This window comes from Cuculus canorus, chromosome 1, assembly GCF_017976375.1.
Source record: "Cuculus canorus isolate bCucCan1 chromosome 1, bCucCan1.pri, whole genome shotgun sequence".
Classification (NCBI taxonomy): domain Eukaryota; kingdom Metazoa; phylum Chordata; class Aves; order Cuculiformes; family Cuculidae; genus Cuculus; species Cuculus canorus.
In genome coordinates this window covers 155951672-156232856 of record NC_071401.1, presented here as the reverse complement: position 1 = coordinate 156232856, position 281185 = coordinate 155951672, and the positions used below count along the sequence as shown (strand labels likewise).

Sequence of the window (281185 nt, the reverse complement as noted above, 5' to 3'; positions counted from 1 at the left end):
GCCATGGGCAGGGATACCTCCATCAGGTTGCCCCATCCAACCTCACCTTGAACACCTCCAGGGGTAGGGCATCCCTGAATTCTCTGGGCAACCTGTGCCAGTGCCTCACCACTCTCACAGTAAAAAAATTTCTTCCTAATGTCTAATCTAAATTTACCCTCTTTCAGCTGAAAATCATTACCTCTCATCCTATCACTGCATTCCCTGATACAGAGCCCTTCCCCAGCTTTCCTGTAGGCCCTATTAAGTACTAGAAGGATGCTATAAGTCTCCCTGAAGCCTTCTCTACTCCATGCTGAACAAGCCCAACTCTCTCAGCCTGTCATTGTTTGGGAGGTGCTCCAGCTTCTTCATCATCTTTGTGGCCCTCCTTTGGACTTGTTCTAACATATCCATGTCCCTCCTGTGCTGAGGACTCCAGAACTGAACACAGTACTCCAGCTGAGGTCTCATGAGAGCAGAGAAGAGGGAAGAATCCCTTCCCTCAGCCTGCTGGTCACACTTCTTCTGATGCAGCCCAGGATGCACTTGGTTTTCTGGGCTGCAGGCATGCACTGCCAGCTCATATCGAGCTTCTCATCCACCAGCACCCCAGACCTTCTCTTCAGGTCTACTCTCAATCCATTCTCCGCCCAGCCTGTAATTGTGCTTATGATTGCCCTGAGCCCGGTGCAGGACCTTGAACTTGGCCTTGTTGAACTTTGAGGGTTGCACAGGCCCATCTCTCAAGTCTGCCAGCATCCCTCTGGATGGCATTCCTTCCCTCCAGTGTGTTGACTGTGCCACACAGCTTGGTGTCATTGGGGAACTTGCTGAGGGTGCCCTCAGTCCCACTATCCACGTCTCCATCAAAGATTAAAAAACACTGGTCCCAATACTGACCCCTGAGGAATGTCACTCATCATTAGTCTCCACTTGGACACTGAGCTGTTGAACACAAATCTTTGAGCGCAACCATCCAGCCAATTCCTTTTCCACTGAGTGGTCCATCCATCAAATCTGTATCTCTCCAATTTACAGACAAGAATGTCATGTGGGATCGCGTAAAATGCCTTAGTGAAGCCACATTGGCTGCCACAAATCACCTCTTTATTTTCCATGTGCCTCTGTAGAGGTTTCAGGAGCAACTGCCAGGTACTGAGGTGAGATTGACCGGTCTGTAGTCCATAAGACTACTAGAAGAGTAGGATAAAACTCATAAATCATAAGAATAAATGTTGGCCTCTTCTAGGGAGCTATTCCTCTCCATGCCATCATCAGCATCCTGGGCATCTCAGAAACCCTGTCTTTAGGGTGGATCCAGAGATGCACCAGCAGGTAGTATTCAAAGCTGGTTGCACATGGCAGGACCATTAGGCCATCTCTGTCCTCACTGTCATCAGACAGAGCCTTTCACATGGCTATCCATGTGCGGAAAGCAGCTGGGGGATAGAACCAGTAATCCAGTGGTGAGGGAGTGGGCTCTCTCTGGGTTCTTCTTTTTTCCTTAAGAAAACTCACTAAAGGCAGGGCTTGTTTTTCACCTTGAATGCATCCAGGCTTGGTTTCAGGCTAGCAAGGAAGAAGCTGTCTCCTCCTCTATATCACAGGACACAAAGTTACTCCAGCATCCTTGTGTTTATAATGAAGCCATCTCAGAGGTACCTTGACTCTGAACACATTTTGGTCCCTGTGAATTCAGTCTGAGCTTTGGAAAATCGTGGCCAATGGTGCCATAATGACATCTCTCACCGGCTTTTACTGCTGAAGAGGATTGCTGGAATACACTTCAGCTGTAACTGCTGCAAGGGCACAGTTTCAAGTGGTTGAGAGAAGAGCGAGACCCACAAATGATCTCCGAGCAGAGAGATTTGTTGTTACTTGTTGGAGGCAAAGACGAAGAGGAAGAATAAAAGGCAGCATTAGACCAGCCCGTTTAATGTTAAGGCAAGGTGGCTAGTAGAGTCTATGAAGTCACCCAATTAATGCTATAAATACCCGCAGAGGGAAACGGACTCCCTGCTAAGCAACTGTAAAGCAAACCACAGGATATTTTGGAAGGTGCCATCCAGAAATACAAAGAAAAGTGTGACAAGCTTACTTAAAACCCAAACACGGAACAGATGAGCACTGGGTCTCTGCTGTGATTTAGGGCTCCAGCGGCCTCCCATTGAAGCCTTCCTGAAAAAAAAAATGAAGCGCTTTGCCCAGACTCTTATAGAAGTTCAGACATTCTTCTGTGGTCAGCAGCATATTCATGCTTGGTTGAAAGAAAAAACAAGAACTGATCCCTCAATACTCAGTGGAACTTCTGGCAAGGCTGCAGCGCACATTCAGTGGGGTGTTTCTGACTGCTTTGTGCTGCCTGGCAATGCAAAGCAGCTGTAAATCTCTTTTCGTCAGCTGCTCAACCCGGAGCTACAGCTGCTTTGCATCACTGGGCTGGTGCAGAGCAGCCAGAGCATGTCTGTGTTCGGTGTTTGCATTCAGCTTTTTCGACAGGGCAATTCACCTGGCATGTACGCACCAGGGAACGTGTGCAGCAGTCTCGCCAGGATCTAGAGAAACTCTATGAGTGAATGAGAGCTCCGATGGTGCAACCAAGTAACAGCCTAATTGCAGGCTAGGCCTTTAGCGGTTATGGGGTTTGTACTGAATTCCAAAGTTTATCTTTTCTCCTATTATGTCTGCTCTCTTTGAGCAATAATGTACTTATGGCACGCAACACGTAGTGCATATTTATCATAGAATGCCAGGTTGGAAGGGACCTCAAGGATCACCTAGTCTAACCTTTTAGGTGATCTCTAGTTTAAAAGAGATGGCCCAGCACCCTGTCCAGCTGAGGTTAAAAGCATCCAGCATAGAGGAACCTACTGCTTCCCTGGGGAGATTGTTCCGATGTTTAACTGTTCTCATGGTGAAAAATTGTCTTCTGTATCCAATCGGAATCTCCCCAGGAGCAACTTAATACCGATTACTCCTTGTCTTTTTCCACGTGACTCCTTCTAAAAAGGGAGTCTCCATCCTCTTGGAAGTGATCTCTAGTTTAAAAGAGGTGTCCCAGCACACTGTCCAGCTGAGCCTTAAAGCATCCAGCACAGAGGAATCCACCACTTCCCTGGGGATATTGTTCCAATGTTTAACAGTTCTCCTGATGCGAAAATTGTATTCTGGAACACATTTGGAATCTACATCCTAATTTTTTTGTGCACTTTCCCATTTTTTTTTTCCATGATTTCCCATATTTTCATTGGACCCGCCAAGGCAAGAGCGTGTGTTTTCAGGCACGCTCCTCACGCGTGGGTTATGCCTCGGCACACGCTGTGCTGCCCGGGTGCCCGGTGCCCTTCGGAGGGTCCTGCAGTGCAGGAGAGGGACCGGAGAACTCTAGCAGGGATGTAAAGTCCAGGACGGACTCCCCGCTTCCCGCCGGTGCTATGAGCTCCCTCTGCCCTGCACAGAGCCCCCCGCCCCGGCGATTCCCACCTCTCCTACCGCAGCCCCGGCCCGCGGCGGCGCAGGGTCCCGGGAGGAGGGACCGAGCCCCGATCCCTGCCGACCCCTCCCCGGGGCTCCGGCGGGGCGGTGGATGCTGCGCTGCCTCCCAGTGGGGCTCCCTGAGGGGCTGCCGCTGCCTCTTTTTCTTTTTGTCCTCTCTTTCCCCCAATCCATCCAACTTTTTTTTTTTTTTCCATGAAAACTTTTCTCTCCTTTACTTTTTTTCCTTCTTATTTTTTTTTTTCTTTTCCCCTTGCAAAAGCCACGCCGTGGAAAGACGGGGTGGTGGGGGTGGTGGAGGAGGGAGAAACCCCTCCCCTTCCCCTCCCCCGTGGCTCCTTCCTCGGAAAAGAAGCACTTGGGGGGTTTCCTCCCCTTTTCTCTCCGCACCCCTCCTTTTCTCTCCGCTCCGCTCCCCGGAGCCGCTGAGGAGGTGTCCCGCCCCGCAGCGGCCCCGGTGCGCGGGCTGAGGGCGGTGGGGGCTGCGGGGCGGGCAGTCGGAGTCACTCCGGTTTCGCTTCGGGGCAGGGCCGGCAGCGCCGCTCGCCCCAGCACTGAGCGCTCGCTCGCACCGGGGGTGCCGAGAGTAAGTGAACCGAAAACGGCCTTTTTGGGGGTGTGTGTGGATTGTCTGTCTGTCTGTCTGTCTGTCTGTCTGTCTTGTCTCGGGTTCCCCTTTGGCTTTTCACGAGGGCGAGAGGCGCGGGGTGCAGGCTCTGCTTTGGAGGCTGGGGCTGATCCGGGCTGGGGAGGAGGCAGCGCGGTGCGGCTCGGGGTGCGCTTCCCCGAGGGGAGCAGGGGAGAATTTGGGGTGCCGGCATCCTCTCGCTGGCCCTGAGCCATGTGCCTGGATGGAGGGGATGGGTGGGTGGGGAGCAGCCTAGAGGATGGGGAGCAACCTGGGGTAGTGGTGGTGGTGGTGTGGGGGAACAACCTGGGGTGGAGGTGGTGGTGAGCAACCTTGGGGGTGGTGAGCGACCTGGGGTGCAAGTGGTGAGCAGCTTGGGGAGGTGAGGAGCAACGAGGATTGGTGGTGGTGAGCAACCTGGGGGGTGGGGTGGTGGTGAGCAACCTGGGGGGGTGGCAAGCAACCTAGGGGGGTGGTGGTGGGGAGCAGTCTGAAGGGGTGGGGAGCAACCGGGAATGGTGATGGTGAGTAACCTGGGGCGTGGTGAGTAACCTGGTGTGGAGGTGGGGCGCAGCCTGTGGGGGGGTGAGGAGCAATGGAGTATGGTGATAGTGAGCAACTTGGGGTGGAGGTTCTGGTAGGGAGCAGTCGGAGTGGAGGGGTGGTGCTGGTGGGGAGCAGCCTGGGATAGTGGTGGAGGTGGAGAGCAGCCTAGAGGGAAGGGGGAGGTTGTGGAGCAGCCTGAGGGGGTGGTGGTGGTGGTGGTGAGTAACCTGGGGGATGGTAGTGGTGAGCAACTTAGGGGTGGGGAGCAGCCTAGGGTAGTGGGGAGCAGCCTGGGAGGGCTTCATGGGGCTTGTCCTGCCATCAAAGCTTATCCCACAGCATCAGGGCAGGGAGATGCTTCGTTTAAAGTGAAACCCGCACGTTATGTAAAGACTCGGATGGGTCTGTAGGGAAGCAGCCGCCTTGCTCCAGGGAGCGGGTAACTTGGTCTTCATGACACTTCTTTCCCCTCACATAAACCACTGGAGAAGTGGTGTGCGGGGTGTTATGCTTAGTGTTTGCTGGAAAAGCAAGCTGCCTGCCGGAATAGAAGGCTTTATGGGGAAACAGAGTAACGGTGAACCAGGAGCGTAGGTGCCCATTGGGGTTGCCCTTGAAAGGCAGAGGAGCTTGCCATCCTCCAGACCAGATACAGTCAGAATGCAGCCTCACACCTGCCTTTTCTCAGAAGATTGCTGCTGCGTGCCTCTGAAAAGCAAAGGTTATCGCTAAAACCTCCTTCTGTATGCAATCTGAGTCATGGTGCTTGCAGCCATGTAGGATCCGCTACTCACTTTTTCCCACAAACACACACACTCTTACTGAGAATTTTGGAGTAGTTACCACCTAAAACCTCAGTTTGTGCTACTCTTAGGATCCTTTGTTAAAAAAAAAAAGAATTAGTTTGTGTATGCCTTCCTGCTCAATAGAAACTTAGGAACAGGATCTGGATGAAAACTAGGGATAACTGAGAAGAACTCAAGAATGTTAAATTAATGTCCCTGGCTTTTTTCTTCCCCTGCTTGGGTGAAGGAGGGGGATGTGGCTTGAGCTTTGTTCTGGAAAGTTGAGGGTGAAGAGTATTGTTAGCAAGCTGCTATTTAGGGCTATGTGGTCCAGACAGTGCCATTTGCTAGTTCTAGTCCTTGCAGCTCTCAGAGAACTTAAATGAAAAACCCAATCACATGCTGACCATGCTCAACTCCGTGAAATGGGGTGGGATCAGAAATAACTCCGGTTTCCTGATGTTTCATTCTCTATCAAACTGTGCCCTTGAGGGGGCTTGCAGGCGTATCTCCTCGCTCCGAACAATTGGGACTGCAGTTCAGATACTGTGAGAACAGCAAATGGCCCATTCAGTCACAGCAGGGCTATGGTCATGTGCTTAAAAATTATGCACACGCACAGAAGTTTGTGGAACTGAGGCTCCATTATCGCATAATGTTGGTCTTGGTTGAATCAAGTTACGATGAGACGTGGCCAGTGGCTGCAGATGAAGCCAAGCTTTGTTTCTGTATTCGTGAGCAATTCTTCTGGGTATGCGATTTGAAACTTACTTGTTGAAATGTAAATTCCAGAGTGGAAGGCTCTTGGGCACAAACCCATAGGATTACTGGGATGCCAACCTCCCACACAGGTTCCCATCTTTTCCTGAGCTAGACTGGCATCTGAGCCTTTGCTATGCCTGTGTTCCTTGTTGTCATTCAGTATGTGGAGTGTCAATAACCTGTCTTGCTTATCACTTAATTAAATGTAGCGCGGTTTAGAGGCAGCACAGGGCTTTTGTTTAAGATTGCATTGGAAGGCACAGGTAAACTGTGCTGGGGCTCCAAAACCAGGCATAGTGGAGCACCAGGGAAAGGCTGAGTTTCTGCGAATCCCCCCAGGTATGTGTCCTTGCTGAGCCTGCTCAGAGAGGGCCAAATTCAGTTTCCAGATGACAGCTTCAAATGTACAGCCAGTGCCTCTTGCCCTCAATCCAGCCGGGATTTCTGTGAAGTTGGTGGTCAGTTTGCGCAAGGGTAGAGCTGGAGTTGGGTGGTGTAAATTCTTAGTTGTTCTCACTAATACTGTGGTTGCGTTGCTGAGAAACAAAGGAGAAAATTTGCCTTTGGAGCTGTTTCTTCCCTTGCTTCTCTTTCCCTCCATCCCTGCTGGGGTTACGCTCTTTCCTCCAAGTCTTTCCCTGCAGCTCCTTGCCACCCACATGTCCCTCTACCACCCTCAGGCTTCTCTCTCTTGGTTTCTCATACCTTAGTTTGGTCAACAGTAAACAGTGCTGGTACTTAAATATGACATTGTTTGGGTCGGATTGATGCTGTAGTTACATTAATAAAAGCTGTGGGGTGGTAGGATGTTCCTAAGCTGTTTATTCCAGGCCACTCTGGATGTCAGCTAGGAGTGCTTACCGAAAGCTCCTAAGCCAGGAGAGATGGCCACTTGCATCTCTTTCTGTATATGAAAACGTGTATGGTACAAGAGCCAAGTATACCATGCAGGAATGATATCTTTTTACAGAGTAAAGGTATTAAGTGTGTGGGTCATTAGGAGGCATCATATATTTGTTTAAAATAATGCATCTTAGTGCTACGTTAGTTAGATCCTTGATTACATGTAAGTAGAGACAGAAGGCAGGCATGATATCAATTTACCCTCTTCTGTCCTGTCGATTTACTTCACTACTGCCTGCTCCTCTGGTTTGTGTTTGTGCATATCCTGCAGCCTTCTGTCTGAGTAAGGTATTTATTAGCTCACCATTTTGCTGAAATCTGCCTCAGACCTTAAAAAAAAAAAAAAAAAGAAAAACAACCCAAAAGTGCAGTGGTGTTTGATGTAGCAGGATTTGGTGGCTTTGTGTTAGTGAGCGGTCAAAATGACTTGAGTAAAATTAATTTTGCCCCCCCCCCAAGTGCAAGATTTCAAGTTAAAATTTAGAAGTGAGAGGTGTTGATAGCCCTACTTTTCTAAACTTCTGGGAATCTCTGCTTTTGCTTGAGAGGTACTTAATAGTATAAAAATGTTAATTTGATTTTAGTAAAATCGCTAAATGTTGGCTTTGTGGTGTCTTTGGAAACTTTAGAGCTGCCCCCTTATTTTTGTCCTCTTCAGAAGAGAAATGAAAAGGCCTGTGTGCGCTTCACAGGAAATGAGTGTCTGATACAGGCTTGCAGGCTGCACATTTCCAAGAACTGCTCTCAAGGTATTTTGATAATGCACATTCTCTCTGCCGTCTCCCTTCCTGCTCACCATGCGCTCTCTGTTCTTCTGCTCCTTTGCAAACACATGCAAAGTACGAGGGAAAGAATTGAACGGCGCCGATATTGAGTTTGCAAATTGGCTGCTTTAGCTTTATGTTGGAGCTGTGGCTGGCAAAATTGGGTTAAGCTGGCAGCATTCAGTTGCTTTTGTTGCAGAGAAGTTTTATCCTCCCCCACACTCTCTGCAAATGCTGAAGAAAAATTTTGACTTCGGATTGTGACTTGTGCAGCAAGGGGGTTTTGTGTGTGAGCGTGTATGTATGCGATTCTGCAGTCAGAAACAGTTTGGATCTACTTTTGTACTTCCTCGGTAGCAAAGTTTATTTGGAAACTCAGGCTAAGGCTGTCGGGGAAGAAAAGAAGTGTGACTATTAGCAGTTGGAAAATGTCAAAGATCTCCATTCCTGTTCGTGCAATCTGTGTCACTGGGTTTCTGCGCAACTTACTGGAAGTGCCTTGCTAGAGCTGGGGGGAACCAGGGGTCGGCATAGGCTTCATAGAATTGTTTGGTTGGAAAAGACCTTTGAGATCATCGAATCCAGTCTTATCTGTCCACTACTGAACCATATCCCTTAGCACCTCATCTACCTGTCTTTTAAATACCTCCAGGGATGGTGACTCAACCCATTCCAGTGCGTGGTAACCTTTTCGGTGAAGAAATTTTTCCTGATGTCTAATCTGAACCTCCCCTGGCACAGCTTGAGGCCATTTCCTCTCATCCTATCACTTGTTACTTTACCTGGGTCTCCTTGCTACTTGTGATGTCTGCAGATGCCCACAGGATCTTTTGATGATCTTGCGTTTTGATGATGCTTTTTGACAGATTGGCAATGTTATTCTAAATCAATGTTATTCTTCATGCATATTTGAGTTCTTTGTTGTCTGGTGCAAGATTTTGGGATGAGGAGAGAGGGAAGACAGAGCTGGAGAAACATTCTCCAGTCCTCCCCTGCTAGAAGTTATGTCCATCCTCTGAGGCCTGGCTAGGTGACACAATGGACCAAGAGCCTCAAGGGGGTGCTGAGACTGAGGGGATGTTTCTTTCTAACCTCATTACCACGGTCCTTTCTGATTGAGGGCTGTTTTAGCAGTAATCACTGAAATGGCCCGTTTGTGTAAGATCTCATCAATATTCCAGTCAGCACATAAAAGCAAGAGATGGTGTTCTTTTTTAATCATTTAAAACTGAGGAAAAAACAGGCTGCGCTGCTTTAACTACTCTGCAGTGGGTCCATAGCTGATTACTTGTAGTGACTTTATACATCCTTGTTTACTTCTTCAGTTTGGCACAACTAAAGGACGTTTATGCTTTGTGCTGGGTTCCCCTTAGTCTCTTGTAAAGTTTGAATGGTTAAGAGGTGGCTTAAAAAGATGATGCTAAAACCCCCCATCCCTTTGCTTCTGGATCCCTCTGTCTAAGGTCTGGTAAAGTATGGGATGGTGGGTACTTTATAGAGACACAGCAGAGACATTTGAGAAAGTAGAGAAATGAGACTCCTCAGATCACCTCTCTCACTTTCCCCACCAGCAGCATTTCAATGTCTGTGTGACTGGAGTTTTTCCCTTTGTGAGTTTTAAAATCAGTTATTTTCAGTCTTGGTCACCTTTGAACTTCCTCTCTTCTAGTTTTATGAAAGAACATAAAAAGAGTGGCCCAATTGTGCTGTATCTTTCTCTTGTATCCTCTTGTATATGTCTGCTCTGTAAGCTGAGAGTGAAGTTTCTCCAGTCTCTTCTGTCTGAGCACTTACATGTGACTTCTTATCACCCATCTTTAGGCTCAACCCCTTTGTTTCAGCTCTTTCTTTAAGGTGACTGGAACTGAACATATTACCTCAGGTGGTGACATTACTGTTACGTTCCCACCCATCCATTTTGCAACCTTATGCTTGTGTTTGCTTCTTGTTTTTTAATGACTGCTTTTGCATTCAGAGCTAGAGCTTTCCTTAATGAACTCTCAGCACTGTTACTTGGCTCATTCATTGGCTGTGCCACTTAATTTATTGCTCTTTGAAATATAGACCCAGTTTGTTTTCCTACTGGTCTGCATCCACTTGCATTTGTGAGGGCAGAGTCTCACCTGGCCTCCAGGTGCTTTCCAGCCTGCTGAATTTTGAGTGACCTCTCTGGCCTGCAGAGAGTGAGGTGATTTTGTCACTAATTGCCCTGGGAAGGGGATGGAGGGGGGTTCATCACTTTTCCAGCTGGCTGCCTGGATTTAAGTACCTTGAGGCTTGAAGGTGCCTGCTGGAGGGGCAAAGTTAAATCTCTCATGTTTGAGGTATCGTGGGCAATGGCAGCTTGAAGACCGCTGGAGAAAATGTCTAGAAAGGCAACTGAGTCAAGATCTGTGTTTGCATGGGCTGGGGGAAGGGAGCCCCTTGCACCTGAGCTGGGAGAGGCTTTGGAGTACTTGTAACCACCAGCCTGTTGAACAGCAGGGAGGAGATGCTCTGCCAAATGGGCTGAGTTGATCCAGGGGAAAGATGCAACAGCTGGGAGGGTAGCAGATGTGCAGGGGCTGAAATGCCTTTGTTTCCTCAGGACATCCCTTTTCCACCTCCCATCACCCCCGGGGCAGGACTGCTGCTTGTCTTCTATCTGTCTGCTTTACAGGTCCTGGGGTGCTGCTGGCACTATACCTCGTGTACGGTGTCTCACTTTTTGATGTGCTTGTGGCATGGGGGCTTTAGGGATGTGGCAGGCATGTCCTGGCAGCTGTTGCTGCTTCAGGTATCATCTTCCTGATGGAGAGCCCTTTCCAGGAATTGCCTCTCCCCCCACAGTCAGGTAGCCGTGTGCTATTCCTTCCTCAGCAGTGCCTGTCAAAAAAATGTTCCTTACAACACTTGCAGCCCCCTGGCAATTGGTAGCAGCAGCTGATTTGATTGAGAGAGCACCTCTTTTTGCACCTTAATCAGCCGTTTCCAAATTCCTTCAAAATCTCTGGGTATAGACCACTGCGTCCCACTGACTTTATGCTCTTTAACGTCACTTTTCCCCTTTCTCCCCTCCTCAGGTTAAATAGCATTCAATACTGGGGAATCTCCACAACATCCTGTGCAAGAAAAAAAAGAATGTCTGCTCACTTATGTAGCTTTTCTGCAGTGTCCTCATCCCCACTTGCTGGTATCCCAGTGAACTAAATGATTCCCCCAGAGGATTTCTGATAAAGTGAAAATGCCATTTGTTTTCTGCTTTTTGCTTTGTTTATCTTGCCTACCTGCTGTCTCAGTTTCATGACAGCCATCCTCATTTAAATTTGCTCCCTACCGTCAGTAATTCATATTCCTTTATATCGCTTCCACCAGGGGTAGCTTTTCATCTTCTGAAGGATTATTGAGGTGGTAGAGAGATTTGGGCAGGGGCTGTGGTTTTGTAGTGTGTGTATTTGATGCCTCTGATCCATGGCAGAGGCCCTGGCAAGCTGTCGCAGCCACAACTAATAATACCGGAGGTGTGGCTTGTGTTGTCCCTCTTAGCCAGGCAGTGTCTCTGCTTCATTGTTTGTGGGAGGTCTGCATGCTCTATCACTTTAAGATTTCCTAAATAAGCTCTCATGACTTGATATTTTTCTTTTCACTTTTGACTCTCAGGACTAGTTTCTTTATTTCGTATGTTGGAAATTCCCCGTTATAAAACTTTGTGGTGCTTTTGTGCTTTGTGACCCTTGCCCCTTCCTCTGAAGGCACAGTAACTGGTACTTCTGAAGCCAGTCCTTCTTAAGAACCAAAGAAGGGTCTCTTCCTCGTGCCTCTGTGCTCTGGCTCGTGTTGGTTAAGCGCCTGGGAGTCTTCTCTAAAATCCCAGTTCTGATTATGATACTGAACCAGTTTTAGCTGCAGATGTTGCTCATTTCTTAGAGTTAGCTGTTCCTCTGAATTCCTTTCCTGCTAAATCTGATGGTTTTGATAAGAGGCCAGGGATCACTGGAAGTCTTCACTTCTTGGGATTCACTTGCTTCCTCAAATAGGAACAACTGAAAAACGTCAGTTTAGTTGAGAGAGGCTGGAATGGAGGAACCATACCTGTGCTGCTGGTCTGGGAATGGGGGGAGCTTGCGAAGCTGTGGAGCCATGACTGGTGGATGCAGAGATCTGCCCCATTTGAGGATGAGGATGCAGCCGTGGGCGTTGCTATCTTCTTACCACTGATCTCTGTCTCAGCATGGGACCGAGCATTTCCAACAGGGAGCTGTGATGGACTGGTATTGTCTTGGTCTCTTTCTTCCTCCTCCTCATCTCCCATCCCCATCTCCTCTCCTAAACTTGCGAGAGCCCTGGCCGCCTTCCCAAAGGGCTGCTTCCCCAGCAGGGTGGTAGGGTAGAATGGAAGGCAAGGCAGCCACGCGGAGACTGTGTTCCCAGGCGGAGCATAGGGCTGAGGCTTCGTCTGGCTCTGTTGCACTGACATTCACGGGGATGTCTGCTTGCTGTGGAACTGCAAGGGTCAGGAGCACTGTGGCCAGCCTTCCTTCACCCACCAAAAATGCCGTTGTGTTGGCCAGAGGTAAGCAATAACGACTTCCTTTCTTTAAGCCATGACAGGATACCCTCAGCTGCAGCTTTGAAATTTTGCAGTAACCCCCACTGATTTCCCTTTTCTAACTTTTTTTTTTTAATTATCTTTTCCTGAGTTTTAGAGGTGGAAAAAAATATTTCAGTGTCCAATAGAAGCTGCCTTTGCCAGAAGCCAGTTGGTAGTTTTGGTAATTTTACTTGCTGTGGAACAAGCTGTAGTTGTTTGTGGCTACTGCAAAGCAGTCTTCAAGTTCAGGGAAGCAATGTGGCTTTTCTGTTATTCTGAAATGGCAGGATTACAGTTTCAGTGTGGGCTATTTCCATGAGAAATGGCTTGTTTCATTTGGAAGTCGTTGTTCTGAATGTGCGTAGTATTTCCAAGGTGTGAGAAGGGGACCTTGAAAATGAGATCTTTCTTCCACCTTTTTTTGGTTAATCGAGCAAAAGCAATTTGGTTTCCCTGTAAACTGCCACCTCCCTTTTTTTTTTTTTTTGAGTCACATCATGCAGAAGCGAAGCATTCTTGCAGACATCCCTTCCTTGAAGAACATTTGGTGAACACAGTGTCTTGTGGGTTTTCTTGGGGTTGAAAGCCTTTCAGGCTGTAGCAAAGTGTCACATTAACACAGAAAGCACGTGTCATAGAAAAATGTGATAAGAAGTACAAAACCTACTTATCAGATCCATGGGAAGTTATTTGTGGATTTTGAAATGTGTTCTCCAACCCCGAAATTTTTGAAAGGTTTTGATAAGACCAGTCCTCTTGCAAGGTCTCCAGCAGCTGGTTCCCAGAGCCTGCGTGCAGGATCCTGCTGCTTTGTGTCTCAGCTGTGTGGAAGCAGTAACTATCACAGTGTGTGTGCTGTCTCGACTTATTTTATCTATTATTTGTATATTTTTTATATATATTAAATATTGCATGCTTATTGAACACTAGTTTTACAGGGAAACAGTTTTGGTGTGAGGTGAGCATGTGTGGTGTGGGTTTTTTCTTTTTCTTTCTTTTTAACCCGTATTCTCTCACATGTTGGTCATAATGGCAGCCTCACACCAAACCCTATTTATAGCTGTGGCACAGAAGATAGTAAGGCAACTGCAAGGTCTCCTAGGCCTGCTTTGTGCTGGAGAAATTGGCTGTGATTGACGTCGGTCCTCTTAGCTGAGCTGCACCACATTCCTTGCCTAACCACAGCTCCCTCTGTGCTCTTTGGCATGCGTCTGTCTGTGCATCTCCTGCCTTTCCCTTCCGCTTGCATGAGCCCTTTCTGTGTCAGCCCCAGTCGCCTTGGCCATGGTGGGGTGTTCATGACAAGGGGCATTGGTGTGGCTGTGGTGACAGCATGGTTTAAACCGGTGCCAGCATGTGGCAGACAGTGGCAGCCGTGGGAACACCATTAAAACACAGTGCTGTGTGCTTGGCTCTTACCAGGAAGGTTTCTATTCCAGATATTGGCTCGAGCTTTCCTTTGAAACATCCTCTCCAGCCACAAATCAGTAGGCAGCGCATTTTTGTGGGATGCAGACGTGCAAGTAAGAGATGTCTGCTCAGGCTCTGCTGCGTGTAATGGGGATGCTGCTGCAAGGGCTTGCAGAGAGAACTTTTCCAAATCATTCCATCCTCCATCTAACTGCCCTGGGAACTGTAGACTCGATAACTGGGAGATGTCAAAGCTGAATGGAGTGTGTAGCGTAACTTGCAGTTCTGCCAGCTGTGAGTCAACGTGGCTTGTGGAGTGAGTGCCCAGTCTGGGCTCAGCTAGGGGGGATGCAGGGAGTGGTGTTAAGTAATGGACCCTAAGTATAAGTGAAGCCTTACAGGGGCTGCCGATGGAAGGGCTGCAGAAGGCTGGTTTCATTTTTTCAGCTCGCTGATGGATCCACTGACAGATATGTGATTGCACAAGTGGTAGGCTGCTGCTCCACCAGGTCAGCAGGTTTAGTTTTTCCTCCATGAGGTGAGAAAGAAAAGCAGGGCAGAAGAATAGTGCAGGCCAGAACGGACTGATTTGCTGTTCAGATAACTCGGCAGGTAATAGCTACCTACACAATTACAGGTAAGACACCCTAAATGTTGGGTGTTGCACTGAGCATAAGTTTGAGTTTGCTGTTCAAATCACAGAATAGTTTGGATTGGAAATGACCTTTAAAGTCCATCCAGTCCAACCCCACTGCAGTGAGCAGGGACATCTTCAACTACATCAGGTTGCTTATTGCTCCATCCAACCTGACCTTTGTTGTGTCCAGGAATGAGGCATCTACCACTTCTCCGGAAAACCTGTTCCAGCATTTTACTGCCTTCACAGTAAAGAATTTCTTCCTTATATAGAGTCTGAATCTCCCCCTGTTTAGTTTAAAAACATTACCCCTTGCCCTGTTGTAACAGGTCCCAACATATGCTCCATACCCATTTTTCTTACAAGCGCCCTTTAGATACTGAAAGCCTGCTGTAAGGTTCCCTACAGCATTCTCTTTTTTTCCAGGCTGAACAACCCCAACTCTCTCAACCTGTCCTCATGAGAGAGGTGTTCCATCCATCTGATCGTTTTTGTGTCCCTCCTCTGTACCAAATCCAATAGGTCCGTGTCTTTCATGTACTGATGTCTCCAGAGCTCGATGCAATTCTCCAGATGTGGTCTCTCCAGAGCAATGTAGAGGGGCAAAATCACCTCCCTCACCCTGCTGGCCTTGCTTCTTTTGATGCAGCCCAGGATACTGCATTAGTGGCTCATGTCCAGCTTTTTGCACACCAGAACCCTCATGGTGCTTAACATTAAGAATCCTTAAGCTTATTCCTGTTGCCATCATCTCTTAATTTTTGGGTTTTATGGTTCCTGCTTCCAGAAGGTGATGGCAACTTTAAAGTCTGTTTATCCTTAGGCCATCTGTGAGCTGTCTGGACCTCATCAGATCATGGCTTTGGAAGCAGCAATAGTAAAAGAATCATAGAATAGTTTGGGTTGGAAGGGACCCTAGAGATCATCTAGCTCTAGTATCAATAATAATAACATAAATAAAGTAATAATAACAGCAATAATCTGTTATCTTCTGTGTTATCCGAAGTGCTGTATACATGCTTCTACAATGATTCAGGTCAAAGAGATTGAGACAGACAATCTGTCCCCAAATTTCTTGTGTTTTAGTTTCACATTATGGCAAACTAATAATTTTAGTCACCTATTTGATGACCGTCTCTTTCTTTTCAAAGGATGGATCTGCTCCTAAGTAATACTTTGCAAAAACCGTGAAGTGCTGCATCAGAACTCTTGAATTTTGACTGTTTCCAGGCCTGATATCCAGAAACTCATCTTTATGGGTGGTAAATTTAAAAAGGTAAGCTCTTTCAAGTGTCCTGGAAAAGAGTGCAAGAACAAGTCATAGCTGAGTACTTGAAACTGCTGCTGAACATGCCAGACTTGTCAAGCCCCAAGGCGCAGGGCTGGCTTGGCTGACAGCAGACGCTGCGTAGAGTCCCCTGGTTTGCTAGAATTGTCTCCTTATATGAAAAACCCTGCCTTGCCAGGATAGTGAGTGAGGAGGAAAGTGGAATGTCCTGTGTCAAGAGCACTTATTTTGAAAAGCTCGTGAACTTGCAGTAAATCAGAAGGTCTGGGGAAGCTTATCCAGCCTTTTAGTTAGCGGGATGCCAGCTTTTTAGGGTATATTTCTTTGTGCTTTTCTGTCTTGCAGTAGAGAGGTAGTTATATGTTTCAGCATTGGGTTTTTTTGGGCTTTTTTGGAGCAGGGCTGGGGGTAAGCAAATTGTGCTGTGGCAAATCAGAAGTAGTAGTAATTATGCATGTGTATTCCGTTGCATCCCTGGGGCTGACTTAACCCTAATTTCGAGAATCTGCTCAACTTCCTTGACGCAAAAGGCCACGTACACGTAGGACCTGTTGACCCATTAAAAGTGAATGGAAAGGTAAATATCAGGAAGCACTTCTAGAGGTAATGTTACTATAACTAATACTGTGCTGCAGGCCAGGCAGTCATCTGTTGGAAATGGGTCACTGAAGCTAAACAAATCCACACCGTCTGAGGCTCTGACCCATATGTACATTTCAAACCAAGTGAACAAATTGTGAGGGTGCTATTTTTGCATTTACTTTGAATTCGAAACCATGACACAGTCTCAGTTCTTAGTCAGACTTCCAGCAGCAGTGGATTTTTCTTAAAGGACTTGGGAGAATGACTCAAGGTTGAAAACTGGGACAAACAAGTTTATTTTTTTTCTGTCAAATAGCATCTGCAGCCTTAAACAAATTATTTGTTTGTTATTTTTAAGACTAGCCTGAAAATGAAATGCAGCTGCTTGCTTCTGTGTTCCTGGCTGAATAGATCTTCCAACCTAGACCCATGAGATTGGCAAAATCTCCTTTTAGATCCAAGCAAAGTTACTGTTTGGGAAGAGTGGCTGTTGGTGGGAGCGAGTTGGTGGGAGCAAGGCTGCTTCTTGGTCCCATCGAGGCTATACCTGCAGCCCAGGAGGCAGCTGGTGGGATTATGACCTCCTTTTTCTATAACAGCTAATGTCAGAGGGCTCTATAGCTCCCTCACCCAGCAAAGAGAAGGAAAGGGACAGAGATCCTGCAGCTTCTTGTGGCGCGTACAGTGCTGATTTTTTGGTGGTGATAGATGGCCCTAGTCGCTGCGCGTGGCAACTGCGTTTACTTGCGTTCTGCTCACTAAATCAGCTTCTCCTAAGATTTATTCTGACTTGCTGAACCATCCAAGCAGCTTTCAACTGCTGCCTTTTTTTTTTTCTAAATAGAAAAAAAATAAATTTCTAAATAGAAAAATAAATTTCTAAATAGAAAAAAAAACTCAACTTGATTAACTCCTTCCTACACCTCCCACCTTTCTCTAAGTGTGGAATTCCCCTCCCGTGGTGGCACGTAGCCGAAGGTCAAGATCAGCAGCATTCAGAGTGGTACCAGAGGTATTAGCGGCTTGTGGACTGCAAAGAAGAAGACTGAAAACTGGAGAAGCTTCCCAAGCTGTTCTTGGAAAGGGTGTTTATGGCTGTATGCATTGAGACCTGCCTGCCAGCTATGTTACTAGTATTACTGTTAAGTATTCAGAGAGATGTTAGGAGGGAAAAGATGACTTTAGGCAAGGCCTTGCTAGGCAGATGCCTCCTGTCCAAAACTCCTGTGCCCATGCAAGGGAAAGATGTTTGTCCCTGCTGCTCCATGTCCTCTCCCTGGGCACAGAGTATGTTCTGCATGGCTGTCCAGCTGGCACAAGTACCAGACGGAGCGTGAGACTTTTGAGTAGCCAGCAAAGGATGTGAGATAAGGGGAACCTCTCAAGGAGGTAAGCCTAACCTAAAGCTTCCCTCCGGAGCAAGCCTTCCGCAGGTCCCTGCATGTTCCTTGGTGGGCTGCCGGTTCGCTATGAGTCCCGGTGCTCGTGGGAGTCTGCAGTGGAGGAGGACTGCTGGAGATGGAGGAGCACATCTCTTCCCCCACGGCAGGCTGTGTGTCAGCAGTCTGTTCTGCTCAGAGCATGGCTCTGCTGTCAGCGAGTGTGATTGGGTTAATGGAGTGTGTCAAGGGACCAAGGGCAGGGTTTGGCGGTGAGCTACTGACTTGTCAGGCCTGGGGAAGTGGTATGTAACAGCTCAGCTTCTCACACAGAATGAGCCTCTGGCTTGGGGCTGTGGTTTTTGTGCTTATACGTATATATACACACACATACACACACACACACATGCAAACACACATGCAGAATGTGCATTTTTTTGTAATATAATCAAAATGACTTGGAATGGCTGATGGCAACACTGGGTTCAGGGATCTGCATTTCTGGAAACAGACAGGCTGGTGATAACATGAGGTGCAGGAGATGAGCAGGGTTGTGGAAGTAAGGGGAGGCACTTTGAAGGCAATGGATGAGTGAAGGATGGTTATGGGGAGAGGGCAGGATCATATGCTGGCAAGGGGAGATGTACCTCTGACATAAACACAAGTTAAAGGGCTGGAAGGGCCCAAGCAGAACCGTTCCTGGGATGTCAGCAGTGTCTAGTGTCGGTGTAAGTGGTCTCATTCATGGCAGTCCCAGCCTTGAAGTAGGTGGTGCAAGATTTCTATAAGGAGTCTTGATCAAAGACCTTTTCTTTGTCCTGATGAAGTGAAACAGGCATGTTCTGGGATGAGGGAGTGATTCATGGGGTTGCGCGGGAAAGGCTCATTCCTATCTTCTGTTTCTTCTAACAGAAGCTGTCCTGTTTGTCCTTTTACTGGAGAAGGGGTTGGAGAGGTGTGAGGAAACCTTTCTACCTTTAACTGAGAGACAAAGTAAATAATTCGTCCCTGCTTTGGGAAATTTTTCCCTTCTGATTTGGGGTGTCCTTTCCCCTTGCCAGACTCAAGGCTGCTCTGAATGGCGCCTGAACATCCCGCAGAGGGAAGTCTTGAAAGACCATGATCCGCTAGGTTCAAACCAGCCTGCTGAAGGGTGTGCTGGGGAACCTCTAGGTGTGAATCACAGAAGTCCAGTGGATGCAGAGCTCTGTAAGGTGCTGCCTTGCGCTTGGGGGGACGCAGCTGGAGCCCTTCCTGCATGCATTTCCTTGGTTGTCCCTACAGCTGTGGGATAGGGACATACAGTAACTCCTCAGTATCCCCTTCTGTACTCTTGCTGCTGTCTTCTCCTTGTGCAGCATATTCACTCGCCTGGTTAGAAGGAGGTATTGAGTTTGCCTCACTGTCCTTCTGTCCCACAGGCTGGATGCAAAGGAGGAAGCATGGTAAAGACAGCGTCTTTCCAGGATCCATGGGCTCTTTGAGAGATGATCAGAGGGAGGCCAGATGATCTGCACAACACTCACACCACTGTTTCTCATCCGCAAAGGCAACATCGGAGTGTTCTCCCCAGCCCTGCGCACCCCACCTTGCCCGATCGTTTCCGGATGTTCCGCAGCTGGGAGTGGGAGGTCCTGGAGCGATCCCTCAATATCCTCCAGGCCAGTGACTTCTACTGGGGCCCTTTGTCTGTGGGAGAAGCTCATGCCAAGCTCCAGCGGGAGCCTGTTGGCACTTACTTGGTGCGAGACAGCTCGCAGGGGAACTGCTTGTTCAGCCTGAGTGTGCGGATGCCGACGGGGCCTGTCAGCCTTCGAATCTCTTTCCAGGAGGGCTATTTCCGCCTAAAGAACTGGTTTTCAGACTGTGTGGTCCGGCTGCTGGAGCTGGTGGTGGCGGGGACCCGGAACAACCCCTTGCACTTTGATGAGATGGGGGGCACCCCCCTGGTCTTCTCTGAGCCACTGTGCCGGAGCCGCCGGTCAGTGCCCACACTGCGAGAACTGTGCTGCCGGAGCATCCCTGCCAGCACCACGACGGGGGATGGAGCAGGGCTCGAGGGCTCCTTGGGGATGCACTCGAGGGAGGAGATGGTCTCACCTCCAGGCAGAAGGAGAGGGTCAGAAGGGAGCATGGTCCCCAGCCCTTCTCCGACCTGGGCTAGGAGATGATACCATCCATGTGGGAGATGAAGGGGAGACAAAGCCTATTATGTGGCTGTGCTGATGGGACACGTGCCGGTGGGGCTGTACTGGCTGCTGGGAGAGGAAGGGAAGCAGGTCTTGAACCCACTGACTGTGGCAGCTGTGTCCTCATATGTGCACAGCCTGTGTCAGCTTCCTCAGAGACAGCTGGGTAAAGCCAACCTGAAGAGCAGGGATTTCTCCCCCACAGCTAAGTCCCACTCTTTGCTCCATTTATAATTTATAAGCTGAATTGCCTGTTCTCCCAGGTCAGTCCCATGTTTTCCTCTACCCCAAAGTGCCTAAACTTGTTTCTGCTACAAATCAGTCCTTCTGAAGTGATATGGCTGAGTCCAGTCCCACAGCAGCGCAGCTTGGGGCATCAGCGGGCACCACCCCTGTGTTGACTGATGTAGCTGTGGCAGAGCAAGAGCACGTTTCATTCCTTGCAGCATGAATCTAATGTCTGCATTAAAGGGGGAACTATTGCAGCCACGTGCAGCTTTTGCAGCGCTTTATTTGAACAGATTTTTGGGAGTACAGATAAGTTACATTATACTAAGGGCATGGGTTTTCCTGCAGAGGTAACCCTGGTCTGGAGAGTCCAGTCTGACCTGGGAGGGTGTAAACAGACGGGATCCAGCACCCTTTCTTATGTTTATCTGATAGTATGCTGCTGCCATCTACAGATCCTTAAAAGATGGTTTTGTGGGTTTTGCCTCAAAAAAGGCAAAGAATTTTTATATTAGACTTCAAAGAATTTTAATAAACATGGTTTTATACTTATTTTTAAAAGTCAACGAATACATGGCAATATTTTTATTCCCTTGCAGTGTTGGAAACCTGATTAGTTTAGTGCCAAGACATGGTAATCGCACTGAAACTTAACAAGTGATTTTCTTGTAAAGACTAAAAGCAGATCTTGAACAAATGGTCCTGTCTGGGAACAAGACACTTACTTCATCTTGTAGTGTAATCAAGTAAAGAATTTCCTGAACAGAAGATACTTTCTGAAAATGTAGGGTTGAGATTTTCAGAAGTATTTTTACTGCCTTAAAATTTGTACTGAATGTTTGAAAGAAACATGAGTAATTCAAGGTCCTAGAACAGGGCAGAGCATCGGTGATCTCTTAACTGGTGAGGATGAGTACAAATGAAAGGGACAAAGTTGGCTTCAACAGATTTGTGGTTCATTTCAGGGGTGCAGGCAGGTGTGATGTCCTTGAAAGAAGTGGCTGAAAACAGCTGTGTGAAAGGAGAAATTCAGTGTGTTCAGATGCTGTAAAATTTGGTGTGTGAATCAGATCCAACCGTTTTGAATGCAGAAGGGAGAAGTGCCCTTGGTGCTACCCTCAGAGCGCTGCCGAGCATCTCCAGCTGTGTGGGCAGCCTCCTGAGCTCGTGCTGGCTTTTGCCTTCAGACCTGTATGGGGAGAAAAAGCCAAATGTGGAGGGAAATTCCTCTGAATTTGCTCTTTTGGCTTCAGGTATCTTATCTGAGGAACCAAAGTATACAGTCACTGTGGAGAAAGAGAGGGAGAGAGAGAGAGAGATGCGGGGTGTGATTCATCACAGGAGCCTAACTTACAGACTCTGAATTATTCTCTGGAGGGCTCTGTCGCTCTGCTGACGGCGAGGTGCCTGGCCTGCTATCTTGGGCCACTGCCTTATGAACTGATGCAGTGTAATTTAAGTGCCAGAGAAGGTGTTGCTGCTGGAGCCGTGATCTTGTGCAGGGCTAGGGCAAAAAGCTAAGCAGGTAATTGCATCCATCATTGTCACTGGGTCCATTAGAGGTGATGAGTTGGAGCCCTCAGATGACTGAGTTAGGCTGTGATGCCCTTGGGGAGGGTTGGGGTGCCTTGCGTTACCCCAGGCAGTGTCACGAGGGGGACTGGGGTTCAACCCAGCCCGTGAGTACAGCCTTGTGTGTCTCCAGCTCCCACACACACCTCAGGGTTATTGATATCTCCAGCTCCTGAAGCTGAGCTGTCCTGGCACTGTAACCTGTGCGATGATTGTGGGTCTTGGCAGGCGGCAAGCTGAGTCCTTCTGCAGGGTGCCTGGCTGCAAGGCCAGCAGCATCCTGGGCTGCGCTAACAGGAGCACCGCCAGCAGGCGAGGGCAGCAATTACCTCCCTGTGTTCACCCTGTACTCACTTAGATCCCAGTTAGAATGTTGCATACAGTTTTGGCCTCCCCGATGCAGCAAAAATGCAATAAATTGTAGTAAGATCAGGACTAGGGGGTGACCTCAAGAAGCTCAGGGAGCTGGACCACTTGCCCTGTGGGAAGAGGCTGAGGGAGCTGGGCTCATTCAGCCTGGAGGGGAGATACTCTGCTTTGGAGGGACCTAAGAGCAGCTGGCTTGTATCTTCAAGCTTAGCTAGGAGCCAGGCTCACTGCAGTGGTGAATGGTGAGAGAATGACGCACAGCAGATTTAGGGGAAACAAGTCCAGGCTGGCTATGAGGAGACCCTTTCTTCCTGTGAGGGAAGCTTGGATGGGAGATAGGTTGCCTGGAGAGGTTGTGTGGTCTCCACACCTGCAAGTTTTCAAGACCCAGCTGGGTCAAGCCTGGAGCAACGTGGTGTGACCTTGGAGCTGGACCTAGCTGGAGTCCCAGGCTGGACTAGAAGGGACCTCCTGTGATCCTTTCCCCTGAACAACTCTGTGGTCCTGTGTTTTATAGGGCAGGGAGGTGTGGCTAGTCATGGAGGAGTTGGGGGAACAGAGGGGTGCTGGTTCTGGTGCTGCAGGTGCTGTGCCTGCAGAGCGCCCTGCACAGGGACCAAGGTGGCATCAGTGCCAGCTAAGTGCTATGGCATGTTGTTAGATAGAAAACCACATCCCTCCTACTTTCTCCACGCTACACGGAACATTCCCAGGCCACACACGTGCTCTGGGTGCTGCTATGTGCTTGGGCTAATCTTGGGCACCATCCCGTTGCTCACTCTCAATGCTCTTTGCGGTGTCCCTGTTCCAGCAGAGTGCAAGCCTCCTGTAGCTCCTCTGCCTACCCTGCCAGCCCCTCTGGCCATCTCAGGTGGCTTCAGGCACCTGTGATTTGGGACTGTGCCCTGGCTCTCAGGTGAAGCCCCTGCCTCAGCAGGGTCAGCTGCGTGGCTGCCCTCCCTCTCTGCCCACTGCGGAAGAAATGGGACTGGGTCTGCTGTCCCAGGCGCTCTGCCCATTCCCTCAATCCTTGTCTTCCTTGAGGCTGTCATCGCCAAGGCAGATTGGCTGCCTTCCCACCTTCCCTTCAGAAACCGGGGTGGGGGGAAGGAGCGGGCTAATTTCTTCCACGTTTATAACAGAGCAGAGGAATGCTTCTGTTTTATGGCCATGGTTATAGCTCGCTGAGGGAAGAGCTTTCTAACCGGATTGCTCTGACCTGGCTGTGAACTGTTCTCATTTGGCTGAAAACGAGCATCTTGGGTTGAATGGCTGGGGGCTGCAGAAGAGCCCCGTTTTCAGCCAGGATTGTGCCTTGCGAAAATCACACTGAGGGAAGAGGAAATAGTTTGGATTTTAATGAAGTCTATTGTATTTTTCTCGTTTATATATTTTTTTTAATTGCACAGCAAGTGCTCGCCTCTGTCTTACAAGTAAGTCAATTCCATGCAGGGCTGTAGCAAATTGATTTGAGATCTGTGGATGAAAAGCGGTGAATGACTGCCAAGCATTGTTATATTATGGAAGTTTAAAGCACATTATGGGCAGATATCCTCTTTATTCCTAAGGAGAGGTCACTTTACAGATCAGGATTGGTACAAGAAAAGAAACCAATTTGGGAAGAACACCGTCTTCCTTCACTTTCTGCTTGGACATTGGAAGGGAAACCGTCTTCCTTAAACTCTTTAGAAAAAGGTGTGCAAAGTAAAACCCTAAGAGTTTACTTCCATGGAGTGGCTGCAAATGATGTCCTGGTGCTTTCATTAATGAGCGAAGATGTCCACTTTCATCATCTTGCCCCTGAACCGGTCCCTCTGCCATGTAGGAGCAGCTCCTGGTGGCCCGTGTTCAAATGTTTCTTTTCGTGGCTCCTAAAGGGACTTATAAAGAAATTACAAACTTCCTCACAACCTCTTGAGTGCCATTTGGGGAACAGAAGAAAATTGTTTGCATTTTTATATGTTATGTTATACATTTCTCCAGCTGACTCATTTCAGTTTGTTGAGGAAACTTATACAGCCTCACAGATGTTTTTTTTCAACTGTTCTTCCAAACAGGAGAAGTTGAAAAGTTTAGTCTTCATGAGAGGGGCTTCTCCTACTGGGCTGCAAAGGGCCTGGATTTTGGTCCCAACATGCTGCAGGCATCCAGCAGGAAAATGCTCTTCCATCTGCTCCTGACTAGCTGTGTGTTAGGCGTGCTCTGGGGCCCCGGGGGTTAATATCCCAAAATCCTTTGCTGAAAGTTGTTAATAACTTCCATATGTACCCGTGTGTGCGCACAGGAGGGGCCCCACAGCCAGCAGCTCTTGTAATAATACTTGATTACCTCTGACACAAGGGTCTGTATGCCATGAGGGATCCTCCGTGATGGATCAGGATGCACCAAAACCCACAAGTTTGTGCAAATATATTTAAAAAAAAATATTAACACTTGAGCATCCTCAGGGTTTGGAGATGAGCTCCTTCTAGGTAGGCAAGCTTTAAAATAAAACCTTCTCTGTACAAACAGCTGGGTCTCAGTTTTGGACCTCTACCCTAACTCCCAAAATGTCTGTGTCCTGGGTCTTCAAATGTGCTAAAAACCTTAGAATACCTTAGTTAGGGGAGTGTGGTGGGTTTGTCCAATTGAGATGGTTTTGCACCGATTCCTTAGATGTTTGGCATCTGCAGAGTTAGAGTAGCTGCATGCACTCAAGCTTTTTTTGTCAGCCCCGTGCTATTGCCTGGTGCAAAGGCAGGGCTGCTGAGGGCAGCGTTCAAAGGGACAGCTGGTGTCAAAGGGAGAGACAGCAGAGCTGCTCTGTGGCTCCTGATGCCTCCCTGCAGAGCTGCCTGGGTCTCTGCGTGCTCCTGCTGCTGTGTGATCTCAGCTGGGGCTGGCGGAGCTGGGGTTTTGATTCAGGTAAAGCGGAGTACTTCCAAATGCTTCCCATGTCAGGGCTGGCTCGATAGACTAGGACCGTTCAGCTGGGAAAAGGAAATGGTTGATATCTGTAGCAGAGACCTGTGAAGCCTGGATACTGTGGAGCAGGTGGCCCAGTAAGTGTGTTTTCTTAACAAAACAAGGAGGTGTCTGAAAATACTCAAGTGCAAGACTTGAAAGAAACAAAAGGAGACATTTATTCATGCAACACCTTGCTTAAGCTGTGGAAGTCCCTGCCACCAGTCAACTATGAGATGCCAACTTCTTTGTGGGTACAAAAAGAGATTAATGGTGATTAGTGAAGCATCTCTGGATCAGCAAATGCTGAGCTAAGGAATAGAGGAGAGGTGCGATCCCCGTGCGGCTTTGAGCTTTGTGCTTTGTTGGGCATGAATCTGCTGTGGCAGGAGTGTAGGAGCAAGCCAGCCTGAGCTCAGTCTTGGGCTCAACAGCAGTGGGTACAGCCTAAGCCAGCTGAGCCAGCAGTGTAGCAGGGGAAAAGCTGTGCTGAGCTGCGGGAGTGCGTGGAGCTCCCGTGCTGAGCTCCTGGCGCCCATGCTGGGGCCTCTGGAGGCAGATGGGGGTCTGCACATGGGCGACCCATATACCCACCAGGGTGGTGTGCAGTTGCATGCTCTAGAGGCTGTTTGATGGCAGCCCCAGAAGGAGCCACCCCGGGGCTCTTCCAAATTTCAGGAGCAGAAGGTTGGGGACACCCATCTGATGCCTGGAGGGAAGCACCAGCAGAGGCTGGGGAGAAAAATGTTGCCATTATCCAGAATGAGTGAAAGACTCCAACTTGTCAGCTGAGGGTATCAGGGGAGCCCAGCATCAGCCCGAGGTGATGGCTAGGGCGGCTCTGCCCAGCTGTGCCAGTTGGGGGAGGGCTAGGGGTTCCAATCCAACCATCTTCCTGTCAGAAACGAGCTGCACAGCTTTGAAAAAGGTATGCAAAATGCCCTAAGCACTGGCAGCCCCTTAGGTTGGTGTTTGATTTATCCAACCCAGAGCAAACAACGTGCATACACTTTCAAAGGAGGAGGTTTTGGCTCCTGGGCTACCTGCTTTCCCAAGACACCACTGGTGCCAGCAGAGCTGTCAACCTTCGAGCTGGTCCCCAGTGCCATTGAAGTCAATGGCTAGGCTGTTGTTCCCCTTGGAAGATTTTGGATTAGACCCTTCCCATTTTGTTAAGCCAATGTGAGCAAATGTGGGTTTTCAACGCTAAACATAATCAAAACAAACCCTGCTCCCACTGGCTTCTGCAACAAATCATGCTGGGGGAATTGCTGGCATTCAGCGTGATTAGCCCAAGTGCAGATGCCTTCCAGCTCGTAAACAATAGCCTAAAGGATTGGAGAGGATCACAAACAACGCACTTACAGACAAGACAGCATTTTCAAAAGGGACTTGAGAGCTTATGTCCATTGGGGGTTTGTCTTTTAAAAATAAGCCAGAAGTAAACAAATTGACAAAGACGGCTGTGAAGAATCTAAGAGGATGAAAGTGAGAAGACTGGATATAATACTTCAGAAATGAATTTGGCAGAATGATTAAGGTAGGTCTAATGGGTCCTTTTAAACTTCTAAAGGAAATGTGCCCAGAGCCTTGGGAATGAGCAGGGACTGGAAACCCCACCTGTCTGTGCTGATGAGGCCAGATGGGATGTGGAAAGCGCACAGGAGAAGACCCTGCTCCAATTCACAGGAAAAAGTAATCCCTTAAAAAGCAGTGATAGCAACAGAAGAATTTGGCAGCTTGTGTCTGTTAAGTTTGATGGGGATTCAGTCTGAAAGGGACATCCCTGCACTGCAAGCTAGTGACAAATTGCTGTGAATTTCAGACTGAAGGCAATTCAATTTATGTCTACCATAGTTTTTATATCGTACTTTTATTCTACATTTTAATTAAATTTCACTTTTCATAATAACGCTTTTAAATGTGGGCTGGATTATTTTGCATTGTGCCTCTTTTCTCTTGGCCCTGGCAGAGCGAAGGAGCAAGTGCCCAGCTTCACACCCAGGAGCTCCTGCAAAGGGCCAGCAAAGTTCTCAATGCTGATGGAGCTATTCACTCATTTAGATGCCACAATGAACTGGAGCTGTGGCGGGAGCTTGCCAGCGCCACTGTAACTGAGATGGCATTCCAAGTAATGCTGGGTCCAGAAAGGCACCAGCATCCATCATGCCTTCCCTGGTTCTGTACGTACTGGAGACACGCTCACTCAAGAGACCTCTTAGTTTGAAAGCTTCAGCCTGAAAGGTAGCTGCGATTCTGAGTGCAGAGTGTGTACATTAGAGGAAGGTATGTATGTGTCAGGTCCTTGTGGTGAGACTTTTAGGTGCACCTAGAGTTGTTTGGGGGTTCATTGAGTCTCAAACCTAAAATAATACAGGTGCAAATCCAGATGTTCTAAGTAGTATTCATCCTCTCGGTTGTAACCCTTGTTCTGTGGTACTGGGTTGGGTGGGAAAGGACTGATGGCTCCTTTTATGCTTGGGATTCTGTGAAGAGCTCTCCAAGGAATTGAGATGGGAGAACAGGGCAGTGGGGAACAGGAGGTGAAGATCTTTTCCTGCTCTTACAGACTGTGCAGGGAATTGGCCAGATACGAAGGCAGCTCTAATGTACGTGCTGAAATACCTAAAATAAGCCATGCAAACAAATCAGTCGTATGTTATCCAGATGGGACTGTTCAAATCCAATAATAGCAGTAAAGTGCTCCCGAACTCTGCGAAGAGAGAGATTATAGAAGGATCAGGTATAATTATAGTGCCTTATTATTACCATTCTCATCGTTCTTTCTAACAAAGCTTTTCAATAGGGTAAAAAAACTTCTTGCAGGAGAACGTAATGTGTTTGCTGGCATTTTTTCATTTTTCCTTCCAAGGCTGTTCAAGTCATTCCCTGCAAATGGTGTTAATAAATACTGTAATGATCTTGGACTATATTATCTTTCAGACGATACCTTCCTTAGCATCTTGCTATGGCCTTCACTACAGCAAACCCTTCTCCTAAAATGCCTCACTGTTGTTACCACTAGTGAGAGCAAACCACCCCACTGCTGCTCTGATCCTTATTTTGATATGTGCAAGCAATGCCCTTAAAATATTAGTGGCTGTGAGTGGCTTGTCTATGTACTGCTCCATAGCCAGAGCATTATAGTTGGAATTACTTAGCAAGTATTATCTACTTTGGACAGAGTCATGGAGCTGGAGGTATGTGCATGAGAAGACGTTCTGCCCCACCTGAGTCTTATCTCCTCTGGACACCATCAGAGCTTGTGAGAAAACCTCAGGGGCAACAGAATCAGACCCTGGGCAAAATGTGCATGGGAAGTGCACATCCTTGTGTGCAGGTTGGACTTGTGGGCTGGCACCACGGAGGGAAGGAAAAGGGCCCCCCACATTTTCCCAACAGTATTCCTTTCTGGATCACTGCAGATTCCTAGACGTATTGCCATCAGAGAAGCCTGACGGTGCAAGGGAGCTGTGCTTGCCACGGAGGCATGGCACAGACCCACAGCAGCTCTGCAACCCAGTGTGGGCTTCCCACGGAGGGGATTTCTCACAGGAGGGAAGTCCCAGGCAGTTCTTCCACTTCTGCAGCTCCCCTGACCTCAGAGCAACTTAGTATGGGGAAAAGCTGTCGGTGAGTGTACAGATGTTAAAAACTCTGCCGACGCATCTCATTCTTAATCTACAGCACTCTCTGCATTGCCTTTCCTTTGACTCTGATTCAGTGAAACCCTCATGGCTCTCTCGGCTTGGGGAGATGCCCACGTCAATCCAAATGTCAAGTGTTGTGGGAGCATCTTTTCCAGGCTGCACGTCTCCATGCCCTGCTCACTTGCAGGTCCTGAGCAAACCAGGAGGGGAGGCAGTGGGGTTCAACAGAGGTGCCAAGCTCTGGGGGAACGGGTTAGGTTTGTTTCTCGGTATAGGAGGAAGGGGTGGTTTGCTGAGATGAGTCTTTCACTTTTCTCCTTCTCCCCTCTTCTCCTCTCCCCTGAGCACCTCAGCAGAGCCTTGCTCTCAGCTCAATGAAAGTAGGGCAGAGTCTAACCACATTTCAAGCTGTCTGTGTTTTTGGATTCTGGGTAGCTGCGATCTCTATCTGTTCCTAGAAAAGATTTAAACAACTTATAAACCACAGCTGAGCAGAGATAATAAAGGAAGCAGTAGTAGGGTGGGGAAGGATCTCCCCAGTGCATGCAGAATGAGAGGAGAGGAGCTCTGTGGGAGAAACTGAGGACTTGTTTTCTGTGGTAGAGGGTCTCCACATGGCTACTTGGGCTACAGGAGGACCTAGGAGGCTGCCTTAGGTTTGCCTCAACAACTATTAGTAGGCATGTAAAAAATGTGTGTGTACGTGTATAAACATACATATACATGAAGATCAAGTGAAGTTCAATTTTGTTAAGAGGGAAGGGGTCTGAACCCTGCTATGGCGTCCTCATAGTCCCACCTTCACGTGCTTGTTCTCACTGAGGTTCTGTCTCTGTGCACAAAGGACACTGTTCCTCTTGTATTCATATTTCCCATCCCTCTTGGATCCACACCTCCCATTGCAAGCTTTTTCAAGCAGGAGAGAATCCTGCAGGAGAGGGTTTGAAACACGGCTCTGCAAGGGTCTGAAAAATAAAACCTGATGATGGTCCTCTTGCACGAGGCTAAAACTGCTGATCCTGTCCTGTAATTCTGTCAGCCGGGGATATAGACGGCAGGTGGGAAACTGGGGGTGGGGAGGGGAGACAGAATCAAACACATTTCTGTATTGGCAAAAATTCTAGCAGGGAGGCGTTTCTTCCAGCAAATGCTTGTGCCAGGATGCTTTATTTAGTTTGGATAGCCAGAATAGGCTCTAGTGGTGAAAAGATGTTTTTCCACTCTAGGAGGGTATGCTAGAACAGATGTATCGACCTGTGTATGCTCCACAGTTCACGATAAAAGCAAAGTTGAGGAATTAATAGAAAAAAATAAAGCCACATTCATTCGCCAGCAAGACACTTAGCTACTTAATCCCTTCTCAGCCTTCCTCCCAGGAGCAGGCAGAGGCCTGGTGTGTGTGAGAAAAGCCATGCTGCTCTAAAGCGAGGATACAACTGCATGCATGTGTCTTCTGCACAGGGGCCATGCCTGAGGTCACTGTGATGAGGGTTGTGTCCACAACACCCTAAGCTGGAAATCTGCTGTAGGCCAAAGAAAGAGTCCCAGCTGAAAAAGAAAGAGGGGGGAAGACATTGGGAAAACAAACAAACCAACCAAAATAAACCACCCAGAAAAAAGTGAAGGGGGAACAAAGGAGGGAATGAGGTGGACAGGACACAGAGGAGTGACGGGTCTCCTTAGAATCATGAAATCATTAGGTTGAAAAAGACCTTTGAGATCATCACCTCCAACCGTACCTGTCCACTACTGAATCATGTCCCCAAGCACCTCATCTACCTGCCTTTTAAACACTTGCAGGGATGGGGACTCAACCACCTCCCTGGGCAGCCTCTGCTAGTGCTTGAGAACCCTTTCCGTGAAGAAATTTTTCTGAATGCCCAATCTAAACTTCCCCTGATGTAGCTTAAGGCCATTCTCTCTTGTCCTATCACCTATCACTTGGGAGAAGAACCAGCTCAAGGGGAAGGAGCTTGGATTTTGAGGCAGCTGTGAGGCAGGCCTGGCTACTGGCCAGAGGTGGTCTGAAGCTGCTCTCTGCCAGCGTGTGGAGAGCCAGGCTGGCACAGCTGGCTGGCTCAGAACAGGATGTGCTGGAGCCAGAGTAGCTTTCCTGTGCAGACAAGGCCAGAAGGACCATCTGGTGAGCCTGTCCCTGGCAGGTCTTTGCAGCTCCCTTGCAACCACTGCCACCTTCTCCAACCTGCCTGCCTCCCACCCTTCACCCCTTACAAAGAAGATGCACAATCCATCACTGGAGGGGGGGGATTTCAGGGTACAATGTGCGCACCTCAAGGCGTGCAGCTGGTGAGGAGAGGGGTCAGGGATTCCTGTTTAAAGTGAGCCTGGCTGGGAGCTGCAGGCGGCACGCCCCACTCCTGGTCAGCACCCTGACCCCAGCATTTTTGCTGCTAATGTGAGAAAGCTTAGGCTGGCCCAGCCGTGGCACCTTGTGGCTGGTGACATATCCTGTGGCCGTGGGAGTGCTGTGTGCCTGTGACACCTGCTCTCGCACTCCCACGCGCGTGGGGCTAGCGAGGCTGCTGCTGGGCACTCACAGCAGCTGCGTGATCTTGGGGCGCAGCAAGGAGCCTTCTGCTGTTTGTGGAGGCACTGATTTGAGGCTACCCTTGTCAAGGCAACCACAGTGAGCAAAACGCTGTCACCAGAGCCTTGACTTCTGCAGCGTTATCAGTCAGTGGCACAAAATCGGTGCCTGGGCTTTGCTAGTGGTGGAAAGTATGTAAAAAGCTTTCCCAGAAAAAAAACTAGTGTACAAATCATCTCTGCTTTCTCGCCTGCTGCAGCAAGAGCCCAGCCAGGGGCCCACACGTGGTGCCAGGAGGCCTCTGCATGCTGAGAAGTATCATTCATAATAAAACTGCGCTCTTTACCGGTGCTGCAGGAGTTTCCAGAGCGCCCTTGGTGTAGGAGGGATGGCTTGCAAGTGGCTGGGGCAGACAGTGCCAGGCGTTGGGAGGCAACGCTGCCTGTGGCTCCCCAACTTCCATCCCCAGCTGGGGGCTGCTGCCACTGAAAGGGCTCAGAAGTGACTCCGCCACCACCCCTCAGCTGCTGTTGCTGGAGGTGGCTGTGAGGGGAGCTGCTGGCGGTGGGGTGAGAGGTGTCAGGGGGGTATTGAGACCAGTGCTATTTACCATCTTTGTCAGACATGAATGGGATTGAGGGTACCCTCAGCAAGTTTGCCAACGACCCCGAGCTGTTTTGGCGTGGTTGACACACTAGAGGAAAGAGATGCCATCCAGAGGGAGCTTGACAGGCTTGAGAGGTGGGCCTGTGCGAACCTCATTAAGTCTACAAGGCCAAATGCAAGGTCCTGCACGTGGGTCAGGGCAACCCCAAGCACACATACAGGCTGGGCAAAGAATGGATTGAGAGTAGCCCTGAAGAGAAGGACTTGGGGGTGCTGGTGGATTAGAAGCTCAACATGAGCCAGCAAAACCCGCTTGCAGTCCAAAAAGCCAACTGTATCCCGGGCTGCATCAGGAGAAATGTGACCAGCAGGTCGAGGAAGGTGATTCTGCTCTTCTCCTCTGCTCTTATAAGACCCCACCTGGAGTACTGTGTTCAGTTCTGGAGTCCTCAGCACAGGAAGGACATGGATCTGTTAGAGCAAGTCCAGAGGACTCCACAAAGATGATCCGAGGGCTGGAGCACCTCCCATTTGAGGACAGGCTGAGAGAGTTGGGCTTATTCAGCCCGGAGAATGCTGAGGGAAGATCTTATAGCGGCCTTCCAGTACTTAAAGGGGCTACAGCTGGGGAGGGGCTCTCTATCAGGGAATGCAGTGATAGGACAAGGGGTAATGGTTTTCAGCTGAAAGAGGGGAGATTTAGGTTAGATATTACAAAGAAATTTTTTAACTGTGAGGGTGAGGAGGCACTGGCACAGGTTGCCCAGGGAAGTTGTGGATGCCCCATCCCTGGAAGTATTCAAAGCCAGGTTGAATGGGGTTTTGAGCAACCTGGTCTGGTGGGAGGTGTCCCTGCCCATGGCAGGGGGCTTGGAATTGGATAGTCTTTAAGGTCCCTTCCAACACAAACCGTGCTCTCATTCTAGGGGGTGACAGGTCTGGGCTGGTGTGGGGACAGTGGCCTCTGGTAGCAGAGTGGGGTGAGGAGGGCAGCGGGCAGGAGGCAGGCAGGCAACTGTGAGCAGGGATGGCTGATATCCATAACAGCGGGGCTGTGCGTCTGTCAGAGTCAGAGGTAAGGTTTATTTTCCTTTTCCACAAGCCGTCTGTCTGCTCTCTCCTGACTAACGGGCGAACCACTACTGCGGTATCTGCAGTTTGCTGAGTAAATGTTGTTCTTCAAGTTGGTGATTACAGTTAATTAGCATTAATTTTGCCTTAAATGGATCCTAGTTGTGCTTGTTTTCTCTGGGGTTACAGCTGTGGTGCTGCTGAGCAGAGGAGGTGCCAACCATTACCAGGGACAAAACACAACATCTTCCCTGGTGACCATGACAAGAGGGATGGGAGGTTGGGCCAGCATAGTACCAGCTTTTCACATGCTTCATTTTCTGAGAAAACCATATGAGCCTGGCCCTATATCCAGCTGGATGGTCAGGCCCAAAGAGTGGTTGTAAATGGAGTTAAAGCCAGCTGGAGACTGGTCACAAGCGGTGTTCTCCAGGGCTCAGTGCTGAGTCTAGTCCTGTTCAATATCTTTATCAATGATCTGGATGAAGGATTGAACGTGCCCTGAGTAAGTTTGCGGATGAAATAGCTGGGAGGAAGTGTTGATTTGCTTGAGTGTAAGAAGGCTCTGCAAAGGGACCTGTACTGGCTGGAGCGATGAGCTGAGACCAACGGGATGAGGCTCAATGAGGCCAAGTGCCGAGTCCTGCACTTGGGACTCAACAACCCCGTGCAGCACTACAGACTGGGGGAAGAGTGGCTGGAAAGCTGCCTGGCAGAGAAGGACCTGAGGGTGTTGGTTGACAGCAGCTGAACGTGAGCCAGCAGTGTGTCCTGGTGGCCAAGAAGGCCAATGATATCTTCTTTTGTATCAGAAACAGCGTGGCCAGCAGGACCAGGGACATTATTCTGTCCCTGTACTCGGCGCTGGTGAGGCTGCACCTCCAAGACTCTGTTCAGTTCTGCCCCCCTCACTACAAGGACATTGAGGCACTGGAGCGTGTCCAGAGATGAGCAAGGAAGCTGGTGAAGGGGCTGGAGAACAAGTCTCACGAGGAGCGGCTGAGAGAGCTGGGGTTGTTTAGCCTGGAGAAGAGGAGGCTGAGGGGAGACCTTATCACTGCCTACAACTGCCTGAAAGGAGGTTGCAGAGAGGAGGGTGTTGGTCTCTCCCCCCAAGTGATGGGTGATAGCATCAGAGGAAATGGCCTCAAGTCGTGCCAGGGGATGTTCATATTGGATAATAGGAAAAATTTCTTCACAAAAAGGGTTATTAAGCACTGTCAGAGGCTGCCCAGGGAGGTGGTTGAGTCCCCATCCCTAGAGGTGTTTAAAAGACGGGTAGACGAGGTGTTCAGGGATGTGTTTTAGTAGAGGACAGGTATGGTTGGACTCAATGATCTCAAAGGTCTTTTCCAACCAAACGATTCTATGATTCCATCAGTTTTTCCCATGAGCTGAAGCGCTGTTGGCACCACCCTTGCCTGTGCTAGCAGCACCTGCCACTGTGCGGGTGAGCTGGTGTCCACCTGCCCCAAAAGGCAGGGACACTGTCACCTCTGCACAGGGCGGGGCAGGGGAAGGGGAAGGGCAGGGGAAGGGGAAGGGAAAGGCAGGGGAAGGGGAAGGGAAAGGCAGGGGAAGGGGAAGGGGAAGGAAGGGGAAGGCAGGGCAAAGGAGGGAAGGGGAAGGAAGGGGAAGGCAGGGCAAAGGAGGGAAGGGGAAGGCAGGGCAGGGCGGCAGCGCCCCCTGGTGGGCGCGGGCTGTCAGCGGCCCCTCTGCCCCCACGTCCCGGCCGTGTCCCTTGGCCGAGGCGGCCGTGCTGTCCCTCCCCGTTAGGGTGGGCTGCCCGGGGGGAAGATTTATACTCCTCGCAGGAGGTGATGACATATGGCGGCCTTGGCCCCACACCAGACCCCTAGCCCAGCCAGGTGCTTGCTCCCTCGCAAGGCATCATCCCGAGGAGGTGAGGAAGCCCTTCCAGGCGAATTCCCACTGGCCTTTCCAAGGCAGCCCGTGAAGGGGAGCCATAGGGAACGCGTGAGGCTGAGGCTCAGCCCCGAGAGCCCATCGGCATCTGGTGGTAATTTATTCCCTGGGAATCTTTCCAGCAGATGAACATAAAAAGAGCAGGAGCGAGGCGATTTCCGCGTCAGGCTGGTTTCGCTGGTGAAAGGGAATTATAGAAGAGCCCCCTCCTTTCCCCACTGTAGTGTCAACACCTTTCTTTGTCTGGTTTCCCCTCGAGTCGCTGATTGTTCTCTTCCCTAGAGCGGTTCAACGGGTGGAAGCATAGCGAGGGCATTGGCAGCTTTACGTCGGCCTCATCCAGCCCTGCTGAGAGGGGCTCGACACACAACAGTGGTAAAAATCCTGGCAGAAGTACTGCTGGCTCTCCTCTCGCTCCCGCTGCCAGACAGAGGGAAGCCGTACACTGCTGAGTCTGGGGTTAGAGGAGTCAAAGAGATTGTGAATCCTCGCCGGTGCCTGTGCCGCTGGCTGGCTTGCAGCGATGGGGGATTGAGCTGGTCCCCGACAAGGCAGCAAATCCGGAGCTGCTGTGCTGGGGAATGCTCTGAAGCGTGCTCTGCAATCAAGCTTGTGGAGTTGCTGCAGCTTTTCTCTGCGCCAAGTGGTGTTTCTCTTTTGGATGGTTGTGGTTTTAAATGCTTCAGTAATAAAGAGGCTTTGTTGTGGTCTCTGCAGCATTGCTTTTGCCTTGGCTAGCAGCAGCCTTTTTGTTTGAATAAAGGCCTTCCCTTGAGTTGGCTGGGGGGGCATGTGTGGGCACGTGTGTGTGTGTGCATACGTGTGCCTTTACCTGTGGATGTCCATTGGACACAGCTGGGAACAGGCAATTCTGGTAGGTTCAGCGCTTGCCCAAACTTGTTGTTGTTCGTACGCGCCAGAACAATGTGCTTTTCCTCGCGGCTGGGAATGCTGGCCACTGTTGCAGGCTTTTAACAGCGCTTGAGTGAAATTAATAGCCACTTTCCAGCCACAAGCAGAAACTGTTGCTAGCACCTGTATTTAGTCTCCCGAAGTTTGTTGCATCAGAGAAAGGACCAAGCCACATGCACCCTGGCCAGCCTGTGCTTTGGTGGGGCTACAGCAGGACAGGCAGTTCCCTCCTCCTCATGCTGCAGGGACCAGCTCGGGCACAGCAGTGTACTGTGTAATGCGTGAGTGAAGGTCATGAAATGACTTATGCCTTTGGAGCTTTGTAATGTATTTCCTTTGGTGCAGGTGTCCTGGTTAGTTCCACCCAAGTTTTGGGGGGAACTGTTCAGTCCCGCTAGCTATAGGTTGGTAATAGAAACACAAACCTCCCCAGCTTTTCCTCGTCTTCTTCCCATTTATGTTCCCCCGGGATAAAACACAGTCTAGAATCCCCAGACCAAATTGAATTAGAATTTAACATTCAAAGATTCAGGCTCCCTTTAGGCTCTAAGGAACAGAATGTCATCCTGTCTCGCACTTAATAGCTGCTGGGTAGTCGTTTCAAAGCCATCTCTTTTTAGCGAGCTCTACCATAGCAAATTCCAGCAGTGAATGTATTTCTGGCCTGGCCATGCCTCTAATCCCACAGCTGAGTCTTACGTGTGATCTCTTTTGAAATGGTAGATCTCTCTCTCTATATATATTTTTTAAATTCCAAACAGCGATATTTCTAGGACTTGGCATTTAGAGTGGCAACAGGGCTGTTTGTAGGAAGAGAAGGGAAAGGATGGAAGGAGGATGTTGACCTAGCAGCCCTACAAACCTACCGCACTTAATCCACTTATCGCTCTGAATTCCTGAAGCAGATAAGTGCTGATAACAGTTAAAACACATCACTGACAGGAGCAGCATGTTCTGTCCTCTGGAAATACATCAATGCTGGAAACTGCAAAGCTGCATGCTACCATGCGGATAAGCATGATATAAGAGCTGAGGAAGCCCTCACTCTTCAGCAGAGCTCTTCCACAGGAGGGTAGTAAGTTCCTGGCCCCTTCTCCCTCCCTGTCCCAGCTACCTAGATATGCCATTCAGGCCTGAGAAATGCTGCTGAGCACCGTTCTAACCCTACAGCCCCTCAGAGCCACAGCTGCCTGATCTGTGCCTACATATCTGAAACACCAACTGGGCCCCAAGTGTCTTGTTACCACTCTTGATTGTCCTCGCTGCTCAGCATTAAGACCTGCGAAGAGCGATTTCCAGCTGAGACCAACCCCGTGCAGCTCATGTCAGTGTGTCTTGGGGAGAAGAGTTGGTTTTGGCTAATCTGAGCTAAACCTTCCCTGGAGGAGTGCAGCTGCTGCACCAGTCTTGCAGAGCTTCACAAAGCTACTTGCTCCTCTTCCCATCTGTCAGGGCTCTCAGGAAGGTATCAGAGCTGTCTCTGGGCTCTGGAGGCTGCAGCAGTTGCAGCTGCATGTTGCTTCCCTGGGTTAGAACCCCCTCTTCCTCAGGATCTGTCCCGAGACAAATAGGGAGAAAAATGCTGTAAACCAAAGGTTGCATTGGAGCAAACCTTACTCCTACAAATTCTGGATGGACAAAATGACTGACAGTGATTTTGATGACACACGGTTTACAAGCTGATCTACCTTCTTAGATGGCCCTACACGGCTATCTCCAATCTGTCTCCACAGCCCAGCACCCTATGTGAGCAGACACCCTTGAAACTGCAGCGAAGCGCTTCCCTGTGGACAGTGCAAAGGTCTCACAAGAAGCATGAAAGGAGGAAGCTGCCTAGAGAGAAGTGAAGACATCTCAGACATCGGGAAGGGGGGGGGGAGGGTGGTGAGTCAGATGCTGCTCAGCTGTTGCATTGCAGATGTCTTAGCTAAAAACAAGCTTTCGTTTAAATCAAAGACTCTTCGTGAGTATAGGCGGCAGGATCCACCCACAAAAAGAGGGTTTTCTTTTTCAAAGGGCTCTCCTTAGATTCCATGCAATAGATTTCTTAAAGTTTGCCTGCATTGCGAAGCTGATTCATAGCCAGCATTGCGTAGATCTGAAACATCCCAGCTGTTAGAGATGAGTTTGCTGTGTTTCTCTTACTCCTGGAATAGGAGTGCCTTCCTCCGAAGTGACCTAGTGGAGGTGTTGGCTGTGGAGGTAAGTTTTGTGCACTCAGGAGTACAGTGGAGCCATGTCTCTGTAGTGACTGCTGATGGGGGTACTTGTTTTCCATGTTGAAGGCAAATTAGGTGATCCCACGCTTGAGGTTACACATAAAGGAGTTTGACAGTGCTGCTCTGCCCTGAACCTGCACCCTCAGGCACTGCTCAGCAGCTTGCCCATGTGAAAAAAGCACCCGGTTAAGACAATTTGAAGTAAGGTGCCCTTATTCCAAAACCTTAATGGTCCATGCAGTGTGATAATTGAAAATGGCTGTTCCAAAACAGTGGTGTAAACAAATCCTTGCAAAATTATGGTAAAAAATCCCACTCTGCCAATTTTAAGCTCGTCCGTTGCTTCAGAGTCAGTTGAATCTTCCCTGAATTTGACTGCATTCATCTCAAATGGCGTCAGTCAAAGCACTTTTTTTCCCATGTTCCAACATGGGGCTTCAGTCACTGTGGCGGGTGACAAAGTTTGCTTTAAATCATAGAATCATAGGATGGTTTGTGTTGGAAGGGACCTTAAAGCCTATCCAATTCCAACCCCCCTGCCATGGCCAGGGACACCTCCTACCAGACCAGGCTGCTCAAGGCCCCATCCAACATGGCCTTGAAAACCTCCAGGGATGGGACACCGACAGCTCCCCGGGCAACCTGTGCCAGTGCTCATCACCCTCATCGTGAAGAATTTCTTCCTAATGTCTAATCTAAATCTTCCCCCTTCCAATTTGTAGCCATTCCCCCTCATCCTATCACTCCATGCCCTTGTAAAAAGTCCCTCTCCAGCTTTCCTGTAGCTCCTTCAGGTACTGGAAGGTCGCTATAAGGTCTCCCAGGAGCCTTCTCTTCTCCAGGCTGAACAACCTCAACCCTCTCAGCCTGTCCTCATAGCAGAGGTGCTCCAGTGGTTGTGATATTTTACAGTCATTGGCAGACAAAGCTCCATGCGGTAAAGAGCTTATGGTCTGACCTTTGGACACCCGCTGGTAGGTGTAACACCATCGTAATAGTGTGGAGACAGGAACCCCCATGTGGGGAGGAGTTTAACTGAAAAGCAGAAGAGCCTATATCTGCCAGGAGCAGCTTGCCAAAAGCAGTGTGTGTCCATCCTGCCCATCTCTTTGCAAACAGGAGGGGATCAAGCATAGCTGCCTGGGAATGGAAATACCTGACAAAACCACATCTCTTTTGCCTTTTGGATCTTCGCGTCTGGTTGCTTTCCTACAGCCCTTGACCCCCATGATGGTCACTAATCTAAAAATCATCTTTCTGTTTCTTTGGTTGCTTCAGTGTGGAGGTAAAAAAACCCCATTTTTTTCTTTTCCTTTTGTTTACTCTCACGTTTGTTCATATTAGAGCATTTCCAGCTGCTATCTTTCGCTAATTTCCAGAGATCCCCTCTAGGAATTTGCACGCTGCTGCTATTTCTGTCTTTTAAGCATTTCAAAGCTGAGAGAGAGAATCCTCAAAAAAGGGGGAACATGGGAGAGGGGTTAGATAACCTAAATAAAATGGTTTGGCTTTTTCCCTGGCATGTTCTTCTCAAGCTAATGGCTCCTGGGATACTGTAAGGAGATGGATCTTTCCTCTGTTTTGTTACAGCTGTGCTTAGCCATGTCTTGTATAGAAAACTATATTCATGTGTGTTCTGCTGGATAGAGATGAGGAGAAGGATGATGAATGATGAATGATTTTAGAAAATAAGGCCCAGAAGAGACTGCTCGGGTTATCACTCCCGCAGTGTCTGCAGGATTTTCTGTTGCCTTCTTTCCATAATATTTGTATCTAGCGTACACAGGATCGTCCACTCACAATAAAGGAGAGCATCCCTTAGGACTGTACTGTATCTCAGCTGCTTTTACAGCTAGAAACCCTTTTCTAGTCATGTAACCTAAGCTCTTCTTTACTCTCGGGCAATTGTTGGTGGCTGTGTCATCTGCAGAGGATTTTCCTTAACAGATGTTGCTTCCCAGCAGTACTTTCTGGACATCAGCCGTGCTCCCCCCTCCCTTATTGCCCTCCTTCCCCAATGCTTCCTCAGTGTTCAGCATTCAGCAGCGCTAAGTCTGAGTTGCCTTTTCCGATGCCGAGTCCCGCTGTGCAGAGGTGATGCTGCTGTTGCGATGCAGCGTTAGTGCATGATGACAGGAAAGCAAGCCTGGCTGTGCTCTGGGACAGCTTTAATGCCTTGTTATGAGCATGTTCATAGATGCAGAGCCCCAGGGAATCCCATCAAAAGCATGAATGGAAAAGCTTGCCCATCCCCTGCTTTCTCTCTCTGCTTTTTTTACCCTTTCTATTTTCATGTCTCTGAAAGAAGCCTTCATTTTTAAAGAAGACTCATGTATAAGTTTCCAGTTCCCTTTTTTAACGGCAACAATGGTTTGCAGGGGCCGCCTCTTAAGTTCCTTTATATGTGGCGTTATGTCAGCTGCCAAACAAGTAGATACAGAGACTGTCTAATGTTGAACACAGATCCGGCAAGCAAGCCAAAGAGGTCCTGTACCCCAGGCTCCTTACCAGCCCGTGGCTCACTCTTCGCTTTTTAAATATTTTATTAAACCAAACAGGGAGCCAACTATAGTGCAGTTCCCCATCTGTGCTTATTCATCCTCTCTTGTAACTCCCATCATCATTGTCTACTGAATTGCAGTGACAGATGACTTCAAGCAGCCCTGTCTGTGTAAGGAGGAAGCACAATGAAGGGCAAAATCTCCCATCTCCCCACCTAAGACGCTGTCACGTATAGATACGTAAGATCTGCAGTCTTCTGCAGATAGTTCCCCTATCTAGAATCGAATGCTGCCCATACACAGCAGCAAAAGTTTGGAGTGATTAAGCTGTGTCTTATTTGTCATGGCCCTGGTGCTGTCCCCCCTACAGAATATGCAATTTCCTTCCTTGCTCATGCTTCAGAAACACAGCCCCACCACCAGCACCTGCTTGCGTACAGCACGGTCACTGACACAGAGTCATCACATGGCCACGTGTAGATGCCCAAGCAGAGGTTTGTAACTTGGGAGTTGTGGGAGATGTCCAGCTAGTGTTTGTTTTGGAAAATTGCTTTCTATTCATCAGCTGTAAATAGTCTTACACCACTCCAAGAGCAGTTCACTGCCCACTTCATTTCCCGTCATTCTGCGTGCTGGCGTTGTACAGAGAAGCTCACAAGGGAAAAGGGGAAGCCTCTGAATGCAACAGGCTATCACAAATCACACAGCAATTACCTCAGAGACGTGGCAGATCACACAGGGCATGTGTTCTGAATCACTCACACTCCCCCACTCACAAGGGACGGCGCTGTGTGCTGCAGGCGTGATTCCTGATGTATGGATCACCATGTGATCCTGTCTCTGGGGCGGCAGTCATCTCCTGACTTAAAGTAATGTTAGGTGGCTGCTAACACTTGTTACCCTTACAGGGGGAAGTGTCGACGTACAGCAGAAACCTCCTATCCAGATCGCGCTGCTCAAGGAAGGAATATCCATCCCATGTCAAGTAATCTTCCCTTACATGCCAAAATACACCACATTTTCAATCTTCTATTACTGGGTTAATTCACGAGGCCAGAATACATCCATCTATAGCAGGTCAGAAAATGTAGCCGTCCCTTCTGGAAAAGAGAATCGCACTGCCACCATATCTTACGACTACAGAGTCACACCACTTCATGACACCTCTTCTACTGGCACATACTACTGCACGGTCAAATGGAACAGCATCCAGAAAATGGGAAAGGGAGTGTTTGTCCTTGCTAGAGGTAAGTGAACAACCAGAAAGAAAGGGGAGGCAGATGAAAATCAGCTGGATATGGTTATGAAAAAATGGTCTTTGCTTTTCTTTTCCTCCACCCAAACATGCTAAGAAGTCAGGTGGGAATAATACTTAATGCCATCAGAGTTGGATGTGTTTTACATGGTTGACCTGTGCTGCTGTTCCCAATGCACAGGCCGGGACACAAAGAAGCAGTAATTTATACCTGACCTACTGCAGCCTCCTGGGATCAGCAGGCTTAAAGGCAGGGTCTAACCAGAGAGCCTGGGCGCTAGGTCAGAGGGTGCTTTTAGGTGTCAGTGTTCAGGAGACAGCACGGTTTGGCCTTTAGCAGTGTGACAGGTGGCTCAACACAAGGGTAGTGGTTAGGGTGCTCGCTGTAGTCAGATGTACAGATCACCATTGGGGGCTCACAAACAGGTTAGGGGATCACTGCAATCCCTCTCCCTTTTCCATGTGGGTTGGTTGTCCCATTAATGCACAGACTGAAAAGCAAGGGAGAGCTTCATGTCACGATAAGAGGAATGTTATAGAAAAGTGATAAGAATGTGCATGTTGCTGACTGACTTGCGTTACTGGAAATGAAAAACTTCTTAGAAAGTGTAAATGCAAAGAGCCATGGTGAAAGTGCTTTGCTCCACTGCTCAGAGTGCTTGCAGTAAGCACCCTGCTAGCTTGTGTGGTCTGTGTGCTTTACACCACCCATCTTTCTGTCCCTACCACTGAAGACCTTTGCCAGCCTCTACCTACCACCCTTCTTGACATTCATAGTTATGTCACCTCAGTCTAATCTACATAAGTGCAGCTGCTTATACCCTGTCTCTTTTGCATGATTCTTCAGCTGCACCCTGCGCTCTGTTCAGTCAGACGAGGTTTTGAAGGGCATGTGTGTCTGTGCCACTGTATTCTGCACTGCTTCTGCATATTAGCTCACTCAAGGCTCTTTCCAGGGTTAAAAACGAAGCCGTATTGTAGCTTCCACTCACACTGTGAATCTTTTGCTTTCTTTTTTATAGGTACAGGGTATGTAGAGACCTCTTCTGGGTGGGGAACCCTGATTACCTTTACTGTTCTTCTTGCTGCATTGAGCATGACCGCAACAGCTCTGCTTCTGTGGAAAAGAAAGGCAAGTTATAAGCAAATAAAATGCAATACTTGACACTACCCATTCTAGGAATTCATTTCATTTTCTTTTAACTTGGCTGGATTGAAAGTCCCCATGCTGAAATTTTCCATGCTGGGTGTCTGCCCTAGATTTATTTTCTTTTTTTAAGTTCAGTCTTTCTGAGAAAAAAGATTAGAGGAAAGACAAAACAAGTCATTGATTTGCCCATTAAAAAATTTTTGATAATAATTTTGACTTCGGCATGCTCTGCTGTGGAGCGAGGATCTGACATAGGGCAAGAAGTCACACTAGCAGCATGCTGGCCCTGAGAATATTCAAGGAGACGTAGCCTAGTGATGGGTCTTTGGGAAACTGCAGTTTGTGCGTGCTCAGTCATGACTCTTGTCAATTTGGCAGCTCAGTTGTCTGGAATCTGGAGGGAGAAAGCACTGGAGCTTGGCGGAGGATGTTGAGATTGGACTGAGAGGGCCCCTCGGGTGAGCAGACCAGTGGCTCAGGTTGGGACCAGCTCGGTAAGGAAATAGAAGCTGGGAGACAGCAGCTGAGGGCAAAGGGGAAGCCAGGAGTAGGAAAGAAAGGGTGTAGAGAGCAGGAGAAGAAAAGCCAAAAGTAGGGCCAAAAGATCTGAATGAGACAGGGATTCTGCAGAAAAAAATCCAGAGTTGTGATACTGGAATCCCTGTTGTTTGGGAAAAACCTACTGCTCCTATTACTGCCACTCTCAGGCATTCATAACAGCATCCTCTGCATTCTTCCAGAGATCTCACAGCTGGCTTTAAAAAAACCTGTTGTCTTTTTAGAATGTAATTTGGGGATTGTTTTATGCTAGGTAGAGCATCCCCTGTACTTACTTTTCAACCTGCTCTCTGCCACCATGACCGCAGCCTCTCCGCACGCATTGCTGTGTGGATGCTGTGTGCTACTGGTACAGTCCTGTGACTCCAAGGAGCATCAGGCTTCAGCACACGCAGTCAGAGATCATGAGCCTGAGAAGAGAATGGCAGCAGTTGGCAGACCTGCTAATCTCGTGAGACTTGCCTCGCAGGCAGTCTGATGGAGGGGGGAAGGAGTGTAAGCGGCACAGTGACTGGGCTGGAGACAACCCCCATCTCTGCTTGCCTAGACAGTGTCTCCATGGGGATGAGGAGGGAGGCATTGTCACGACTTGCTGATTGGCACCTCTAGGTTTTGAGGTGCGCCAGGAAGTCTCGGACCTACAGGCTCTCCTTGGGACCTGAAGAGATTGTGCAGTTATTACATTTGCCCTCCTGCAGAACACAGCCCATATTTCTCACCACAGCTTGCTCAGACCTGCTGGTTTAAAAATGTTTATCTTTAAGAGAAGCTATTTAGCATCCTCCTTAGTTACTAATGGACTGGAAAGCAGTTCATCGTTTTCATGTGATGTGAATATAATCATCCCACTTCTTTCTGAATTAGAACAGAGATCTTAGCAAAGCCTTCTGCCTTTTCTGTCTCTTCTCTTGCTTGCTGAGCAGGACTCACCCTTATCTGTGTGTGAGTGGGGCACGTTCAAGAACTCATCAGATGCAAGAAATATTTCAGAGGAAGAGACCTTCTTCCTTCAACTCCATGCTGGACTTACACATTAGTGTACCACTGACTGTATGTAATCATTAATGGTCATCTGGTGCTCTTGTCTAGACTCTACCTATTAGCAAAAGCTTCCCAGAAAAGTCCTGACAAAAGTCACTGTGTTTTTCCTCTCTGAAATTTCCCCACACACTTTGAACAGGGCCCTGTTTTACTCCCTGTCCTCCAGCTCTGCTGTGTGCTATTAAATGCTGTCCAGCTAAGTTTCAGTGGTGCAAGTGATTTCTGTGTATGCCTGGAGCCCAATTCTTCTTTCCACTGCTCCACTGTAAGCCATCAGATTCCTCCATATTACCCTGTGGTGTGGCCTGCGTTGTGCAGAGCGTGCCAGCACTTTGCTGTGGGAGCACTCAGGGGGGTGAGAGCATCTGGCTTTGACACAACATTGGTGTTCATTTTCAGGGAGATGATGTTTCCTCCAAATGTGTCATTTGGTGTCTTGTCCTCAGCAGGTGCTGTGCCCTACAAGGAACCAGCTAAATATCCTGAGACAGAAGGTGGAAGTGCAGCCCCCTTCAGCCAACCCACCACCATCACCACCTCCTGTCTATGATGTGAGTACCAGAATCACCCTCCATCTCTTCTGTCTGCATCATGGTACAACCCTTCCTTTCCCTGCCCTGCCAAGGTGTAGACAACACCAGTCTCACTATGTGAAACATAAGCAATACCTGTGTATCAGCCTGGTATGGGTGACCTTGCTCCTGTGCTCTGCGCTCCTTAGCTCCTCCCTGGACTGTGCACGTTGTGTGTCTCCATCCTGGTCCCGCTCTCACTTCCCCAGTGCCAAAGCCTTGCACCATGCCCTGCTGCACCTCTGCCAGCGGTGTGGCAGCACAGAGTAGAGAGTAAGTGGGGCCAGTGAGGGTTCTTGATGGTAGAGGTAGCAGGGTCTCCAGAAGTCAGGAAAGAAGAGGGGATCTCAGCCCTACTTTGTACTGTAAAACGTGTCAAGGAGATATCCACCTCAGCTGGAGAATGATGGCTTGGGAAAGGAGACGAGAGAAGTGCACAACAATCTCAGCTGTTTAGAGCTCCTGCTGTGACACCTTCACTGCTGTCAGTGTCACGGACCACCGCAGTCCTGAGCAGACTGACTTGCTCTCGGGGGAAAATGGGCAGGAAGAAAGTGAAGGGAATCTCTTTTTCAGAACATTTCTCTTTTCATTGCACAGGATGTCCTTTTTCCATTTCCCAAACTGGGGAACACCTACTGCTCCCACTCACTGAGCCCAGTAATGGCAGCATCATAGGTGATAGGATTGGAGTGGCTCTCCTGAAACGTCAGGCCCAGACCCCAGCTACTTCGAGTGACTATGACCTCTAATCCCATTTACAACCCATCCAGATCCATTTAAAATTGATTCCTTTTCTCCTTTTACTCCCATGGAAGGGCTGTTCCGCTCAGAAAGGAAGGGTTTGTTTTTTCTACCCTATGATCTGTGGGAAAGACAAGGAGGAATAAAATGAAAGTGAGTAGAGAAGGATGTTGCCTGAATGTTAGGAAACCTTTCTGACGGCAAGGCCTGTAAGGGCTGGAAAAGTGTCTCTGAGGAAAACCTGTAAGCTCTGCTGCATTAATCATTTAAACTAAACAAAATGAAACTCTGGAGAATGTACAACAGAGAGGAGCAAAGCTCTACCAAGGCGGCAGGAGACATATTAGAGCCCAGATACTAAAAAGAGGATTGGCCTGCTCCCTTCTCATTCTTACTTCACAGATGGGATGGCACCATTTTGTGGCACTCTCATTTTTGGAGCTGAAGTTCAAAACAAAGCAGTATATATTGTGTGTGATACGTTTATTCTGGGCAAAAAAACATTGCTTTGGGTAAAGGAGGTTGCAGGTTATAAACCTTTTCAATTGTATCAAGTAATTTCTTTTTAATTCAGGCTTATAAAAACCCAAACGGGTGGTTTCCTGCTGAAGTGGATGATTTCTGCAAGGAGACCAAAAAAAAAAAAAAAAAATCAAATCCATTTCTCGCTCAGTCAGCCTCGTCATGCATCCTTAGCTCCATCTTAATTACATGTTTCATCATGTTGTTCTGTTCAGGAGGCCCCACTAAGGCTAATACAGCAAGCCAGAAGAGCCAGCCTTAGGCACAGGCAGTCCCTGGAGCTGGCTGAGCCCCTGTGCTTGCAGGAGCCCTATGGACCTGGCTAAGGCATCCTTCCCCTGAAGGCTTTTCACCACACGCCAGCTGCACGGGGCTCTTGGCCAGCCCCTTGTGCAGGGCAGGTGGCTCTTTGGCAGAGCCGCAAGCAACCTCTGACCATCTCCTGTGTGCCGAGGGTACCAGCCTGCCCACTGGAGGGTACTTTATTGTGGAGCAGCTGCTGCAGGGTGACTCATTCAGGCATGAAGCAGCAACTCCCAACGCAGAGCAGACACCGCACGTGGGGAAAGCAGGGCTGCGAGGCAAGGAGGGAGGAGCACGGGGCTGAAAGCGGTTGAGGAGAAGTAAATGGAAGAGAGAGGGTGAGAGCCCTGGGATCGAGACCCTGCGTTGGATGGGCCCTCAGGACAGGGCAGGAGAGTAGAAAGTCAGCAAATGTTATTTCCTTTGAAAGATGACTCTGCTGCCCTGTTGTTCAATTTTTTTGGAACTCTGCATGGTGTAAACCCAGTCCTGAAAACTGTATTTGAAATTAAGTGGGTTGTGAAAACCTCTTGGTGTTAAATTGGATGTTGAACATTTAGTGCTTAATTTGTGGGGAGGGCAGAAATCTGTGGTCAGCACTGGGGTAAGCCAAAGCAAGGAAAAGGGAAGGACAAGAGAGGAGTAACTCCAAGTGATGAGATAAAGAAGGAGGTCAGCATGTACCAGATGTGCTATCTGTGGTGGAAAGCACAGAGTTCAGGGAACCACAGTGTCCTTGCAGGCCTGGAGCTGGGAGCGGGAGCAATAGGAGGCAGTACTGAACATTGAAGTAAGGGCTTGGAACTGGCTGGCACAGCTCATTAAATGCTCTGTGTTATCCTACACAGCAGCGAGACTCACCTCTGGTGTGAGAAGGGTCCTAGCAGACCTAGGCTTCTGCAAAGCCATCCTGCTGAATATCCCAAGGAGCAAATGCCTTCCCCACTAGCACTTGCTTCCCCAATGGCTCTCCCAGGTGCCACCATTTACCTTGTGATCCCTGAGGACAGCAGCAAGCAGCAAAAGGCCCCTGTATTAAGGGGGCAGCTGGGCACCCACTTTGTTCCCACCACACTGCCAGGTGTTCCTAGACCTCATTGTCCTCCTGCAGCTGTAGAGCAGCTCTGCTGCACTGCACTGCCCAGACCCAAACCTGTATTTTCCTCTGTCTTCCAGCTTAGCTGCCTAGTTAATGAGCAGCTTGGAAATAACAATCCAAGGGACTCGCTTCATCTGCTTTACATTTCAAACAAGCTTTTTTGAGCACGAAACCAGAACTCCTGCAGTGCAGGCGGGTTCCAGAGCACAGGAGCTTTTCCTGGTGTGAGGGAGACAAGGAGGCTGCTCAGGGATGGGAAGGCATCTGCCAGAGGGGAGGGGAGAGAAGCATGTGTGCCTCCACTGTGACAGTAGCAGGTGGTCAGTGACCAAGTAAAAGTAATTAATTTGCAAATGGTGGTTGGAGACACCAGCTTTCCAACTGTCCAGCAAAGGGCAAACCTTGTCAACAACCCCATGGGAAGAGGGCTTATGGAGGTAGGGAATCTTTTTTAGACATTTAACACCAGAAAGATCCTTCTTTATTGCTAGTGGCTTCAGACTGGAGCAGTAAACGAGGTTGCTTGTCCCACCAAGGGGACACGGAGCCAGGCTGTTGGGAATGCAGCATGTGAGAAGAAGTCCTCACTGTGAGCATCACAAAGAGAATGGAAAATAAGGATGGGGAAATGGGATTTTCTGTGTATGCATGTGCACATATGAATAGTTGGGAATGTGTCTGTGTAGGCAAGTGGGTTGTTGGGACTAGGAAGCAGACAGGTGAAATAGTTTGACTGTTCCCAGAGGAGAAATGGGAAAGGGAGAGCTGTGTGGTGTTCCATTTACTGCGTCCCCCTCCTGTCTGAGTGGCTGTTTGTTCAAAGCTCTGCTCCCAAATACTGTTCCTCTATCATCTGGTCCTGTTCAATGCACTGTCCTACAGCCATGATACCAAAAGGTGCTGAGCATTTGCAACTCCAGATGAAATTATGGGGGTTCAGGTGATTGGCATCCCCAGAACCAAGCTTCCATGTTTTGCTCATCTTCCCTGACGTGTTGCAGGGCATCTGGCTCCCTTTGCAGTCTTTCCACTAATACCATCTGCCCCTCTTGCGTCCGGAGCTCCTCCCATCTTCCTGTTGCCAGAGAAACAGACACCTTGGCAACCTGCTGTCATCCTTGAAACACACATGGAAAAGTCCTCCTGATTGTTATGTTTGATCCTTCAGGCAGATCTGGAACATCACTCAAACTGACATGCATCTCCTGTGACACAATTACCTGGGGGACCAGCGGGTGCATACACATGTAGGGTTTCTCTGCGTAGCTGTGTGGGACCACAGACATGTTTGAAGGCCTGGGAGTGTATTGATTTTTTTTATTTTTCTTTGCTCACTCTAAGATGAAAAGAGAGTTCTGGCTTGGAAAAAAAACCCAGACAATAAATAGAAATCATGCCTGATTTAGGGCTTCCAATTTTTGACACTCTCAGAGCTTCAGGACCTTCAGCCTCACTCCTCTTCTCACCTTTGTGTGCACAGAATAAATACAAGCAAGAGCTTGTGGGTGTCAGGCACCTAAACAGTCCCGGGAATGCAGAGCACTGCCTGATATTTGTGGTCCCCATGTTGCACAATACCCTTTCATGTGGCAGAGGGGTCTTTATTCTGAGTTCTAAGACAATTTGGAGGGAAGGAAGGCAGGGTTATTGGCGTTCTTTGCCACTGACTTGCAGAGGGTAAAAGCCTGTCTCTGGGAGCCTGCAAAAGGAAGATGATAAAACAGTAAAGATTCCAGGTGAAAAGGTTTTTCTTCTTGCCTGAGTTCAGGTCAGAAATCTTAAAAACATCAGGCATAAGATGAGGAAAAAAAAACAGTGGTCAAGTAGTTGTCTTAAACCTAATTTGAATCCTTTTCTTTGCCCCATGCAGAGTCTGGATGCGCAGCAAGTTGATGTCTATTCTATCCTCGATAACAACACAAACATCCCGTCAGTGGGAAGGAGTCCTCCAGGGAAGGTAAGGACTGGGGCTCTGTTCTTGGAGAGTTCCCTTGTGCACTGAGCATGTGGGGAAAGAAAACCCACCGACTGCGATGGCCCTAGCAGTCAGAAGCGTGTCTGCTCTTTCCCCATTTCCAGTCCCACCAAAAGGAGAAAACAGGACGTGGCATCCACTCACCAGCTGGGCTGCACGTGTAGCCTGACTTCCCTCTTCCGGCAGAACCCTCACTCCTGCAGCTCTACCAGTTCTGACAGTCCTGGTTTCATGTGGATTATTTGACTTACGACATATGATGAAAGGCATTGAACAGTTAGACATCACTGCTCCCTCTGAGCACGATGGACGTTCGTGGAGAGCTGGCCAGGTGCAAGCTCCACTGTTGCCTTTTCCAGGTTACTTGGGCAGCTGAGAAGTCTTCAGCATAGAGGAATCTGAGATCCAGGGGCAGACCCTGGACACAGCTTCGCTCTCACTGGCATTAAGCGCCCAAGAGCCATTTCATGGTAGCAGAAGGTCAGGTGGTCTGAACCAAGGCTGGGCTGATACAGTCTCTGTCAGCTCTGGGGCTCAGGAAAAGGTAGCATGGGTACCTTTCAGGCTCAGATCTTCTTGCTGGGCTGGCAGTTACGAGCTAGAAACAAGGAAGTGAATTGTGGTGAAAGGAGCTGGAACTTGAAATATATAGATGTAGATCACTTTGGAGGGACCACATCAAGCAGACCAGAGGCCTGTATACGCCTCTACCCCGCCTTTGGAAGGCATCAGCTGTTTCACAGGCATCAGCTGTTTCACAGTGTGCCTGATGCAAGGCACTAGGCACCCCGGGGAACACTTCCTTCCTGTCCTCAGAATTCCATCATTCTTTTCCCCTCCAGAACTCTTATCTTCTTAAAAAATATATTCACTCTTCTAACATCAGAAAATGCTCCTGAAAATGTCTCCTGCTTCCTCCCACTGATGTCCTGTTGGGGAGTGTTCCCCAGGTTGCCTATGCAGCATGGAGCATGGCACCAGCTTCAGCTGGCACCATCTCTCTGTTTCATGAAGGATAGTATTTTCTAGAGCCTGAGGCATTTTTACAACTCCCATATTTTAGAAAAAGGTGGTCTATAATCCTCTGTGTCTGAGCTACTTGCTGTACAATCTGGTCACAAAGCCACTTGTATCTTGCAGTTACTGCTGTGGCACCACAGTGGCTGGAGGTAGCAAAAACAGGTATCCGGTTATTGAAGGAAAGGATAGGTGCAAACCGGTGAAGGGGTTGGAGAAGAAGTCCTAGGAGGAGCGGCTGAGGGAACCGGGGTTCTTTAGCCTGGAGAAGAGGCAGCTGAGGGGAGACCTTATTGCTCTCTATAACTACCTAAAAGGAGATTGCAGAGAGGTGGAGGTTGGTAGCTTCTCCCAAATGACAGGTGATAGGACAAGAGGGAATGGCCTTAAGCTGTGTCAGGGGAAGTTTAGATTGGACATTAGGGAAAATTTCTTCACAGAAAGGGTTATCAGGCACCGCCACGGGCTGCCCAGGGAGGTGGTAGAGTCCCCATCCCTGGAGGTGTTTAAAAGGCAGGTAGATGAGGTGCTTGGGGACATGATTCAGTAGTAGACAGGTACGGTTGGAGATGATGATCTCAAAGGTCTTTTCCAACCTAACGGTTCTATGATATAGTCTGTCTTATACACCAGTCCGTCATATGCACTGGAAAAGACAGAATCCCTGGTTTTCTGTTCTTGCTGCACTCTGAGCTAGTTGGATAGGGAGAACAGTAGATCCTGATCCCTCTTCCCTGTCCTATTTATTCTTCTGTACACCTTTATCAGCTGCCCCCTTCTAAATGATTCAGTCTGGAAGATGAGATGCAGTGATGCGGGGTTTCTCCCTACTGTGGAGCCGTCTAGGCAGCGCTGAATCCCTTGTGTGTGACCCACGCCACCTGATCACTGCTGTGGTGGGCAGTGGGTCTGTAAAACAGAGCAGGAGCAAAGCACAAAGGAGCAAAGGAGGGTCTGTGTGTGAGTGGCTCTGGCGCTGGTAGCCTCAGTCAGGGTAGTGTAAAGGTCAAAGCAGAGATGGGAGAAACAAAGGAGAGGAAAGCAAAGAAAGGGGATAGGATGAGCTCTCACATCAAGACCAGACACCACCGACTGTCCTCAGTTTTGTGCCGGTCAGAAAGAAGGGAAATATGAGTGGCAGGGCTACACAATCTCTGCACAGGAGAATCTGACTGATCTTTCCACCACTGTTGCAAGCACCTTGATTGCGAGTTCTGGGGAGGACTTTTTACAAAGTGATTGGGTGAGGGGCAATGGGTATAAACTGTAGAGGGGCAGATTTAGACTAGACATAAGGAAGTATTTCTTCATGCTGAAGATGGAGCGGCACTGGCACAGGTTGCCCAGAGAAGCTGTGGATGCCCCATCCCTGGAGTTGTTCAAGGCCAGGCTGGATGCAGACTTTGAGCAGCCTGATCCAGTGGGAAGTGTCCCTGCCCATGGCAGGGGGGTTGGAACTGGATGATCTTTAAGGTCCCTTCCAACCCAAACTATTCTAGGATTCTAGGATTCCCTTCCTTCTCAGTCATCCTGGGCTGTGATGGCCCGAGACACTCATCCTCCAGCTGGCTGCAGTACAATGTAACAGGGTGTTTTCCCTAAGAGTAGGAGCTGGGATTGTTGACTTTACTTCAGAGGGTCCAGGCCAGCCTTTGCTGGGGGATATTGGTCATAAAGAGGGATCTGTAAAGAAAAGCAGGGCAGCAAGCTCCTGAAACGAGAGCATTTGCAGGCTGTCATGCTGGACTATCATCCGGCTTGGATAGCCAGGGGTTAATCCCCGGTGCTTTGGTGGTTCCTGTGCTCAGCACTTTTGTAAAATGCTTCCCTTTGGTGGTGGCAACAGAGAAAATGCTAGTGTAGGTAGGCCTTCATTCACCCAGTGGCATTTCAGCTTCTTGCCGTGTAACCTCGCTTACAGCGGGCCTGTGCCACACAGCGCTTAAAATATCAGTCTGTCAGCACCTTGTCTGCACAAGGAACAGTTGTGAGGAATAGACTCAACTGTTGAAGAAACAGGATTGAAGAGGTCAGGGAATTCCTCCCTCACAGAATCCAAAGTGATTTATTTTTCACCAAGTCAAATTTTCCCTCCCCCCATCCTTCCTCTGACAGCTTTTTGGGGGAAGAGTGGCAAGCAAAGAAGCTGTCTTTATCCTTTGGGCTGGATTAGTCACATTCATCTCTGGTGGAGAAACATTTCTCACTCCACTGGCTTCCGTTTCGGTGGATCACTTATAACCGTTTCTAACAGAATAAGCGTCAGTGTCTGCTTATTAAGAATTAATTCATCTTCTTTGGAATAATTTTCCTCCATTTCTTTTTTCTCCTTTTCATCATTCTACAGACACCTAAGAAGCAAGCAACTCTAGAAGAATCCTCTGATACACTGTACGAGAACATCTAACAGGGAAAATCTGACCCTATGTGACCAAACATCTTCCTGTATGGCTCTCTTACATCCCCAGTTCTCTGCAGAGACCCACAGTGACTTCAGGCCACAGCCACGAGGGGCTTGTGAACCCCTGCCTCCATCTGAAATGCCCTTCATTAACAAGAGAAAGCATCTGTCCAAATCCCACCCGGGCTCAGTCTGCATCGATGCAGCAAAGCTATTTTGCAGCAAAGCAGTTTTTGTCAAGTACTCACATGTATCTTAGAAATGGTGCAGATGTGATCTGCGCGGGTTTCTCTGAGCTGGCCTGCTGAAATACTTAAATCTTGATCCTCTGTAAATGATAGGAAAATCCAGAGACCTCACTGCTTGCTGGTTTGATCTTCCAATCCTGACCTGCAGCAGTCCATCTGATCCTATGCCTACAGCTTTCCTGACATGGCCATCAGGCCTTCATGCATAGTTTAACCGAGATCCAAGCATCCACCTGCCCATTTTTCCTTTCTCAGGAACCCCACAGTGAAACATGCTTTCTCATAATCTGCTAATCCCATCAACTAGTCACAGATGCCTGCTGTGACCATACTCAGCCGACTCAAATCAGTGCCTCCAAGAAAAAGATTTCCCTTCAGCAATATCAGCAGTATATGGTGGGGACCGGATGCATGAACAGAGATAAAGATGGAGAAGAGGAAAACAAAATATCTCTGCCTGGCACCATGTCTCAGTGGCAGTGCCCCTTCCTAAACATGGAAGCGGAACGAGGACGTGGGAACTGGGGGCTTTCTGGGGCTGCGTATGCCAAGCCAGTCAGGTGCCAGAGAAGTTTAAGCCAAGCTTCCTAATTTCCTGTTCTTCTTGGCAGTGAGCATTGTTACCGCTTGGGATTTTGAGCGTGTGTGGGAACAAGCATGCTGCCTCTGCCCCAACAAAACCAATAGGTTTGCCTTTGTTTCAGCTGGCCTGTGTTTCCCAACAAGGGCATAAGGCTCCTTTCCACCACCCCACACGTTATTTCGCCAGATAGATCAGTTCTGAAACTTAGAATGACTGGAGGGAGGCCCTAGAGGTGAATTCTCCATCCAAGCACTTCTCTTTCCTGTCAGCTGGAACTTGCCTACCATTTGCGCTGATGCATATTCTACTTTTGACAGGGAAGGAGGTTATGTTAAATATCCATAAAACATGATCAAACCAGTGGATCAAAAAAACGGGGTTTTTTTATCTCAGATTAAAAAAACAACAACAAAATAACAACCAAACAAAACCAACCCAAAATAAGAATATGCAGCATAACTTGAGAGGAATCATAGAAGCCTCTGAAAAGAAGAAGATCAAATTAAAACTGAGCTGCAGGGTCATAGGACCCTCTCTAGTTGAAGATAATGTTGCTATGCATCAGAGATAGAGGCTATGGAAAATGTCTCCAGGGCCTCCAGCCTTCCTATACTATGTTTAAAGAGATAATCCGCTTATTGCTTTGCTCTTTTTATTAGAAGAGATTTCAAACATGCAATTTGGACTTTCTTTAACCACAGGAAAATGCTTTTTCTCTTCCCAGTGTTGAGGAATTCATTTCAAAAGTGCCATGAATAGACAGTGTGGCTTATTAGACTCATTTTCCATTTGTGAAGCAATTGCAACAATTATAAACAAACATTTTTGAAGAATAAAATTTTAGTGTTCACTAGGATGTCCAGAAAACATTTATGTCCAAGGGAGAATTTACAGAGGCTTATGCAGGTCTAACAATGCCTTTCCTTAACAAATTTGAAGTAATGATGAGATGAATTATAAATATGTTGCAGTATGGCAATAAAATATTCAGCAGAAGCTGGTGGATTAGATGAAAAGTGAGAACTTGCAAAACAATGCCTCTTAGTTTCCGTGTTTTGCTTTTTAAATGTTACAAAAGCTAAAAATACTAAGTGCTACTGGAAATTTCCTGGCAAGGATCTCACTTTGCAGTGAATTGATTTGTCTTGTCTTTCTGTTACCTTTTTAAGTAGTATGTTTCTTACATTTATGCATAAACAATTCTATATATTATGTAGCTGGTGCTGTTTAAAATGAAACATGAGAGGAAGAACGGCATTTGGAATAGAAACGGCTATTCTAGAACAGTCAGTGCTGAAGTGCTGGAAGCATCGCACCAGGTTCTGATCAATTAAGTGAAAGTGTATACATTTCTAAGGAACATGGGCAGGCCTGGGGATTTGGGCTGTGCTCCAAAGCTTGCCAGAGTCAGGGGAGCTGCTGTGTTGATGTCAATGGATCTGGGGGTTTGGGTTGGCCCTGTGAGGGTAAAAGACTGCTGCATGAGAAAAAGGAAGTGTGGAGCCTATGTAGCTACGAACTAATATCACTTCTTTCTCATTGTGCACCATGGGCAGCTGCAGTCGCATCAGAGTGTGTGAGAGAGAAAGGTATAAAGCAGAACACTATGAGAGCAAGGGTGTTTTTAAACTGTATGGAGTTTTCTGAGGAGGTATGAGGAAATGCCATCAGTCACAAGTAGCAGAGACTAGGAAATATAAGTGATATAATACTGCTGCAGCTACTCGGGAGCCGAGATTTGTTCAGGAAAAAGGCAATCATGTGGTCTTTTTGTCCTACCTGGCTGCATAGCCTGTGAGAATGGATGTAGAAAAGGAGTTGCATCAGCAAGAGGAAAGGAATTCAATTTTATGTGTTGAGCAATTGGAAAAAAAATAAGGGAAATTAAAGATCAGATCCCCCAGCTCCACAAAGCCGAGAGGTGATGACTGGCTTGTGTTTACTCTACGTGCTTTGCTTTAACCTGAATGTTGAGAATGGATTCCTCTTTAAAACTATGTCCCTAAGGACACAGCTCAACTTGCTTCTCCCGGCACGGTGCTCTCAGGTTACGGTGGTATAATCCTTGATTCCAGGGGCTGAATTATCCCTTTGTATTGACAGGATTTCAAGGAAGTGGAGACCCCTTGTCAAAGTAAGCAAATGGTGAGAGGCTAAAACGCGGTGCCTGCCTTTTTCTAAAGGAGGTGCCACGTTACCAGTGGGATCCTTTGCTCTCTGTGCCAGGTGTGAGATCATCTTGCCGTGTTGTTTTGGCTGGTGTTGCTGCAGGGGATGTTGGTGACACTGAGGCCACCTGGTCCCTTTAAAACAAGCCCTTGGCAACGCTTTATGTCAAATCCTACTTTGAGAAGGCAAAAAAAAATCGGTGCGCTTCAGTGGTTTGTTGGCTTCATTCTTTTCAGCAGAGAAGCTCTTGCATGGGTACTGCTCTATTGTATGAAAAACACCAACTATATTTTGCCTTTATGTGTTGACAAGAAAGACCTTTTTGTGGTGGATAATGACAATGCAATTCATGTCCACGGTGTAGCCCAAAGTGTTCTCCATCGCTTATGTCCTCTCTTCTTTTTCCTTCCCAGGGGTGTCACTACCGTTAATTGCCTGTATGGCAATAGTGTCTGAAGACCCAGCTAGGGCTGGGTCATTATCAAAGGATGTGCTTGACTGAAGAGCCCCCAAATGAAATAGTTATTGCTGTCCTGGTTTGCACTGCTGTCCCACCCACCACTATCCCTAGGGTGTGTGAGTCTGGGCCAAGAGCAAGGGTTTCTTCTTACTGCTGGGCTGTCTCTTGGAAAGACCTGGTGTTTCTTCAGCCCTTGGCCATGCAATACTGCGACCCTGTGAGACAAGGATTTAGGGAAGGCTGTGAGTGAAGCCACCAGATGGTGCCCTAGGTCCTCTCTGCTCCCTTTCCTGTCCCCAGCCTGTCCACATCCCCCTGCCAGCTCCCTTGGTAGCTCCCAGACCACAGACTCCCAGAGGTGGGCACCTACAGCCATGCAGAACATCTCCATTCATGACTGTCTTCTACCTCTGGGGCTGGTGCCTATGACACCCCTCTCAACTCTGCACCATAGCCCAGATGCCACCAGCACCTGTGAAGAAGTGGGGTCAGGATAGGTTCCATCCTTTACATCCATGAAGTCTGGAGAAATAGCTTCATCAGCTTCCAACATCTTGGCACAGTGCTGCCTGTGTTAGGGACAGGAGAGTGGCTGCTGACACCATCATTGGGTTAGAATGGGTGGAGCTGCCACCACTTCTTTTCACTGTTTGGAAACGGCATCTTATCTAGAGTTTGGGAAAACTTACTGTGTATCAACAGTAAAAAAAATCCTTTGCAGCGTATGCTGCTCCCCTTCTTCACTGTGTCAGGAAGCTGAGGAAGGCTCAGATGCTGCTCTTTCTGTGTTTTGGGATTCTGCGGTGGTCAAGATGTGCTAACCACAGTGAAGCATCATTAAGAGGAGAAGATCTGAGAGCGCCAGTGACTACCTGATCTCCAAGGGAAGAGGAAAAGGTGAACCTCCAGTGTCTTCTCTTGCTGGATTCTAGGGCAAACCGGTCTCCACTTACCGACAGGGATAAAATGATTGCCTTAGGTAATGATAAAATAGAAGTGCTGGTTACTATTCATAACTAGCATTCTACGAGGTACTTTACAAATAATAACCAAGCCTTTAAGGTGCTGACCTGCTTTATGAGCTGCAGATCTGCGAGGCTCACAGCACTGGTGCTGCGACCGCACAGACACCTGGGGACAAAGCACAATGGTGCTTCGACAGCACTGGGCAAATTCCAGAGAGAAGTGACACAGGAGGGTAAGTCATCAGCTCCTGAGGTGAGGGACATTTAGACAGGAGGGGAGGGACACTGCAGCCCACAAACTGGCATTTGCTCTCTTCTGGGAGGGCACCTGTCTCCTCACCAGCCAATGAACATCTCCTGGAACTCCTTTTTTCCTTCAGCTCTTTGAAATATGTGGGTTGTGTTACATTGCTCTAAGCTGCGTGAAGCTTTGAATACGCAGCTGGTAGGGCCAGGCAGGTCGGACACCCTGCTTTAAGGAGTCAGAATGCAATTAACCAAATTGGAAAGGGGAGAACGCGGAAAAGCTAACATATGGGCTTCTTCAAAACGTTATGTCTTTTAATAACCAGTCAGGGCCTCTGGTTTCTATCCCATCTGAATGATTTGTCTGCCTACAATTTAATGCAATGATATTTGGGCACTTCCAGGGGTAATAATTGTACCCAAAATACCTCTACCACGGTGAGCTTCCCTCCCTTGTGAGGGAGTTAGCCCCGTAATGCTGCTAACGATGCTTTTGGCACTGACAAGTGCTATTAAAATCAAATATTTCAAAAGTCCTTGCAAGTCTGAGTATGATTTTTCAGCTTCATAATGGAAAAATGGTGAGTTGGGAGGTTAATGGAGACTCCAGAGGTTAAATGACTTTTCCAAAACTTCGGATAGTCAGAGGTGATGTCAGGAACAAAATTCAGGTTCCTGTGTTCTTATTTGTATCAGATAGTCCAGGTAGGAGCCAGTAGCTGCATAAGTAGAGCCTGTAGAGTTCCTTATAGTTAAGAGAAAAAGAAGTATCTTCCTAAGTCACCAGCGCTGGTTTCTGCAACATTTGGCTTTTCACTTTGATTTCTCATGCAAGTTTCAATCGGGCTCATGTCTGCCTGGCTGAGGTCTGTTTGCTGAGGTGGCAGAGCTGCAGAAGTTGCTGCTCTCTTCTACGGAGGTACCCACCATTTTGGCAATAAGGAAAGCTCGTAAGAGCCAAATTACCATGGAAAGGCCAATTATGTGAGCTGTAATTCCCCAAATAAATGTTTATGGAGGGAATGTGATGGGCTGCTGCCCATCCACCCTATAAAGTCTTCCTGACTGCTGAAGAAGTTTCCAAGCTTATTGAGAGGGTTTAGAGAAGGAAGAGCAAATGGCTGCAGCTGATGTGGGAGGGAGGCAGGGAAGTCCCTGCCATCCCAACAGTTATGTGCTGGAGAAGAAGGAGGTGTGAGGAGAGGTGATAATGCTGATAATTCCATCAATGGAAATGCTTGCCATTCTTTTTAATGCTTAAGGGAAACCACAGTTCCGAGGTGATGTAATTCCCGCTCGGTTGGGTTGTTTACTCAAGCAGGGCTGCGCTGTGCTAGCACACAGAGAAGGGAAAGTAAAACTTCAGCTTGGCTTTTGCTCTCTTGGGATTTCTGTATGCTTTTGGACTCATGCAGGCCAAGGCAGGGTGTGAATCTGAATCACAGCAGCTCTTCCAACACAGCCCTCTGTACAGCCCAGCCCTTTGCTAAGGAACGTGCGAAACACTGATGGGAAGAAACCAGTTTAATAGAAGCAGCTGTAACTCTTCTTCTTCTCTCCCCCCGACCCAAAAAAAAAAAAAATATTTCAAATAATCTTGCTGTCCACAAAAACCAGGGTAGTTATTTTGGATTCTTGCAGAGCTAAAATGAATGTGGCACCTCTCATTTCCAGTCACGATAAGTCACTAGATATCAATTCTTGATTGCTTGATTAATCATGAGTTTTCAGAGCTGAGAGTGCCTGTCCTAGCACTTAGACAAGAGCTATGTTGAAAAGAAAGAAGAAAACACTTCTTTTTTTCCCCTGCTTTTCTTCAAACTTAGCCTGCAAAGTGAGAGCATGAAATCACAGCGGTTTCTAATATATGTTGTCTCGAGAAAGATGGGCCATTAGGTAGGGTGGAAGTGAAACAGTCAGAGGTTCATGATAAACTAGGGGGATGATGAATTAATTTTAGCATATCCTTCAGGGATTCATTAGCAGACTGTCTTGAACCCAAATATTGGTAGACTTATAGCTGGTGTACACTTGTGTGTGTTAGGCCACGGTTTTCATTTAAAGACATAAGCAGAAAGGTTTCCTTCATGAAGATTGTGACATTCTATGTAGAGAAAGGCTATTTCAGGTCAACAGCTATAGAGGACCATTCCTTCATGTGCTTTGGGTATGGTTGGACTGATAATTATCACTGCACTGCCTCCCTAAGGGGTCAAGTTAAAAAAGTACAGCGCTGATAAGAAAAAACATTCAACCCCATCCTGGAACACTCATAAAACTGTTTGGGCCTTTTTTGATTCTTCTTTTTCTCCAGCAATGTATGTGTGTCACATTCAGGATGAGGAGCAACATGGTCTATTTGCCCTTGCTTGGGAGGAACATATAATGTCAGGTCTCCTTTTCCGTATGACAGGCAGGCCAGAATACGCCATGGCACAGTGTGAGGTGAAGGTGTTATGGGTACCACTTTGAGCTGGCCTTCCCGTATTAGAAAAAGGACTTATCTTGATCTCATCCCTCTAACTAAGAAATAGTAAAGCCTCTGGTTTTTTTTTCATTCCATTTAACTGCTGCATCTGGATGCCGCAGACTTCTTGGGAGAGGTAAGTGCTGCCCAGGACATCTACTCAAAGATCTGTGTAGTCTGAGGGAATGTCATGGTGCCAATATTAAAACAGGGTAGCACTGTCGCTGCTGTTCTCACTAGATGATGATTTTCTCAAGAAAATCCCAGTGGTAAAAATTCTGCTGATTGATACACCCTTAACCGCTCTGAGTACAGAACTCCCTCCATGGTTACCTGCTGGAACCAAGCATGGTTATTTTGGTCTAGAAGTGCTTCCAGCAATGGTGCAGAGAAGGGAAAGTTTCCACCGTGTATAGGCTGAGACCTATTGCTCTGCAGGTGTCCCAGTTAGCAGGCAGTTAAGCAGTCCCAAAGGCATATTGTCCTGATCTTATGCCTTCTTGCAGCTGGGGTTTCTTAGGTGGTTTCTTGTGTGCCTCGCTCCCTCCACTCTTGTGTGAATCAGGTGATGGGAGGTCTTCTGGGATGCTGTCTTGCAGTCTTGTAGATTAACGTTTCCTTTCCTTTACTTAATTTAATTTACATTTATACCACTTAAACTCTCTCAGACAACCATAAACAGTCTTCTTGCTCCCTGCTGCTTCTGCACCCCTGAAGTTTTCATACACAATTCCCATGATGCTCTTCATGGTAGTTATTTGGCCAACCTACACACGCTGGAATCCCTTCCAGCTTTTTTATCATCTTATGTTCCTTTTTTTTTTTTATTATTTTTTTTTTATATTTCCCTCCAAGTTGTTGACATCTCACTAGCACCGAGTTGTCCAGAACTAAACACTTCTTCAAACTGCGGTCTCACCACTATATTAAAAAATGGGACTATTGCCTGTATCTCTGAGAAGAGGTCTCTGCCTTTACAACCCTAAATTAAATTAACTGCATGATTTTTTGCTGCCATATCACATTGCAAAAACATATTAAATCTGCTGTCTACCGTCTCCCTGAGGTCTTCTGGTATTTCTGCTTTCAGTGCTTGAGCACAGATGATTCCTCTTTTCACCTCAGCTTCTCTCTTTCAGTAGCTCGTATGTTGTACCTACTGCCTTTTTAGACACGTGGGATCGTTCGGGGTTCCTCTTGGAGGAACAGCAGTGATTCCTTACACATAAGTAAATTCTCTCTGTTTCTTAGCATGGAATAGTCTGTCTGCACCACTTCCGCTCCAAGCTGTCCTATGCTAATCTGCCTTAGTGCGATGAAAAGGCGCGTTACTCTCTTTTCTTCCCAGATTTTCCTATTTATAACCGTATAGCGCTGGCCTGTATGTTAATAATCTGCAACAATCTGTTTGAACATCACACACCGAGAATCTCAAATTGAAACACTTTTTTCTGGAAAAGCGGAAACACTTTTTTCCTTAGGAAGTTTCTGTCCCAAATGTCAGGAATATGGATTAGTTTCCTTTGTTAGGGAACAACGTGTTAAAATGTTGCTTTGTGCAGAAGACATCTTTCTAAGGGTGGTTCAATGCTCAATGCGCAATGATTAACTTCCCTGGGAAATAAGATCTATCACAGAAATTGCCGTGGTCCTTATTTTCTGTGGTATAAACGCAGAGCAACGTGAATAGAGGAAAGGGGAGAAAAAAAAAAACCTTGTGAAACCAAAACACTTTCCTCCACACATCATTTTCTTCTCGTGGAGAGAACAAGAAAACGAAAAATGAGCCCTCCCAGTGACGGACGCTGGTGTGATCAGCTAATGCAGTCCTAGCAGGTACTTGGATATTGCATTTATGAAAACAGTGTGAGGATCGATACAGAAGGGAACACATTTTATCATATTTTGCCACACAGATAAGAGAATCTGGGAGAACTGGTTAAAGCAGGCAAGACATTAAAAGTAAAAGTGGTATTGTAGCCATGATGGTTTCAAGATCCTAGAGAACAAAGGTTTGTGGCAAAAGGTAATCTCTTTTATTAGATCAACTGGGAGAGCTGGAGAAAGCAAACAAGCTTTTGGGCTCAGCGTCTCTTTATCAGATCTGACAGGAAGCAGCAATATTCAAGCTAACTGCAGGTTAGATGCAATTGCTTTTAGTTTAATCTAATTATATTAATCAATTTGACCACTTGAGAAAAAAAGGGAGCACCTATGGAGCGGAAAGAGGTGTGAGCAGAGGCAACTGACAAGCTGCTGGTTCTCTGCCGGACCACTAGTGAAAAAGGGTTGTTTGTGCTGGTGACAAAGGGAGAGCTCGGCAGAGAGGCTGTAACGGGCTAGGAACACAACACCCTGTTTAATCCACGAGCTTTAGCATCTAGTATCCAAGTTTTATTTCCAAGCCGTATCTTCTGGGAACATGTTGTAGGTTTCCTTTGGAATAAGGATTGAGAGGTTCAAGTTATTGCTGTCTGACAAACACTTCCCTAATGATGAGTACATGTTTCTGTCCTTTATTGGCTGGCTGCAGGCTCTCGTTCTGAGACAGAAACGATTTTGTTTCATTCACATGGTATCTGAGGGAGAATCTCGTGTGCTGGATGAAGGGATGAACGGGAGACTTTGGGGACAAGCACATGCAGGAGCAAAGAATTTTGGCAGTTCTGCTGTGGGAGGAAGGGCATTGACTATGCTGTCTGTGAAGCAGGACTGGAGTATTTCATATTTGATGCTCTGGCAGTATCTGGTTCTATTTTATGTGTTTTCATCTGCGGATTTGCTTCCTGTAATGAGCTGGGAAAGGGAAAGCCTGAAGGTTAGGAGAAGAGGTATTGAGAAAAAAAAATCTTTCAGAGACAGTAATTTAAAAGATGATTTTTATGTGTGGAATATTACTGCTATTCAGGGCACGTGGCTGCAGGAGGGAATGCTACAGTAGAAACTCTAAAATAGAAGGGACAAAAATGAATTTACAGAAAGCTAATGTGTTCAGAGGCTTTGCCAGTCCTTGTTAATTTGGGTTGCACTGCACAAACACCAAGTAAATGTTGATCCCGTGAAAAGAGATTTTCTAAAATGGCTGTTGTTGCTGTCCTATCTTTATTGTAGTGAACTTACATCTACTTGGCTGAAAGAGTGACCTTGATGGATAAAAGCACATCAGAGTAGCCCTCAGAGCAGGTGCAACAATATCTGCAGGACTAGCTGAATCTCACAGCTTCTCAGTGCACTTTGGATGGCTGCAAGTCTTCTTGCATTGGCTTCATAGAGGAAGTTTGATGGTCTGTAGGATCTTGTGTATGTGCTGGCTTGCAGGGTGCCATTTTTTAATGTCAATTGTGGCATCTAGAAAGCTGATGCCAGCGTAGGAGCAATCTTTGGACTGACTAGAGCAGTAGGGAAGCCGCTCATTGGATTTGCGGTTGTATTTGATGAAGGAGTCTGAGGTTTTCTGAGCTGTCCACGTTTCTGATAGAAAAGTCATCTGTGTTTCCTCTATACAGCCTGGCTTGGCACTGTAATGGTTTTCAGACTTCACTAGTGAAGAAAAATGGCAATATTGGGGTACTAAAGAACTGCAGAAAGGTGATTTCTCTCTGCCCCCAACTTAGAGTTTGGCAAACAAAAGGACATGACCAAATGCAGCCCGAAGAAGAGAGCTGGATGTTTGCTGCATGATGTAGCAGATATGAAAATTTCACATGCTTCCAAAAAAGAACAAAACAAAACTGAATGCATTGAAGAAAAATCCCTTGGATGCTGTTAAATAATGAAGACCCTGGCTGCAGGTTGGGAGGTGCCCGACGGCAGGATAGCTAGGTCACGGGGGATTTTTCTAGGGCAGCATCGTGGTCTTGCTTGTCAGTCTTATGGTTCGTCTTCTGGGTGCTCTCAGAGGCAGGATGCAGATCTGACTCAGTACTGCTATTTCTCTCATCTCTTCTAGAGAAAACGAGGGGTTTTCCTCTCTCTCGTGGCGAGCCCCAACTAGAAGCGCACATAATTGCGGTTTTATTTACTTTCCAGGTTGCCGTGGCAGGCCCAGGCCCATGCACCACGGCCTGGAGCACAGCAGCAGGGCAGGAGCAAACCTCAGAGGGAAGCAGGCTCGGTCCTGCTCGAGGGAGGCACAAGAGTCAGTCAGCCTCGGGGGACAATGGAGCTGCTGCCAGGGGACCCCTGGCCCGTGGATCCCCCCTCACCATGCCGGGACAGGGGCTTCTGCCCAGGGCTGCTACAAACGGGGCCTCTGAGTGAACGGAGCAAGAGCCAGGACGAGGGGCAGACAGACACACAGACACACACAGATACACAGAGACACACAGAGACAGGCACAGAGATGCACAGACACAGACAGACACACAGAGACACACAAACACACACAGAGACACACAGGCACACACAGAGATACACAGACAGGCAGACGCGCACACACAAACGGGCACAGAGAGACAGACACACAGACTAGACAGAGAGAGACACAGAGACACAGACAGACACGGACAGAGACACACAAACATACAGAGAGGCACAGAGAGAGAGACACACACACACATTCTCACCTCCCTACAGACAGACACTCAGACACAGAGACAGGCACAGAGAGACAGTCAGATACATACACAGAAACAGAGACAGATAGACACAGTGACACACAAACACATAGAGACACACAAATACATAGAGGCACAGAGACAGAAACGCACAGACACAGAGACACACAAACACACAGAGAGAGACAGACATGCACATATTCCCACAGACACACACAGTCAGTCAGACACACAGAGACAGACACACAAACACACAGAGAGGCACAGACACAGAGACACACACAGACAGGGACACACAAACACAGAGAGGCACAGAGAGAGACAGACACACACACATTCACACACACAGTCAGACAGACACACACACAGAGTTACTCTCTCACTCTCCTCCCTCCGCCCCGCCCCGCCCCCGCTCGCTCCTCCCGCCGCCGCCTCCCGTGTCCCGGGGCTGCGGGGGCCGCGCCGAGCGCGGGCGGGGAGGGTCGGAAAAAAAACCCCACCCAAACCCACTCCACAAACCCCCCACGAAGCCCGCAGCGCGGCCGCGCCGCCTCCCATGAGCTGACGGCCCCCGCCAGTGCCCCCTTCCCCCTTTCCCTCCCATCCCCCTCCCGCTCCTTCCCCCGCGCAACAAAGAGACCCGGCGGCCCCTTTGCCGGTGGAAGCCTCAGCGACCCCGAGCGCAGGTGAGAGCGGACGCGGGGGCGCGCGCGGGGCGGGCGCGCGCGCTGGCTCCCCACCTCAACCCCCCCCCCCCCCGCGGTCCCCCGTCCCCCCCCGAATGGGCGGGGGGGGGACCGAGGGGGGAGGGGGGAGAGCCGCGCGCGCGCGCGCGCCTCACCTAGCAAGTGTGTGTGTGGGGGGGATGTGTGGGAGAGGGGACACACACATATACACACACATAAGTATGTCCCGCCTTCCCCGTGACATCGTTGCCCCCCATTTCCTGCCCCCCTCCCTGCTTGCAAAGGATGGGGGGGCTCCCGGCAGCTGGGATGGCCTTAGGGGAGGGGACCCTGCCTGCCCCGTACCCCCCAGCCGCCCTCTTCACCTGCAGAGTTTGGGGGGCTCCAGACAGGACCCCAGATGCCCTCCCCGCATAGGGAGGATGGGGAGCTCCAGGTGGGGGACCTCACCTTTCCCGTGTCCCCCAGCCATCGTTCCTGCCCGCAGAGCTCAGGGGCTCTAGGGACACGGAGGGGGGGCGCTCTCTGGGGCTGCTTAGAGCAGGGAAGCAGTCATGGCGCCAAGCCTAACAATATTCCAGAAGGATTTGGACAATGCAGTCTGACACATGGTGTGAATTTTGGGGTTGTCCTATGCAGGGACAGGAGTTGGACTCTGATCCTTGTGGGTCTCTTCCAACTGAGTGCTTTGTGTGACTCTGTGATGCTCCCTGCAACCCTGGGTGTCTGTCTGACTGCCTCCAGCCATCCATCGTCTCTTCCTTCATATTTTCCTTTTTGTGGTGAACAAATAGTTAATGCCATGTGGTTCTGTGCATTGCATCCTCCCCCCCTTCTCGGCTCCTTCCCCTCCTTTCTCCCATCTTCCCCCCCTTTACTTATGAACGAACACATCCTGACCTTTCTGGCTGTTAAGAAGAGTATTGAGGTGATCTTTATCCCTATTGAAGCGACATCCCATTTACAAGCTGCTGGATTACTGCTGGCGGTGGGTAGGGCAGCCCCTTGCCCACTCGGGACTTGTCCACCATGACTGTGGCTGGAAGTTGTTGACAGTGGCGAGGGCGCAACACGTGTGACACACGCTTCTCGAGCGAACGGTGGAAACTCCCAGTGGGAGCCCAGGCGAGCCCCGCTGCCGGATGAAAAATACCTGGCAGGGATGGTATCTGAAGCCATTTCTTATCTGGGAAGCACTTTGCCCTGGTTTCACTACTTGTGGGTTCTCAGGGCGATGCTGGGAAGGATGTCAGGGAGTGGAGATGAGGAGAAGTTTGTGGGGAGGAGAAGGGGGTCCTGAGGAGGTGGGCTAGGGTAACGGGACAGGCTGGAGGTCCTGGTCAAGCAGGCAAAGGCAGAGCACAAGGGATGGAATGGGAACAGTGGACAGTCTGGGCAGGGGACTTGGCCCCATGACTACTCTTCCCTCTTTTTGTACGGCATGGTGCGAAGCTGCTGAAAGGAACAGTTGTTTGTGTGAGGGTAGGAGTTTTTTTTCCCCTTTTATTAGATTTTATTTTTGGCCAACAACCCTCTCTGCCGTGATATGAAATAATCCGCTCCTGGGCATGTCTAGCGTCTCCCTTCATATGCCAAAGCAGCCGCCTGGCTTGAGTCTTACCGCAGGCACCCATTAACCCTGACTCTGTCCAACTGGGAGTGTCTCTGGGAAAGAGTGTTCCCCTGCACAGTTATCTCAGCTTGTGGGGACAGAGAAAAAAACACAGTTCCCTTTCAGAGGAAGGCGCTAGGCTGGCCTTGATAAAACTATTAAATTTCTTTAAGTCAAAATTAAAAATAAATAATGCTACAAAGTGAGGAAGAACAAGGCAAACCCTGCCTGCTGGGTGCCCAGTGCCTGCGAGGGTAGAAACGGCTTCCGTGAAGCCGTTTGTGTTCAGGACTTGGGGCAAGACTGTGGATCAAACAGGAGGAAACCGGTTGCACACCGGGGAATGCTTTGTGGAGAGGGGAAACTGAGGATGTCTAGCACCTTCCAGTGTGGCTCTTGTGTCTTGAGATGTTTCATGTCTTCTCTCGCTGCAGGCTTTGGAAAGAAAGGGGCTCTATGAGTGAGAAGGTTGGGCAGATGCTGCTATCGGCCTTGGCTGTGAATCAGCCTGCAAGTGCTGCCCCCACCCCAGTGTTTTTAAGGATTGGGGTCCTTGTTGGTGTGCTTCAGGGTGGACCAGATTTGCAAGATCATGCATAGCTTTACACAGACTTGGACCTGGAGTTTATTTTTAATGAGAGCCACAGATTTTATGTAGTGTGACTTCAGTTAAAGCAGCTCCAAAATGTGGGGCAAACCCATGAAAGCAGGCAATACTGATTTTGGATGCTTGTTTTTCCTCAGCCCCTGCTTTTCCTAAGACTTCTGTCCTGACTCCCTTCCATTTGCAGGGTGTTGTTCGTTTGTGGTGGGGAACAGAAGAGAACTTGTCAATAGCTAGCTCAAATTCTGCTGATCAGTGCTGAAAATATGACTGATTTTTAAAGTAACCGGTCCGGTCATAAGGGCCTGGACAGGGACCCTGATGGTTTGTTGAGTATGGGTCACTAGCTGCAGTGGAAGATGAAAGGCTGTGGCTGACAACTTGTGCCTTCACCAAACAGGAGAAAACATTGGCTGTTCTCCAGGAGTGGATGAGAGGTTGGAAGTGAAAGTTAGTTCGTCTGACCCTTCCCTTCAAAAAAATGCACAACACATATTTGAAACTGAGTCATCAGGTACAATTTACTTCAAGTATTTTTAAACTACTATGAATTCGATGCACTTTGGCCACATGCTCACTGGAAATTGTAAGGCAGCCTTGCTCAGATTTGCCCCAGCTGAGCTCTAAAAGGTGGTGAGGGACTTTCCTTGCTGTGGCCCTTAGATCCAGGTAGAACACAAGTGTCTTGAAGACAGGACGACTGCCACACGATGCCCTCTCTGTGGAGGTGGCATAAGAACAACATAAACTGTGCACCCCCACATTTCTGGGCAGCCTTTGCTGACAGGTAAGCTGGTAGCAGGTGAGGTCAGAAGCAGGGAAGGATGGAATATTATGATGCCCTGTGTTCTGGACAAACTGAGAAGGGAGTGTGCGAGGCTCTTGCCTATCAGCCAAGCTTGTGGCAAGGGCCCTGCTGCGCCTCCTTACAGAGCAGCGTTACTATTTGACTCTCTGAGCTGTAGTTCTTGAGAGGTGTAGCACAGGTTGGATAGGTGGTGTGTGCCAGCGGGCAAATTCCCTCCAAAGTCACTTTGTCATGGAAGTCATAACAGGGATGCACAGCTTCAGAAGTGATTATTGGTGTCTGATGACCTGGCCAAGATTGTGTAATGACACTGAGTAAGAGATAAAAGGTTTTATATCCCATAAACTTGGCTCTCGCTTCAGGGTGAACCACAAGGCTTTTGAAAATGTGTGAGCTTGATGGCTCTCTGGTATCTGCAAATAGGTGCAAACGTTAATCACTTGAAACAAGTCCTTAAAAACGAGAACAGACACGGATACAGGCTATAGGCAGGAACTGAAGGAAGAGCTAATTGCTGTTTTTTGGGTGCATTCTTAAAACCACATTTAATCCTGCATGTATGGTTCTGCGAGTGACCCAGCAGCTCCAGCAGTTTGTTCATGTATTTAAAATGGCTTTGCAGTTCACCTTGAAAACCACTTCCTGCCATATGGTTGTATTGTTACCCTATGCCACGTTTTTTTGCTAATTATCAAGACCATTTGCTTTAAAATAGGTGTTTTTAATTTCACAGCCTTGTCTGCCTCTCCTGCTTGATCCTGCCCTGGAGTCAAGAGGCTGTGTCTGTTCATTCTCCATGGCAACAGACTGTGATTTACTTATTTCAATTTAATTAAAAAGCAGCTATCAAATTCTAGGCATCTTATATGTTCCTTATATGTATGAAAAATATCAGTGGATCAGTTTCCACCACAGATCTACCAACCTCAAAAATAAAATTCTCAGCCTGAGCTGCTGGTCTCTTTCCCAGTCCTTCTCCTTGGGAAGAGTTTAGGAGAGGAGGGAGTGCCATGACCTGTGCTTGGGCAGAGCAGCCACTGGACTGGGGTCGTGGTTGGAGTTGACTTCTGGACTCCCGTAGCGTTGCTGCCTGTGTCGGGGTGCCAGTTTAAAGTAAGACACAAGACCATTAGGTTACATTTCTCCTGCTGTTGTTATGCAGCCGTTAGGCAGTTTTAGGGCTTCATGAGTTGCCATGAACACCCCAGACCTTGCCTGGAGAGGGTAGCGTGGGTTGCGTGCTTTGTACATGGACTCCTGCTCAATTGGGCAAGCACTTTCTGCAGCACCTACATCTGCTGAGCCATTTTCGGGGCTAGTGCAAGGTTGTGGTGCTGTTGCTGGCTTGAGTGAAAAGGGCACTAGTATTGGTGGGCACACACATCTGTATTTACCGCAGTGAAAATGCAGCAGATGGCAGTTCTGCTAGAAATGTTATTGGATTTATCAGCCCTCCACCATGTGAGAGATGTTGCAAGCCCAAATCCTTTGTGTGGTGTTTGGTTTTTGGTCCTTCTTGAAGGCTATCTGTTTTTTGACGTGTGCACGATATGGCTTTTGGTTTTAAGCTAGTTGTGGCACAGAAGCCCACAGATGCCCGGTTGGTTTAAGCGTGCCTGGTATTTGTATGCAGGACAGAAATGAGGGCCTTAATCCTAAATTAGTTTTCCTAGTGCTGTGGTTGTACAAATACTTGTTTGTGTTAGTCAGGGATAAGGAAATGTACAGGCGATGCCAAGCAGTTGTTGGCCAAAGAGGGGAAGGTGTTAAGAAAGGATCTTGGGCATGGATGGAGGAGTGTGGTGAATTTGCTAACCTACAGGTGTTAGGTTTGGTAGTGTACGGGCAGAGTGGAATCACTGTTATTAAGGAGTGCCAAAATTAACGCTCCTTTTTGTCTTCAATACCAGCGCCCCAGTTCTTAATAGGATTATTTTCCCTTGAAGGGACTGTTGGGATGACTCAGCCTTTGGAGTACCTGCATGCCGGTGGCGTTTTCTTCCTGAGAGAAGCTGGGCTTGCTGAGTTGTGAAACTAGACTCAGGTTTTATTTCTGAGCTCTGCTAATGTGTGGAAGAAGAAAAGTTGGCTGTGCATTTTTATTAAGCCTTAAGGAGCAGTTATCATCAGAAGAGTGCCTGCAAAAAAACTGCGCTGCTTGTTTGTTGTTACTGCTCCTGGTGCTTTTTCAAAGTCACCGCTGGCAATTTTAACAACAGGCATACATTCTTGCTCCTCCCAGCCCTGCCAAAGCCCATGAGGCTATGGCAGAAGATGTTGGACTCTCTCCTGGCTTGCTTATCTTTGTCAATTAAAATTATGTACAGGCTTTCTAGCTGCAGATTCGTGGTGATTTGACACCAACTGAGAAGACCCTCTTTGAGTCCGTGAGGTTAGCAGTTAAGCATGTGTTTAGTAGTGGAGCGAGCGTGTTTGGTTTATGGGATGCTGAGTGGTAAATGTGAAATTTCATCATTTTGTTCCACATAAAAACAGAATAAACCCAAAAAAAACCTCAAAGCAAGCTTTTTTTTTTTTTTTTTTTCTGCAGTTAAGCAGAATCATTCAAGGAATTCATATCCAACTGGTAACATCCATAATTCTTCGTTACTGGCTTTACTAGAGTACAGGCATGGTCTGTATTCTTTAAGAGTTCATCTGTACCTCTTGCTTATCCAGCTTTGAAGTAGACCTCGCTGGTATTAATTTCTGTATAGCCTGTAACCTCATATATAAAATGAAGGGAATACTTCATACAGGCAGCTGTGAAGTTACATTTATTGTCTGTAAATTGCTTTTAGTAATTGAGCAGAGGAGGTGGAGAGGAGTAAAGACAGTGGAGTGACATAGCCTTGTTGGGTTTTTTTTGTGTGTGGGATTTATGTTTTGGGGTTGTTTTTTTTTTTTTTAATTGAAAAGAACGGCATTATTTTTGTTCATTTGATGATGTAGAAGCTGTTGGGAAAATAAAAATGCTTTATCAAGAGCACCCTGAAACTAATTGTTGAATTTGTAACAAAACGGACATTTCTGAGCTTAGTGATGAAGGCAGCCATCTTGTTTGATAATAGGGTTTGATTTAGAAACAGGCACAATTATTATTGGAAATCCTGCAGTACTTCTCATCTCTCTGTCTGGTTTGGGTCTCCCCCTTTTTAGTGTCGGTCTTTACCTACATGGCTGCCTTCATCATCCAGTTCAGAAGCGCTGTAGGTAGGTAGAGCCTCATTATAGATGAAACTCCCTATTTTAAGTTTATTAGCAAACACCTCTATCGCAGGCTTTTCTGCTAGGTGCCTTCTTTTGTGCTGACCGGTGTTACTTGGTGGGTGAAACTACAGTTGCACGTGGGTAAGGATGGATTTTCTTGCTGTGGCTGAACCCATCTAACAACTTGCTCCTTCGAAGAGGGGTGGTCATGCCTTGCTGGGGCTCTGTGTCTGTAATCCTTGCCTTGCTCCCACTCTGGTGCTAAATGGATCCAGCTCCTTCAGCTTTCAGAAAGCTGACTTGCCCCCAAATATAAAAAAGCATATAGTTTTCTCCTGGGACAGAGAGCTCAGCCTGCTCACCAGGTTCAGGCTGAGTATCAGAGCTGCTGTGCGGGAGGGGTGAGATTTGTTTTGCCAGCAGGGAAAGGTGGGGAATGAAAGAAAGGTGGAAATGGGGCCCCCCTTTTTGGCAGCAGTGAACTATTAGCCTGGTTCAGCTGTAATGTGAAACCTCACCCTCAGTCTTCATTTTCAGGTCCCTCCCTTCTCCTTCACTCCTCTCATTCTTTCCCCGGCATATACTTGTGTGCCTCCAGATGCTGACTCCATTCCCAAACAGTATTTTCAAGAGGGGGGGGGAAAAAGGGAGAAGGTTCAGTTTCATTGCCTTTGCAGCATAAGACCTGCTGTAGTTCCCGAGAGCCCACTGCTAACAACCCATTGCTGTGAGGGCATCTGCTCAGAGACAGAGCCTGAGGATATTAAAGGGCTCAAAAAAGAGTAGCAATAACCCTCCCCTCTGAGAGGCCAGGAGACTGCCTGAGAAGATAGTTGTGGGCTGAGCTCATGAAAGAGCTTCCCCAAATGTGATCATAGAATCATAGAATGACTTGGGTTGGAAGGGACCTTAAAGATCATTCCACCTCCCCTGCCATAGACAGGGACACTTCCCACTAGACCAGGCTGCCCAAGGCCCTATCCAACCTGGCCTTGAACACCTCCAGGGATAGGGCATCCACAGCTTCCCTGGGCAACCTGTGCCAGTGCCTCACCACCCTCATGGTGAAGAAATTCCTCCTTATGTCTAGTCTAAATCTGCCCCTCTCCAGTTTATACCCGTTGCCCCTCGTCCTATCACCACAAGCCTTTGTGAACAGTCCCTCCCCAGCTTTCTTGTAGCCCCTTCAGGTACTGGAAGGTCGCTATAAGGTCTCCTGGGAGCCTTCTCTTCTCCAGGCTAAACAACCCAAACTCTCTCAGCCTGCTCTCGTATGGGAGGTGCTCCAGCCCTCTGAGCATCCTTGTAGCCCTCCTCTGGACCCGTTCCAACAGCTCCATATCCTTCTTATGTTAAGGATTCCAGAACTGGACACAATAGTGGAATGATAGTGGCTGTTTGGACTGAGACCTTACAGTTCAATTGGTGGGAGTAGGTGGTCCCTGAGGCCTGGGATGAATGTCAAGGGCAGGAAAATATCCAGAGAATTTTTTGCATGTCTGTGGTGAGCCAGTCCTGAAGTCGGATACTGCGCCATCTCTCCATCTCTGAAATGTGACTTGCAGGTGACCCGAGTGCAACTGCCTAACTAATTTTCAGGCACCAGCATACACTGGGAAGACCTTGCAGGACACTGCTGTGGAAACGCAGGATGGTGCTGTCTTGCTCCGGGGATGCTCAGACTTCGTGGGAACCGGCCAAGGCGAACTTTGCTTCTGCTGGCTGGTGCGAGCAGTGTTTCTGCCTTAGCTTTGCTGCTGATGGATCGGTGCATCTGCGTTAGCCCTCGCTGCCTGCAGGGAAGGAGGGATGTGTCACCTCACGAGATGCACGCACCGGCGTCTACTTAGCAGGGGCACGGTGCAGGTCAGAGTGTGCGTTTGGGAATCTGGATGGAGGTGTCTGTTGGCCAACGGCAATTGCTTTATGGCTAAAGGAGCAGATACTCTGTCTGTCTGGTGAATTTTACACAGCGTGAAGGTGAAGATGATGTCAGTGAAGAGTAGTGTGCCAGAGGCAGCAGGATGCAGTGAGCATATGCATGTGTGGACCGACTGAGTGGCCGTACGGGGCAGGAAGGGCTGGTTGCAATCGTATGGTGCACAAATCAACCTTTTTCAAATAAACAAAGTAGTAGGAAGGGACAAGGGAATTTGCTCCAGCTTGAGAGTTGTTAGAGGTTTGTTTCATGCTGTACTGCAGTTGGTTTGGATGTTTTTTTAAAGCATTTAAGCTTGAATTCTTGTTGGTGTGTGAGGATGTTATGGCGAGAGCAAGATTATTGTCGGGTTACGTTGATTTGCGTGGTAAGATTATACACTGGGTGACTGTTAGGGTGGATTTGTGTCCCAAGGATAAAGTGAATAAAGGAGAGAACCAGTGTATTGATATTAAATAATGGTGCCACTGGATATGCTGAGCACAAAGTGTCTTTGTTTTCAAGGATATGGGTTTTTTTTAAAAAAAAATCTAACACACTTATAAGCCAGCTGCAGTACTTGTTTTAAAAAGACACATTTATGAGAGAGGGGGCAATATCGAAAACACTGTAAGCAGTCTCATTGAGAGGTGTGTTTTTCCTCCATCCTCTTGCACACGCGTGCAGCCTCTAGGGAAGATGTTAGTGAAGGAGCTGGATAATCGGGGTCTTCTCTGAAGCTGCCATTGTTCTGATTGATGTAGTGGGCATAGCTGGGGAATGTCTGCAGATGCAGGGGCTGTCTGGGGTTTCATCTCTGCAGTCTTCTTTTTTTTTTTTTCTTTCCCACTCCTTCTGGATAGAGATATGTATCCTGGCGCTTTTGTCTTCCAGCTACATCTCTTTCTCATCTCTTGTAAATACTTGCTGATTTTTTTTGTTGTTGTTGTTCTTCTGGCAAATCTTCAGTTGTGCTTGTAATAGGTGACGTTCCTCCTGCGCTGCTTAACCTGGCTCATGGTCATAGGTGTTCCTCTAAGCCAGTCTTTTCCTTCATCTCTTCACTGAATTTTCATGCGATCTGCCTGGTCCGGGGCCATGTCTGCTGTTGCGGTGGTCACTCTAGCAAAGATCCAGGGAACGTAGCTGACTCTAGCAATGCTCCAGCTGCCCTGTGGACTGTGAAGAAGTGCGGTGAAAGAAGCAGCCGTTACAGGGTCCTGTTTGTCCTCAGATTGGAAATGCGGAGTGCATGTTAGAGTTACCCTGTAGGACTACAAAATTAAGTAGTGCTGGGGGGAGAGGAGGGTGGAGAGCATGTGATGTTCACCTCAGAGAGATTAACAAAGAGGGGCTATTACAGTGCCAGCAGAAGACATCCTTCTGTGGAAGTCTCTAGCCAGGAAATACTTAAAAAAGCTGTCCCCGAGAGCCAGAGGAATGCCCGATAGGTCTGTGCTATAATTGATTGCCCAGATACGAGTGGAAGAGCAGTTTGGAGAAGGGAACTCGTACGTGAGACGGGTGTGGTGTAGAGAGGGAAACGGGAATTTCCTGACTTCTGTTTGCAAAGCTGAAGTGTGGAAGGAATTTTAGACATAATAGGTGGAAAGAAGGACTGACATTAATAGGTAGTTCCATTTAATATTTTTTTTTTTTTTTTGCACTGCATCCTCCTGCTTAGTGTTAGTTGAACATCAGTTGAAGCAGTACAGAGCTTGTTTGGGAACTGGAGACATTAAGCAGAAAGAGAGCGCGAATCTGATTAGCTGTGCTTCTCATGCATTAAGCAGAAAGACGGGCTGAGATGTGATTGCAAACAGATAATGGTAGCAGGCTCCTGAGGCACCACCACAACCCGGCGTGTGGGGTGATGGATCCAACCATGCCATAGAACCATTTCTTGTAATTGAAGCCGCTTGTTTTTCTGTTGCAGTTTCCATTTTATTTTCTAATTATCCTCTTCATCGCTGTCTGCCGTTTTGAGCCTGGACACATGGAGTGGCTCAGCCCCCTGGAATGTGTGCCCTGTTGAGCACTTCTGCCCTGAATAGTAACCGTAGCTCTGGTAGCCAAACCAGAGGGAAGAGGTGCCAAAGCTTGAGGGTCCTAGCTATTTTCCCCCTTATTTCCAAGAATAATGGAAGGAACAGCTGCTGCTTTTGCCGTGCCGGGAAAGATGAGTCCTGGCATTGCATGTAAAGCTCTTGACTTCCCTTTTAAAAGCGTACATATTGCAGTCTGGGAGGTGGTTCCTAGTGACCTGAAAAAAGGGGCATGTATCGGTACTGCTTACAAGTAATAAATGGAATCTTCATATCCGTGAAGGCCTTGCTTCACCAGCCACTTTCTCAGCCCAGTAGCAGAGGTTCTGGGGCCACTTCCGGTCTGTGGCCTCTCCTCCACTTGGAGCAAATGCAGAGAAAACAGACTGGCAGAGGCTTGGCCAGCGCAGGCTGGAATTGGCACTGCTGTCAGAGCATCCAGCATCCCTGCTGGGGCGTTTTCTGTGTTGATGTGATGACCCTTTCCCCAAAACAACCTGCTCGCCTTTTTCCCCATCCAAGGTTTTCACCGATTGAAAGCCTAAATAACCATTTCCTAAACTGATGTGGACTGAGGGAATGCAAAGGGAGTGGGAAGAGCGGAGCTCTCCTTAAAATGTCTGAACAAAGCAGAGTACCAAGAAGCTCACACGCGTGTGTGTACATGTGTATTTTAAGGCCAGAAGGAGCAGGTCAGAATGGTGTTTCTGTGACCTTTTCTCAAGTGTGTCTTGCCTTTCCTGCCAGCTGCCTCTCCGTACCTGTCAGGGGACTTCCACTTCCTTCCTGCTGACCTGCAGGGCTGCAGGCAGCTTCCCTGCCCTTGTGGCAGCTCCCAGCTCTGGCTCTGAGCCCAAGCTAATAATCCTGACAGATTTTACTGGCTTGTGCTCTGCTCCGTGTCTTGCTGTAGGGGAGACGGTGCGCGAGGTTGTGGTTTGCATGACTTTTGGCATTACACTGGCCCTGGGATTCCACCCGGCAGCATCTGTGTGAAATCCAAACCTCGTAATAGGCACCGACTGAGCCTCTACCAGATCCGAGCCTCTTGCTTCCCTACCTGCAGGTGACCGGCCAGCACAGATGTTGTGCAAGCACACCTTCTAATTGTCTCTGGCTGTCAGGATGATTGCCAGCCGTATGGGTTCGGGTGGAAGTAGGAGGTGTTGATAGTCGGGAGAGGAAAAATTCATCAGGTAGCAGAAAGGGTAATGAAGATCTCCTCTCACCACTCTCCCCACGCATCAAAGCACACTTAAAAAAAATAGAGCATTCATCTTTGACCCCCATTAATGGCCGGCTTGGTCTGTGTAAGAGTTTTATGAGTCTGCCGCTGCTCCCACAGAGTTTAATTATTTAGAGCGTGAGGTGGAGGTTTGTGCTTTCACTGCTGATGGTCCAGAGTTCAGGTCCTCCTGATGGGCTGGAGGGTGGTTACAAAAGCTGGATATGCAACCGCTTGCTCTGAGGAGGCAAATGTAGGTGCAAGCTGCAGCTGTGCAGCCCTTGTCGGGGCTGGAAGCATATCCTTCTCTTTTCCTGCAACCTCACGTGACTGTCATTTGAATTCAAGGTCTCTGTCCTTATCTTCAGGGTACTTAATGGTCTGGGTCTGAGATACCTTAAATTGACTACCTGAAGCTGCCAGGCAGAAGCTGCTTCTTGCTGAGCCTAGAGATCCCCAGTCAGTGGTGGAGGCTTTAGGTGCTGGTGTAAGACTCTGACAGTGACACTTGAATTAGCAGTCCTGTTCCCCGTGGTGGCCTGTCTTTGCCTGCCCTCTTTCTACTAACAGCCCCCTCCTGTTTCCCCCAGCTCCTCCAACACACTGTAGCAATCACTTTTCCTACTGTAAGATCCCATCTTCCAGCCTGCTGCTCCCTTCCATTTGCTCTACGTCAGCTTGGTCTTGCCTTCCCTACTTTTCCCCATCCAGCTCTTCTCAGCTGTGAATTGTCCCAAGGCTCAGGAACACAGAACAGATGTAAGGAACAACCGACTGAGTGACTCATGTGCCTGGAGACCTTTGTGCAGCTTGCATTCCCAAACGGGCAGCCAGCCACCTAGACCAGAAGTGATTCCTAGCTGTCTTGCTGACCATTCAGCCAGGGTTCCACTTCTAGTGGGAAGATGCCCAGCTACAGGTCAGTTGACTGGGATGTAGGCTGGTCTGATGTGTCAGCTGGCCATCTGGAAGGGTCAGACTGGCGATGCTGCCCTTCTGGCCACTACTGGAATGGGTAGATTCCTCTTGGGGTTACTCCGCCTCTTATGTTGGTGGGTCCTGAGGGCTTTCACTGCTCATAAGCGCCCAAATGCAACAGCGGCAGCTGTTCAGGGCAAGTAAGTGGTTGCTTGTTTCAGAGCAGGAGTGGTCGATATTGGTGAGTCTGGGTTTGGCTGATAGCAAATGAATTTATGGGTGGACTGGGAAGCCTTGTTTGACATGGAGGGTTCACGCTGTTTCTCGTACTGTGCCCATCGATAATGAAAATGCCTATCACAGCAGACACTGGGCTCGCGCGTCACCTGGTGCACTGCTGCTTCTGAAGGCTGAACTCGTTGTGCATGCTGAGGCTCACTTCTGTACTTCTGAGCTCAGGGACCACTTGAACCTTCACCTTCTCACTTCTACTCTCCTGCCATCTCCTTGTACATGCTTGATCTCCCGTTTTCTGCTGTAGCAAGAGCCTGTGCAGGCTCTTGGTTGCATGCCAATGGGCTCCTTATGCGATCCCTATGAGGTCCGAAACGAAAAAAATGAGACTAACACTATAGCTGAGGAACCAGGAGTGAGAGGGGAAAGGCAAAGAGAGGCTTATAGAACATATTCTAACCTGTCACCATGAGACAAGGCTTGACTTGATCGCTTCACTCAGTCCGTGTGGATGCGTGTTCAAAGAGGGACCTTTTCTTACACTTGCTTGGAAAATGTCGGTGTGTCTGCCAGCCCACAACACTTTGTGAAGCACTTTTTGTCTAATAACCACATCGCTGTGCTTGAGCACCCACCCTGTTTGCCAGACCTGGCTCCCTGCGATTTCTGCCTCTTCCCAAAGATCAAATCGTTGTTCAAAGGAACCCATATTTTGTTGGTAGAAGGCACAAAACTGAAAACAATGGAGCTCCTCAACAGCCTTTCAGAAAGTCATTGTGGAATTCCTTTGAATATTGGCAGCATCGCATGCAGACATATGTCAGCTCAGAAGGGAACTGTGATGAAGGTGATGGTCATTGATTTTCTTAATTTGTGAAGAGTTACTGGCACAGTCTCATTTTTTTTTTTGTTGGATCCCATATTTACCCTGGTTGATCTCTTCCCACTTCGTTCTCTATTCCTATTTCATTTCCTTTGGTATGGGACTGACATTCCAGTTATGCTGGGAGACTGCATTGAGTTGAGATGGCAGAGGGTGGAGGGGAGGAAGGAGCTTGTCCTGGTAGATGTGAGTTTCTGCCATCAACTCGATGAACTCGGTCTTTATTGATTATTATAGATGTATTATTATTAGCTGGATCTGCTAGACAAATGCCAGGTGCTCTGTGTCCTGCCTCCTCCATATTCTACTCTGTTTCTCTATTTTTTTGTCTCCCTGAAAATTAATAGGATTCTGTCCGTTGATGATTAAAACATCGCCTGGAGTTTTGGAATGGATCAGATGCGTCAATCAAATGTTACCACATTGCACCCAGAGAGAGGAATGCCATCCAGCTGGGGGTAGGGTCTGTTTTTTCTTTGCCCCCATCAGTGTCTAGAATTACTGGAAACCTTCCTGTTTTTTTAAATGGAAGAATTTTTAAGAGAAAGTACTAGCTTCCAAAATTAATTACTTTATTGTGTGAAAAGTTGACTGGTTTTTTTATTGGTATGAAGTGATATTGTACCTTCATATTTTTGATGTTATTAATAATTTTGAGGCTTTGCAGGGCTCTGTTAAAGAAAATATTTTAGTAACTAATTCACTTATTTTGGGATAGAAACGTGGTGTTTTAAATGAAAAGTAAATCTATTTGGATTACTAAGAAAGATGAAAGTAACTCAACTTTTTTAAAAAATGTCAAGAGTTCAGGTTGTTTGTCCCAGTTCTAGAAATTAATGTAAAATGGACTTAATACTCCTGCATAAACTGTTCCCCTTGCAGTAGGGGAGAGGAAGCAAACGGATCAGAAAGAAGCCACAGCTCTCTGAGTACAGCTCATGGGAATGTGGCTGCTGTGGCAGCAGGTATAGCAGGATCCTTGGAATGAACAAAAAGGCTGGGGAGAATGTGTATCCGGACCCTCGCACAGGCTTAAAGCACAGGGCGCTGCCTGAGCAGCAAAATGAAGTGACTTTTTGGCTCCTTCCCACTTGCTAGTGCACGGGTGCCCATTATCCTCTCGCTGGTATGCCACTTGGCTCTTTCAGCAGAGAGGTTGCAGAGGCAAAATACTTCCCTGGCTCTCAGAAGCGGGATGGACTTTGCAGGTCAGGCATGAGAAGGTTTGTGGTAAGGTTTGTGTCCAGAAGTAACGCTGTTGCAGTGCTGCTTGCTTAAAATTGGAAGCCCCTTACGCTTTTTGTTGATTTCCTGTTCTTGTTAAAATTGCTTTCGCTTTAGAAATGAAGGGTCTTAAAGCAGAGGGGTTTGACAGAGCATGCTGCAGAATGATCCTTTTCTCCTCAGTATGTAAGTTTCCTGAATGAATGATTTTAAAGTAAAATAATATTTCCCTGCAGAGGCTGCTTCTGCAAAGTCTTTAGGCTGTCACAGCAACAGCGAGGCTACGCGTGCAATATTAATAATTTATGTGCGTCCCTCATTTTGGACCCTTGTCAGTCATTTCAGCCTCGGCGGGCTGGGAGAGATGAGAAAAGCACGTATATGTTTTGCTGCCGTTCTCTCTGCATATCTTCTCAGGGTAGGCGAAGGATTTCAGTCTCCAGAGAATGTCTATCTGGAACCTTTTAGCAGTGCTAAATTTACAGAAATAATACCAGAAAATAGCATAGCGGTGTCTCATTTCAGCCCTCTCTGCACAGGGCTGTACTGCTTTCATTGGACGTCTGCAACAAGTGTGGTTCAGATGTTCGTGAGCTTTGCCTGGTTGCAGTAGGTGAGGGAGAGGTGAACCTTTTATGGATCCCTTCTGTGGGATGAGCCCAGCCAGGGTTTTGCTGTGTGTATAATCAGCTCCAAATGTTCTTGTAGAGCTGCAGCTGCGCGTAGCTTTCTTCAGAACTGGGCTTCGTGTCCTCGATTCTCTGCCTCACCCACTTCTAAAGGGAGTGAGATGGTCAGGTAGTCTGTGTGTTTCCTGAGCAGGTCTTGCTTGACGTGGGGAGCAGAAGACTCTGAGCCAAATGAACACGACTCTTCAGAAACAAGGCTGGTGAGTGGATGTCACCAGAGAATTCGTCTGGTTTAAATACGAAGCGTTAGTGTGTCTGTGCTTATGCTGAATTCTGGAGTTAGCTGTTGCAGGCTTGCACTTGGTATTAGCAGTCATCTGAACACCTTCCAGGTTAGTTGTCTACTAGGTACTTCTTCAAATCATGTTGGGAGTGCAGCACTGTGTTTTGGGGAGTTTTGAGGGGCTACTGGTGTAGCGTGCATGAGCCAGTTGACGTGTTTCTGTGAGTCTGTGTTCTTGCAGGCAGGTACTGAACAGTTTGAGTTAGGCTGGTCTACAGCGAGTGTCATTCAGCAAGCAGTCTGTTTTCATAAGTAGTCTGCAGGCAGCTTGGGAGTTGGTTCCCATCTGCTGCTGGTGGTCCAAAGTGGTTGTTTTGATCCAGGATGACCCCCATGGGTTCTGTGCTGCTGGGTCATGGATGGATGGATGGGACTGCCTAGGAAAGGAGAATGTTCTGCGAAGAATTTAATCTGTATCTTAAGCTTGAAATAGCTTTACTGATTTCTAGAATAATTGTTGGGGGAAAACTAATATTTCTTTGGAACTGGATGATATTGTTTCAAATTCTGGTTTTGAATGTCTTGGCTTAGAAAAATTTTGGCTCAAAAATTGCTGCGTGTTCGCGGAAGGATCTGCAGAAAGATTAACGGATAAGAAGAAACTTGGTCTAATTGTTTTGTGTTGCACTCGTTAAAAGATCTTTTCATTTGAGACTGAATTTTTTGCCATGCTTTGTACCTTTGTAGTTCGAATATGCTCTACTCCTGGATTCTCTGTATTGTTAAGTTTCACTGAGCACTTGCTTCTACAGTTTGAGAAAAACAAGATGTAACAGAGTTAAGGTTTCTTGAACTTGAATTCCAGTGCTTGAATTGCATGGCCAAATGGCTTGGCTGCTGGTGAACGGTTGTAGTTCAGAAAGAGACTAAGATGCCTTGTTGGACTTGAGATGTCTTAGGTGCAGTAATGAGATGATTTTTTTATTCTTTTTCCTTTTTTTGTACTGATAAGGGGCCAGAGCCTTACTTCTGGCTCTACGTTTATATGCTTCATCTAATATACATATGCATTTGTAACAAAAGACTTTTTGTGAAGCAGCACTGATTTCTTCTGCAAAACAGAGAGAAATGGGAAGCTGAGATGGAAGACTTTCTTTTTTTTTTTTTTTTTTCCTGCCCCCTTCTCTCTTCTTTTTACAAGAGTTGCTTTAAATAGGGAGCTGTTCAGCAGGTTGCAACCAGAATTCTATAATAAGATGTCTGTGCGTTTTCCCTACTTTTTCACATGCAAAGTTGTGGCTGTAATTATATGACAGCTGCCCTCTTGGCTGACATGCAGCAGATTGAACTGGGGATCTCCAGAGCTAAAAGTGTGAGCTGCTACTCTGTGAGCTAAAGCTCTATAGCTGGAGGCTGTAATGATCTATATCCTTCGTGACTGAGTGTAGAAGGGAGCTGCAAAAAGCACTTGCTGAGTTATGGTGCGTGCAGGGTACTAGCTATGTACGTGGTTCCTTCTCGGGTGTACTGGAAGCTTTCTTTAAGTGCTTTGTGATAATCGTACAAACTGTTGACAACTCATGGGTGCTTTAAAATGACACTCCATTTCGAAGCCTTTCTACTTTAAATAAAATAATTTTACTGGCCTGCTGGTCAGGCACGGGCTTTTGTTGCTGTATGTGTATGGTGTGTTGAGCGTGAAGGGACCCTGATGTTACTGAGGTCCTTCAACTCCAGTGTGATGTAAGGAATTGTTAACAGCACTAAGAGCAATATGAAAAATTCCACAGCAGCAGTGACCTTCAGACAGATTTGCGTTTATGCTTTGCCATTACAATAAGTTTTTCATTGATGGCATGGTGGGGGCTTTGTAAAAGCAAAGGAAGGAGAAGCTGGAATTGTTGGAATCTCTCCTCTTTCCTAAGGACCAGGAAAACCTGAGCAGTGCCAGAGTTTGTCAGGCTGAGGAAAAATGAAGGGAAGCAGAACCATATGGAGCTTCACGAGTAGTGTCAGCCGTGGGTAGCTTCTGCAACCAGCGTTGTGGGAGAGGGGGAAGTGTGTTACAAGTTGAGACATTAACTTTGAACTTTGTGATGTTCTTAACACCTCCTTCCCCCCCCTCCATCCTCAAACAAAACAAAACAAAACCAAAAAAAACAAAAAAGGGAGATAGACATCTGCTAGCTTTAAATGGGACAAAATATGTGTTTGTGTCAATCTGCACAGTTCAAAATCAAGCTGATCTTTCCCCATTCAAAAAAAATATGGAAAGATGTTTAAGGGAGGCAACTAACCATTAAGTAAAGTCAAAACTGAGGCAGTCCTCAAGGTAAACTTCCTAGTTAGTACTGGTCCCGTGTGTCAGAAGCTTACATGATACCGGATAGATTATTAAGAATGAGACTCTCTGCTGTAAATTAAGACCATTTCCATATGTGTTAGGTCATGTTGTATTACACAAGTCTGACCATGCTAAATCATGGTTTAGTTAGTGCCCTCTGATCTAGTCGCATCCTCCGCTGCCTTTCTTTGCATGAATTTGTGCACACAGGGTTAGCCTAAAGATGCCTATAGCACGCCCTAAGAAATTCTTATTTCCTCACCTCCCACCTCACTTTCCTGTCTTGTAACACCACTGTCATCCCATCGCTTGTGTGCATGCAGCCATCGGTAGGACTGTGGTGTAAAAATGCATCAGTGACCTGATGTGGGGCAAAAGCCCCATCCCTCTGAATGTGTGAAGCAACCAGGCTTCACTGATGTAGTCTGGTGCTGCCTTGCAAGCAGCAATGCTGTCAGAACTGGGGAGGGGATGTTGCGGTGGTGGTGGAGGGAGTTTTTTAAGTCAGTGTTTCCTCCTGAAAGAGGCATCTTGTGATCCTGACCCCATCAGACCACCTCACCGGTCCTGGGATTCGATTCTCTACTACCTGCCCCATCACTCCTTAGAGAGACAGTGGGATGGGGCTTACCCTGCTTCCCGTGAAAGCCTGTTCCATAGCCTAATAGACTTCACTGTCAGGAGACATTTCTTGATTATGCTTTAATCGTGGGTGTCAAACTCCTGGTCCCTGGGTTGACCTTAGCCTGCATCAATACAAGCGCCTTCCTCACATGCGCTGCCTGGAGCCTGCCTTCTACTTCTCCTCTGGCATTTATTGCAGGCCTTTTTCAGCTGCCAGCAGCCGTACCATGGCTCAAATTCCCCTGTACTTAGTGCCGCTGTTGGAGGCCATTGCACAAATGTAAAGCTGGGAGCCCACAGCAAGGGCCTGAGTTGTGATCCGAGATGGACAAGTCACTGGGAATAGTTCTGCAAGAATGCAGGCTGCTGGTGAGTGTGTGGATACAGGCTGAAGCTGCGTTTGTGCGCTATTCTACCTTGGATAGAGCCACGTCCAAGGAATCTTTTACAGCACAGCTATCCCCTGACCTAATTACGGCACTGTCACACTCGTGAGCGTAAGACTCTAGTATATTCCTGCAATCAGTTTAAAGTTGGGCTCTCAATTTCCTTTAGGTGACAGAGTTTGAGCCATCTCTGTTAAAGCAGCTAGGAAGAGCAACCCAGCCAGGCTGTTTGTGAGGCTGTGGGAATACCAGATTTCCCAGTGAAGACTGTGCATAGTGTATCCAGTTTGGCAGGCATGGGGAAAGAGTCTGTCTTGCTGTCTCTTCAAGGGATGGCTCTCTCCCATGGCTGATGGCAGCTACTGCTGGGTTGCGGTGGCCGGCTGTGGGAGGTGGATGGGTTTCCTGAGGAGAAGAGCGTGCACCCAGCTGTGTCACAGCCCTGGTATGCAGGATAGTCTGGATTTGCTAGAAGAGTTTTGTTTTCCTTCTAGCCCATAGCTTTTGTTTTGCACATGTGGACTTCATCCAAGAGTTTGCTCTCTTCCACATCTCTTCTCTTTGTTGCCAGTTGCTGAACCCCCTCCATCCCTTGTATTCCCTTTCCAAGGTAGGATGAGTAAAGAGGGTTTCAGTGCTGTGGAGGCGAATGTATCTTCGACTTGTATCATATCATTATGAAATTAGCGCTATTTTGTGGTCTGTTCCTAGTACGGTCAGACATTTTGCTTACTCTCCTATCTGCTTCTGTGATATCAGTAGACCTCATTATATCATGTCTTTTTATAGAATGGATGTAATTATTCCAGAACCAGAGGGTGTATGAACTGTTCAGATAATGACCCGCTACACTGTTCACAATCAGAATGCTTGTGACACCAGAGATCTGAAGTAGCTTCTGTGCTCTTTCTCCTGATTCCCTCTTCTGCCCCCAGGCTGGACCCCTCTACGTTGCCGTCCCTGCCTCTGTGTCACCCAGTTCATGTCCTGACTCCCTTCTGCTCCTCACTGTTCTGCCAGGGAGTTTCTTCTGGGGTGTCCCTGCACAGTCCCTGCCATGGGTCCACATCCTCCTCCTCACTCCTCGGAGGTCCTTGCCTGCCTCTCATCAGTGTTTTACTATCGTTTGGCTCTTCTCCATAGCCTTTCCTGACTGTACTGCTTGCTTCCCGTTCCCAAGGGGGAAATAAAGCTTATGTCTCAGCTAGAGGTGCATAAAACATGGCCACACTGTCACCAGTTTTTGGGTTTTTTATGTCCTGTTCGGCTCAAGTCATCCCTTTCCAGTTAGCCATGCATGAAGCATCCCTCTTCCCTTATCTTTGTTTCCATGGGGTTTGCATGCAATGGCTTGCTCTCCTGGGGCCAAGTGCTATGCCTGTTGAATTCGAGGGTGTAGTTTTACGAGTGTTGTTTTCAGCAGCCCCTGCTGCTGCCGCTGCTCCTGAGTTGCTTGTTCAGCTGTGCCAGTGCAGCTGAATGTGCTGCTGCACACTGAACTGGATCAGGGAATTGATCTGGATTAAAGTAGCCAGGGTGGAGAGGAAAGCTGCTTAACCCAGCGATTTGCCCAGGGAAATACTTGAGAAACTGCAGTCTAAGGGCACTTTGACTTGATAGCCCTTTGACTAACAACCCCCTGGTATAAAAATCCCTTGTTTAAATGCAGAGTTGCTGCCTCCCACCCTTCAAACTCTCCTCCCAGACTGGCAGTAATACCAGCAGCCACCTGCTTCAGGCTTAGAGCAGCTGCTGCAGGTTAAGATGTGCTGTGCAGCTGCTCTGGGAAGCATGGGCCATGATGCTCTTTGGAAGGGTTGAGGGCCCCTGGAGTAAAAATGGATGTGTGTCCAAAAGTGTGCAAAATCATCCTTGTTGTGCAAGCATCTCAGACTTAGAAAAAGCTTCTTGCTTATCGTAATTGCTGATCTAGTTTTATTAATGAACCCTTAGCTTTATTAATGGTGCAAGGGGTTGCTGTGTCATTGAGTTTCTGGGAAATACAGCACACCTCTGGAAGCTGACTTGAAATCTGAAAAGGTTTGCTCCTGCCCCGCTCTGCAGGACACGTTTAACCTGCCCCATCCCTCCCGAGCCACATGAGTGGAGCTCTGCCTGGTGGCTCCACTCCTCATCTTCCGCTCGGCTTTCACACACCCATCCCCGCCTGATGTGCTTCCAACTTTGTGCTGTCCTGGGTTTAATTTTTGTTTAAGATCTTCGTTCCTTTAATGACAGCAGGAACCGAAGGCTGTTCTCTGTGGGGCCTGTGGTGCGCGGCTGTGCTTGAGGTAATGAGACTTGATGAAAACCTCTTGTTACTGTGGCGAGATTTCTTCCTTCCTTGCATTTAAGAAAAGAGGAGTGGGGGAGAGAAAAGAAAAAGTGACGGACTCTGCTGTGTATGTTAATATATTTTTAATGGCTTGCATGTGGCTAGCTGACGACTTTTTTTGTCCAGCCCGCGAGAAAAGCGGAGCAGCGTGTTGTTCTTGTGCCTCTTTGAGCTTAGCCAGGACTTGAAATGGGAGAGAGGGAACGTTGAGTGAAGATTTCTCAGCAATCCTGATGATACAGATGAAATCTGCTAGAAATGGAGGGGGGTTGGCAGGGAGAGGAAGAAGATTGGATCGCAGATACCTCCTCCCCCTCCCCAAATCTTCCTCTTTTTCTGGAATATTCTACCGTCTGCGATCATCAAGAGAGCTACTGTCTCAGACTGTGGTATTTCTACCAGTGGTGAAGGGAGAGATTTTTCTGAAATGATTGCTGTGTTTCTGATGAGAAACAAAAAGGTTTTACACTGCAATGGGGAACTGGGGAGAGGAGAGAGCTTGTGGGGTTGCAGAGGGAAGGGCAGGGACACCAGGCATTTTTCCCTTCCAGCCTTAAAGTGCAAGTTAAGCTGCAGGCAGGATGAAGCTGGTGGTCTGAGTCGTCTCCCCGGGGCAGTTTGGGGTGTTGCTGCTTCCCTGTTCGAAATGCATGCAGAGCACTGGTGGGGCTGAGGGGCAGCCGGGCTGGGGCAGCTGTGGGTCTTGGGGGTCAGGAGCCCAGCGGCTGGGGCTGCGGTGCGGGATGGTGGGTCGGAGCAGAGGTGCACTCGTTATAGATGTGAGGAGGAACACAGCAAGGAGAGAGAGAGCTGCTGGTGAAGAATTAATGCTGCATAGCCCAGGTGAGAGGGGGAAGAGCAAGCAGCGAGGAGCTGTGGTGCTGTGTGCGCTGATTAGATAGAGCAGCTGGGACAGGGTGGCCCTGGTGGCACGTTGACAGGCTGGCTGGAAGGGGTATGGTATGGACCAAGGGGTGTGATGGACTGAGCCCACCTGCACAGAAGGGTGGCAGCTCTCTTCCATCCTTGCACTCTTGTTTTTACAAAATTCCAGTCAAAGGCAATGTAACCCTGGGGCAGGAAGGACAGAAAATCAGGTAGACGCTAAACCAGCGTTTTTGCTGATGCCAACAACTTGTTGTTCCTTGGGAAACAGCCACTGTGGCAGCTCTGTATCTCTCCTGTATTCAAGAACAAGCTTAGCTCTCCCTGTCTGCTCACTGCAGGTCTGTCCCCACCCAATATTGAGCCCCTGTGGTTCAGGGGCCTCCTCCAAGTGAGGAAGTCAGTGCATGAGAGACCTCCTCTTGTCAAGGCCGTAAAGGCATGCCAGCATCTGTTGAGGCAGATGCACCAATGGGGTCAATGTTGGGAGGAGGTTGGGATATCGTTTTCTTGAGTCCTTGCCCAGTCCTGGAGCAACATGTGTGAGAGTTGCCAGCAGTCCTCACCTGGCTTCTTGTTTCTGTCAAGTGACCGTGGTGCTGGAAAATGTCCTGCTGTAGGTGAATGCACCTTCTTGGTGACAACGTGTTCCTGAGGCAGCCTCCCAGCAGGGTCAAAGCTGTATTTACATCTTTATTTTTTTTTGTGGGGGATAAAAGTTTGACTATTGATTTAATTTTGGAGCCAAGGAACAGTGCTAGACTGGCAACTCTAGGGACATCTTTTGTAGCCTGCCCCTGCCAACATACCAGATTGCTGACTCCCAGCCAAACTGCCCCCTCTGATTTTTAAGTAGCACGAGAACAGTTTGTGGGAGATCTCTCCGAGGATACTGCAAGTTTCTTTGCGTTACAGGAGACTGGAAGTGCACATGGTGAGTTAACGACAGCTGACTGAAAGGATGGCTACTGGTTAGCCCGCACTGACTGGATTGCTTGGCTAATCTGAGCATACCCTTATTTAGATTTAAATTAACTTTCAGCTGATTTAGTAAAAATTGATTTAGTAGTAAGGCAGGCAAATCAGGAATATGTTTTCATTCTATATAAATTTTTTCGCACAGGATTTTAATGCCATTTTACCCGTCTGCTTCAAGTGCTTTGGCTCACCTCTCCTATGTGCCCGTGCAGGCAAGTCCTAGTTTTTGATGAGTATCCGCTGCTTTCTTAACCCAGTTTTCCAGCTGGGCTCAAGTTGCTGGCGGCATTGTGACTTATCCAAGAGCATGAGTGAATGTGAACTGGCACAAAATCAAAGCCAGAGACCCACCAGGCTCCCTGTCCTGTAAATTTTGGGTTGTTGAAGCCCTACTTTGCTTGAATAGCCAACAATAACAGTCAGCTAATACAGTCATATAGTATTATTTTTACTCGGGCCTCTACCATTGATAGCATGCTTATAAAACAAATGGAAGGGTTTTGTTTGTCTCCTGAAGCTGCTTCCTAGTGTCCTGTCCAGATTAGTTTTAAAGATGACCCAAGGGGAATGTTTGTTTTACAATTGGCTTGTGCCAATTCACCCCCCTCCACCTCACCAGGATGGATTTAAAAAACAGGACTGTCATCAAGCCTGATAGATCTAAGACTTCAATAAAATAATGCATGCCCTGTGTTTTAATTTTTAGAGGGGCTTAGTTAGGGAACCGCTGCTGAGGTGTAACCGATGTTTTTGTGAGCTCTACTACTCTAATTGTACGTAAGAGAGTTTTGAGTCTACTGGCTGTCTTCAGCTTAAAAGAACTGAATAAATACAAGTCTTGATATGGACAGGAGCAAAAGGAGGAGATAATTTTCTTGGTCTGCTGGTTGTCATAGCCTTTCAGCCCAGAAAAAACTTTCATCACTAGATGGGGAAGATGGAGGAGGTAAAGGGAGCAGCCAGAATTTTTGTCTTGACGTTCTTTATGTAGTAAGTTTTTAAAAGTAAAATAAAATCCCCAAACTAAAACTAAACCGAACCACAAGGTCACATGAACTGGTCTATTTTTAATTTTAAAGATTATTTTAAGGTCATCTCTAGCAAACTTCATGCCACAAGCCACTTGCTGTGCCATCCCCTGTACTGACATGTTTTGCCATAGCCCTGCTTTTCTGTAGGCACGAGGCCGTGCAACATGGATTTCTTGGTTTCTGGTTGTTTACTGAGGCAGAGCTGAAGCCACTGATTTGATTTCATAAAAGGAAGCCACTGGGGAGGGTCTCAGAAGGCCGTGAAGTCTCCTGCTGTTGTTGCACGCAGGTAAAAACGGGCATGTTATTTCTGGGTGGGGAAAGAAGTCCTGACTGCGTTGTTCGATTCCCTTACGCAGGAAGTGGGGCACACGAGGCTGACATGAATGCCCCTCAGGGTCCAGTGAGGGTGTCCCAACGAAGCAGCATGAGATTTGGTTGTTAATTTAATAATCCTTCACCCTGAGCTTGCCCCAACGCCTTTTCTCTCATTCCCGTTAGCCCTTCCCCCTCCTAGGGAGTCTGAAATCCCGTTGAGGGGAGTAGGGAATTGCAGCCTGTGAACTGCACCCGGCAGCCCGTGGTGGCGGTTGTGGCTCCTGCTAAATCAGCCAGCTGAGCACCTGCTGTCTCCCCGCACGGGGAACTGAGCAGCCAGCTATTTGTTGTTAAAGCGGCACTGTCAAAATAAAACTCTTGTTTTAAGCAGGCTCTTCCTGCGTTCCTGAATAACGCACTGGACTGTTAAACTAAATAAAATTTAAGAAATTGCGTTGGTCTCCCATTTGTAGCCAGAGGGGCTGGCCTCGAGCTTTGGGTATGAATTACCTACGCGCCCTGCAACCACAACTTTGAATCCCAGCAGGCTTGACTGAGCCCTGTGTGCTGAGATCAATAAATTGACTTCCCTGCAGCTTATTATGTGGGGCTCTTTCAGATGTGACCTTATTAAAACCTGGAGTCCTCTCTGGATGTTAACAACCCCATGGCTGTTTCCTGAAGTATAGGGAAGGGTGTTGCTGCCACATCCTTGGCAAAATCTCTGCTGAGAGGTGCACATGCCGGTTGTTCACCAAGCCTCAGGCATGACTGCAGCATGTTGCTGAGTGAACGGGTTCTTCTGTGAGGGGCATCAAAAGCAAATATGGGCCTCATTCTAGTGTAAGAGCTAAGGCTTCAGACAAGGAGGCTCTTCCCTGAATGGGTGGTTGCATGCTATGCTTGATTACATTGTGTTGTTGGTGACATTCCTATGGACCAGATCACCTAGGGAAGCTGTGGATGCCCCATCCTGGAGGATGGATGGGGCCTTGGGCAGCCTGGTCTGATGGGAGGTGTCCCTGCCCATGGCAGGTGGGGTGGAACTGGATGATCTTTAAGGTCCCTTCTAACCCAAGCTATGATTCTGTGATTTTTCATTTCAAAGCCCCCAAAATCCCAGCTGTATCTAGGCAGCTGTTGTATTTCATAGCCTCAGAACGTTTCCTTCCCTCCTCCTGACCTATCACTTCTTTTTTGCAGTGCCCTCAGAGCTGCTGCCTTCTCTTGTCTCCTCTTCAACTTCCTATCCTTCTTCTTCACGTGCTTGTCCTCAAGTCAACATCGAAATGCCTGTGTGCTCAGATGGGTGTCTGAAACTGCTATGAGGTGTTTAATATGTGGAGGACAAATTGACTTGCCACAGACATAAGGGAAAGAGAAGGGAGTGACCAAGCACCCTAGGCTGAGGCTTGAGCTAGCACCTGCTCTTTTCTTCCCTGCCTTCCAGCCTCCTGAGGAGGTTGGAGGTTTCTGCCAGAGTGTCACATCTCTTCTCCTGCTTATCTTCCAGCGCTCTTTTTTCCTGGCCCTTTTCATCCTTGATCAGAGCATCTTGGGTGGTGTGCAAATAGAGAACAGGCCTTTGTACCTGACACTGGCTCTTTTGTCAAGAGGGAAAGAGGAGCACTGTGGTTAGGGCACTGTCCCTGGCTTTGGTTCTGTTCGGATGCTTTGCCTCCTGCAAAATGGGGCTGTTGCAGCCCATGGGGATGGAGGATGTGTGCGCTTAGAGGCTGCAAAGCACTTGACAGAGGGAGAGGGGAAGGCTGGGGGATCTACAGCCGTAGAGCTGCCCCTGCCCGGCGGTAGCGAAGTGGAATTGGCACCTTGGGCTTTGCTGGGAAACAGAGTGAGAGCTAATAAAAGATCAGTTTCTAATCTTCTGTTTGGGGGGAAATGCTGAGCAGCAGCAGAAGCGCTGGAGCTGCTGATCTACGGATTGCTGTGGGTTGGCTTAGTCTCGTTTCACATTATAATGATTTTCTATGAGCTTGTGTGTGTGCGTATGTGTGTGTGTGTGTGTTAATGAAGGCTTTGGTTCAGTACAAGCTGTTATTACTGGACCGCGATTTCTTGGTCTCTTTCACAAGCAAGTGAATTTTCCCAGCGTCCTGCCTCTCTGTATGCACATGCATGCACATGTGTGTGCGCTTGGGGATCTTTCAGGATGGAAAGTGCAGTGGAAATGTAAAATACTATAATTATGTGCAGTGTTCATTTCTATTTTTGCTCTGCAGTCAGCTTGGCAAGTGGAACGATGTGTCTGGGCAGTCTCATATCTGATCTGATCTATTTGTCTGTGCTTTTTTGCATTGTGGTTTGCAGCCCTGCAATTGAAACCTTGAAGATTACTTAAAGATGGAATGAGAGTGTGCTTCCATTGAGCTTTGTAAAGGCCATTTCTTCTAGTGCAAAATAATGGGCCTAAATGACTTGACAGTGCTCCTTTTAAATCCACCACTTGGTTCTTGAGGGGGCGGGGGCGAGAAGGTAATGTATAGGTCTTACAGGAATAAAGCCAGTGTTTTGTGCTCCCCTGCGGCTCTGCAGCAGTAGCTCACTGACTGACCCTATTAGCAGAGCCGTGCTGTCATCGTGGGTGAGTCCGGTGTACGGACAGGGAGCTGAACAAATAGCCTGAAGTGAGGGGTTGCCAAGAGGCTATGGCAGCACGCGCCAAATGGGGAAAAAATGAAGTGCCGGTAGGGAGCAAAGGATACTTCCTTATAGCTCAGTGGTAAAAAAAGTATCAAGAATCTTTCCTTCTCTCCAGTTTCCTTTAAAGATGCAGTGGTAAGAACAACAGGTCCAAGGAGTTCCAGCGCAGACAATGCCACACAGCATAGGGAGGCAGGTGCAGGGTGCTGGAGGGGTGCGTTTCTCGCTGAGCCTCTCTGAGCATCACTCTTGGAGAAGCTGCAACTACTGCTGGAACCTTTTATGGATGAGATGTAGAGCCGAGGCCTTGATCAATCGATTGTTAAAGATCCCACTGCACTTTCCATGAGATGAGGGGACAATAACCTCGGTGTCCTGGCTGGATTCCAGTTCATTACTTTCTGCCTGTCTAAAATTTCCCCTTCCCCTCCCCCTGCCATTTATCCTGGAGAAGTTATCATTCGCTTCCTCTCCTAATGACTGGTGGGTAATACCGCTGGCACACAACTGATGCTTTTTTTCATCCTGGTGATGAGGGACTGATCCCTGTGATTTGGGGTCTTTGGGCTGAAAGGTGCTATGGAAACACAAGCGTATTTGGAGTGTACACATAGATACAAAAGCGTTGTTGGCTACTGTTCCCTTCAGCTGCCTTGGAACAGGTAAACAGGTTTTCCAGCTGCACCTTCCAGCTAAATCCAAGTCATCAATGCACCTCTATGTCTTCAGTGTGTGCCTGTGTATGTGTGTGTGCATGCAAGCCTGTGTCTTCCCCCCCACTTCCGTCTTGGAACAAGAAGAATGTGTCAAGCCCTCTGGCTGCAATCCAGGACTCTCCGTGGAACTATAAATCGACCCGTCAGGGAGGGGGAAAGAGATTAACGTTGGCCGTCTTCATTAGTGAGTCCCCAGAGGAAACTGGGTCTGCCATGAGCCGTGAATGAGACCAGCTGAGAGAGGAGGGGGAGAGCTTGCGGTTTTTATCACTGCCTCCAGAGACCCTGAAGGAGTGGAGGAAAAGAGCGCGATAGTGATGGTAGGATGTAAAATGAAGGAAGCCAGAGCTTTCCAGCACATCGCTCGCTCCCTCATTGGAGGGCAGGTAGCTGGTTGCTGCTCCTCCGCACCAATCCCTGACCCGTGAGCCCATGTGTGTGGCTGGAGTACTTGGCATGCTAATTGGGAGCAGAGAGGAGCGAGCCCAGTGGCGGTGCAATGCCCTACCATGCTAAACAAGTGCCAGTAATTGCATTCAAGGTACTTTCATTATGTCAGATTTTTCACAGAACCAGAAAAGTGCATTTATCACTAACAGTGTAATTCTTTGGCATTGCTCCGGGTGTGTGTGTGCTTAATTCCCTGTTCCTCTCCCCCTCCCCCCCCCCCCCCCCCGAAAGATGAAAGTAATTCTTGCCTGTGTTTCATTCTCACTTACACACTGGTTTTCACAAATAGCTTCTTTGAGCTTCAAACAGCACTCTCTCTTCCTCGCTCTGTTTGTTGTGTATGTTTGCACTGCCGGCTCATGCAAACACATGCATGCACTAGTGCACACGTGTACCAAATTGTTTTTTTTTTTCCAGGCTGAAAGAGGGTATGGAGACTGCAACTGCAGTTGGGAACGTTTCAGGTTCCCTTGTAAAGTCCCCTAGAGCCTGGATTGTGGTGGTGCTTCTACCAGTAAAATCTGGTTTAAGCTGGTAGTTGTCTTCCCCTCCCTGCTTTTTGCAGTGAGTGACGCAGGCTCGACAGCTCCCGATAGTGATGCTCTTTATTCACCGAGCAAGCATCACACATGCATTGTGGCAATACCAGCAACGCCTGCAAACCATTCCTACTAGGGTACCTTGCCGTGACCTGAGGGGACCGGGGAGAGGGAGGCTTCTTGTCTGTGCCCATGTGGTCCTTGTCACCTCTGCAGTATGACAACAAGAGAGCCAATTAGTGTCAGTTGTGGTGGCAGTTCTTACTGATGGGGACATAGTCCCAGCTAAGATGTGAACTGAGACATCATACGTCTTCTCACTCTGCCTCCCTGCAGGTCTCTGGGGGTAGGAGAGTCACACTTGGGAGCAAGGGAGCTCCTGAGAAACACAGCTGGTGCCTGCAGCCACTCCAGTTGCTGGAGGTGCGAGAGATCTTTGCAGGTGGTTCCCATTACCGATGTGCCTGGCACAGATCATAGAATCGTAGAATGGTTTGGGTCGGAAGGGACTTTAAAGGTTAACCATTTCCAACCCCCTGCCATGGGCAGAAACACCTCCCACTGGATCAGGTTGCTCACAGCCCCATCCAACCTGGCCTTGAACACCTCCAGGGATCTCTGCTAAAACTTGTTCTCTTTTCCCTCCCCTTCTCACCACTGCATTTTTGTTCTCTTGCTGTTTTCCCCTTAGACAGCTTACTGCCCTTAGTACATGCACAGCTTCCCTTCTCCGCTCTACCTTGATATCCGCGATTCCTTCATAAAACACCATGCAAGGCTTTGCCTTTGCCATTACACGCCCTGCCGGTGCGTAGACACCTTTGCTGTGGAATTTGTCAGCTTCTTCAGACTGTTTTCTGACTAGCACTTGCAACGCAGCTGTGACTTGCGGTTCTAGGCAGTTGGTATTTACAAAGTTAAATGCTGCTTCTTGGTAGTAAGTAAAAGTAATAATCCGTTTTTTTTTATTTTGGTAAACTTTTTTTAGTGTTTGTTTTGTAAAGACCGACCCATAGCTTATGGGCCCATAGGTTCAGGTGTTTGCAGGCAGAACTGGAAAAGCAACTAGTGATTTTGAAGTAGAAATGTGGGCAGGAAGGAGAACAGAAAGCTGGGGGAAAGTAGCTGATAGGCTGAGAGAGTTGGGGTTGTTCAGCCTGGAGAAGAGAAGGCTCCAGGGAGACCTCGTAGCAGCCTTCCAGTACCTGAAGGGGCTACAGGAAAGCTGAGAAGGGACTTTCTACAACGGCATGGAGTGATAGAAGGAGAGAGAATGGATATAAATTGGAAGGGAGAAGATTTAGATTAGACATTAGGGAGAAATTCTTCACAATGAGGGTGGTGAGGCACTGGCACAGGTTGCCCAAGCAAGCTGTGGATGCCCCATCCCTGGAGGTGTTCAAGGCCAGGTTGAATGAGGCCTTGGGCAGCCTGGTCTGGTGGGAGGTGTCCCTGCCCATGGCAGGGGGGTTGGAACTGGATGGGCTTTTAAGATCCCTTCCAATCCAAACCATTATATCATTCTATGTTGATGTGAAAGGAGAGCACTACTGGTGCTAAAAAGTGCCCTTTCGGGAGAGTCAGCCCCAAAGTTGGTCTAAAAGCCAGGAATCCTGCTGCTTCCTAGTTCCCCTTTACACCTCTCACTCTTCCTAGCAAAGGAGCACACTGTTGTTTTGCTATTCCTTGGAAGGAAAAGAAATAAATGATGATGAGTAGAAGGGTAACTGCTCTGTGGTGTGTCATAACAGAGCACCAGCTACAGTGTCATTAATGAACACGCTGATGGATGAGTTATTTACTTCATGGTCCAGAGGGAAGAGGCCACCTTTGCTGACACCCTCCTCTAAGCAATGTGAGGGCTCTGCACTGAGAGCAGTTATGCCATCCGCGGCGGCAAAATCCCCCTTTTCCTTGCACAGTTGGATGCCCTTTGGAAACCTCCAATGCAAGCCTGATCTTCCTTAGCTTGTGGTGTGGCCTGAGGTGGTTCGGTCTGCGAGGCAACCTGCTGCCATCCAGTCGCTGCTCCTGGGGGACCTCCGTCCTGGTGGGGGAGTGGAGGAGGGACAAGGGGAATGCAGCCTGCTGTGGGGGAGAAGTGCTGCGGTAGATTAAAGCAGCTGCTGAGGGACTCCTCCAGTGAAGCTTGAAATCAGATTGTTTGACAAACATCGTGTTAGAAGCACCTGGCAGGTTCATTTGCCCCATAGCTCCCTACCTCAGAGAGAAAACAAGGATTTTCACTGCTCCCAGAATTGCTTTACTCTTCCCTCTTCTCTTCCCTCGCTGTGCCCCAGAGGGCAGATTGCCTGTCCGCAGCGGGCACGGGTGGCTGCTGGAGGTGGAGGGTGATAAAAAGCTTTGAGAGCCCCTCACCCACCTCCCCACCCCCCTGTCTGAGAGACAGAGAACTTATGGAGAGGTGGGTTTGTTTGGTGTGATTTTATTGTATTTTTTCCCCCAGCTCTGATTTTTGTTCTGCCTCATTTGCATATTGTGTTTTTTTCCAAGCCTCTGCATCTCCTTTCTTCCTCCCCCTTTATTTTTTTTTAATTCTCTTCTCTCTGCTAAAGATTGCTCCCTAACTCTCAAATGTCCCTCCCCCGCCTCACTCCCCCCCACTGCATTTTTCTTTCATCCTTTGTTCTTGATTGCTTATGCCCGGGAGCAAAGAAAGGAAAAGGAAAGGATACCATCTCTCTGTGAAATACAGGAGAGAGAGAAAAGCAGGCAGGCAAAGTTGTCAGCCTGGCAGAGTGAGACTGAATCCATCTCAGGAACACGCTGTGTGCCTTGAACACACGGATTCATCTCCTCCATGATGCTTGCCACGCCAAACCATTTGGCTCCGGTCCTGCCAGCCCTGGATGGGACTTCCCTGCAGAAATGTTGCTTTTGGCATCTGCTGCCCCTGGGGAATGAAACAGGATTCAGGGATGGACCAATCCACCTGCCATGCTGGTCTAGGTTACTAACAAGGTCCCGTCCATGGTCCCCTCCTGGTCCTGGTCCCACTGTGAATCTGCTGTTTCTCTCTCTTGTGCAGGAGTGTAGATAATCATCTGAAATCTCTGTGCATGCTGGCTGATACATCGCATCTTCTCTTTCCTTCCATCTCCTCTCCCCCTGCATCAGCAGCGCTGCCATAATCTCTCAAAATCAACAGGCCATTACAGTCTGATGTAACTCAATGAGTACTCTGAGACAGAAATCCTGCAGTGTACTTAAAAATCCTAATGTAGAAACACAGCGCTGTCCTGCATTCTCCCTCCACCTCATTTTCTGGTTTCTAGTGTAAAATCAGCATTGTTCTGTGCCTGCACGTAGGCTTTTTAGCAGAGTGGATTGCTAGGCTCCAACTAGCCTTTTTTTTCGCCTTCAGCTCCCAGAGTCTTAAATACAGAGTCTGATCTTTTCCCCCCCACCCCAATCTTCTTCCCTTTTTTCCATTAGCTTTTTGGAGCAGTGACTTTCAGCTCATGCCTTGGGAGAGTGGAGTTCACAGAGACCTCACAAAGGGCCTCTGTTTCGTCTGCCTTTACCTGTCTGGCCTGTCCCTCGCCAGAGGAACACGTGCTTTTGTTGCTTAGACCCTGCAGGTGGGCAGTTCAGGTGAAGATGGGCCATGCTGGGTTTTGCACAGTAGAAATATTTCCCTGCTCTTTGTGTTGTTTCCCTAGAAGAGCTTTATCTTGGATGCAGCCCAACATTTCAATCCTTCTTCTTAGTCCCTTTCCCCAAGTGTTTGTTGTAAGCCACATTTCTGTCTGAGAGCGCCGTGATCCATAAGCCTTATTGGGAAGGGATATCAGCAGAGATAACCTGATTTTTGCAGGTTATTCCTGTTTCTCTCAGGACTCTTGTGTTCTCTGAGACCTAGGCTGCAGGTCGATGCAATGAGGCAGACCAGTCTTCGCTTCTGTATTCCACAGAACAGCATTTTTGGTGGTTATTTTGGTTACATAAGGTAAATGTGAATGATGGACAAAATTGCCGTATGAATCACGTCTGCTGTCAGCAGTTCTTCCAAGCTTCTCACTGTGGCGTCTTGCTAGGATTTGGGGTATCACAGTTCATGTGTCACTGCTCTTATCAATGACATGATGCTGTTAGTTAGTCTTTCTGACTTGGCCTGAGAAGGACCATCAATAAGTTGCCTGAGGTGGAATTCCAAAACTGGATGCTAGGCGATACTGTGCCCCATGGCTCCTCTCCAACCTGCCAGAGGTCTCAAGATGGGCATTGAAGCACTTACAAAAATTTGTAAGGGAATCTACATGGCAGAGAAAACAGTTAGTTTTGCTCTCTAGGATCCTGTGCATGTTGATGGTGACTTAGTCTCCTCCAAGAGCAATCTCCCTTCTTCTGTGGTCCCCTGGTGTTGACTAATTGCAGGCAGATGACAAAACACAAAATAGAAAATATGAAAGAGCTGCCAAAGCTGCATGGTTTTCATTAGCTGTCAGAAAGAGATGAGCGATTAGCAGACTCTCTTACCTATTCTGCCTCCAGGCCTAATCCAAAGCTCTTCTTTATGGCAAGACTAAAAATGTCAGATTAGTGATGAAGTCCCTTGTTCAAAGGAACTATTTGTGGTTCTTGCCAGTGGCAGAAACATCTGCTTTAACCAAGTAGTTCACCACCCAAAACTTCTCTATGACAGCATGGGTCCGTAAATTCTTCAGTGGAACCGAAGAAGCGTGGTCTTTGCTTCATGACCAAGGTAGAGTAAAGTGCCAGAGGCAAACCACCACGCTGCTTGCACCATTGACCCGTTTGGTTGGATATGCTGTTTTGGACAACGGAGCTGGCTGCGATGCTGCAGCTGAGACCACGTGTTGGTTGGAAAGTGAAGAACTACTCCGTTGTGGATAGTTTGGAGCAATGACCCCGAGTGAGAAGCTGCTCCTTTATTTCTCTGTTGGTTGTCTTTATTATATTTTGAAACGTGAGAGTCTGTAGTGCTTTATAACTGATTTCCTATCTGATACCACTGTGGATGTTTTCATTGTTCTTAGAAAAGTCTAATTGAATTAAGATACTGGCCATTTTTTTTCTGGACTATCAAAACAACTCCATGTGCTTTTCTCCTGTGGCTGCAGAGGCTGTGATTTGGCAAGGCCTCCTCTTGGGTGGTGTCTGCGTCTAAGAAACTTCCTCCGTGTCCAAGTATTCGGGGAGTCTCCTGCCAGAACTGCAGGCACTGGAGATGAAAATGAGGGCCCTCTCTGTTGATGCTTATCTCTACATCCAGCCAGCATGTTTTATAGCTTATCATCCACCGGTCCCAGTCACAACATTACAGCTGCTTGAGCTTCCCTTTTCCTTTATGTTGCCTTCTTTTCGTCCCCTACCTTGCGCTCCTTTAGGAAGAGCAGCTTTTTCTCTGGTTTGCTATGAAATCTGTCCTCTGGTTCGAAAAGCTCCTGTACTCTGGAAAAGACTTGCTGACCATCTCTGTTTTGTTGGTTCTCTCTCACATTTCTTATTCCACATATGAAAACATTCTGTTTTCCCTCTCTTGTCCCTCCTTGCGTTCTCTTCTCCTTCCATTGTAGGTATGAGTGCTTGAGTCAGTTGGGAATAGTCATTAAATGGATTATTTTAATTCTTTGGAAAGTGTTAGTTTGAACAGTAAAAAAAGTGTCTGTCTAAGACACAGCATTTCATACAATTTTCACAGGGAAAGGAATGCAGTGTTGTCCGGCTGCCCACAATATCCCCTGGCCTGCTGGCTTGGAGGTCCTCCTCTGAGCTAAAGCAAGGCTTTGCACCGGGGTGGTGGGCAGAGCGGTTTTTGGTGTCTGTGCTTACCAAAACAGATCCTGCTTCCCAGTCACGCCTGGGGAGAGCATGAGGAGATGCAGGGAGCACCAGTGTCTTTGTAAATTGGCTTTGTCACCAGGAGCCAGGATCCAGCTGTGCCTTCGAGCCCTCCCATAAGGAGGGGGAGGAGAGGCTTGTTTTGTTTGGTTTCCTTAAAACTTTGAGCGGGCATGTGAGCTACTGCAGCGTAATTAAGGCATCCTTACATCTGTTTGACTTCAGGAGCCAGCGTGTGATAAGTTTTTCCTGGAAAATGCATTCAAAAGGTGTCAGAGCGTGAAAGGGCAGGACTGGGTGGCAAGTTCTGATCCAGGTGCTTGTTGATACGATGCAGTACGTAATCTCTTGCCTAGCTGCAAGTTTGTATGAAGTGGTACTGGCGGTGCCATGGATGTGGTATCATTTACAACACGTGCAGCTCAGGGGAAGGAGAGAAGGCTTGCCATAACACTGGAGGGAAGGTACGGGCAAGGACTCAACACGCCGTGCTTCAAACCCAAGCCTGCCTCTGCTGATGGTGTTGTTTAGCTTCTCTGCATCTCCAGAAGAGGATGCACCAGAGGGCTGCCTTTTGTAACCTCTGGCCTTGGATATCTGTCAAGGAAGGTGGGAATTAGGCTTGAACCTTTCTGACTGAGCTGGAAGGTAATCAGATGGATAAACCCAAATGGAAGCAGGAGGCTTGCATTTAATGTGTACCATTTGCCGTCTGGAGTTGAAATCTACTGCTCAGAGATGAGGCAGCCTTGAGGTCTGGGTTGAGGGTTTCAGGGTGTTTGAAAGGGCACGGCTTTGTGGTGGGTTGAAGTAGATACAAATCAGCATGGTTGCCAAATAGAATGGACCCAGTTGCCTCCCCCATTCCCTATTACGGCTGGAAGTGTTCTGTGGTAAACTAACCTAGTAAAAACGTCATTTTCCAGCCAGATCTAGTCAGGGAAACATGCTGGGGAGGGGAGGAAGGAGGCAAGAGGGGCCTGACTGCCCCTCTCAACAGAAGTAAAGACTTGGATTTTCTCGATGTGTTATCTAACAACTTGTTTTCAGGTTCTTTAGGTGACTCATCTGCCTCTGCCCTTTACCCTCTTCCGTTATCCCCGTTCAATAGTATTTCCCAGCTTCACAAGGGTGTGATGAGGGTATCACGGGCTGTGAAGTGATCAGCTGCAACATGCACCGCACGTGTATACGTGTGTGAGAGGGAGAGAGACCTAAGATAGTCATCTGCGCTGGCAAAACCTCTGCGAGGCAAGAAATGGGATTGGCAAGGGCTGCTGACAGGAGGGAGCGGGCTGCCTTGGCACAGCCGGGTCTGCGCAGAGCTTTCCAACACGCTGCCCGGCCTGGTTGTGTTGTGCTGACCGTACGTGACTCAGCCGAGCGCTCGCTTCGGTGGCATTTCACAGTTTGTAACACAATAGTGCTGGAGCTCTGCCGCCCATCAATTCTAAAACTAAAGGGGGTGGCGGCAGTGGGCAGAAACCTATCGATTGCACTGTAAATCAGAAGACTAAGGGAAAAAGCCTGATTCCCAGGAAAATTGCCTGTCTGTCTCTCACCTGCTGCAGGCAGAAGATCTTTCTGCCACCTCCTCTGGGCACGTACAACATCAGTGCTTACATCTTTTGCATACAGGGATAATTGGTAGTCTAGGGTCTAAGATCAGTGCTGATTCTTCCCATGTTTTGTGCAGGCAAATGATGGGATTTCAGATAATGATGCTAGAAGGTTCAACTTGTAAAGTAACCCCGAGCAGAAATGGGACAAGTGAGCTGCTGGAGCTAGCAGAAGCTGGTGGAGAAAGGAGGCAGAACTTAATGCCCCTGCTTTTGGGATTGATGCCTGTTTTAGCAGCAGAAGACAAAGGTCTGTGCCGTAGGGATTGTCCCTCATTCATTTGCAAGGAGTATGCTCTGCCCCTTTGTGCCTTGGGGACCACTTGGCTTTGGGTATGGAAAACTGTAGAACTTCCATGGTGTCAGTTTGCAAAAGGAGAGAGCTTCAGGAACAGCAGAGGTGTTCCTCTGGGGTGGGATGTGACCAGATTAATGTGGGCAGGAGATGGGAGCCAGTGGCAGGGCTGGAGAATGCAGTGGAGTTAAGAGATTTGGGTGACACGATAAATTGGTGGGCAGGACATCGACAGATGGAGAGAGAGCTTGGAGGAGGTCCCAAAATTGCCCTATTTAGTATATTTGGGAGAGTCATCACTCTTCTGATCACACAAATGTTTTGGGAATGGGCCAGGGGAGGTTTCAGCAGAATCAGAATCACAATCTCAGCTTTTTTTTTAAGAAAAAACCACAAAACCCAAACAAAACAAGGCTTATTATTTTGGGGTCATTTTTATATACATTGAGAAGCTTTTTAATAAAAATCTGTTAACTGTTAATGCCTCTTGATTTTCTTACCCTTCCATTCTATGAGGGAATTTTTGCCAGGCTCTGGATCAAGTATAAACAGGAGTTTCATGGAGATTCAGGACAGATGTAGAGGCAACCTGGGAGAAGTAGAATGGCGGGGAATTATGTTAGTCACAACTGAAATGCTCAGCAGAGCCAAAGCACTTGAGCTCTAGTGAACCTTTTTTACAGCACGCATTGCCCCTGTGCCATAGATTGTTAATTTTTTTTTACCGGGAGCAGATGGAGAAAACCTCTGGGGATGGGATATTTCTCCTGTGACTGGAGGAGAGCCTGCGCATGCTCCAGAGAGGGCAGAGTCGCACCTCTTGCTTTTACATACGTCTTGGTTAGCAGGAAAGCTCCGGGAGGATCATGGCTATACCGGATCTGTGTTTGCTTAAGGTGCTGAGGGATGCTGAGGTCAGACAAGCTTCCTCTGCTGCAGTGGGGAGCTGTTATAATAACTGCTGTTTCTGCTGTTATAGGCCACACAACGATGAGATATTTATTAGGCTAATGAGCAAATTATAATTCAAAGCTTCAGGATGAACAAAAAAAGAAATGTATGTTAGCTCCCAACTGGTAATGGTTGTAGGATCAGAGTCACGGAATTCTTGAATTTCAAAGTTTTCCCAAGTGGTCGGCGCTTGGATGAGATGCAGCTTTGTACGAGTATGCGGTTTTATTCTTAAACTTAGAAATGTGTGTGCGCGTTGCGGTCACAAAATATAGAGAATGAGGGAAAAAGCAACCTTACCTCATTTCCTGCCTTTTTCTATGTGAATTCTCATTCATAAAGCCTAGAGAAGGGATGTTTTTGTACAGGGTTTCCTAGGGGGAATTTTTTTCTTTTATTTCCCTGCTAAAAGAAAATGCAGAAAACGTTGGTCATGCATTCAGTGCAGCTGTGTTTGGTTTGTGGTATAGAGGTCTAAGTGTGCATTAGGACATGACCTGCCTACTGTACCTGTTTTGTATCACCTCTGTACGCAGAGGGGGTGGTTGTGTAAACTATATTGACCCTCTATCCAAAGGCAGCTTTGGATTACACTTTATCTGGGCTGGATTCAAATGGTGGCCTCAAGGAGAAACACTCTTTAATCATTTGAGCTGCATTCTGCCTGAGTTTTGGAATCTTGCAAATATGTTGGCATTTATGTAATAAATACAGTCTTTAAGAGTGTTTCTTTTCCTTGAGGAACTCTTGACTTCATAAGCTTTTATTGCGAGCTGGTTGTTAAGGCTGAGAATTTGCCACTGACTCCTCTCCCCACCCCAAAACAAACAAATAAATAGAACCATATGTAGTTGACTTCATCGTCCAAACAGGCTCTTAGGCTACTTCCCTATGAAATCAGCAGCTTCGCCCCCCCCCTTTCAGAGTTTGAAACATGCCAGACCGCTGTAGGCTGCACAGAGAAGGATGATGTTAGCCCTAGCAATGACTCTTTAAGTAAGCTGTCAGCTCGATCCAAAAGATCAGTCATTGTCCCATAAAGTCACTGCAATGTGTTTGTCTTGCCTCGTTCCCTTCGTGAGAGGCTGTACATTGAGAAGTGCGATTAAAAAGATGATTAAATGTTTCTGTTTGGGGTGAGAGGGGACACCCCAAACAACAAAGAATGACTTTTAAACTCGTTTGCTACAGCAGCTCCTTTCACACAGGGAACGAGGCTGTTTAATTCAGTTGAAATCAATGGGGTGTGCACCGGATCCTGATGTTGGAGGAGGAGAGGAGCACCCTGTGACCAACAGAATTGGGGTGAGAGCATGAAGGGATAGAAAGGGGACCGGTGACAGAGAAAAAGAAGAGGAAGTTCATACAAAGTGATATAAGAGGGAAGGTAGTGTTGAGCTGTGGGGAATGTGGAGGATTGTGTGAGGAGAGTGAGAGGAAGGAAGATGCTGCAGATAGAAGAAGAAGGGAAGGAAGTGGAGCAGAAATGAAAGCAGTGGTTTGGAGAAAGGTGGGCTGAGTCAAGCAGTTGGAAGAAAGAAAAGGGAGGAAATAAGGAAAAAGATTCGTTCCGGTCAATTAGCGTTATAGATTGCGTTTATTTGATTTTTACCTTTGAGGCAGTACCCGATGTTTGTAGAAGTGTGCTTTAATGATGCTTCCTTTTCTTTTAAGCATCTGACCAGTCTAAATTATCATGTTAAATAGTTTTGAAACATAGAATCGCTTGTTGAAAAAGACTTTTGAGGTCATCGAGTCCAACCATACCTGTCCACTACTAAACCACATCCCTTAATGCCTCATCCACCCGCCTTTTAAATACCAGGGATGGGGACTCAACCACCGCCTTGGGCAGCCCATTCCAATGTCTAATAACCCTTTCAGTGAAGAAATTTTTCCTGATGTCTCATCTGAACCTCCCATGGCACAACTTGAGGCCATTTCCTGTCATCCTGTTACTTGAGTAGGAAGACCTCTAAAATCTGCTTCTGAGGCCATACGGTATGGCTAGCACCCTTCTTTCCCTAGGATATAGCCCCTCCAATTCTTGAAAGCGTTAATGGGTTGACATGGTACCCTGCCGATTGTCTTGATGGCTTTCAAATTGTCCCATTTTGCAGATGAGAACTTCTAACATCTAAAGTGTTTAAGAACATCAACGAAAAGTAACTATGTAAAGATTCTTGTCTGTGCATTTTCTTTTCCTTTTACTCTTTAGGGAGTAATGTGCCTGATTTAAAACTCTGCCTGATAACGCCTCTGGTTTTGTTTGTTTGGATCTCAGTGGCGGTTGCTGTTTTTCCCCCCTACTCACAGCTCTGCAGCTGAGGAAGGAACCTTCGGTGAGGAGAAAGGATGCAGCAGTAATGGTTTGCAATGACTCGTTTTGGGAAATGGAATGCCCCCTCCCTGGAAGTGCCCAAGGCCAGATTGGATGGGACCTTGAGCAGCCTGGTCTGGTGGGAGTTGTCTCTGCCCATGGCAGCAGAGTTGGAACTGGATGATCTTTAAGGTCCCTTCCAACCCAAACTATTCTATGATTCTATACAAGGGAGGTGGCTGATGCTGGTGTAAAACAGGGGTGCTGGGGGTGCTGCTGTTCCTATTGTTCTGCAAGGCTGTGTGGTTAAGCCACAAAGCCGCTTGGTTTTGAAATTAATGCTTAAAACTTCCTATTTTGAAAGATATGGATTTAAAAAATAATGAAGCACATAAGAAACATTAAGACTAGTCTTTTAATGCTACCTGAAGATGGATGAACAACTTGAAAATTCTCCCAGTAAAAATATTAGTGTTTTCTCTCACTGGACCAGTGGGTTGAAGCGTAACCTTTGGGTCTCGCAGCAGCTTCTGCAGTGACTAATTAGGCAGTGGAAAAGCTGAGAAATCACCTCACCTCTGACCGCAGCACTAGTTAAAAAAGTTGTGGAAAATATAGGCAACCGCTGCAATCCCAGGTTGCAAGAGGAGATGGAGACAGAGCGGCTGCTTTCCCCAGGGCTCTGGCTGGGGTTGTATTGACTGGCAAGAGCTCATAACTGCTTCTGATGAGATTAATAAGGAGGAGAGATTTGTTCCTTAATGCACCACAGTCATATGAGGGAGCCAAGAGAGATTTTCTAGGGGTGCTGCTGCCTCCCGTCACCAGCGGCACAGGATGGCACAGGTGCCTTGCCCTGTCAGCGGCATCGGGCAGCAGCTGCCCATGGGACACGGCCTTCTGGGCAGGATGGGCCGAAGGCCCCACCACCTGCAGAAGCTCCTGTGTTGGGCTTTTATCTCCTTCTTTACTGTCGACTTGTCTCCTTCATATGGTGACAGCCCTGTGAAATCTTCCAGGAGCTGCAGCGTTTGTCTCCCTTGAAACTCGGGAGGGCAGGGGATGGCAGGGGAGAGGATTGTTTTGGTTTTTTTCTTGTTTTAGGCTTTTATTTGCCTGTTTTGTTTTTTTTTTTCCCCTGGAGAGTCACAGCTCAGTATTTCAGGCTGGGTTTTTGCCTTCAAGAAATTCCTATGAAATGATCAGAGGAGTCAAGGGTCTGTGAGATGCTTCTGTATTTTGAGTCCTAATCACTTAGGTGAAAAAGAATAAGTAAATTATATATTGAACCACTAACTGGTGCTGAGGCCTGGTGGTTTCCATGGCAACTGGGCTGGAAATAGCAGCCCGTGACGTCACCGGCACGGCACAGGTAGAGTCGGATCCCGATGCTGTTTCCCCCTGAAGAAGTGAGCACGGTGAGCACTAACACCTTGACATTGCAATTAACACATGCAAATATCCCAGCCACCCCAGGGTACCCATCCATCTCCAAGGCACACCGAGATCACTGCGCATGCAGCGGAGATGTCCGGGCCCTCCTGCGGGTACTAAAGGAGGCTGGATCACCCCACAACTGCCCTCTCCACATTGTCCATGTTGTGGTGTGGAGCCACAGGGTGAGCTGCATGCCCGGCTTGGAGGGCTCAGGTCTTCTCCTCCGGTGCCTGGTGATGCCCCAGCTGCCCGAATTGCTCCTCTAATTCATCTTCCAGCTGCAGTGTTGCACGTGAGAGGGGACAGATTTCTGAACAGCTTGGCTTGGACACCATTTCTTCTTTCTGGAGATGGATAAAAGACCTGGTAGGTTTGGTTTTGGTCTTTTTTTTTTTTTTTTTGCTTTTTAAATTTGGTTAGTTTTTTGTTTGTTTGTTTGTTTTGTTGTTTTCTGGAGGATTTGGTTTATTTCCCTTTCTCTTTTCTCTTTGAGATGCCAGGAATGTAAGCCCTGGTCTTTTTTGGCATTGCTGAAGGACAAGTGGGAGGTGTAAATGAATCTATGAATGTTGAAGGGGTGAATGTGGTGAATCCTTAACAAAGGCCTTCTCTATTCAAAATATTAATTACTTGTTGAAGTAAATAAGTAATTAATTTTTTGAGCAAAACAAACAACCAGCCTGATTCTGCATGGTTATTTGATTATCCTTGAGTCAAGAAGGGAGGTTCTGCCTGAAGCGTCTTGCACTGTACTGTGCTGTAGGTACAGGTGTGTCCTGTGACAGGCACTGTCCCACGCTGGAGCCTGTGTAGACAATGGCGAGGTGGAAGTGAAGAACTGGTCGCCCTTCAGCTGTGGAACTGAATATTCTTTAGCCAGCAACAACAAGAAGCCCCACCCCACTGATCAGATTACCTAGCTCTACGCATGATCAAAAGACGGTGGATGTGGTAGTTCCTTGCACGTGTTTTCTGATGTTTGCATTCAACTTAGTTTTAGTGGTCCCAAGTGCTTGCATTTCCAACATTTTCCTGAGAAGGCGAGACCGTATGCATCCCTGTTAAGGGATTTGTTCTCTTTTCCCCATGCGGCAACAAGCCTGTGTTTTTCCTTTCTTGATTTCCACCAGACCTGAGCATCATCAGGTATCACAGAACGATCCTCACTTTTGTTAGAGCCTGCCACAGGTCTGTAGACAGTTTGGTTTCCAGCTCACTGGCCGTGGCATAGCAAGCTCTTATATTTAGTGAATTAGTGTTTGTGAATTGATTTCTCGTTCTTGGTAACGTACTTATTGCTGTTCTGCAACCTTCTGGTTTGTCATGAGCTTTCTGAGCAGGTTTATCCCAGAATTAAATAATGGCTTTCAGGTATGGTTGCAACTAAAACAGTTTGAGGCTTGTCCTCTGGAGAGACTATGAATAATACTGCAAGCACATGCGGTGTGTGCAGCTATTTGCTTGCACAGTGCCCACCTGTACGCAGAAATAGGTGTGTTACAACAATCCTCTCCAGGAGACTGCCCACGGAGGCATCCTGCATCTCCTGTGCCTGCATCAGTGCAGTGGCTGTGAGTAGAAAATGCTGATGTTTGAGATGTGATGGCCAGCCCTCTCAGGAAGGGTCTCGTGCTGCCTCTTCCTTTTGGTCAAAATAGATGCACTCTGAATGATGTTTTACATTTAGATATAAATGCTTATCTGTCATATAGGCATAAAAACATTCAGTGTCTATAATGAGAAAAATGACACAGGGCAGTGAATGGGGAGTTTTATTTGGTGCTGTGGCTCACTGAGTGGTGTCTGCAGATAGCATGCTGTGTGGACCACCTATTACGCTTCACAGCCCAGCAGTGACCTGTGGACCACAGTCTGGATGATGCTGTTCCAGGGCCTTATCTGTACTAGGAAAAGGAAGACAAACGATGCGTAGTTTATCGTCTCACTGTAAAGCTAAATGACATTGTGGGGTTGGGTTTTTTTTTTTTTCATTTAATATTGGGAGTTGATTCTTGAGTGTGCTGCAGCTGTGCTTCTGCCAGAGGTGAAATAACTGTCCTGATTTCATCAGTGTAGATGCAGATAAATGTACATGGAACTACAGGAGACTCCTACCTTTATTGCATGTCTCCTTTTGGAAGCGTCTCCAAGTATTAGTAGCTCCTTTTTCACAGAATCACAGAATCACAGAATCACAAGGTTGGAAAGGACCCATTGGATCATCGAGTCCAACCATTCCTAACACTCCCTAAACCATGTCCCTAAGTACTTCATCCACCCGTTCCTTAAACACCTCCAGGGAAGGCGACTCGACCACCTCCCTGGGCAGCCTGTTCCAGTACCCAATGACTCTTACTGTGAAGAATTTTTTTCTGATATCCAACCTGAACCTCCCCTGACGGAGCTTCAGGCCATTCCCTCTAGTCCTGTCCCCTGTCACTCGGGAGAAGAGGCCAGCTCCCTCCTCTCCACAACCTCCTTTCAGGTAGTTGTAGAGAGTAATAAGGTCTCCCCTCAGCCTCCTCTTCTCCAGGCTAAACAACCCCAGCTCTCTCAGCCGCTCCTCATAAGACTTGTTCTCCAGCCCCCTCACCAGCTTTGTTGCTCTTCTCTGGACACGCTCCAGAGCCTCAACATCCTTCTTGTGGTGAGGGGTCCAGAACTGAACACAGTATTCAAGGTACGGTCTCACCAGTGCTGAGTACAGAGGGAGAATAACCTCCCTGGACCTGCTGGTGACCCCATTTCTGATACAAGCCAAGATGCCGTTGGCCTTCTTGGCCACCTGGGCACACTGCTGGCTCATGTTCAGTCGGCTGTCAACCAGCACCCCCAGGTCCTTCTCTTCCGTGCAGCTCTCCAGCCATTCTTCCCCCAGTCTGTAGCGCTGCATAGGGTTGTTGTGCCCCAAGTGCAGGACCCGGCATTTGGCCTTGTTAAACCTCATCCCATTGGTCTCGGCCCAGCAGTCCAGCCTGTTCAGATCCCTCCAGCCTGTTCAGATCCTTTTCCGTCTTTGGCTGTTGTTCATATTGTTGTGTCTTCCAAGGGTTTTTTCTTCCCCAACTAGTTGGTTTGTAAGGCAGTGCCATGAAGAAGTGAGTAGATATGAATATCGAAAATACTAAGATCTCCAAAACGTTAATGACAGAAGGGAAACCTTGCAGAGCATTTTTCACTGCTGCCATCCCTAGTTAGCTCTGCTGCCACTGGTGATGGAGCAGAGGAGTTTGAGGTCATCTGGGGCTCCTCAGAGGCAAGGTCACGATTTTGAAGAGGTGAACATCTACCGCTCCTGAGCAGTCATGAAACCCTGGTCTTTGTTCAGATGCCTTAGCGTTTAGCTGAGCTTTTAGAAGATGCTTTCCCTATTTAGGCCTGTAGTGATCAGGTGTGGTGTGATGCATGAAGGACTATGATCGGCACTTCTGTCTTAAGGTACCTACTGCTATTTACACGTGTAGTGTTCGTCAGGGTTTTCTAGTGCTGCCTATCTTTTATGCATCTGTCTTTCGGTACGTGGAATCTTTGGGCCAAAAGTGAGCACAGTTTTGTCACCATAAGCATATTGGTAGGGTGAGAATCAAAGAATCATAGAATAGTTTGGGATGCAAGGGGCCTTAAAGATCATCCAGTTCCAATCCGTCTGCCATGAGCTTGGCCACCTCCCACTAGATCAGGCTGCCCAAGGCCCCATCCAACCTGGCCCTGAACACCTCCAAGGATGGGGCAGCCACAACTTCCCTGGGCAACCTGTGGCAGCCTTATGTCTAGCCTAAACCTGCCCCTCTCTAGTTTATATTTGTTGCCCCTCATCCTATCACTACATGAATGGTGCTGCTGAACGTTCCCATCAGAGTTGTTGGCAAATGCATCTGTCAGGAAGGATTCAGTGATGAGTATTAGGATAATGAGCCACGGGGAGGTGGACGATGACTTTTCACTCCTGGTCACCTCTACTTTTCTCCCAGTTCATGAGGTCATGACAGAAGGGAGAAGCTGTAACTACTGCTGGCCTCACAGCACATTTTTCTTGGTCTCTGCAGATGCTGTGTGTGGTACCCGTGTAGGGGTATTGCTTGGGAAGAGTCCAAGCGGAGAAGATTGGGGTTTGTTGTCTTTGATGCTGAGGCTTGCTCAGGTCTCAGTGGCTGCAATCACACTAAAAATACCACTTTGTCTTTCCTCTGCCACAGGGTGGGTGGAAGGGGGAATAGGACCGGGTGTGGGGCTCACAGAGCGAGAGGCACAAAGGGTGGGTGGGGGACAAACATCAGGGGATGAGTTGGGCGGCTGGAAAGAGTTGGGCCCTGTTTAAAATGGCTGCTGCCGCATTCAAGGGGCCATTTTAAGTGCCTGTTATCCTACTCTCGCTTAAGGGTGTAATTTGAATGAATGTGAAGCCAACAAAAATGTTAGATTCCAGTGCAAATCTGTTCTGATTTGGGGATTCATCTGAGTCCCAACAATGCGTAAAGTACTGCGGGATGAGAGGTGATATATTGTGGAAATGAAAGATATGAATTTTATATTTATTACTGACTTGGCAGGGTGCTTTTCACATCACCATTCTGGTACAATTTTGATTAGATTTTTATGCTGAGCATCGGAGAAACACTGCTCGTGTGTATGTAATTCTCTCTCCCTTTTGTGCTTCTCCTCTCTGATAAGGAGAACTCTGTGCTGATGAAAGAGCCAGGTTTGGCAGCCCTTGCACTGTAACAACACAGTGTAGACAATGCCAGGAAAAACTTCCTCTGCCAGTGTGGAGGACGTGTGTTGACACGGAGCAGGGTGCCGGAGGACAGGTAAGCTACTGCGTCTTGCACAATTCCTGCCCTCTGCAAGAGTTCTGGAGGATGATGGTAGTTTCCGTGATGTTGATGGGTTTGGGAGACTCGTTCAGTGGTCCTTAGTCCACATGTTGCTCTCGTTTGTCACAAATTGTTGTCTTGTAACGAATTTTGTTTACTCCCAGCGTGTGCTGGCTCTGAACTAGCGTTGAAAGCAGATAAAAATTCATCTGCAGATGGAGTGTTGTCTGTTCTCTCGTAGGTGCTTTCATTAAACGGGTAAGCATCAGGAAAATACCCTTCTCTCTAGACTGCTTTGCAAAGTCAGAGTTCTGGGGCAGTGGTAAATCTGTTGTGTATATTTATATTTAGTTATTTATACAACCCTTTTTTTTCTTGTACAGAGCTCCTTACAAGTGTTGATGCATGTATTCTGCCTTGCTTTGTGTCAAAGCTAGTAGCATTGCTGTTTTATAGCTTCATAAAGAACTGTGTTGTGTGGTTTGAGATGGTGCAGAAGGTTCTACATCAAAACTGCAAACTGAACCGAGGCTTCTGTGGTTCTCATTTCAGTGTCCACCATCAAGGAAGAAGGAGGGAGAAGGCAGAATGATTTTTTTGTGCTTATATAAAGATATGTTTCCATATGGTTGTGTTGAATCTGCTTCTGGAGATGGACAGCTTCAATGTGGCACTTCTTGTTAGAATAATTGTCTTGAGAAAGGGCTAAAAGGATGAAAATGTAGTAGGTTTTTGCGTCTTCACCACAAACAGCATTGCAATTGTACTGCAGAAGTGCATTTGGCTTGTGGCATTTGACGGAACCAAAAGGTTTGACTCAGTCTGATATTGGCAGAGCAAAATGTATGAACAGATGATTGCCAGCGAGTTGATTTACCATGATGAGATGAATTATAAGTTGTCAGCTGGGCTATAGCAGTTTGACTCTGTGATCTTTCTTCATTGCAAGAAGTAGTAAAATGTTCATTTGCTTAAACCATCAGGAGGTTGGTTGGTTCAGTGTTGTGGTGACTCAGCTGGCACATGGTAACTTGTTAGTCATGGTAACTCAGTTGCTTACTTCAGTGTTTGCATCTCTTGGACTGATTTTGGTGGGTAGCCATTGTCAGTGGAAGGCAAGTGAGAGGAAGAGCTTGGGAGTTACCTGGTTTTAATCGCTCTCTTCACCACCAGCTGGAATAGGAGCAAACCTGCGTGCAGAGCTGCTGGCCGGTTGGAGAAAAAAATGATAAAGATTTGTTTGGGTCTAAGTTACTGGCCTGCTGAAGTAAATGTGTCAGCCTTATCAGAGCTGTGAATTCTTATATTTAGAGTTTTGGCAGAAAATGGACAAGGTCTAAGATGTTGTTGTATGGATTGGTTCAGTCCCTAGGCTCCCAGAGCTGGAAGACTGACTCTTTGCAGAAAAGGTGGAAAAGTTTTCCCTTGTTGAGAGTCAAGCTGGGCTTTTGGATGGCCACACAATGAGCCCATGTTATCCAGCAGTGATGTGTGGAGTCAGGTGGCTCCAGCCTACGGGAAATGAACTCGTGGTCTGTGCCCAGCCCCAGGGCTGTAGGTCCTCCACCCAGGGTCTAAAATCATGCTCGGGGGCCTGCCTTTCCAGGAGGAAACCTTGCTTGCAGTGCAAAACCACTGTGCACCAAGGCTCACTTCTGCAGGGAAGCTGGCCTGTGAGTTTATGGCTCCCTAGCTGTTCTGGACTGTTTTGTGTGGGCATTTTTCATACTCAATTAAGAGCCGAACTGCTCGCTGTGGTGGAGCTGAGTAAGTGTGTCTGCGGTGTGAGCTGGTGTGCACAGCCCAGCATATCACCCCCTTCTTGGAGTGAACAAGCCTTTGATAAAGTTTGGATTTTACAGGATGCCACGTGGGAATGGAGCAGCAGCAAGGTGGTGGGGTGGGACTGAGGAGCCGTGTGCCCAGCAGGACTGTGTGTGCCGCACCAGACACAGCTGGGACATGGCAGGCTTACACATAAGGAACGTCGCTAAGGCGAGAACATTAGTAAGGCAAGTGGGAAATGCCTGTAAGGGGAAGGGGGCAGCATCCCAGAGAGCAGAAGCAAGGAGAGCTCCCAGATCCTGCTGGCTGCATGTCGTGCTGGTGAGACCCTGCCTTTGCCTCGTGCTGGCCTTGGCAGAACCCACCATCAGGCTGCCCATTCTCCACGGAGGAAGGAGGCGAGTAAGCTCTTCCTGCGGTGGAGCATGAGCTGGCATCTGAGCAGCCTCCCCTCTGCCCCGCTGGCTCTCGACAGGCTTTCCTGGCTGCCTGCCGCCTCTCCCTGGCTGCCAGCTCCCTGCCCGCCAGCAGGCACCCCATCCCCTACCCAGGCTGGGAGCAGGGAGGCGAGAGATGGGTTGGGGAGAGGACCAGCTCCCTTGGGTCCCCGATCCACCCTGGCAGAGCAGCCGGCCTCCCCGCGGCTCCCCGTGTCAAGTGCGTGTTTAAGCTTGTGCTAGTCTCCTGGACACCTTCCCGGTGAGTTTTCCAGAGAATGACTACAGATGAAATGCAATTAGACACAGATGGACGGGGGGTGGGGGAAGGGTGGGAGACGAGCAGAGTTTGAAAATGGGGGGAGGGGAGCGATTAATTGCGAGGCCGTGAGGCAGACCGACGCGTGCGAGAGAGAGATGTGTGCAAGGATCAGAGGTCCCTGCTGGGAGATGCTCGCTAGGCCAGGGCCGGGAACCTGAGGAGGTCTCTCTGCTCTCAACTGCTGCCTCTGCCGCTGTTGTGGTTGTTGGAGAGCCAGAGGGAAGCAGCAGGCGTGTCTCAGGGATGATTAATCATGTATGGCAGCAGCGAGGAAGGAGGACGCGGTGCGCACACGGAGACCAGCACCTCCTCTGCCCCTGCGCGCCTTTGGCTCGCTGACAGCAATCTCTTCTGCTCTGAAATCCAGCCCTGGAGGAGGGCAGGCAGAGGGGGACCATGTTTTGCTCGAGCCAAGAGACTGCTCCGTACCCTCCCTGTCCTCTAGGAGCTTTGAGACTCAAAAAACTTCAATCTCCTGGATCTGAGGAAGAATGAAAAAAATGTGAAAGAAGGGAGTTGAGGTAGTCCAGGTGGGAGGAGAGGCAGACCTGACTGAGGGTTTAATTAGCGAGGAGCACTCTAAAAATGAAAGTGGGTTTGGCAAAGTGAGCTGCGAGTGCTTCCCAGTTGGAGAGGTGGGAACAGGGCACAGAGCAGTCTAGATTGGTGCAGGTGTCCCTTTGACTCCAGATTTGCCAGCCTCCTCTCCCTCTGCTCCCTGGCACTACCTAAAAAAAACCAAACTGGGGGATTTAAACATAAATTGCTTTCTTTTTGAGAAAGGGGTTTGGTTTGAAGTCTTCAGGATTCGACTTCTTATTGCTTTGAAGAAAAGCTTAAGAACTAGAAACTTGATTTTTTTAAATTTTTTTTTTAATTTTTTTTTGTATGTGTGATTTTTTTGAGAGGTCAGAGTCCTGCACAAGGAGAGAACCGGGAGATGAGAATATCAAGAGCTTCCAAAGTAGGAGACACATGATTAAACCAGGACCACTGGCAGGTCTGCAACTTTTAACCAGGCTTCCCAATCCAGTGACCGTTACGTGTGGTGACCTGCACGCACGTCTTCCCCTTGCAGTGTCCCTTCACCGTTTCTCCTGCAAATAGCTGAAAGCATCCTCTTTTCTGCATCCCCCAACAAAGTTAAGGTGATAGTCTTTCCGCAGCTACTGCAATTTACAATAGATAGATGCCAGAGCATCCATACTTTTTCCCCTTAACCTCAAAGACTACATTTTCACTGTCTGTAACAGCTCTTCTGGGGAGCTTTGGGCTGAGGGAGCCTTTTGATTGTACTTTCCCACCCCTCATTTCCCTCTGCTCAGGATTTGCCCAGATACCCCTATCTATAGTGCTGTCTTCTGTCACTGAGGTGGGATCTTTGGGCTAATTGTTGTAGGGTTGCTTGGATGTGCTGCATTTATGTTTGTCTCTGCAAGATTGCTGGAGTGTGTTATTTAATGCTTATAAACAGCTCCACATTTTCCATGTGCCATTTCCTCGTGCAATGCAGAGCAGTGGCGAGAATCTGGAAGGTACTCGTTTCTTTATTTTCCTCCTTGTTTTTCTTAGTTGTGGGTAAGCATAGCTAAGTGTTATTTCACAAAGCTGAACATTATCACAAAATAAGAGAGGAGTAGGGCATACAAATTGTTCAGAGCCAGGGCTGGAGCAGGTCTCTCTGGACAGAGTTAAGTCCATTGCAAAACGTGTGCTGCAGAGCTGCAGAAAGCTCGGATACTGCTGATAAGGTTGGAGGTGCCTCTGCAGGGTTGTTTTGGGATCCCTGGTTTAAAAAAAATGCAGTGTAGCTTTCCAAGCAGAATCAAAACACGTTGGTGGCACCAGAAGCTGACAGAACCAAAAGCTGGAATAAATACTTAATGCTCCTCCCTGTGAGACCTCTGCTCACAGCCAGTAGTCATGGAAAACAGGACGAAACAGACGCGGATGCCCAAGCGAGTGAATAACACTCCTTTATTCGTCACCGTTATGAAGCGAGGTGTTTTCACCTCCTTGCCAATGTGGCCAGCCTCCTTTGTGGTGTCAGTGGCCAGGGGTGGTGGCAGGAGGAAGGTGCTGGAAGCAGCTGGCATATTGCAATCCGCACCAGTCCAGAGGATCTAATTTGGGGTATTTGGGCTGAGTAACAGGCTTGTCCACATAGGCCGTGTGGAGGGACGTCTGTGCCTTGCCTGAAGGGACCATCTACGTGTTTTGAATGGAGGGACTGAGAGCAGGCGGGTGGGCAGGAGGGCATCCATGCGCTGGAGGCTGGTACAAGCTCGATATTTTCATTCACAGCCCTTTCTGAGATGGCTTTCTCTCAGGATGAGCAGTGAGGGATGGGGCAGCTTGTCCCGTCACCTTGCATCCACCAAGGGTGCAGTGGAAGCACGGGCGTCGCACTAAGGCTTACCTCACAGCATACGTGATTTAAGAGAAGGGAGGAAAGCTGGAGACAAGAGGACATAATTTGCTCACTCAGCTGGCGGATGAGCAGCAAGAGGAGATGTGTTGTTAATTAACATGAACTGTTGATCTTGTTTGGGCAGGGGTAATGCTGTGATGGGGAGCAGCATCTGCCTTTGTGCTGTTGGACTATCGAGGTGGTTATTTCATTTGGTCTTTTTCCCAGTCTGTGTATCATTTTGGTGAGCCCTCCAGCCTCCTGTTGCCCTCCAGCACCAGCACTGGTGGCAGCCGTAGCATCCCCAGCTCCCTGGGGACCGCAGCTTGCCAGGGGAGAAGCAGGCAGGACGTCTCAGATGGCACCTTGGGGGCTGCCTGGTCTCCTTCTGTGCCCGGGGATGATTTCTAACAGTGTAAAGGGAGCTTTCGGAGGAGCTGGGGGCTGGCTGCCAGGCTGCCTTTAATTCCCCCAGCTGGCAAACAGGAGGCCTGTGTCGGTTGCCGGGGCAATGGCGGGAAGCTGTGTTAGTTTAATGAAGCATTGGGAAAGCTGCTGTTTATTTCAGGGGAGCGGGGGCTCTCCTGCCTGCCAGGATGCTCCCCCGGGGCAGAGGGGCGGCTGCCAAAGGGCTGCTGGGCTGCGTGTCCATCGGCTGCTGCCCTCAGCCCTTCCTGGGGCACAGAGGCCAGCATCAGGCCATCCCTCAGCACAGCATGTCTGCTTGCTCCCGTTCCACCTGAGCCCAGCGTGTTTGGTGCCATGCCCTCAAACTTGTCCTCCTCCGAGAGCGCCTGCCCCTTCCCAGGGATGCTCCCGTTGCCTCAGTCCTGTGGCTGAGGACCTGATCCTCACCCCTTGCAGGACACCTCATTCCCTGGTGCCTGGATGCCAGATGGATGCCCTTCCCTTCGTCATTGCCCGCCTGGGGTACGGCGATTACCTGACACCCCGTTGTTGGACTACTCTCGATTTAAGCAAAGGAAGACCTGAAGCATCAGTGTCTTCATAATAAAGGTGACCTACAAAGGAGGGAGAGGAGGAGAAGAAGAGAAGTGGGCAAAAAGAAAATCTGTACATTTATGCCCCTTTTCCAGTTTCTCCTCATGATTTTAAAAAAGACCAAATGTGGGGCTTGGGGCTTTTTTATCCTTCTTTGCTTCATTTCTTCCTAGTGTGTTATTTTGAGTACAAAAGGATTTTTGGTCTTGTTTAACCTCTGGGGAGGGAGGGGAGATTCAGTGGACAACTCAAGCACTAATAGGCTTATGACTATTCAGATAAAACTTCATTAACTGATTATTTAAAAAAATAAGCCTTATTCAGACCTGTTAAAAAACAAGGGCATGTAAATGGGTGTGAACAAACAAATGCCAGGTGGAGAGCTTGTTTGAAAGTTCAGTAAGCCGTGTCCATTTAATTCAACCTAAGAAAAAGCCTCTCAGGCCACAAAGCCATGGATTTTCAGGAAAGAAAAGGGCAAAATAAGACTATAGTCTTGCAAAGAAAAAAAAAAAAAAGTCCTTTTTATATGTGAAAAGATGGATGCATTTGGCAAAGATGTACAAACTGAAATGCACCTGATTTTTTTTTTTTTCTCTTTCCCCTCCCCCCCTTTTTTTCTGGTTCCCATTTAAAATGCCATATAAACAAACACTGTCCTGTATCGGGCTTCCTCAGCTGGTGAAGCAAAGCCTCCCCTTGTCTGGCAAGGAGCAGCTTTTTGCATCAGTCCTTGCAGGACCAAGTCCATTCCCCTTCCCAAATACAGCAGGCACCTTACCCACCCTGTGCCCACTGCTGGGGCAGCAGCATCTCGGGGGGGTTGCAGGTTGCCTGTGTGGACAGGAGCCCATCCCTTGGCATGAAGAAGCCCACATAAGCCCAGACTCTGCGACCCCCTGTTGCTGGCCTCCCTTTCTGGCCCGTTTCTCTGTGTGTGTGTGAGCCCCGCGCCCTGCGGACGGCTGGTAATTAAAAAACCTTAGAGGGGGTTATTACTGAGTTAACAGTAGTTATTTGTCAGGCTGCTGGGGGGGGGGGGAGAGTGATCTATCCCCAGGGAAAGCTGCTCTGACGAGGGGTGGGGGGGAGCTGGAGGGAGGAGGAAGTGGGGGCGAGATTGGCAGGTGACTGCCAGCTCGGAGGAGATGACAGCGGCAGCAGCTCCGCCAGTCCCACTTGAACACTGCACTGCAGGTACTGGGTTAATGGGTGGGAAGTGGTGAAGAAGAATATCAGGGTGGGTGGCTGGAGGGGAGGGTGTTGGCGTGGGGGAGTTGATTTCTGCGAAAAGCCAAGATTGAGATGACACTCTGTATACATGTAATCATTAGACTTTTCATTCCCAAGAATATTTTCCTTCATATAATTTTTAAAAATGCAGCGAAGCTTTCCCCAAACCTGACAGGATTCTACCTACAATCACTTCCCCCTTGCCAATATTACCATGCTCTACAAAAATGGTCTGAAATGCTGTGCTATTTTTGACCATTTCTCTCGGGTATTTGTAGTGAAATTTTAATTTTTAAGGTGCTAGGAATAGGCTCCTTCCTCAGTCCCATCTCATCTCCATGTAGCAAGGCCTTTTTACTGAACGTGAGGCTGCATTACAATTTAAACCTCACAATTTTCTTGTTTGATGATACTGACTATCCAACTAGAAAATTCATGTATCCTGCTTCTGCAGGACTGGCAGGTTAGACCTAGACTGAAGTCCTGATTGACATCTGCAGGCAGCATTCTTGCTCATGCTCACTCGCTCTCTCCCCCATGCTCGTGCTCTCTCTCCCTCTCTCTTTTTTTTTTTTTTTTTTTCCTCTTTTCCCTTTCGGAGGGCAAAACATCTGTTTGCAAAGGGCTGAGGAGATGTGCTGCACTGGGAGATAAAAGCAAAGAGCCCTCATCCCATGTAAGAGTTCATAGATCTGTAACTCGGGGGGCTGGCGATGGGGTTTGGCAGGGGTTGGAATCCTTCTGCCTTTCTCCATTCTCATATGTTTGAGCTTGAAAAACAAAAACAGCCCGGGTTATCTCAGATGTGCAATAGTGAGGATTTAGATGTCAGCTTCACTATCAGCTTCATTCTTTGTGTACAAAGAGAGAAAGAGGATCACAGATTTGCACCTAAGCTACACAGAGCGTTGCCTCGGTTTGTCACAGCAAAGGAAGCCAAATGCCTCTCCCCTTCCACCACAGCAGAGCTGAGCCCCAAGGGCCCTCCGCAGGCGGTGCCTGGGTCGGAGTCCTGTCCTCCCTGCAGCAAGAGCCAAATTTAAGGAATTGGCTGAGAGTTCAAGGCACACCTGTGATTGTAGTCCTGCGTGGTCTGTAGCAAACAGAGGAGGCTCAGAAAAATGTCTGTGTTCTAATGTGTCTTCCTCCCACCACTGACAGCCCCCTGTAAAGTGTGTAGCCATAAAAATACTGCAATTTCTCATTGACTGGCATGATCACGGAGAGGCCCACCACCTCTGCACCCACAGTGTTATGCGTTTTAGTCCAGAGACCAGGTAAGATGTTCTGAGCTGTGAAAACAGCTGGTCTATACATCTGAATTAACCTATAGCTCAGGTACCATACTGGTGCGCTTGTCAGAAATACCTACAACAAAAGGGGCAAACTCCCTTTTGTTTTCCAGCGCTGACACAGGCACACTGATTTGTATTACACAGGGATACATATTTTGACTGCTTGACAAAGAAAATCATACCCACGACTGCTTCTTGTCAGGCAAGTAATCCTACTAAATGGAAGTATGACCAGCTCCATACGTTTCGAGGTGTCTTCTAGGTGGTGGTTTCCAGAGTCCTGGATTGGCTGATTTTGAGGAACCGAGACCCATGTTTTAACCTGGTGGCCGCCTGCAGTCTTTGCTGAGCAGCACGAGGAGCTTTGGACGTTTAGCAGCTTTGAAAATTACATCATAGGCATTTTAAATGGTACTTTTCAAGTGTGCTTTGGTTTTAAAGCTTAGCAGCTGGCCTTTTGGCCATGTATACAGATCACACACACGCTGAACTGCTTACTAGGAATGGCAGTTACTTGAATTCAAAGAAAAAATATTCCTGCCTTCCTTCTCCCCTTTTCTGTTTTCCGTGTGGAAAAAGGATCCTGGGAATGCATCTTCCAGTCCCCGCCATGCATCAAGTACTCAGGGATATGGTTTAGTAGTGGGCAGGTATGGTTGGACTCAATAATCAAAAAGGTCTTTTCCAACCAAATGATTCTATGATTCCATAATTCTGTGAAACCTTGAGCTGGGCTGTGAACCTACCGGCCTATCGGTTTTGCTAGGGATAGAAGGGCTCACTGTGTTGTGTAAAGCGCTACCCACTCTTTGGATGCTTGCATTACGACTTGCTGCCTTTTCACTGTTACTGGCACATGGCAGCAAGAGTTCAGATGCCTGCAGCCTTGCTTGGGGGCAGAGGGGGCTGGGGGTGAGGGGACTGGAGGAAAACAGCAACAGAAGAAAAAAAGAAACCTAGTTCAGAGCTCACAATTAATAGGACAGAAATTTTGGGGCAGTCTCAGGGTAGCAGGAGTAGGTAACGCAAAGCCAGCACTGGGAGCTCATTTTAATTTCAACCATCTTGTGTGTAGTTGGCTGTCTTTGTTTAAAGAACTTGGCCTTCAGGTAGATTTTATTTGGACGGCTTGCTTCTCCAAAGAGCATTAATGACTTTCCTTGAGGAGTTCTAGCCAGTACCTTTACACCTCGGTTCTCCTCTAGCCCTGTTTTCTCTTTTCCATAATCTCCCGGTGCCCGGCAGCAAGCCTTTAGGGTACATGCGCAAGCGAAAGGAGCTTGTGTTGGGGAATTAATATTCCTGGAACATAACACCAGCAGCATGCACACGCTGAGGAGAATATTAGAGCTATTAGCGGTGGGAGTTTGGAGTGCATGCAATATCTAGATGGAGAATTCAGTGTGATTAATCTGCCTCTAAGCAGCAGCCTCCGGGCTCTGGGAATTCTGTGGCACGTTTGAAATCAGAACTTTTTTTAATTACCTTTCCGCATCAACAAAACAATCGCAGTTGTGTGAAAATAAGCCTATTCAGTCCCTGCCCTGTCTCTCTTATTTTTTTTTTTCCCCCCGTTTTTCTCATTTTTGAATGAGACTCAGTGCTGAATCCCTGACTATTTGTGGTCCCAACAGTTCCAACAGCACTTTGCACAAGTACAGAGGGACTTAGTCCCAGAGCCTTGGCTGGCCTCCAAGTCAGGTAATTGCATCGTGGGCCAAGTTGGAGCAAGCCCATGCTCGTCAGTGTGTGCATGTTAGATTCCTTCCTCTTCCCGACTTCTTTCTTCCGCTTCCCAACAAACACCCGTGCCTCCTTCTCTTCCCCCTTCATCTCCTCGCCTTGCTGGCATCCTGGCACACTCAAAGCCATGTTGCCTCCCCGCCACGGGCAGGTTGAGGGAGATTCCCCAAGAGAGGAGGAGTGGGATAGACATGGAGCTTTCTCTTGTGTAGTCAGAAGGGTGGAAAAAAAATAATTAAAAAAGATCAAAGGAGATCCAGTCAGTATAAAAATGGTAGTGGAGCTGTGGCAAAACAAGGAGCAAGACTTGCTAAAGGTTACGAGATTGGATGGGGACCTCCCTGCTTGAAAACTGTACCTTTTCCCTCCCTGTCACAAGCAGAGGCAGAAGGAGAGTTTTTTTCCTTCCGTTGCAGCCTGGTTTATTGCTGTACTGGCACAGAGAAGCCATAAAACAACAGGGGAAATCTTCCTGGTGCCACGGCCGTGCCAGGGCTGGGGCGATGCTCCAAGGTGCTGGGATTTGGAGTTGGTGTGGGAACGGAGACTCCAGCCATGGAAGCGCTTCCACCTAGAAGAGCATCTTCTTTCCGCCTGGATTTTATGCTGGAAGCGTGTAGAGATGGCTGGGGACAAAAATTTCCAACAAGCATCTCTCTCCCAGCGCACAGCTGCCGGGCTTTCAGCGCTGCTGGACCTCCAGGGCACCTCGGGTCCTCACGGGCTGCTCCTGCTGTCCGGCAGCAGCAAGCTGGCAACATACCTGCCAGCCTGTTTGTGGCAGGGATCTGGATCATTTCCTCCTCGCTTCTCACTCGCTCCATGTACAGATTTCCCTCCTGCTGCACTGGCAGGTTGCGGGAAGGGCAGGCTGCGATGGCAGGGCTGATTTCTCCTCCCTTCCAGGTTGGCGCTGGTGGTGGCGAATGCTTTGCGGGTCTCGGCGAGGTCAGGGATGGAGGCTGGAAAGAGAAGTGGACACACTGTGAAGAGCACAAGCTGCCTCCCCTTTGGCTCTGCAGTTCCAAAAACTTTATAAATATAACATTGTCTGCAATTAGCACTGTTTAATTTTTTGTAAATTTTTTTTTATTTTACTTGGCTGTGGCTGTGCCTTTGGCTTATCCCTCTGAATTCCTGGCCTTCGGGCATGATTACCACAGCGCAAGTGTTTGAGCAGACTTGCTTCAAAAGAAGGAAAAAAATATTCCATTTTCAACACAAATAACAGACCTTTTTTTTTTTTTTTCTTTTTACTGTATTTACTAGCATGTGTGAGGTTGTGTTAAATTTTGAGAAACTGATGTTAAAAAAGAAATCCTCCAGTTAAATAAACAGAAAAAAAACCAAACCTTACAGCTTTCCAGGTCACACTGAGCCAACAGCTGCTTAATGACCCTTTTTTTGTCTTTTAGGGTTTATTTCAAAAATGACCTCAGAAGTCTCTATCCCCAGCTCTGGCTCCCAGAGCAACATCCACGTGTTGCCATGTGTGGGGAGCACATCAAAACCTCCTGGCCTTTCTTTCACCTCCGCCAGCCTCCCTGCCCCTTCCCGGGGCACCTAATCCCTAAAAATACAGCAGGGAACCCAAAGCCTCGCTCTTTAACCCCATTGCATTGCTCAGGCCTCGCATGCAGCTCTGTTACCTTAAGCCTGACCTGTAAGTACCTCTTTTACTCCAGTGATAGTTTAAAAGTGGTTTCGGATCCTCAGATGGGAGAAAATCCCACTGGTTAGTGTTGTCTCAGCCCAGTGCTCCCAAACCTCTGTCCTGGAGCTCTGATCACACCGCATGCTCCACTTGCTTTCCCAGCACGTTTCAGGTGCAACCTGCAGCATCTGCCTTTTTCCATCCTTTTTCCCTCTGTCATCCCCACCCAGAGCCTCTCCCGTGGCCACTGGGATTGTCATCCCAGCACCTCATCGTGCTCCGGCGTGTCCGAGCGCCTCTGTCCCAGGAGGACGATGGAGCCGGACTTGGCACTTGCTGTCTGTCCTGCTCAGACTGCTTTTAAGAGCTATTCCAGGTGTGGTCACAAACTTTATTTGGAGGGGGAGGGAAAAAACCAACCCACTAAAAGAAACCAAACCCACAATGGGAAAAGAGAATATGTTTTATACAAAAAAAAAAAAAGGAAAAAAAAAAGGCAACACCATTTTCTTGGCCAGCCATTTCCCGAGTTCCCTTTGTTACTACTGCAGATATGTGTTTGAATAAGAGTCTTTTCCCCTCCCCTCTCCCATTCCTCCCTGTTCTACCCTGCAGTGAAGTCACAATCCGGCGTTTGTGGGCTCTGTGTGATGTCAGAGCCTCAGCCCGAGCCGGGCAGGAGGAGAAGAGAGGGAAAAAAAAAGCCCCCTCCTCTTCCCTCCCCCCCCCCCCTTCTCCCTCCCCATCCATGCTTTATAAAACCAGTAGCTGAGATAAATCGGAAGGGGGTGGGGAGAAAGCAGCAGGGAGAGCTGAGAAAGATGCCAGAAAGGTACAGTAAAATGGGCTTTTATCTCTCTCTCTCCCTCTCTCTCTCTCTCTCCCGGAAAGTTGAGAGGTTGCCCCGCAGCGGCCACCCCGCCCCGTGACGCCGCCGGGGGGACCCGGGGGGGCAGCGGCACTGGTGCCTCTGTCTGGGCGCGGGTGGCTTCCCCCCCTCTCCCCCCTTCCCTCCCTTCCCCCTGCATCCCTCGCCGGCGGTTCTGCTGCTGCTTTGCTTTGCTTTTGGCGGCGGGGTTGGTTTTTTTTTTTACCTCCCCCCCCCCCCCACAATCGGGCTCTGCAGGAGGGGGGGCTGCGATGTCGCCGAGAGGAGTGGGGACAGCAGGAGGGAGGAGGGCAGGGCCTCGGGGTCACAGTCTCAAGGGCTCCGGGATAGCACTCCTGCTTTAATATCTCCATCTTTTAGGGGGAGGGCGGGGGGTGATTGTTGTTGTTGTTTTTTTAACTGGCAGCTGCACAATAGCGATGTGGGTGCAACCAGCAAAGAGCAACCTCAAAAAAAAGAAAAGGGGGGGGAGAAGAAAAAGAAAAAGGGGAGGAGGAGGAAAAAGGGGGGGGTTGCTTGCCCCTCCCTTCTTCTTCAGCAATTTTGTTTTTCCTGTGGCCAATTTACCGTTCACTTGAGATTTTGGACAAAGGCTGGGGCAGTGGGTGGGCTGCTTTGAGTTTTGTGATATAATATAACTGGAGTGAGAGAGTAAAGCGCAGACAATTAAGGATTGGCGCGAGGGCTTTGCTCATTCAGTCTGCTGAGGAAGCCGTCATTTTGTGTTAGTGTGTGTGTCTGGAGGAGGAAGGATAGTGGAGAGTGACAGTGGAAGGATGCCTGATGTTGTGGTGCATTTGTACTTGCTAAACGCCCGCTCCGGGAAAAGGGGGGCTGCAAAAGAAAGGGATGAGGGAAGGGGGGGGTCCTTCTGAATTTGCCCCTGTGGTGAAGCCACTTTGGACAGGACTCTCACTGCTGGGAACGTGATGTTTTGTTGCGTCCTCAGAAGGGGAGGGCTGAGGAAGGAAAAGTGCACGCAGGTGTCAGGCAGGCTCCTTGCTGCCACAGCTCTGCCTCCTCGCCTCACCCCAATGACACCCTGATGACCGGTGGCTTCTCTGCCAATCCATTTGGCAAAGCTCGTGGGCAAAGCATCGCATCCTGACCAGCTGCAGCACCAGGCTCCTCTCTGCTCCCCGGTCACTTGAGTCCCGCTGCTGCACTTCACTCCTAACGACCTAGAGCGCATCCTGCTTTTGTAGTTATTTATTTCTTTATTTCAACTACTGGACCCTGGCTGTCCTCTGCCAAGGCATTTCAAGGCTGATGAATAGCACCCCCTGCAGTTACCGAGCTGATCTTTTGTAGCACAGATGTATAATTAATCGTGCAGCACTTTTGCAGTCTGAACAGGCAAGTGGATTCTTGGAAGACACCGGCGTGCTGCTGCCTTCTTCTCAGACCCCCAGCTCCACGGCCCCGAGGGAAAAGGGCCTGCTGGCCACGACTTGACAGCTTCTGTCCTGCTGTACCATCCGTAGTGATCTCCAAGAGGATTCAAATCCAAGGCTTTGGTGCAGATGCCAAAATGACCACAAAAAAACCCAAACCCAAAGCACTGCTGCACGACAGGACTCCTCTCCTCTGACATGAAAGGACTTTGAGGGTTATTTGCATCTCTACTCCATCATGGTTGTGATGTTTACGGTTTGGTTTTTTGTTTCTTCTTCTCTCAGAGGGGAAGTAAGGATTTGTTAGTTTGTAAAGCGCTTTGAAGATAAAAATCGTTGTGTGGAATGCTGTCTGTTGGCTTGTCTCAATCACGACCCAGCTTGGCTGAAAGTGAAGCCTGGAATCGCCCCACAGCCCCCTTGGAAAATTAACTTAAATGACCCATCAAGGAGTCCTCCTTCGGACCACCGTCCCCAGGGAGGGCAGAAGTCGGGGAGATGAGGTGGGACTGGACGCTGTGTGTGAGCCTGGGAAGATGAATGAAATGCACCCTGCAAAACTGAGGGCAGAGGACGTCGTGGATGTGATATAGCTAAGATTAGATACGGGAGAGATTTTAAGCCTCATCATCTTGTCTGGGTACAGCAGGATTGTCCCCTGTGGGATTTTCCTCAGTTCTTTATCTCCACTTGCTTTTAAATGACTCCTGAAAGGGCAGAAAACAGTGGAGAGAACCCTTTTCTTTGATTTCTCTTCAGCTGGGGACATCCGTTTCCCAGGACTGTAACCATAGGTGTTTGGGAAAGGAGGGGAAGCATGCATCACTTCAGCCGCACGCTAGGATGTGAAAGGATTAAATCTCTTTCCTAAGCAAAGTGGAAGGTCCCCAGGTGTCTTCTCTCAGGCTCAGAGATTGCACTGGGAGAATGAGGCAGGATCCAGCTGTGTAAGAGACCTCATCAAGAGGATAAAAGCATTTAGGGTAAAGGACAGTCTGTCTCCCTGAGTAGGGGAAGTAATCAGTGAGGATGTGCAAGGGTCTCTCAAAAAGCCCTAGGCAGGCAATGCTTCCATCAGAGGAGAATTTCCAGGCAGTGGTGAAAGGGAAATGAGCTGAAAATGTTAATTGGTGTGTGTCCCCACCTCTCTATTAAGATATTCCTTTTCTTGTAACCACCGCTGCTTTTTTTTTTTTTTTAAACTTCTCTTCAATCTCAGCGAAGGGAACTGTTAAGGAAATCCCCTACTTATCACCTAAGGCTGGCTGCTGACTTTCTGTTTCTTGAAATGAGATAAGCTGGCTGATTATAAATAGGGTGACTACCCCTTTTCATCAATATTAGAAGTAAGCCAACACCTTGATCTTCAGCCTGTGGAATGAATTACATTGTAAGAGTCTGAAGCATTGCTCGTTTCGAAGAAGAGTAGTCATCTGTTCTGTTGCCCTACGGTCCCTGCCGTAGGAAGGCTTGGCCCCGATGGGGAATCCTGAGCTGTGGGCACGTATCCCAGGGAATGAAATTCCACCTCTGGTGAAATGCTTGCTGTCCACCAATGTAAGCAGTGTCTCTTCATTACACCTGGGTTCAGCCACGGTTTTTAGGGGACCGGCTTCAGGGCTATGGCCTGCCTGAATGCTGCTGTTCCTCCTGAAGGTATTTGTGTTAGGATACCTTATTTTCTTATTTGTGAGTTCAGACTGTTTTCTAAAACTGGCTATAACCAGCGGAGACGTATATAGTTGATCAGTTGACACGAATCATGCTTGTTGAGGCTTCTGGTCTTGCTTCCGTGCTTGTTGGTGGTGTCCTAAGAAGAAGTGCCTACATTATTTTCAGAGCTCTGATGGAACTGACGGTATTTTGGTTAGGTCTAATTACTTACTCTGGACATGTTTACTGAATTGTTAAATGAGGGGCCTTCAGTCTTTAATCACCTCTCGGGACAAATGTGAGTGCCAGCAGGATTTCCAGCTGCGGAAGATAATTCTTCAAGAGGAACGATGGAAGCACTGATATGTAAGCAGAGGTTTTAGCAGTTTGAAGCTGAACTCAGTAGGCAACTGGAAAGGTCTCTGGAATCCTGAAGCAAAAACAAGTTACTTAAGATTTTACTACACACCTTGGACCTGAAGATGGGTCTGTACAGACTTTTCAAAATTAAAAGCTGATTTTCTTGACCCAGGACAGTTACCTCTACCTCTATTCCCTTTCGAGGTGTTGTCATCGCTTGGGTTAGGTGTCTTGAATGAACATACGCTTCTTTCCCTCACCCCCAGACGTGTAGGTAGTGCTCGTAAATTGTTTAATATGTTGTGTTGAAAGCTGTAAGTTCTGTATGTTCTCGTGTGCCCTATCCTTATTCGGATTTGGGTGCAACTTGAAAGTAATGCTGGGCACTAAAATAAGACATTAATGTCTTCTGAAATGTAGAATTAGAGAGTTTGAGCATTGATTGTTCTTTTATGAGTCTCGAGATACAAAGTAATTAAAGCAGTTATGTTTGAAGTAGGGTTTTTTCCCTCATGTTCTGTTAGCAATAGGAGATCTATAAGTACACTACGGTGGAACCTTAAAAACATTTTTAATAAACCAATCTCTCCAATGAATCGGGACCCGAGAACATCACTATACACAACAGAAAAAGCAGAAGTCGATTTCTGTGACAAGAAGTTAATGAGATTTCATTCAACATATATCTTCAGTGGACCCTTGGATTACAACTACCCAGTTATAAATATAGCCACTTTATCAGATGAATGTAGAAGACCTCTTGCTTTTTGTCCAGTCCGATGCTCTCTGCTTTTGCCTCTTACTGCTGCAAGCCCTTCTCATGTGCCGTTTCATGTGCCTGAGTTCTGGAGCATGGTAGCAGCAAGGTGACTGGAAGAACTAACGCTGTTCCTTCAGGGACCTCTTTTTTTAATTCCTGTTGGAACAGCTGAGATTCAAGACAGCCATTGCATGCACCAGGGAGGAAACCAACAGGGAGCGAAGTAAGAATCAAAATCTTAGTTGCCTCTAAAATTTGGGACTATATGTCATGGGGATTTAAGCTTGTTAAGCCTGGAAATTCCCACTTGCCTGTAGGCAGGAAAAAAACCCAGCAAATGAAACCTCTGTAAAAGGGCAGCAGGAGTAAAAGGGGAAAAAAAATCCCTTTCTGTAAAACATGTTCAGGCAAGGCAGAGTTGGTTTTATGTAAGACCGTTTTAAAAGATGAGTTTTTCTAATATTTGAATTTCTCCTTTTATTTAGATATGTTTAGCAATTCAGGTAATAAAGATTTATTGATGGCCTTTTCTGCCTTGTTGGAGACAGTCTTGCTAGAGAATCGTATTTGTGTGGCTTTCTATTTCAATTTCCACCTTTATTACTTTGGACATGTGCATGGAAATGCGATCCACTTTTCCTCAAAAGTCCAGCTTCTGTTGTTTCTCGCTATTTTTTTTACTGGACTCAGATTCTTTTGTCTGCAGTATCACAATCGTGGTAACTAATTCTGACTCTGCCAGAAGCAGCTTTTTGGCAGGAGGTAAAAGGAAGAAGCAGAAGAAGGCTGAGCAGGTCTTAAAGTACAAAGATCTTCTTTCAATGAATCAACTCACTGTTAACGGGAAGGTGAGAAGACAGAAGTGTTACAGTATTAAACATGGAACAGAAATGTCTCCTATATAGGTGGTTGAATTTTTCTCTTGCTATGATTCATGCTACCTGCCTTCAGTTGCTTTATCATTTTTCATCCTTTGAGATACTCCAAAGTCTTTTAATCCAATTGTGGCTCTGTTGCAGGAATTGGGTTGTAGGACTTAACGCTATAGCTTATGGAGAGGCTTCTGTCGCGGTTTAGCCCTGGCCTGGCCAATTTCGGTAGCTAAAACTGAACAGTTGGGCTTCCAATTGCCTTCCCCCACTCCCAGGGAAAGCGAAAAGGGAAATGAGAGAAAAAAGACATGTGGGCTTGTGGGTTGGAAACTAAAATTACAGTTTTAATGAATTATTATTAAGAAAAATAATAATAAAATATATACAAATATATGAAAACATGCTCTCACCCCTCAATGATGGTGTAATCACAAATGCTGCAAAGCTGACAGGAGGGAAAGGGTCTGAGGCTAGGAGGGAGCTGGGCTCAGGAACTGGATTCAGGAATGCATGGATCCGGGAGCAGGAGCTAGCAAACAGACAGACAGGGTCCTCATTGGACATCAGGCATCAAAGAAGAGAGCTAGATCCTAGATCCTCATGATCTCTCTGTTTTATGCTGAGTATGATGTATATGGGATGGATATGGTCATCTGTTCTGTCTGCCCCTCCCTGCAGGTGCACCCTTTTTCGCCTGTTTGACTTCTGGCATCCACCAGCTCAAGGATGGCCTTGATTTCTCTAGGAATAAGTAGAAGCATTGGCCTCTCTCCATCCCAGTGCCCTATATTATCACTGCTAGAGATGCTGTCTGAGAAGCATGCTGTTAACTTTCAGAAAATTAAGTTACTTAGACGAGACGTAGCTGGAAAGTTAGAAAACTGATTCTACTTTAGCTCAAATCACAACAGCTGCTTATGTCTGGAGGGGAGCTGCTCACAAATGACGCACCCAAGACATGATAGTCAGTAGGTTGAGAATCTGCAGTTGTCCAAAATGCTTTCCAGCAAGTACGTGGAAACTTGCTTTTCCCTTTTCCCCCGCTGTCTAAAGGGGAAAAGTTCAGTGTCACTGAATTAATGAGAGGAGAGCCCTCCCTGTCTTTGCTGCAGTTCCTTGGGAGATGTCTAATGCCGCTGCTTCCCTGTATAGTGTCAGATGTAATACTCTGAACTAAATGTAAAAGAAATAGGAGGAAGCTATGGGAAATCCTGGGGCTAGATGGGAAGAGAGGTAGGAAATGTTAATGAATGCAGCCATGCTGATGTCTTCCTTGGAGAAAGAGAAACAGGCCAGCTGCCCTTGCTTTAAGATGTAGCTGTCCCACCGTGAATATAAGTTTCAGTCCCCGGCTGCATGACCTGTAGGTGCCCAATCTTGCTGTCATCTTTTGTATTAGCTATCTTCGAACTAGTCTCTAATGCCCATTCCTGTAGCATCCATGTGTCTCCAGATGAAAGCTGTGAAAGTGCAGTGGCAACCCTGTGGTTGACATGAAATCGTGTAACAGGGGAAGGGATTAGGATAGGAGTAATACTTTGAGGGGACAGGGGCCATGCCTGTGAGAAATCTGCATGCCTGACTCCGCGGAGATTTCAGCCTCCTGGTGCTGCTAGTTCAGGGCTTTTCATTGGCAATGAAACCTTTTGTAAAGAAGAAGGGATCTCTTGGAGGATTCCACCAGCTGCCTTCAGAAATCATCTTTCCTCTAACAAACCCTGAGGCACTCGGAGTCTTTTTGGCGTATGCTGCCTGCAGATTTGTTCTCGATCCCCTAAGCTGCATCGCTTGCCATCCTCTCCCCTTCCAGGCAGAGAGTGTGTGAAGATGAGAGGTGGTTGAGGTCAGGAATGGTGTCATCCTGTTTCCCTGCAAGCTGCTAATGTGTGTTTCTGGAGAGCCACACGAACTGAGTAATTACTGTATTACAGCTAGATCAGAAGTGGTGACCTCACAGACAGAAGGAGGCTCTCCATCTCCATTTGTCAGCCCTCTCTTAGTCAGAAGGACCTGTTTTCTCTGGGATCTGTGGGAGAGGGGAAAGGGAGGTGCAAGGTAAGCCTTACATTAAAGCATAACTGGAGGGGGAAACATTTGCTTTTGCCATTGCAGAGTTCACGTGCAGTAAAAGAGTCAGCATTGCTTGCGAGTATGCTGTGATAGCAGCACTGGCAGGACTGATGACACCGACCCCGGGGGCTATGCAGGAGGCTTGATTTTGCCCAGAATCTCCCATCTATCGCAGAGGAGGGTTCCAAGTCTTGAAGCTGTATTCCTGCCTGACTCTGCCTTCTTTGAGCCTCTGTCCTCAGAAGCACTTTGACTAGGAGGTGGGAGGAGGATGTCTGGGAGGAAACGGGTTGGATTTGGAAGGTTTCTGTCATGGTAGTACTGTGGTGGCTCCGTACAGTTATGGCTGAGCACTAAAAGCAGAGGCTTCAATCTTTCTTATGACTGTGGTGTGGCGCATCTGCTCCATTTATAGCACTTACTCGCTGATATAGAATGTATTTGCTGGAAATTTACATGCAAACATGTTTAGTTTGTTGCATTGATTTTAAAATTGATCCTTTAAGGTGCGGGGTGGGGAGTGGTGGTTTGAAAATAACCATTTTTGGCCGTAAATCCCTGGGCTTTTTTTCCTCTTTTCAGAATTGAAGGGTGCTTTGCTCTGTAAGTCTCTTTAAGAGCATTATAGATACTACTGATGACTTTACCCTGAACCAGAACTGCTTGCGTTGGATTCCCACCCTGATTGTGTGTTTGTAGATCAGAGCTGTAGTAGCACTGTGGGGTTGCTTTCTTCTCTAGTCCTAATGGTGTTTTATTTATAACAAATCTTTTTTTGTGTAACTGATGGTGGTCAAGTACCTGTCACGGCACGGCCAAGTCAGACGGTTTAATTTCTTTCTTTTGGAAAGAAAGTGAAATGTTCAGTGGCAGAGAAAAACTCGGTGATGTGAACAAGGTGTACTAATGACAGTGTTTTTTCATCGACAGTCTGCAGACAGCCAAAAATTAGCTTCTGAGAGAATTAAATACTGCATTAAGCTCAGTGGGGTTGTAGGTTAAAGCCTGATACATTGTTTCAAAAGCTGCAGAGGATTTGACATCTCTGCTCCTCTGATATTTAACTAATAGAGTTTTGGTTACTTTTATAGACTCATAGAATAGTTTGTTTACTTTGTTTTCCTTTGGTGCTTGGAATGACCCTGTGCGTTAGCAGTGATATCGGCTGTAGTGCAACAGTTGGCAATAGTGTGGCATTTGCTTGTAGTTATTGTGTTTTAAACTTACAGAATCATAGAATGGTTTGGGTTGGAAGGCACCTTAAAGATCATTGAATTCCACCCCAACTGCCACAGGCAGGGACACCTCCCACTAGCTCAGGCTGCCCAAGGCCCTGTCCAGTCTGGCTTTAAACACCTCCAGGGATGGGGCATCCACACCTTCCCTGGGCAACCTGTGCCAGTGCCTCACCGTCCTCATTGTGAAGAATTTCTTCCTAATGTCTAAACTAAATCTGTCCCCTTCCAATTTAAAGCCATTCCCCCTTGTCCTGTCACTCCATGCCCTTGTAATAAGTCCCTCCCCAGCTTTCCTGCAGCCCCTTCAGGAAGGCTGGGAGGCCACAAACAGTTCCATATCCTTCTTGTGTTGGAGATTCTAGAACTGGACGCAGTGGTCCGGGCGGGGGTCTCACGAGAGCAGAGTAGAGGGGGAGGATCACCTCCCTCTCCCTGCTGGCCACGCTTCTTTTGAACTTCATTTCATCCTTTAAAATCAGCCATACAGTTTTGAGCTTTTAAATATTGTAAGAAGTGACTCGTCTTGTACTTCCCTTATAACACCTAGAAGTAGTCATTAGTGGAGATGGGAAATGCTGCTGTGCAGCAGACCGGAGATCTAGGTATTTAAGTATGCAAATTCACTTATTTGGGGTCCTTTGAGAAATGTTTGACCTGTGAGTGGTAGCTGTCCCTACAGTTTTACAGTGCCTTTTTGGGCATTTTACAGGATCTTTTCTATTTATGCTGCAATTTCATTTTGGATATTAGGTAGAAAATACTTTGATATATGGAGCTTACCTAGATAAGCTTGGTTCTAATGTATTTGTATATACAGAAGGGTTTTAACGTAAGGTAAGTTTAAAGTTTACCTTCAGGTACAGCGCTCTAGGAACTCCTACCTTATAAATCTACATAAAGGATTGAGCTCATTGACGTCTCACTTCAATGTCAGAAAATGGACAATGGAAAATCAAATTATAAACCCCTTATCCCCCACACCATTACGGCTTTTATCACAGTCCTGGATCCCCAGAGGGAATGCTCATCTAACCTAGCTCTTAGCGTGCTTTCGCAGTCAGCAAGATTAAGGCTGTTTGCACCTAGAACAGCCTCACAGTCTGTCACAGTGAACATGCCTTTTCTTCAGGCGTCAGAAGCGATGACCTCCACCTCACTTAAGTGAAGCACCGTGCCTTGAACACTGCTTGCAAGTGGGCAGCAAGTGCTGTGGGGAGCCGGGGCATCCTGTGCTGCGTGAGGAAAAGCACGCTCTAAGACAGCGGCTGTGTGCTCCAGGTGCGGCTCCCAGAGAGCCAGTGTGGGGCACATTGCAGGAGTCTCATCTGAAGGAGAGAAGGTGTAGATCGGTGCAGAAGGCTTGCCTCTGGAAGGAGCCATCATGTATGTCTCTCAAGTCCAAAGCAGAGCGAAGGAGCAGACAAGTCATTGCTCGGATGGCAGCTGAGGAGTCCGTGACACCCGTGTATTGTTAACCTGAAAAACAAATGGTAGGAGCACATGTAACTGTTGTCTGCTTCTTTTTTCTTTCTTTTTTTTTTTTTCCCAGACTATTGCTGTTCTTTCAGTCTTATCTAGATGGAATTTCGGCCAGTCACCGAATTAATTTTGACAGATAATGCATGGTGCAAGATGTGGTGGTTTGTATTTATTTTTCATGAAGAGCAAGTCACCTGAGGGGGAGCCATCAGTGAAGTTGTCAGCTGGCTGTGCTTACAACGCAGTCCTCCTAAGCAGTTCATTGCGCTTTGGGATTAGTTGTAAACAGGGACCTTCTCCTGGAATAAGGCTTGCTACGGGAGACAGTGCTTGCTGAGAGGTTGAGGAACAAAGCCTGGGAAACAGGGCAGTTACGGAGCAGATACGACAGTTTCAGTAAAGTTCCCGGCAAAGCAAGTATTAAGCGATGTTCGAGTTTTCCTTGCCTAGCACTGGGAACTTCTCTGGTGGGCAGCCTCCTGCATTCTCACACAAGATGCTCCAGTGGCAGATGGAGGAACCTGTAGTGTCGTACTGAGCTTCCTCCGCAGGCTGAAGCGAAGGAGATACTTTGGCGGGCGCTGCATCCTTGCTCCCAGCTGCCCCATCCGCTGGTCTCCTCGCCCCCTCGCGCTCAAAAATTAAACCCCAGACGGGTGGATATTCTTAGGAAAAGCACAATTGTTTCTCCAGTGTGGAAGCACAACCAGGGATGCTTGGCTCTGGGATTCAGGGCACTGGGGCTGGCTGGGAGCATCGGCAGCGTGGCGTTTCCCACCACATCTCCAGGTCCAGCCCTGGCCCATGGCTCTGGGCTGGGAACTTCCCGTGCCTCTTGCCTGCCTGCTTTCCAAGAGGAGAAGCAGCCGAACAGTATCAGTCCCAATCTTAAAATAACCCGTGGCTCTGAGGAGGGATTGATTTATGAGCCTATCGCAATGGAAACCACCAAACTGCCACAGTCCCTCCCCACCCTGAGGGGCCCAGGGGGTGAGGTGCTGGGTCCCACTTGGCTTCTCCTCTTCTTTTCCTCCTGCCTCCCCCCCCCCCCCCCCCGCACTTTCCTCCTCCTCCCCTCTTCCTGCCCTCTCCCCCTCCCCTTCCCTCCTCCCTCTCCCCTCTCCCCTCCTCCCTTCCCTCCCCTCTCCCCTCTCTTCACCTCTCTCCCTCCCCTCCCCTCTCCCCCTCCCCTCTCCCCCTCCCTCATCCCTTTGCCTCCCTCCTCCTTCCTCTCCATCCTCTTCCCTCTCCCTCCCTCCCTCCTCCGCCCTGTCCCTTCCTATTGCTCCTCCTTCCTCCTACATCTCCCTCTTCCTCCTTCCCTCCTCTCTCCCTCACTGCCCCCGCCCCGGCTGTGGGCGCGCGGCCCCTTTAAGCGGGCTCTTGGTGGGAGGGCAGGAGGGGCAGACGGCTCCGTCGTTGCCTCCGCCCCTCCGCTGCCACTGCGCGCGCGCGCGCAGACCCAGATCTGTACACGGGCGGCGCGCGCGCGCACGCGCCGCTCGCTCTCCTCCCCTTGCCCGGCCGGGACCCACCGCCTATCGCGCCGTCCCCGCTGGCGCGCGCCGACTGCCCCCAGCGCCCGCCGCCATTGGCTGGCGAGGGGTCAGCTGACCCCCCTCTCCCTCCACCCTCTCGTTGTTATTTCCTGTCTGTGCGTGCGTGCGCGCGTGTGTGAGTGTGAGCGCGGGGAGGGGGGGGCGGCGCGGGAGGCGGGAGGATGGAGCGAGGCGCCCACGCGCGCGCCGCAGAGCCCCCCCCGCCCCGCCGCGCGTCACGCTGAGCCCCCTCGCCCCGCCCGCTCCTCCCGCCGGGGGGGGGGGGCAGCGGGGGAGGGAGGGGAGCGCAGGTGAGGGGGGGAGGAGGGGCGCGGGGGATGGTGCTCACAGGGGAGGGGGGTGCAGGGGCCGAGGCTGTATAGGTGAGGTGGAAAGGTGAGGGTGCGCAGGTGAGGGGAGAGGGAACACGTGGGGGGAGAGAGATGGGGTCTGCACAGGGGGGAGGGACGTGGGGGGGAGGGAGGTTGAGGAGTGCACAGGTGAGGGGAGAGAGAGGGAGGGGGTTGTGCAAGTGAGGAGAGCTGGAGGGCCAGGGGTTCCGCAGGTGAGGGGAGAGAGAGGTGGGGGGGGTGCAGGTGAGGAGGGGGAGAGGTGGGGAGGCGCACAGGGGAAGCGGGAGAGGGGTGTGTAGGTGAGGGAGGGGTGGGGGGGTGCACAGGGGAGGAGGAGGAAAGGTAGGGGGAGGCGCAGGTGAGGGGGGACAGGGAAGGGGGGGAGGGGTATGGGGGGGACTTGCCTGGGGCGCTCCTCGGTTCCAGTACTAGGAGGGGCTGTGGAAGGGCTCCTGGGAAGTTCCTTTCCTGTCACGTTTAACCCTGCCTTGGTTTTGTTTGGTTTATTTATTTTTCTTTCCTTTAAAGAAAAAATGTGTTTGTGCGCATTTCACTTGTGGCAAGGTGCCAGCCTGATTCCCTGAGCCCAAAGAAGCCGTGGGATGGCTTGGGTTGGAAGGGACCTTAAAGATGATCCGGTTCCACCGCCCCCCATGCTGTGGGCAGGGTGTTTTTGCAGGGATTGCGAGGTCCCCGCGGGGGATGAAGGATTGGAGGTGCCAGAGGGGCTGTGCTGCCGGTTTTTGGGTTTCACAGGGCTGGTTTTCCTCCTTGGAGGGTTAACCTGTTCGTTTGCAGAGATAATAAGAACCCAGTGCGACAACTAGGTTGGCTTTTGTTGATGCTGTGTGGTTGGCTGGAAGTTTTGTTTAGGACTGCAATTGAAGTTATTTTTCCTTCCCTTCAATGAAGGCATAAGAGAAAGTTGCAGAATCTCGGCTTTTTAACCTGTGGATCGGGGCTGTCTAGTGATACCGGGACTCTGTTGTTAGGTTGAAAGCAGGAGCACATTTGTGTGTGAATCAACAAGTGATTGTCTCTGCAGGTACATTTGGAACCATCAGGGTGCTTTATTCCTGTGTTTATGCTGTCTTATCCGTAACATTTCCCCCTTCGCTAAAAGAGCAGGCAATTTGATTCAATTGCAGAGTTGTTTCCTGTACGATTTCATTTTTTCCCAGTCCTCCTTTGGAAAAAAAAAAAAAAAAAGGTACATGTGAGGGGGTTGAGGATGGGTTTCAGAGCTTTCTGTGTTTAGGGAAGCATTTTGAAAGCTCTTCTCATCTGTATTGCTTGTTGCCATCTGTTGACTCATCCATGGGTAATTCTTTCTGGAGTGGTGTTTGTTGGTTTTTTTTTTTAGCATCCTTCCTGATCAATAGGGGCGCGGGTGTAGTAGCAGTTGGTTCAGCTTTACTTGGTCTCTGTAGAACAATAAGGTGGCTGGGTGATGGACATGCAGCAGCCTCTGGGCTAAAGTTATAACAGTTGAACTCAATTCAGGAGGAGCCAGGGTGTTTTTTTTTTTTTCACCTATTTTCTAGACTGCTTTTTGGTTAGATAACTTTGGTTTCTGAGGTTTGTGAATGATATTGTGTAACAGAACTAAGTCCACTTGGTTAAGCTCATGGGATAAATATTACTTAATATTTTTACTTTGTAGTAATGGTTTTCATTTGGCTGAAATCTTGGGTGGTTTTTTTTTTCTTTAAAACTACATTTTTAAGTAGTTTAAGTACATTTTTAAGTAGGATTCCATGTTAGTTTGTCTTGAGTTGCTTTTTTAATCTGTTGTCTCTGCATTAGGTTCTGTTAGCACACAGAAAGGCAATTGCATTGGCATACTGGAGAGAGATTTATTAATGTAGTCATCTGTGTCTTCAACTTTATTAATGTTATGAGGAGAGGAGAATAGTGTCTGCTCATTTCTGTAAAGTGCTGGTACATGAAATGCATGTTTTTGTGTTTTCTGGTTAAATTAGCAAGCAAGCCTCTATGCTTCCTGAGTGGGAGTATGACAACACCTTTTATACAAAAAATATGACTTGCTACTGTACATTTTCATTGCTTATAGTTTTGAGAATGACCTCAGACAAGCTGATAGTCTTTGGGTCCTGTATTAATAGATTTAAATGTGTAGGGGAGGTTTTTGGACCTTCTTGTGCATTTGGGATCCTTCAGACTATTTAGCTTTAAATCTGTTAGTGTCGTTTCTAGCAGAATAGCGTGTGTTTTGACGCAATTTGGGCTTTGATCTTTAAATCACATTTCTGAGGCCTGGGGATTGATGAAACCTGCATTTTTACTGAAGCGCGTGCTTTTAATATACCTTTGCAGCCTGGGGCAGGTTAAGCATGGTTCGCTATATGAAAGCGCTAGGAGCGGCTTGGTTGTGTATGTCTTTAACAGGAGGTCAGGAGTTTGGGTTTTTTTAGGTCCTTTTCTTAGTTACTAATGCTTTGTAAGAGAGGGCCTGAGGTGAATTTTTGTTAAAAGTGGTAAATCTGTTTCTGTAATGCATACATAGCGCCAGAAGGTTATTCAGATGAAACAGAAAATTTGTTTGTGTAGTTGTAAAACAGACCCCTCTTTATTGTTAGAAAAGGTTTCCTTAACCTTCAACTGAAGAACTAAGGAGACGTTAACCTGTTCTTTAAAGGTTTACATTTTAAACGTTACTCAGATTAAATTTGAAGACTTAAAGCAGTATAAGTTAAAACCATTCTTAACATGGTTCCATCTATAGTTGATACATATGTAAATTCTGTAGCAAAAGGAGCAAAATGTGTAGGATTTGGATCACATGTCTCGCCTGCCCTCCTCCCCCCTTCCTGTTGTAGAAATGTGTGCAAAGAATCCTTTTGGGCTCTTAGTGCAATGTTAAAAAGAAAATCACTGCATTACCCCCTTTCTCCCTTCCTTTTTAGGTCATGTTTAACTAAGCCTCCCATGAAGCACAGCAAAATGGCAATACTGCTGCTCTTAGAAGGTCCTTTCGTAGGAATTGTGCTGCACAATTGCTGTTGCTCGTCTACCAGCTTGGCAGGTTGTGATCTGGAATGAGGGGCGTAGTATGTAATAAACTTGAATAGTTTTGTGCTGCTTGCTTGGCTTCCCTAGAATTTGAGATATGGGTATAGAGTTGATAGCTGGCTTATGCATATTTTGTCTTTTGACATGGGGTGTCCCAGGTTTCCATTTAGGTGGAGTTGTCTTTTAATTAAAAGATGTGTTCTTTTTGTCATACTGTGTTCAATTGTATTTTATACTCGTGAAGGGTATTAGGCTAATGTTTTTGGCACCAGAGTTCTTAAAACTTACGAAGATGTAGAAATGTTGTTGACAGTGCTGGCTTCTTAGGCAGTGTGTACCTTAACTGGCTGCATGCAAAGTTGTGTTACTTAATCCTGCGATTGGCCTCTGAGACAGGAAAGGTTATGGATGACAGTTTCCGAAGAGCCAGCTGAGAGGCTGATTTGTTGATGGAGACTGGACTGAGACCAACCAATTCTTCCCATTCAAGTAACTCAAGTGCAGTCTGATAGTAAAAGGTGTTATTTCTTCAGTGTTTTTGGTGAGGTTTTTCTCAAGAAAAAAAGAATTGTTTAGCTTTTAGGCTTCTGATAGTCTGGGTATGCTCTGTAGAAAGTCTTTTTGCATGAAATTATTTAGTGCTACTGGTAGAGGGCACAAACATGATGTAAGCAGAGGTTTGTGGAGAAGCAGTTGTATACTGATAATGGGATCCTAATGTGTGATACCGTTTCCATCAAGCTTTTAGTTATTTAAAAGAAAAAACAACCGAATGATTCTAAGATTCATGTTCATGGGTTTCCTTTCATTTTAAAAATGGAAGAGAGGGCAAAATAGCCAAACCCAAAGACTCAAAAATCGAGGCTGACACAAGATCCACAGTGAATTTTTTTTAAGCCCCATTGGAGATCAGTTTAGAAAGTTGTAGAGTCTAGTATGCTCCTTATTTACCTTTGAAGACATAAAGCTTGTGAAAATTAATTGTTACCAAATCTTGAACTTGTTTGTGCTGTATTTGTGAGCAACAGCCCAAGCAGTCAAGCTTCCACTTTTAACCTGGGTGCAGCAATTCATGTTGTGGTAAAATTCCTGGTTTTTTCCTGCCTTTTGCCTGGTGGTTCCTCAAGAACAGAGTTAAGTTGTAGAAGAAAGCACAAGCATCTTCTTGTCAGCTTGACCTGAAGATAGTGGGTATGCACGTGCTTTTCCCAGCACTCTTTGTGTTTCTTCTTTTTGCCACAGAGTTTACAACTGGTGATAATATTGGAAGAGCAGAAAAGTGTTACCAGATTCTTTGTCCGAAAGCCCTGGTTTGAGTCCCTTTGAGATTTGATCTGTTCTCCGTTTGAGAAGGCCAGTATTTCTTGCCTGTGTTGTGATGCCACCAATATAAAAAAAGCTAGGGAAATTATTTCTCTTTTTTGTAAGCACACGGTGTGTCTGTGTCCATACTGACTGTGTGTGGAGTCATTGTGTATTCTGTATTGGAGTTAGATGATTTAGTTTGGAGTGTTTTACTAGTATGTAATGTCATGTAATTGCTAGTAAATTGGAAGTCATAAACAGAACCCTCCGATGAGTTCTGATAAGAGCTTGGTACTTAGCTAGAAATTGTGTGGGGAGCTGCTGTGCTGGGAGCTTTAACGCAGTGTATCCAGAGTATCGTTCTCAAACTTTTTTGGGTAAAAATGTGCACTGCAGACTCTTAGTGATAGCTTTTAACTGAACTGGAGGTGAAGTGCTGTCAGAGATAGATAGTGTGCTAAAGATGACTTGCAGCGATATGCAAGATCACTAACAACTATGAAAAACATACCTGAAACTTCTCAGCTGAAAGAGAAAAAAGTGTCATACCTATTACTCCAGAATGCCAACTGTATCCTGAGCCACATCAGCAGAATCGTGGCCAGCAGGGAGATTGAGGTAGTTCTGGCCCCCTACTCCACTACTCTCCTGAGACCCCACCTGGAGTGCTGTGTGCAGTTTTGGCTGCTCAGCCTGGAAAAGAGAAGGCTCCAGGGGAGACCTTATAGCAACCTTCCAGTACCTGAAGGGGGCCTACAAGAAAGCTGGGGAGGGACTTTTTACAAGGGCATGGAGTGATAGATTGAGGGGGAATGGCTACAAATTAGAGGGAGGAGAATTAGAGGGAAGATTTAGATTAGACATTGGGAAGAAAGTCTTTGCAATGAGGGTGGTGAGACACTGGCACAGGTTGCCCAGGGAAGTTGTGAATGCCCCATCCTTGGAGGTTTTCAAGGCCAGATTGGATGGGGCCTTGGGCAGCCTGGTCTGGTGGAAAGTGTCCCTACCCATGGCATGGGGTTTGGAACTAGGTTACCTTTAAGGTTCTTTCCAATCCAAGTCATTCTATGGTTCTTAAAGGAATAAACCATTGTGCACCATAATGAAGAACTGTTAGTCAGCTTCCAGTGCTATATCTGCAGTTTGCTTTTACTTTTGGTCAAATGCCTAGATACATTTGAATTTTTATGAGACTGGATTTGTCTAACAGTGTTCCCTAGGAGTAGATATTGTGGAACAGTGAGAACTGTATATGTGATCTTTTTGTCAACATAAATAATTATATGATAAATGTAGTGAATGCTGGGTGATCAGTGTTACATTGTCTCTTGCTTTTGTTTCTCATCTTGTATTCAAGTGAAAAAAGGAGTGAAGTCAACAGTGTTCTGTCATACCGTGTACATTTTGATTTGCCACTATTAGGTTTTTCCTCTCCCTTCATGCAGGTGGAAGGGGGAATGTTTCCTTTTTCCCCCTTTCTCCAACATGTTTGCTTGAAGTGTTGTGCTTATCAGATTTTCTGATATTCTTCATCCTGACCGCACCTCGTGCATGTTGTTACATAAAAGTGGTCTTTTAGATAGGTCTTGAAAAGTATGATAGAGGCTTAGCAAGCAGTGAATTCAACGAGTTGGGTGAAGTTGTTACAGAAAGTGGTAGCAGATTGTATCTGCAGTCTTTGTATCGCAGGGCATTGCTGAGCGAGTGGCCGATTCTCTTGTGTGCTCCTGGAGAGCAAAGTCATGGGAGCATAACTGAGAATTGCTCCGAAGTACACCATTGATTTTGCGTGAAAAAAATGGAATTGTGCCATCCTTATCCTCCTTTCCTCCAAATCGCTGCATAGTAACAGAGAAACACCCTTCCTTTGCCTTTCTTGGTCTCCCATTCACCATGAGAGTGCCTGGCTGTAGCAGGGGGCTGGCTTTGGTGATGACCCAGGAAGGTTGTGTGCAGAGCAGTTCTGCATCTCTGTACTTCTCACTTCAGTCAGCATTATGTTTGCTGCAGTCTGGGGAGGAGGGTCGTTATTCTCACCTTCTGGTCTGAAAACACCCTTTTGTTCTGGGTGCTTTGCTGCCTTGAGCATCTTGGTGTCTTCTGATATTCCAGTTGTCAGATGCAAAACTTTTCTTTCTTGAGAATTGCTCAACTGAGTGCAGGATTTTTTTTAACAGAATGATGTAGTATCCTGCAATTAGAATATACAAATCTGACTTATTTTATGTGTGCCCAAGTGGCCAAGGCCAGTGGCATCTTGGCCTGTATGAGAAATGGCATGGCCAGCAGGACTAGGGAAGTGATTGTCACTTTGTACTTGGTGTTGGTGAGGCCACACCTTGAATACTCTGTTTAGTTTTGGGCCCCTCACTACAAGAAGGACATTGAGGCACTGAAGCATGTCCAGAGGGCAGTGAAGCTGGTAAAGGGGCTGGAGAACAAGCCTTAGAAGCAGCTGAGGTAACTGGAGGTGTTTAGCCTGGAGGAGAGGAGGCTGAGGGGAGACCTTATCACTGCCTACAGCTGTCTGAAAGGCGTTTATAGTGAGGTGGGTGTTGGTCTCTTCTCCCACAGGTGAAAGGTGATAGGACAAGAGGAAGTGGCCTCAAGCTGTGCCAGGGGGTTTCAGGTTAGACATTAGGAAAAAAAATTCGTCACGGAAAGGGTTCTCAGGCACTGGCACGGGCTGCCCAGGAAGGTGGTTGAATCACCATCCCTGGAGGTGTTTAAAAGACAGGTAGATGAAGTGCTTAGGGCTATGGGTTAGTAGTGGACAGGTATGGTTGGACTCAATGATCTTAAAGGTCCAGCCAAGTGATTCTGTGACTCTATATTTTATTTGTTTATTTCCTTCTTTTGGTGCCTTGCAGAAATAAAATTTGCTGTACGTTTGGAAGGTGGAATTCATGGAAAACCAAAGGGGTGTCTGTATGTAATAAAGCTGCTGGAAGGGTCAAGGGGAGTAGAGGTTAACTGTATGGGTAACCTACAGCCTAACCAAAAGCCTGTTGAAATTGGTGGGAAAAGATGACTCAAACAATTTTGGATCAAGCTTACTGGTGAAAACCCGTCTTTTAGCCCAATGAGAAACAGGGTCAGGAAGCTCCTAAATGTGGACGGGAGAGGGAATTAGGGAATAAACTTCCTTGGTTATCCACAGAAATGTTGTGTTTATTAAGGTTTTCATGAATAAACATGAACTAAGACATTTTTCCTGATTAGTTCCGTGTGTTGCCCTCCTGAAATAAGCTAAGAAGTAAGATTATTTTGCCCAGTTGGTTAACAAAACATAAAGAATTCAATCTGAAGCAATTCTGGATGTACAAGTCAATGACTTGTCTTTGTTGTCACCCTTGCAGCTGAAACAAGGTAGAAAACTTTGCAGTTTTAATTTGGATGTTTGGCTATTACAAAGCCAGGAAGGAAACAGCATCTCATCGTTATGTTCCTGTAGTGGAACTCTAGGAATACATTAGCGATATGGAATGATTATATATAATCCATCATTTATGGTTTGTTACTTGTCCCTCTTTCTTTAGGGCAGGATGGAGAAAGAAACGGGAGACTTCTGGGTTTGTTTATTCTCTTGTCCTCAGTGTACAGATGAATGACTGCGGGAACTCAGGTTTAACAGAATGATGGGGCTGATTCTCAGGAGCAGCAGACCATCTAAAGCTCCCTCTGTCTTGCTTTGCAATCTTAACTCTACCTTTTCCAAAAGTTATGCTCAGAATACAGCCTCTTTGTTATCCTCCACTAATCTGTATTTATAGAGGTGTTCATTCTTCTCCGGTACCAAGTTTGTCCCCCCTCTTTGCTTTCCACTACTGACTTTCTTCAGGATACATGCTCTGGGATACAAGATGCAGTGAAATACATGCAGTAAAAGCTTCCTCAGCTTTCTAGACATAAGGAAGAATTCCTCTAGACATAAGGAAGAATTTCTTCATGATAAGAGTTGAGAGGCACTGGCACAGGTTGCCCAGGGAAGTTGTGGATGCCCCATCCCTGGAGGTGTTCAGGGCCAGGTTGGATGGGGCCTTGGGCAGCCTGATCTAGTGGGAGGTGTCTCTGCCCATGGCAGGGGAGTTGGAACTGGGTGATCTTTCAGGTCTCTTCCAACCCAAACTATTCTGTGATTCTATGAACTATGCAGTTGTCATCAACAACTTCAAACACTGCTGGACACTATTATACTTAATCTGATGGGGGATGAGAAAGCTTTAGATCCCAGCTGAGAGGGGATCCATGGTTGTAGCTTGTTCACTTCTGTGAGCTGCTTCTGCTCATTAGAGTTAATTTTGTGTCTATGGTGTGGTCTGACTGCTGTTGTCCTCCACTGTGCCTTTGGCTGGAGCAGCAGACTGAAGAGGGTTGGAGTTGAACGTCTGCAATTTAAAGTAACAGGGAACACTATCTTGTTCGTTGGTGATGGTGGCCTGAGTTTATACGATATAATTTCAGACCTTGGTTAGTGAAACTTGGAAGCAGTATAGCACATAGCTAGATTTCTTGTCTTAAAAGAACAAAAAATATCTATAGAAGTTTTGAGGCTATAAATTTGAGTACAGCTTTTCTGCAATTGCACAGTAATTCTTTAATTTGTTAGTTTAAGTAGATCAAGGTTATATTTCTCCCTGATTTTAATGTTATTGCCTGTAATATAACTGGGTGGTGTTATCCTGAACAATGGTTTTATTCTAATCAGTGGATTTAATCCTTGTATACAGTGCATAACCTGTATTGTAATAATACGCACACATAACTGATAGAGATTTTTGTGTTAATTTACTTTGTTTGCCTTGACGAGTTCCCAGGAGTCTTCGTTATGGGCTTATTGCACCAGGCCTTGTAAAACAGAATAAAAAGACTTAATTGTGTAGACTGCATTGAATAGAAAAGACATGTTACAGGTAATATTAAGTATGACCTAAGTATTCATCTTAGCAACTTGTCATAATCTGAAGAGAGAGTGCATTTAAGCCTTTAAAGGCGGGGGCTAGTACTTAGCATGAACACCTTATAAAAGTTAATTAAAAATAATGTGCTGGATTTTTTTTTTCTTTATTGTTGTGTAGTTCTGAGTATTCGTGGCACAGGATTCATTTCTGCAGTGGAAGTGGGAGCTTGGACACGTAGAACCTGGCAACCCTGCTAACTCTTTTCTTCTTGCAATTAATAATTGACTTCTTTTTCACTGTCTTCAGTTTTGAAACTGAAGGGTGAATGTTGGGTGAGAGTTGAGATGCTTTTGCTGAACCTTCTGCCTGCTGTATCTGAGGGGGTGAAGAGCAGGTCAGGAGATGTGCTTGAAATGGTTTCTTGAATGTTGCTGTGTTGTGGAAGCAGGCAGGACATTTGACTTGTACAAAGACATTGGCAATACAGGCACAAGTTAATTCACAATAGGAGGCATACAACGAGTTGCCAGACTTTTTGGAGGGCTGGTAAATTGGATTTGAGTGTGCAGTCAGCTGATCTGCAGCTTGGAGAAAAGAAATAAGGAGCTGAGAGTTCAGTATGATCTTCATTTTGATGGTGGGAAGGGTTGTTTGACTATTGCGTAAAGATGAAGAGGCTTTTAAATCTGGACTTCTGATTTCAAGTGCACTTCAGTAGCCACACCACTTAAGCAGCTCCTGCTGTGTCCGTTTTGCTGGTACAGATGTTTGTGTGACGATACAGTGAATGGATCTGTCAGTTCAGAAATGGCTTTTCTCTTTTGCATAATTGTTTCTCGACCCTATCGGTTCCCTGATCTGGCTTGCTGCATGAATGTCTGCCTTAGCGTCGTGGAGGGAGCCAGGATCTTTTAAGCTAGCACATAGAGGACTGACTGTGCATGTGAAACAAAAATCTTTTTAATCTCTGACATAAAATGGAATCTGACTGATTTGCATAGGTTCTTATTAAAATAGTGGCATCTGGTAAAAATTTAGATGGACAACTTTCAGCAATCAGTTGGTGGATTTTTAAAATATTTAAGTGCATCTGTGCTGTTGATTGAGACAAGAACTAATGACGTAATAATAAAAGCAGATATGTAAAATCAGACAAAATTCTGCTGAACTTTGACCATTAGTTATATTTTTAGAAATAGACATTTTTATAGCACCACAACTTTAATACCAGCTCACAACAAAATTTGGTTCTTGCCAGACTTCTTATTTCTTCGTGTTTAGGAATATGAATTTAACAGTGCCTCCACTCAGAGTGCAGAGCTAAACTGGAGGTGGTTTCTTAGTTCTCTTCACAGTGAGTAAGGAAAGACTTGTAGCTGCAAAAAATCTGGTTGGGTATTTTTAATTTAGTGTTATCCAAATATTTAAAAACCAAATAATTCAGAAAAAGTATTTTGAGGGTAGATGAAGAAATCGGCAATCAAATAATATGCACAAACAAAACTCTGATTATTTTGTTGTTGTTTACTTATAATGGTGCCTTTTATTACAGCCCATGAATACTCTGAACATATCTGCTCCTGTCTCCCCTGTGAGATGGGAAGATTCAGTGGCTTGGGCTTAGTAAAATTTTCCTGTGGCCACTTAGGGAAATATATGGAATAAGAACTGAATGTAGATCTTATCTAGCACAATAATCCATAGAGCGTTCCCCTCTCTCCACTGACAAAGCTCGCTGTGTTCCTTCTGCCACGCTCATCTGTTCTTCACCTGTTCTGTGAGAAACATCTCCTTAATTGTTTGGATTTAAGATCATACACACTGACTTTCTAAAAAGCCGTACAGACATTTTGATAAAGAAGGTGTAGTGTCTCTGTGAGATTATGGAAACGAGATAAAGCTTGGCCAAGCAGATTGGAACTCGTTTGAGAAATCTTTTGATGAAGTTTTCCTTGGGCAGAACAAAATTCAGTTTTTATGTGAAAGCCAGCATTAGCACTGATTTGCAAGACGTTGTTAATATGAATTATTATTTGACACTTAAACACATGTAACAACTACATGTGGGTGTATTTAAGACACAATGCTGTGATGCTTCCTAGAATTTAAGTTCAGTTTTCAATAACATAATCTGGTTTTAACTTCCATTCTTATATACTTTCCAAGATACTTTTATCTACTTCAAGTTATCAATTTCAACAGATTCTGGTACTCCCTATGAAAATTAATTGTGTACTGTTTAAAGTTTGAGTGGTATAGTAAGGCTTCTTTGGTAGGATAAATTATGGTGTGTTGTTGACAGCCAGATCTGAGTGCGGCAGTGAATAAGATAATATCTGACTCTGCAATGCCTTTGACCAGCCTGCAGAAGGGGAGACCTCATCGTGGTCTACAGCTTCCTCACGAGAGGAGGAGCAGGCGCTGATCTCATCTCTGTGGTGACCAATTATAGAACCTGAGGGAATGGCAGGAATATGCACTGGGGAGGCTTAGGTTGGATATTGGGAAAAGGTTCTTCACACAGAAGGTGTCGGAGCACTGAAACAGCTCTCTGGGGAAGCAGTCTTGGCGCCAAGCCTGAAAATATTCAAGAAGCAAGTGGACAATGCCCTCACAGACACATGAATGTTGGAATTGTCCTGTGCAGGGACTGGAGTTGGACTTGATGATCCTTGTGGGTCCCTTCCAGCTCAGGGCATTCTGTGGTTCTGTGATTCAATAATGTTTCTTTGCGGTGTGTAAAAGTAACTTTTAATGGAGCAGGTCCTGAAACAGAGATAAAGATATGAAGAAAATCTGTTTGCAGTTCAGGCTAATCACAGGTTTCTGAAAGGAGTGAGTGGTTGGTGTCATTGTATGGAGAAACTGGTGACCTTTTCAAGTGTTGGCTCTGTTAGTTTGCTTCCATATCACACCTAAGGCTAACAACGAGAATGGTTTTTCTTTTAAGAAGGCATCAAATGTAAGAGAAATATGTTAGATCTGTTCCTTTTAGATGTAGTCTTAGGTTTGATCCTTCAGTTCATCTGCTTGTGACATAGCTGGTTTACCTTCCTTAAAAGCAGGAGAGTTCCCCCAAAACTGAAACAAGATTGGTCTCTTCCCAGGCATTGCTTTGGTGTTTGAGCGGTAACTGTGTACCTGCAGGGATAACGGTTAGCAACCTGACCATGACAACAGAAATTATGCTCAGTACATGGAAATCTTTTCTTCCTTTTTTTTTGGGCTTAATTCAGATCCTGGGGATTGTTTCATAGAATTGTAGAATGATCTGAGTTGGTAGGGGCCCACAGGGGTCATCAAATCCAACTCCTGTCCCTGCACAGAGCAACCCCAGCGTTCGCACCACGTGTCTGAGGGTGTTGTCCGAATGCTTCTTGAATATTTTCAGGCTTGGCACCGTTCCTGCTTTCCTGGGGAGCCTGTTCCCTGTGAGTGATCAACCTATTCCTAATATCCAACCTAAACTTCCCCTGGCACATCTTCCTGCCATTCCCTTGGGTTCTATCATTGATCGCCAGAGAGAATTTGTTTACTTACGAGTTATGCCAGTGAGTTGCTTATGCTCAAGTTCTAGCTTGGTGAGCTTTTTTTGGTTGTAGGTACAACTCTGACTTTAAGAAGATGCAGTGAGAAAGGATGAAAATGGTAATTTCTGCATTTTATATGGGCTGTTACTAGAAATGGCTTGGACATGTATGTGCATCTTTGTTATTTGCACAACATTTAGTGAATAAGTATTTAATAATCAGAAGCTTGGACACTAAAAAAAATAACCCACTTGTTTTTATATGTTTTTCAACAATGGAAAATGCTATCTTTGCTGTTTGTCATCTGCCTGTAACTACATTTTCTTTCCTGATAAGCATGCTAGGAAGTGAGAGGTCTTTGACAGATCACTGAAAATATATTACATTTGACTGCTGCCTGAGCCTTCTCTGCACAGATGGGTCACAGTAGTCAACTCAAATCTAAAGAAAATTTAACGAAGCAGAAAGACCTCACTTACCTCCTACTGGATTAAGTGCTGCTGGTTTGGTTTGCTCCTTTTAGGCATATAGTTTGAAATTAAGCATATCTCCACGGTGTTTTGCTGTTTAGCTCATGTGTTTTGAGCTGTTTGTCTGTGGGAAACTCTGTTCAGCTGTCCTGTATTTGTCTGATCTTTGATAATTGAGACAAAAAAGAGCATTAAAGATTTATATGGATTTCAAAAAAAACCAAGCCCTAGCACAGTAAGTTGCAGAAGATCTGCTGGAGGTTAGGGAGGCTCTACAGAGCCATCTGAACAGGCTGGATCAGTGGGCTGAGGCCAATGGGATGAAGTTCAACAAGGCCAAGTGCTGAGTTCTGCACTTAGGACACAACAACCCCGTGCAGCGCTGCAGGCTTGGGGAAGAGTGGCTGGAAAGCTGCCTGGCAGAGAAGGACCAGGAGGTGTTGATTGACAGTAGCTGAACATGAGCCAGCAGTGTGCCCAAGTGGCCAAGAAGGCCAATGGCATCCTGGCTTGTATGAGAAAGTGTGGCCATCAGGACCAGGAAAGTGATCATGTCCGTGTACTTGGCACGGGTGAGGCTGCACCTCAAAGAATGTTCAGTTTTGGGCCCCTCACTAGAAGAAGGACATTGAGGTCCTGGAGCATGTCCAGAGAAGAGCGACGAAGCTGGTGAAGGGGCTGGAGAACAAATCTTATGAGAGGTGGCTGAGGGAACTGATGTTTTTCAGCCTGGAGAAGAGGAGGCTGAGGGGACACCTTATTGGTCTCTACAACTACCTGAAGGGAGGTTGTAGAGAGGTGGATGCTGGCCTCTTCTCCCAAGTGGCAGGCAACAGGATGAGAGGAAATGGCCTCAAGCTGTGCCAGGGAAGGTTCAGATTAGACATCAGGAGAAAATTCTTCACTGAAAGGGTTCTCAGACACTGGCACGGGCTGCCCAGGGAGGTGGTTGAATCACCATCCCTGGAGGTGTTTAAAAGACAGGTAGGTGAGGTGCTCAGAGATACGGTTTAGTAGTGAACAGGTACGGTTGGACCTGATGACTTCAAAAGTCTTTTCCAACAAAGTGATTCTGTGATTTCCCACAGTAATCTTAGTGTGGGAGGACTGATGAACCCCGCTAATCAGCAGTGGTTGGGGCAGTCTCATAGATGGAACCGGTGGAAGATGCTTGCATGCCGCTGACTACCATTTAATAGTCTTGTTCACGATAGGATCAGAAGGCAGCAGCTCTGTATTTTGAGGAACTCCCATGTTAACAAAGTTGTTCTACCAGGCTGTTTCAAACGATTGAAGAAGGAAAAAAGATCTGTATTGTAGATATGCTTAAAAATAAGTTCACGTGAAGAAGGTGGATTGAAAGACTGCCTGAAATAACTTCAGATGTTTCACAAGTAAGTTTGGGATGCGGTTAAGTCAACCTACTGCTTCTCTGTATTCATGACGTATAGCAGTGATTTTGTAAGTGAGGCTGTTTCTTTATCAACTACACAAGCTTCCTATGTTCCTACGAGATTGAAGGCTATTGGGGAAGATGCCAAAGTGTTGGAGCAGAGTGAAACTGCTTAGCGTAGGGAACGTGGTCTGTAATATCTAGATAGATATGCCTACATGGCTCTACAGCTATAAATACTTGAGAGTTATGAAGCTTTACTGATAGAGGTGGGTGCACATGTAGAGAGAGTGTAGGTATGGCACTGGAGTACTGAAAGCTGTGCCAGAATCTCACCTCTCCTTTAGATAAATGTGGAAGGAGGGCTTGGAATGTTTTGCTTTGTGTTGGAAAATGCTGTAGTTATGTGTAATTTATGGCTCCTAATGGACCAGTTTTTGGAGGTGGGACTTTGGCCTTTCTGCTGGGTGTGGGAATCTGGATGTGTACCACCATTATGGAGTTTTATATGATTGTGTTGTAGTCAGTAATCGGCAGTTGGTATGTCATTCTCTTGAGCACCAGTGTGCAGAGGAGTATGTGCCATCTGAAAATGTTTTCTTAGAAGATTTCAGTAAAAAATTTATCAAATATTTTTTTTTTTTCTGTGGATCTTGGTAGACTTTGAAGGCCTCATCTAGAATCATAGAATCATCAGGTGGCCTGAGTTGGAAGGGACCCACAAGGATCATCAAGTCCAACTCCTGTCTCTGCATAGGACAACCCCAACACTCACACCATGCATGTGAGGGCATCGTCCAAAAGCTTCTTGAATATTGTCAAGTTTGGTGCCATGACTGCTTCCCTGGGGAGCTGTTCCAGTGCTCCACCACCCTCTGTGTGAAGAATCTTTTCCCAATATCCAACCTAAACCTTCCCAGCACATCTTCCTGCCATTCCCTCAGGTGCTATCATTGGCTGACAGAGAGGTCACTGCCTACTCCTCCTCCTCCCCTTGTAAGGAAGCTGTAGACTGTGATGAGGTCTCCCCTTGGTCTCCTCTAGACTGAACAGATCAAGTGACTTAAGCTGTTCCTCATACGGCTTTCCCTCTAAACCCTTCACCAACTTTGTGGCCTTCATGGACACTCTCCACTAGCTGTCTGAATGTATTTTATTAACCCATGGAATTATTTTCGGTGCTTTTGCTGAGAAGATAACACTTAGCTCTGAGCACTTTACAACTCTGTTGTTATTAAGAAAGATTATTACTATAGCAATTGTAATAGTCCTGTGTTTGTAGTACATCAATGACAAGAGATGTGCTATATATGTCGTAAGTTATCAATGATGTAATGAATTGAAGCCCCTCCTATCTTTTCTTACTGCTGTTATTAATGAAATGCCTTTTTTATGTTTTGGCTGTTGTTCTGCTGATTGTCTTATTCCAGCTGAGCTCCTTGTGAGACATATTCAAAGCAAGTGTTGTTCTGTAGGAGACATGAAAATAGAAAGCATTTGCTTAGGGCACCAGCAATTTAAGTTCTGATGAAAACTTAATTTATTTGTTAGGGTGAAAGCCAAGATTTAAAAAAAAAATAATAAATTGAAGGAGAAAAACATGCTCTTGTTTCAAGTTGGCCTGTAGAGCTTCTGGACTGAATAAAGACACGAGTGCATGGGATTATGGAGGATAGGAATTTGTGCCTCAGGTTGACCTTTACTGAATCTCTGTTCCTAAAGGTATTTTACAGCGTCTTGTGCCGTTTCTGTTCCATTATGTAATTAAAATGATTCTTTTTAAGAGTGAGGAAGTCTTAAGATTGTTTCCTAGTGTCATTAATGTATGTTAGCAACTTTCAAGCCATTGTTAGTAGTATTATAGAAGAATGGATATCATCAGTGATGGAAGCTTTTGTGCGATGTAATGCAGAAGAGGCTTCTGGAGACCTTGTACAGACTATGCTAAGCAGGCTTTATTGAAGTTGTATTAAAAAATGAGTCTGAGGTTCTTTGAGAGTCTGAGCCTGTGGTGAGGATGGAAGTGATGCTTTCTGGAGAAGAGGACGCAAAGCACGTGACAGCCAGGGCATGCACGCCGTCTCTGCTCCATGTGGATGTTAGTGATTGCAGATCCCAGACTTCTTATCTAGAGAAGCTTCTTTCTAACATCTGCCAGTTTCAGTGGATATTCTCTCTCTTTGATAACTGTATTCTATTTCTGGATGTTTTCTTTCCTGCTTTTGTTTTTTTTGTCTTATTTTTCACCTCAGTCATACAACAAGGGAGAAAGAAGCTTGCGTTAGGTATCCCAATTCTGAGAGCAGGACCTTCAAACTGATGAAACATTAAAGGGAATAATTTGAAGAAGGGAGAGTTTTATCCATAAGAAGCCTAAACTGTGTGGATTGGCACAGTGTGGCTTTTATAGAAGTGTTACTCGTGATACGTGGTCTTCAAAATGCTAAAAAAGTGGAGTTCAGCAGAACAGCAGACTGCTCTTACAGTGTGGCACTTAAAATATTAGAGTATAAGGTGAAAACAGCAGTGAAGTTCCCTTCCTATAAGGGGAGAGACCGAATTGGAAATACCAACAATTTGAAAGTTCCCTTCTGATTCAAGTAAAAGTTTTGGTAATATTCTTGCAGACATCAGGCTGCACAAACCCGGGCTGTACGAACCCAGGCTGCACCACAAAGATGCCTTTCAGTAACACAGAGGGGATTGTGTAGGTGTGCGTGCTCTGTAGGCTGCGTGCACAGATAGTAGAAACACAAGTACAACCAGGGTGCCTTTCTGAAGGCCCCCAATGGTGGAGTTCAAGCCTTCTGCATATAACATACATATTAATTAAGAGGAAAAAAAATCATCTTGAGAGGCAGATGGGAAAAGGGCACGATGCCAGGCATCGCCTGCATCCTCATTTGTATGCCTGCTTTCTGGAGACTCTGATCTTCTACTTGAACAAAACTTCTAAGTGCAAAACTAGGCTTTAATTCTGAGTGGATTCAGTTGAACACGGCAAGCACAAAACATGGCTAAATGAGAAAACCTAACATGGGCAAGATTGCAGGAAGTTTCTGGTCTGAGGAGTTGGGGTTCCGTTTCCTGGAAAAACACGAGCATTGTCTTAACATTTTTTTAAGGCAAGGAGTGGAGTCTCTCCAGGTGGCTTTATCCAATTTGTTTTCAGGAAGAGAAAAACCACAAAGTGTTTCAGAAATGAGATGCTTTGGTCGTTGTTTATGGATTTTATTTACTTATTTCGATTTATTTTTTTTTAGGAAAACGCCCCAATGTATATACATGTACTCTTTCATTACTGAGCTTTTCTCAATATATCTAGTAATGCATTAGGCTTTTACAGAAGGACCAATCAGGGTCCCAAAACAACTTTGCAGCTGTGGTGTGGTCCTTGAGCATGAGTCACGATCCCACACACTGATTGGAGTATGTAGGAGAGCCTTCATTTAAATGCATTTACTTAGGATTGGATTATCTAAGTGTAGATGATCATATATGCTATCGCAGAATGTGTATTCTGGCTGACAAATGTTTTCAGTTCAGCTTTGTTCAAGATTAAGTCCTAAGTCATGGACCCTTTTGCTCAGTAGGGTGGATTTGTTCTGACTTTCTGTCTTTTATAACAAAACAGCCATGGCAAGCGAGTGGTGGAGAATACATACGTTGTCTTGCTGTGTCGGTTTTCACCTAATAGTGTCACTGGAATAGTCAGGAACAGAGCATGGAGCAAATGTCTTGGAGCGTGCTGGTGCCAGTTCTTTTACAGGTTCTGGTAGATCCTTTTCATTGGAGTCTCTGGATTTGAGCTTTGATCAACTGTATCTTGAGTGTTTTCTAATAGACATATTTTCCAGAGTCAAACGTGAACCTTGGGTATCATTGCTACAGTAGATCCCAGAGTTGTTTGAGAGAGTTGCAGACTTCTCATTGGTGCGTCTTTTAACATGGTAGCAAAGTACTTGATGACTTCTAGTATTAACCTTAAAGAATAGCTGGAGAGTGAGGATTGTTCTCCTTTGCTTTGCAGAGTCTTGTTGGGAGTTTGAATCTTCAGTGGCCCACAAACAGACTCAATTAAGGAAATGACTCATGGAAAATATTAATGCTGAAGGTGTGCTCCAAGTGGTAGTAGGCTATTGACTTGTATTTTCTTGTGAGTGAGTGATTCTTCTTATTTGTACAACCTAGAAGGTCAGAAAGTTGCAAGGAGAGGAGGTGATTGTTGTACCAGAAGCAAGAGGCAAATTAATGAATTGCTATTAAAACAGCAAAATTGAGCAGTGGTATTGGTGTGACTGGGAGATGTGGATGCTACACCTTTTTTTCCCCTCTTTCTTTTTCTTCCCTTTCAGGAGGGCTGTCGAGCTGCCGCTCTGCTGCTGAACAGCATGCAGTCCTTTCGGGAGCAAAGTAGTTACCACGGAAACCAGCAGAGCTACCCGCAGGAAGTGCACGGTTCATCCCGACTGGAAGAGTTCAGCCCCCGCCAGCAGGCCCAGATGTTCCAGAGCTTTGGAGGAGGCGCTGGCAGTGGACGTCGTGGAGCAGCAGGAGCCTCTACAGCAATGCCTGGTGAGAGCTCTGGCCATCAGAGCTACCAAGGTTTCAGAAAAGAAGCAGGAGAGTTTTACTATATGGCTGCCAACAAAGATCCGGTGGCATCAGGAGGGCAGCAGCCACCTCAGCGCAGGCCTTCCGGACCAGTACAGAGCTATGGGCCCCCTCAAGGGAGTAGCTTTGGGAGTCAGTATGGGAGTGAGGGACATGTGGGCCAGTTTCAAACACAGCACTCGACCCTCGGGGGTGTATCCCACTATCAACAGGATTATACCGGTCCTTTTTCTCCAGGGAGCGCCCAGTACCAGCAGCAGGCTTCTGGCCAGCAGCAGCAAGTGCAGCAGCTGAGACAACAGATCTATCAGTCTCATCAGCCTTTACCCCAGGCTTCCAGCCAGTCTGCTTCCGGCACCTCGCACTTGCAGCCAATGCAACGTCCATCCACCCTGCCTTCCTCTGCTTCTGGTTACCAGTTACGAGTGGGTCAGTTCAGCCAACACTATCAGCCACCTTCGTCATCGTCCTCCTCCTCTTTCCCTTCCCCGCAGCGTTTTGGGCAGTCGGGACAGAATTATGATGGAAGCTACAGCGTGAATTCTGGGTCGCAGTATGAAGGCCATGCTGTGGGTTCCAATGCGCAGGCATATGGGACCCAGTCAAACTACAGCTTTCAGGCTCAACCGATGAAAAGCTTTGAGCAGTCAAAGCTGCCCCAGAGCGGGCAGCAGGGGCAGCAGCAGCAGCAGCACCCACCTCAGCACGTAATGCAGTATTCAAATGCTGCCACCAAGCTCTCTCTTCAAAGTCAAGTGGGACAGTACAGCCAGGCTGAAGTTCCCGTAAGGTCACCAATGCAGTTCCACCAAAACTTCAGTCCAATCTCTAATCCATCTCCCGCTGCATCTGTGGTTCAATCTCCAAGCTGCAGCTCTACCCCTTCTCCACTCATGCCAGGTGGAGAAAATCTCCAATGTGGGCAAAGCAACATGTCCATGGGTTCTAGAAACCGAATCCTGCAGATGATGCCTCAGCTTAGCCCTACACCATCTATGATGCCAAGCCCCAACGCTCATGCTGGGGGATTCAAGGGGTTTGGACTGGAAGGACTGCAGGAAAAAAGGCTCACGGATCCAGGGCTGAGCAGCCTGAGTGCGCTAAGTTCTCAGGTAGCCAACCTGCCCAACACAGTCCAGCACATGTTGCTCTCGGATGCCTTGGCCCCTCAGAAAAAAAGTTCCAAAAGGTCATCCTCTTCAAAGAAGGCCGACAGCTGCACCAACTCAGAAGGCTCCTCCCAGGCAGAGGAGCAACTCAAGTCTCCCCTAGCAGAGTCCCTTGATGGTGGCTGTTCCAGCAGTTCAGAGGATCATGGAGAAAGGGTGAGACAGCTGAGCGGCCAGAGCACCAGCTCAGACACAACTTACAAAGGGGGTAACTTAGAGAGATCCAACTCCTCACCAGCACAAGGCTCTCAGAATGAGCCATCGAAAATCAGCGGCAGCCCTGCAGCTAGGGAAGATGTGGCCTCCCCCGATGGGAAGGAAGCTGTGGTAGCTGTGGAAAATGCCCCAAAAGTGAATGAAAAGGCAGTCGGGGTGATTGTCTCTCGGGAAGCTATGACAGGAAGAGTAGAAAAGTCAGGTGGACAAGATAAACCTGCACAAGATGATGCTTCCACAGCCACTCAGGCACCAGCTAGTGCTAGTGGAGCAAAAGAAGCTGGGCATGCAGGGACACAGCCAGAAACTCAAGGAGGAAGTAAAGGGAGCAAAAGTGGAGATAACACTAACCATAATGGAGAGGGGAACAGCCAGCCTGGTCATGCAGTTGTTGGGCCAAACTTTCCTGCAAGAACAGAATCTTCCAAATCTCCTGGCAGTTTAAGATATAGTTATAAGGATAATATAGCAGCTGGTATGCAGAGAAATATTGGTGGCTTTCCACAGTATCCTGGCCAAGAAAAGGGGGATTTTCCAGGGCACAGTGAGCGCAAAGGCCGGAATGAGAAGTTTCCTAGCCTTCTACAGGAGGTCTTACAGGGGTACCACCATCATCCAGACAGGAGGTATTCTAGGAACGCACAGGAGCATTCTGGGATGGCTGGGAGTCTGGAGGGAGCCATGAGGCCCAATATCTTAATTAGTCAAACCAATGAATTGACCAATAGAGGCCTCTTAAACAAAAGCATGGGGTCTCTCCTGGAAGGCCCTCACTGGGGTCCCTGGGATAGGAAGTCTAGCAGTGCAGCTCCTGATATGAAGCAGATAAACCTAGCTGATTATCCTCTTGCTAGGAAGTTTGATGTGGAGTCTCAGTCTTCTGCCCATGAAGGGGGAGCACTCTCAGAGAGGAGATCGGTGATCTGTGACATATCTCCATTAAGGCAGCTTGTCAGAGATCCTGGCCCTCACCCAATGGGGCACATGGGTCCTGAGGGCAGAAGTGGAAGGAGTGAACGTCTTGCCCCTGGCTTGAGCCAGTCAGTAATACTCCCTGGTGGTTTAGTATCCATGGAAACAAAGATGAAGGCTCACAGTGGGCAAATAAAAGAAGAAGACTTTGAACAGTCAAAGAGCTCAGCTAGTCTCAATAATAAGAAAACAGGAGACCATTGTCATCCTGCTGGCATCAAGCATGAATCTTTCCGAGGCAATGCTAGCCCTGGAGCTGCAGTCTCCGATGCTGCTCCAGACTACATTCCCCAGCAGGACAGCAGATCAACGCAGGTGAGGCGAGCCCCTGGCAGAACTGGAAGCAGCAGGGGTAAATCACCTTCTCAATATCAGGATCTTGCTGATAAGCTGAAAATGTCACCAGGCAGAAGCAGAGGCCCAGGGACAGATCTGCATCACTTGAACCCGCATATGACGCTATCTGAAAGAGTTAACAGGGGTTCCTTGCATCCTGCTTACCCTCAGAATTCAGAGGGCCCATCTTTGGCTTCCGCATATCACGCAAATGCTAGACCTCATGGTTTTGGTGACCCTAACCAGAGTTTAAATTCCCAGTATCATTACAAAAGACAGATATACCAGCAACAGCAAGAAGAGTACAAAGACTGGGCGAGCAGCACTGCTCAGGGTGTGATTGCTGCAGCTCAGCATAGGCAGGAAGGAGCAAGGAAGAGCCCAAGGCAACAGCAATTTCTGGAAAGAGTAAGGAGTCCCTTGAAAAATGATAAGGACGGAATGATGTACCTTCAAGGCAGCTCTTACCACGATGCTGGCCAGGAATCTGGGCGCTGTGTTATGGGAAGCGACAGTACTCAGAGCAAATGCACCGAGCTGAAACATGGCAACCAGAAATTGCAACATCATGATTCTGGTTGGGACCTCTCTCGGCAAACTTCTCCTGCCAAAAGCAGTGGCCCTCTCGGAGCAGCCAACCAAAAAAGATTTTGCCCTCAGGAAAGTGATGGGCATCGACGAGAGGAATCTACAGATTTGCCCAAGCCTAGTAATACCATGCTCAGGCTCCCTGGCCAGGAAGACCAGTCTCCTCAAAATCCATTAATTATGAGGAGGAGGGTCCGTTCTTTCATCTCACCTATCCCTACCAAACGACAGCCACAGGAAATGAAAAACAGTGGCAACGAAGATAAAGGGCGACTGATGACTTCAGCAAAAGAAGGAGCTGATAAAGCTTACAACTCCTATGCCCATTCATCTCAAAGCCAAGATGTTGGCAAGTCAGTTGGAAAGGGAGATTCCTTCAAGGACCTGCCAAGTCCTGATAGTAGGAATTGCCCTGCTGTTTCCCTCACAAGCCCGGCTAAGACCAAAATATTGCCCCCGAGAAAGGGGCGAGGATTAAAACTGGAAGCTATTGTTCAAAAAATTACATCTCCCAATATCAGGAGAAGTGTTTCTACCAACAACGCTGAGACTGGTGCAGATACCGTCACTCTTGATGACATCCTGTCTCTTAAAAGTGGACCTGAAGGAGGAAATGCAGCTGGACACGGACCAGAGGCTGAGAAGAGAAAAGGAGAGATGTCAGATCAAGTGGGGCCAGCAAGCCAGGATACAACTGGTGAAATAACTCTTCCGAGATCTTCAGAAGAGTGGCAAAGTGGTGAGGATGATAAAACCAAGAAAGAGGTCCCTGAAACTGCCAGTGTTGGTAAAGAAGGAGCAGGATCCAGTGCAGCACCACCACCTTCTCAGAAGTCAGGTGGTCAGGGCAGGTCTGATGGATCTGTAAGCGGAGCTGGAGCTCTGACCTTTTCTGACTCCAAAACAATTTCCTCTTCTAGTGTGTTTACTTCTGAACCAAATCCGAAGTCTGAGGAAAAAGACAGAGATGTGACAAACATTTCACCTAAGCCAGATGGTTTCCCTCCAAAGGGGTATTTTCCCTCTGGAAAGAAAAAGGGGAGGCCAATTGGGAGCGTGAACAAACAGAAGAAGCAGCAGCAGCAACAGCAGCAACTGCCCCCGCCGCCGCCACCCCCACCAGCACCATCGCAGTCTTCGGAAGGGGTAGGTGGTGGTGAGCCAAAGCCAAAAAGGCAAAGGAGGGAGAGGCGAAAACCTGCAGCGCAGCCACGGAAGCGGAAGCCTAGACGGGCTGCTCCGATTGTGGAGCCTCAAGAACCAGAGATCAAGCTTAAATATGCTACCCAGTCTGTAGATAAAACTGACTCCAAGAATAAGTCCTTTTTCCCTTATATTCACGTGGTAAACAAATGTGAATTAGGCGCTGTGTGCACAATCATTAACGCGGAGGAAGAGGAGCAGAACAAATTGGTGAGGGGCCGGAAAGGACAGAGGTCTTCAACACCCCCTCCTAGCAATGCAGAGAGCAAAGTGCTGCCCACCTCAACTTTCATGCTGCAGGGCCCTGTAGTAACAGAATCTTCTGTCTTAGGGCATCTGGTTTGCTGCCTGTGTGGCAAATGGGCCAGCTATCGTAACATGGGCGACCTCTTTGGTCCTTTCTACCCCCAGGATTACGCAGCCACCTTGCCCAAGAACCCACCTCCAAAGAGGGCCACAGAAATGCAGAGCAAGGTCAAGGTACGGCACAAAAGCGCTTCTAATGGTTCCAAGACAGATACGGAAGAGGAGGAGGAACAGCAACAACAGAAGGAACAAAGAAGCCTAGCTGCTCATCCCCGCTTTAAGAGGCGGCACCGCTCTGAGGACTGTAGCGGAGCCTCTCGGTCACTTTCAAGGGGAGCATCTTGTAAAAAGGCAACCACTGACAGCGGCGGTGGTGGTGAAAAGACTCCTTTGGACTCAAAACCCTCTATGCCCACTTCAGAAGGTGGCACTGAGCTGGAGTTACAAATTCCTGAACTACCTCTTGACAGCAATGAATTTTGGGTCCATGAGGGTTGTATACTCTGGGCCAATGGGATCTACCTGGTCTGTGGCAGGCTCTATGGGCTGCAGGAAGCTGTGGAGATCGCAAGAGAGATGGTGAGTACCCAGCCTTGCTATACAAAATGACTTTTTTCATTTGTACTGTGTGTACCATTTGGAATGCCCTTTTTCCTTGTTGTTTTCTCGTGTCTTAAACAATCATCTTTCATCTTAAATAAATATCTAGTGATGCCCTTTTGATGGCCTTGTTTAGATCTCTGCCACACCTACTCTGACATATTACAGGCATCAAAAAGCAAAATGCTTATTACCTAGTAGAAATTTCAGACACCCAAGGGCTTTCTTATTACTGTGGTGATTTCCCCTCCCCACCTCTTTCTTCTGTCCTGTTAGATATTTGATATTCTCTAGAATCATTGAGTGGTTTGGGTTGGAAGAGACCTTAAAGATCGTCCAGAGATCATCCAGTTCCAACCCCCCTGCCATGATCAGGGACCCCTCCCACCAGACCAGGCTGCCCAAGACCCCGTCCAACCTGGCCTTGAACACCTCCAGGGATGAGGTATCCGCAGCTTCCCTGGGCAACCTGTGCCAGTGCCTCATCACCCTCATGGTGAAGAATTTCTTCCTAATGTCTAATCACAATCTTCCTCCCTTCCATTTAAAGCCATTCCCCCTCATCCTGTTGTAAAAAGCTCCTCCACAGCTTTCCTGTAGCCCCTTCAGGTCCTGGAAGGCCACTGTAGGATCTCCTCAGAGCCTCTTCTCCAGGCTAAACTGCTCCAACTCTAGGGCTCTTCTTGGAGACATACAGTGAAAGGACAAGTGCCAGTGGACACAAATTGCAACAAAGAAAATGCCAGTTGAATATTAATCAAAAAAATTCACAGTGAGGGTGGTCAGACATTGGATTAGAGGGAGGAAATGACAGAGAAGCTGTGAAATATTTGGTTTTGGACATGCACAAATGCAAGGCCCTAAGCAACCCACTTTAACCTCCACAGTTGGATCTGGCTTCAAAGTTGGCTCTGCTTTTAGCAGTTTTTCTGTTACCGTAAGACATATTACACAACTGTATAAGAATTTAAGCCTTACAAAATAAGATGGATAGAGTAGAACTGCGCAGAGGTTTGTAAGCTTTGAGCAAAACATGGATGGGCTTAGTATTGGTTAATTCAATATGAGTTATAGCGCAAATAATACTGATAATTTACTTTCTCCAAAGTATGAGTATACAGTGAGTGAGAAGAAATAGGTATAATTGAAGTGGGGACAAAGTGAGAACTTATTCACAACCCTCTGTTTGTGGATAGGGTCACTTGCTAGCCTTGATTTTCGGAGAGAGCAGCTAATGCTTTAAAACCACAGTTATGTGGCTTGCTTTGCAATCATCAGGATGCTGCATCCCTTTCTTTCTGCTTACCTTTTGCTTTGTAGTCTGTGTCCTGGGCCAGACCATGGAAGAGGCACTAGGCTACTTTTCCTGTTGCCCTCTTTCTTTTCTCAACAGTGTTGGGATCCAAGTTTTATCTTCTCTTCCCTCTGTGTTGTTACATACAGTGTGCTCGTTTCCTCCCCATGAGCTTTTTCTCTTCAACTTTGATTCCTGGCTCGTTCTGAATTTTCACCCTCTGTTCCTTGACAGTAATTACATGCTTCTTTGCCCTAACTTGATTTGGCCTGCATTCTTGTTCCTAGCCTCTCATTAAACAAAGTCAGTTAATTTCATTTGATTTTCATCGAGCTGTGCCTGTGTGCTTGTTCTGATGCAACTGCTGAATTTCTTGTCTCTGATGATTGCAAGGTTTCTTTCAGAACCTCCACCACCATTTGGATTCTGCTTGCAATGTGGCCATGCTTTCATATGTCTTAGAGTTCACCAGTATTTTGAATTTCTGAATTTGGATTGCTCCAGCCTGATTTTTTTTCCCATTTTTCTGTTTTTAGGGTGTGTCTTTCATTTATGATTCTCGTTTTTCCAATAGCATGTACCTTCTCTGCCAGTTCTTGAACCACTTGATTTATCTTGCAGCGATCTCTTTTTGTGTTCCTGTACCTGCAGGCCCAGCAGAAAAATGTGGCGCTGATGGGCTCTAATTAAACTTGTCAAACAGAAGCCTGTTATCCACAGTGTTTTTATATGGATTTGCATATCGTTTGACATGTAGTTCTTTCTCTGCATGGGATCTTGATGCCTTTCTGACTGAATACACTTTGGCCGACCCTTTATCACTTTCTTCCAACTGTTATGATCGTCTCCTTGTCACACATAGAACATTTTTTTTTCCCTCCCCTTAACCCTTTCATCTGCTCTTATGACACCATACAAGGACATCTTTATCTCCCTTGAACCTTGTGTCGTTTCTCACTACCTTTTTCCTTTAATCACTCACTCAACTCCTAGCTCTTCTTTTACTTCATAGCACCTGTAGAAACAAATGTTCCCCAATTTTTTGTTAAAAAAAGAAGTGTACAAAATGCCTGTGGCCATTCGTACCTTTGCAACTACCTCTTAATTCCTTTCCCTTTTTTCATCTCGGAATTCTTTGCGTGTATTTTCTGGTGCTCTTGTTCTTAAGTGCGGCTTCAATTGTGCTCTGCTACAATTGTAATCAGTGTTTACAGTGATCTCTTCCTAGCTAAGGTTCAGATCCAGTACGTCATTTTCCTTTCCCTGTCAGCTCCGTTTGTCACTGTCAGCTGCGGGGCTCTTGAACTGTTGTTCCATCTTTGCTTCCTGTCTGTGCCCTCTTTTCATTACCTCCTTTCTTTCCTCTGTTTTTTGCAGAGGCTGTTGTTACTCCTGGCTTTCTGTGGGGGATTCACCCAAGTTCTGTTTGTGCTTTCCTTCCCTTCAACCTGGAATACCGTGCCTTTGGGTAACCCAGTCACCTTTTTCTAGGATCTTGTAGAGCTTCCTTGTTGCTCTACATTCATCTTCTGCAACAAACCTAAAGTTATTCTTGAATTCATGCTAAATTCTCAGACTCTTACTTCAAAACCTGTTTTTTAAGCTACATCATCCTTGATCTGTTGTCTGCCATCTTGTTCTGATTTTCTTGTCACTCAGATTCACAATTTCATTTGATTTGAGAATTATTTCTTCCTAATCCTTCCTATTTAAGGCTGTAAAAAGTGCTGCTTATTTTGTGTATGAGAAGTCACACGTAGCTTTCCAGTACTCTCCACTCTTCCGTCTGGGTCCAGTTTTAATCTGGTTATTAAGACACTGAACTTTAGGAGACAGGGACCATTTTTTTTTATGGGCGCTTCAGTTTGTTTTAGACACACACAGTTAAGTGTCTAGCTGCAAGCTGGGCTCTTCGGCATGATGCCCATAAGAGTAATCCATCTTTCTAATTTAACCTCCGCAAATAATGGAAGAGGTTTTCTCCTAGTATTGCTTTATCCTTAACCTTTTTTTATCCCATTATAGTGCTGTATTCTTCTCTGGAACCAATATATCCTCCCCACTTCAGTTAGGAGAGGGTTATGTGCAGCATGAAGATGGCAGTCAAGGTATTGAGAGATGTACCTGCCAGAAGTCATCCCCAGGCAGTGGAAAGGCTCTGTTGAACCAGACCCTACTGCCCCGCTGCTTGAGGATAGCCTTCTGGCTCAGACAGCTGATTTCCTCTGCTTCTTGCTTGTTCTTTCTTTGTCTTCCTTCCTTTGCAAGTGCATTTTCTTTTCGTTTCTTCTGACGTTCATTGCATCAGCGTTTGTCTGGAAATGCAGGCATGCAAACCTTGTAGCTGCTTGCAGACAGACGTGTGCACAAGCACACAGGAATCTAGGTGTTAGATTTGGTCTAGGGTAAGTTAAGACATTACTTTATGGCATATGAAGGGTCATGAGCCTAGAAGTGAATAATTCATGCATGTAATGCTTTCTGTGCAAGTGAAATACTGCCATAATGCTAAATCTGTGTAAAGGGTAATAACGTACAAAGGGCAAATGTGCATCAAATTTAAACTGAATCCATACCATTAAGTAAGTTGAAATATTTTCTTCAGCAGTCTGGCTCTACTGTTGCTACTTATGCAGCATCTTAGTATAGATAGAAGAAACTTACACTTCTAGTCAAAGGTCATGGAACCATGATGTGAAGGTAGTGGCGTAAGTAATGCACCATGTGTTTCTTCTTGCACAAACTTACCTGTTTTTTCTCACATGGAAGGTTATTATAGATTCCCCCCTACTCTCCCCAAAACACTTCTGTTTCTCATTTGCCTTCCAGGATCGGGAAGGAATTTTAAGCATTTTCTTGCTATATTAACTTTCCTGATTTTGAGAGTGGTGAGGCACTGGCACAGGTTGCCCAGGGAAGCCATGGATGCCACATCCCTGGAGGTGTTCAGGGCCAGGTTGGATGGGGGCCTTGGGCAGCCTGAGCTAGTGGGAAGTTTCCCTGCCCGTAGCAGGGGGTTGGAACTGGATGATCTTTAAGGTCCCTTCCAGCCCAAACTATTCTATGATTCTGTCAATAAACGTCTGGATCTTTCTGAAGTTTTTTAAGAACAGCTCCGTAGCAAATCTCAAGGAAGTTCCTGAGCCCACTTCCCTCCTAGCTTCAGACCCTTTCCCTCTTATGTGCTCTACAGCATCTGTGGTGACATTGTCATCGAGCAGTAGGGGGGTGATTTCATATGTTTGTATATGTTTTATTGTTTTTTTAAATAGTAGTAGTATCTTAATAGAGCTGTTTTAGTTTAGTTTCCAACCTGCAAGTCTTTTTCTCTCGTTTCCATTTCCCCTTTCCCTGGGGGTGGGGGAAGGGCATTGGGAGCCAAACTGTTTTGTTTTAGGTGCTGAAATTTGCCAGGCCAGGGCTGAACAGTGACAGTACACCTGTATTCTTCTTCTGGAATTTTTTTGGTCTCTGTTAAGTCATGTCAAACATTTCTTTGCATTTGTAGATTTGGAAAATTAACAGTTGCATGCAGTTTGCTATAAATACCTTTAAGAAACAATTTCCTGCCTTGTTTATCTTCTCATTGTTTTCCTGTTCCTAAGAAACTCATTTTTGTGAAAGATGAAATCTTGGTTACCTTTGAAACAGGCAAAATTATAAAGTCGCTTTGGTTGTCAGCAGATTTAATGCTCAAAAGGATTTGTTCTTTTTTCTCAGTATTAAATTTAAGAAACTCAGCAAAAAGAACAATGCAGAGAACATTCTTTGTGTTAGTTTGAGTTGCAGAATTTGAGAAGATAGTTCTGTTGTTTTCTGAAAAGCTGTTCTCCAGGAGATGGCATGCTGTTTCTTGGAAGTATTTTTATAAAACACTTCTCCCAAGGCAGAGGCTCTGGCCCAGCACAGGTATTACTTCAGAGGTTTGGGGGAAGGGGGGTTCTTTTGTCTTATTGCATGCACACACATTAATTGACCTTTTTGAAGGTAAATCTAGCCCTGACAGTGCACTGTGAAAGGAAGACTTGTTTATCCTCCTCCTAAAGATCTCTTTTTAAAGGTCGAAAGAATGTAATGCTTTTCTCATCAATCTCTCCTTCAGCTTCAGAAATCTTTTAATCCTTCTACATGGAAAAAAGTCCTTGGAACCTGTTTCTTTTGTTGCTTCTTATTGGAATGATCATCTTGGGTTTCAATCAGGAGAACTCCAGAGTAGTGGTAGTGTCAGTGAAGGGTAAAATCTGCCCATCATCTGCAGTATAATGGAAGGAGATTCTGGGCTTTCTCTCACCAGTCTGGAATTTTTTTCTGTCCAGCTCTCCATGGATTATCTTTCAAAGCCTGCTGCTTGCCTGAAGAGGAGAAGTCTCCCTGCTTTATGACTTAATGAGCCTGTTCATATGGTCAAACTAACTTTGGCAAAAGTTCTTAAAAGTTACATATAGGCTCACAGAAGTTCAGAACCTAAATGCATGTCTCTCTCTTTGCAAATTGAAACTTACATATTTGAACTTTTCATTACTTTTGGGGAGTGGCAGCCCTCTAGCTGGTGTTGAGTGTGTCTTTCTTAGTTTGTAGGGCTGGAGGTAGGCTTACATATGCCATCCAGATTCCATAGAGAGCAACTTCTGGTTTTGCACACAGAAGTTGTCCTTGGCTACTTAAGAACTAGGATGAGAGGAAATAGCCTCAGGTTGCACTGAGGGAGGTTGAGGTAAGACATCAGGAAAAATTTCTTCACAGAAAGGGGTTTTGGGCATGGGCACAGCTGCCCAGGGAAGTGGTAGAGTCCCCATCCCTGTAGGTGTTTAAAAGACAGGTAGATGAGGTGCTCAGGGATGTGGATTAGTAGTGGACAGGTATGTCTGGGCTCAATCTCAAAGCTCTTTTCCAACCAAGTAATTCTATGTGTCTTGCAAGTTGATCTCCCACAGTGTCTGGTCTGTGGGAAATCTGTGCCATAGAGGAAATAAGGATTGCTTATTTACAGTATTTTGTTCACTCTGTTGCTCTCATAGTACCCTTTCCTGTTCCTCACCTCTACCATTCTGGACTCTAGCTGTAAGTCAGGTAAAGATAGGTGCCTAGAGATATCATTAGGAATTAAGCTATTTATGTTCTCAGATTTGTGAAAGCAAAGCCTAATGAAAATGTTCCTACACAGCGTAAGTTTTGGTTTTAAGAGGTTCCTAACTGTGTGGCTAATCAAATGCCTACGCTAGGGAATTGGTATGAACTGAGAAAATTGGGGAATGTTCGCTACCTCTGGCAAAACTAAGCAAAGCAGGAACCCGAGTAGTCTAGCACCACTAGTCAGTTTGTTCTGAATGTTTTATTTGGCACAGGTATGCGTTGTTATCCTTAAGCCAGACTAGGAGTGAGTTGCTTATCAAGAGAGGTGATCCTGCTTTATCCTCTTTGCAAGCTACTTGCTCCCACTGTTTTGCTTGTGCTAGATCTGTCACCTGTGCATTTGCACAGTGGGTTGATTTTTAGCTAGCTAATCCATCAGTACGCTAGCTTGGAGCAGGGGATCTTTGTGCCAGATCAGCCACCTGAATCCGCTTACTCTCTGAAGGTCTGCTACCTCTTACAGGGAGAGCCCTTTCCCCTGGTAATTATAACCATTAGATCAAGTTAGCTGTAACACAGAATTGTGCCCACGTGACACCACAGCTTGAAAGTGGTTCAGAGCCACAGTGCTACCGTTTCAAAGCACAGGGAGATGAATGCTCACCTTTTCTTCGTTATCTTTCTTTTTAGAGAAGAAAAATGTTCAGAACCTGACTTTCCCCCTGCCCCACTCCAAAAAGCCCCTCAAGTGAAGTTCTGCATCAGGTCAGGGTTCAGCTGAAATAATAATCTGCTGCTTCAAAGACCACATGCCTGACAAACACAGGAAGGCAAACCTGTGTTTCTTATACCCAGACCTGTAATAGCAGGGAGAAATTTCGAGAGTAGGAAGAGGTGACACTGGAGCTTGTTAATTTTTCACTGTGGGGAAAGGGAACCCAGTAATGAATTTAAAAACTGTCTGTTAGCACTGGTTGAAAGAAAAGGGTGTATTGAAAACATTGTCTGCTTATTTTTATCGCTGGCAACAGCTTTTAGTATGCTTTAACCCCTCCAGCATGGAGCACCACAGAATCTCGAGGCATCTTCTACAATCACCCTTAAAGTGATTGAGTTTTTATGGACAGGCTGTGTCCAAGCACCTCGTTGCCTGAGCTGGAAACGTGTTCACTCTTTCTTGAAGACAGTGCTTAGTACAATTAGTTTAACATTCATTTTCATTCCTCAGGAAATGGCAGCATCTTTAGTATTCTTCTACAGTGCTACAAAAATAAGAAAGCATGAAATCTTGGGTGGAGGAGAAATTCTGAAAGACAGGCTGAATAATGAACTTCAGATTTGGTTTTCTCAGAAAGGAATTGCCATCTGCTGCGCTAGTGAAACTCTCTGTGCTGTCATGACTCCTGGTCTGTAAGAGCATGCTGCCACAGAGATGAGAACCTGGTAGGAGCCCCTGTTGTTTCTCAGCTCACTGCCTTTCTCTGGTGGGGACCTACAAGTGTGAATGACGAGTGCTACAGCACTTCATGGCTCACAGCAGCTCTGTACATCAGTATCACAAGCCTCAAACACCACAGAGGTGAGCAGACAGTATGCACATCAACATTTCTGATGCATATATTTCAGTATCTTGAGGGACCGGGAGCCATTAATTAAGCTTGTGAAATGATGCTGCCTTTCTTTGGCTATATCATGAGTAGAACTGTTGCAGTGTGTTGCTGGCTCATATAGAATTATGGGCGATCATGGATTGTAGATGGCAGAAGTTTAGTTGAGGTCTCAAACATAAAGGTGGTATTGGGAAAAGAGGAAAGACTTCTCCAGTGCTGACTTTTTTGTATGGGGCAAAGAGAAGATGAAGGGCTTGGCAGGGAAGTAATTCCTGTGTATCAGCAGACTTCTTTGCCATTAGTTTATCCCAGTGTACAGGCATTATGTCTGTGCTTGCCTGTGGTTTTGTTTTACTGTTTGTCTAGCATGTGGAGCGAGGAAAGCAGAAAATAGATTTACTGACAATAGAGTGTTGGGAAAGAATAGGATGTTTAACCACTAACATGGCTTGTAGCCAGGACCACTGGAAAGTTGTACGTAAAAAGGAACTTGCTCATTCCACAGTTGTGGCCTTTCTGTAATGCATCAGGGATCCTCAAAATCGGTGTACAACTTTCATTTAAAAATACATTTAAGTAACTTAATTTCTAAGAAATTCTCTTCCAGATGTCCATGAGGCCTTCTCTGTGCAGGAGGTTTCTGAACAGATCTTTACAGCTTTTTGCCTGGCTATCCACAAGCTCAAAAAATCCTTTTTGTAAGATTTAAGTTGCCTGTTACTGCAGAGATGCCAAACTCTTGCTAAATTCCCAATAGGGAGTGAATACAATCCATTTGTGTGTCATTTGAGCTTGAATCTTTTTAAGCTGTGCTGGCAAAAGATCGTTGAGATTTCCCAAAATTGGGGAGGAGTGTTGTAGTGATGTTTGTGTTTTGTTTGGTTAACTTAAACTGAACTAACTCTTCTGGACTTTGACCTCTTTCAGACGGTAGTCCCCTGAGCTGTATCCCCTTAACGTCATTAGAAGAATGCCGCTAACAAATCACTGTTGAAGGACATTTGAGAACTTCAGAAGCTTATTCTGCTCCACGCCTTTGTGTTTAACATGGCCTGCATTTGATTACAGCTTGGCAAAAAAATGCAAAACTTAAAAAAAATTTGGTTTTACCTCATTTTGAAGGAGTTATTATTACTTAATCTTTCTTTGCTTGTTCAGTTTGATAAGAGGTTAATTTCTGGACATAAGAATTCATGACTTTCTGTTATATAATATTGTATGGATTATTAGAATTACATTCCATCTTTAGCAAGATTTCTAAATTAAAAAAAAAAATAGTTTCTCCATTTTAGTTTTAAAATAAGCACTTTCCCAAACCCTAAGATCACTGAATAAGCAAAAATAATGCTGTACTAATGTCCTACCGTTTGTAATAAAGCAAAGCTCTTCAAACGATGCATTGCAAACCAAGTTCATAAAAAGCTGTGTAAGCGTAGTGCTTTGTGTGGTAACCAGGCTGTGTTCAGTTTTGGGCCTCTCGCTACAGGAAAGACACTTGAGGTGCTGGAGCACGTCCAGAGGGGGGCAACAAAGCTGGTGAAGAGGCTGGAGCGCAGATCTGACGAGGAGGGGCTGAGGGAACTGGGGCTCTTTAGACTGGAGAAGAGGAGGCTGAAGGGAGACCTTATCACTGTCTACAGCTGCCTGAAAGGAGGTTGGAGGGACATGAGTGTTGGTCTCTTCTCCCAAGTAACGAGTGATAGGATGAGAGGGAATGGCCTCAAGTTGTGCCAGGGCAGGTTTAGGTTGGACATCGGGGAAAATTTCTTCACTGAAGGGGTTATTAGGCACTGGAACAGGTGTTTGAGGTCCCATCCCTGGAGGTGTTTAGAAGATGGATAGATGAGGTGCTCAGGGAGATAGTTTAGTGCTGGATGGGTAAAGTTGGACTCGATCTCAGAGGCCTTTTCCAACCAAACAACACTTATTCTATGACTGGCGTAGGAATGGTGGGGGCAAAGATGAGACACTTACTGATAGTGGTGTGTGAGGTATTTTTGAAATACAATACGGAAGGCAGTTTTTAAACTTTTTTTGAAATTACATTTTCATCTCTGCCCGTTATAAACTTGGTTATATAACCCCGATATCTTTTTAATTAGAGAAATATGTTCTGAAAGAGGTTAGATTAATTTCCCTAGATTTAGAAAGATGAGTAAAAATATACTGAAGCATGATGAGTATTCGTCTAATAAATTTAGAAACTACAGCAAAATTAAAACTTTTTTGTTAAGAATGTTGCTCTGCAGATATACAAGAATTGGGGAAAAGAGGTTCTGTCTGTGCTGCATGCTTCGCCTGAGGTTAAGGAAGTAGGTAGAAACGGAGTTTGTGTTCCCTGAATCTTAAACCCATCCTTTTCACATAATCTGAACTATGCTATTCTTACACTGTTGTGCTCTGTGTCGTTTTTCTTTCTTTCCTGGCAGAGGAAATGTTTTCCAACCAATTTCATGCATTTTGCTGGACTGTATGAAGTATAGGAGAGTCGTCATGGATAGAGCACTTTGGAAAAAAAGTTATTAATGAACCTTCATTGTTATGGATTGGATCTCAGCCAGCTGCTTAGTGATTAAAGTTTAATTGCATGATGATTAGTTTTCATTAGTAAGCAATTAGCATTTAACAGCAGTCTTGTATTGCTAAAGCTATGGGCGAGCCTAAGTGGCTTGAGCCATGTTGAGAGGGGATGTAGGTGGAGATGTGGGCACAAAGTCATTTGGGGAATTATGGGAATGGGAATTCTGATGTTAGTTGCCCTCAACAAACTTGTTCGTGCTGCAGCATTGAGATAGGAGGGGGGAAATGGAGCAAGTGACCAAACCAGCCCAGCCCAGGCACAGGGCACAGAGACCGGCTGTGTGTTAGCCCTCACGTAGGGAGCTTTCAAAAATAGTCACCTTCCTCAAAGGGCCTTTTGAAGTTCTGAGTTGCTCTCACAGTAATGCTCGTTTTCATAGTCTTATCCCACTCCTTGCCACTACTAATGCTCTTTTTTTTTTCAGAATCTCCCTCTGGAACTTGATGAAATTGCCATTTTTACAGCGGTAGCAGACCATGATTGCTTTGTGCCACAGTGGGGTAGATTAGGGGAAAGATGAGGGCAGGGCAAGGGCTGGGGGAAGTGGAATAAGATGAGGGTAGAGGGAGGGAGGAATATAGCCAAAGGTCAAGGCTCCTTTGCTGATAAAGGTAGAAAAGAGCAAAGAGTGTCTCTTGTAAACCACTTCTGCTCCACTGAGGAGTCTGTTGTGAAGATGAAATATGGTGGTAATTTCAGACAGGCTAAGTTAGGGTTGTTAGAAGCCATTCTTCTCCCCGACATCTCCCATTCTTGCCAGCACTACTGCTCTGTGACTGAACCAAGTCAGGTAGCTGATCTAGCCAGCGAATTCTCCCCCTCCCCTCCTGCCTCCTTCCCTCATTTTATTTTATATGTTATTATTAACTATATATGTTATGTGTAGTTAATTTTTTGGCCCAATCAGCTTTCTTGACTTTTGGTGTCAGTACGGATACAGGGGAAATGCCCCAGCTAGGGATAGGAGTGGGGGCAGTGGGCTGTCCCAGTACAAACTGATGTCCTAAAACGATCTGGAAGTGAGTGGACCGGTCAAGAACATGACTTTTGATACAAAGCTATTCCAGAATGATATTCCTAATTATACAGACTAGTAAATTCAATAGAAGGTACACTTTTAAAATTTGTCTAAGGTGGTTCTCAGAGGTATATGGCTTTGTAGCATTTATTACTGATGTCACGTGCAACCATCTAGTTGTCCGGACATATGAAAAGGTGAGGGTGTTTATTATTACTATCGTGATCTAGAAGCACTAGGGACTGCATGTTCCCTCCCCTTATCTGCCCTGTTTTGCCAGCCAGAGTAACTGAAAGCAGGAATTTCTTTTCAGTTGAAAGGACTAAAATAGCTGCAGTTTCTTTTGAGAAATTCTAGTAGTGTTCAGGGTGCAACTTTAATCGGGTACATCTACTTAAGTTGTCTTCAGACTTGAGCTGTTGGTAAGAGTAAGCATAACGGTGTAGGACTTGGCGTGAAATACCAGCCCTACTCCAGACACTGACTGTGACGAGTGACAGAGCCTGCCCAGGGCTCTGCAGCTGCACTGCTTGTCAGTACCTGAGTTACCAGGGGTAAGAACAGATTATGTGTGTGTTTCTGAGGTCTGGTTGCACAGCCACTAGTAACATGGAATCATTAGCGTTGGAAAAGACCTCTAAGATCATCCATTGCAACTGTCAGCCCAATTCTATCGTGCCTACTAAACCATGTCCTAAAGTGCCTCATCTACATGTTTTTTTTAACATCTCCCAAAGATGGGAGGGTCCAAAACTGAACACAGGATTCAAGGTGCGGTCTCACCAGTGCCAAATACAGGGGCGTGATCACTTCCCTGGTCCTGCTGGCTACACCGTTTCTGATCCCAGCCGGGATGCTGTTGGCTGCTTTGGCCACCTGGGCACACTGATGGCTCTAGTTCTGATGGCTGTTGACCAGCACCCCCAGGTCCTTCTCTGCTGGGCAGCTTCACAGTCACGCTTCCCCAAGCCTGTTTTTTTTCCCCGTTTCTAGCTCCTTGCATATTTTCGTTTGATTTATGCTTAGGTCCCTTAGGTCTAACTCAGCTGTACCTTTGCCTTTTTGTCACAGCTTATCATTTCACAAAATGCCATTTTGTTGGTATTTTTCTCTATGTTGCTGTTAACTGCAGCTTTCCTTGCACTCCTGGCTTCTTTATTCTTACTGAGAACTCACACTTGCTAAGTTTCACAAAGTTATTGATGATTAAAGGAGACAGTTCAGCTTCATAAAAGGCTTACTACTAAGGAAGGGGAAAAAGGAGAGTGTTCTGGCATGAATCTCTGAAATGGGGACTTTCTGTAAAGGGCACTGCTGCTCAATGTGAAGCTTAAAAGGGGAGCAAAAAAAGGAGGGAATGGGGATGGGAGGGACGGGCAACTTCATGTACTTGAATTCAGGTTTGCAAGCTGTGAACTTAGCCTGTGCTGCTAAAAACTTCCTACAAGGCCTCTGACAAGTCAGTTAATTATTCTGTAGAGCAGGCTTTAAAATCACTTATTTGGTGACTATTAAGACAAATTTGTAGGGTGCTTTGAAAATTGAAATTACAGTATGTGTTTAAATTGTCACATGTTCTTAAATTACATTGGAAGATTAGGGAGCTGAGACAAGGTTGCATGTTTTAGTTGCACAATAGCTAAGGAGGAAGCTAAGTCTAAAATTTGTTCATGTTATTTAGAGTCAGGGCTCAGGAGACAATAAAAATGTTTTTGTGTTCACCTCATGTTGGTTTCTCTTTTCTTGTAGAAAGTTTAAATGCTGAAGTTCCTAACTTAAATGTATTGGGGCCATACGTAAATTCATTATTAAATTTAATTGTTAAATGTTTTCTGGGGGAATAACTCTTCAAGTTCAATCTAATCACTGGAATTTCAAGGTTGACATAGCGCATAACCCATGCTTTCCTCCCCAGAAAAGCAATTTATTTTTTTTTAGATGTTAATTTTAGGAAATTGTTTAGGTTAAATTAGAAAGATTGCAGGTACATAAAAGTATTTTGTGAGGTTTTAGTGCAGTCTGCACTCTTATGCTTAATTATTCCTCCTTTGAAGTGTCACATGTTATCATAGGGCAGAATAAGGATTCTTGAATGATGCCACATGGTCCCATTCCTCTGAGCAGAAACCTGCAGGGGCAGTTCCTGGGGAACAGAAGTTTTGAATCCCTACCAATAAATTCAGTTTTCTGGACAAACAGCTTCAAGGGTAATGCCAAAAGAAGTATTTTCTGAGTCTCTGAAGCTATCTAACAAAGAAGACTTTACTGCTGATTTACACTTCTGCTTTTGAGCTGTAGCCTTCCAAAGATGGAGGAATAAGGAATGAGGAGAGGGTGTGCCTGTATAAAGTAAATGAAAAACAAAACTGCCTATATTCTTCAGTTTCTGCCTGAGGTTAAAAAAGATTGAAATTTCTCTTTGATCTTGCACAGTGACTTATTTCTAGTAGTCTAGGGCAAATACCAAACCTTTTTATCTTAGCGTAGATCAATCTAGATTTATAAAAACTGAAGATGTGGCTTGCAAATAGTTAGATAATATTATTGCCTTTACCACAGTTCAGCAGTGTTATGTGCCCCAAAGATCTTCATCAGGTTCTTTTCCCTTCAGATGTGGGGAGAACTACACTGCTTCTTAATCCTTAGACAGAGGAAATTCTTTCCCGAGGAGAGCAACATTAAGTCTGTCCTTCAAGGAAACTACTGACACTTCCTTAGCTGCTGCGTAATCTCCAGCTGGAATGCCATCCGGCCTTGGACTTGAGCTGCTATTTATATTTGCTGCCACTTCTAAACTGCTTCTAGCTCATACAGAGCATTCCGATGTCGTGTGTCTCTGGCAAGTCTACTGACCCTAGATATTTTGGAATAAGTTCAGCTTAGTATTCATGCAAAGTATCTGTTGTTGTAATGGGCAGTTTAAGCAGCACGTTATGTCATTATGGTTTGTAGGTTTTTTCCTCTGATGATTGTTGAAGAGTGAAATAACGTAGGCCTCTCTCAACCTATTCTGGTTTTTGACTAGCAAACATTATTTTACATAGAGCACCTCCTCTGTACCTGAGGTCATTTCGTCAATGTGTGTTACTAATTTGTTTAGTTTTTCTTGACTGTAGTTGGTTATTTAGTGCTGTAGTTTATGACCTTGTATTTTCTCAGGTGTTTTTGACACTGTGTTACTTGACAGCTTATCACTAAAGAGAAATGTACTGACTTGCAGATGCTGCTTCTGCAGGCATTGCGCCTTTACCTCTCCTCTTGGATTTATTTCACCTGCTATTGTTGCTTATCTTCAGCTGCTTTTCCGGTAGCAACAGCCACCAGTGACCTCAGGAGTACTTGTGTGCACTTTGCTACTCCTTGTTTTAGCTCTGCCACCAACTGCTGGTTCCATGGCATTCTGGAGGAGCTGTCGTCGTCTTGTCATTCTCTCTTTAACAGTACTGAGTAGTATTTTTACTTGCTACTCTCTTTTTAGAGAGATTAGCTTTTCATTTTGCAGTAAGATGAGCGTTGTACCTTTTTTACCTGTTGTTACCTGCAGTGGAAAATACTTTAACTGCACAATATGAGCAGCCCTTTAGATGTTAATTAAAGAATTAGTATTCTTATTAATGAGTAAATGTCCATTGTGAATACTGTTACAAAAAAACAATGTTTCTAAACTCTCATTTTAGCATACATACTTCTTTCACATTTGTCTGCCAGCCTCTTCTTTTCTTACACCTCAAACATAAGTCACTCGTCATTATTTTATCTGCCTTCATTCTGCTGCTTTTTTCAGTGTCAAGAACTTATGATCCACTTCCAATCAGCGCACCCTGGCTAACTCTATAATTTTCTAAATGAAGTGCCTCGCTTTCAAAACCCTACACGTTTGTCTTTGTTTTCCTTTACGCATTTCTTCAAAGCCCTTCTTGTCTTGGGATTTCTGCTGAACAATTGGATATGCTTTGCCTCCTGCTGTGATGGACTCTGCCCAACACTGCTGGCTCAGCCTCACCATTCGTGTTTCATCCCTTTGCATCCACCAACGCTTTGTTCTGTATTACCAAAGTGTCTTGCACAGTGGGGCTCTGTTTATGATGAGGGCTTGCGCAGGTTAGTACAAATAATGACAAATGGTTTATTTCTGTCCAGTGTTACGAGTCTTCGAGTAGTTTGCAGGGGTGGATGTGCACTGCACCCTTTTCCCTGCCAGGTTACATAGGTATTTAATAGCCTGTCAGAATCTTTCCTGTTTACAGTTTACCTTGCTCAAAAGCGTTTCCTTATGTTTGAGCCTTTACAAAGGGATCTTTTTTTTCTCTTGAATCTTCTTCCGCTAATAACATAGTGATTGTGTCCTTCATGAACTGTACCTTTAGAGTGGGGAGGGCTTAGTAAATACTAAGCATGGTCTCGTTTTCTTTCTTTCACTAGAGAAAAAAAGAGTTCTGTCATGCGGTTGAAACCTCTTGAAAACAAATTCCTCGAGTTGAGTTTGTTGCATTTGCTTGCTTAGATCAGCTTTTTCCTTTTTGTTACTCCAGTTTTTTCCATTCAAAGGTGTTGCTTTACAAGGGAGAGCTTTTGGTAATGATTTAATTTATCCAAAACTTCTTCCCTTACGGTGGTGATGTTGCTTTGTTTTAAGGCAACTGCATGCCTTTGTTTTACGCTGCACTTGGTAGATCATGTGCTAAATGGAAACTCACCGTATATTTGGATATTTCCTGTAATCAGTACCAAAGATTGTCAGGAAAGAAATGTGGTACTGGCAGAGAAATCCAACTGGAATAAATGCTCTCTCCTGCCGACTGTGCTGTTTCTCAGCTCTGTATGTCCTTATCACATAATCACTGCTTGAAAATTTGAATTTCTTTTTCGTCTTTTAAGTCTGCTCTTCTGTCTTTCAGACCTTTTTAAAACTAAATTGCAGTTATTGTTGCACATTTAATTCCTCAAATGAATAGCTAAGATAACGTAAACTGTATAATTTTTCTGCTTGACTCGCATAGCTTAGCAGATTCAAATCCCTATACTTGTAAGTGTTGTCTGAAACATTTCTCTCATTCAGGGTGGCTCTTTGTCATCAAAAAGATGTATGCATTTCTTGTCTTCTTGGACTTGGTAGTCTATGTATTACTTTAATATTCTTCTTAAAATATGAAATGGCTACAAAGGCACATACTTAGCCTTGTTAATTTGAAATTAAACATGCTTTTCCATTACCATTTCAAGTTACTAGTTCTTTGTCAGTTTTGTCTAATCTGTTTTAGTTAACCGTCAGTTTACTCTTGAAGTATTTAGCCTCTATTCTGATTCAGTTATGCTCAGTCCTCCTTTCAGGCAGTTTTTTTTTTCCTCCTTCTATTGTTGGAGAGGCGGGGAGGGTTCATCCTCCTTCATGACTTTCTCAGCGTTTCCCCAGTCTCATCTCCCAGAGTACGTTCATGCACATTTAAGTCTTTGATCACTCCCCCGAGTGAATGAAGCACTTAGGCTTCTATGGAGCACTGAACATGAATTTATCACTGAGATCAAATTTCAGCCCTTTTATAGATAGCATTACAAACTGGCTCAGCCTTCCTGTTCTTAAGCTAAGACTGAAGAATCTTAAAACCTTGTAACCTACAGTACAATTTCTAAGTGCCTGCGTTCTTTTCAATATCATTGGGAGGGGATTCTGTACATTCTGGAATTTCACAATGTAATCTCTTGGCCTACAAAAGAACTGCAGTTCTGAACAGGTGCAAAAATATGTTTTGTTGCAGTGTCCTGTCTCCAGCAATGGCCACGGACAGTTGTCTTCACAGTTGTGTAATAAACTGGACACCTACAGACTGCTGCTTATATATTTTATCCCTCCTTTCAGCAATCACAGCTTTAGTGAAGTTGCTTTCGCATCACTGTGTTCAACAGGCAGCGGCAGATCTATCCTTGACAAATTTGTCTAGTCTGGTTTTGAGCTTGCTTATCTTTTGGCCAGTGCAGCATTCTTTGGCAATGACTTTTATAGTTTAATTATTTGTTCTGTGTGGGGAAAAAAACAGATTTGCTTTAAATTTAAATCTGTTCTTCACTCTTCCTTCTTGGAAATGGCTAAGGACCATTCTGTGCTGCACACCGTATTTGATTTTGTAGATCTCAATCCCTCTGCAGTTACCTGTTTTCTAAAACACTTTGTCTCTTCTCCTATGGCAGCTCTTTGGCTTCCTAGTTATTCCTATAGTCTGTGTTTAAATTTTTAAAGTTATCTGTAGTTTTCCTTGATTAACAGAGTCACCAGAACCAGACACAGTATGAAGATAGACATATCCAAGAGTAACAGACAGACATGATGAAGATTTGTGTTTCATTATCAATTTCTTTTCCTGATAACTTCTTACATTCTGGCTGTCTCTTTTTGAGGTTGCAGGGACTGCGTGATGTTTCTGTCTAGGGTGACAACTGATGCTTTCCCGTGCGTAGCAAATGCTAATTTAGCGTCTGTCATCATGTATATGCATAGGTGAAAATATTTTCCCTGTGTGTATCGCTTTGCCTTAACAACACTAATTTTCATCTCCATTTTATCATATGGTTATCTGGGATTGTGAGATGATTTTCCATCGCTCTAGCAACAATTTGAGATCTGACTACCTTGGTTAATTTTACAGACTTCACAAGTTTTCATAGCTTATTGTTCCCCTTCTATTTGAGAGTCTCTATAAGCACAGTTGAAGAGCATAAGTGTCTGCGGAGGACCTTAGAAATTTCTGCTGGCAAACTGTTCCTTGTCAAAACTAACAATTTGTTTCTGTTCTTGTTACTTTCTCTTTTTCCTTTGAGTTCAGGGAAATAGAACTCTCTGTTCTTCATTTCAAGTGCTTCTGTTGTACTTTAATCAGTTTTGTATGCGTTGAATATGATTTCCCTTTCTGAATGCATTTTTCAGTTCTTGTATTTCTTCTATTGTGTTTTTTTTTCCACGCCATCCATTTTGAGCTGCAGCTCCCCTTTGTGCTTCAGCAACCCATGCAACATTGCAGATCTGACTTTTTACTGTTTCCTAATGCAGCTTTGTTAATAGAGCATCTTCCAGATCATTGATTTGGCATTTGCTGAAATCTTGAAATCTAAATGTGCCTTATTGGCTCAAAGAGATCTGCCCAATTGTACTTCAGTGACTGTTTTCCTTTCGTATTGCTTGATTTGCTTGCTACAGGGGTGTGTCGTCATTGGCATGAGGGACCATCCAATAACGCAAGTTTAAAGGCTTTTTATCTTTTTATTTGTGGGGTTCATTTTTGTCAAACCACAACAATTTTTCCAATATTCTGCGCAGGGATTTTGGAGAACTTAAATTGACAGGAAATGGGAACTACTAATCCTGTACCCTTCAGTACTGGTTGTTATCTCAAGCCCCAGTTGCACAGGCAAATCTTTTCATTACGTGGTATCTGCACATTGGACTGGAAGTGCTGTTTTCCTCCTGTTTCCTGAAAATGTATTCCCACTCTGCTCTTCTTTCACCTCAATACCTTCTTGCAGCGGGCTCCCAGAGTCACTTATTCTTTTCCCCCATAGCAAACAGTACAGATATTTTTGTGTGTTTTAGTTTTCCTGGTAGCTTGTTGGACCAAGTTGTCTCTCTGCACCCTGCTTTGCAGAAAAGAAAACACGGCTGCCTGCTGTGCTCCTCTTGCCCTTTTGCCTGGATATTAAACCTGAGCCTCTGCTTAGCTTGCCAACTGTTTAATCAGAAATAGTCAGAAGGCCCTCCTTCCTAATATTGCAGCTGACTCTGAAATCCTCATTATCTTACATCTGCATTTGTGCAGTGCAATTATACAGCAGCAATTATTTTCCTAAAAGCTTATAATTTAAGCAGACGAAGGAGAGAGCATGAAAAATGCATCTAGAAATGTAAAGTTAAGACTTATACCTGTGTAATTCATGCCACAGATATTTCGGGTTTTGCTTGCTTTTCCTTTTTTAGTAACTTTCAGTTATTGCATTCCATTTTATTACATTTATGCATTCTTAGCACTGATAAACAAGAAGGGGAAAACAAGGAGATTCCTAGAAAGCAAAGCAGAGGAAAAGGGAAAAAAACAGACAGCAAAGGAAAAACTGGTGCTCTGAAGAGAGGTAGTTAGAATGAGGCCCAAGTGTGAGGCACAGGTGGGCAAACTGAACGAAACAATCAGTCCACAAAAAAAAGACTCTGGGTTATAGAGAGTAGTGAGTAAGATACAGTTGTATTTGTTGTGGGTGTCCTTGCTTAAACTGCTTTGGTAATTCTTCCACAACAAAGATAGTGGAGGAATCATCTAAAGATGCCTTGTTTTAGTGCCAGGCAGAAGCAGTTCATTTGTGCTTCTCAGCAACTGTCCCTGCTGCTGCCCACAATATGTTGGGAGGGGTGGTCTGGTGGCTTCGGTCCTCCCACCAGCAAAACCCTGTCCACTGTGGGATTCCAGTACTCCTAGACAAAGACATTATCTCTGTCAGTGCAGAGGCAAAGGGAAGATGAAGATGTGTGTTTCACTTGAGCAGCTTGGGGCGCTTCTTTTCATAAGTCTAAGAGCTTGTGCTTGATTGGGAGGAGGAAGGTCGGAACACCGATGTGGAGTTGGATTCAATTCTGAGAGAGGCGAATAACGGTATTCAAAGCCCTCTATTTATTACATTTCATAGAATCATAGAACGGTTTGTGTTGGAAAGAACCTTTAAAGCCCATCCAGTTCTAAACCCCCAGCTGTGGGCAGGAACACCTCCCACCAGACCAGGCTGCTCAAGGGGGCATCCACAACTTTCCTGGGGAACCTTTGCCAGTGTCTCACCACCCTCATTGTGAAGAATTCCTTCCTAACGTCTAATCTAAATCTAACCCCTTCCAATTTAAAGCCATTCCCCCTCGTCCTATCATGCCCTTGTAAAAAGTCCCTCCCAGCTTTCATGTAGCCCCTTCGTGTACTGGAAGCAGCTATAAGGCTTGGAACCTCCTCTTGTCCAGGGTGAATCCCAACTCTCAGCCTGTCATAGCAGAGGTGCTCCAGTCCTCTGATCATCTTTGTGCCTCCTCTGGACCCATTCCAACAGTTCTATGTCCTTCTTGTCTCGGGAATTCCAGAACTGGGCTCCTGGTGGGGTCTCACAATGGTGGAGTCGAGGGGCAGAATCACCTCCCTTTACTGGCTGTCCACGCTTCTTTTGATGCAGTCCAGGATACATTTAGCAAAGTGTGCTGTCAGAAGAGTTGACTCTCATAGTAATGAAGGAATACAAATTGCAGGAGGGATAAAAAAAACCAGCAACAACATTAAAGCAAAGGGAACAGAGCTGGTATTTTGAAAGAGTCAGAGCAGCTCTGCTGCCGCTCTGATAGCTGTCCCTGTACTCTTCACACTTCCAGGTTGGGTGTTACTTCATTGTGGTAGACAGAGAATGATGAGCTGTGGTGAGGAAGAAATGGGCTGCTAATAGCGTGGAGAGGTAGAGACAATGTATCTGGCTTTAATACTATTGATAATTTAGTTCAAGGAATGAAGTGTCTCTTCTAAATGGCACTTTTCAGTCTCTCTAGCCTATTCTAAGTGAGATGTATGTGCCTTGTGGCCAGAGATGAATTGTGGAGATAGGACTTCTGAATCAGTCTTTGCTGTGTGGTCTTTTTTTTTTCCTTCTTCTTCTTTCCCCGCCCCCCCCCCCCCTTTTTTTTTTCTGTTTTCTTTTTTAATTAAAGCCAGGATTTGATTAGGTGCCTGGCAGTGATTACTGTCCACTGGCACCTCCCACTGGGAGCACACTCCAAGTACCAGCCTTCAGCTCTTTCAAGCAGGGGAGGTTAAGCAGGCTGCTTACTGAGCGAAAGGAATTTCTCTTCCCATGAGAGCCTGAGTGCTGTTTCCCTGGCTAAAAATGCTATAATTCCTTTACAAGTGACAAGCAGGCTGCTACCATCTGCTGGTGAAGGGCTGCAGGATGGTGGGTTTGGGTGAAAATTTGCTTATGGACCAAAGAGAACAATTAGTGGTCATTAAGTCCAATTCCCACATTTCCTGTATGAAGCTCCCTGATTTTGTTTTGGTTTAGAGTGTTTTCTAATTGTAGTGTGCGTCTTTTATATTCTTTTTGTTTTGAAACATAAATGCCTGAGATAAGGGTTCTAACCAAAGCCACAAAAAGTACCAGCAGGAACTCTGCATCTTTTTATCCTTTAAGGAACGGCAGTGATGTCTTGCAAAAGAAGACTGAGACCATCCAGAATTTTTTTAATCACTTTATTCTGTCTTTCTAGAAACACCTGAATATATTTGGAAACCACATGGCATTACATGATGATAGTCTTTTTCAAAGATAAAATGATAGACTCCAAGTTGTTTTGGAACCATACAGCTTTGTAGGGTGTCTGCTTTATTCAGTCACTCTGTGGTGTGTCAAGAAGGGAGAACTCAAAAGAAAAGAGTAGTCATTGTGTATGTGGTTCCCCCAGCTTCCCCTGAAAGAAGCAGATGGTCAGGGTTCCCAGGAGGTAGAAGAAATGGGGCCATTAGACTGTCAGTGGCTTGTGAAAAGCAGAAGCATCTGCCAAAATGAGACTTGTTCAGCAGCAGGGGAGCCAGCAGCAGCAGATGATCTCTGCCTTGAGCAGTCAATGGTATTGTAGTCCACTGGGGAATTGCTGTTGTGGGTGTAGCTGCAGGTAACCTTGGTAATAATCTAGTTGGTCTGGCAGGCTAAAAAAAGGGAAATGAAGCTTGATGCTCATGCTCCAGCATCTTAACTACCCGCTTTCTGGGTCTAATCAGTCCTAACTACAACCAATTTGAAAGTATTCTGTGCCTATTCTCAGCTGAGCAGCACTACGGGCACACTTAAAATCCATCAAAATGCGCCTTGCTTTTCTGCTGCAAGTTTCAGAATAGCAAGATGAACCATGCTAGACGCAACAAAGAATAAGTTCAAAGACTGAATTAACATTTGGAAAAGCATGAAAAATTTTGCTAGGGGTCTTCTTGTTTCCAGTTGTGTCACACAGCACGCTCTTTTAAGACATGCCTTTCTAGTTTTAAGCAATATTTTACACAGCTGCAGTTTAATCTCTGCTGCTGTAGTTCTTATGCTCTTATTGACTGCTCTGAACAGGACATGGTGTTCCAGGGAAGAATGACCTCCTATGTTGCAGCAGGGTGACTGTACTTCAAAGACAAGATAAAGTGGCCAGGACAGAATGCCTCTGAGGAACAAAACTAGAAAATCATATCTGTGTTCAAAAAGAATAGTCAATTTGGGTTCTGTCCTGTTAGAATAATTAATCTCAGTCAGCCACATCTACAAGCGAGAATAAAGCATACAGGTAAAGAGCTCTGGTTCAAAACTCCTCCAGCTGCATTTTGTGAATACTTGGCGTGGGCAAATCTGGGACTATTGCCAGCACATAATATTCTTGTAGGGTTGACTAGCCAGGAAAAGACATTTTCTATATGTGAAACTTGGTTTTACTCCCAGGAGAGAGTGAATTACATTGCAGTTTGGCCACAGGTCCATCGTTTTTGATGTGCATTTAAATATTGGTTAGTTTTTTAGGGACTTTTACTTTTGGAAACCAGCGCTCGTGTTCTGACAGGAAAAAATAAACTGCTTGGGTGTCTGTCTCTAAGCCTCGAGGACACTTTTCTTACATCATAAACACTGCAGTAGTTTGTCATGATACACATTCACTGCTTGGAAGACAGACACGATTTAATAGGGAGCACTGAAGATCAGGCTCAGGATGCCTTGGCGTATCAGAAAAGAGAAGGCAGTACTCAAGACTGCAGTTGTAGATGTCATGAGAACTGATGTCTCACAAGCTTTTCTGTTAGTTGCATCTTCTTTGATTTGGAGAGGGACACCTGGTTTATGGCTGGAGCTAGTCTTGCTTTCATCCTCATTCAATCATTTAAATACAAACTGTAGTCATCTCTGCATGGCGTAGAGATGTGGAGCAATGTGGTCCAGCTGACGTGGCCATCTTGGCATATGAGCCTCCCCATGCGTTTGTCCAGCGCCAGGTGCGCTGCTGGTTTGAGGACATCTGTTCTACGTACTGTACAGGTGTAGCTTGCTGGTAGAGTTAATCGAGCATGTGCCATTTGACACTAGCTTTTCCGATAGAAAAAGAGGTTTTATATGATGTCATCATCTCTCTTTGTGCAGTTGGTGACCAAAGGTGACTTCTTATAGCCTAAACTGAAGGTGAAATGTACCAATTTATACAAGGCCTTATTGTGGTGGTGGTGTTCATCAGCAAACCCAAAATTCCTGTATTTAAGCATAACTCAAAAATTAATGTAGGTAATTTTTTCTGTCAGTAGTTTATTTTAATTTTTAAATAATAGTGGTCTCAGCCCACGGTGTTTTCAGCCAGATATGCCTTGTTTTTTCTTTCTAGAAGGAAAAAAATGTCAGCCTTTCATCAGGATTTTCGGTTAGTTAATAAAAATCAGTTACTGTATCCATTCAAGAAATAAAGTTGCTGTCTAAATGAGATGCATAATAGGCCTATTCTTCAGGGCATGCCTTAAGTCATTCAGGATGACGTAAACAGGTTAGCGACTTTCATAGAATCGCTAGGTTGGAAGAGACCTTTGAGATCATTGAGTCCAATCATACCTGTCCACTACTAGACCATATCCCTGAGCACCTCATCTACCCATCTTTTAAACACCTCCAGGGATGGGGACTCAACCAACTCCCTGAGCAGCCTCAGCCAGTGCCTGAGGGCCCTGACAGTGAAGAAGTTTTTCCTGATGTCTAATATGATCCTCCCCAGGCACAACTTGAAGCCATTCCCTCTCATCCTGTCACTGGGGAGAAGAGGCCAACACTCACCTTGCTACAACTTCCTTTCAGGTAGTTGTGGGCGGTGATAAAGTCTCCCCTCAGCCTCCTCTTCTCCAGGCTAAATAACCCCAGCATTTTAAATCAGCTCTTCCCCAGCACCAAGGTCAGACTGACATGCCTGCAGTTCCCTGGATCCTCCCTCCAGACTTTCTTGTAAATGGGCATAACATTTGCCAACCTCCAGTCAAGTGGAACTTCTGCAGTCAACCAGGACCATTGGTAGATAATGGAAAGGGGTTTGGTGAACACCTCTGCCAGCTCCCTCAATACCCTTAGGTGGATCCCACCTGGCCCTGTAGACTTGTGAACATCTAATTGGCTGAGTGGGTCTCTAATCCCCTTGGATCATTGGAGCTTTGTTCTGCTTTCCCTCCCCATCTTCTGGCCCAGGAGGCTGAGTACCCAGAGAACATCTGACCTTACTGTTAAAGACTGAGGCAAAGAAGACATGAAGTACCCCAGCCTTATCCTCATCCTTTGTCACTGTTATTCCCCCTGCATCCAGTAAAGGGAGGAGATTCTCCTTGCCCCTCCTTTTGTTGTTACTATAGTTGTAGAAACTTTGCTGTCTTTCACAGAATTGACCAATTTAAGTTTTAGTTGGGCTTTAGCCCTTCTGATTTTCTCTATGCGTGATCTCATTTCATCCTTGTAGTCCTCTTGAGACTTGAGTTCTCCTTTCTTTCTGCTGCACTCACATCTGTCTGACAGTACAGTTAAATACGTCATTGACCAGTTGAGATAATAGGATTTAAGAAAATCAAATGTGGTCATCAGAGGAGTCTCACTACTTAGAAAATAAACGTATGGTCATCTTGCTAGCACTGCAGGCCTTTCTTCTGGACATGTGCCATTTCTGTGATGGTGAGGTATTTTCCCTTTATAGCATCTTCTGCTCCCCGTAAACCTTTTTTGGTCGCTTACAAAAAAATGTTCAACTTGGCCTTGATCTTCTTGGACTGCTAATGATAATGAAAATTACTTCTGTGCTAATGGTATCTTGTAAATCATTCCTTGTGCTCATTCTCATTTTAAAGCAGCTGTAGGTTCAAAAAAGCTCTTTTCCTACATTTTTAACACTGATGTCATTGTCAAGTACTGAAACATGGAATCATAGAATAGTTTGGGTTGGAAGGGACCTTAAAGATCATCCAGTTCCAACCCCCCTGCCATGGGCAGGGACACCTCCCACCAGACCAGGCTGCTCAAGGCCCCATTCAACCTGGTCTTGAACACCTCCAGGGACAGGGCATCCACAGCTTCCCTGGGCAACTTATGCCAGTGCCTCACCACCCTCATTGTGAAGAAATTCCTCCTTATGTCTAGTCTAAATCTGCCCTTCTGCTGTTTATAACCATTTCCCCTCGTCCTATCACTACAAGCTTTTGTGAACAGCCCCTCCACAGCTTTCTTCAGGTATTGGAAGGTTGCTATAGGCCAGTGCAACAGATTTGAGAAGTGTTTCAGGGTCTTCCTGAATGGTTGCTTTGAATATTTGGTATCTTTTGCCTGGTTAGCTGAAAAGTTGAAAAGTTTGTTGTTTCAAAGAGCCTGTGCTGTTGCCTGTTTGAAAAGCCTTTTTTTGTATGGTATGGAAAGATACCGTCTAACATTGCGATACCCAAGAAATCTGTGCTGGAATGTTGTTGATACAATTCCCAGAAAAAGATGGGTATTTGGAAAGATAATTGAAGTCTTCATTACTGTTTCTTGGTTTTCCTTTCAGAAATGTTCCCATTGCCAGGAACCAGGAGCCACCTTAGGCTGCTACAACAAAGGCTGCTCCTTCCGATACCATTACCCATGTGCCATCGATGCAGGTAAGAGCAGATTGCTTGCTAACCGTATTTCTTGCTTATTCAAAACATACAATACTAAATAATTCCAAGGACTTTATAAATTATTCCCTGTCCGTTTCTCTCCTGCTATGAAAATACAATAATATAAATGGTGATCAGTGTCACCAGATAAACAGTGTACAATAGCGTGTTGGGACAAGATGATACTGGAAGTGAAAAAACAGTCTACCTGGGAGTGCAGAAAAAGCTTGCTTTGGGGATATAAAGCTACAGTGACTAAAATTTGGCTGCAGTATGAGAACTGACCACTCTTTTCTTGTGAAAAACAGAAACCCTTTGTTTAAAGGGTGCAAATAACTAGAAAGCTGTTTCCATTTTCAGTGTTAGCTCCCATAGACAGTCATAGTGGTGATTTCAAGTGCAAAGTGTTTGTAGAATCATCAGTACCAGTTGCAGCACAACCTTCCTTCTCCCTTCTTAGAAGCATTTCAGCCAGTCTCTGGGGTAGGTCCAATCTGTGTCATTAGACAAGCTAATGGTTTGCATGGTATTGTCTCCAGTTGTGAGCCTGGGGTTGAGAGTTGTCATTTTGTTTTCATGGAGATAAACTTTGTTTTGCATAAAAAAAGCACGGCTCAGAACTATTCCTGTCCTATGTTACTCACTTGTCCTGTCATACAAAAGGTCTCCTCTCAGCCTTCTTTTCCCCAGGTGAAAGAGCCACAGTTCCCTCAGTTGCTCCTCATAAGATTTGTTCTCCAGCCCCTTTACCAGCCTCGTTGCCCTTCTCTGGACATGTTCCAGTAGCTCAAGGTCTTTCTGTAGTCAGGACCCAAACCTGAACACAGGATTCAAGGTGCAGCCTCACCAGCACTGGGTACAAAGGGACAATCAGTTCCTTAGTTCTGCTGGCCATAATCCTTTTGATACAAGCCAGGGTGCTGTTGGCCACCTGGGCACACTGCTGGCTCATGTTCAGCCGCTGTTGACCAATACTCCTAGGTCCTTCTCTGCCAGGCAGCTTTCCAGCCACTCTTCCCCAAGCCTGCAGCGCAGCACGGGGTTTTTGTGTCCCAAGTGCAGGACTTGACACTTGGCCTTGTTGAACCTCATGCAGCTGGTCTCAGCCTATTGATCCAGCCTGTCCGGATCCCACTGTAGAGCCTGTTATAGTTATGTTACAATATTGGAAGTAGGTATGCTCATTTCTGAATGACTGCATTGCGCCTCTTACTGTGAAATCCCCCCCTACTGGAGTACCGCATTTTGTTCTAACAGAAATGGTTTTAATGAAATTAATATTGCAGTGGAATATTAATAGTACTGCAGCGTAGATGGAGAATTCTTGATTTTCCATGGCATAAGATATTAAAGAAATGTTATTCAGGTTGCAAAAATCACACACTCAAAAAAAATTGCCAGAAATGAGGGTGTCCATGTAACTTTAATTTCAGCCTCTTATGAATGTATCTTACAACACAGTGATTGCCTTATTAGAAGGCTGACGTCTTTTTCCGTAAGGCCCAACTTCAACCTGTAGGATTAAAGGGTACTCGTTCATGAACATGTGTTGTCCTCACTAATTCTGTATTTTATTTACTGCATACAATTCTGTCTATGTTCTGAGAGTAGAACTGTGGGATTTTCTGTGACGTTCATCTCTGTCATGCCCAAGAGTTTCAGGCACACTAGCAAACTTATTATTTACAGTACATTTGAGAGAGAGGATCAGCAGATTTGTGTTCCCATTGTGTTTAGTAATTTTTTTTCTGCCCTTTATCACAAAAAAACCCAAAATACATTACAGTGAATGTTGCCAACAGTTTGGGGTGCTAATTTGAATTCTTGTGCTACTGGATAGTCTGTAGCCTTCTCTGTGTTCTGTAGCACATGGGTATCAAAATTAAAATATTGTCCTTTTTCTTCAGATGTACCTTCCTTACTAATTCTGCTCCACTTCAGCAAATGCGGTAGGATCTTCCAGATGACAATTTTACTCAACAATTGTGACTGATTTCCAAGAGCAGGTTCTGTGTCGTGGATGGAAGAGGCAGTGTCTTCTACAAAAAGTAGTATATTATCATATTATTTAGCCCATATTAAATGTAACGCATCTGCTGTGTAGTATGGAGAAGTGGGCTATGTTAAATTTGGCTTTTCCTTGCATTTGTCTTGACTTTGCAACCTTTGAGTTTTTTTTTCGTTAGAGTAGCTTTTTGTGTTCAGGTTCCAAGGCTATCCTTACTTCATTTGTTTTTAATTTTCTTATGCAATATCATGTCCTATGGCCACCTGTCAGAGTGCAGCTTTCAAAGCTGACTTCACTCCTTTGAGTAACATGTCAGTAATAAATCGCAAGCCCCTTAGTGGGCCAGAGCTGCTCCAAGATGGGATAGTGTGACTGAGAGTTTCACAAACATGTTTATGTGATAGTGGAACAGTGGTATAACCGGTGAATCTTGGGTTTCATTCCAGCAAGAATATGGTTTAGGGAGAACAAAGGCTTCTCTGTGTTTCTTTATACATTTTCCCTTCTGTTTCTTCCTCTTCGGTCTGTATGTGTCTGATATGATCTCCACTCCGGTTCTTCATGACAGCCACAGACTCTTTATCTAGTTGGTATCAAATTTCTCTTCTCAAATTTCTTATTGCAGTCTTTTTGTAAGACACAAATCTCCTTACTCTTTTCCAGCTTTTCCTTTGCCCAGTTTTTAGCTGTCATTCTGGCTTCTTGCTCTGATTTGATTCTCCTAACTTAGCTCTTTGTCATACTTAACCCTACTAGTCCCAATTTGTTCTTGTATATTGCCCTTGGTCTTCTTCACCTTCCAGTGCCTTATCCAGCTATTATAGTTCTTGTTCTCCAGTCTTCTGGCAGAATCAGTCCTGATTTAGTCTTGGCCTCCTTCTGCTAGCACTCATTCTTAATTCCCTGCTCCTAACTTCTGCTAGCACTAGTCTTATCGTCCTGTTAGCTTCCACTCTCTCCAGATCCAGATTGCCTTTCTGAATAACATTTTCATTTCTGCTGCCTTCTGGGTCAGTGCATCCAATTTTGCAGTTTTGAAATGGCCACCTTCTTTCTTCTAGCTGCCCAAGCCTTAAAATGTCCCCAACAGCGTCATTGCTTTTTCATGTGGTGCTTAAATCTGAGGCCAGAACTTCAGTTATGGTAAAGACCTCACCCCCAAACAGAAGTATAATTTGGTGGAATTTTCGAAACCTAGCAACTAAAATCCCCATTAGTCCTTTCAAAGAGTTCTATTTGCTGTTTTGGTGGTGAGCTGGCAAGGGGACACCTTTGCTAAAATTCAGGTCCTACTGAAAAATCGAGATGTTAAGGCTTTTCAGAGAAAATTCGCTGAGATATTTAAGAGGGGCAGAATAATATTTTTTCCCAAGAAGGAAGTTGTCAGACTGCTTCAGCTGAAGTTTTCAACCAAAACAAATAAAAAAAGCCCAGCTTGAAGTAGAATCTCAGCATTCAAAATTTCAGCCTGACGGTATGACAGTAGAATACCTTGTTTGCAGTTACTTTTGTCTGTGGGTGTGATCAAACTGTCTTAATCCATAGCTACTCTTCCAGTAAGTCTGTAGCAAAGAAAGAAGCAAGCTATATGGAGTAAGGTTTGATATTCATTTATGCTCAAGCAGAAAATGTAGGCTTTCTTGAGAAGCAAATGGGCATTCTTTCTTTTTCCTCAGCCTGTTGCCTGCCTGTAAACCCTTTTTATTGGTTATTCAATGCTGCTGTCTTTCCTGCAGTGAATCAGATTACAGATATTTCTCAAGTTGCTTGAGCTCTGTGGTAGTTTCATTTGAAGTCGACCACCCTGCTTTGAAGGGTGGTGCCACCTTGCTTTATTGAGAATCTAGGACAGATCCGTTCCAAATCTTCAGAAGTTTATGCTGACATTTACAAGGGTTCTCAGGCTTTGGTAAATGTATGACTGGGTTTGGGTCTTTGAAAGAAAGATCAGAAAACATGTCGTGGTGTGTATGTCGAGTCATAAGCGCTTGGTGTCTGACTGTGTTACTGCAGCATCTCTGGAAGTGACCGTGCCTTAGCTGGGATGAAGTATGCATGTTGTACTCCTCGGCAGCTGCACCGTGAGCATGTTTTTACCTTTGCACTGGTGTGGATTGGAAGACAGTACCCTGTCAGTTACTGTGGCTCATTTGAAAGGCAGTACGTTTTTCATAAAGGTCAGGAGGGTGAAATTTCTCAAAACCACTGCAAGGTACTTGCAGCACGGAAGGCTGGCCCTGCGGTGTGACCTGGGGCTCTGGCTTCTGCGCCAGTGGTCGGCTTCCAGTCCCACCCTGGTGAGGAGCCAGGTTTTGCACTGCTGTAGCTAATTGGCTGCTATGCAAGGCACGTGGCTTTGTAAGCTGCCAGTTCGTGCATATGGATGCTTTTATAGAGCCTAATTCAGCCTTCCTTTTAATCTCCTTTCATACAAAGCAATCTTTGGCAGTATAGGGTGCGAGAGAACTGAATTCCTCCTAGCTATTTGCATAAAAATCAAGATCAGTAGTGCCACTTAAGTAATTTTTATATGGAAATTATTTCTGTGGTTAACATTGTGTTTGGCTTTCGTCCGTCCAAATTTATGAAGAGCCTCTGATGTCTCAAGATAACTTAGTCCTAGGGATGTCTCCATGGAAACAGGATCTTTGTTTTCTGAAATTTTGTATACTCGCCCTCTGCTTGTTCCTCCCCACCTGGAGCCAGATCCTGAGTGTTGCAGCACACTTGTCGTTGTCCTCTCCACAACATGTATTGTAGGCAGTTTCACACACAAACGATATTTGACTGTAAATTAGGAAAAAAACCTAGCAGCAAAAAATAAAATGAATTTTCAGAGAACAGAAATCCTGTGTCTTCACAAGCATCGTTAAAGATGAGTAACAAGCAGAACACAGAGGGTGAGACAAAGTGTGAAGCTTGCAGAAGAATAATTGCTTCTATTAAAAATGTTTTAGGTTTTCCCTGACTGCTTTATGGAGAAAAATCTGTACAAACAAGGACGAGCTCAGTTCTTTTTCCCTTTCTGCCACAATGAACTGATCATAGCTGTGTGTCTGGTCACTTCATGATAAATTGTAACTTGCAATATAAAGTACTTGGAACTGCTAACTGAAATCCAGGCCAGGTTTGTGATGATGAACAAGTTTTGCCTTATTGGTATTCAGCTGACTTTCTGCAGCAAGCTGAAGGAATTTTTTATAGTTGTCCCTTAAGAGAAAGAAAAAAATTGCTATTAATTGGACCTGCTATTAGTATTTGCAACAAAAATGCCAACCTTGGTGAATAATTGAGCTCCATGTGCAGATCAGGTATGAGGTACGGGGTTTGTGACACCTCTTCCCGATCCTTGTACAATCTTTGTTTCTGATGTGCTAAGCTAGGGTAGCACATTCATTGCCAACGTTGGGCTTCCAAGAAAGAAGAGAACTCCATCCTGTTCTAACATATTGTGTATGGTTTTGATGATTGCTCTCTATATTTTTGATGATTGCTGTATTATGCAGTGATAATTCATGCTGGAGTCTGAATGTACAATTCCTGCCCTTATAATGAGACATTTATTTCCTGTTATTTGCTAATGTTGCATTTGAAATCATCATTATCTGTGACACGATTAAGGGTTTTACTCCCTTTTGCTAAAACCTTTCAACTAACTTAGCCTATTGCACGCTCTTTCCCTTTCAGGCCAGAGGCATTCGTGTTGAAACGAGCATTTCATAGCAGAGGGAGGATGCTGTGCCAAAGCCTGGGTATCTAGAAAGCTTTTCCCTCAAGCTTTAGTTGCTGTCTCCTGCTGTCTGCTAAACTCTTCCAGCAGATTGAAACAGCAGGTAGCGATGGTTATGCTACGTACTTAAGAGCATTTTAAATCAGCACATTTTATTTACCATAGTGCTTCTCTACTTGCTACCTATTTGGGTAGGTTGGAGCAGACAGGAGGTCATCAGCACCTTCCTGAATTATCCTGGTGTCGTCACACCGAGGTGGGTGACTGTGCTTGGACCTGCTGAGGTGGTGATGGTGCTCGGTCAGGCTGCTGTGAGGTGGTTGGAAAGAACACTGTCAGAAGTCTGGGGGCGTTGAGAGGCAACCCTGCGGTTCAAGGTGCTGAGAGGAGGCAGCTGAATTCCCTTGGGAGAGTGCTGCTTTTTAACTTGGCTGTGAGGGTGAAAAACAAGGTATGTGGAAGGCAGCGAGCTGGCAGGTGATGCTACTGGTGTGGGCATAGCACTGAAGATCTGGGAGCTGCCACCTCACATCCCTTAGAGGCATCGTCTGGGAGGGAGGGGGTGAAAAGAAGCAATACTTATACTGGTGGTGCCACTAAAGAAAGGCTCTTCAAATTACTCTACTGCTTAATTTGTTCCTAAATAAGCAATTCTATGTAAGTACCCCACTTTCTGTTGTAGGTTTAAATCATTAATTGAACTATTTCTTAGTTCATAGAAGCTTCACATATACGAAGCACAGAAGTTGATCCGATAGTAGCATATGAGTGACCTGATTGCCAGGCATAGTGTCAAAGTGTAAACTGATTGCTGAGGCTTGGGATTGCAAATAAACTGTCACATATGCTCATACCTAGAGACGCGTACCCCTTGTCCCCCTGATGCTGGCAGGGCCTTGGGGTGAGGAAGAAAGGCAACGATATTCCTAGGAAGTATAAAGCAGGGATCATCTCTTCAGATTAGATGAACGTGTCCGTCTTCCTTGTGCTGTAGCAAGGAGAGCTGTGAGAGCTGAAGAGGGTTCAGATATAGGATTTGTAAACTTGCTGTTGTGATTCTTACTCTACACAGAGGATCAGGGAGACTGGGTGTGCCTGGACTTGGCTGGGCGATCCAGGTGACATTGTTGCTTGGGATGCTGAGTAATTTATTTGTGAAAACTTTGGGGAAAGGATGAACCTGCTAAGAAGAGTATTCCTATATCTTTGAGTGAAAAATATGTACTTGTGACGCAAGATTACACGTGTTATATTATTCAAGTTGCTTTTATTAAAAAAAGTAATAAATTGCTGTCTTCTCCTCCTCTAGATTGTTTACTAAACGAAGAGAATTTCTCAGTGAGGTGCCCCAAGCACAAGGTAAGAATCCTCTCCTGGATTAGGCCTGTTTTTTACTGCCCTCTTCTGGTGTCTAAACTTGGATTAATGATTTTATACCTGGATAACATCTGTAGTCAGAGGTACTTAATTTTTCTGCGACATGTGCTTGTGGTATATTCTGGGGGCAAACATCGACTTGAGAAGAATACAAAGAGTTTAAGAAGATAAATGGAGGGTTTTGCCCTATCTGCTCAGTTGTTCTTTAGATCCTTGATGGCTCTTAAGAAAGGCCAGCTTAATTTCCTGTCTTCGGTGATAGAATCAGTACATTGCCTGCTGTTTCTGTGCAAGTGCTACCTTGAAACTGGCAGTGTCTTTTTTTACTTGGATTTACTGAGGATACAAAATGAGGAAGAAAAATGGCTCGGGGAAAAGTTTTAACCTGTTTTTTGAAACATTTAAGATTATGTCATGAATCAGCATAGTGATGAACCTGAAACACCTTGTTCTAGTTCAGTGGTAGTAACTAGGCTGATTCCTACCAGCCTTCAATGTGTCTGTGCAGTTGTTCTGTAGATCTGTGACCCTTTAGAAGACCTATCATCATTCTCAGATTGGAGATGGATTCAGCGTACTGCTTCTTGCCTAGGGCTTGGGCATCCTTAACTGAATGTCCCTGGAGCCTGCAAACAGCGGTGCTGAGAGCTGGATGGATGTTTCTCTGTCCGTGTGGAAAGAGAAGATGAGGCAGGGAGTACATTCTCTCTTGTACACCTAAACAATGTGATACGGTGCTGGGAATAGCTCTCCCAGCCCATAAAGGGGAATACTTCTCTGGGAGGCCATGGAGGTCGACAAGTTTTACGTGCTCAGAAGTATCCCAAAAAATGGCTATTCTTGTGGCCAGTTGGATATAATAGGAATTGTGCAAGAGTGCAGATAGTTTGTGCTGGAGAAATGATAATAGGGAAGAGCTGTGCTGCTTTTTAGCAGGGATTAGTCTCCATTTAGTCCTTGTCTGTGTATCTCTTCTCTGCCTAGAATTAGACTGACATCTGGTGGTCTTTTGTCTTCACAGATTAAAGATAATCTGTCTTTTGTAAACATATAAGAATTAGTCTCATGTTCCTTCCTGGATGTTCTACCACAATACAATGTATTTATACACACATATTTAAAATGTGCTGGAAGATTCTGGGGCATTCAGGCTGTTATCCCGAGCTGGCCTACTTTTCATCATAGAAAAGAAAATAAATTATTCTGCACAATTGTGGAATAATGTTGAAAATGTACAGCGAGCTTAAATTGATCTGTTTACATGACACGAACCTGCAGATCTTGCCAAGCGAAAACGGCAAGGATGAGCTCCCCTAACTGTAGGATGCAGCTACTCCAGTGCCACCCTCTGCCCGACTATGAATGGTTGACTAAAGAGGGATAGGAAGGTTATGTCTTTGAAGGCTGTTTTAGTTTTGCTGCCCGTTGCCCTAAGTGTAACAGGGAAACACGGTGTTACAGCTTTTCATAGCTGTCTTGGGTCCCGGCTGCTGTGTGTGAGCACCTGCAGTGATGGCACTCAGAGTGTGAAAGGAAACAACCATTTTACAGAATCTATCTTCCCAGAGAAGATACTGAGCAAGCACATTGGTTTCTGAAGTAATCTTGGGGTATGAGAGGGGAAAACAGCCAATTAAGTTGGTAAAGGTGCTTCATAAGGCAATACGGATTTTATTCAAAACCATCCCACTGCAGATCATTTTCTGTGTTGTGTCGAAAATGGAAATTCCACACCAGCAGTCTTTTTGGCACTGAAGTTTATTGTCCTTTGCTTAGCAAGGAGATGAACCACTTGTTTGAAGTCAAGCAGAGTTCCCTTTGCTTGGCTGGGACTCTGTCCTTGGCCTTGTGGTTCACTGGTCATTATTGGCTTGTTATAAACCCTTCTGCAGGGCAAAATATAGGATCAACCTGCTCCTGCCATTGTAGTGGCTGGAAGGAGGAGTTCCAGCCAGTTGCAAGGCAGGGACCAGAAGGCTGAAAACCATTGCTTTAGAATGACTGGAGAACAAATTGCATCAATTTTTTGCATGATATGAGCAATAGAGAAGAAGAAAGGCTTCAGATTAGACCGTTTAAAACTAGGCTTTTAGGTAACACCAGTTTGACATCAGTAGCTAATTAGTAGCTGTCTAATACCTCATTCTGTTCTGTGGTTAATGGGTGGAAGAACCCGCTAACTTGATGAATCTGCTAATGCGGAGTAAGTTCCCCAGCAAAGTGCCTCTTATCCTTTTTCAGTCCATGCCTCACGTTAGTAAATACACCTCATCATAATAAGTGGCTCCTGGAGAGCAAAGGTGCTTCTTGCCTCATTAACTGCACTTGACACTTCAGGCATAAGCAAGCTAAGTCCAGAGGGACTGCTCCTGCCTTTCCCTGTGTTCCCCAGTGAGCTTTCCCATTTCCTTCTGTCAGCATTGATGCTTCAACCATCCATGTCCTGAATGTGCTACGTTTGCAAAGTAGCAGCTTTTATCACAGGGAAGATGCTGGCTGAAAACTAATCATCTTTAGAAGGGTTTGCTTCCTCTCGCAAACCCAACGAGCTGTGTGTCAGCATCACAGTGAGCGCTGTTGTAACAGGACAGGTGATGATGCCAAGGCACTGGGGAGGATGTAGAGGGGATGGGATACCTCACCTTTTGGTGGCACTGCAGTCTTGGATTGTCTTAAACCACCCCTGGGTCTATTCTAAGCAATATATCTCAGCTTGTTGTTCTGCCTTTTTGTGTTAAATTCTGTGTTTCTTAAAATTAACCAGGCTTTCATGTCCCAAACTCTTTACCTTTGTGGAATTGCTTGCTTTTGTCACAGGGAAAACTCTGTCTGAAAAATCTGTCTGGTTTCAATACTGACTTCTCTTTCTCTCTCTTGCTTTCTGTATGTTCACTTTCCCTACCCCTGTCTTCCTTTTCTCCCTCATTTTCTTTTTCCTCCTCCTTTTGGCTTGCTGGTTTGTCAGCCCCTCCTTCCTTGCTCTCTTCCCTCCTTGCAGAACAAGATGGTGAAAGGCAGCCTCAGCACAGAGCAGTCGGAGCGGGGGTGAGGGGGGAAGTGTACTCCTGGGAATGGAAATAAAAGCAAGCACAGGTGAGTTGGGGAGAGTTCCCAGTTCCCACCTGCCTTCTTCTGTGGCTCCTTACCTCCAGTGCCTTCCCCGTATCCGTAAGAACTCAAGATGCTCTTGTGTATATTCAGAAAATTTGTAATAACTGTTTATTTTAATTTTTTTTTCCCCTGTTACCATTACATTCAGGCAAGTGAGTTCACTTTGTTTGTATCTCCACAGCAGTTATTTCTGTTTGGTGGTGAGAGGCAAAACTTGTTAGCTGTCACAACTACCTAATCACTCTTCCAGTTAAACCAGTGGCAGAAATCTCCTTTCCTATTGCCATGTTCATGCCCATAAGGAGCTGAAAGGTTTTTTTCTGTAAGTCTCAGGGTAGTTGATAGTAAGCTTCCATATGAATGAATTCATCAAAGTCTCTTAAGTTTTGTAGATGAGAAAGAATTAATAGTATTAATGAGCTCAAGATTGTTGTAGTCTCGATTCCCCCTTTTTTTCTGGAAATGTAAATACAAGGATAAGTAAATGAATCTTAGCAGGAGCTCATTACATTCCTTTCAGACCAGCGCTTCCCTCTGTTCTGCAAACAGACCTGGGTGGGAGAAGGTGGCATTATATCCACAAGTGGCCACCATTTCATAAGTTTGTAATGTTTACTCTGATCCCTTCCCCATCTGTTGCTCTGGCTCCAGGGTGGCTGTAGTTGCCCTAAGTCAGCAGTGCTGTGGAAAGCAGCAGTTGTGCTCTCACACTCCAGCTCCCTCGCTGCTCTTTCTTCCGGCCTCCTTCTTTGTGTGTTCCCAATGTTCATACGGCCCTGTGTGAACTTGGTGGGGAATTCAGTTTTTCTGGAACTACATTTTGTCATGTTGGCACGTGAGTTGGGTCATTTTCCTCATCTGGCTCACTGTGTGGCTGGACAAATATCCTGGGACAAGGAGGGAGTAGCACAGAGGTGGGAGTTGGCAGCCAGAGGGTGGGATGAGGTTAGGATTTCTTATTTAATTTCCAGCAAGTGCATTGCCATTTGATGAAAACAGGGAGCTCTAAATGAAAACACTGTTTGGTTTCGGATTAATACTTGCTGGCACCCTTCCCCGTAAACTGCAGGCCAAGGTGGTCTCTTGCCTTCATTTCACCACTCGGTTGCATTTCTTTCTCAAGCTGATTGCTTCTCTTGTTCTTGCGGTCCTGCAGGTGAAGCTGCTCTTTCTTGTCTGTTCTCTGAGCTGATTATAACAATCCCCTTCCCTCACTGCTGTTCCCTTGCTTCCTAGGCACCTCCCTTACCTTAAAATTTTGCCTGTTTCTTGAGTTCAGTAATTGTGAAGTGCTTTCAATGGTGTTTTCTCTGAAGGATGAGAGATTAATCAGAGAGTTCTGGTTTTTAGTGCAGTAGCAGAAGACAGGTTGTGTTTCATATAAAGAATGACTGCTGGCTTGGTTTAGCTTTGCTGTGTTATGGGATTTTTTTCTTTTCTAACAGCATTTTTTCGTGTTTTTTTAGTGTTGTTAAAACAGCTACCACGCATACAGTATTTAAAGATCATTATTTGAGTAGCTTTTTCCTTCCACGGCAAAGGTCATTGGGATTCTTTTAAGCTTTTCTCTTCCTTGAAGTGTAAAAGGCAATATAGTTCATAATGCTCAAACAGGAGGACAGTCTCACAGACGGGGTGTCTGTTACAGCTATTTAACACTGGAGAAGTCTTCTCAGTGATGATTTTTTGAGCCATTCTTTAAGGCACTGGTTAACATTACTGTGTCCCAGAGACCTTTACACAGACTTGTTTCCTACATTATTGTCCAGTGCTAACTCTCTTTTTATATGTTATAGGAATGTAAAGGCTTACGACCTTGCAGGCTGTGGATTCAGTGCATCATGTTCACCGTGTGCTCTAGACATCTCTCTAAGGCATCATTTCTTTCCAAACCCACTTTTCCCTGAAGTAGTTGTTCTCTGAAAGGTCCGATTTAGCCTCACGCTTTTATTGCTGAGAATGTCTTAAAGATGAAGTTCTCCCACCTGGCCTTGAATCCCAAAATACAAACCATGCAAATCTACAAGTTCCAATTATTTGAACTTTATGTGTATATGCACACACACATATATTTGCTGCAGTAGTGGGTAATTAAAGAAGTTGAGAGTTCTCTAGCAGTGCTGGTAGCACAGAGGCTGCCCCTCTGCTGGCGTTAGCGTAAGATAGGTTGGGCACTTAGCTGTTGGATTATTGGGCTCTTTTAGTCCTGGTTCACTCCTAGGACCAGCAAGTTAAGAAAAATTCTGTGTGTTGGATAACATCCAGGCAAGTCAGTGTATTCTGTCTCTGTTGCTTCTGTCTCCCTGAGCCAGTTGCCTCTAGAACATTTGGATCAAATCCAGATCTGGAGAGTGACTGTGGGAGTGAGTCTAGTGCTCTGGATCTTGTCCAGGAATGGGGAAGGGACTCTGTGCGGTGAGCCTGTTTCCTCCCTGAGCCAGTGCCTAATGCTCTGGACCGATTCCAAGCATGGGCAAGCTGCAGTTGTACAAGAGCCAGCGGCAGCAACACAGCCTTGACACTCCTTCAGCGAGGGCTCACACTTGCACAGTAATGAATAACGCAAAGGTCAGCTGCCTGAACTCTCTAGGAACCTCCCTCCTTTCCCCTTTAGCTGTAGCTCCATGGCTTACCCATCTGTTTTTCATAGACACTCACCTGATATTCCTTGCTGTTAGCCTGGCACCCCTGTACGAGGGGATATTTGCAGCCAAGAGATAGGCTTGCTGGGATGTAACCTAATTGGTGTGCTGATAACCGGAACAGCACTGACTTCTGTATCACAGTTAGTGTTCCTGGAGCTTAATTGCCAGCTAGGAATGAACACGGGTGTTATTTCATTCCCAGACACACCTCTCATGCTGTTAACCACTCCCTAAATGCGTTGCTTAAGTTGCAAGCTTTTTTCCGTTTCCCAAGATCACTGCCTGGGGGGAGGGCATTATTTAAGTTACATCAAAGTAGTAAACTTACGAAATAAGCAAATTGCTTCTGGGCTTGCTTATGTTATGGGAGAAGGGAAGAAATGAACGCATTCTTTAACGCTTTGCTTTCTTGGCTGTGCAGATTAAGAATGAGAAACCTGGCTTAGAGAAATCAAAGTGAACCTTGTCTGCAGTTTCTCTTTTGAACCGAGCCGCCACCAATTTAGCGAACCCCTCAAGTTAATTTTCTCATTTCGAAGAACTTTTGGACGGGGAGAACAAGCGTGCCAAGCACTTAGACGTTTGCACATTGCTATTGAAAGACATCACAACTTTAGTCCTTCCACGAACTGTGGCTGCTGTCATCATCTGGCAATTAGAACAAAAAAAAACAACAGAAAGGAGTATTAACTGACCTTTGATTGGTCTAACTGCAGCTTCACCTTTAGCTTGTGAAATGCAGCTATTTCCCAGGTTCGATTCCTGCAGCCAGACTCTTGTAATTCCAGTAACCATTTCACTGTCTGCTGCATCATCACTGAAAACCACAGCCGGGTGGTAACGTGGTGACGTGTGTGAAAATACCTGGGTGCAGGCACTGAGGGGCAGCGTGGCACCCCAGAAGCTGTCATCACATTTGAACATGCTTGGCCCCTCTGTTTCCAGTTTTCATAGTCAAGATGAGGAGCGAACATGAGGTAAACGAGCTCCTTTCTGGCTGCTGGAGGTGGCTGTTGTCTGAGAGTGCTCTGCTGTTATAATGGCACAGATCGTCTGGTCATCCTGGACCGCCTCCAGAGCTGACTTCATTTTGCACTGGTTGTTAAACTAACACTTTTTATCACATCAGTTTGCTTTTTTGAACTAGTTACCGTTGTGCTTCCATCTGTTTACAGTACACAAAACTAAAGAGCTCTTGGTGTCACTGCGGTGGTAGTGGTTCCAGAGTGGGTTTTTCCAAAGCTTGGGAGGCCGTGTTGGCAGACAGAAGGAAGGAACCATCCCAATATCACTGTTTCGATTTGTTTTTCAGGTTAGGCTGTTGAGATAAAAAAGCGGTGGACATTCGTGACTGAATGGAATCTCTCCCACTGTGCAGCCATGCCCCCTCTCGACGTGCCTGCCAATGCCAGCACTTCCTTCATAAACTCTTACATCACACCCAAGACTGATGACATCACAGAATCTGACCAAGGAGTCTGAACCAGCTGTTTCCATGGACACAATCTCCATAGTGACAGTGGGAAGGGGAGGGGGAAAAAGGAAACAGGTGGGGGGAATTAAAGAGGGAGGGATAAATATATATATATATAAAGATCTATTTTTTAGTCTTGAAAGACTTTGTTTTAAATGAAAGGTGCGCTATATCCCTTTTGATGCTTTTAATTAAAATTAACAAAACCCCATATAAATTAAAAAAAATACCTAAAGTAAATATTACATCCAAAATAAAAGCAAGGCTTACAGAGCCTAATGGTTTGTGGAAAAGAGTAGTGGAACTGGGAGTACCCCTAACAGGACTTGTCTCCCTTCCTCTTGCTTTCTTTCTCACAACACCCAAGGAAGTCCAATTTTAAAAGGCAAATATAATCTTGATAAATTGTAGGGTATGGGGGGAAGGCTGAGATGGTTGTAGATGATGGGGTGTCACCACTTGGGTGTGCGAGGTAGGGAGATCATTATTTTTGAGGAACACTGTTAATAGTGGAAGCTTGGAAAACATCTGAAGTGTCTTAGGTTGTGATAGTCATGAAGTAAGAGGTGGCTGGTGCTCGCTAGATCCCGTACACCTTGTTCGTGTGGAAATGTCTGTACCACACAGGGGAAGGGAGTCTCTGCCCTTTGTGACAACAACATAGTGCACCCCCAAAGCATTCCAAGAAGCTGACTTCAGTTTTGAAGGCAGCTGAGGGGAAGATGCGGTTTACCTGCCAGACTGGGAACTGGAGAGGAAGGCTGAATGTTGGTGGAGTCAACGTATCTTCAAACTGATCAGGAAAATCTACTTGGCCCTTTTTTTTTATGTTGTGTTTTGTTTTTCCTAAAGAAGGAAGAGGGAACATCACTGTAACAGCCGACACTATCTGGTCATTTGGGGTGGGGTGTTTTTTTGTAAATTATGTAATTTTAAAACACTTGGGTTTAAGGAACAACGACAACAAAAAATCATCGTAATTTTTTCTTGTTAAGGCCTTAAGAAAGGGTTTAGTGCATCTTTCAAGGGTCACTCTGCCATGGGAATAAAATAGCTGTTTCACAAACAGTTTTATATAAAAAAAGCTTAAAAAAACCACCAAAAAAAACTAATAAACTTCATTTTAACCTTGTCTCCTTTTGTTTTGTGCGGACTTGATTTGTTTTAAAAGGACAGAGAGACAGTACTATCTGCAGGTTTTTGGTTTCTTTGCCTTCATCAGTTCTGCCTTCAGCGATGACCTCCTGAACTGGCCCAGCAAGAGGAAGACCGCAAAACTTTTAAGAGTTAAAGCTTAGGATTTATTTAATGCTCAGAGATGGCGAGCCAGTGACTGGATGAATTCTCTGTTTGCTTGAGCTGGTGGTGTTTCACCAGGTCACCGACTTCTTGCGCTCACGGGATGGTGACGTATCCTAGTGATATCAAACAGCGTGGTGCTTACTGGGAAGTGGCCACAGATAGGGATCTAACCAGCATGACTTGGGTGAAAAGCAAAACGGGGTTGATACTGCGGGGAGAGAAGAACTATTTTAAGAAGTTATGTTCTGGATGCTTGCTCAACTGCTCGCGTTTTGGAGTATTCAGCACATAAAAACTAAAATCTATGATAGCTCATATTAACATATCTATTTTAACTCTATTTTTAAAAGATTGATTTAAAGATTTGGAGATGATTTGGCAGTTATTTATTTCTAGAAGCTGCTGCTTTCACTGATGAGTATTTGGAAAAGAAAAGGGCAGCCGCCCACGTGCTCCTTTCCCAGTAGCAGCTACTGAAGTGAGTTTGTCCTTCTCTACATTAAGAAATACACCTGTTGTGATAAATGTCACTGATGTGTCCTGAATTGGTGCTGAAAATATTTAACTGCTGGTGTAGTCAGAAAAAAATCATTTTTAGCATAGTTAATGTGATTGAGTAAATGACTTCTTTTCAACTGAATAAAAACTTTTTTTTTTTTCCTAGTGTCTGTTCTATTCTACCTGTTCTGGAAAAGATAAAAAACCCCAAAGGATTTACTGTTATTACATTGATTTACGGTGGTGAAGAATCAGTTCTTTGGTGCCATGAGGGCCGTGTGGTAAAACCGCTGAATTTGATACTTTTGGCTCTTCAGAGTGGTGTCACACAGAGGGAGAAGGTTTTTGGGTAGCTGGGAGGGAGCCTCTGAGGTTTTCCTTGTGGGTGCTGATGGCAATTGTGGAGATTCTCGTACACCATGGTTGGAAAGTAGCAGGAGTCGTGTAGAGCAAATAAATAGATGGTACCATGCTTGACTCCATGAGAAATATTTCTCAGTGGGGGGATGATCAAAACCCCTCAAAATCAGCCACACCTTCACCCCTCGTCAGCGCTATTGTTGGAGGTAAGGACTGTGCTCTCTGTAAAGAGAGACCTTGTGAGTTGGTCATCATTGTTGGTCAAATCTTTATGGAAACCAGAGCTAAAACCAAGCCAAGAAGAATAAAATAAAGTGTAATGGCTTCTTGGGAAAACCTGGAAATCATCCAGAGGAGTCATAAAATCCAGCTGGAAATAAAAATGTCTTTCGGCTCAGAAGATATAAAGTGCCTGAGTGGATTCTGAAAGCCATTGTACAAAATGTTTACCAGCTCCATCCTGCGAAAGCAGTGAACAGCTCGATATCATGGAGACTCCAAACATGAAGGAAATATAAGGTTTGGAAATCTTGGCTAATTTAGAATTTGTGCAGCAGAAATTACCTTCAGCGGAACATTAAAACATGGAGAATGTGTAAAGATAAAATAAGTGGCCTGCCCGCCGCTTGGGAATTACATGTTTGGATGAGGAGTGAACTCAGGAGAGTTTGGATAAGGCAGCTCATTTTCAAAGTGTTTCTCCACACTGACTCCCATCAGGATCTTGGAAAGGAAAGAGACACTTGCTTCCTGGGAAATGGATGTCGTGGTTTAACAGTGTTTCCAAGTGCATGGTTGCTGTTCGAAAAAGGAACCTCCAACAAGTGACCTGAGGGAGTCAACGCTGCTGGACAAGGACAAAGACAAAAGACAGTGGGTTTCCATACATGACACACATTGGATTCAACAAGCAAAGGATCTCTGTTGATAGGAGCCAATCGGTGGTCAGCTGGAGATGCGGATGGAGGTGCTCCTCCTGCAGGAACTGGCGGAGGCCTTAGGATATGTACAGCAAACATACCTTGATACCAGGAGCTGCTGGTGGATACATCTCTCATGGAATTTTATTGCATGTGGAATCTACTCTTGGAGATCCCAGGTACAGACTGCTGTGGAGTTCACAGCCAGGTTCTGCAGCACAGGGGAAAGCAGTCCCAGCTGCCACTGCAGACGGTGGTGGCCATCCCTGCTCATCGGTGTGTCCCATAGGTATGGGTGGGGGTTCTACCTGGGCTTGTGATGTTTGTGAACTTTATGAATCGCTCTTGGGACAAGACAAACTGGTGATGTGTAATGGTATTGAACTAAAATGTTAAGGGCTTTGGGGCAGAGCATCTGCCAAAGGATGTTGTCCTTCCAGTTCCTGGAGGACAGGTAATGCCAAGCTAAAGAAAAGTGGGTTGGTGGGACATGAATTTTTAGAAAAAGGAATTTATCATGATAGAGGCATGAATGAAAACTCTGAAGTTCTGACTGTTTCTTATGCAGAATGAACTGTAATGTGCATAAGAATGTATGTGAGAAAAGATAATACTTTTAATTAAACCAGTACAGTTACAGGGGAACAGTTTGGGGCTGGGTTGGGCATAAACTTTCTAAACCATCACACCTGGTAGCAGCATTGTTACATCAGGAATCAGGACTAAAGGCAATGGCTATAAACAAGAGGGGTAGATTTAGACTAGACGTAAGGAGGAATTTCTTCATACTGATGGTGGTAAGGCACTGGCACAGGTTGCCCAGGGAAGCTGTGGATGCCCCATCCCAGGAGGTGTTCAAGGCCAGGTTGGATGGGGCCTTGGGCAGCCTGGTCTATTGGGAGGTGTCCCTGCCCATGGCAGGGGGGTTGGAACTGGATGATCTTTAAGGTGTCTTCCAACCCAAAACCCTCTATGATTCTATGAATTACCTGTGCCGTCTGGAGTGCAGCGGTTGTCGTGGATATGGTAAAAATACTTGGTAGAGGGACAAAAAATCATTTTGTCTGACCTGCTCCCTGGCTTATCAGAAACAACTGGAAGAAGCGGAATGCAGGAAATTGAGTTTAAATATCAGACCTTTGGATGTGGAACAGGATATCTGGATGGCTCAGAATGAATAAATTGTCATCAGTCTGGATTTTTTGTTAGTGGTTAAAAGTTGTGTGAATAAGAACAGGAGCACAGGTAATTCTGTTACAGATCTGCAGATCTACAGAGTTACAGATGTAGAAAGTATAAATGTGGCAAATATTTTGAGGCTCCACTGACTTCCCTGTGAGAAGCTGACAGACTAGTTACTGTCTGTTGGTTTGGGGTTAGAAATCTCTATTGTGAAACAAGATGAAATTCTTGTTTTGCTGTGGAACATTTCTAACAAACATGTTTAGTTTTGTTGTGGTTTTTGTTTGTTTTGGGTTTTTTTTGAGACAGAGCTACCTCAGGATGTTGTGAGTCAGAGAATTTAGTCAAAAAAGGAAGAGGCCAAAAGTGGTGTCACTGTGCTCCTTGACAGAGAGCCCCTCCCCAGCTCTCCTGTAGTCCCTTCAGTACTGGAAGGTCACTGTAAGGTCTCGGAGCCTTCTCTTCTCCAGGCTGAACAACCCCAATTCTCTCAGCCTGTCCTCGTATGGGAGGTGTTCCAGCCCTCTGGTCATCTTCGGTGGCCTCCTCTGGACTCGCTGTAACATGTCCACGTCCGTCCTATGCTGAGGACTCCAGAACTGAACACAGGACTCCAGGTGAGGTCTCAGGAGAGCAGAGTAGAGGGGCAGAATCGCCTCCCTTGACCTGCTGGTCACACTTCTTTAGATGCAGCCCTGGATACCGTCAGGGAAATCAGGAAATTTGAAGAAGAAAAATACTGGTTTAGCTCATAGCAAACCTCTTGTGAGGTAACTCTTCCACTCTAGCTGGGGGATCTGCATTCAAACTGACTCTCTTACTCTTGCGTGATACAACCTGCGTGCATGTGCTGCTGAACACAGACGTATCCAGGTTCTCTGCAAATAGCACCTGCACCACATCCGTAGCTTTGGGGTTGTAGCTACACCTGCTGACAACCAAACTTGGAGGTTGCAGTGGGTCCAGAGGTCAATGCTCTATGGGTCTGAGGTACATTATGCCAATGGTTTTCTGAGTTTTATTGAAATTATTTCTTTCCAGCACCAAGTCTTTCAGTGGGGAGCAGCAAAAATGACAGAGAAGTTTTCAGGGAAGCATCTGGGAGGTGGTCTGCCTTCACACTTAAGATAAGTGCAGTGTGGTAGTCATAAATCTGTGTTGTATCATAAGAGTCTCGTGGGCTGCAGCCGATTTATCAAACTGTCACCACATCTAATTGCTTTATAACACATTTTATAGCACTTGTATTAGGAAAACATAACTGGACTTTCAGCTGAGTTCCTGAACCTGAGTTTTGTTTCCTGCTCAGAACAGAGGTGGAATAATTGGACTCTTATATACTGTGGATTATTTTGGTGAGGCATTGGACCAGGTTGCCCCAAGAAGTCATGGCTGCCCCATCCCTGGAGGTGTTCAAGGCCAGGTTGGCTGGGGCCTTGGGCAGCCTGGTCTGGTGGGAGGTGTACCTGCCCATGGCAGGGGAGTTGGAACTGGATGATCTTTAAGGTCCCTTCCAACCCAAACCATCCTATCATTCTATGGTTTTGAGGACATTATTTTGGGAATTGCCATGAATAGGTACTAATCCTGGATTATGGGTCATATCAGTATCTTATTTCTTTTTGTGCTCTTCAATCAGCTGGTGCCAAAGCACCTTAAGAGTAAGAGAGATCTCGTGGTTCCCATTTGTAGGTGGAAGAAATGCAGAAAAGCAGAATGAATGTTTTTCAGTGTTGAGTGGTGAAATTAGGAATTGGCAGCTGGAAATGCATCCAAAAGAGGCAAAAAGGACTAGGTGTATAAGCAGAACAAAGATTGAAATTTTATATAACAGGTTTTGTGTCATCTTTGCTGCTTTGCTTTGTTTTGGAGAGGAGGAGGCTGAGGGGAGACCTTTTCGCTGCCTACAACTGCCTGAAAGGAGGTTGTTGAGAGGTGGGTGTTGGTCTCTTCTCCCAAGTGACAGGGGACAGGACAAGGTGGAATGGCCTCAAGCTGTGCCAGGCGAGGTTCAGATTGGACATTAGGAAAACATTTTTCACCGAAAGGGTCATCGGGCACTGGCAGAGGCTGCCCAGGGAGGTGGTTGAGTCTCCATCCCTAGAGGTATTTGAAAGATGGGTAAATGAAGTGCTTCTGGATATGATTTAGTAGTGGACAGGTACGGTTGGACTTGATGATCTCAAACATCTTTTCCAGCCTAAGGATTCTATGATTCTATGTAGTAATGTGAGCTTACTATATAAATGGATGTGACAGTCTGTCTGTTAAGCTGGTGTCCTGCTGTGGCTAAAACTTCTGAGGAGGAATTGCTAAGTGTGCAGGCGATAGGTGGTTGGCATGGTTTAACCCCAGCTGGCAACCAAGCACCACAGAGCCACTTGCTCGCTCTCCCCCCATGGGATGGGGAAGAGAATCAGAAAAAAAAAAAAAAGGTAAAACTTGTGAGTTGGGATAAAGACAGTTTAATAGGAAGAGAAAATAGTAATAGGAAGAATATAAAAAATGAGGGGTGCACGATGCAATTGCTTAACAGCTGGTGGACGATGCCCAGGCTGTTCCTGAGCAGCAAGTCTAGGCCCCCAGCCAATTCCCCCCAGTTTATATACTGGGCATGACATTATATGGTATGGAATAGCTTGGGTCCACTGTTCTGGCTGTGCTCCCTCCCAACTGCTTGTGAACCTGCCCCTGGGAGAGCATGGGAAGCTGAGAAGTCCTTGACTTAGGACAAGCACTACCTAGCAACAACTAAGAACATCACTGTGTTGTGAATATTACTGAATCCAAGCCACAGCACTGTACCAGCTAATAGGAAGAAAATTATCCAGGCTGACACCAGGACAACAGTGAACTATAACTGAGCGTTATGAAATGAAACTAAAGAACTGCACTCTGCAAGGAAATAAGCAAAGCTTGTGAAACGCCACTGATGAAGATGTTTCCAGCAGCCAAAAACAGAGGCCATACGGAGCGCACCGGTTTTGCACACTCTAAACAGTTTTCCGGTGTTGTGTATGGTTCAAGTATGAAATGTTCTTAGCTTCACAGGACAGGAAAACATGCCAGGAGAAGAAACAGTTTCCAAAGCTGTGAAATGGAAGTGGATATTTGCAGGCTTAAGGAAGGTATTGGTGGCTGCTGTCATCATGGCAAACTTCAGCCACAAAACTCACTTCAATTAAAAACAATAGCAGTGTGTTGCCACAGGAACACAAAAGACTTGGAAAAGATGCTCTTATAGCGGAGGTGTAAGCGTTCCTTATGACAAATATGAAAGGTGGACTTAGCAAACAAAGTCTGTGATTTGTTGCTTCAGAAGAATGGCAGAAGATACATCTTTTGGGTTGTGCAGAATTGTTGCGGTCTACAAAATGAACAAATTAGAAGTGGAAATCACTTAACCTAATCCAAATCCCTAATAATCAGCAACAGTGACTGCAGGCTACCAATAACTGGAACGAATTCAGTTTTGCAAATGTGGCCCATCAGCCTCAATCACTGCCCAACACCCAGGCCTGATAGATTCACCCTAAGCTGAGGGTCAGCAGTGCAACTTTTTGGTCCAAAGTTCCTCTCAAAAATAAGAAGAGGCAAGAAAACCTTTTACAAGTGGCCTAATGGTGTGAAAGAGCCATGGAGAAATAACAGGTCAGTAGAAGAAGTCATGGAAGGTTTGTTGTTGGGGCTTCTTTTAGGGAATGCTAAGCTGTGAGGAGACTTGAGACCACTGGAAAGGTGCTTGAAGTCCTCACTGGTGGAAGTGGATTTTCCAGCTGCCCGTTTCTGTTTGAAGTTTCCTATGTGTGAGCTTTGGAAGAACAGTTTAGGTAGGTACCATACCAAACTCATTCTGTGCCATTTATTACATTAAAATAACAAGAGGCCCCAAATAATTCTTTAACATAGAGGAACCTTTTTGCATCTAAGTGGAGGTTCCACAGAGGATAGTCCCTGTTGTGCTTAAAAAGGGAATGTGGACCAAGTCACCTGGGTTGGTTTGTTCCTCTTCAAAGCACACATACTTCATCTTGCTTTTCTACCTCCAGTCAATAGTGACCCACAGAAACTTGTGGGACATGAAGGCTGATGTTCATTTTCTAGAGTTTCTTCTGAGCGAATTGAAAGAGCTGCTTATAGAATCATTAAGGTTGGAAAAGCCCTCTAAGATCATCCAGTCCAACTATCAGCCCACCACCACCGTGCCAACTAAACCATGTCTCAAAGTGCCACATCTACATGCTTTTTGAACACCTCCAGGGATGGAGACTCCACCACCGCCCTGGGCAGCCTGTGCCAGTGCTTGAGACAGGGAGACATCAAAACTCTGTCCAACCTCTACTTACCATCTCTGCAGAGAGATATTCTCCCCTTATTTTTAGCACTTATTAGAGTTACTTGGACTTTGAGAGTAGCTGATCAAAAACCCAAGCGCCCCTTCCCATTGTGCAGTCAAGTGTTCAGTGAAGGGTCTGGTGGAACTTTCCTTTCTTGTCCTTTACAATGCAAGAGAAAGGACTAGCCTGGGGCGTGTCTGAACAGCCTTTTCATCTGACCATCTCCAACAGCCCTCTGACCTACCTTTTCCTTCACCAGCTGCATTAAGAATATACTGATATGTGCGGTTTAAGAATACATGTATTCATCTTTCTTATCTGTAAGTGTATGTGTAGATCTGGAACTGCATGAGTACAAGTGTTCAAAGGCTGAGAAAAGATGTTTGTTCAACCACCAGCTTTCATGGTGTTGGATGAGAGTGGTGAAACCTCAGCTAAGGTCTGGCCTGCATTCAGGGGATGCTTCAGCAACTTAAATGTCACCAGTCAAAGACACTGTGCAAACAGACAGCACTCATAAAAGAAAGACATATTTCCTTGCAGTAAGCAGCCTTTGGACCCTCAAACCACAACGTCCTAAGCACTGGCCCTTGAAATAAGCTTCTAACAGACACACAACTACTCATGTTAGAGGACAGACAGGCCACTAACTCTTGTATTTCCCCTTTGTTTTTACTTCTGCCACAACTGACAGCGAGTGTTGGATCTTAGTTTCTCCTGCAGCCTGCAGGGCTGGTGCTGTGGTAATTGTCAGAGCAGACAAGTCTCCCCAGTTGTTCTGAAAAGCCTTGTGGCACCAAGATTTAAAGAGAACCTGAGGGTTCCTGACAGGCATAAACAGACTGAGACATTTTCATCCTCATTTCCATCAATTACAGGAGCCTTTTTATGACTTCTCTGTTGCATTTCTCCATCGTCTGTTTTGCTTTCAGGCTGATCTTTGTATTGCATGTCCATGTGGCTTGCAGCTAACATTTTTCGTAATTCCTCTTGGAGTCACTCAGGGATAGAGGTTTGGAGTTTTAGCCCAAAGGATTTGGGGTGCACATTTCCCAGCCTTCCCTCCTGCCCTGAGGTGTGGACCCAAGGGTATTTGGTCTCCTTCCTCAGAGAGCACAGGAAGCCCCAGCACCTCCAGGCTCGCTCAGAGGTTACTCCCTGGTAACCGGTAGCTATTTCAGCACAGTTACACTTCAGCAACTTCTCCAACAGTGTTTTTGGCCTACATCATCTGTCCACATCCAGGCAGGTCAGACGTCCCGAATTTTTCCTTATTTTCCTTTTTATTTTTTTTTTTCTTTAATAGAATCAGTAAATCAATTTCAGACTTAGAATCCTAGAATCATAGAATAGTTAGAGTTGGAAGGGACCTTAAAGCCCATCCAGTTCCAACCCCCTGCCATGGGCAGGGACACCTCCCACCAGACCAGGCTGCCCAAAGCCCCATCCAACCTGGCCTTGAACACCTCCAGGGATGGGGCATCCACAGCTTCCCTGGGCAACCTGTGCCAGTGCCTCACCACCCTCATCATGAAGAAATTCCTCCTTATGTCTAGTCTAAATCTGCCCCTCTCCAGTTTATACCCATTGCCCCTCGTCCTATCACCACAAGCCTTCTACAGCTTTGCTTTTTAATTGCCCAAACTGAGGAAATCTTCTCTATTGCTAAACCCGCTCTAGAGTTAAAGATGAATTCAAATTGTGTCTGTGATTGGGAATCCCAACCAGCCACCGTGACTATTCCGGAAAGGACACACATGAACTTTTTACCTGTCATCCACATGCACATCTTTCTAAAGCTATCCAGAAATCCTGTTACAGTCATGGAGCAGACTGGAAGGGTCTCTGGTCCAACCTCTTGGCTCAGTGAAGGCCAACCCCAGAACCAGACCCAGTTGTTCAGGGCTCTTGTGCGGTCCGGTTCTGACAACCTTCTCAGTGGAGACTCCAGACTCTCTCTGGAGCACTGTTCCTGTGCTGAGCCGCTCTCCTGGAGCAGCAATTCATCCTTTTATCTAGTCACAATTCCCACTGTGGCAGCTTGGGACTGTTGTTTCTTGCTCTGTCACTGTGCAGGTTGGAGAAGAGTCTGACTCCACCCTGCTTATACTATAAACGGAGCAGATCACAGTGGTATGACGAGTGGGGGCAGTTGAGCTGCATGTATCCCTGAAAATATTTAAAACTGTTTTTAATCCCTTTATCCAGCACAACTGTGAAGCTTTGTTGCAGCCTAGAGCAGCTTAGGGAGTTCCATCAGTAGTGGGTAGTTATTCTGGACCCCATTCTTGCAGGTAACTGTGCCGTGATCCCTTCCTCTCCAGCCAGGAGGAAAGGAGAGCACTGACCACTGCTTGTGTGAAGCCTTTGGAGAAGAGGCATCAGAGCCTCCACCTTCAAAGCCTTACTTCTTACTTTCCTTCCCTGGAGGTGTCAAAGGCTAGATTGATGGGGCCTTGAGCAGCCTGATCTAGTGGGATGCATCCCTGCCATGGCAGCGGGGTTGGAACTGGATGATCTTAAAGGTCCCTTCCAACCCAAACTATTCTATGATGATTCTATGATTCTTCCTGTGGATTCCAATGCAGCTTCTAATTGAAACTCCCTGCCATTCCTCACTTGATTTTTCCCTGCAAGGCTGATGTTTGGGTTGATGTTCTCTGGAGACGCAAGGTTTTCAGCCTGACTTCCATCAAGCCCAGCCTGCTTGAGGAAAATGGGACCAAACCCCCAGGCCGTACACTCTGCGGAGCACGTCAGGTGGCAATGGCTTTCCATCACCACTAGCACGGCTGCCGCACAGATTGGTGAACCATCTCAACCTTGTGTAGCAATCGCGGGTCCCACACCCTCTCCATCTAATCCTGTGGGGTGCAAAATTCACCTTGGTGTGCTGGGTGTGAAAGTGTTTACTTTCCCTTCTTTTCCCTTTCCTACTTCTCTCTGCTCCCTTCTCTGCTTGCCTGCTCACCCAGTGCTTCTTGGATCACTGCTGCCTCTCAGCCCTTGGGCTTTTAGTCCTTGCGGCCCACGCCGCCCGGGTCTGTGCTGCGGGGTACCAGGCAGGAGGGCTGACTTGTGCTGCCGCCACAAGGCTTTCCAGATTCATACTCAAACAAAAACTATGCGTAAATCAAGCTGGAGGACAGAGGGTGAGGAACCAGGGACCAACCAAAGGCCATTAATAGCATTTTGAGGATGGCATAAAGTGGTTTCCCTCCTCTCACCGACCTCTGCACCTGCTCCATTGGCTCTCAAGGAAAGCTATGGAGGGGTTTCGGCCAAGATCTTTGCATGCATCTCTTAATTTTACAGGCTGAAGAGAAACCACCCTTTGTAATCTGCAGGCCAGAGCGAGAGCAAACAAGGCAGAAGATGACATTTTTCTCTCCCAGAAGAGATTTGGACCAGGCCTGTTTCTGTCAGAGTGGGTGCAGAGGTGGGTGACAGCGCTGCTGCCTGTCTGCTCGTCCCAGCCTGGGCTGTGCCCCAGAGCTCAGGGCTTGATGCTTCTTTTTACCCACTGTCAGCAACAAATAAGGGGTGCAAATGGGTTTGCGCATTGTGTTTGCACTCTGAACACTTTCTGGGACCAAATTTTGCTGTTCATTGGCTTCTGGAACATGTAGCCTTTCCTTACCCATTGGGCTCCTGGATAAAAACTCCTGCACTGTGTGGCTTTGAGATTCGGCACTGCTGGCTTGAGGATCTGAAACTGCTTCCTTGGAGCAACCATCTGGGAGACAGCAGCGTGGTCCACAGCAGCTCTCACACCTAGAGACAGCAGAAGACAGCTTGGCTGTGGCTGGCAGCTTGTTCTCCTTCTGCTGTTCCCTCTGGGCATCACAAGCAGAAAGGTGTGCTTGTACTGACCCACGTGGACTTTGTTTCCAGAGATTTCATTCGGGTGGTGGGATCCGCCTGCCCCAAAGCTGTCAGACCAGGAGGTGCCCTTCCCTATCGAATTTATGACATGCATAGGAAAACAGGAAACACCAAAGATGGCTGTTGAATTTTCAACCTGACTACAAAGGCCTTAGTTCAAAACACAGTGAAGATAAATCTGAAGGCTCTAGACTTTGGAACAGGCAATAAAGAGCATAAAGTAATTAAGGATTTTTCTTAGGCCTTTCCCTCTTTCTGAATATCATGGAATGGTTTGGGTTGGAAGGGACTTTAAAGATCACCTAGTTCCACCCTTCACACCTCCCACCAGACCAGGTCACCCAAGGCCCCATCCAACCTGGCCTTGAAAACCTCCAGGGATGGGGCATCCACAGCTTCCCTGGACAACCTCTGCCAGTGCCTCACCACTTTCATAGTGAAGAAATTATTCCTTATGTCTAGTCTAAATCCGCCTCTCTTCAGTTTATACCCATTGCTGCATGTCCTATCACCACAAGCCTTTGTGAACAGTCCCTCCCCAGCTTTCCTGTAGCCCCTTCAGGTACTGGAAGGTCTCTATAAAGTCTCCTTGGATCCTTCTCTTCTCCAGGCTGAACAACCTCAACTATCACAGCCTGTCCTCATGCGGGAGGTGCTCCAGCCGTCTCATCATCCTTGTAGCCTCCTCTGGACCCATTCCAACAGCTCCATATCCTATTATGTTGAGGATTCCAGAACTAGACACAATACTCCAGATGAGGTCCAGAGGAATAGAGGATCAGAATCACCTTCCTTGCCCTGCTGGCCACGCTTCTTTTGATGCAGCCCAGGACATAGTTGGCCTTCTGGGCTGGAAGCGCACATTGCCGGCTCATGTGGAGCTTCTCATCGATCAGCATCCTCAGGTCCTTCTCTGCAGGGCTGCTCTCAATCACATCATCCCCCATCCTTGAAACTGCATAGTGAAACTGCATACTGCCCCGGCCCAGGTGTAGGACCTTGCACTTGGCCTTGTTGAACCTCATGATGTTCTCACAGCCCCACTTCTCCAGCCTGTCCAGGTCTCTCTGGATGACATCGTGTCCTCCTGGTGTGGCAACTGCACCGCTCAGCTTAGTGTCACCCGCAGACTTGCTGAGAGTGCACTCGATCTCACTGTCAATATCATTGATGAAGATATTAAACAGCACTGGTCCCAGTATGGACCCCTAAGGGACACCACTTGTCACAGATCTCCATCTGGACTTGGAGCCACTGACCAGTACTCTCTGAATACAACCATCCAACCAAGTAACACAGATCAGAAGGGAGTTGCAGAATGGTGTTAATTCACATACGCTGTGCCAGTATTCCATACATAGGAGGACTAAGGTTGTACGTAGCATGGCTTTCAAAATTTCCAAGTTTTCATTTTTTTAAGCAGCTCAACAATTTAAAATATCATCACCACAAAAACATTTGTTTTTCCCGGCTGGCTCACCAAGAGCCTGCACATTGCTGGTGCTCAGTGACGCCTCTTTTAGCTGAAGATGCGCGGCCAAGCAGCTGTCCCCGTGGGACCTGGGAAACACCAGCTTTAAGAAGCTGCTCTTTTTCTGAAGGTGAGGAGGTATCATTTATGTCAAGGAGCTTGGGTTTTGCCATCGGGAGGAGGGGAGCAGGGTGAGACCACCGGAGGCCCAGATGCCTCCCATGTCATTTCTCTCTCACTCACCATCCACCGCTTGCCAGCCCCATATCTTTAAGCATCCATTCCATCTTTCGGCCAGCTTAAAAAACACAAATACATTCCTTTTCAGTTTTCCTTGCAGCCACCACCTACAGTCCTTCCTCCTGCCCGTGGAAAGACCACTGCTTATGGAAACCTCCATGGGTAAAAGAGTGCAGGTGGTTTTTCTCATGTAATTTTTCTTAACACAAACCACAATTATAATGTTCAGCTGTAGAAAACATAAAAATGAACACAGAAAAACAAACTTGTTCTGTACAGTTGCTATGAGAATATAGCAACTGCTGTTGGCAAGAGTAGTCTGCAGATCATTTGGGAAGGAGTAGCAAAGTTAACCAACGAGATAATCACTCCGTAGTAAGATCTTGCCTGAATTTTCATCATTTCTAATTTCTATTTCACTACATACACTCCCGCTGTTATTAATCAAATTGTGAGCTTGACTGAGCCAATATTACAAAACAAATCAGTTATTTGTGAATTTCTGATTCATAAAAAAAATTATATGTTCTGATTTCCGATGCACATTCGGATTAGTGAAGCGTAAACTATCTGTAGGAGCATCACACAGGAATCAAACATGAACAACCCGTTTCACTATCATTGTAACACAGCGATCCTCTGCTTCCAACACACTGATGAAAACTCCGAAATGCTGACTTGTGTTCAAGCCACTGTTTACACTGACAGAAAACGTGCAGATAAAACCATGAAAAAGTTGCTAACGAGAGCTTGACACTGTGTTATTCATGAAAACAGCAAAATAATAAACCCTGTACCCTAACAACAAACACACTGGGCTCTTGGAAATGATTAACAGAGGTTTTAGATCATAAAAACTGCATGTTTGTGCATTTTCATTTTAAGTGGATTAATCATTTGGGCAAAAAGTGCTGGGATAAACGTACATTTTAATGTTGCTGTTAAAGTTATTTATAGTTTCCCAAGAGAATTGCTGTAAGCTCATCATCCACTGCTGCCTTAATGGACTGCTGAACAAAGGGCAGAATTCAGGCGGTGGGGAATTGCTTGACAGAACAATCATCAGTTTGTACCCAGTGAATCCCTTTATGAAGAATTTCTTCACCATGAGGGTGGTGAGGCACTGGCACAGGTTGCCCAGGGAAGCTGTGGATGCCTCATCCCTGGAGGTGTTCAAGGCCAGGTTGGATGGGGCCTGGGCAGCCTGGTCTGGTGGGATTTGTCCCTGCCCATGGCAGGGGGGTGGAACTACATGATCTTTAAAGTCCCTTCCAACCCAAACTATTCTATGAATCCCATTTTCTTCCGCAGTTAAGCCTTGCCTGCCAGTACATGTGCCTCTCCCAGCGACATGCTGTCTTTCCTGTTACCTTCCTTCTCTCTTTGGATTTCTCTATCAGTCACTGGGTTTTTTTTCCTTTGTTATCACTAATTCCTGCCCCTTGTGGCTTCTTGAGTGCCTGGGAGCAAGACAGGAGTATTGAGACTTTTTGGGTTTGTGCCAGATTGTTAATGAGCAAAGCCAGGGGCGTCTTTTGTTTTTCACAGATCACCAGGAGAAGCCACGTGGCTTTTAGTGGTCAGACGACGATCCGTCAGCCTGCTGCAGGGATGGAAAACACTCTCTTTGGGACCACCTGTGGGGTGCCAGCTGGGCTCCTGTTGCTTTTACTGTGGCAGAATCATGTCTCCAAGGCTGTCCCTGCTGCTTGACTCACACGTGCCCATGATGTGCCCGACCTGCAGGTACATCTCCCCACCTGCAAGATACGTGCCCAGCCGTGCAGTAGTGAATGCCTGTGCCTGGTGCCGTGTAAGGTTAATAAACAGCTATTGCAAGGATTGAATCTGAGCCAAAGACAAAGTAGATAATGTACTTCTTTACCAGAACAAGAATATTTTTGTTGGTGAAGGGTCTGGAGCAGAAGTCTTATGAGGAGGGGCTGAGGGAACTGGGCTTGTTTAGTCTGGAAGAGGCTGAGGGGAGACCTTATTGCTCTCTACAACTGCCTGAAAGGAGGTTGTAGAGGTGGATGCTGGTCTCTTCTCCCAAGTAACAAATGATAGGACTAGAGGAAATGGCCTCAAGTTGCACCAGAGGACGTTTATATTGGATATTAGGAAAAAATTCTCTACTGAAAGAGAGGTGAAGCACTGGCACAGGCTGCCCAGAGAAGTGGTGGAGTCTACTTCCCTTGAGGTGTTCAAAAAACATGTAGCTGTGGCACATCAGGACATGGTTTAGTAGGCACAGTGGTGTTGGGCTGATGGTTGGACTGGATGATCTTAGAGGGCTTTTCCAACCTTAATGATTCTGTGATTCTACTCTTTCCTTTGGAGCAATTGCAGCCACCAAGGTGGGAGGAAGGTGATACAAACACAGAATCACTTCTACTATTTTTGAATCTAAGGAAATTGTAACAGCAAGTATGTTTTAGAAGTAATGCTTCTCTTTATCTCTTCTTTCAGAGATGTGCAGAACACACGCAGCTCTGAATGCTTTCCTGGGCAGCCAGGGGTGTTCAGAAGCCATTAGAAACAGGCTAATGAGCTTGGACTGAGAAGAAAAAATTATCACTGAAACCTGAAATCTGATTTACCTACTAGGAGACAGCATCACCAAGGTTATTTTGTCTGCTCCTGAGTGCCATAAGCACAGGAGAAAAATGCAATTTTCTTTTTAGCCAGATTAGCTTCCCCTTTTTTTTTTTTTTTATTCATAAATAACTGAATTGAGGCCCTGACTGTGAAAAATCAGCATCCCTAGCTATCCTTCCAACACATAGAAACGGCAGAAAACACTGCCTGTGAAATACTCCCTCTGCCAGAAGAAAACGATCAGTGCTACATGTTCCCTGGAACAAGAGCGAATCTTCAAATTAATGTTTTATGTTTCTTTAACCTTTACTCTGAAATCTCTGGCAGTCCGCCTCTTTGCTATGTAATCATTACAGTATCAGTCCTCATTAATGTACTTTGCAACTAGATTTGTAGATGCTTTATCACCACTGGGTAAACAGCCTCATTAAACCCATTTTACAAGTGAGGAAGCTCAGCTAACAGCCAGCTGAGTGCTTGCCTCTCACAGGTCAAATCAATGGAAGAAACTATACCAAGATGCTTTTGTCTCTTTGGCTTTCAAACCTGGATTTAATCACCTCATTATTTTCAAAGATGTCTCGCTGATCTCACACTCCAGGAAAGCCAGCACCTCTGTCCAAAATTCCCCTGGATGCTCCCATTTCAGCAAAGAAAAAAAAAAAACATGGTAGCAGTACTAAACCAAAAAAATCAAAAGAAATGCGATACATTCACAGCTCTCCAGAAGCTTAAAGAACAAGAAACCAAAACCAGCAGCTGAGACAAATCAACAGCCTGTGGCATCGGGGGCGTAAGCCATATTTTTCTGACAGTTTTGCAGGAGAGTGTGAGTCAAGGGAACCACTGCCAGTCATTTTTCTGAAAGAGCAGACATCTTCCCAGAGCTCAGCTGCATCACAGAGGTTTAACAGTACCTTTAGGAGGCATTTTAGACCAGCACTGGTACCACAACCTGTGGAAAGCGACGCTTTGATTCATTATCTCTCCATCCTGGGGTTAGAAATGGTTCATGCTGAGCTCCATTTGGCTAACTCAGGTTAGAGAAACAGGAGGAAAGTCTGAGCCTGAGGAACTAAGGCCTGCAGGAGAACCTGAACCTCAACAATTAGCCTAGTGAAAACCCAGACAGCTTGTTTTGTTTTCTGCTTTAGCACCAGTTAAAACATGAAGAGGATACCAGGGTTAGGGTGTACAAAACCTTTACTGGGCAGTGTTATGGGTATGTGCAAGATCACTTCAATATCTTCTCAAGCTTTGTCAGGTATCAAGTAAAGATAGAGCCATTCTGCTCTTATTTGAGTTTGCCTTTAGTATCTGAAGCTTGTCTGGGGGTAACTTATTTCGGAAAACAAACTTCTCATTCATCTGAATGCCGACTACACGCTGCCAGAGCGTTCACAGCAATTAGTAGAGCCTGACCCCTCAACATCCTACAGTACCAGTGTAAAGTTGTCTCTTTGGAGTAAAAATGAGGCCTGAGACCCACCTCATATTCGGTATTGAGTTCAGAGAGACAGTCCTTTAAGAGCGAGGGAAATGTATGGGGATAGGGTGGGTGAAAAAAGCAAAGTCCCACCAAGACTTGTTTTAGGAATGGGTGAGCTGCTGTGATGGATATAGGAAAAAAGTAAGAAGCCGCAGGAAATTTAAAGAAGAGCCTGAAGAACAGATTTCTTTGCAATGTGGGAAGGCTGGCAGTAAGTCATAGTAACAGTAACTATGAAAGACTTGGCTATTTCAGTTCTGCGGACTGCTTTATTATGAACAAGCTGTTAGCACAGTCCATCTTAAGGCTGTGGAAGTACTTCCAACGTATAAAAATCCATCTGAAGGCCAAAAAAGTCACAATGAACTGGCTGAGACTAAAATTTCTCAAGCTGGGGTTGTGCCTCAGGCTAAATTTGTTTGGGAATGTTCAGCCAAAAAAATTTTAATCCCTTTCTAACGTCTGACATCGTTCTTAGAAATCCATTGTTTGTCTGACCTTCTCCTAACCCCTTAGAAAAATTTCTGGCGATATTTTCCTCTCTCAGTTTAATGCTTTGAAGCATTACACGTGGAATTTGGCAGGAGGCAACTTTCTGTTAGGAAGACACATTGCACCAGCTCTCTCAAACTGTGCTCAAACTTGGCTGTGTTACAAGCACTCGAAAACCCGGTTTGCGTGTGCTTGATGGAGTTCTCAGTTTTTCAGCTAAAATTCCCTAGAGATGCCTAAACAGAGCAGGTGGTGGTTGTTGCTGGCTGCCGGAGGCTGGCAAGGGTGAATGACAAGTGTGAAGCTGGTCTCCTCCGCTTTCCCCTTGCTCCCTTCCAGCACAGAAAAAAATCAGGAGAGGTCGCCTGAGTGAAGACAAAACAGGCAAAAGATGGTGGGCAGAAAAAAAGGAGGTGGAAGAAGAACCAAAACCACGTGGAACTGGGTAGAAGACCATGTTTTCTGGGCTCAGAAGAGGAAAGGTTTGTAGGGTCTCCACCAGCCCCAGCTCTGCTCTAGCCTGGGAGATAGACAGCCAGGGAAAGAGAGCTGCAGGCTTCACACTGACCGCTCGTGCTGTTGCAAGAGGCTTTGCTCCTCCAGAATGAAACATTGCTGAGGTTTGGATCCATCTAACAGTGTTAGGGGGGAAGCAGACAGTCTGCTGGGAACTGGATGAAAAATTACTGAAAGCTCAAGGAAATATTCCTATAACATGACCAGTACTTCCTGGCTGGCTTCAGTATTGAGGCAAAGAAAGAGAAGGAATCACAGAATCAGAGAATGGTTTGGGTTGGAAGGGACCTCTCCATGTCATCTCGTCCAAACCCCTGCAGTGAGCAGCGACATCTTCAACTAGATCAGGTTGCTCAGAGCCCCATCCAACCTGACCTTGAATGTTTCCAGGGATGGGGCATCTACTGTTCCTTTGGCCATTGAAAGGTTTCCACCGCACCTTTGTGAAAGAATGAGCTTGTGATGGTGGGTAATTACGGAAACAGCAGTTTTCATAAACAGGCACTAACCTCTGACCTTCAGGTCTGGGGTGCCAAATGTGTTCCTGCAGGAAGATCTGCAGAAGCCACTTGCAACTCCATCTGGGAGCTGGGCACAGGACCTGGGCAGCTGTGTGTGGTATTCAGGAGCTGTCAAACCCAGCTTCTAGGCTTTTCCTCTTAGATACCAATACTTGGAAGGTCATTTGGAATTATGTTTCCATTGTCTCCTTTGGTGGCACCTCAGAGGGACACTGTGGGTACAAAAGGCTGCCTGCTCTGAGCCCACAGAGTCACTGATGACCACTGCGGAAAAGTCCACTCTTCTGGACAGGGTGCAGACAGCGAGTGACAGAACAGGCTTTGAAGCCGAACAGTATAATATAATTAAAACTGGATTAGTAAATAATCATCATCTATCCTGTGCCCTGAATGGAAGGTCCTTCAGAAAGGAAAAAGAGCATGAGATGGTAATTAAAGATGACCCTATGGAATATAACATAGACAAAAAAATCTCAATTAAAATTTTGCAGGCACCTCTTGCATTACCTTACTTCTGGATGCGATATTAACAAGCTTTTTCTTAAGGCTGCCTTTCTGTTTGTATTGCAGCTTCTCCACTCAAAGAATAGGAGTTGTCTGTTACTTCCATAACTTCACTTAGTTCATCTCTTAATTGGCTGCACACAAAGGCGTGAGCCCAGCACAGCGGGGTTTCAGTGAGCTAAAATGAATATGTATGGATTTAGAGGGTTTTTTTTTCCTCTGACTTGAAAAACACTCAAAATATTACTGTATTGAAAAGAAATGTAAATGAATGTCTTTCATTCTTCAGAAGGCTAATTACCCTTTCCTCTTTCTCACTCTCAGTAAGAGATTTGTTGACTATTGTTTCATTGCTTGATTTGAAAACTGTTCTTTTGAAATTACCAAAGCTCTAACACTCGCTTCAGCCCCTTGCAGGAATGGCAGCCCTTGCTACCAGCCAAAAGTGGAGGAGCTACCTAGTTTATAGCCTGAACGGGGTAGAGAAAAAGATAATTTACCCAGAGACCTTTTGGAGAGGTGTAAACAATGTGCATGTAGTATTTTTTCCTTAGGCTGGTGCATTTCTCAAGTTGCAGCTTTGTCACCTTGTATCAAGGCCGAGCCCAAGGAAGGAAAATAGCTGAAGAGCTACTCATCTGGTGGCCTCCCAAGGCAATGTTCATGAAAAGTAAATCTGCCTCCTGAATTCTGATCAACCATCCTTCTTATCACCCCGAGGCGAATGATGAGAGTCCAACAGCTTTTGGCTCTAGCCAAGAAAAGCAAAAAGGAAAGAACCCAGGAGGATATTTTTCAGCTGAAGTTCATAAGTCTGGAATGCAAAATCAATTTAAAACAGCAGGGTAACATCATTTTATCAGTGGAGTGATCAGGAAATGCCCACTAACATTTCCCATCTCTTTGTTTGTCATCTGATTCCATGGGTCATGAAAATCCATGAGTCATGAAAATCAGTGTGAAAGGAACCCTTTGATCACCTTTAGCGTTCATCCACCTCCTGCTCAAGCCAGTGCACTGAGGACAGGACTGTTGCAGCTCTCCTCTTAAGACCTCACAGTAGAACCGGTTGAAAGCCCAAAAGCCAACTCAGAAGCAAACAAACTCCCAGACTGCTCTGCAAACATACTTCAGCTCTTGTTGGTTCTCCCAGGCTGCACTTGCTAAGAGTGTTCTCTGTCCCATTATCCAGGTCATCAATAAACATGCTAAACTTTATCAGCCCCAGCACAGATACCCAAGAGACATCACCAGCTGGACTCTGTGCTGCTGATCCCCACTCTTTGAGCCCCATGACCTGAACAGTCATCCAGCCACTTTATCATCTACTTTGCTAGTCTCCACCTTGCTGATTTAGCTACAAGGACACTGTGGGAAATGGTGTTAAAGGTTTTGCCAACTTCAAGGTAATAAATGACATGCATTGCTCTCATGCTTTGATGAGGCTTCCCGTAAAGAACAACCAGCTCTCCTGGACCCCTTTGCTCTCCAGGGCAGCTCCCTTTCAGGTCCTGCTAAGCAAGAACAAGGTGAAATCTGCTCTCCTGAAGGCAAAGGCAGTAATACTATTTATCATGGTGGCTTCTTGCATGATTTGATATTCTATGGCCTCATGGCTGTTGCAGGCAATCTTACCCTTGACCATCATGTCCTAGACCAATTCTTCCTTTTTGGTTAACAGCAAATGCAGCAGAGCATTTCCCCTTGTTGTGTCATTGACCACCTGTATCAATAAATTGTCTTCAGCATGCTCCAGAAACCACCTGGGTTGGCCTGACCATGTAGCCATTCCAGTTAAAGTACATCCATGTGTTAGACCTAAGGCATGCAATTGTGTGCGGTGGCTCTATTGACTTTCTCTCCTTGATCTGTAGTGAGAACCTACAACGATATCGCCTGTATTGCCTTGCTCTCTTCTCTTTGCCCACAAACACCCAACCGGCTCATTGCCTGTCCCATGGCAAAACTCTGGTCGTTCCTCCGTGTAAAGCACCACCACTCCTTACCCTTTGCAGCCTGTCTGTCCTGAAGAGACTATGTTCACCTGTGGCAGCTCGCGAGTCATGTGAACCATCTCACCATGTCTCTGTAATCCAAAAGAAATCATAATTCAGCAGTTGGGGGGGGGCTAGCAATTCCCCTGGTTGCTTCCCATACTGCATACGTTTGTTTACAGACCCTGGAGATGAACCTTGAGTCATGATGCTTTCATAAGGGACATGCAGGAGAGACTCCAGTGTGGGGACCTCTGCACACAGATGATGGGTGTTTAGGTGCTTTTTTGGGGGGGGCAAGGGGCATTTTGAGGCCCTGGCTGCGCACCAGAGCTGACTGCACAGTCTTTGCAGGTGCAACACTTTGCACTCTGAGCTCTCCATCGCTGTTGCAGCAATTGCTCATTATGAGCTTTCCTCTGATCACGCTGAGATCAAACTGTGATGATCTCACAGTTTGATCTCAGCTTCCTTTTAACTAGAATTAACTGTAATAAGGGTGAGTTTTATTGATCTCCAAGGGCAGTGAGGCCAGAAGCATGTAGCTGTGCTGCTTTAGGAAATACTGTGTCTCAATAACCATCTTCGCATTTCTGCTGCCCCAAAGGTTGGAAAGGCAAGGCTCCCTGCAATGCATGTGCTTTCTCCCTTATAGCTGAGCTGTATTATACCAAAATCAAGGTCATCAGGCCGATTGATATTTGGAGTGGGATAAAAGACTTTTATTTCCAGAAACGTAAGGCCACCATTTTAGGCTAATTTATGTAACAAGTGCTTTCTGCAAAGGAAAGCTTGAACAGGCTGTCTGTGATCTATCTGTGATTTACCTGACTTCTACGGACTTATGATCTGTGATCTATTTGGGCTTCTGTAAAGCCTTTGACATGGTCCCCCATAAGATCCTTCTCTCTAAATTGGAGAGATATGTATTTGATGTGAGGACTATTCAGTGTATAAGAAATTGGTGGATGGTTGTATTCAGAGAATAGAGGTCAATGGCTTGAAGTCCAGATGGAGATCTGTGACAAGTGGTGTCCCTCAGAGGTCCATACTGGGATCAGTGCTGTTTAATAACTTCATCAATGATATTGACAGTGAGATCGAGTCCACCCTCAGCAAGTGTGCAGATGACACCAATCTGAGCAGTGCAGTTGCCATACCAGGAGGACACGATGTCACAGATCGTGTGTCCAGAGAGACCTGGACAGGCTGGAGAAGTGAGGCTGTGAGAACCTCATGAGGTTCAACAAGGCCAAGTGCAAGGTCCCACACCTAGGCTGGGGCAGTATGCAGTTTCACTATGCAGTTTCAAGGATGGAGGATGATGTGATTGAGAGCAACACTGCAGAGAAGGACCTGAGGATGCTGATCGATAAGAAGCTCCACATGAGCCAGCAATGTGTGCTTCCAGCCCAGAAGGCCAACTGTGTCCTGGGCTGCATCAAAAGAAGCGTGGCCAGCAGGGCAAGGGAGGTGACTCTGACCCTCTATTCCTCTCTTGTGAGACCCCACCTGGAGCACTGTGTCCAGTATTGGAATCCTCAACATAAGAAGGCTATGAAGCTGTTGGAACGGGTCCAGAGGAGGGCTACAAGGATGATGAGACAGCTGGAGCACCTCCCATACAAGGAGAGGCTGAGGGAGTTGAGGTTGTTCAGCCTGGAGAAGAGAAGGCGCTCCAGGGAGACCTCATAGCAACCTTCCAGTGCCTGAAGGGGCTAGAGGAAAGCTGGGGAGGGGCTTTTTACAAGGGCATGGAGTGATAGGACTAAGGGCAATGGGTACAAACTGGAGAGGGGCAGATTTAGACTAGGCATAAGGAGGAATTTCTTCACCATGAGGGCGGTGAGCCACTGGCACAAGTTACCCAGGGAAGCCATGGATGCCCTATAGGTCTTCCCGGTGTTCAAGGCCAGGTTGGATGGGGCCTTGGGCAGCCTGATCTGGTAGGAGATGTCCCTGTCCATGGCAGGGGGCTTGGAATTGGATGGGCTTTAAGGTCTCTTCCAACCCAAACTATTCTATGATCCTATGATCCCATGATTGTATGACTTGCACTTTCTCAAGCTCCAATGGAACAAATACTGAGTCTTGCAAACAGAAACCCTGATGTATTTTGTTTGGGAGCTGCTCCTCCTTTGAGTTGTCTGTACAAACAAGAAGGCAACACAGATATAAACAAACTCTTTCAAAACTGCCCCACAAGAATCCCACAAGAGTGGATTGCTTGTTGTGAGCTGCAATCCCACCTCGGCTAGGGGAGAGGGCACCCAAACATCTGGACCTCATGGAGGTTGCCATCCCAGGAGCTGCCACCAAGGACAAGGCAGCCTCCGAGCTCTGGCTTTGGAGGAGGAGAAAGAGTAGGGATGACCCTCATCACCACTCCCCCAAGGCTGAGCTGGGCAGAGGAGGAGCTTCGAGTTTGAGCCAAGTGCACATTCACAGGCTGGCTACTGCAAGGAGAGAGAAACAGGGAGACAGAAGAGAGTGTGGGAAAGAGGAGAAAGCAAGAAAAAGAGGGGGCAACTGCCTGGAGAAAGGAGTGAAAGAGGAGAGGGAAAGGAAAGGGAGAGGAGAAGGCAAAAGGAAGCAGAAACAGTCTCCGATCAAAAAAAGGAAGACCAAGAAATAGAAATGTCATTGCTCCTGTGGCTGGGGTCCCAGCTGTCACCCAGCTGGAGCAACATCTCCGTACTGGGAGTTTTCTTTACAGTCTTTACTTTACTTCTTGACTTCATGAAGCGCAGGAGGCAGTGGAGCCGTTACCCCCCCGGCCCAGTGTCGCTGCCATTCATTGGGACCATGCTATATGTGGACTTCCAAAACCCCCTCCTCTCCTTTAAGCAGGTAAGTGCTGGCCCCCCGCGATGAAGCGCCCCTCAAATGAAGCATGAGCCCAGGATTGGTGAGGATGGTGCCCTGGCACAATCTACCCTTGCACAGAGCCGAAGGGCGATGCCCTCTCCAAAGTCCAGGATGAGATAAGTCACTGCCTAAGGACGCTGACCTGGCCCATAAAGATAAATTAATAATCACACACCAGCCCTCACCAGCCTCCATATCCCAATCCCAGTGGGACATCCTGTTGTGCCCCCATTGATGGGTGATGTTTGCTCTGCTGCAGGCTTGGCCACCAACTTGAAATTTAGGCAGGTGTGGGAGAAGGGAACAGGGAGATGCACAAACAAGAGAAGAAACACAAGTATCTGAGGGCTGCGATGCGGCTACAGGAATGTCAGACTTCTCTGGCAGTTACTCGCACACCCTTACAGGCACGTGGCAGTTGCAGTGAAAATAAACAGCTTGTCCAAAATCTCCCCAGTCCCATTCAAAGCCAGGGCTCAGCTTTTCTTAAAGCAAAAGCACGGCACAGTTTGCAGCAGATAAAACACAGGGGGTTTGTGCTTCAGTTTGCAGATTCTAAAGGCCTTTTCTCTAGGACAGCACTGTTCAGCTGCCTGTTCAAAATCTGCCAAATGGAAACACTAAATATAGCATTTGTATTATTTGCTTGCATATAGCCCAAAAGATTGCCATTTTCAAATCACATCACGTCAGGGTCGTGTTAACCACAATTTTGACTAGTAATCGCTTTTAATGATGTTGTTCTAGTGCCAGTAAAGTGCTAATTCCCACTCCAACCCCACAGCAAACATAGTCTCAAGTACTTCAATTCCTTGCATCGCTACAGTGCAGAAATGAAGGCACTTAGCTTTTTAACAGTCGGAAGACAGAAAGAAAGAGAACAGCACAATCTGTGGGGCATTGCTGCTACAGCACTGTCTTCCAACAACATGCTCGTGGGCACTTTATTCAGTAGTACTGACTAGCAGGAGAGTCCTGTCAGAATGAGACAGAAAAATGCAAGCAGATCACAAGGCTAAAAAAAAATGCAACAGAAAATGCTGTACAGATAGTGTAAAACGCAGATAAAACCAATGCTGCTTCTTTTTTTTTTCTTCCTTTCCCTTCTTCATTCCCCTTGAAACCTCATTTCAGGTCATCTACATAGAAAGTTTTAGACAAACTAGGGTAAAATTGCAGCAGAATTTCAAAATTAGGCCTTTATGAAAGACAAAGTATAAGAATAGATATTGTGGGATTAAAAGCCTTATTTATTTCCCTCTCCAATTCTAACAACATCATCTTATTTAGCACAAAAAGAAGAAAACTTAGAAGTTAAAGACTTAAGGTAAATGATCAAAATCTAATGTGAATGTTACTTTGTCTCTTTCAGAAGTCCAAAGTAGGCAAGATTTGTCATTTAAGCATGGTTAGGTAAAAATCAGTTGACTCCCTGATAAAGGATAGCAATTTTACAATTTTACAAGCTATTTTCCCGCCACGTAATGATTTATAGTTACTGGTGGGAAGAAGATAAGAACCATCAGAAGTTGAAAATTAAATACAATTAATAAACCTGCCTTCCCAGGAGTCTGTATCAAATCAAAGTGTTTGTCTACCTGGAGGAGGCTTAACTCCATAGCAAACTCCCATGGTGAGCGGTATGGCTGACAGGCTTTACCTGTTCCACCATCCTGCTGTCAGCATTATGTCTCTTACAGATCACAGCAGATGGAGATTGTGTGGCAGTTACCAGCCTTGCGAGATGTCTATGCTCCTTTTAGGGAGAAAGTTGACTTGAAACTCCAGTATGGAATTGCCTCTTCCTACTGTGTTTCTTTGAACCATGCTCTGGGTGGATTTTTGGGAACAAATGCATATTAAAAAAAATATATATATATCACTTTATCATCAATATTTCTTTCTAGCAGAGGCAGACAAAACTTGCCTGATCTTTCAGATAAAAAAAAAACCAAACAAACACAAGTGTTGGGAAATAATTTAACATGCAGCATTTGAAAAACCTCTAAAAAGGTCCTTGCCCGTATGTTCTTAAACAAAATCCAAGCTACTTACACTATGGTCATAGCAACAGTTTGGCCAGGGTAGATTAATTCTAAATCTTTCCACTCACAGAGAATGGATCGCTGCTTCTGCTGCTGTTTGGCACACTCTGAGCTGTGGCTCAGCAAAGACAAAGGTGAAGGTCTCCTGATAAAAGCACCTAAAAAATCACTAAATAGTAAAGGCTCTAAGGAAGGCTATGGTGATATTTTTGTCGTCACATTCAGCTTATTTTCAGGGATGTACTTTTTTATCTTGACAGCTTCGTGAGAAGTTTGGAAATGTCTTCAGCCTCCAGAACTGCTGGAGCAACCTGGTAGTACTGAATGGGTATAAATCAGTGAAGGAAGCCCTGGTCCACAAATCAGAGGACATTGCTGACCGGCCATACTTTGCAATGTATGAACATTTGGGCTACGGAGTCAAGTCTGAAGGCAAGTCCCTTGGAAACCGATAATCCCCACTGGCACTAGCACAAAAGGGACTGGGTAGATGGAAGATTTTTCTCAATAAGGTGCCACCTTCTTGTGAACCTCTGGTCAATCTACTTGTATGTCTGTCACCCTTTGGTGGTGACAAAATCAGATTTGATGAAAAGGGGGCTCCCCTTAGTGGCTGTAGTAGAGCTCTAGGTGCTATCACACACCTTTTCAGCAGTGTTGGAACACTACCAGTGATATAATTTTCCTGTCAGTGTTGGAGCTGGAAGCTCCCAACACCCAGTGAATAGTGTTTTTGCTCGCACACTATGTGTTTGCCATTGTCATCACAAAAAAAATATTAACTTTCTTCCAAGACCAAATATTATCCAGCATCCAGCCCAAACCTCTCAGCCTCAGCTCCTATGCGATGGCGCAAGCTGCCACCCAGTTCACACAAACTAAGGGAGCAAAGCTAAATAGTTTGGGAGAGTGATTCCTTTATCCTTAACAGCACTTGTTGCTGTCATTGAATCCCACGTGTACTTTTGCTAGCCGTGCACATGCATTAGAAGGAGCAGTAATCTGGTTTTAGAACTGCTGTAAGAACAAGCTGTACAAGATCAGACTCTTTCATCTGGTCACACAGACCTGTACCTCCAAGCTCACATTTGCTTTTCTCTAGCAATCTTTGCTTGATGTGTGGGTCAGAGCTCCTGTCATTTCTTGCTTATTCATAACTGCAGGGATTGTTTTCGCAAGATATGGGCGCGCCTGGAAGGAGCTAAGGAAATTCACGTTCTCTACGTTGAGGAACTTTGGGATGGGAAAGAAACCCTTGGAGGAGCGATTGGTGGAGGAAGCGAGATTTCTGTGCTCTGCAGTGAATGATGAAGAAGGTTTGTCATATCCAGAAGAATGGGGAAATCATAGAAAAAGGCAATACAGTGATGCAGAGAGAGAAGTACTACTACAACCACTTTCAGCTGATTGCAGTGCTCTCTTTCTAAGCAGATGCAGTGTTGCTAGTCTAAATGTAATAGTGACCCTGCTCGACCTTGAAGCCCCTTCTACTTTACCTAGTGGTCCTACTGTAATACCAATATATTTGAAGCAGGAAACAAATAGGAAATAAAGAGACACAAAGAGGTAAAATACAATTATTCCCAGAGCTGGGTAACTATTAGCTTTATGAATTTTAGTGGAACATATTACCATATCCAGTAAAAATGTATCTGGGAGTTTGCATAGCAGATTGCCTGTCATCCAAGACACAAAGCGAAGTGTTATCTGTCCAGTCACAGAACCACTATGCAACTCAGTTTTGCTTCAGAGTTTTCTCCTTTAAACAAAGATCAAACAAACAGTAGTAGGAGATGAGATCTTCATTTCCTAGTATGATGCATTTGTACATTGAGTGGTTTGGGGGCATTTTCTCTTGAAGGCTTCAAGGATGCATTTGTGTTTTCTTGTTGCTGACAGCTGAGGTTCAACACCCTGGTGTTGCTCAGCTTCTTTGGTCTCCATTTCCATTTTTAGGTCGCCCTTTTGATATACATTGTGCTGTAAATAATGCAGTCTGCAACGTGATCTGCACCATTGTCTATGGAGAGCGTTTTAACTACGGTGATGAGGCATTCAAGAAGCTGTTAAAATTGTTTCAAGATGCCCTGAAAGAAGATTCTGGATTCCTGCCTCAGGTAAACCAATAGCATAATATGTTCTGTAAGACGCTGCCCTCTTTTGCTTGAGAGCATTGTGTTTTCATTATTTTTCTTTTTGCATCACATAATATCTTCTCTCTTTCTCTGGTTCTGACATCCTAGCTTCTTAACGTGGTGCCCATTCTGTCACGCATCCCAGGACTGTCACAGAAAGTCTTTCAAGCGCAAAAGGGGGTAATGGACTTCGTAGATGTGCTCATAAAAAAGCATATGGAGACTTGGAACCCTGCTCACATCCGAGATTTCACTGATGCGTTTTTAAAGGAAATGGAGAAGGTAGGGTGACACCAGCAGAACATCAAGTTTCAGGGGCTATTTCTCTGCCTGTTTAAGCTTGTTCACAGAAGCTGACTTTCGTCATAAAGCTGTATAAAACCTCTTATTAATTTCCTACTTTTCCCTTCCATGTTGTATCTTGAGAAGAAAGGTATTAACTTCTTCATTCTGTAGCTTCCTTTATTGTTTTAAAAGGCCATATAAACTGCTGGCATTGTTCTCGTTCCCATTTTCTATCATCACATTCCCCTCAGAGTCTAGCTACCCCCTTCTATCCAGCCTACACCATTTTCAAGGCATTAAAAGGGCAATAATTGAGAATTCACTAATATTTCTAAGGTTGCACCATGCAACAAGTCAACATGTAGGATTCTGTTTACATCAATGCCTTAATGACTGGCCTCTCAAAATCAGTTGCAAAACTGCAGCAACAGACTGCCTTTTTGGTATCATTGCCCAGTCCGTAGCCTGCCTTTAAACCACGTTATGACTTGGAAAGACAGCATCTGCTTCAGGATGTGTGTCTTTGAGTTGCTGGCTAAGAACTAGTTCCAACCAGATCAAGTTGAAGGCCTAAATCTGAACCACACTGAAATTAAAAAGAGTCTTTTCTTTGATTCAGTCAGGCATGAAGTCAGTATAAAAATCAAAGGTACTGTGTCAGCCCATCCATCCACCATATGTTTCTGCACATGGATTCACTAAATTTCAAGTGCCAGCTGAGCAATAGTAGCAAATTCTGCCTGCGAATTGCTTCCGCCATCTGAGTCCTCAGGCTGGATTGCTGCTCCGCATAACAAGCCCTGCTGTGCTGCAGGCGCCGGGCACCTCTAGTCTATGCATTAGGCCCCGCAGCTCGCACGGGCAGAGCAACGTGACCTATGTTACTCTGCACCGAGCAGTACTATGTGGGGGTGGATATGACCACATTGCTTCTTGTCACATCTCTCTTCTGGTCACTAAGGTCTCCTGACAAGCCAGTCTGATAAATCCCTCTATTGGGTTAACTTTGGTCAGGTCAGCCTCGTAGCTCCCTTGCCAGAGATCTTTTATTGGAATAACAGTTGAGTCTTAAATGCCTTATTAATTGCTATCCATATTACAACAGCATCAAAATACACAGAATAACTTAACAGAAGCTAGTCCCTAGGAAAGCAAAGTATAAAGAGGATTAGAACAGACAAGCAGATGAACTCATGCAGAGAGCTTGTCACATCTCATGTGCTAACAAATTTGAGCTCAATTAGCATTTGGATGAGAGACCAGTTTTGCTGAAATTGGTGTTGCAGACCTAATAGGCAGCAATGATACCCTGGTTTTTTTTGTTTGTTTGTTTGGAAGAAAATAGCAGGGCAGGAGCAGTGAGAATCTGTAGTGCAAACCTATAAACAGACCCTTCAAAATGCTGTTAATTCTGCACTTGCCACATCAATGCAGCCTCCTCTCTACTGCGTGGGGCTTACGATCCCACCAAACCTGAATAACTGTGTTCCACCTCCTCTAGGGGAGGATATTTTGGCAAGTGGAAGGGGCCTGCTGTCTGATTGAGTTGGGAGCACAAGGTATTTGCTTCTGTCTTGAAGGCAGGTGTAGTGTTCATCTTGCAGGACATGAGAGGTGACTGATGACCTTCAAATATGGGAGGTAACTGGGTTAACAAAGTATATACATAGACCATTGTCTGTGTTGTGCTCTACTCTCCAGTGAACTTGGTCAGCAAAAACATATCTAGTGTTTCTCAGTACTTCTCTGGAACAACAGTCTTCTTGCTTAGCAAGTATCCCAGCTCAAATCACTCCCTTATTTGCTCTCCACAAATTTGCTTACCACAGGGTAAGGAGGCTGAAGAGAATGGTTTCCACTTCAACAACCTTCGTCTGGTGACTGCAGATTTGTTTACAGCTGGTTCTGAGACTACCTCCACCACTCTCCGGTGGGCATTTCTGTACATGCTTCTCTACCCTGAAGTACAGAGTAAGTAAGAGGACAGGAAGAGGTGTGTTGTGTTCCCTTCAACCCTCATTTTCTGTAAGGAGGCTGAACATCTGCTCTCCATGGTTTGGGGATTCTGCAATGAGGAACAGCTTTGATGATTGTTGATCTAGCAGAACTCGGGAGAAACCCATCTCAGACGTAGCTGTTCTGGCAGAGCTCAGCGTCAGGGGGGAAGCCCTGATGAAATGAGTGGAGTTGGAAGGGCAAGTTTGCTCTCTCCTTCATTTTGAAGGCTGCTTGGAGAATCCAGTGGCCAGAGTACCCACCTTCCGATATTTGGAGGAGATCCTAATCTATTTTAATTCTCTAATGCTTCATGCCCAGGTACCCTTTCCAGCCCCATAGGGGAGGGGTAAGCTAGCATGTTGAGTGACTAAACTTTTCTTAAAGACACTGTACGCAAAGAATAGTTATACAGATGGCTCTTGAGCAACCGAAAACAAATGCATTCCCCTCTATTTTCTGTTCCCTTCTGTAACTGCTTGTCCTGCTCTCACCCAGTGTCTGCCAATCTCATAGCACTAGCTTTAGTACAGCTTGTACCAGCTCCTTCTGCTTACCTAAGGGCACACTAATTCCTTAGTTGTGCTGCTTTCAGGTAAGGTCCATGCAGAGATTGACAAGGTGATTGGCAGAGACAGATCACCCACCATGGAGGACCAAGGGAGCATGCCCTACACAAATGCTGTGATCCATGAGGTGCAACGCTGCGGGGATGTCGTTCCTATTGGACTACCTCACATGACATATCGGGACACCGAGTTGCAAGGCTTCTTCATTCCGAAGGTGACCGTGGCCAGATAGGCAATGCAGCATCCTCTCCCCAAGCAGACGCCAGGCCTGGGGTGTGAGGGACCCCACATAACTCTGCACCTGGAGCCCCAAATCACAGTCAATGGCGAGAACTGAAGTAGGACATTTATAAAATGCTAAGACCAGGCAGATGATAACATTTGTGCTCCCGGTTTGTGCTGGTTATATAGGAACCCAACTGCAGCTGCAGCTCAGTGCAAATATTTGCTTTCCTCTCAATGAGCTATGACATCCACTGCTCTACTTGTGCTGAAAGGAGAAAGTAACGGAGCCTAACAGGCTCTCTGGAGGCACAGGAGAGAACACAACACCAGCTGACTGACTTTCCTAGTTAAAACTCTAATCTCTAAAGCTATTCAAATGCCACTGGCATTCAATCCAAGGCTATTGTGACAGGCTGCTCCCCTGGCAGCACTGGCAGCAATGCAAATGCAAGTAACGCATGCAAAGCAATGCAAGGTTTTGGGTTTTTTTTAGCCTTGCGATAGCTCGTCTAGTTTAGAACACTGACGTGAAACAGGAAATCTTTGCAATTTTGCATGGCCTCTGCAAAAGTTGGGCTTTGAAGTCTGTCAGTCAGCTTTTTCTCTCCAGCTATAAAACAAGTGCAGGAGAAGCAGAGGCTGTTTCCACTGTATAGCCATGAAAATGGCATTTGCATGCAATGGTCTTTGTAAGGATACAAACTGCAGGAGTTCAGATCCTTCAGAACATGAGGCAGGCACCACCTGTCATTGGAAAAATTCCCTGCTTTACTGCTGTTTTAAATAATATACAGAAGTATATATTGGTGCCTTATTCTGAAGCACGAAACGATGCTTACTATGAGATGGGAGATATGGACCAAAGAGGGACAAGCACTGATCCGTTGTGCCAAGACAGTGCTGCTGTTCTCACATAAGTTGTTTCTTCTTGTTGAGGAGTGCAGGGGACAACAGTCATCACAAATTTGTCTTCCGTGCTGAAGGATGAGTCAGTCTGGGAGAAGCCAAATGAGTTTTACCCCGAACACTTTCTAGATGCGGACGGACGATTTGTGAAACCAGATGCCTTCCTGCCTTTCTCAGCAGGTAAATCTGAGTTGAGGATCCAACTGCAAGTCAGAGGCAAAGCAGGAGGGGTGATCGCTCCCGCAGCGATTCCAGTGTGCTTTAATGTCCTTTTTTTCACAGGTGCATTCTTCTCCCTCTCTTGCAGGTCGCCGTGTCTGCCTGGGAGAACAGCTGGCTAGGATGGAGCTCTTTATTTTCTTTACCACTCTCATGCAGAAATTCACCTTTGTGCTCCCTGAGGACCAGCCCCGGCCACGGATAGATAGTCACTTTTCCTTCTTAAACACCCCGCACCCATACCAGCTGAAAGCTGTCCCAAGATAAGTGCACACCGCTTTCCTTTAGCTCAGAGGCCACCACCAAAGCAAATTCTGTCAGAAATGTTGCAGGTCTAGACTGGATCCTGCCAGGTTCTACTCCAGACCTCTCAAGTCTGTGCAGATGTTCCCAGTAAGGATTTGACACAATACACAGTTTAGCTTAATTCCAGTCCTAGATCTTGAATCAAACAGTCCCAGCAAGTTAAAAATGATGCTCAAGTTTGCAAGACCTAATTAGCCAGCTCTGCTGTACTTTGGGCTCTCACTGGTCACAGAGCAGTTCACTGAGCACACGGTTACTGAATGAATTATTAGCCATGAACTAGTTTACAGAAATACAAGACTATCCTGAGGTCTTGTCTATTCTAGGAGCGAAAAAGAACTTGGAAAAAAACTGTAAGTACTCCTGACCAGCTCCCTTCCCTGTTAGCCCCACTGCATATCCAGCCTCTCTGCCTTCCCTGCAGTGCCGTCCCACAGCATCATGTGCCTCTGCCTGGTGCTCACGGCAGTCCAGCTCTGGCTTGGTTCCTGCAAAAACAATCCACTGCCCATCAGCTGATTCGGCTTGAGCTGTTGGTGGGCAGGAAGAGAGCTTCAGCTCCGACGACAAGGTGACATTTCAGGGCAGTGCTCCTGAAAAATCTTACCTTCCGATAAACACACATCCCCTTCTTCCCATCCTATTTATTGCTTACTTATTGCACACACCTTGCAATACCTTAATTTATACCCAATGGATGTCAATTTTAATCCAGACAAATGCCTGACAACCCTTATGTTACTCTATGCTTCCTATACGAGTAAATATCAAGGAGTACACAGATAATCTGTTCAGTGTTTCAGCCACAGAAGCAGGTCATTTGTGAAATACAGAAATTCTGGTAAATATTTTTTAAGAGGAATCCTGGTGTCCAGATTTACCCTTTCCTGTCTAAATAGCTCTAGAAAACTGCTGGGTTTTTTGGTTTTTTTTTTTTTCAACTTTACAAAAAGTCAGCTCTTGGGCAAGTTTGGGACTCAAAAAGGGATGGATTAGCCACACAGCATAAAGACCATAGCATAAACAAGCTTCTACACATAATCATTACTAAAAATAACATCTCTGAAACTGAGTGTGTGTGCACACATTCACATCCGATTTTCTAATAGCAATCTTGCAAGCTATGAAGGCTGTGCTAGTGAATTATGCAAATAACCCTGTTATGATATTTACTTCAGCAGCGATTGCACATTTATGCTTTTCATCTACAAAATAATCTGAAAGATTAAAAGTGATATGAAGAGTCTTCTTTCTCACCCCTCCTCTTTGTTTGTCTCACACACCTGCCGCAGACACTCACTTGACAAAGTTTTTCCTTGCAGCCAACATCTCATCTTAGAGCATCTCGCAAGTTCTTTTCAGTCTTCTTTTCTGGTTGGTTTGATGACACTGAACGGGACATGCCTGGGTTTATAGTTACCAACATACACGTTCTTAAAAAGAAGCTTTCAGTGAATTAAACTTTAAACAGGCATAAATCCTTCAGTCGGTTATTTGGAGACAAAGCGTGGGTTCACCTGCACTAGCACAGTGTTCTAACATGCAAGAACACACTGAAAGGAATTCAGTCTGTGTGTGCAAGCATCAGCTGGCGTAGTGCCTTGGAGGCAAAAGGGAACAAACAGAGCATTGCAAAATACAGATGTAACACTGTTAATTGGGAAGCGGAAAGCATCTCCAAGGCAAAATTGGTTGTAAAAGCTAACGGGCTGCTGTTGGGAGCCGAGGGCAGGTGCTGTCACAGCGCAGGGAGAAGGAGGGGGTACTGTGAGTGTGTCTGCTGCTGAGAAGCGTCCTGCAGCCTCCTGCCTCCCACCATCTCTGTGGCAGCACCTGGAGGTGACCCTGCAGCGGCAGGGCCTGAGGGGTAGAAGGTGGCAGGTGTCACCATAGAATCATAGAATGTCCTGAGTTGGAAGGGACCCACAAGGAACATTGGGTCCAACTCCTGTCCCTGCTCAGGACAGCCCCAACATTCACACCCTGTCTCTGAGGTCATTGTCCAAACGCTTTCTGAGTATTATCAGGCTGGACGTTAGAACTGTTTCCCTGAGGAACTGTTCCAGTGCTCCACCACCCTCTGAGTGAGGAAATTTTACCTAAAATCCAACCTAAACCTCCCCTGGCTCATCTTCCTGCCATTCCCTCAGGTTCTGCCATCGGTCACCAGAGAGAAGAGCTCAGCGCCTGCTCCTCCTTCTTCTCCTCTGGTGAGGAAACTGCAGACCACAACGAGGTCTCCCCTTGGTCTCCTCCAGGCTGAACAGACCGAGTGACTTCAGCCACTTCGACTTCAGCCTCCACCGACTTCAGGTCCCTCCCCTGGACACTCCCCAGTAGCTCGAGACCCCTTTTACCCGCAGCCCGGCAACGGCACCGGCTCCTCCTCCCCGCAGTGACCGAGCATTGGCTCTTGTTTGACCAATCAGATGCTACGGGGGGCGGGTATATCCGTGTGCCTGTGGGCGTGGCCTGTGTATGCCGCGCCCACCCACCCCGCAGTGACCAGTCATTGGCGCTTACTCTCGACCAATCAGAAGCACCCGTACTTGCTCTCGACCAAACAGATGTTTGGGGCACCTCAGAGGGGGCGTGGCACATTGTGACCATGCCCACAACACCTCCAACCAATCAGACGCGCTCGCCGGCGCCGAGCGGCTGAGTGGCAGCGCGGGCGGCCAATGGGAAGCCGCGTTTCCGGGACGCGTCACGAGGCCGCGGAGTCGCCGCCGCCGCCCGCGGAAGATGGCGGTGGCGGGGAGAGGTGCGGTGTCCGCCGCAGTGAAGCCGATCTTCAGCCGGGACCTGGGTGAGGCGAAGCGGCGCGTGCGGGAGCTGTACCGAGCATGGTACCGCGAGGTGCCCAACACCGGTAAGCCGGGGGGTGTGGGGTGTGGACGGCCAAGGTCATCCCCACGGGGGCACCGGGCACCCCGAGCCACGGTGCGTTGTACCCGCCCAGCGCTTGTCAGGCCGCACCGGGAGAGCTGCGGTCAGTTAGGGTCCCCGCGATACGGAAAAGATGAGGACAGGCCGGAGAGGGGACAGGGAGGGGACACCAAGGTGATCCGAGGACTGGGAGACCTGCCAGACCAAGGAGGGCTGAGAGAACTACGTTTGTCCGGCCTCGAGAGGAGAAGGCTTAGGGGAGACCTTATTACCATGTACCGATACATAACATCCCTACCACGAGGATGGAGACTCCCTTTTTACAGGGAGTCACATGGGAAAGAAAAGGGGTAATGGGTATAAGTTATTCCTGCAGAGATTCCAGTTGGATTCCAGAAGACAATTTTTCACCATGAGAACAGTTAAAGATTGGAACAATCTCCCCGGCGAAGCTATGGATTCCTCCACGCTGGATGCATTTAAGGCTCAGCTGGGCAGGGTGCTGGGCCATTTCATTTAAACTAAAGATCACCTAAAAGGTTGGACCAGGTGATCCTTGAGGTCCCTTCCATGTTGTGATTCTTGTAATGTCTGCCACATTCATTAATACAGTTAATTAAAAGCAAATCACAGGATTACAGAGTCCGACAAAGGGATGGAGTTCTACTGTTTGGAACTGCACAGCTGCAGGTTTCAGTGCCACATTTCTCTTTTTGCTTGTAATATTCCTGACATTGTTTTGCAACGTGTTAAGATATAGAATCTTAGAATCATAGAATAGTTTGGGTTGGAAGGGACCTTAAAGATCATCCAGTTCCAACCCCCCTGCCATGGGCATGGACATCTCCCACTAGATCAGGCTGCCCAAGGCCCCATCCAACCTGGCCTTGAACACCTCCAGGGATGGGGCATCCACAGCTTCCCTGGGCAACCTGTGCCAGTGCCTCACCACCTTCGTAGTGCAGAAATTCCTCCTTATGTCTAATCTAAATCTGCTCCTCTGCAATCTATAGCCATTCCCCCTAGTCCTGTCACTACAAGCCTTTGTGAACACTCCCTCTCCAGCTTTCTTGTAGCCCTTTCAGGTACTGGAAGGTCACTATAAGGTCTCCTGGGAGCCTTCTCTTCTCCAGGCTGATGTTTCGATTCGTAGTAACTACCTTTTAGCCACATAGCATACAGACCATAGTATAAATAAGTTTCTACACGTGTGAAAGGATTTTCACCAGATCTAGGCTTGCTTTATTTACAACTCAGAGTTGGGCCATCACCTCAGTGAATGGCAGAGGCCCGCACAAAATCATCAGATATTTATATAGCATTATACGATAGGTATTTTCTATGAAAAGTTCTTGGTGTTTTTCCATGTGCTCCTAGTTCTTTATTCTTCATTAACTTGAAAGCCCACAGAAGTCCACCTTGATAATTCACCTTTGCTGTCTCATTTCGATTCTCTCTCAGAAGTGATGCTTCAACAGGTTGCGTTCCTTCTCCGCTCATAAAAATCTAATATCTATGTTCTAAGTCTGATATTTCTTACACAATCTGTTGGTTCAGCCGGAGTGGGGTTGTACGTGGGACAATTGAGCAGGATTCTTGTAGTTGTCATAAAGATTAATTTCCAATACCTGTTCTTATATTCTGAATATGATGCTCTTATTTGTCACAAACAACTATCAAAAATATCCAAGTCCTACATGGAGCAAGTTTCCCTGGAATTTAACCAAGATTGTCAGTACATACTAATTGCAAAGGAGGTCTTTGGGTCTGTGATTCGCTTTTTATTAAATGTATTTGCGAAGCTGGCACATGTTACAAGAACAATCATGGGCAGGTCTGTGAGACTTGATAATTCTTGATTGCAGAAATTAAAGTTTAAAGTTTAGTTCAACAACAGCTTCTTTTTAAGAAGCGTGTCCTAATCAGTGTCATCAAACCAACCAGAAAGGTAGACTGTAAAGAACTTGCAAGGTGTTCTAAGATGAGATGGTGGCTGCAAGGAGAAATTTGTCAATTGTGTGTCTGCGGCAGATGTCTGAGACAAACACAAAGAGGAGGGGTGAGAAAGAAGACTCTTCATATCACTTTTAATCTTTCAGATTATTTTGTAGATGAAAAGCATAAATGCACAATCGCTGCTGAAGTAAATATCATAACAAGGTGTTAATAAATATTTGCATAATTCACTAGCATAGCCTTCATGGTTTGCAAGATTGCTATTAGAAAACCAGATGTGAACGTGTGCACACACGCTTACTTTCAGAGATGTTATTTTTAGTAGTGATTATGTGTAGAAGCTTGTTTATGCTATGGTCTTTTTGCTATGTGGCTAAAAGCTAGTTACTACCAATCTAAACATCAGCATATCTTATTAGGTTGCAAATGTCAGGAATATTACAGGCAGAAAGAGTAAGGTAGCGCTGAAACCTGCAGCTGTGCAGTTCCAAACAGCGGAACTCCATCCTTTTGTGGGATTCTGTAATTCTGTGATTTGTTTTTAATTAACTATATCAGCGAAGCTGGCAGACATTACAAGAACAATCATAGAATGCAAGGTTGAGAGGGACCTCTGGGATGCAACCTTTTAGGTGATCTCTAGTTTAAATGAGATGGCCAAGCACCCTATCCAGCTGAGCCTTAAAAGCATCCAGTGTAGAGGAATCCACCACTTTCCTGGGGAGATTATTCCCATGTTTAACTGTTCCCATGGTGAAAAACTGTCTTCTGGAATCCAACTGAAATCTCCCCAGGACCAACATATATCTATTACCCCTTGTCTTTTCCATGTGACTCCTTGTAAAAAGGGAGTCTCCATCCTCTTGGTAGACACCTGTTATGTATTGGTACATGGTAATAAGGTCTCCCCTAAGCCTTCTCTCAAGGTTGGACAAATCCAGTTCTCTCAGCCTTATTTCGTATGGAAGGTCTCCCAGTCCTCGGATCTTCCTGATGGCCCTTCTCTGGCCCCTCTCCAGCCTGTCCTCATCTTTTCTGTACAGCAGGGACCCAAACTGACTGCAGCTCTCCCGGTGCGGCCTGACAAGCACTGAGTGGGAACAAACAACTGTGTAGTGTTTTGTGGTGTTGAGCTGCATGTTGTCAATGGAAAAAATTAAAAGCAACGTAGCTGACATCTGCGGGTGTTGTGTTTTTCCTAGTACACCTGTACCAGCTGGACATCACAGTGAAACAGGGGCGTAACAAGGTGCGGGAGATGTTCATGAAGAATGCCCACGTTACAGATCCACGGGTGATAGACATACTGGTTATTAAGGTACAAATGAGTCATTACGGTTTTGTTGAAGCTGCGGAGAATGTGAGAGTGGATAATTGGTGGGGAGTGTGATGGAGGAGAGGGACAGTTTTATCTCAGCTTGCACTATGGAGGAGCTCTCTCTTGCAATCCAGATTGGTTTATCTGTGTTGACAAGGGGTCAAGCTGCTTTAGCAATAGGTTCTTAATCTTAGGAATAGGATCTTAACTTACCTAACTCAGAGTTACTCGAATCCAAATTTCTGGCACTCAGTGTACTGGCTTTTCCAGTTTGCAGATGTTTAAAAGAGGAGGTGTATGGCAAGTAAAACAGTGGTTTAAACACTACTGTATTTGTTTCTAGAAAACAATGGCAATCAGAGAAAGGGGAAAAGATGCTACTGGTAGTTTACCATTAAAAGTGACCTTGCTACTCCTTATACTTCCTTAAGGATATGAGTTTCTCCACTGACTCTGAAATATACGTTAAGTGGCAGTAGCTGGTGGGAGGCTGGCTTTAGGTTGCAAAAGGGGCCAAGTCTATAACACATCTGGTTATGTCTCAGGCCTGAGAGACCCATCTGGTTCAATGCAATCATGAACATAGCAAGAGTAGGGCAAGGCTTCAAAGCGAGTCTGAGCAACAGTAACTGACCTCTGCAGTTGCAATGCGTTAGGAAGCTTCCAGCTAAGGACTGCTCTGCTCACCTCTTGTATGTCTTGCATTGCAAGACAGTTAGTCTGTCTTTACATGATGGAAAAAAAGCTGGAAACAGAGTCCTAGACAATACAGTAGGTGACAGTTCCAGGCAGCCTCGTTCTGCCCCGTGCTGCCACCCTCTGAAACCACTGTAATAATTCACAGACTGGAGTTATGAAGAAGTTATGTTTAATACCTCTGTCGTAGCGATACCGGCACAAAGCACTTGGCAGCAGTTTTACTTAGTTCTACAGCTAACTTGCCACTATTCACAAACTTAAGTAGAGGGGTGTGAAAGTTAGGAATGTTACATAAAGTTTTATGGGGGTGCCGGTCATGAGAGAAACAAGCCAGGTTCTATATAGGGGGCAGGGTCCCTTGCCTGTTCCACAGGGCTAGGAGGCCGTGCTGTAGGGACAGGTGACTTGTTAATACAGGACATGAAGCAATAAAGTCATCAGGCAGGATCAATATACGGATTTGTCACAGTATAGGAGATGCAAGCAGTCCTTAGGAGTACAGAATCATTGATGCCACTGTCTTAAGGGTGTTTATAAATGCATTCAAGTAGTAACTTTTATAATGCTGTATAGTTTGACTGAGGCACTAACTGAGAACTAGTCTAAAATTCTTTTGTTTGTGCACAGGGAAAAATGGAACTTCAGGAAACCATTAATGTATGGAAGCAGAGAACTCATGTCATGAGGTATTTCCACGAGACTGAAACCCCACGACCTACAGACTTTCTGTCCAAGTTCTATGCAGGCCACGATCCCTGAAGGATTCACTCTGTGTCTTCCTGCCTTGTATTACAAATAAAGTTCTATATAGTAGGAAAAAAAATCTGTACAGACAGATTGTATAGCAAAGCGGGAGCCTAATGACTAAGTCCGAATCCAGACTGTGTGCAAGTTATCAGCTGTGTGACGAGCTGTAATTCCTAGTTCTGCCAATGTGTATTTTCAGTGGATGGAGTTTGTCCCATCACTTGCCTTGGATAACCACAACACAACCTGACTGTGGGGCTTTCTGCTTAGCCTGCAGCCTCAGGCATAGCTGTTAACGCTGTGGAAGAAAAGAATGGGCCTTCAGAAAAGCCAGTGTGCTCACAGAAATATTCTTTTGCTTGAGGCCCATCTGTATTCGTGCAGTGTTTTGCAGTTTCATGCTAACTGTTGACCATGTGGTTTTCCCTGGGACATTAGTCTGTTTACTTCCTCACAGAGAGGGGTCTAAAATCCCAGAGGCAAATAGAGCCCTCTATGCAATAAAAAGATCAACAGAGTCCATTTCCCTGCTGTAAAATATTACCTGGAAAAATGGGGGTTTGTTGCTTAGAACAGGGAGGCTCTGTGAGAGGTTCTAATGCCTAGCAGAAGATGATGTCCAACCATCACCTCCTTAATTGAACCAGGAATTACTAGCTCCCCTCTGAGAAGGGTAAGGAGAATTTGTTCTTTCATCAGTCAGAACAGGTTCTCAGCAGGTAACTCAGTGCTGGAGCTGCCCCATGTGCCCCATTGAATCTTTGGAATATGCTCAGACTTCTTTTTACCCTTGCCTAGAGGTTGGGGCTTCCTTTCCCATATGAGGAGTGTAAAACGACATTCCTCTGGAATGTGTGCGGATGCGTACATAGGGGCTTTGAGGTGGGGTGTTTTTAAGGACAGGGCCAAGGAAGGTAGTGGGATAAAGCAGCGATAAAGAATTTTGCAGTATAGGAAACAGGAACAGCAATACATTTGGGTCCCAAGAGCAGATGAACTGGAGCAACCACCCCTCAGGCGGCTTTGGGGAAGGAGGGGAAAACTCGGATACTGATTGACTCGAGAACCTGCTGGCTTCCTTCAACTACAGCTGCTTGGGTGGCTCAGATTGCAGGCTCCCTTTTCTCTCAGTAGCTATGCTGGAGAGTTACAGAGCAATCGTCAAAAGCGGTGCCAAATAATAAGGGAGCAAATGTGGCTGTTTGAACTATACACTCTGCTAATGTGTGCAACATTAAAAGAAACTTTTAACAGCTACATGAATACTGAAGGAAAAAGCCAAAGCAGACAGTGAGTGAAGAGGCCAGATCCAGGATCCAGAAACAGAGAAAAAGACACTGGGCAATGCTGGCTTAAAAAAAAATTAGTCATTTGGCTTTAACCTTTCAAGGTATTTGAGAAAACTGCTGGTCTGGCATGACTGAAAGTATGCATGCCCTAGCAGCAGAGACCTTTTAAATCAGTCACGCAAGGATTTAATTGCAATAGTAAGCACTCCTATGAAAAGAAAAGTTGAAATTTATACACTGTTAAGAAAATGAATGTATTACAGAAGGAAGTACTGAACTACCTAGGAATTAATAGAATTGTAGAAGCATGGAGTGGTTAGGGCTGGAAGGGACCTTGAAGATCATCTTCTGACCCCACTGCCCTGGGCACAGACACCTCCCACCAGACCAGGCTGCTCAAAGCCCTATCCAACCTGGCCTTGAACACCTCCAGGGTTGGGGCTTCCCTGGGCAACCTGTGCCAGTGCTTCACCACTCTCAACGTGAAGAATTTTTCCTAGTGTCTAATCTAAATCTTCCCCCTTCCGCTTTAAAGCCATTCCCCCTCACCCTATCACTCTATCCCCTTGTAAAAAGTCCCTCCCCAGCTTTCCTGTAGCTCCTTCAGGTACTGAAAGGTTGCTATAACGTCTCCCCACAGTTGTCTCTTCTCCAGGCTGAACAACCCCAACTCTCTCAGCCTGTCCCACAGCAGCAGTGCTCCAGCCCTCTGATGATTTTTTGTCCTCTGGACCCATTCCAACAGTTCCATACCCTTATTATGTTAGGAATTCCAGAACTGGACACAATACTCCAGGAGGGGTCTCACAAGAGCAGAGAATTCCTAGGTACTTGGAGTCACAGCATTGAGGTAGCTTCACTGTTCATAGATTAAATGCTGTAAAACACATTAGCTGAGTTAGGTTGCCACTTGTGATCTTAACCAACTCAAAACTTCAACTGCAATGAAATACTGATTTTAATCCTCAGGTAAAATTAATAATACATTTTCCATCAGACACACTTGCATAGTGCCAGGCTGTAAATCAGCGTTATTTGAATTGCAGTGCCAATGTCAATATGCGCTCTATTTGACAGGGCTGTGTTGTGAGGCTGCTCCTTCATCTATGATTCCTGTCATGTGGTGTAGATGAGTATTGAATTACAGAAAGGACTCATAAAAGGACATAAATGTGAAAAGAGCCTCCTTTCCAGCACAGACATACCAAGGTAGAGAGGTTAATAGAAAATGCTGGGTCACAGGCCCATAATCTATAAAAAACAAGACCAAAGTCATGCATCTCAATCTCTTGATCTTTAATTAAGTGTTCCCCATATTGCTCATAAAAGGGATCCCAAGCAGTCTTTGATGAGGTGAGCGTGCGTGTGCAAGGATGCAGGGCTGATCAAACACTTCCTTCAACCCTGATTGACAGATTTCTGTCGTGAGATGTGCGCAGGACATCACTGGCAAAGGGGATACAGATACCCCCTGTCCCATTCAGGAAGTACAAAACACAGATGACAAATATTGGAACCACTGCTTTGTCAATGGTTTTCTGCCTTCAGTTCTTCCACTACAGTTCTGCAAACAGAATAAGCTGTTACTCTTCAGACATACTGTCCTGCACTCCAGTCCGTACCCTCCCCCCAGACCACAAAAGGTGGGGGTTTACATAAAAGAAGTTTCTAACAGGCAATTGAAGTCGTTACAACTGCTTAATTCTCTTGAGTTTAGCTGTGCAGCACATGATGGAAAACCCCTTTATCAAATGGAATACAGCCATCAAACTGATTATAAAACAACACTATTTACAATAACTAACTTCCTTGTCCTATAAAGAAATACACCCAAACTCAAGGCCTTACACAAGAGCGAGCTGAACGGTGTAACATAAAATGGAGGAAAGCGTAATGTAGTGTACTGAAGATAAAGGAAGGGCAGAAATTCACCTTTATTGATAAGTCTGAATAGTCCAACTACTCCAGGGATGAGTGCTGGAACACCCATGGGACAGTTTGTTCTGATGGGTTCTCGAGTTCTTTCAGATTGTTCACCTCTATATCAGAACTTCATTCTCTTTTAAAATACTCATTCTGTGTGTGAGCAGAAGACTTCTAAACAGGTAAGCGTGTAGTAATGGCTGAAGTCCCTTTATTGTGTCCGCAGCACAGACCCACACTGACTACAGTTTACTTCTGATTCAAATGACAAGATCTAAACCACCACCATTTTACTACAATCTCTGAAGAATGTATGTTGCGGAGATTTCACATTCGGATACTGGTCTGACCTGCTTCAGTATAAAGGAACTGAAAAGTTAATTGCCAGAGGCAACGTGGCTGCAGGTGTGCATTATGATTAACTGCAAATTAAACAGCTCCTCACTACAAGAAGGATATTGAGGCTCTGGAACGTGTCCAGAGGAGGGCAACAAAGCTGGTGAAGAGGCTGGAGCAAAGGTCTTATGAGGAGCAGCTGAAGGAACTGGGATTGTTTAGCCTGGAGAAGAAGAGGCTGAGGGGAGACCTTATCATGGCCTGCAACTTCCTGAAAGGAGGCTGTAGTGAGGTGGGCATTGGTCTCTTCTCCCAAGTGACAGGCCATAGGACAAAAGGAAATGGCCTCAAATTATGCCAGAGGAGGTTCAGATTGCGTATCAGCCAAACTTTCTTCACCAAAAGGGTTCTCAAGCACTGGCACAGGCTGCCCAGGGAAGTGATGGAGTCCCCATCCCTGGAGGTATTTAAAGTACAGCAGATGAGGTGCTCAGGGATGTGGTTTAGTAGTGACAGGTACGGTTGTGTAAAGACTTGTCTTTGGGTGTATTTCTTTACAACAACTTCCTTGTTCTATAAGCAGTGTTGTTTTATAATCAGTTTGATGACTGTATTCTGTTTGCTAGAGGAATTTTCCAGCATGCAGCTAAGAGGAGAAAATTAAAACTTTGTAACACTTGGACACGATGATCTCAAAGGTCTTTTCCAACAAACGTTTCTACAATTCTATGAAGTGCATCTCTCAAAGCTTCTGCTGCCTGAATTTCCAAGACTCTCCTCCCTGCTGCAAGCCAAACAGGAAGCACAAACGATCAGGTCGCTGGTGATGTTAATGACGTACCATTTAATCATCGTCATCATCATCCTCTGGGACAAAGATATCATGTTCTTCAAGCAGGGCTGCAAAGTTCTTACTGATCTGCGTCCCGACATAGAGGAAAGGGATCACCACGCTGAACACCCGCAGGAGGCCGAACGGCGTCTGCAAGGAGTCGATGGGAAAAGACTCGCGTTGACCAGGAGGTCGCAGGCGAACCTCCGTGCTGCCAGTTCCGCATCCCAGCACCGGGGGGGCAGGAACCGCACCGGCTTAAGGCGGGAGGGAGGTTGCCGGTGACAAACGGCGGCGTGCAGGGTGTGTAGGGAGGTGCATCGCCTCCTCGGGGCGCCGCCACGCCCTGGGGGCACCGGCCCCGCCGCGCCCCCTCGCTACCCACCCCACACACACACACTCATACACACACTCACTCCTCCCCGGCCATCCCCACTCACCTTAACCGGCTTGGGCAGAATGGCACCGCTGCGGGTGACGGTAGCGCCGCGGCGGGGCACGACCAGCCCGGCGGGGCTGCGGAAAGACCCGGCCCGGCCCGCGTGAAGCGCGACGGCCGCCAGGAGCCGCCCGCCCGCCACCACCATCTTCCCTCCCTCCCTCCTTCCTGCCCCGAACTCGTGCGTCACGTGGCTCTCGCGAGAGTTGGGGGGGGGGGGGGGGGGGGAGTGGGGAGCGTCACGACTGTCTGTGATTACGTTGGCGATTAGGCGGAAATTTTTTACAGTGAGGGTGGTGAGGCACTGGCAGAGGTTGCCCAGGGAAGCTGTGGCTGCCCCATCCCTGGAGGCGTTCAAGGCCAGGTTGGATGGGGCCTTGAACAATCTGATCCGGTGGGAGGTGTTCCTGCCCATGGCAGGGGGGGTTGGAACTGGGTGATCTTTAAGGTCCCTTCCAACCCAAACCATTCCATGATTCTATGAAAAATCAGCTGGGTGAAACCCACCCCCCGGTCAGGAAAGGAATCACCAGGGCTTGCAGAAACTCTGGGGAATGTTAGGGATTCACAGCTCCACTGGCTACAAATCACGACAGTTTATTTGGCATAAAATACAAACATTAACAACGTTTTGAAATGCATAATACAAGTCCCGTGGGTAAAACAAAGGCGCATGCAAAACTGCCTCTTAAAAAACTCAAAAAAAAGAAGAACTCGTCGCGTACCTAAATCACAAGCACTTGGGAAAGCAGGAGTGTTTCTGCAGGTTGCCCACAGTGCTGGCTGGTCATCGTGCAGGTTATAAAGCACTCTGCGTGCTGGCAAAAGATGTCCCGACATGGGAACTCCACATATTTCCCATGTGCTTCACCGGGGGGGTGTTTAAGTTTTGCTGCAGAGGCAGCTGAGGGTAAGACTGGGAGGGTCACACACCCCCAAATTATTAATGCAATAGCTATTGTAACAGAAAATGCTCGGTCCTGGTTGTGGTTGCCCACCAACTGGCTAGTGGTGGCCATGGGTAAGATCTTTAGGTTCCTCTTATCGCTAGGACCTGGTTTCAGTGGAAAACATCACCGCAGTTATTATATGAGAAGATAAATATGCAGAAACAAAACAATATATTACAGGCCTGAACCTGAAATACCAGCCTAAATAAAATACAAGGATTTTGTCAATTCTTTTAGCAGGACTGGGACCTTGGCATAGCCTACACAGGCCATGTCAGGATCAACCTCCCTTTTTCAGTCTTCAATTTCTTTTAAATTCAACCATTCAGATTCAAGCATTTTTTTTCTCTCACCCTTTTTACATTATTAAGCTAAAGAAAATTCTTAGGAAAGGATTTGACTTCAGTACTTTAAGAAAAGTAAGTATTCAGCTTTAGTGTTCAGTTCTACCTTTGCTGGGGAACGTGTTTTGTGCTGCCCAGCCATTTTCTATTTTTAAAAAACGATAAGGGAAAGAGAAGGCAGGAGGTGAAACAGTCCAAACCTGAATGACTGGAGAAAACCAGCATGTGGCAATCCATCTTATTTTCCTGTTGGGGACAATGCACCATGATAGCTCTCTGCTTTTCCTGTAACGATCTCTGCCTGCAGACAGAGAGAACGAATGCTGCATGAGCAATCTCAGGAAGCTGAAATCCCAACCTTCTGCCAGGGAGTTGCTTCAAAGGCATTGCCAGCACAACTGATTTTCAGCCAAGCTGGTTTGATAGCCTCCATCTCACAGGAGGCTGCGGAGCACCCAGGTGCTTCCTGCCCAATGAAGCAAGCAGTGGTGGTCATTAAAACCCCGTACTCCCAAACAAGTTTGTCCTTGGCTCCAATTATGGCTCTTTTTTGCTCACTAAAGGGCCATCCCTGCTATGTGAGCAGGATGGTGAGGAAGACTTGATCAAACACAACCAAAGTCATGCAGTGCTTCAGAGACCTGGAGCACCACCCATATGACCACAGGCAGAGAGAGTTGGGGTTGTTCAGCCTGGAGAAAAGAAGACTTCATAGCGACCTTCCAGTACCTGAAGGGGCTACAGAGAAGCTGAGGAGGGACATTTTATAAAGGAGTGTAGTGATATGACTAGGGGGATTTGCTACAAATTGGAGGGGAAGATTTAGTTTAGAGATAAGGAGGAATTTCTTCACCATGAGGGTAGTGAGACACTGGTACAGGTTGCCCAAGGATGCTGTTGATGCCCCATCCCTTGAGGTGTTCAACGCCAGGTTGGATGGGGCCTTGAGCAGCCTGGTCTGGTGGAAGGTGACCCTGCCCATGGCAGGGGGGTGGAATTAGATGATCTTTAAGGTCCCTTCCAACCCAAACCATTTTATGATTCTATGACCTAGGAAAGGCCCAGGCATGGACAGCTGGGACAAACACAAATAGTGTTCAGGATTCAGCCATTTCTTTCTCGGCACTGCAGAATAAACCACAAAATTATTCCAAATGCGATCAGACAGAAAGCAGAACGCAACCCCTCATTTGCAGGATTTAGGATTTAGTTAGGATATGTACTAACGCAAAGGCAGGTAGCGTGGAAATTGTGCCATTTGAATGGGACAGATTAAAGCATTAAATATAAGCTCTTTAGTAGTGTTACTAGCACAATCCTGGCCTATTAAAGCAAACTAAGCTTCTTAAAAGTGAAACTGCCCTTAAATGAATAATAGTGTTTCAGTTCCAGTTCTGACAGAACTGGCTTTGTTAATTTATTTTCCCTTTCCAGTCACTCCCAATTCCTGGGTTTCAGGTAGGAACTGTCATTACATTTTGATTTGTTTTAGAAGCTAAATCTTTACCGTCAAACTGCCTTATGTAAGCCTGAGACATCAGGAACATAGAACAGAAAAGTGCTTGCCAAATCTGACCCTGGCCCCAAAATACCCACACTCAGAGCAAGGAGGAACCAGGCAGTGCCATTCCTTCATGCTGCTGCCCTGCTATGGGAAGAGGTCAGGTTTCCAGCCAGGAACGCCACAGCACTGGACAATTTAAGCAGCAGGCAGGGAGGCAGAGCTGGTCCATAAGTCCAGCCAGTTGGGCTGCTGACAGAGCCTGGGCACTGGCCTGTGGCCAGCTGCTCCTGTTTTCTCCAAACTGTTTTCACTTAAAAATCAGAACAAGAATTATCCTCCCAAACTCAAAGATCCTTACTGTGAAGAAATATAGGCACTAACTGGAAAGAACTGGATTGCATCACTCGTATATGAAGGTGATGCTCCCACTGCCCAGTCATACTGGTAAGATCAGATTTGAGATCTGATTTCCTCTAACAGACCATCGAGCCATAATTAGGCAGAAGGCTGGAAGCTCATCACCCCAAACTACCAGAGATATATTCACAAAGGCACCAAAAGTTAATGGAAGTCATTTGATTTCTGCACTGACAATCTCTACTGGCAACTGCAAAGTATTAAGCTGAATGCATCTAACTCCAAAAAGGCAAATAGGTTCCTACCAGTCATGACCTGGAATAACCTCTTTCTTTCCTAACAAGGCTCCTAAATAAAACAGGACGATAAGAATAGGTTTAACACTGATAGATAGGAAGCACAAGACTGCTTCACCTATTATTTTTCTGCTTTGAAAAACAACCCTTGCCTAGAGGACAAGGGAGATTTACCAACCCGATCTCCAGGTTGCTGCAGCCCCTGGGCTCAGCATCACCTACTTGTAACGTTTGCCTAGTGGCCACGGCTTGTGACCTACTGGCAAGGGACAAGTCCATTTCTGTAACAAGGCAACAGGCATGACTGCCCGCAGCCCTCCTCTTCAAGAATGGGACGTGCTGCAGAGATTAGCCAAGTGATGCTGACACAAAAATCAGAGGGAAGCGCCAGCAGGTCAGGCACTGGCTTTGGTAGAAGGCAGCTATATGGCTTTCATGCTACAGGGGCAAGCCCAGACACTGCTGACACACAGTCAGTCAGTGCAAGATGTAATGCACTCCTACACCTTCAATTCTGCCTGCTGGGACCAGCCCTTTTCTCCTCCTTGCTCCTCCACAGGTTCTCCTCCAACTGCGCAGCTCTGCTAGGAGCTGGGCAGAGCCACAACAGCAAGAAAGAATCTGCAGGAGTGCAGCTCTGGACACTGTGTTGGGCAAGCTGCCCAACAAGCTGGCTGATCCCTATATGGCACTTTGCAGGAGCTACAGCCTGTGCAGAGGCTGATAAATTCAGCCCTGGCAAGGCAAAGAGGCTTTAGTGTCCCTATTTTGAAACAGCGGAGCTGGAGACATTAACAGGCTTGGCTACTGATCGACAGAGTCCAGATCAGCCCTGAGGAGCTCCTGATCCTTGTCATTCCTTCAGATCAGGCTTGGTGTCTCCATTTCAGCCTTGCTGTTGAGCTCAGGCACCCAAAGAAATGGACAGTAGCCTGTGAAATCCACATCCTGAAGGAGTTGGCAGAGAGGAGGGTTAGTGCAGATGAAAGTAAAAAACACCCAATGACACAAGAGCCCGGTTCTCATTTCCCTGGCTGCTGGGCCAGCCACAACCATGGTGGCTCATGTGTGTCCTATGGCAAGAGAGGCACAAGGCTGGAGGCACCCACCAGGGCCAGTGGCCTGTTGGGAGGCACGTTGTAAAAGCCTAGCCTTATCTGCAGCAAAAGAACAAACGCAGAAGGACTTTGGTGCAAGACCACAGAAATAATAAATGCTGACCTGTGCAAATTTCCACAGTGAGTAACAAAATCAAACAAAAGTGATGAAGGAGAGGCAGGCGATGAAGTACCAAGAGCACCCACCATGCTGGGATGGAAAGGGGCCAGCCCCACTGGGTGAGGTTTGTTGCATACATGCTGATGTGTCCCCTCCACATCTTGTATCACCAGCAGAGGATAGTTCAGAGGCATCTCCCCTGGTACCACGCACTCTCCAGCTGTATAAAGGCTCATGAAAATGAAATGTGAGGTTTGTGGAGGATGTGGGTCCCTCCCACACACCCTGTGAAGTGCGCACACACACACGCCCACACACACACCACACTTGGGCAGGGGGAAGCAGCGTCCTTTGCTTCGCTCCTCCCATGCTGCCGGGCATCGGCTGGCCAGCAGCTCGTGCCCTCGGTCATGGGTGTCCCCTTTTCTGCCTCTCCTGCCACTCCCGTCTCAATGTCGCAATCTCCTGGCCATACCAGTTGTGCAGCTTGGAGAAGCAGGCCGTCTCCGGTGACACTGGGCTCTCTGGCATGGCTGGTGAGAGACTGGGTGCTGCGGACCCCGCTGTGCTGCTGGCAGCTGAGCGCCGGCGCGGAGGCAGGGGTGGAGGCTTCGCATGCACCCCATCACGGTCAGGGCAGGCAGCCCCTCCAAGGATGTCATCACCACTACCCCACGTGGAGTAACCATTCTCCAGGATGGTGGGCTTCTCCTGTGGAGGCAGCAAGGCAGGGTTGGAGAGGTGCCTTTTCCTGCCAGAGGAGGAGGACCTCCGTGGAGATTTGCGGCAAGCAGCCAAGCTCTTGCAGGCTTCCTCCAGCTGCTTCTCCAGCTCCTTCACCACCAGCCGCATGTAGTCGAAGCTGGCTCGCGAGAGTGCCTTCACCCAGGCCTCCATGGCAGCATGCCCATCAGCCACCAGCACGTAGGCCCTGGCGCCGGCATCATCAAAACGGATGGCAAAAGCAAACTCCTCGGCAGCCTCACACAGCTCCACGGTGCAGCCCTCCAGCACCACCAGCCCCATGGGCTCCCGGCTGTCCCGTTCCTCAAAGTAGAAGAGGAGATTGCCCTTGAGGACGAACCAGCGACGCTGGTAGGAGGTGGCATGGTGGTGGTGGGTGTGGTGGTGGTGCCGTTCCACTCGCTTGCGGAGAAAGCCAGCATGGTCGGCAGGCGAGTCACAGGTGGCATAGTGGACCACACTCCTCTCATTCAGCTTCATTGCCCCACCTAGAAGACGAAGAAACGGGGAAGAAGTCAGCCTGTGGTGAAGAGCATCTCACCTGCCCCACTGGGAGAAGCCTGACCTTGCCCTGAGCCTGCTGTGAGGAAAAGCAGCCCCAACTCCAGCAGCTAGCACTGCCGGATGGCATCTCACCCAGCAAGTACCCCTGCAAATGGTGGGCTAGCTCCTTGCTGCTGCAGGCAGGAGGTCATCACCACCAGAGCCCCACCACCAAGACACACACCTTCTCCGGGGACAATGACACAGCTGCTTCATTCCCTACTTCAAGAGCGACCTACTTTGCTGGTTTTTTATGGAGCACATCAAAGAAATTTGCCTCTGTGCCTGCAAGGCATTCATTTTGCTCTCTCCTCTATTGCAGCAGAACATAAGGACATTTTCAGACCCAAGGGCTCTGGGACCTACATTTGAGCACCCTCCCCACTCCCCATCTCCATGCAGAACCACCCACCCCCTATCAGCCTTCCCCACAGCAGGAGTCCCAGCCCTGGCAGGCTCACTGGCAACAGGGTTTGAGCTGTCATACCGGCTGCATGGATCAGACCACAACCCCTTGCTGTCTTTCTTGGGTGGGTGGCTCTCTTCCCGAGGGCCTCCAAAGCTTCAGCATGCCGAGCCCCATCCCTGGTTGGAGGAAAGGTGAAAGAGAGGGAGTCACAAATTGGAACACCATGGGACTGAAAAACCAAAGAGCTGCAGCACTCCCACCCCAGAAATCCAGGACCCTCGGTGCACCGATGGTGGTGGCTCTGAAAATTGGGTGGTGAAACCAGAGGTACTTGCATTGGCTTCAAAGCCTGAGCCCCAGCCCAGATCACAGCAGTGCTCCTGGGGCTTTGGATTTTTGTTCCTGTGGGTTTGTTTTGATTTCATTACAAAAAAAAAAGAAAATAAAAGCTTTTGCAGTAGCTTGTCACTGCACCATCTGTGGAGGCCCCACGGCGGGCGGCTTGGCAAGCCAGCGGGTCCCACACAAGCACACAGCCAGAGCAGCCTTGGTACTTCTACAACTGCAAATGGATGTCCAAGCGCTAAAACTCCACATAAAGAAATATGCAGAACCCAAACCACAGCTGCCACTCCCCAGCAGACCCAGGGAGAGGGAGGGGATTCTGCTGTTCCCTGAGGGTGCTTTGCCTTCGATGCAGCACCCTGAGGGATCTCCAGCTTTGCACACCCAGACTTGGGGTGGCCCAGGGCAGCTTGGGGCAGTCCAGGATGGGTGGTGAGGTCCAGGACAGCTTGGGGTAGTCCAGGACGGATGGGGTGGCCCAGCAGAGCCCTGCGGGGCTGTGTAGGTCCCGTGGTCTGAGCGGGTGGCGTGTCCGTGTGTCTGTCCGTGTGTCGGGCTCCGCCTTTGTCCTCGTTTGCAGCCGAGCCCCGAGCCCCGCTCTCCGTGCGCTCCCCGCGCCCCTCTCCGCGCTCGCCGCTCCCCCCGGCCCTTTCCTCCCCCCCAGTCCCGCTCACCTCAGGCCCTTCCTGCTCGTCGGCTCCGCCGGGGCGGGTCCTTCGTCCCGGGGCCGCCCCGCACCGCCCCCCGCGCAGCCCCGGGCACCAGCACCGTCCCCCCGCCCCGCAGGGGTGGGTGAATGGAGAGGAATCCCGAGGAGGAGGGCTGGGCTGCTGCTGGGCCAGGAGCTCAGAACCAGCCGTGTGTGCTCCCAGCCCAGAAACCAGCCCTGTGCTGCACCGGGAGAAGCGTGGCCAGCAGGGAGAGGGAGGGGATGCTGCCCCTCTGCTCTGCTGAGACCTCACCAGCAGTGCTGTGATCAGCTCTGGGGCTCTCAGCACACAGAGGACATGGACCTGTTAGAGCGAGTCCAGAGGAGGCTACGAAGATGATCAGAGGGCTGGAACACCTCCCATTCTAGGACAGGCTGAGAGAGTTTGGCTTGTTTAGCCTGGAGAGGAGAAGGCTCCAAGGAGATCTTATAGCCACCTTCCAGTACCTGAAGACAGGGAAGCTGGAGAGGGGCTGTTTACAAGGGCATGGAGTGATAGGACGAGGGAGAATGGGTATAAACTGGAGAGGGGCAGATTTAGACTAGACATAAGGAGAACTTTCTTCACTGTGAGAGTAGAGAGGCACTGGCACAGGTTGCCCAGGGAAGCCGTGGTTGCCCCATCCCTGGGGGTGTTTAAGGCCAGGCTGGATGGGGCTTGGAGCAACCTGATTCAGTGGGAGGTGTCCCTGCTCATGGCAAGGAGTTGGAATTAGATGATCTTTAAGGTCCCTTCCAACCCAAACCATTCTATGATTCCATAATTAATGGGGCACAGCAGCCATAGAGTGTGATGGCAATGGGGTGGAAGAGCCACAGGGTGTGATGGTACTGATGTGCAAGAGCCATGGGATGTGATGGTAATGAGGTATGAGCACCACAGGGCACAGGAGGAGTGAGGTGTGATGGCAATGGGGTGCAAGAGCCATGGGACATGGGAGCCATGGAGTGCTATGGCAGTGGGGTGTGAGAGCTGTGGGGTGCAGCAGCAGTGGGGCATGGAGACAATGGGGTGCGAGAGCCGTGGGCCACGATGACAATGGGGTGCGAGAGCCCTGGGGTGCAATGGCAATGGGGTGCAAGAGCTGTGGGATGCAGGAGTGGATGACATATCCCTCCCCTCTTTGAAGCTGCTGGAGAGGGCTGCTACTTTGCTGGGGTTGCACTGGCAGGAAGCAATTCATCGTGTCCCTTACAATCCCACCACTGACCAAAGGTAAGGAAGATAAGGGGATGGGTGGAGTGATACCCCAGATGTTGTCACTCCAGAATGGGCAAGAAAATGAGAGGAGCAAGCCTTAACTGGAGCTCCCTCTCAGCTGGTCTGAGATCCCCCACCAACAAAGTATGCTGGAGCGTTTGCAGAAACTTCACTTGCAGTAGCTTTGAGGAAACATCTAAAGATGTTATCACTGAACTCTGTGCAGGTCGTATAGTCCTTCTTCACAGCCTTATAGGATGCTAATATTGGTCTAGACTTAAGCTTATATTCTTGACTCAGCATTGTAACATTCTAGGTAATAAACTAAATGTTTTAATACAGTTCTGGGTCCTACTCTGTTGGTTGACAGCTAAATGAATATGAGCCAGCAGTGTGTCCAGGTGGCCAAGGCGGCCAATGGCATCTTGGCTTGTGTCAGAAACGACATGGCCAGCAGGTCCAGGGAGGTGATTCTGCCCCTGTACTCAGCACTGGTGAGGCTGCACCTCAAATACTGTGTTCAATTCTGGGCTCCACACTCCAAGAAGGATGTTGAGGCTTTGGAGTGTGTCCAGAGAAGGGCAAGGAAGTTGGTGAAAGGGCTGGAGAACAAGTCTTACAAGGAGTGGCTGAAAGAGCTGGGGTTGTTTAGCCTGGAGAAGAGGAGGCTGAGGGGAGACCTTATTGCTCGCTACAACTACCTGAAAGGAGATTGTAGAGAGGAGGGTGCTGGGCTCTTCTCCTAAGTGACAGGGGACAGGACAAGAGGGAATGGCCTCAAACTGCACCACGGGAGGTTCAGACTGGATATCAGGAAAAAATTTCTCCCAGAAGGGGTCACCAGGCACTGTCAGAGGCTGCCCAGGGAGGTGGTGGAGTCCCCATCCCTGGAGGTGTTTAAAAGACGGGTAGACGAGGTGCTCAGGGACATGGCTTAGTGATTGATAGGAATGGTTGGACTTTTATGGCCCAAGAGGTCTCTTCCAACCTGGTGATTCCATGATTCCCTCGGGATGTGGCAGTGGGGTGTGGTGGCGATGCTGTGTGCCCGGGGAGCCGCGGGGCGCGTCGCCGACGCGACACGAGAGCCCCGGGGGCGGGGTCAGAGCGGAGCCGGGCCGTCACGTGACCGGCGCTGCCACGTGACCGCGGCGCGGGGATGGCGGCGGCGGTGACTTCGGTGGCGGCGGCGGCGCTGCTGACGGCGCTGAGCGCGGCGCTGGAGAACGGGCTGGCGCGCACGCCCCCCATGGGCTGGCTGGCCTGGGAGCGGTTCCGCTGCAACGTGGACTGCGGCGGGGATCCCCGGCATTGCATCAGGTCAGCGCGGGAGGGACCCGGCGCGGCGCCACCTCCCTCCCCGGGGCTGGGCCTGGGGGCGCCGAGCCGCAGGATCACGGAGGCTCGGAACGGCTCGGTGGCCCCGTCATGAGCCCTGGATCGGGGGGATCTCGGGAAGCGCGGGAGGAGCTGGGGGGACACCGGCGGTGCAGGATGGGCGGGATCGCGGGGAGGGGAAAACGAGAAGCTGGGGACCTCCCAGTATACTCCACTGAGACCAATAAATGGGACAATGAGACCAATAAAAGGGGTGAAATGGGAGCCCTGGGGACCCTCCTGCACGATTCCCTTCACTGGGATCAGTGCATGGAGTTAAATCCACTTGGAGGCCAGTCACAAGTGGTGTCCCCCAGGGCTCGGTGCTGGGTCCAGTCCTGTTCAATATCTTTATCAATGACCTGGATGAAGACATTGAATGTACCCTTAGCAATTTTGCAGATGACACTAAGCTGGGAGGAGGTGTTGATCTGCTTGAGGGTAAGGGGGCTCTGCAAAGGGATCTGAACAGGCTGGATCGATGGGCTGAGACCAATGGGCTAAGGTTTAACAAGGCCAAATGCCAGGTTCTGCACTTGGGGCACAACAACCCAGTGCAGCACTACAGACTGGGGGAAGAGTGGCTAGAAAGCTGCCTGGAGGAGAAGGAGCTGGGGGTGTTGGTTGACAGTAGCTGAACATGAGCCAGCAGTGTGCCCGGGTGGCCAAGAAGGCCAATGGCATCTTGGCTTGTATCAGAAACGACGTGGCCAGCAGGACCAGGGAAGTTATTCTCCCCGTGTACTCAGCACTGGTGAGGCCACACCTTGAATACTGTGTTCAGTTCTGAGCCCCTCACTACAAGAAGGATGTTGAGGCTCTGGAATGTATCCAGAGAAGAGCAAGGAAGCTGGTGAAGGGGCTGGAGAATAAGTCTTATGAGGAGCGGCTGAGGGAACTGGGGTTGTTTAGCCTGGGGAAGAGAAGGCTGAGGGGAGACCTTATTGCTCTATACAGCTGCCTGAAAGGAGGTTGCAGAGAGGTTGGGGTTGGTCTCTTCTCCCAAGTGACAGGTGATAAGAGGGGGAAACGGCCTCACGCTGCGCCAGGGGAGGTTCAGACTGGACATGAGGAAAAACTTTTTCACAGAAGGGGCCACCGGGCACTGTCAGAGGATGCCCAGGGAGGTGGTGGAGTCCCCATCCCTGGAGGTGTTTAAAAGATGGGTAGACTTTAAAAGAGGTGCTCAGGGATATAGTTTAGTGGCAGATAGCAATGGTTGGACTTGATGATCTAAGAGATTTTATGCACCCTAGCAATTCTATGATTCTATGATTCTATGAATGGGACATGGTCAGGGGTGAAGCGGGAGCCCTGGGGACCCTCCTGTGTCACCCAGGCCAGTCCTATGCTGACCAACCCCCCAGAGCTCTTCTTAGCCCTGCAGTGCTGCTGGCTGCTTGCAGCCAGAGGGTCACAGAAGTCACTGGGGTTCAGCCTGCCATGTCTCCGTTCCCCCGATCCACAGTGAGACACTCTTCTTTGAGATGGCAGACCGCTTAGCGGAGGATGGCTGGAGGGAGCTGGGCTACAAATACATCAACATCGATGACTGCTGGTCAGCCAGGCAGCGGGACGCAGAGGGACGGCTGATTCCTGACCCCGAGAGGTTTCCCAGGGGGATTAAGGCTCTGGCTGACTACGTGAGTGCCCAGTGGGGATGGTGTGTGTGTGTGTGTGTCTTTGTGTTTCCATGACACCATGGCGGGAGGAGATGGAGGAGCCTGGTCTCTGGGAGGCACCTCGGGCCTCTGCTTTGTCCCTGCCTTACAGCTCTCCTCTCCTCGCAGGTCCATGCTCGCGGTCTGAAACTGGGTATTTATGGTGATCTGGGCACCCTTACCTGCGGGGGCTACCCGGGCACCACGCTGGACCTCGTAGAGCGGGACGCCCAGACCTTTGCGGAGTGGGGTGTGGACATGCTGAAGCTGGATGGGTGCTACTCATCAGCAGAGGAGCAGGCAGAGGGTAAAGACTTCCCAGCTGGCTGGTGTTTCTCCCCTTGCTGCTTTGGTCAGGGCAGCTGGGTGTCTGCAGAAAAGTTTGGCTGGTTTTGGTTCTTCTCTCACATCTCTTGTTGCAGCTGTTGGGCACAGAGGAGGGAGTTTGGGTGCCCTGTGTAAGGCAGGAGGCCAGGCTGGCCTGGGGTTCCCCTGGCCGTGTGGGCTGGGATGCAGGCTGCTTGCTGGTCATGTCCTTCACCACTTGTCGTCTTCTCTCCCTAAGGCTACCCACAAATGGCAAGGGCCTTGAACGCCACGGGCCGTCCCATCGTCTACTCCTGTAGCTGGCCAGCGTATCAGGGGGGGCTTCCCCCCAAGGTGAGGGGTTTCCCATCTGGTGACTGTTCCCCGTGTCCCCTGTGCCCTCGGGAAGCTCTTATCGGAGCTGCAGGAGCTTATCACTCTGTCCCTGGTAGGATGGGGATGTAGGTCCCTGGAGGGGATGTGGCCCCCCTGTCGCTGGGGACACGTAGGGTTCCCAATATGACTGGGTGGTGGGACTTTGGGAGAAGAAGGTGCTGGAGTGTGCCCTCTCCACGCCCCTTGGCTGGTGTGGAGTTGATCCGGACAGCATGCTCTTCTGAGATATGTCCTGTCTGGTTTCAGTGCTTGAAATACATAGGATGTTTGTCCTAGTAATATTTCTTGAGAATTGAGTGTTTGTTTATTTGCTCTTTCACCTTCTGAGTCAATCCCAAGCTGCCCTCCTTCTTGCAGCTGGTCATATTTCCCCACGGCCTCTGGTTGTTTTGTCAGACATCCTATCATACTGGAATGTGCCCGGTCATATTGGGATGTGACTCCTCCTTCACTACCTGATGTTGCCCTTCTCTAGATCCCTGTGCAAACACCAATGTCTTCTGGATGCTGCAACTCGCAACAAGTCTGGCTGCCCCTTCTGCCCCACCTTGCAGACCCCATCCTTTCTGCCTGACCCTGTGCTCCTCTCCAGGTGAACTACACCATCCTGGAAGAGGTCTGCAACCTCTGGCGTAACTATGACGACATCCAGGACTCCTGGGACAGTGTACTTTCCATCCTGGACTGGTTCTTCGAAAACCAAGATGTGCTGCAGCCGGCGGCTGGCCCTGGACATTGGAATGACCCAGACATGGTGCGCCTGGGTGGTGGGTGCACTGATGCTGGCTGGGCTTGGGGGATCTCCTGGGATCCCCTTCTAGGGGCAGGGCGAAGGAAGAGCATCATGAGCAGGAGCCCTATTGCTGCAAAGATGCAAAGCTTGTGTTGCCTTTGGTTAAGCTGTGGGAAAACCCGAGGTTGCAATGAATCCTTCACTGCTCAAGGACACCTGTCAAGTTATCCAGGTGTCCTTGTCTTCCCCTGCACAGCCTAAGGAGGGACAGTGGTGAAGCAAAGGTGTTGGTAAGTGCATTTGAGTGTGTGCTGATGGCTCAGCACCAGGCGGGATGGGATCTCTCGGCAGTGGTGGGCTGCTCCAGGGCTGCTCCAGTAGTGTGTGTGAGGTTTCCCATGAATGCTCCCTCCCAGCAGGCTGCAGCATCACTGAGGGTGACAAGCAGAACAAGTTTCTAACCCTTTTCTGCCTGTCCCATCTTTTTACCTTCTCCCCTCCAGCTCATCATTGGAAACTTTGGCCTTAGCTACGAGCAGTCACGCTCCCAAATGGCCTTGTGGACAGTGATGGCAGCTCCACTTCTCATGTCCACGGATCTACGCACCATCTCCCCGAGTGCCAAGGAGATCCTGCAGAACCGCCTGATGATCCAGATCAACCAGGACCCCCTGGGAATCCAGGGGCGCAGGATTGTCAAGGTTAGGAGGAAGGCAGATGCGTTTGGGAGAGCAGACAGGAGCAGCACAGCGGGTCACAATATGGAGGGAGGAGATGCAAAGAAGCAGAAGAGCTGTAGGAACTGGGGACCTGCTGGCATAGCAGTCCTGCAGGGCAAGGTCAGAAGTTATGGGTCACCACTGGTCCCGGCAGCTCTGCTTCACCCACCCATTGCCTCCCCTAGGAGAAGTCCCACATCGAGGTGTTCCTACGGCCGCTGTCCCAGGGCGCCAGTGCCCTCGTCTTCTTCAGCAGGAGGACAGATATGCCTTTCCTCTACACCACCAGCCTGGCCAAGCTCCACTTTCCCGAGGATGCCGTATATGAGGTGAGCCCCACTGGCACGCTGCATAGCGGGGAGTCCTGCAGCACCTGGATTCCCCTCTTTCCAGCTCCCTCCTTTGACACCCTCTGCATTTTGGTGGGGGGAAAGACTCCCACTCCCTGCCTCCGACACAAAGGGGAGTCTGCTTGTCAAAGCAAAGCTGCCCATCACCCTCCATCTGCCCACTGCTGTGCCCTATCCCACTATGCCACATCAGTCACTACAGATTTCACCTCAAGATGAGAGTTCTCTGGAAATCCTGGTAGCCATCATCTCTCTCTCTCTCTCTCTTACAGGTACAAGACGTGTACAGCGGAAAGATCATCAGTGGCTTAAAGACAGGAGACGACTTCTCAGTCGTTATTAATCCCTCAGGGGTGGTGATGTGGTATCTGTGTCCCACGGTGCAGCCCTGGCGTGCTGTCAGACAGCAAGCTCCTGGTGAGGGTTTCCACCCGGTCCTCCTGTGACGAGGCTCATCTGATGGGAGCGTGGGTCCATGCCTGAGTGAGCTGAGACCCTGGGGCACGTGGCTCTTCACTGCACAAGTGCCTTTTGCCAGCATATCCAGTGTTGCTGGGGAGTAACCATGCCCCTGATGCCAGCTCGATGATGTCTACTCAGTCTGTGTAAAGCGGGAATTCTTCTTACCCACCTCCTAAGGATGTGCAGAGCATGATTTCTCAATGATTGCAAAGCCCTTTGAGATCCTCCTGTAGGAGGTGCCATAAAAGCAGAGTCCAGCCTCTGTTGGAGTTGTCACCTTTGAACTGGGTACTGCTGACCGCTGCAGGGCTGTTTGAACTAAACCCGAAGAAAGACTTTGGATGCTTTATTATCTTCTGAGGTAGTGCCCCCTGCCCCCATGCGTGATTCCGTTAGCCTCAAGGACCAGACCTGATCGCTTTCTTTTCTTTGCTACAATCAGCTTGACTTAGAATAAGGAGCCATTAGCAGGGGTGCACGCTTTCAAGGACCAAGAGCTCCTAGAGGCATCATAGAATAGTTTGGGTTTGAAGGGACCTTAAAGATCATCCAGTTCCAACCCCCCTGCCATGGGCAGGGACACCTCCTACTCGATCAGGCTGCCCAAGGCCCCATCCAACCTGGCCTTGAAAACCTCCAGGGATGGAACATCAACAGCTTCCCTGGGCAACCTGTGCATGTCTCTCACCACCCTCATGGTGAAGAAATTCTTCCTTATGTCTAGTCTAAATCTTCCCCTCTCCAGTTTATACCCATTGCTCCATGTCCTATCACTACAAGCCTTTGTGAACAGTCCCTCCCCAGCTTTCCTGTGTACCCTTCAAGTACATCAGTTCATAGAATCATAGAATCACCAGGTTGGAAAGGACCCACTGATCGTCGAGTCCAACCGTTCCTAACACTCCCTTAAACCACATCCCTAAGCGCTTCATCAACCTGTTCCTTGAACACCTCCAGGGAAGGTGACTCGTCCACCTCCCTGGGCAGCCTGTTCCAGTGCCTGATGACTCTTTCTGTGAAGAATTTTTTTCTGATATCCAGCCTGAACCTCCCCTGGCGGAGCTTCAGGCCATTCCCCCTTGTCCTGTCCTCAGTCACTTGGGAGAAGAGGCCAGCTCCCTCCTCTCCACAACCTCCTTTTAGGTAGTTGTAGAGAGTAATAAGGTCACCCTTCAGCCTCCTCTTCTCCAGGCTGTTACGTTGGTCCTGGGCAGATCTGATCCTGCAGATCCAATCCTGCTGCCAGGATCCTAGAGCACTTTAACAGGCTGGCGTGCCAGCTAGCATAGCATTAAAGCCCCTTTTGTGGCTGTGCAGAGCAGAGCAAAAAAAACCAGCCACGGCCAACCCCAGCAGCCTTGCTGTGATGGAGCACCAAAAACTGCAGAGCCACAGCTGGTTGTGTATGAGTAGTGTGGGGAAGATGTTGATGCTCATTTGAGGTCATCTGTTGAATTGGGAGCTGGTCACAGGTGCCTCTGAGCTGCCAGCTGGATCCTGTTCTTGCTCTAGCAGGAAGTTCCTGCTAAAAGGGAACTCGGGGCCCTCCTCCAGCAGGCTGAACGCTGTGGGCTTTCAGGGAAGGGTTCCTCCTTCACCCAAGGGCAGCTACAGCCACAGCTCCAGCTCCATCCCAAGGAGGATCCTGCACAATAAACAAGGCGAGTGGTGAAACAGACTCTAAAGCCCTCAACTGCTTCATCTTCCTACAGCGCACATCCTATGGAGGAGTTTTAGGTGGGACACGGCCTACACCAACCACCTCAGAGAGGGGTGCAGTGCTTGTGAAGATTGTGTTGTGAAACCGCAGCACGGGGAGACAGAAGATTAAGCCTCAGATGGGGAAAATAACCATGTTTTAGAAGGGGTGGGGATTTCCCCTTTCTATTCAGACACTGGAGGGTTCCTGGTTATCCGTCCACTCTAGTTTCTGCCACAAAAATCCGCTGATTCTGGTCATTTTAGAAACTTTCTCCAAATGCAGCGGCAAGGTCCTGGCACAGCAGTGACAGGAACGGACGAGTGCACTTCATGCCTGTATCGGGAGCTGGCTTGGTTCTTGGAGAGTGATTGGGACAAATCAATTGCAATAAAGGGGAAGCAGGCTCTCTGTTTGGTGTTTATTCAGCGTTGCTACCTATAGCTACTCTGCTAATGAAGAGTTATGGGGTCATTACCCCAACCAGGAACAAACCATGCTAAGAAATAGAACTGGTTTCCTGTCAGAGACTGGACTGATGCAGAGTAGGAAATGGCTTTCCAGTAGTTAAATCCTGTCCAGCAAGGCAACAGCTTTCCTTGGCACAAGGGGAAACGGATTTTACAGCCCGCAGTTAAACGATATTTTCCTTTACCATATATTTAGTGTTCCTCTCACTGGAAAAAAAATTGTCCAGCAAGGCCTTCCTCTTAAAGACCGACCTTCCCTCTGGTGGGAACTGTACACAGGAGAGGTTCTACGGGCACAGCTGTAGCAAGTAGCAGGGTGGTGACACAGCCCCTGCTCAACGTGTGAGGACGTGAACCCCTGCCAGTGCTGGTTCTCTGGGCAAGAGCAAAGGCACAAACCAGCCTTCCACCCTCGCCAGACAGCAAGAGGATCAGCCCCACCTTTTTCCCTCTCAGTTACTTGACTCCAGATCCAGCTTAGCCATGCAGCAGGGAGAAAGGACAGGCCCACAGCAGACCTGATAGACCACCACCAGCGGTTGTCTGGCTGAATGACCAGAAGGTTGTTCCAGCCTTCTGCACAGCAGGCAAGAATGAAGGTCAACCCAACACACACACACAACAGCAACCAGGCAGCTAAAGGTATCAACGCTCCTGTATTAAAGTGCAATTCAAAAAGTTACAAACATTCATGGCTGATTTTTTTTTTTAAATAGAGTTATTAGAGTATCTCTAACTTGGACTTAAAATGTGTTTATAGATAAGGAAATTTACTTCCCCCCATGCAGGGCTGCTTTAGGAACTCACACTGCAAGTTGTGCAGGCCTGACTTAGAGGAGAGCCCTGGCACACAGGGAAGCAAGGAGGAAAACACTCCTTCCCTTCAGTGTGAAGGTAGGAAGGTTGTAGGAAGAAGTATAACCACCTCAGAGGTAAAAGATCACAAGGGTCTCCACCAGACTAGAGACTCTTCAGAGCAAGTCAATGGCACTACGTCCTAAGGAAGGAGGAAAGGTTGTGGCTGAGCAGCCAGGCTCTGCGAGAGAGCCGAGTGTTAGCAACATCCACACCAAACAAGAGTTCCCAGCTGCAAGTGCGCTGCACCCCTAAGCAACCCTACACCGCTATTACAGTGCCTGCCCTCCCATGCTGCTCAGATGTGGGTGCACACACGCTGGCTGTTGTGGCCCAAGGAAGAGATCCAGGCCAGTTTTCCCCTGTGGAGCTAGCACGCAGCACATGCTGGCTCAACAGAGGGAGCCAGGGCTGTGGGACTGTTTCCTGACAAGGCTACTGCCAGGTCATCTTCCTCACGTAGCACATTTTGCTCCAAGGCAAGCAGCCTCCTGTGCAGCGCTGGACTCCATTACGCTTGAAGAACATCTGCTTGACACAGGATCACTGCACAGATAGGATCTGCTTCTAGGAGAGGGAAAGGAAGACTGATTTGCACACCTGCCAGTATCAGCTCACTGCCCTGTAGCACATCTTTGTTTCCTTTTCCATTCGACCTCTGCCCACCCCCTTCCCTCCTGCACAGCCAAATGCTTCAGTGTCTCTTAGGATGCATTTCCCATGTTTGTCACACCATGACTTTTAGTCCAGGGCATGAAATACATGCTTCCAGCACGATACAGGATTTCCAGAGTCCCATCTCACGCTGAGCTGTGCCAGAATTTAAGGAAATTTAACACTTTTCTGGGGCAACCAAGGGTCTACGCAAGGAACCTCATGGCTCTCTATATTCCCCTCAGACTGTGCTTCAGAGGAAGTCAAAAGTTTGGCATTCCAAGTAGTTCTACTCCAAGATCCCAGAGCCTTCATATTTTAGTCCTAGTTTAGTGATGTGGTCTACTGGTGGTTTATGAAGAAGTCCATCTCTCTCCTCAAGCCAACGGCAGAGCAAAAGGTTAGTGCTTCGAATCCATGAGATAAAGCAAATAAGCAGGAAAGTGCTGTCGTTCCGCCTTGTATTGCCACAGACTTAAAGTTTAAGGAGGGCAGGTGCTCGGCTGCCCAGCACTACATATACTGTATAGACACAGAGAGACCTAGAGACACGCTAACCCAAGGGGTAAGAACAGCCAAGTTGTCTTTAGGAAGAAAGAGGGAGGCTGGTCACAGTTTCCTTCTGTTAGTTGTTCTTCTTATCCTCGGGCGGTGCATAAGGAGGTGGCTGATCCTGGAAGAAGATACAATAGAATCAACAACCCCACTCATTTTACAGTGAGCTCTTCCCAGGTGTTCTCAGGCTTGGCTTACAAGAAATGAGTGCTCTTCAGCGAGCTACAGACAGAAGCAGGTGCTGCGTTTTAAGCTGTCATCTCATCACACCATTCCTCTCTAGTATCAGTTATACTTCAGCAGACTGCAGCCTCCCATAATGTTTCTAGTGAAGATCTCCTCAAATCCAGGTCTACAGCAAACAGACTATTTAATCTGTTTTAATCACATTCTCCCTTCACTTCCAGGGCTCTGTCTCTGTGGACGTCAATACCTCTGCCCCAGCAGATAGAAGGTGCTGGGCTGAGGGCCAGCTTTGCTGCTCCATCAGCTCGCAGCCCACCACAGAGCCACGCCAGGCAGCAAAGGGCACAGGCTGTCACGTACCAGATATAGGCTACAGCCTACCAACCAGCTGCCACTGACTGAACAGTAAAAGACCTCCCCATCTCCATGCAGCCCAGTAAAAAAACGAAGAGAAACCCACACACTCTCAACCCTTAACCGACCTGCTCTTCTTTAACTCTCCCCACTTTCAGGCACAGCAGAAGCAGAGCTCTGTGTGTTCTCTGTCCCTGTGCAAATGTGTGATGCCTTTAAGAGTAAGATAAACGCTGAATGGCTGTTACTGAATGAATCTTAAGGCCTTCCTCCTCTCCTGACAGAGAATTTAACAAGGCTTCTTCATGGGACCAACACCCACACCTCCCTACCAGGAAAACGTACACATTCTGTGCACATTCAATGTGAAGGCATGCTAGACTTTGCTAGGAAAGCAAATCCCCATTTCTGCTAGCAACAGAAATGGAACAGGGACATACAGATCACAGGCACAGTACTCACCATGGGCATGTACGCATTGTGTGGGTTGGCAGGGTTGTAATACGCGCTAGAAGCAGCTTCCATGGTCCCACTGTGCCCTAGAAAGGAAAGAAGCCATCTTCCACAACTTAGGCAGTGGCCCAAGCCCCAGAGCCTCCTCCCCAGCCAGAGCTCTCCTGAGGAGGCAACAAAGGTCCAAAGAGCCAACAAGCAACTGCAGCAAGCTAGGTTTGAATTCAGAGCAGCTCAGCAAAGCTGCACGCTGTCTAGCGCTGACCACAAGCTGTGCAGTGCAGAGCTGAGTAGTTCCCCACACGCTCTATTATCTCAAATAACAGAACAAGATGACTTTTCAGCTTCTGCAACAACAGCAGCTTCCCCAGCCCACACTCCACCTACACCACCACCCACAGCCCAAGCCCTCTTTTGCACCCAGCCCCTGGCAACCCCCCAGTCCCATTTACCTGGCATCCCCAGGCCCACCCAGGCTGAGGGAGCCGAGGGTCCTGCAGGAGAGGGCCCGGAGTACGGAGGAGGAGGTGGCACATACACGGGGTTCATGTTTGGAAGTGTTGGGTAAATACCTGAAAGAGATGATACTGTATTAATGCCTTGGACTGTGGCAATGGGACAGAGAGGAAGGGAGCTCACAGGCCCAGCAGCAAGTTAGCTCTGGACAAAAGCAGAGGGAAGCTCTGCAGGCTTGGCAGGGATGCAGGCAGCAGGGATTTGACATCTTGCTAATGCCCATCATACAAGCAGGCATCAATTCTCTGCCAAGCAGCAGCACGATTTATAAACCACATTTTCACCTCCCATCCAACCTCAACTACGGAGACTGACGGGAGGCATCAACAGCACTTGACAGATTTTCACAAGGACAAGAATCCTTGATGGAGGCAAAACTACAGCAAATTTCACTGTGAATCCTTTACAAGACCAAACACACCCTGCCAGTCATGATACAACTTCCAAACCTGGAGTCTGGGCGTATGGATATCCCATCGGCTGTGGAGCTGGTCCATAGGCATTCATTGGAGGTGGTGCATAAGGATATGGTCCGTTTGGTGGTGGAGGAGCAGCATAGCCCCCTGGCGTAGGGGAATAACCCCCAGGAGCAGGCGCATACCCTCCGGGAACAGGTGTATAGCCATAGCCAGGGTTCTGGAGAGGAACGCTGCTGGAAGCTAGGAAGCACATGTTTTGTAAGCCAGACATCCTTTCATTACAACTAAACATACAGAATAAAATGAAAATATTCCTGTTCATGCAGCACCATTTCCCTTCATCTAAATTCACTATACAATCCTGGCATAGTATCATGCTTGGAAAGCATTAGTCTCCTCACTGCAAGTTTACAGGGTGCTAAAGGAAACCAGCTGCAAAAACACCAGCTATCAGGTACCAGTTCTATCACAGCACTCCCACTGCTGGAGGAACAGACCACTCTAAAACAAATACCAGTAGGGTGGCTTTTTAAACTTCCTAATCAGAGAGAGAGAAAAAAAAAAAAGCAAGCACATTCCCCCCCATCTGAAAGTTTTAAAGTTATTTTTTAAAATTTATTTTTCCCTTGCCCTAAAGTGCACGTTAACTTCCCTCATCTTACTCCACTATTATAGAACTGAGCTGAGGGTAGGTAACTGAAGCAATTTTTCACCACAGAATCATAGAACAGTTTGGGTTGGAAGGGACCTTGAAGATCATCCAACCTCCTGCCACAGGCAGGGACACCTCCCACCAGATCAGGCTGTCCAAGGCCACATCCAACTTGGCCTTGAACACCTCCAGGGATGGGGCACTCACAGCTTCCCTGGGAAACCTGTGCCAGTACCTCACCGCCCACATAGTGAAGAAATTCTTCCTTACGTCTAGTCTAAATCCGCCCTTCTCCAGTTTGAGCATCACATACTTCAACTTTGTTCCGGCAGGAATAATGTCCTATAGAAAAGGTGGTCCACCTCAGAAGAATAAACCCCAAATTATTCTAATTACACTAAGCACTAAGATGAAATAAAGACAAAGGAATGGAAGGGGAAACAAAAGTTCCCCTAGAAAGAGAAAAAATACATTGCTGAAGAAGAATGCAATGTGTACGTTTCTTCCGCTCAAGTTCAAAAAGGGCGCGGTTCTCTATCTCAGCCAGCCATTGGGGAACTGCAAGCTCTGAAGATCTCTTACCATTAGAGGCAACTTTGAACATCAGCTGTCCAAACTCAATGGCTCCTCCACTGTTGAAAGTCAGTTTAAAGGTCCCCTGCCCTTCCCAGCCACCTAGGAAAGAGAGAGAATTAGAATTGAAACACATTAATAACCTCCTCGGTAGTAGTCAAGACAGCAAACCAGTAAATACTCCAATTATGTGGGTTTTTTTCCCTTTGTTGTTTCAAAACTGTTTTGTGTCCTGTTGTGAGAAGGAAAGGATCACTGCATTGCTATCAGATGTCCTCCCAAACTGGTAGCTCAAGATCAGGAATCTATTTCTTTACCCTTTAAAAAATGATCACCCCTACAGTTGCGTAGAAGCAGCCCACTCTAGATACTAAGTTGTTTTGTTCTTTCCTGAAAGGTCTAAGAGAACCTAATAACGAGCACAGTGTAAGGAAAGAACACTTAATTCACTGAGGATTTTAATTGAAAGCCCTCAAATGAAGTTTTATTGCTGAACTCAGCAAACTACAGCTCACGATCTGCAACTCATGCTAGGATTTAAATCAAAGGCACTATTTTTAATCTCTTTGACCCACAGAAGCTCAGACAGATTATAAATGCTTAGGTATAACAACAGTTTCTCAGAAAAACAATCAAGTAGGCAATGATACTGCAAGATAAGTAGAATGCTTTGTTTAGTAGGGGCTTTCTTTGGAGTTTTCTTCTGTGTGCTTTGTTTTTTTGGTGCTTGTAGGAAAAAAAGACGTAATTGAAATAAAAGATTTCATAAAATACAATTTATCTTCCTTGTCTAACAAGGAAATTAGTAAAAGTAAAGAGAGGCTCCCCCCCACCCCAAAGTAGAAATAAAGTATAGAAATGTAACAAAACATGGAAACATAACAGGGATAAAGTCATTCCCTTGGAGATTCATCTCTTTTAAACCACTGTCTTAGTATGATTTCAATCCGAGACAACAGGCTGACCCACAACCCCCTGAGGACCCAGCCACCTCAAAACATTGTTCCAAACTGAAAGCAAAAGCCTAAGCTCTCCAGATGCCATAAAAATGCACAAAAACTAATTCCAGGGCTGAAGAGGGAGTCAATTCAAACCAGAAGCCTTGATTTTAATCCCTGCTTATCTTCTGCAACTCCCCTTGCTTGGTCACAACCTGACTGTAAAAGTCTTAGCACAGTTTAATCAACAAACTGGGAACAAAGCTGAATCAATGATATACAGCAACACCCTAAATGTACAAATGTAACCAAGCTTGTACACAGCTGCTGAGCTCCAGAAAACAAAAGCAGTGGCTAATTCTGTGTATCAGCCCCTATGACTGTTGACTTGGTCACTTACACACCCTTTCAGGGCAAAGACAGGAGAAAACAAGCACACATGGAAGAAGAGTAATCTGCAGAAGTTACAGGATTAAACAAAAGTTGCACAGTGAAAGTCAGTTACAGGCTTTGGGGGCAGAAAATGACACAAAAGTAGCATCTTAAAGTTTAGAAGACAGGAGTCATCTCAGCAGGGCCACAGCTACTCTGCCTGTCTTCCTTGTGCACCTAAGCCAGCTACCTGACGTTCAGCAGAAAGGGACTTGAGACACCTGCGAAACGTTCAGTTTACAAAGCACAAGCACATACCTCCTGCCTCGGCTTGAATCTGTCCTTTGATGTAATTGGCAGAGAAAACAGGCTGCTCGATTGAGCATCCTTTCACCAAATAAAATGGCATCATGAAAGACTGCATAGGATCCTTGCCCTTCGACACAAAGATCATCTGCAAGGTAGGAGGGAATGCTTCTGAATTACTTGAATTAGAAAGAAACTGTGGTTACAGAGTTCTAGCAGGAGCATCCAAACCCAGGATAACTTAACTTCTAGTATCAGCATGCACTGTGTTATTTCAGAGCATTAATATGACAGGATCCCAAAGAGATTTGATGGCCTGAAGTACATGTTGCAAAATAACATGTCACTTAAAAACACACATGCTCATTTACAGAGTTTTATTGTTCTGCTTTTTAAGGATAGGCTATGACGGTTTTCAAAGAAAGTAATAATAACCAAAACGTTATATAAAATCTATTCTCTAGACATTGATTTCCAGGACTGCATGTGCCTTTCTAGGGAACTGGGATAGTGACACAGGCAAAAACTATCATATTTCCACCTTCCCCTCTCCTACCTAGTAGTCTCAGTGGTTCCTCCCATAACAAAATTTACTTCTTTTATCACCAACTAGGTTTCTGGTCTAAAGTCTCCACGATCCCTTGAGAAAGAAGCAGCCCTGCTGGTGTCAGACTTACTCTGTAAGGGGTGAGATACAGTGTCCCTTTTTTGGTGCCTTTGAAGGCTTCAGGATTGCCTGTCACGTCGCTGAAGGAGAGCTCCACATCTTTACACTGTTTGAGAACACTACAGGAGGAAATAAAATCAGAGACAAACTCAGCAACAGTTCTGGCACATACACTCGTCACACAGAGAGAGGCATAGCACACCAAAAGCTCTGAATTTTATCCCAGAAGACTCAATTCTACTGTGGGCCCTGATGTTTTCCCTTTGAACCAAGAGGGAAGATTTAGGCAGTCAAAGAATTCATCCTCCCACCTGTAATAACCCCTGCCCCTCCTCTATAAAGGGAAGCTTTAAATGCAAGTTTCTCCTTCTGTATCCACAGAAAGGGCTGAGGTGTCTGAAACCATCCCCTTTGTTAAGGAAAATGAGAAAATAGTATAAATATATCCATGTAGGACTTAGATATTATTGATAGTTGATTGTGATAAACAGAGTGTTGTATTCAGAATATAAGACCAGGTATAGGAAATTAATCTTTATGACAACTACAAGAATCCCGCTCAATTGTCCCATGTACAGCCCCAGTCCGGCCAAATCAACAAATTGTGTAAGAAATGTCAGACTTAGGACACAGGCATTAGATTTTTATGACCAGAGGAGAAACATGACCTGTTGAAGCATCACTTCTGAGGGAGAACCGAAACGAGACAGCGGAGGTGAATTATCAAGGTGGAATTCTGTGGGCTTTCAAGTTAATGAAGAATAAAGAACTAGAAGCACATGGAAAAGCACCAAGAACTTTTCAAAGAAAATACCTATTGTATAATGCAATATAAATATCTGATGACTTTGGGTGGGCCTTTGCTGTTTACTGAGGTAATGGTCCAACTTGTGAATAAAGCAAGCCTAGAGTTCCCCACTGTCTGGTGAAAATCCTTTAACTCCTTTGAAGCCAAGGTATCACCTCAGACCAAGCCCCTCTCTCCAAGTCCGTGCTCAAATTCAGACTGGCCATGGCATGGGAAAACAGCACTGCTGTAACACCACACCCACTGTGCAAACTGAGGAAGCTGCTTCACTAATAGCCTCCCTGCTGACCTCACTTTACATGATTTCAGTAATATTTGTAATAAACAGCACCATGCTAAGGAACGAAACAAGGAGCCAGTAACATCAGCAATAAAGTTATTATTGTTGGATATCCATAAGAGCATTAGCTGAGTTTACTAATGACATAAAGCCAGATGAGAACCATGAACACTACAGGGTCAGGGGGGATGGAGGTGCCTGAACAATTAAATATACATTCAGGAAAAACAAAAGGGTTAGCTTGGGAAAGCGTGTCACTGAATCTACAGGGCAGATCCTAACAGATCCTAAAATCTGGCAAATCCTAAACAGAGCACTGAGCAAGAAAATTTACAGAACAGAAGAGCCTCGGGGATGACAAGCTTGCAGCATGTTACAGTGGCAGAAGAATGCAATTTTATGGTTCAAGAGCATGGAGAAAGAAAACACAAAACCCTAACCCAACACAAGCCTGAAGAGGCTGGATCAAAAGTAATCCTTGTGTATTCCAATCAGCAGACTGCAGAAGTTGGATCAAGTCAGGAGGTAGGAAATTGCAAAATTATTGGGGGAAGGGAGGAATCAGCAGGGCCACCGCATGGGAAAACAACACAAAGCCCTACAGTTTCAGGTCATGTGGCCCTTTGGGAAGAGAAAATAAAGTATAGATGTATCTGACAAATGCAGCTGTTGAAGGAGGAAGACATTAAAAAGTCTAGCTTTAACGACCAGGACATTACTTCACTGTTGCACTAGATGCAGATTCTCTGACTGGCTGGGCGGGACAAACTGACAAGGCAGTGGAGCTCTTTCCATTTCCAAGATGCAAAGGGGAAGCATTTTTTCTAAGCTAAATAAAACCAGCTCCTCAACAGATTGGATCTTACCAGAACATTTCCTCAACCACGTCCTGTAGCAGCATTTCATGTCAGTTTTCCTCACCGGGAAGAATTTCTGTGTGGTCACGTTAATGTTTACTCCTTCTTAGCTACTCACACAAGCAAATAGCACACAGCCACCACCACTAGGCATAATTAGGCTGCTGGACAGGTTTGCACCTGCATGCCCATTCAGGGCTGTCACGGGAAGGCCGTGCACCACACAGAGCTGTGCTGCACTCACCTGTGACTAAGCAACACTTCGAAGAATGGCTTGAGCTCAATGACAAATAGATCTCCTTTAAATAAGTAAAAGCTCTACGTGACAAAGGACTTCCCTGTCTGAAGCATCAGCAGTCAGTTATGAACTCAACATTATCACAGAACTATAGAATGTTTTGGGTTGTAAGGGACCATTAAGATCACCTGGTCCAACCTCTGCAGGAGCAGGGACATCTTCAACTCGATCAGGTTGCTCAGAACTTCATCTAACCTGACCTTGAATGCTTCCAGGGATGGGGCATCTGCCACCGCTCTGGGCAACCTGTGCCGGCATCTCACCACCCTCAGCATAAAAACCTTCTTCCATATGTCCAGTCTAAAGCCCTCCTCTTTTAGTTTAAAACCATTACCCCTTGTCCTATTGCTACAGGCCCTGCTAAAAAGTTTTGCCCCATCTTTCTTACAGGCCCCCTTTAAGTACTGAAAGGCCACAATAATGTCTCCTTGGGGTCTTCTCCAAGCTGAAGAACTCCAACTGTCTCAGCCTCTTTTCATCTTCGCGGCCTCCTCTGGACCCACTCTAATAGATCCATGTCCTTCCTATGCCGAGGACTGTAGAGTTGGACACAGCACTCCAGGTCGGGTCTTGAGAGAGCACAGCAGAGGGGCAGAATCACCTCGCTGGCCCTGCTAGCCATGCCTTTTGTAATGCAGCCAGGGATACAGTTGGCTTTCTAGACTATGAGGGCACATTGCCGACTCACGTCCAGCTTTTCATCCATCTGCACTCTAGGTCCTTCTCTGCAGGAGGTATTTCTGTTATTGTTTACCAGTCTCAAAGAACTCAGTGATGCTTTACTGAGTACACTTGTACTCAAGCACAATGAAGGCGAAGCCCAAGCCCATTGAGCAGTCTGTTGTGCTCCACCTGGGCCGAGGGGCAGGCACTGAGCAGCAGGCTGCGCTTCCACAGAGAGGCTCTCCAGCAGTAATGGGACGGCCTGCTCTACCCAGGCCTCTCCTCTGACAACAGATTTTCCTTACTTTGAATTCAAGTCACGCAAACTCCTACTTTAAGTGGTCTCTGCCTTCCCGATAACATCCACCTAAGTGCACAACATTAAAAAACACCCAATTCCTTGCCTATTACAGGTGACTGCAGCTCACTCTTCACCCAGGATGCCTGATGGAGCAGCAGGAAGGATTGCTGAGATTCAGCAGCAGAGAAGAAGGAGCTCTGTGGGCTCTGGCTGGCCCTGCTCCCCATCCCATTCTCATGCTGCCTGAAGAATCACAGAATGGTTTGAGCTGGAAGGGACCTTAAAGATCATCCAGTTCCAACCCCCCTGCGATGGGCAGGGACACCTCCCACTAGACCAGACTGTCCAAGGCCCCATCCAACCTGGCCTTGAAAACCTGCAGGGATGGGGCAGCCACAGCTTCCCTGGGCAACCTGTGACACTGCCTCACCACCCCCATCGTGTGGAATTTTGTCCTAATGTCTAATCTAAATCTTCCCCCTTCTAATTTAAAGCCCTTCCCCCTGGTCCTATCACTCCATGTCCTTGTAAACAGTCCCTCCTCAGCTTTCCTGTAGTCCCTTCAGGTACTGGAAGGCCACTATAAGGTCTCACTGGTGCCTTCTCCAGGCTGAACAAGCCCAACTCTCTCAGCCTGTCCTCATACGGGAGGTGCCCTAGCCCTCGGATCATCTTCGTGGTCTCCTCTGGACCCGTTCCAAGAGCTCCATATCCTTCTTATGCTGAGGATAAAGATGTTTAACTACCACAAACTACGCCATGGAGTTCCCCGCACTAGGGGGAACGACGGGGCTCAGCACTCCGGGTGGGCACGGCCCCGGGTTGTCCCCTGCAGGGAGAGCAGCAGGAACCCTGACACCGCGCCCCGGCAGGAGCCCCCCAGTCTAGCCCAGCCCCGGTACCTCTCTTCCTTAGGGATGACGACACGACCCTCCAGCGAGTGAAACCTGTTCAGCGCCATCTTGGCCCCCGCGCTGGGGCGGTGGGTCACGTGACGCACTGCTCTGTAGACGACACGCTCCTCGTGAAGCCACGCCCCCGATAGACCACACCCATCACGTGAAGCCCCGCGCCGTGCGAGGCCACACCCCCGCGCTGTGGCCTATGATCACGTGACACACCACCCCGGGTGCACCCTGCCGCTGTGAAAAGACACGCCCCCGTGTGAAAAAGCCACGCCCATCTATAAGGCCAAGCCCGTTTGAGAAACGCCCCCACGAGGCTCCGCCTCCGTTTGCCCCGAGAGGCCCCGCCCCTTGTGATGCCCCGCCCTACGAATCACTCTCCTTCGAGGCCCCGCCCCCTCGACGCTTCGCCCCTTGTGGGCCTTGGTCCCTCGACGCTCCTCCCCATGACGCTCTAGTGACGACCCATGACGGCCCCCCCCCCCTGCCGCGAGGCCCCTTCTGTGACGCCCCACCCTGAGGCTCCGCCTCCGTATCCACCTGCCTGGGGCCACGCCCTCACCGCGAGGCCACGCCTCCTTAGGCCACGCCCCTGCCTCATACCGTTACGCCCCGCCCCCCGTGGCTTTCTTGTACGGCGTTGCTGCTGTAACTGCCGCGGGGTCGTCACAGCAGATCCCCGTCCCCTCTGCTCAGGCCTGTCTGCGTCTCCCAACCAGACCCAAGGCAGTCAGGAAGGCGCTTTCCTGACCTCTCAGACCTCTGCCGTGATGGGAACGGTGCTGGCAGCACCCCTGAGGTGGCCATTCCCGCAAGGCACCTGCTCACAAACCGTAGTGAACCATAATTAACTTCATTAAACGTGTCTTCACAACTAACCACAAACACGGGTGCCCACATGAAGCGCTACTCGCTCTTCCTGCTCGCTGTCCTTGGCATTACTGCGCCTGCCATGGGCGTTGGTACCGTCTTCGCTGCAGTGAGACCCATCCCGTGTAGAAAAGAAAAGGCCTTTGGGATTTACCATGCATTGCAAAAGTTTCCTGGGGAATGGGTCACATGGTGAAGAGCTCGGAGTCTCTGAGCTCGCCAAGTGGGTACCTAGAGCCATAGGATGTCCTGAGGTGGAAGGGACCCTCAAGGATCATCGAGCCCAACTCCTGTCCCTCCACAGGACAACCCCAACGTTCATGCCATGTGTCTCTGAGGGCATTGTCCAAATGTTTCTTGAACGTTGTCAGGCTTGGTGTCACGACTGCTTCCCTGGGGAGCTGTTCCAGTGCTCCACCACCCTCTGGGTGAAGAGCCTTTTCCAAATAGCCAACATAAACCTCTCTGAAACATCTTTCTGCCATTCCCTGGGGTCACCAGAGAAAAGAGATCAGCGCCTGCTCCTTCCCTCCCTCCTCCTGTGAGGAAGCTGTAGATCGCGATGCGGTCTTTCCTTGGTCTCCTCTAGGCCAAACAGACGAAGTGATTTCAGCCGCTCCTCATACGACTTCCACTCTAAACCCTTCACCAACTTTTGTGTCCCTCCTCTGGATGCTCTCCAGTACCTTGATATCCTTTTTAGCCTGTGGCCCCCAAAACTGCCCACCATACTCATTGTGGGTCCTCACCAGTCCGGAGTAGAGTGGGACAGCCACCTCCCTCAATCGGCTGAGGCTCTACCCAGCTATGACTACCTCTGAGGGGAATGTCGGATATGTGGTGGTCATCCTGGGATTCAGCTGGTGGCACATGAGAGCTGGGATCTGTTCAGCCTTTTCCCAGCTTATTCATTGGCAGCGACTTTTCCCCACAGTATATCCGGCTGTTGCACGACATGGAAAACGTATGATATTTTTGTTTGTAGACTTTCTGGTAGATAGGCAGACACCGGTAGGATATTTGAATGAACAGATGGCAGTGAGAAATACCTGAGTTTGCTTTTCTCAGTGAGCTTTTATGGATCTTTTAGAAGTAGTCCATGATCCAACAGGAAATTACAGAGCAGAGCTTAAAAACCACCTTATCACAAACGAACAAATGAAAATTCCTAAACCTATAGAGCAAACCACACAGCTTTGTCCTTGTAGTCCACGTTCCATGCAAAGGAAAATCTCTCTCTCTTCTTTTGGATGAGGTCTGCTTTGCTTTCAAGAAGTGAAGCAGTGTGGGCTCTCTGCTGTAACCTTTGTTTGGTCCCAAAAGTCATAGAAATGGCCACACTGCAGCTGAGAGTGATGCAGCTCAGTGGCAAGAGAGTTCCTCTGGAGCAGTTGTGTGGCCTCCAGAGAGAGCTGTGTGAGAAACCAAGTGCAGGGAACATCTCTGCATGCCCCTGCTACAGATGTCGGCTTCGTGCTTCAGTGCGGTGAAGAGGAGGAGCCCCGGGGGAGTCTTTCCTGTTGCACCGAGTTTAAAACACTGTCTAGAGTCTAGGCAAGAAGGCAAGAGCAGCCACAGCAGAGTAGGCGGAGAAAAAGCTTCCAGCAGCCAGAGATGGTGGGACACTGTTCACACTGGGGGAACCTGGCCTGGCTGGCTGATGAAGGTAAGTTGGGAGAAAGCCTCACGCTGGGCTGTGGACAGCCAGTGTTGGTGGTGGGATGGGGAGCAGCATTACAGGATGGTTTCTGCAGGGTGCACGGTGCAGCTGGTGGCACCGATGGTGAGGGATTTATTCTCTGTGGGGCTAAGGACCCTGGTGCAAACAAGAAGGCAGTAGCAAGGCTCTATACACACGCTGCATACAGGATCACTGGGAGCCGTGAATGTGGGTAGCGAAAGGACTGCCAACAGCTGGTACGGCCCTCAGGTCCTAGTGATGCTGAGAATGGTTAATTTGTGTGGACATGTAGGAACAAAAGTGAGGAGACCTTTGCTTTGCAGTGACAGCACCAGAGAAAGCCACAAGATGGACATGTGTTCTTAGATGGTTCTGCCAAGGCTTGGAGCAGCCTCTTCCCAGCCTTGGTCCCAGTACAACCTTGTCAACCAACCTCAGGCTTGGCTGGAGTCATCCCCAGCTACTCCCTCACTGGGACCTCTTCCTGCCTCCTGCACTGTCCTTTCCAACCTCCATCCCAAACCCACCACCGCACTTCCCCTGACTCACAGTACTACTGTCCCATGCCATAATGTTCTGCACATGCACTATAAATGCAACCATTGTTCTCCTGGAGGTGACAGCCCCTGCCAACTGTGTGACATGCTAGGTGACAGGTAGAGACTGCCACACTCAGGACATCTGCAATTTTCTCTCCTCCTCCCTTCTGTCCAGCCATCCCTGACACTTTCCGCCTGGCTGAAAGACATACAGGAAAGAGCCAAAGCTGGCTAGGCACAGGCATGTAGTCTTCAGTAAAGCTGTGCCTCTTTCTGCTCCTGGGGCTTTACCTTCTCTCCCTGTCCCCTCCAGGGGAAGGTAAACCTACAACTTCTCAGCAGGACACAAAAGAACATTGATAATTGATGAGGAGGTGTGAGAGCTTGGGAGAGGGAGGAGTCTGGAGAAGAGGAAGGTTCAAGTACTCAAAGAAAAGGAGAGACAGAAAGGGCCCAGAGCAGAAAAAGTGAAACAGGGAAAGAAAGGAAGGAAGCTGTGAAGGGCCAAAAGGGAATGAGGGCAAAAGCACAAGAGAGGACGGTGTGGAAGCTGGGAGGGCAGTAGGAGGGTGGAAGAGCAGCATGGGCTGAGACTGCTGGAGTAGCAAACAGCCATTTCAGTGAGGAGGAGGTATCTCTTGTGTTCCCCCAACCAGTGGAGACCCAGGGAGACACCCTGGCCCTATGCCTCTTCTTCCACAGCTCTTCTGCACTCCTTTGAGATCCTGAAGGCCCTGTGTTGATCAGGGTTGTTCCTGGGGGAGTCCTCAGCTGAGACCTGCCATTGCACTGTCTTTCCTGTACTCCCATAGCAAAGGGTCCATGTTGTGGGAGAAAAGTTTGGCCAGGACCTGTGCAGTGCCAGCAGAGAGAGACCAGAGGGACCGCTGCAATGGGGAGTGAGGTGGGGAGACCTCAGCATAGCTTGGTCTGAGCTAGAGGATGCACAGGATCAAAAACCTGTGGTACTCAAAGCATGGCTTTTGATCTTAGCGCTGGGCAGGACAAGTGCACTCTCTGCAGCAGAAACATGTTTGGTTCCTCTGGATTTTGCTTCCTTTGGAAAATACAGGTATTTCCCCCAAGTACTTTGATGCTTCTCAAATAGATGCTACAACCCAAGTACTGATTCTGTTTCCTTCCACTGGTTGCTTACCCTGAACTGCGAAACATGTCAGTGTGCCACTTGTCCCATCTATCCACTTCCAAGGTGGCCATTTCCCCTTGGCAAGCCACAGCAAGAAATGGGGATAAAATACTGGGCCACTGTGCCCTCAGACCAGCCAGTTGCCTTCCCACCCACTGAAGACCCCACAGACATCACTGCTGCCATCACTTGAAGACACTGCATGCACTGACTCCACCATCTCTCTGGAGTCTCTCCTTGCCATGTCTCCAAGTGATAAAAAAAGAAACACAGCTCCCACCTCCAAAGTCCACCTTACTCTCCATCCCTATTTCCCCCAGGCAAGACACAGCTGAGACAGAAAAATGAGAGAAAGGAGGATGACGGACAGTCTGCTGTGCAAAAAAAACCTGAAACCAAGAATGAGGACACTGTGGTAAGGATGGGGGAGATGCCTTTGGTCCCTCTCTGGCACATAGGTAGGCACACGCACACACGCAGTCACGCTGGCATCCTACCATGGACATGGAGGATGCACCACATGCTTCTGAGACAGTCCCATGGTAGAATCAAAGGTAGGAGGGGTGGGTTGTCATATCCAGAGACACTGGGTGACAGCGGGGAGGGGTGCATGTCATTCACAGGTTACTTTCATTGTTTTCCTCTGTCTCGACAGCCATGGGGGGCAGCCCTCCGTTGTCATTCAGCCGCTTGGCCCTGTAGGTCTCGTAATGGATGTTGTGGGTCACTTCTTTTAGGTCCTGAAGGTGGGTTCTGCAGGGGGAAAAGTGAAGATGGGATTGGAAAGAAAATACATTAACCAACATCAGCACAGTCAGTATTTGTCTTCTGTTGTTTGTTTTACTCCCCAAGATAAATGGAAGATTTCTTCCATCTCTTTGGCTAATGAGCGTATCCTTCTTTCTGCATGAGTGCCATCATACGCAACTG

The 281185-nt window shown here is 46.9% G+C and overlaps 10 protein-coding genes and 1 long non-coding RNA gene across 26 annotated transcripts in view; 6 read left to right on the top strand and 5 right to left on the bottom strand.

Moving 5' to 3' along the window:
* The first annotated feature begins 3783 nt into the window (after positions 1–3783).
* Positions 3784–28123, top strand: LOC104055528 (suppressor of cytokine signaling 1). Of its 4 annotated transcripts, XM_054056616.1 has the most exons (3): positions 3785–4063; positions 15634–15758; positions 19153–28123. In XM_054056616.1, the coding sequence occupies exon 3, from the start codon at positions 19219–19221 to the stop codon at positions 19900–19902; it is 684 nt and encodes a 227-aa protein (XP_053912591.1). In that variant the 5' UTR covers positions 3785–4063; positions 15634–15758; positions 19153–19218; the 3' UTR covers positions 19903–28123. The 4 variants fall into 4 exon arrangements, with proteins under 4 accessions (XP_053912592.1, XP_053912591.1, XP_053912594.1 ...); XM_054056617.1 differs by lacking the exon at positions 15634–15758 and having other exon boundaries at positions 3784–4063; XM_054056619.1 differs by lacking the exons at positions 3785–4063; positions 15634–15758 and adding an exon at positions 15766–16347.
* Positions 28124–39030: 10907 nt separating this feature from the next.
* NFAM1 (NFAT activating protein with ITAM motif 1) lies at positions 39031–53329 on the top strand. 3 transcript variants are annotated; one of them, XM_009556605.2, is made up of 6 exons: positions 39031–39249; positions 41374–41712; positions 42743–42852; positions 44919–45020; positions 49580–49666; positions 53049–53329. In XM_009556605.2, the coding sequence occupies exons 1-6, from the start codon at positions 39111–39113 to the stop codon at positions 53106–53108; spliced, it is 837 nt and encodes a 278-aa protein (XP_009554900.2). In that variant the 5' UTR covers positions 39031–39110; the 3' UTR covers positions 53109–53329. The 3 variants fall into 3 exon arrangements, with proteins under 3 accessions (XP_009554900.2, XP_053912746.1, XP_053912747.1); XM_054056771.1 differs by having other exon boundaries at positions 44916–45020; XM_054056772.1 differs by lacking the exons at positions 49580–49666; positions 53049–53329 and adding an exon at positions 43249–43364.
* Positions 53330–79286: 25957 nt separating this feature from the next.
* TCF20 (transcription factor 20) lies at positions 79287–203245 on the top strand. Of its 6 annotated transcripts, none has more exons than XM_054061193.1 (6): positions 79287–79397; positions 155079–160706; positions 186885–186978; positions 194026–194075; positions 197059–197186; positions 201162–203244. In XM_054061193.1, exons 2-5 carry the CDS (start codon positions 155115–155117, stop codon positions 197140–197142), a joined length of 5820 nt encoding a protein of 1939 aa, XP_053917168.1. In that variant the 5' UTR covers positions 79287–79397; positions 155079–155114; the 3' UTR covers positions 197143–197186; positions 201162–203244. The 6 variants fall into 6 exon arrangements, with proteins under 6 accessions (XP_053917168.1, XP_053917181.1, XP_053917175.1 ...); XM_054061206.1 differs by lacking the exon at positions 79287–79397 and adding an exon at positions 135762–135872; XM_054061200.1 differs by lacking the exon at positions 79287–79397 and adding an exon at positions 135940–136049.
* Positions 203246–213573: 10328 nt separating this feature from the next.
* Positions 213574–237546, bottom strand: LOC128850908 (uncharacterized). The gene is made up of 3 exons (XR_008448141.1): positions 236486–237546; positions 223645–223724; positions 213574–213696 (listed from the first exon to the last, which is right to left on the bottom strand). It is a non-coding gene; the product is annotated as an uncharacterized LOC128850908 (long non-coding RNA).
* LOC104055481 (cytochrome P450 2D17) lies at positions 226067–235958 on the top strand. Its single transcript, XM_009556607.2, has 9 exons — positions 226067–226482; positions 228806–228977; positions 229709–229861; positions 230502–230662; positions 230789–230962; positions 232795–232936; positions 233556–233743; positions 234699–234840; positions 234968–235958. Exons 1-9 carry the CDS (start codon positions 226270–226272, stop codon positions 235144–235146), a joined length of 1524 nt encoding a protein of 507 aa, XP_009554902.2. The 5' UTR covers positions 226067–226269; the 3' UTR covers positions 235147–235958.
* Positions 237547–237886: 340 nt separating the features above from the next.
* NDUFA6 (NADH:ubiquinone oxidoreductase subunit A6) lies at positions 237887–243263 on the top strand. The gene is made up of 3 exons (XM_009556608.2): positions 237887–238057; positions 241233–241348; positions 242675–243263. The coding sequence occupies exons 1-3, from the start codon at positions 237931–237933 to the stop codon at positions 242804–242806; spliced, it is 375 nt and encodes a 124-aa protein (XP_009554903.1). The 5' UTR covers positions 237887–237930; the 3' UTR covers positions 242807–243263.
* Positions 243264–245091: 1828 nt separating this feature from the next.
* Positions 245092–247792, bottom strand: SMDT1 (single-pass membrane protein with aspartate rich tail 1). The gene is made up of 3 exons (XM_054081160.1): positions 247615–247792; positions 247184–247324; positions 245092–245647 (listed from the first exon to the last, which is right to left on the bottom strand). Exons 1-2 carry the CDS (start codon positions 247759–247761, stop codon positions 247187–247189), a joined length of 285 nt encoding a protein of 94 aa, XP_053937135.1. The 5' UTR covers positions 247762–247792; the 3' UTR covers positions 245092–245647; positions 247184–247186.
* Positions 247793–248332: 540 nt separating this feature from the next.
* Positions 248333–255113, bottom strand: PHETA2 (PH domain containing endocytic trafficking adaptor 2). Its single transcript, XM_054081141.1, has 3 exons — positions 254998–255113; positions 254057–254154; positions 248333–253514 (listed from the first exon to the last, which is right to left on the bottom strand). The coding sequence occupies exon 3, from the start codon at positions 253504–253506 to the stop codon at positions 252691–252693; it is 816 nt and encodes a 271-aa protein (XP_053937116.1). The 5' UTR covers positions 253507–253514; positions 254057–254154; positions 254998–255113; the 3' UTR covers positions 248333–252690.
* Positions 255114–257359: 2246 nt separating this feature from the next.
* NAGA (alpha-N-acetylgalactosaminidase) lies at positions 257360–264983 on the top strand. Of its 2 annotated transcripts, XM_054082839.1 has the most exons (9): positions 257360–257553; positions 259079–259253; positions 259401–259578; positions 259837–259931; positions 260566–260727; positions 261210–261407; positions 261611–261754; positions 262048–262192; positions 263950–264983. In XM_054082839.1, the coding sequence occupies exons 1-9, from the start codon at positions 257393–257395 to the stop codon at positions 264066–264068; spliced, it is 1377 nt and encodes a 458-aa protein (XP_053938814.1). In that variant the 5' UTR covers positions 257360–257392; the 3' UTR covers positions 264069–264983. The 2 variants fall into 2 exon arrangements, with proteins under 2 accessions (XP_053938814.1, XP_053938821.1); XM_054082846.1 differs by lacking the exon at positions 263950–264983 and having other exon boundaries at positions 262048–263709.
* Positions 264984–265124: 141 nt separating this feature from the next.
* On the bottom strand, positions 265125–276172 carry WBP2NL (WBP2 N-terminal like). Its single transcript, XM_009556611.2, has 8 exons — positions 276016–276172; positions 271917–272025; positions 271252–271387; positions 269633–269725; positions 268429–268638; positions 267916–268035; positions 267473–267549; positions 265125–266588 (listed from the first exon to the last, which is right to left on the bottom strand). Exons 1-8 carry the CDS (start codon positions 276072–276074, stop codon positions 266541–266543), a joined length of 852 nt encoding a protein of 283 aa, XP_009554906.2. The 5' UTR covers positions 276075–276172; the 3' UTR covers positions 265125–266540.
* Positions 276173–278183: 2011 nt separating this feature from the next.
* The window catches only part of SEPTIN3 (septin 3), a 16687-nt gene continuing 13685 nt past the window's right edge, over positions 278184–281185 (bottom strand). For 4 of the 5 annotated variants that reach the window (XM_054055465.1, XM_054055486.1, XM_009556612.2 and 1 more), the window contains one exon: positions 280390–281008. In XM_054055465.1, coding sequence (XP_053911440.1) covers positions 280873–281008 — 136 coding nt within the window. In that variant the 3' untranslated portion in view covers positions 280390–280872. Of the gene's footprint in view, positions 281009–281185 lie in introns of all 5 variants that reach the window. The other variant, XM_054055492.1, reaches the window with a different exon arrangement.

Coding starts and splice junctions, on each gene's coding strand:
- PHETA2 (XM_054081141.1), bottom strand. CDS start 253,506: ATGAAGCTGAATGAGAGGAGTGTGGTCCACTATGCCACCTGTGACTCG.
- LOC104055528 (XM_054056617.1), top strand. CDS start 19,219: ATGATCAGAGGGAGGCCAGATGATCTGCACAACACTCACACCACTGTT.
- SMDT1 (XM_054081160.1), bottom strand. CDS start 247,761: ATGGTGGTGGCGGGCGGGCGGCTCCTGGCGGCCGTCGCGCTTCACGCG. Junction 247,325..247,614: donor TTCTGCCCAAGCCGGTTAAG/GTGAGTGGGGAT, acceptor GACTCCTTGCAG/ACGCCGTTCGGCCTCCTGCG.
- TCF20 (XM_054061193.1), top strand. CDS start 155,115: ATGCAGTCCTTTCGGGAGCAAAGTAGTTACCACGGAAACCAGCAGAGC. Junction 160,707..186,884: donor TGGAGATCGCAAGAGAGATG/GTGAGTACCCAG, acceptor TTTTCCTTTCAG/AAATGTTCCCATTGCCAGGA. Junction 194,076..197,058: donor TGAGGTGCCCCAAGCACAAG/GTAAGAATCCTC, acceptor CTGGTTTGTCAG/CCCCTCCTTCCTTGCTCTCT.
- LOC104055481 (XM_009556607.2), top strand. CDS start 226,270: ATGTCATTGCTCCTGTGGCTGGGGTCCCAGCTGTCACCCAGCTGGAGC. Junction 226,483..228,805: donor CCCTCCTCTCCTTTAAGCAG/GTAAGTGCTGGC, acceptor TTATCTTGACAG/CTTCGTGAGAAGTTTGGAAA. Junction 232,937..233,555: donor TCTCTACCCTGAAGTACAGA/GTAAGTAAGAGG, acceptor TGCTGCTTTCAG/GTAAGGTCCATGCAGAGATT.
- NDUFA6 (XM_009556608.2), top strand. CDS start 237,931: ATGGCGGTGGCGGGGAGAGGTGCGGTGTCCGCCGCAGTGAAGCCGATC. Junction 238,058..241,232: donor CCGCGAGGTGCCCAACACCG/GTAAGCCGGGGG, acceptor TGTTTTTCCTAG/TACACCTGTACCAGCTGGAC. Junction 241,349..242,674: donor TAGACATACTGGTTATTAAG/GTACAAATGAGT, acceptor GTTTGTGCACAG/GGAAAAATGGAACTTCAGGA.
- NFAM1 (XM_054056771.1), top strand. CDS start 39,111: ATGGAAATACCTGACAAAACCACATCTCTTTTGCCTTTTGGATCTTCG. Junction 39,250..41,373: donor TTGGTTGCTTCAGTGTGGAG/GTAAAAAAACCC, acceptor TTACCCTTACAG/GGGGAAGTGTCGACGTACAG. Junction 42,853..44,915: donor TGCTTCTGTGGAAAAGAAAG/GCAAGTTATAAG, acceptor TCTTGTCCTCAG/CAGGTGCTGTGCCCTACAAG.
- WBP2NL (XM_009556611.2), bottom strand. CDS start 276,074: ATGGCGCTGAACAGGTTTCACTCGCTGGAGGGTCGTGTCGTCATCCCT. Junction 271,388..271,916: donor TGTATCTCACCCCTTACAGA/GTAAGTCTGACA, acceptor CCTACCTTGCAG/ATGATCTTTGTGTCGAAGGG. Junction 268,036..268,428: donor TCCATACGCCCAGACTCCAG/GTTTGGAAGTTG, acceptor CATCTCTTTCAG/GTATTTACCCAACACTTCCA.
- NAGA (XM_054082839.1), top strand. CDS start 257,393: ATGGCGGCGGCGGTGACTTCGGTGGCGGCGGCGGCGCTGCTGACGGCG. Junction 257,554..259,078: donor GATCCCCGGCATTGCATCAG/GTCAGCGCGGGA, acceptor CCCGATCCACAG/TGAGACACTCTTCTTTGAGA. Junction 260,728..261,209: donor ATTGGAATGACCCAGACATG/GTGCGCCTGGGT, acceptor TCTCCCCTCCAG/CTCATCATTGGAAACTTTGG.